General features: G+C 44.5%; 3 protein-coding genes across 9 annotated transcripts; 1 reads left to right on the top strand and 2 right to left on the bottom strand.

The window, feature by feature from the left end:
• Positions 1–47,560: 47,560 nt before the first annotated feature.
• LOC141100167 (uncharacterized) lies at positions 47,561–85,187 on the bottom strand. Of its 5 annotated transcripts, none has more exons than XM_073588447.1 (2): positions 85,165–85,187; positions 47,561–51,633 (listed from the first exon to the last, which is right to left on the bottom strand). In XM_073588447.1, the coding sequence occupies exon 2, from the start codon at positions 51,630–51,632 to the stop codon at positions 49,335–49,337; it is 2,298 nt and encodes a 765-aa protein (XP_073444548.1). In that variant the 5' UTR covers position 51,633; positions 85,165–85,187; the 3' UTR covers positions 47,561–49,334. The 5 variants fall into 5 exon arrangements, 3 of the variants coding, with proteins under 3 accessions (XP_073444548.1, XP_073444547.1, XP_073444546.1); XM_073588446.1 differs by lacking the exon at positions 85,165–85,187 and adding an exon at positions 83,130–83,313; XM_073588445.1 differs by lacking the exon at positions 85,165–85,187 and adding an exon at positions 81,510–81,670.
• Positions 83,876–141,195, top strand: LOC141100196 (oocyte zinc finger protein XlCOF8.4-like). Of its 2 annotated transcripts, none has more exons than XM_073588519.1 (6): positions 83,876–84,177; positions 102,795–102,911; positions 103,016–103,250; positions 111,481–111,578; positions 137,550–137,661; positions 138,260–141,195. In XM_073588519.1, the coding sequence occupies exons 2-6, from the start codon at positions 102,828–102,830 to the stop codon at positions 139,126–139,128; spliced, it is 1,398 nt and encodes a 465-aa protein (XP_073444620.1). In that variant the 5' UTR covers positions 83,876–84,177; positions 102,795–102,827; the 3' UTR covers positions 139,129–141,195. The 2 variants fall into 2 exon arrangements, with proteins under 2 accessions (XP_073444620.1, XP_073444621.1); XM_073588520.1 differs by lacking the exon at positions 83,876–84,177 and adding an exon at positions 99,715–99,873.
• Positions 141,196–157,308: 16,113 nt separating this feature from the next.
• On the bottom strand, positions 157,309–223,097 carry LOC141100194 (uncharacterized). Of its 2 annotated transcripts, none has more exons than XM_073588515.1 (7): positions 222,941–223,097; positions 188,529–188,682; positions 167,738–167,881; positions 167,567–167,648; positions 167,367–167,461; positions 167,130–167,232; positions 157,309–158,317 (listed from the first exon to the last, which is right to left on the bottom strand). In XM_073588515.1, exons 2-7 carry the CDS (start codon positions 188,604–188,606, stop codon positions 157,329–157,331), a joined length of 1,491 nt encoding a protein of 496 aa, XP_073444616.1. In that variant the 5' UTR covers positions 188,607–188,682; positions 222,941–223,097; the 3' UTR covers positions 157,309–157,328. The 2 variants fall into 2 exon arrangements, with proteins under 2 accessions (XP_073444616.1, XP_073444617.1); XM_073588516.1 differs by lacking the exon at positions 222,941–223,097 and adding an exon at positions 185,202–185,309 and having other exon boundaries at positions 188,529–188,670.
• Positions 223,098–250,494: the final 27,397 nt, after the last annotated feature.

The raw sequence follows: 250,494 nt of genomic DNA, 5'->3' as shown, positions 1-250,494 counted from the left end.
ACTGGGTGGATCAGGGAAATGCTGTAGATATAGTATATATTGACTTCAGCAAAGCATCCTTATTGAAAAAAGTACTAAGTATGGAATGGACAGGGCAACTGTTAGGTGGCTTAGTGATTGGACCCAAAGAGTGGTCGTAAATGGCTGCACATCCAATTGAAAGAATGTCTTAAGTGCGGGAACACAGGGTCCTGTCCTGGGCCCTGTATTGTTCAACATCTTTATCAATGATTTAGATGAAGGAATTGAGGGTACACTGATTAAATTTGCTGATGACAAAAGGTTAGGAGGGATAGCTAATACTAGAGAAGAGAGAGAGAGGATATAAATAAACTAGAGCAGTGGGCAGCAACTAACAGAATGTTTTTTAACAGGAAGAAATGCAAAGTACTACATCTGGGCATTAAAAATGAAAAAAACATATACAGAATGGGAGGAATAGGGATAAGCAACAGCACATGTGAAAAAGACTTGGGTATACTAATAGATCATAAACTGAACATGAGTCAACAGTGTAATGCAGCAGCAAAAAAAGGCAAATGCAATTCTGGGATGTATTAACAGAAGCATACAGTCTAGATCACGTGAAGTCATTATTTCCCTCTACTCCTCTTTGGTCCGACCTCATCTGGAATACTGTGTCCAGTTTTGGGCACCACATTTTAAAAAAGACATCAACAAACTGGATCAAATTCAGAGAAGAGTGACCAAAATGGTGACCGGTCTTTAAACCATGTCCTTTGAGGAACGGTTGCAGGATTATAGGATTGTTTAGTTTGCAAAAAAGAAGATTGAGAGGAGACTTAATAGCTGTCTACAAATATCTCAAGGGCTGTCACATTGTAGAAGGATCAACTTTATTCTCATTTGCACAAGGAAAGACTCGAAGCAATGGGATGAAACTGAATGGGAGGAGACACAGATTAGATATTAGAAAAAACTTTTTGACAGGGTGATCAATGAGTGGAACAGGCTGCCACGAGAGGTGGTGAGTTCTCCTTCCATGGAAGTCTTCAAACAGAGGCTGGACAGACATCTCTCTGGGATGATTTAGTGAATTCTGCTTTGAGCAGGGGGTTGGACCAGATGACCTAGGAGGTCCTTTCCAACTCTACCATTCTATGACTATGTTCACAGTATCGTATTTTCTGGGTCAGTGGAAAAAAATGACATCACACTGATAACACAAGGACTAATTGTTATTCAATTGGCCTGTTCAGATGACCTTTTATTTACATGGTCCGTGTCAGGAAAAACTGATATGAAACTTGCCTATTCAAGTCTGTGTGCAAGAAAACAAAAAACTGATCTCATATTCATCACCTGTATAGCACCTAGTTTTTACATATTGCCGTTCTTAACATGGGAAGTTGTTTTTAGTCTTATAAATTGTACTCACTGTTGGTGTATAAAAGTTAATGCCATATGGATGACAATATTGAAGAAAAATCATCATTTTTCTTAATGAAAATTAGACTTATTATATGCTCATGTGAATTTAGTCGAAGATGTGATTATGGTTAAAGAGCTCTGGATGCTGGCCATGGACAGACTATGGAGACAGTCATGCAATACACTTGAGCCAGAACAAATTCCATATTATAAATCAATGCAGCTTTAGAAAATCCCCAACATTACTCAAATAAACATGAAATAAACACTACTATGCCAAAGTGTAAAACATAATGGTAAAAAGGCCTGACCAAATTAGGGCTCTGTTTAACCTCAAACGTAGACGTCATATTATAGATCTGTATACTATAGTGTATGAGCCCTTTAACCACTTAACGTCCAATGATGGGCACAGTCCGTCATTGGACGCCTCCCTCTCTTTGGTGCGGGCTCCAGCGATGAGCCCGCACCTTTTCTGGGACATGACAGCTGATCTAATCAGCTGACATGTTCCCCTAGTGGTGGGCGCTAATAGCAAGTGAGCATTTCTGATGCATAGAGCATGGCTGCAGCCCTGCTCTATTTTACAATTAGGTCCATATATATTTGGACAGAGACATTTTTCTAATTTTGGTTATAGACATTACCACAATGAATTTTAAACAATTCAGATGCAGCTGAAGTTCAGACTTTCAGCTTTCATTTGAGGGTATCCACATTAAAATTGGATGAAGGGTTTAGGAGTTTCAGCTCCTTAACATGTGCCACCCTGTTTTTAAAGGGACCAAAAGTAATTGGACAGATTAAATAATTGGAAATAAAATGTTCATTTCTAGTACTTGGTTGAAAACCCTTTGTTGGCAATGACTGCCTGAAGTCTTGGACATCACCAGACGCTGTGTTTCCTCCTTTTTGATGCTCTGCCAGGCCTTCACTGCGGTAGTTTTCAGTTGCTGTTTGTTTGTGGGCCTTTCTGTCTGAAGTTTTAGTCTTTAACAAGTGAAATGCATGCTCAATTGGGTTGAGATCAGGTGACTGACTTGGCCATTCAAGAATATTCCATTTCTTTGCTTTAATAAACTCCTGGGTTGCTTTGGCTTTATGTTTTGGGTCATTGTCCATCTGTAGTATGAAATGACGACCAATCAGTTTGGCTGCATTGGGCTGGATCTGAGCACACCGTATGGCTCTGAATACCTCAGAATTCATTCAGCTGCTTCTGTCCTGTGTCACATCATCAATAAACACTAGTGACCCAGTGCCACTGGCAGCCATGCATGCCCAAGCCATCACACTGCCTCCGCCGTGTTTTACAGATGATGAGGTACCACGCCTTCGCCATACTTTTCTCTTTCCATCATTCTGGTAGAGGTTGATCTTGGTTTCATCTGTCCAAAGAACTGTGCTTGGTTTTTTAGATGTTTTTTTTTTTAGCAAAGTCCAGTCTAGCCTTTTTATTCTTGATGCTTATGAGTGGCTTGCACCGTGCAGTGAACCCTCTGTATTTACTTTCATGCAGTCTTGTCTTTATGGTAGATTTGGATATTGTTACACCTACCTCCTGGAGAGTGTTGTTCACTTGGTTGGCTGTTGTGAAGGGGTTTCTCTTCACCATGGAGACTATTCTGCGATCATCCACCACTGTTGTCTTCCGTGGGCGCCCAGGTCTTTTTGCATTGATGAATTCACCAGTGCTTTCTTTCTTTCTCAGGATGTACTAAACTGTAGATTTTGCCACTCCTAATGTTGTAGCAATTTCTCGGATGGGTTTTTTCTGTTTTGGCAGCTTAAGGATGGCTTGTTTCACCTGCATGGAGAGCTCCTTTGACTACATGTTTCCTTCACAGCAAAACCTTCCAAATGCAAGCACCACACCTCAAATCAAATCCAGGCCTTTTATCTGCTTAATTTAGAATGACATAACAAAGGGATTGCCCAAACCTGTCCATGAAATAGCCTTGGAGTCAATTGTCCAATTACTTTTGGTCCCTTTAAAAACGGTGGCACATGTCAAGGAGCTGAAACTCCTAAACCCTTCACCCAATTTTAATGTGGATATCCTCAAATGAAAGCTGAAAGTCTGAACTTCAACTGCACCTGCATTGTTTGGTTTAAAATCCATTGTGGTAATGTCTATAACAAAAATTAGAAAAATGTTGTCTCTGTCCAAATATATATGGACCTAACTGTATCAGAGGTAATCAGACAAGTTAAGCTTCGAGTCTCCTATGGAGACTCTTGAGGCAAGTAAAAAGTAAAAAATGTATTTAAATATATTAAAAAAAAAACAAAAAAAAAAGTTCAAATCACCCCCCTTTTGTCTCATTCAAAATAAAACAATAAAAAAATCAAATATACACATATTTGGTATCACCGTGTTTAGAATCGCCCGATCAATATAAAAAAGAATTAATTGACTCGGTAAACAGTGTCGCAATAAAAAAAATCGAAACACCAGAATTACGTTTTTTGGTCGCTGCAACATTGCAATAAAATGCAATAATGGGCGATCAAATGAACGTATCTGCAACAAATTGGTATCAATAAAAATGTCAGATCGGCACGCAAAAAATAAGCCCTCACTCGACCCCAGATCCCGAAAAATGGAGACGCTACAGGTCTTGGAAAATGGCAACTTTTTTTTTTTTTTTTTTTTTTTTAAACAAACTTTGGATTTTTTTTTCACCACTTAGATAAAAGAGAACGTAGACATATTTGGTGTCTATGAACTCATAATGACCTGGAGAATCCTAATGGCAGGTCAGTTTTAGTATTTAGTGAATCCTAGCAAAAAAGCCAAACAAAAACAAGTGTAGGAGTGCACTTTTTTTTTTTTTTTTGCACTTTTTTTGCAATTTCACCACACTTGGAATTTTTTTCCCGTTTTCTGCTACACGACATGGTAAAACCAATGGTGTTGTTCAAAAGTACAACTCGTCCCGCAAAAAACAAGCCTTCACATGACCATTTTGAACAAAAAATAAAAAAAGTTATAGCCCTGGGAAGAAGAGGAGCAAAAAATGAAAATGCAAAACCAAAATACCCCTGGTCGTTAAGGGTTTAAAGGGAATCTGTAATCCCCGTGACATATGACCTTTTACTATAGGCATACAGGTAATAGAAATGTCATATTAGTCCTACCTGTATGCCTCATATTAATGGTCTTGTTGCTGAGGAATGCTGTTATATTCTTTCCTTATGGTAATGATTTCCTCCATGCTCTGGGTCGTGCAGTGCTTGAAAGAAATCCGTGCCTCCTGTCTTCATTACAATACTCCCCCCCCCCCCCCCCCCCCATGCATGTCAGTAATGGCCACGGAAGCCTGCGCCCTGCATTCCTCCTCAATCTGCAGTTTGTTGGCTGTACCATTCCATCCTCTCATAATAGAATGAATAAGCATGGGAGCAGAGCTCTTGTGTATGGTAAGGAGACACACACCCACACCCCAGCTCTGGAGCTCAGCTTTCTTCTAGAGTTCACTGAATGAGCCCAAAGGCTCCATATTTAGCTTCTGGACGACACTGCGGGGTGGAGATATTGTGAATGGCTTAACACCGATTCTGCTGTTCACTAAAAAAAAAACAGCCTTTAACATTGCCGCTTAACCCCTCTCAGTACTTAGTGTGCTGGAGCATTTTCCCAGGTTCATATCATTGAAGCTAACATCCTCAGTGAGACATATCTCCCCTCTAGTATTTTACCAGTGAGCTTGTCATATATCGTCTCCCTTATGCCCAAAGCTGAGGGGTTTTGGCAACTTGAGTAATCAATGAAGTCTATACAGGGCATCTGGGTTACTGTGTAGTTTCCCGACCTGTACTCACCATGGAATCCGAAGTCCTGGAGCATTAGAAACCATCTAGTCTTCCGGGCATTCGTACCCTTCTTTTCATCCATTTCAGGGGCACATGGTCTGATATTAGCCTGAATTTTCAGCCTAAGGGCTCATACTTACATGTGAGAAACTCGGATGAGTCTTGCACTTCAATACCCGGCACTGCTGCCGGCACTCGGATCGGAGCGTACAGCTGCATAGAAATGCATGCAGCTGAACGCTCCGATCCGAGTTCCAGCGGCTCTGCCGGGTATTGACGTGCAAAATTCATCCGAGTTTCTCGCATGTGACTATGAGCCCTTACAGGTAGTACCTCAGAGTGTCAATTGCCAGTTTGATGGCAAAGCATTCTTTTTTTTTACAATGTCATAATTCCTTACACAGGAGGAGAGTTTGTTACTTAGGTATAGGGTTGGATGTTCCTCACCATTTACTTCCTTTGACAAGATGGCTCCGACCCCGACCTCTGAGGCGTCTGGACCACAAACTGCTTACTGAAGTCAGATGCGACCAAGACCGACTGTTTACACAGAGTGAGCTTTAACTCTTGGAGCACAGTCTCTGTTGCAGGAAACCACTTGGCCATCTATGTCTTCTTGCCCTTAAGAAGGTTGGTCAGGGGTGTGGCTATGATGGCAAAATTCATAACCGCCAATAATAACCCACAATTCCCAGAAATGCCCTAACCTGTATTTTGGAGTTTGGTTGTGGCCAATTTTCACTGTGGAAACTGACCACAACCCCCTCAGCTGGTTACATACCATGTCCGGAATGAATGGGAGGTTGCCACGCTGGAGCCTTGTGCTCCAGCAGAACCACTTTGCCATTCATCACAAGAAGGGCCGTGACCACGGCATTGCCGACGGGTTATCCCAATGAGGGAAGGTTGCGGACAGGCACATGGGGGGAACTCCGGAAAGTGCTGTCCCCTAGTGCCCTCTAAAGGTGGGAGGTGTGAAGAATATGGGGGATTTAAGTCAAGCCCATCAACTCTATCATATTATACTACACTCCTCCTTCAGCATGTCTAGCTGCAACAGGATGCCTGGCTCAGCAGCTGGTCCAGCCTTCTCTGCTTGAAAGTGAACATTCACACCCCCTACCAACTTAGCTAGTATCCATAAGGTGTCATCTTGCATAATAAATTCTTTAAGTCAGATGGGAATTTCATAAAGAGATGTAAGGATGTGGAGTTGTACGTTCTAGCTGTACACCAGTTACATTGTCGAGATCTCTGGAACGGGCCCAGCGCCTTCCAGGGTCTCGAACTGTTCTAGCACCCCCGGGTGAGGAGATATGCAGAAAGACTAGTAGAAGCCAGGTAGCAAAGTCATATTTGGTCTCCAAGCTCAAAGGGGGCCCAGCAGGATCTGATGGTGCCAGAACTGCCGCCCTGTGACCTTCCATTGGTGCGAAAAGGTAGTGACTGACCAAGGAGTTAAGTGCACATGCGACAATGTAGGCATTTGTTCTCTGCCAAGGGAGGTCAGACTGTGCAGCGCATTGAAAGAAACCAGAAATAGTTGACCCCCCAACTCCCATGTGGTTGCCAGCATCCAACAGCCTAATAAGCTGGAAATTGACATGGTTCATTTGTTTAACTTTTGTAATATCACCTGTATTTGCATATCTGACTATTGTATATGTATAACCATTGTGCAAATAGTGTATTGTCTAGTGTGCCCTTAAGGCGATTAAAAATATAATTTAACCTTGGGCTGCTCTTTTATCTCGATCCACGAATCCACACGTCCGTGTTCTCGGTTCTAACTTTCCACGCTACCCGGGCCGGTTTCTGGCCCGTTATAATCCCGTTAACAAACCGGACTTTTATATCTAACGAAGAACTGGTGGCAGTCCTACCAGGCTGGCAGCGCTCTTTCACTGGTGCTAATGAAAGGGGCCTGTCAGGGTTGTGAGCGAAAGTGGTGCCACGTCAGCAACTGCATGAGTCACATCCTCTCACTCCCCATGCCTCACTGGGCTTGTGAGGACAGGCGGTGTCTATGTAAAACTGTGCCAAGCAGACCTTGTGTGTCCCCAGCGGGTGCGGGAATGTCATGGTGCAAGTGAGGAGACCGTACCATGCGATCCCTCTGATGTAATAGTGACGTCAGGTGGGATAGCGAGGTGTGGGTTAGTCACGGGATGCCCATTGTTTTCAGTAGGGTTCGGTTTCTGGTTCAAGTTTGGGTACGGTTCTGGTACCCAAACCGAACTTTGGACTAAAGTTTGCGTCTGGTACCAGAACCGGAACTTTCACTGGTCGGCTCATCCCTTGTCAGTTTTAATCACACACAGCTCTGCAATTAGGTAAGGAGAGCAGAGAGTGGCCATTACATATCACACTGGTAACTCCCCCTTCATGTAAAATAAGCTCTGGCTACAGATTCTCATGCAATCTAGTTACAGACAATAGTACTGAGCAGCTCATTTACATATAAGAATGTGGATTTCTGAAGAATAAGACATCAGATCGCAGTTATCAAGCAATTTTTTATTCATCTACATGTGACTTGGGTGCCTATCTAGACCACTTAGAAGGGTTGATCCTACTGACAGATTCCCTTTAAGTAAGCATCAGCTGAGAGGGTCTTATTTAAGTTGAAAGCCCTTGGACTAGATATCAGAGCTGTAAAAATACCACTTTGGAGGCCATAGCCTCTTGATTTCTCGCTTTGGACTGTTCCATGATCCTCTGATCAAATGGTTCAAACAAGTTTAGCAGTATTTATCCTAAAGGAGACTAGTAGTTAAAGTCCCAAAAAGTTTTTTGGAAAAAGTATACTCACCACCTCTGCTTGCTGTCTCATGCTGCAATATATTCTAATGGTACAACTCCCCATCTCTGCTTTCTGTCTCGTGCTGCAATATATTCTAATGGTACAACTCCACACTTCTGCTTGCTGTCTGTCATCTGCTGCTTTTACCATGTTGCAACATATTTTAATGTGCTTGCTAAATCTTTGGTATAATTCATTTGTTGCATTGTATTTAATACTTACTGCTTTATATTATACACAAACTCCATACAATAACTGGAGAAAAAGGACAATGAGATGCAAAAGAATACGATTAAAAAATAATCTTTATTGGGGGCGTGGCTAACAGCCGAAGGAGCCGGATGTGCTGATCAGAGCTCCTCTCATCCCAACTACAATCCAGCCATTTCTAAACCCTCTATAGCCCATCCACTCTCACCTGGGGCTGTGGTAACTTGGAGGAGACCCGTGGGGTGACCCCTGCCCGCTGCGGTCGCATCCAGGCCCGTGGAACGAAGCGGACGCCAGCGGCCTACTTGCAGGCCTGGGACCTGTCGGAGGTGCATCTGGCCCGCGGCTGACCTGGGAGCCCGGAGATTTCCTTCCCGTAACTTGGACACTGACGACGGGGAGAAACAATTGCTTACCCCTCTCGATCCCCCAACTGGACTGCGGTGAGAGCCTGCGTGGGACCGCTTGGTGAGCCAGGAGAGAACGCGGTGTCTTCTGCAGCCTGCATTTCCGGCGAGACTGCGACCTGGAGCGGGCGGCCCGCCGGCAACGCTGATAGTGGGAAGCGCGGTGGTAGCGCTGAGGAGGTAACACAGGAGGGGGCACTAATAAGCTAATACCCGGAGGTGGGTGACTCACTGGGGACACGGGGGTTCCCTCCTTCTACTAAATAGCAGAAGCCCTATAGAGCTGATATAACCCTAATTTCAGCCAGATCCCAGGATTGGGGGACTATTTTTTCTCTGATTTTACTGCAGCTGAAAAGAGAATGTAAAAATCTGTGTGACTGGGTACTATATTCATCTCTGCCTCATGGTACATATAAAGGAGTGGGGCTCCACTTGTTGACCGCTTAGTGCTACTGCACGAATTCTATACCTTCAGTTTTTCATATGGTAAAAATCAAGTATATCATTTGTATAGATATAAAAGCACCGATATAGGATTGTACAAGCTCACATCAGAAATACACTGGTGCATAGTTGTGGATTACAAAAATTACCCCATAACCTGATGAAATTCAACACGGAGAACATGGGCGGTCCTGATAAACTATGATCATGGTGCACTAGGACTGCCACCATGGGCACAAACACGCATTCAAATGTATAATTAAACTCCATGATTTGAAGTGCAAAACACAGGAGGTCTCTAAGCAATGCGTTCCAAAAAATCCACTGCATCTGAAATCAATACTCGATCGATCACACATTTACTGTCCCAACGTACAAAACCGGCAAGTCAGGTCATGTCAGCATCACAATCAACCTCATTGAGTTCTAGAGTCCCCCTGAGAGGTCACAACAAACTGACCCGACTGTTTCAGCAAATATGATTCCAATGACAATGGAGGACCTACTGGCTACCATTCAGAAGACATTCCGAGCTGAACTTTCATCTGCTGTGGACAATTTTACACAACAAATCCAAGATATTGCCCAAAGAACCAATGATCTAGAGAAAAGAATGAACGATACCGCTGATGCCATTGAATATGACAGAGAACAGCGACAGGAGCAAGATGCTAGAGTTGAATTCCTAGAGCTTAAATGTGAGGACTTGGAAAATCGCTCACGACGGGCTAATATTAGATTTAAGGGGCTACCAGAAAGCAATATTAATTTAATGGAAACTGCCTCGAACCTCTTCAGTGCTCTCCTACCTCAGGCGGACCCTGCCACTTTACGAATAACCAGAATTCATAGAGCACTGGGAGGACCTAAACCGGACGCTTCACCAAGGGACATTGTCCTTAAAATGCACCATGAAGAATCTAGAGACCTGATCCTGACTGCAGCTTGTAAAATACATAAACTACCAGGGGTCCCAGATACTGTTTCTCTGTTTCCTGACATCTGCCCAGCGACTTTGCTGAGGAGAAGAGCCATGAAAGATATAACAATGGCTCTAATCAAGGCAAACATCAAATATACAGTGGGGAAAAAAAGTATTTAGTCAGTCAGCAATAGTGCAAGTTCCACCACTTAAAAAGATGAGAGGCGTCTGTAATTTACATCATAGGTAGACCTCAACTATGGGAGACAAACTGAGAAAAAAAAATCCAGAAAATCACATTGTCTGTTTTTTTTTCATTTTATTTGCATATTATGGTGGAAAATAAGTATTTGGTCAGAAACAAGCAATCAAGATTTCTGGCTCTCACAGACCTGTAACTTCTTCTTTAAGAGTCTCCTCTTTCCTCCACTCATTACCTGTAGTAATGGCACCTGTTTAAACTTGTTATCAGTATAAAAAGACACCTGTGCACACCCTCAAACAGTCTGACTCCAAACTCCACTATGGTGAAGACCAAAGAGCTGTCAAAGGACACCAGAAACAAAATTGTAGCCCTGCACCAGGCTGGGAAGACTGAATCTGCAATAGCCAACCAGCTTGGAGTGAAGAAATCAACTGTGGGAGCAATAATTAGAAAATGGAAGACATACAAGACCACTGATAATCTCCCTCGATCTGGTGCTCCACGCCAAATCCCACCCCGTGGGGTCAGAATGATCACAAGAACGGTGAGCAAAAATCCCAGAACCACGCGGGGGGACCTAGTGAATGAACTGCAGAGAGCTGGGACCAATGTAACAAGGCCTACCATAAGAAACACACTACGCCACCATGGACTCAGATCCTGCAGTGCCAGACGTGTCCCACTGCTTAAGCCTGTACATGTCCGGGCCCGTCTGAAGTTTGCTAGAGAGCATTTGGATGATCCAGAGGAGTTTTGGGAGAATGTCCTATGGTCTGATGAAACCAAACTGGAACTGTTTGGTAGAAACACAACTTGTCGTGTTTGGAGGAAAAAGAATACTGAGTTGCATCCATCAAGCACCATACCTACTGTAAAGCATGGTGGTGGAAACATCATACTTTGGGGCTGTTTCTCTGCAAAGGGGCCAGGACGACTGATCCGGGTACATGAAAGAATGAATGGGGCCATGTATCGTGAGATTTTGAGTGCAAACCTCCTTCCATCAGCAAGGGCATTGAAGATGAAACGTGGCTGGGTCTTTCAACATGACAATGATCCAAAGCACACCGCCAGGGCAACGAAGGAGTGGCTTCGTAAGAAGCATTTCAAGGTCCTGGAGTGGCCTAGCCAGTCTCCAGATCTCAACCCTATAGAAAACCTTTGGAGGGAGTTGAAAGTCCGTGTTGCCAAGCGAAAAGCCAAAAACATCACTGCTCTAGAGGAGATCTGCATGGAGGAATGGGCCAACATACCAACAACAGTGTGTGGCAACCTTGTGAAGACTTACAGAAAACGTTTGACCTCTGTCATTGCCAACAAAGGATATATCACAAAGTATTGAGATGAAATTTTGTTTCTGACCAAATACTTATTTTCCACCATAATATGCAAATAAAATGAAAAAAAAACAGACAATGTGATTTTCTGGATTTTTTTTTCTCAGTTTGTCTCCCATAGTTGAGGTCTACCTATGATGTAAATTACAGACGCCTCTCATCTTTTTAAGTGGTGGAACTTGCACTATTGCTGACTGACTAAATACTTTTTTTCCCCACTGTAGATGGGGATTCCCACATGCATTAATCTTCTTACATGGTAACCTATTCGCCAAAAAATCAAGAAGACTGTAAAAAGGTACTAGAAAAAGCGGGTGTCCCGGTGCTGGATTCAGGAGCATTACCACAGAGAAAAAGACCTTGCAGAAACTGGATTGAAGTCCGCCGTGCAAGGCCCAACAGACCACAGCACAACAGTTAAGTTGTATCCTGAGGCCTTTGTAGAGGCATGTGCTGAGATCGACCCAAAGAGTAGTTAAAAAAAAAAAGTCAAGACATTGTTCTGACGTTACTGCTAATTAACACCCGTTATAGAGTTTTAAAATATGTTGTTTTCCTTCTGTTTTAAAGTGCTGTGCCCTTGGAGTATTCATGCTACTCCACCTTGGGATATTGCTGTCTCAGGTTCTACTGATAATGGACCGACACGCTTTAGCCCACAAACTGGTTATTGGTTGTAACCGTTTATCTTGTTGTATTTTCCCTTACTGCTTTTCTTTTCCCTAAAATAGTGCTGAAGAGATTTAAAGGTACAGTCGATACGATAGATGATGTGGAACAATTCACTACACACTTTGTCATTTTAGGTGATTTAATAGGTTTTCCTCACACAAATGTTTAAAACATTATCGCACAATGTTAGGAGGTTTAACTCCCCGATAAAAAGAAAACGTGCGTTTATTGATTATCAAAAACATTCCCCTGATGTGATATTCCTACAGGAAACTCATTTTTCTAATAATTCATCCCCCAAATTCCTCCATAAGCTTTACTTAAGATTCTTTTTAGCTTCACATGATAAAAAAAACTAGGGGAGTCGCCATTCTGCTTCACAATTCTTTTCCGTTTATACAAGAGGACATAATTAAAGACACAGAGGACAGATATATAATCCTCTGGGGTAAGGTGCAGGAGAAACGAGTTTGCTTGGTTAGTTGTTACGCACCCCCAACCTTACAAATGAAAACCATTAAATCAATTGCAAGATCACTGAACTCCGTTCGATACGACAATATCATATGGGGGGGCAATTTCAACTTGACCATAGATGCAACACTTGATAGCTCTAGTCTAATAATAAGAGATCTGACATATCACAGAAAGGAAAAACCTGTACTTAAAGCTATTCTCCAAGCTCATAACTTGGTTGATACATGGAGAGAAACTCACCGACAAACGAGGTTATACCTACTTTTCTAGAATCTACCGTTCATATTCCAGGATAGACTGGATTCTTACTAACTCAGAAAATATACCTTCACTGTTGTACTCTAGACATCCCCTCTTCATGGTCAGACCATGATAGTGTACTCTCTGTGTTTAAATTTGACCTAGCAACCTCACGACTCTATAAATGGAGATTAAACAAATCCTTATTATCGGACCCCCAAACGAGATCATTAGTTGAACGCGAACTTAAAACCTTCTTTCTCTTGAACATTACTCCTGATGTGTCTGTGGGTAACGTGTGGATGGCCCACAAAAAATACATCACGGGTATATTTATTAGGATCGCCTTCCAAAAAAAGAGAGACCGTCTCCAAGAACAAATATCACTTGAAAATGAGCTTCTTAAATTAGAAATCGACAACCAATCATGCCCCTCATTATACCTAACCAAACGAATATACGATTTAAAATAGCAATTAAATACTTTATTAACTACTCGTACTGAAAGAGCAATATGGTGGACACAAGCGACATGTTATCGGTTTTCCAACAAAATGGGTCGAATGCTTGCAAGAAAATTAAAGCAAACAGAGAGATTAAACTCTGTCTTCTTTATAAAAGATGAGCAGTCCCAAACTACTTTTAACCCAAACAGGATTTACAAAACATTCCAAAATTATCAAAAGCTGTACACTGATAATACGAATTTCTCTTTGCCTAAACTAAATGACTTTCTGTCTAATGTCCCCCTACCCTCTTTAACCCCGACTTATGCTACAACACTACACTCCTATCACTGAGAAGGAAATTGCCTCTACTATCAAACATCTAAAAATTGGGAAGGCCCCAGGCCCTGATGGGCTAACGGCACTATATTATAAAAATTTTTCGACAATACTGACTAAACATATCCAAGCATACTGTAATAGCATGTTAACAGGTCAGCCAGTGCCACCAGAATTCTATACTGCACATATTGCAGTTATTCCAAAGCAACAGAGGGACCCTTTACTTACCAAGAACTACAGACTTATTTCTCTATTAAATCTAGATCTTAAGATATTCTCGTCCATAATAGCCAATAGGATCAATAAATGTTTACCCAACCTCATTCACAAAGATCAGGGCGGATTTATCCCAACAAGACAGGCCCCGGATAATATTCGCAGGAATCTAAATCTTATTCATACCGCCAATAAACAAAAATCTCCCTTGGTCCTGTTGGCTTTAGACATAGAAAAGGCTTTTGACACTGTCATCTGGCCATATATGTTCCATTACTGTATAAAATGGGGATTTCGCAACAATTAATTGAATCACTTAAGCTCCTCTATAATAACCAGGTGGCTTACTTGAAGTTACCTTCGACCACCCCCGAACCAATAATTATTATCAGGGGAACCAGGCAGGGGTGCCCTCTGTCCCCTGCCCTATTCGTTATGGTGATGGAACCACTGGCTCAAAAGATCCGCCTACACCCCGACATAGTGGACCAAAATGTGGATAAACATGAATACAAGGTCAGTCTTTTTGCCGACGACCTCCTGTTAACTTTAAAGAATCCTCACGTATCGCTACCTATTCTCATAAAAACACTTAATCATTTTGAGGAGGCCTCTGGACTTAAGGTTAATATGGATAAATCAGAGATTATGTTCCTGAATATTTCACCTGCGGTCCAAGCTTCCATACTAAGTAATTTTCATTTCCAACACGCAAAGCAACATATCACTTATTTAGGAATTAAACTTACAACATCCAAATCCACTCTGTTTAAATATAACTATGCCCCTCTCCTTCATAAATTACCGCAAACTCTTTCAAAATGGTCTTCCCCATCCCTTTCTTTTTTGGGAAGGATCCACTTGGTAAAAATGGTTACTTTGCCTCAATTTCTATATTTATTCCGATCCTTGCCTATTCAGATACCTCAACTGACATTTAAAATGATAAATCACACATTCTGCGCTTTATTTGGAACAATTAAAAACCCCATATATCTCAGTATACCTTATTTAGACACAAAAGACAAGGAGGACTCTCACTTCCGAATTTTGCCCTCTACTATTATTAGGCGGCCCAGATTGCTCAATTGGCAGCGGTGAACGCTGAACAGCAGGCACCTATCTGGCCACAAATAGAAAACTCTCACATAGCACCTTACACCTTGGAAAGTCTGATTTGGGCCACGGGACCTTTACCAAAAGATTTGGATGTACACTCACCATACACCTCTCATTCACTAAGTGTATAGAGAACCAATAGATTTCAATTCGCACTGCAGTCTCAACCATCTCCACTTTTAAAATTGTTCAACAATCCCATGTTTCCACCAGGGGTAGCGTCAAGGAATCTTAACGAATGGAAGCGGAGGCAGAGATGGTGAAGTACACATTCTTTTTTATTTTTTAAGTGGAACCTCGGGACCACGGTCCGGGGGGCTCCGAAGGGGGCGTGACTAGTGAGCCCCGGGCACCCGTAGTAAAGCCCCTCAGGCAGGGCCAGAATGGAATACCCGGAGGACACAGGTGCTACCTCCAGTTAGACCCCGAACACGTGGCAGCTGTCCCAGCGGGACCAAAAGGGATAACAAAAGTTACAGCAGAGTCCGTAATGCGCTGGGTCCTGGATCCGGGTAGTTGGTAAGGAGTCGGTTCCAGTGACCTTCACACAGTCCTTGGACTCGGATGGCTGTAGGTAGAACGGGATGGGTTAGGCCCAGATGGTTGCTGATATAACCAGGTAACACAGGATACTGATATGCTGTGGAAACAGAGAGCATTAGACAATGCACAGAGACTGCAGATGCAGCGCAGACAGGTTAGCATGAGAACTGGATGTAGCAATGATAGATACTCGTTGCTCCGACGCTCTCCCTATGGAGGAGAGGCCAGAAATAGCAGCCAGTGCGCTGCCATTGGTTGATTGCATTTTTTGAATAATGCACGCCGCCCCTTTAAGAAGGCAAGAGAGCGGACGTGCCCTAATAGTCTAAGCTACAGATCGCCGAGAGGACAGAACGCTGAGCAGCAGCATGAGAGGCTCGAGGTGAGTGCCCAGAACGGAGAGCAGCGGCAGGCCTGGACGCAGGGCCAGGTGTAACAGAATCACACATGGTGGAAACAAAATAAATTAATTAGGCTGCAAAATGTATCTACTCACTTTAATGCCAAAACAAGACTTCATCACAAAACATCAAGTACCAAGGTCTGAAATTTTTAGGTTAGAACAAATTTTCCATTTTTTACAAAAATTAACTGCAAACTCAGCGGACTCTAAACCTACATCTTATGAACTAAAATGTCTATATGACCCATTGGGAAATGGTCTTATATCCCATCTTTACTTTATGTTCCTACAACATAGGGAGTGCTTGAAAATGAAGGTTATGGAACAATGGGAGGAAGATTTACAAATCTCCCTTACACCTCAAAGGTGGTACAAATGCTATGAAAATATAGTAAAAGGTAGTAATCAAGTTTCACTCACTGAAACGTCCCTTAAATTGTTTTACAGAATACATTATGTTCCCAGTTTCCTACACAGCGTTTACCATACGGTAGCTGGTAATTGTTTCAGGGGTTGCGCTGATGACGGAGACACACTCCACATATGGACATGCCCGATAGTGACGTCTCTCTGGAAAGACGTCAAAATTAATCAACACTGTCCTGAATAAGAAACTACTACTAACACCGACAGTGTTACTTCTAGGGAACAGACCAATCCATGCCAATAACAAAATGTGCCAACTTATTGATTTTATTACTATGGCAACTAGAAACCACATATCCAGTAAATGGAAAACTAATAGGTTGTCAATATTGCAGGTGAAAAAACGAGTTCACCTAATGATGCTGTATGAAAAAATAGCCACTAGGCCTGACTCTTTTGATGTTTTCAGAGGTATATGGGAACCTTGGATCCAGGCGCAAAACAATTATGATCTACCTAGAATGATATCCCTCCATTTAATATATAAATATAGTTATCACTGTTGAACATAGGACATGAAACAAATCTTCCACTATTTCGCATCGACTCATTTCTTAATAACAGCACTCATTGTCCATCCACCCTCTTTCCCCTTTCCCCATTAACCCTAACTTAGTTGTGTTAAGACTGTTATTCTATAGTTTTATAAAGCGAAGACTATGATAATAAGGATATTGTATATTTTGCCATTTATCCTCTCACATAAGTCCCCCTGCGAGGAGACCCTTGTGCTTTGATATCAATGTCTTTCATGTTAAAAGATATTCATGTTTTCAATAAAATCGTTGAAACTAAAAAATAATCTTTATTAATGTTAAAAAATTGATACAAAAAAATCATCAAGAATACTGGAACCACAATAAAAGAACACAGCCAAAGGGACAATAGGTAAGTACCAAAAAATGTATATACACACTCAAGGTATTGAAAGAAATGCTCACAAAAATAATAAATAAATAATAATAATGGAGCCTAATGCAGTACCTAATATATCCAACAATATATAGTGAAAAGTAATAAGCTCACAAATCACAGGGTAAATACCACTTCAAAATGTAACAATAGTATTTCATCAGTAAAGTGCATGCATATAAACCCTGAATCAGTCAGCATAAAGGAGGATGAGAAAATGTGTGCAAATCGCTAATGTGCAAAAAAATGCTAAGGATATAAGGTAAGGCAACCACAAGAAATATATGTAAAAAATCATGTGCAACAAATACCTATAAAGTTCTGAAAATGCAGGTCCCACAGCAGCACAAGCCCCTATCACAGACATTTGTGCTGATGACCTGGCCTCCCACTTTATAGAAAAAAATAGATAACATCCGTCAGGAAATCCGTTCCCAGCCACCAGGTGCCGTGACTCCCTCCTGCATCTCCCCTGGCTCACTTTCCACATTTGATCCCATCACAGAAGAAGTCGCCTCCAGGCTGCACTCTTCTCATCCGACTGCATGCACTGCTGACCCCATTCCCTCACATCTCAAGTCTCTCCAGTCGTCACAACTCGCCTAACTACTATCTTTAATCTCTCCCTTTCCTCTGGCATTTCCCCTCCTTCAAACACTATTGTTACTCCATTATTAAAGGAACCCACTCTCGACCCATCCTACAGACCTGTCTCCAATCTCCCCTTCGTTTGCTCCCGCCTTACCTGTTACCGCTCCACTCACTTCCTCCTAGACCCACCACAGTCCGGTTTCCACCCCCTACATTCGACAGAAACTTCACTCCTCATAGTGACCAACGACCTTCTGACAGCAAAATGCAATGGTGACCACTCTCTGCTCATTCATCACGACCTTTCTGCAGCCTTCGACACTGTTGACCACCATCTCCTACTCTAGGCTCCAGTCACTAGGCATTAAGGACACTGCTCTCTCCTGGTTCTCTTCCTATCTTTCTGACTGCTCCTTCAGCGTTTTGTTCACCAGCTCCACTTCATCTCTTCCTCAAGCTGTCGGGGTACCTCAGGGCTCAGTCCTTGGCCCCCTTCTCTTCTCTCTCTACACGGCCCCAATTCGACAGACCATCAGCAAATTTGGCTTTCACTACCACCTTTATGCTGATGACACACAACTATATACCCCGACCTTACCCCCGCTGTACTACAGAACGCCAGTGACTATCCGCAGTCTCCAACATCATGTCTGCTCTCTATCTGAAACTCAACCTTTCCAAAACTGAACTTCTCCCGTCGTCTACCAACCTCCCTAAATCTGACATTTCCCTCTCAGTGGATGGCACCATAATAACACCCTGGCAGCAGGCGTGCTGTCTGAGTATTATGTTTGACACCAATCTCTCCTTCACATCCCATATACAATCTCTTGCCCACTCTTGCTGCTTACGCCTAAAGAACATCTCTAGAATCCGCCCTTTTCTCACCATGGAAACAACAAAAACCCTGATCCACTCCCGCCTGGACTACTGTAATGCTCTATTAATTGGCCTCCCCATCACTCGACTTACCCCTCCAGTCCATTCTTAATGCAGCAGCCAGAGTCATCCATCTGGCTAATCGGTATTTGGACACATCTGCTCTTCGGCAGTCGTTACACTGGCTGCCTATTCATTATAGGATCCAATTCAAAGTACTTGTTCTCACCCACAAAGCTCTCCACAGTGCAGCACCCCCCTACATCTCCTCCCTCATTTCTATCAGCCTAACCAACCGCTGCGCTCTGCAAACGACTTTCGACTAACCTCTGCACTAGTCCGTACCTCCCACTCCTGACTCCAAGACTTCTCCCGCGCTGCGCCAATCCTCTGGAATGCTCTACCCCAAGAAAATAGGACCAGCCACAACTTGCACAGTTTTAGGCGCTCCCTCAAATCACATTCGTTCAGAGTGGCCTATCACGTTCCCTAATCAGTCATTTTATGTGTAAAGGGCCTGTCACACTAAGGGATATCGCTATAACGTCACTGGTTTTGTGACGTGATAGCGATATTGCTAGCGATATCGCTATGTGTGATACTTACCTCCGACCGCTCCCCCGCTGGTTATCGCTGATCGCGCGAGAACGTCCTGGGCCGCTTCTCGTCGTCTGCTTCCTGCTGTGGAGACAAGCGACGCGTGGACGCGGGCGGGAGGACGTCAGGATCGCCTCGTCTGACAGGTAACGACCCCCGACCCCTGCGATGTCGCTGGTGAGATCTGCCTGTGTGGCAGCTCACTAGCGACCACTTAGCGATGTACCAGCGATCCTGACCGCGTCATATCGCTGGTCGGGATCGCTGGTGCATCGCTAAGTGTGACAGTTCCTTAAGTGTGCGTAAGTAGCCCACTCACTATCTCTATCCCCCCCCTCCCTCAAGATGGCTGGACCATCATTGTAAATGCATCACTGTAAATACAAACCTGTGCTTTGTATCTCCCCCACCTCATTGGAGATTGTAAGCTCTCACGAGCAGGGCCATCTTACTTTGCTTTAATCATTAAATTATTGTTAAAGTTGTTACTTTTGACTGTTGTGTTTGAAACTGTTAAATTGTAAAGCGTTGCAGAATATGTTTGCGCTATTTAAATAAAGATTATTATTATTAGGGCAAACAGAGTGGAATTAAACAATCCATTGCGATGGCACAGGAAGTCAGTATGCAACAGATTGCCCCATGTGAAAATGTGCAAAAGCTGGTCCTCTGTCATGCATTTTTTTATTCCTTCTTTTACCAATGTACAGTATGTGGCTTCACCTTTGTAATTTAATGCATAGGATTTACTTTTTCTCCTTTGCCATGTAAAATTGACTGCACACATTTGTTTGTTTACTCTATTTGAGACATAATATAATGCTCACTTCTTACTGCAGTTATAGAACACTTTTTTATACTTTAATTTTTGTTATATTGATAATCATGTCTCCTGACTGCAGATATTATATGCTTTTGGTATAACATACATGTATCAGTTTACCTTGGCGACGGTGAGATGGCTTTCATACTTATTTTTTTAATCAAAAATTGAATTACTAAGAACCCTGTGTTATTTAAACGCACTTGCTTGTTACTTATTTAGTTATAGCAGGGTTTTGTTTGTTTTGCTTCTTATAGGTTTTTTCATTGTATGTTTCTGTTGCATACTGATTTCCTGTGCCATCACGATGGACTGTTATATTGTACTCAGTTTGCCCTGTTTGATTTACTATGTAATAAACTTGTTTATACTTTTTCAAAAAACTTTTTTGGACTTTGACTTCTAGTCTCTTATAGGTTATATACTCTATTGGAGTGTCCTTTTTTATATTCTTTTGGCTATTTACAGACATATCGAAACATCTTTGATACATTACTAGATGTTTTTTTGTTTGGATGGTATCAATTATAAGTTTAGCTGTATTGTCTATCCTCTTCCTCTGAAGAACTGAATTGTTCATAATATAGAGATCCAACTCATTGATGTATTTGGCTGGAGAGTGATCATACCTCTTTGAAGGTCTTTGGCCTCGTAAGTGGTATCACATCCCTTGACGTAGGTTCCCGATTCTAAAAAGATTGCCTGAACAAATTTATCTGTTTAGCATTGAAGTCCAAGTGTGAACAGCTTCTTTTGCAAGCAAGCAGTGCAACAACATTAACTCTCATCTCTTTTTGAGGGAATATACCGAGACTAGTCTGACAGTCCCTTTCTTAACCAGTTCATAGAGGAATGTCACACAACTTGCATATTAAAATTGCTAATGGTGTTCTTTCAGTGCTTTGAATACATAGAAATTAATTTACATTAAGATATTAGTGGGATTTAAAGCCGTGACCGGACCCGTGAAGGTGAGGGGCCCACTGACACGCACACAAACTTCAACTGGATGTGTGTCTTCAGACGCACATTCATCTGGTGTATGACGACACAGAGTGTCCATGCGCAGCAATGCACGCTGCTGGCTATTCAGATACTAACAACTGATATCTGCGTGCAAGTCCCTGGGAGTGCATAGCGATGACTTTGTGCACTCCCATCATTTGCACACTGAAGACTGCTACCGGCTGCAGAAGAGGATGCTCTGCGAATGGAAGGTGAGTATATTGGGTTTTTTTTTCTTATTTTTTTTAAATCAGATATGTTTTTATTAACAAAATTCAAATCAACAGACAAAAACAGTTTTGTCAAAATGATCAGGTTCACATATTTCCAAAATACCACCCTACCCCTCCCTCCCCTCCCCCCTTATTCTATATATGAACAGCCAATGAACAAGAATGTACATTAATATAGCATTCTTTTGGGATCAGCCCCTTTGCACCCAAGGTTTCCACAATGTTTCAAACGTTTTTCCCCCGTTTCTTTTATCATAATTACTCTTCTCTATGCTTACAATAAGGTCAGCCTGTCTATAAAATTCCCGCAATGTCGGCGGTTCTTCATTTATCCAATATTTCGTGATTAGTTTCCGCGCAATATACAATAATCTGGCTATTGCCAGCTTATGACAACTGCGCACCCGAATTTCCTCCACATATCCCAGAACACACACCACAGGGTCCCTCTCAAGTCTATAACTACATATTCTACAATTCCAGCACCCACTCACCAATATGAGTTCAGTTTTGGACATTGCCATAACGTGTAGGATCCCAGCCCCTTCAGCCTGACACCTAGAACACTCAGAGGTCTGTCTCAATCCAGTTCTATACAGCCTATCTGGAGTCCTATATACTTTTATGGAGCACATATATCTGCGAAAGTCTACCTGACTCACTTAATGACAATTGGGGTATATACTCCATGATTTCTTCCCATTTATCCTCTATCCTTCCCAACTTTTCCTCCCATTTCTCTTTTGCTTTAATTGGGTACCTTTTTAAAAAGGTATACAATAAGTCTTTGTAAATATCTGAAACCACCCCTTTTCCCACCTTTGTGCAAACATAATCCACCAAGATATCTTTATGAATCTTCATATTAACCGTTTTGCTCTGTGTTGTGTAAGCATGTCTAAACTGTCTATATTGAAACCTACAGACCTCCAGTAGCCCATAGATCTCCTGTAGCTTCTCAAAAGATATCAATCCTTGCACATCCTGTATCTGGACCATGTATTGTATTCCTAATCTCTTCCAATTTTTAAAATCCCTCATTATAACAAACTGCGGCTGTATTTTATTTTGCCATATAGGGGAAAAATTGGTCAGATGTTCCGCCCCCTAGTCTTTTTGATTGACACTAATACATAAGGTATGGGAGGCAAAGTGGGGTAAACCATTCCAAACTTTCGAAAACTACCTGCCTCCAAACCCTGAACCAATGGATCCCTTCTCAACACCTGAACCAGAATCCTTTGTATAGAACCCATACTATCTATTTCCCTCCAGCCCCTCATCTGTTGACCCTGTGCAGCTAAATAATAGATCCAAGGGATCAGAAGCGCCAGTCCCCCCACCATCCTTGGGCCTCTGCAACAATTCCGACCTAATCCTTGGCTGTTTTTTTCCCCCAAATAAGATCTCTAAATATTGAACTGATGGTATGAAACCATCTTTTGGGCAACCATATGGGGGTATTGTTCAACACATGCAATAATTGGGGCATCAGAATCATCTTAAGTTTATTCTTCCAACCACTGAGAGATGTAATCTACACCCCGACACTATTTTAGTCCTAAATTTACCGAGCAATGGAGTTAGATTCAGGTCCACATAACTCGAGTGACACCTGGATGCCCAAATATTTAAACTGTCGAACCACTGCTGTTATGAATAGGTCACCGAGGAGGATGGCAGGAATAGGCTAGGCCACCAGGAAACCAGAAAGGTTGGTAACTTAGCGGATTGCAGACCCCTGATCCTAAGAACACAACTAGCAGTAGCTGTGGGGCGTACCTACAATGCCCTAGATGCCTCGGCACAGCCGGAGAACTAACTAAGCTTAAAGCAAGAAAGGTGAAATCTAAACTGCCCCGGAGTAGAACCCCAAAGAAATAGCTCTCAAACATATATTGTCGATGAGACAAGATGAGGCACAAACGCAGGCAGAAAATAGACTGAGCAAATGATGGGGCCCAAACTGTCTAGATAGGATAGGAAAGGAAAGACACTGCAAACACCCTAAAAAATCCAACAAGTCTGATGCATAAAACACACTGAGGTCTCACGACCTCTCCCCCACTATATCAGCATTCTGGTGTGAACTGGCATCAAAGCAAAAGAGACTAATATAACCGGGGACTGAACAAACTGACACAAGCTCTAGCATATGGAGCGGGGTCCAGCACTGCCCCAGCAGGGAGCATGCTGAACCCTCACAGCAAAGCAGAAAGAGGCAAAACCAGATCAGATGCAAAGGATTAGCAAATGAACAACTTAACTGAAAAATGCAGGATCAGGCAGGAGACAGCAGACCTCAAAATGCACAGAAAGAAACTAATCGCCAGCAGCAACTGAGGGAAGCCTGCTCACTTATATCCTCCCAGTCAGTAACCCCTGATTTCCAATCATCGTCAGGTGGCAGACTTCTCTCAACCTGGCCAGCTCCACTACCCGCAGTAACCACCAGAGGGAGCCCCGACTCAGAAGTCAGATCAAGAGAATTCACAACACACTGCAAACTTACTACCATCCCCTGTTATCAGGAGATTATCATTACTTCCAGCCTCAGCTAAGATATTGGATTTCTCCCAGCTAATTTCTAGGCCCGATACAGTCCCAAATGTCTTAAGGATGTTCATCACTCCCACCGACTCTCCAGAGTCCTACAAGAAAAGTAACACGTCATCTGTGTATAGGGCTATTTTTTCCTCTTCTAGGCCATATCAAAACCCTTTGACTGAGGCCGCATTTCTAATTGTCTGCGCCAAGTGCTCCACTGCCAGTGCAAAAAGCAGTGGAGACAGTGGACACCCCTGCCTGGTCCCCCTGTGAAGATCAAAACTTCTAGACATTTGCCCATTAACTCTTATCCTAGCAGTCGGTGATGTATACAGTAACCGCACCCACGATATATAACTTGGTCCAAATCCAAAACTTCTCAATACCTCCCAGAGATAACGCCATTCAACACTATCGAACGCTTTATGCGCATCCAGCGATACCACAACCCTATGACCCTTGTCCGACGGCAGCTGCAAATTCAAAAAGAGTCTGCGCAAGTTTATCACTGTAGATTTATTCGGCATAAAACAAGACTGCTCAGGATGAATAAGGTCCTGAACCACACTCGCTAGGCGATTAGCCAAAATCTTAGCTAGAACCTTAACATCTGCCATCAGCAACGAGATGGGCCTATAGGATTCCGCCAGCTCCGTGTCGCTACCCTCCTTCGTAATAACCACCACTACCGCCTCTCTCATGGACACCAGTAACTCACCTTCCTTCAACGCCTGCTCAAAGACTGCCTTCAATTTGGTCACTGATACCTCCATTAATTGCTTATAGATCTCACCCGGGAGTCCACCCGCCCAAGGGGCCCTATTATTCTTCAGTGACATGATAGCTATTTCAATCTCTTCCTCTGTTATGGGCTCTTCCAACCTCTTCCTATCACTATCCTTAATACTGGGAAGTCCCGCCGCCCCAAGAAATCCTTCTATGTCCACTGATGAGGCCCCCAATCCAGAGGGATACAGTTGTTTATAGAACCTTCTGAACTCTCCCAAAATGCCCTCTGTGTCCATTATCTCAGTCCCCCATCAGTCCTTAGTTTATATACATATGACGAGTCTTTCTGTGCCGCCGTCACTACCGAGAGTAAATGACCCACTCTTTCCCCTTCCTCATAGAATTGTGTTTTCTGGAAAGCTCTCCTTTTCTCCGCTTTCTTCATATACATCTTATTAACCACTTCCTGGACTCCCCTAAGCCTTTTTTGATTTTCCACTGAAGGGTTTGTCGCCATGTCAAGTTCTGCCCTCTCCAGTGTCTCTATGTCTGCCCTATCCTCTAACCTAGTTTTGGACTTACATTTAGATATCACCCAATACAAGAGGCCCCTCAAAAATGGCATCCCAGACTACCTGTTTATCAGCACTACCTTCATTAAATTGCCAATATTCTTTAATTTCCCTCTTGATGGCATCCATATTGATATATTCAAGCCATAGCGGGTGCAGCCTCCACAACCGCCCCCCCGTCCAATCCTCCCTCCTGTCCGTTTAATCGACAACTCTATAGGCTTGTGGTCTGAAATCACTCTCGGGAGGTATCCTACTTCGCCGATCATTTGTGTCATTAGTTCATTACCTAATGCCATATCTGTTCTTGAGAGAAACCCATGAGTAGCAGGAATAACATACTTCTTTCTCATTTCTCACTCTCCACAGATATACCATCCCCAGCTATTTCATATATTTCCCAAATAACAGTTTCCTAGTGCCCTTGCCCATTCCCTGTTTATGCCTATCCCACCCCTCAACTATAACATTATTAAAATCCCCAATAATCAGCAACGGTAATTCCATGCCCCGTTTAAATAATTCAAAGACCTCCTGAACCTTTTTTCCGGAATACGGGGGTGGTATATACATACCTGCTATACACAATGGCTGCTCATAAATCCTGCAAATTACAAAAACATACTGACCTTCGCTATCTATATGATTTTCAATTTTCTCAAAGGGCGTGGATGCTCCTATCAATAAGGAGACCCCCCTAGCATACCAAGAATATGTGGAGTGATATTCCTTCCCGATCCCGCTCCTCTTCAACACTTCCACCTTCTCCCCAAGTAAATGCGTCTCCTGAAGGCATATCACATCTGGACTCCTCTTCCTAACATATTCCATAGTCACCGTACGCCTTTCTCTGTGTTCCCTCTGACAGTCCTCTTATATTCCAACTAAAGACTGTAATTCTATCCTCCATCATATGGTCTCGTGTGCAAGTTCCTGACCCCTTAACATAGAATGCCTTTCCTTGTACTTTATAAAACCCATTTTTTTGCACCTCAACCGAATAATTAGGGTAAATAGAGATCTTTTGGCCATTAATGTACATATCATCGGCCACTCTTGCTTTCCTCAATATAATGTCTCTGTCTCTATAATTAAGGACCTAGCAAGGATAGTGCGAGGGGGGGATCCCGGTGGGAGGGGTCTCAGATGCGGTGAGCTCTCTCCACCGCAAACAACTTGGACAGGTTATCAGCACCGATCTTATTGTGGAGCCATTCCTCAATAAACTTTGTAGGGTCAGTCCCTCCGGCCTTTTCAGGTATGCCCACTAGCCTCACATTATTCCTCCTAGAGCAATTTTACAAATCGTCATTTTTATCAGCCAGAGTAGCGCATTTCTGCAGGCATTGACCATGGGATTTCTGCAGCTTAGAAAGTTGATCCTACTCACTCTTTCCTCCACTACTCCCACTCTAATATCAACTTTATTCATGGCTACTTTCATTTTAGACACTTCTTTTTTAACACCATCCACCCTTTGTGTGAGGGCCGTTAATGCAGTCTTGCAGAATCTAACCAGATCATATATGTTCCGCAGTGTGGGCTCCCCTACTACAGGCCCCTCCATTGCCTCCTGCTCCACACTCTACTTTACCCACCATTCTTCCTCCCCCTCTGACCCCTCCTGTACCGTATCATCCTCAGCCTTCTTTCACTTTCTCTCCGGTCTCCCCCCCTCCTTTCAGCCATCTCCTACTCTGCTCCATCCACCCATGCAAATTTCCCGGGCCTGGTAGCGACCTCCAGGCTCCTTGCACAGGAGGCATTTGCAGCGTCGGCCCTTTCTTTCGCTTCCGCTGCCGTTTCCACACCATCCCAGCAGCTCTCCGTAGCACCGCACGTTGGGACCAGCCTCCACTACTTTCTTCTACCGGCATGGGACGTTACCGGCACGCAGGAGCAACTAATCCAGGATTAATAAAGGATTACAGCAGAGGAGCTCCAGGAGCCATTCGCTCACATCAGGTGCTAGCCACGCTCCTATTTGTTTCTTTACATTAAAGGAAAACGGCAGAATGTAGGACATATATCAGGATGGGGCATATACAGTGGGTAAAATAATTATTTGATACACTGCGAATTTTGCAAGTTTTCCTACCTACTGTAATTGTTATCATAGGTACACTTCAACTGTGAGTGACAAAAACAGAAAATCACATGAGTTTTACATAATTAAATTGCATTTTATTGCATGAAATAAGTATTTGATCACCTGCCAACCATCAAGACGTCTGGCTCTCACGGACCAGTTAGTTTTTCTTTAAGAAGCTCTCTTACCCTGCAATCATTACGTGTATTAATTACACCTGTTTGAACTTATTACTTGTATAAAAGACACCTGTCCACACAATTAATCACACTCCACTCCTCTCTACCGTGGCCAAGACCGAAGAGCTGTCTAAGGACACCAGGGTCAAAATTGTAGACCTGTGCAAGGATGGGCTGGAGGACAATAGGCAAGCAGCTTGGTGAGAAGGATGATGAGCAAGCACTAATATGTTCGGCTGCCCATTACTCGACCCAAGCAATTCCCAATCCTTGGGTGCTCGTTTCTAGTAATAAGTATAAATCGGAGTCAATTGGAAATCTGAGGATTTTTCTTGCAGACCCTACATGGATTTCTGGGGGGGGCAGTTAAAATGTTGAAATGCATAGAAAACATGCTGAATGGAAGGAGAACAGCATGGGGTAGACCACTGGAAGCATCTCTGACTCGGAGGTCGCTGATGAGAGCAATAATAATAATAATAATAATCTTTATTTTTATATAGCGCTAACATATTCCGCAGCGCTTTACAGTTTGCACACATTTCACCACTGTCCCCGATGGGGCTCACAATCTAAATTCCCTATCAGTATGTCTTTGGAGTGTGGGAGGAAACCGGAGTGCCCGGAGGAAACCCACGCAAACACGGGGAGAACATACAAACTCCTTGCAGATGTTGTCCTTGGTGGGATGCGAACCCAGGACCCCAGCGCTGCAAGGCTGCAGCGCTAACCACTGAGCCACCGTGCTGCCCAGCACGCTGCCCAATGGTGTCACACTTTTACTACACTTTAAGGACTGTCTTAAACATTAAAAATCAATGAGAAATTGGAGTTTACAGGAAAAAATGTTAAGAAACATTCTTTCCTCTATAATGATTTGTATATAAAGCAAAATTTAAAAAGGATTTATAAAAAATAATTAAGTAATCCAAAATTGAAATGTTTAATAAAACATTGGAAAATCCAGAATAATTTATTAAGGAAGCGAGAACTGCCAAAAATATGATGGAAGAGGGACTTTGATACACCCAGTATGAAAGATAAAGGAAAGCCCCATACACATTCTGTTCAGATTGTCATGTAGTGGTACTCGTAGACTCATAAAGGCTATGCACTAAGTGCAAAACCTGCCAAAAATTACAAGCAGGGTCATCCATGCACTCTTGAAGGCACCAACAGGAATGCCTTATTGAAATACTTTGAAAGTGTAGATGATGTACTCCTACACTCATAAAGGCTTTGCATGAAGCACAAAGCCAGGAAAAAGTTATAAGTACGATCATGCATAGACCCTTGAAGGCAACAACTGGCAGACCTCATTCAAATTAGGGTGCGTTTGTTTTGTCGACCAGGTACTGCTTGACCATCTTTAGAAACATTTCCCTCCTTGTCAAAAATACCCAGGCATTAGGGCCTGTGGACGCTGGGAGGGTGTCATGAAATTGGTCCAAGCCTTTGACAGTGTAACTCTCACTCTGTCGTACCTGTTGTGTGTCTCCCTTGCTTTTCTTCCTTGGATGAGCAAGAAAGCTTGCCCCCTGTCACTAGTGCTGTCTTATGTAAATTCTTTCAACATATTTTCCACAATGTTCTTCTGCTATAGCACCATTTTAGTAGACCTCTCCACCTCAGGAAGGAGAGATGCAGGGTGTCCTTTTAGCATGGGTCTAGCATAGTGAACAAACAGTACTATTTTTTTTGGCCAAGATGAATGTAATGTGATGGTCATGGTGCTAACACCTTAGCTAGGCATGGGAGTGCCGCTTACAAGAGTGCCTTAATCAGGAGGCTTCCCAGCAACTTTCCTAACAGCCTCCTCCTCCTCTGGCAACCAAGTATCTGCAGTGTTGAGACTAAAAGGAAACTCTACTCTTAATATGAGTGATATCTTATTTATCTCTAACTGAAGCGACATAATGAGTAAAGGTACTGTCACACTTAGCGATGTACCAGCGATCCCGACCAGCGATATGACGCGGTCAGGATCGCTGGTACATCGCTAAGTGGTTGCTAGTGAGCTGCCACACAGGCAGATCTCACCAGCGTCATCGCAGGGGTCGGGGGTCGCTACTTACCTGTCAGACGAGGCGATCCTGACGTCCTCCCGCCCGCGTCACAGAAGGAAGCCCAGCAGGAAGCTGACGACGAGAAACGGTCAAGGACGTTCTCGCCTGATCAGCGATAACCAGCGGGGGAGCGGTCGGAGGTAAGTATCAGACATAGCGATATCGCTATAACGTCACAAAAAACAGTGACGTTATAGCGATATTGCTAGCGATATCGCTTAGTGTGACAGGCCCTTAAGACCCAGGATTGGGTCGAAACGTCTAGAATATCTCTTAGTCACCTATCTCTGATATCAACTTGACCTGCTCCCTATTTTTTGGAATTTTGTATATAAGACTTAAATAAAACCCTTTTTTCTCAAATTCATATGAGTGTGCGGTGAATTTTGGTTCTACATGGTCATGGGAAAGGCAGCGGTACATAAAGTCTGCCATATGTGCCAAGGTCCCTGCAGCCAACACTTCTTCATCCCCACCACGATGACTACTCTCCATCTCTTCCTTCTCATTCCTCTCCTCAGTCCATCCACGTAGGAGAGACAGGACGAAGGAGGGTTATAATGAGGATTATACAGTAATCCTCTTGAGTTGCCTGCTTCTCTTTCCTCAGGAGGTTGACTGACTACCTCCACCTGCTTCCTGGATCCTGATTCCCAGGTGCCTGGTTTGTAAGTGACCCAACTTTGGATAGTGCCAGAGCCCTCGACATCTAGAAATGGTTCAGGTGACACAGGGTGATGTCGCCCATCTCCTGCTCCTGCATAGGAGGTGGGAAGTCCCAAGGACAGTCCAATCTCTTGCGGGTGGTAACCTCTAGTGATGGGCAGTCCAACTCTTTTTGGTGATCCAGCTCTCACGGCTCCGCTCACCAAAACCAAAAAGAGCCGGCTCTTTTTGGATCCTAAATGGATCCCTATTGCATCTATGTTCAGGCTTCCGAAACCCCGCCCACTTCCTGGGACCAATTAAATTGCTGAATGGGCGGAGTTTTGTTTGGGTGGGCGGAGTTACGTCTGCTGACCACCGGGATTTTACACCCAGTGAGAGCCATTCAGGGATTTTAGTGGCTCTCACTGGGGTGCCGGCTCCCATCATTCACAGCAGGGAGCCGGCTCTTCGTGTCAGATCATTCGTGAATGACACATCACTAGTAACCTCATCTCGAGGAGCCTCTTCCAGGCCTATTTGTTTTGCAAGAAGGGTTCATCCTGCTCCCTTCTCAGATCACACCCAGCACATACCAACTATGTTGCACCTCCATTTTGAGGAACGTGACCTTGGTCCCAGCCATCAACTCTTGCAGCCTTCGACGCAAGTCTTCTGTCTCTACTGCCCCCTAGTTGAATGAAATGTGATGACAGGTCCCAAACTATTCTATGGACCCCCATCTCCACTGCCAGTCATACATAATGACCCCCATCCATGATGCCAACTCTCGGTACCTTGCGGCTAGCGAACTCACTAGCATGTTTCCAGCCCTGGTCCTGGCTGGCCTCTTTATTCCAACCAAACTAGGCACCACAGTCCGCTAACTAGTTGCTGTGTCCTGGCTCTCCAGTCTGTAATCTGCAAGAACCTCAGCGGTGAAGACTGCGGCTTGGGTTCAGACCTTGGTGGTTCCAGGAAAGCGTCCGGTTCCGGACCACCAGCTCTTGCCACCTCAGCTGTTACGCCAGCTTGGTCTGCATCCGATAATCCTCAAGTTGCTTCCTCAGTAGTCTCACCGGATTCTGCCATCTTTGTTGCCTTGTGGCCCTCTAAACACCTTACACTGTATGGATTACTAATACAATCCAGAAAAATATGTAAACGCTTTTTTGCACTGTTATATGCCTCCGAAATTTAACAGAAAGCACATAATACTCTATGGATGACTAATTGAATTCAGAAAATTTTTGGAATATAAAAATTTTGAAAGTGTAGTTAAAGCCCTCCTATTCATAAAGGCTTTGTGCAAAGCCAGAAAAAAAAGAGGAGGGTCATGCATAGACCCTTTAAGGCACCAATTGTAGTATCTCATTCAAATAGTGTGAATTAAGTGTAGTTTTTGTACTTCTACACTCAAAGTTTGATCCATTTTCAGATCTCTCCAGAGATGCTCAATTGGGTTTAGGTCAGGGCTCTGGCTGGGCCAGTCAAGAATGGTCACAGAGTTGTTCTGAAGCCACTCCTTTGTTATTTTAGCTGTGTGCTGAGGGTCATTGTCTTGTTGGAAGGTGAATCTTCGACACTACCATTGTCACACTGGTCTGTGCTCTGGCCAGAGTGCAAGCCCTCCAATCACAGAAAAGACCAGGGTGAGTGATAGGTAATGAAGTCACTGACAGGCAGAAGAGTGATAATATACTCATCGCTGGTGGAGCGACAGTGTTCTGTCTTCTCAGATGGTGCTGCGATATCCCTGCAAGCTACCTCTGTGAGATCCCACTGCTTAGTGAGGAGAGAGGACAGAAGTGTCCTCATGTGTGTGACTCCCAGGGACATCGCTGCACTCTACAGTCACATAGGTTGAAAAAAAGACCTAGGTTCATCAAGTTCAGCCTTTTTCCATTTGCACATTTTGTCACTAATTTAATTATAACCCACTCTCAGAAGACAGAACACTACCACTCCACCAAAGAGTACATTACCACACTTGTTCCTGCCTGTCAGCAGCTTCATTACCCATCCCTATTACTCTGCTCTTGGCTCTGATCGGAGCACAGATCAGCGTGACACAATGGTAACGAATAGTGATGAGCGAACGTGCTCAGTTAAGGTGTCATCAGAGCATGCTCATATGCTGAGTGTCTTCAGCGTGCTCAAAAAATGTTTGAGTCCCCGCAGCAGCATAACTTGTGGCTGTTAGCATACAGCCTAACGATCCGGAACTAGCATCGCTTTTTACGAAGCGTATGTTTGTTGCATCCAAAGCGCTGCCGTCTATTGAACGCAGGTAGATCCACGTGTTCACTGAACCATGTGGATTTACCGCATTCAATACATTTTTATTGTGTAATTTATGTTGGAGACTAGCACCTCTGTAAGAGAAATTGATATGCTGCAGTCTTTAAAGACATGCCGCATGTCAGTCTCCATGGGTGATCCACGGGCGATTATGCAAGCATAGTGGACATGGGATTTCTAGAAATCCCATCCACTATGCTGTAACATCTGGATAAATACGCAGCTTCAAACCCGCAGCAGTTTCTGATCGTGGGCACGTACCCTTAGCCAGCCGCAACACATGCAGGGATTGCCCAACAGCCGCGAGACATTCAGCCGTGGGGACTTGAACATATTTTTCAAGCACGCCAAAGGCAATCTGTTAGCACACGAGCATGCTTGGATAAGCTCTTATCCAAGCACGTTCACTCATCAGTAATGAAGCTTCAGGCAGGGAAAAGTATCTTAATAAAGTAAAAGTATGTCCCCAGAGCAGCACACAATCACTCCATAAGGCTATGTGCGCACCTTGAATATTTGCTTACAGAAATTTCTGCAAGGTTTCTGTATCTCTTGGCAGGAAAAACGCTGCAGCAAAAATGTGCGTTGCATGAGTTTGAGCTAAATAAAAATATTAAAAAAAAAAGTTTTGTGATGTAATTTATTGGTTCAACACCACTTTTTTCATGCTGATGCAGTGGCATCAGAATAATGGGATTAGGGCATGGTGTCAGCAGCTGTCATTGACACCTAGCTCAAGGTTTATTAATGAAAAGGTGTCAGCCTGACACCCTCATTACTAAGTACCAATAAGTAAACACACACACACACACAGTCACCAGCCTATGTAGGAACTTTAACAGAAGGGACCTACATAGGCTGTAACCAGACATCAACTGTTTATTTAAAAAAAAAAAAAAAAAAAAGGGAATAAGACCTACTGGTAATTCTGTTTCCGGAAATCCCTAAATCCCTCAGGACAGCACCATGGAGGTAGTCCTTCTTTTGCCTATAGCAGGACAGGATCAAAGAGAAGTTAAAAGGCCTCCCTCCTCCACCCTCCAGGGTTTTTTCAAAGTACCACAGAAGGATGGATGGAAATTGTCTAAACGCACCCTTAGGCTGCGATCACACGTAGCGGAAGTCTCGCGGAAGTTACCGCGAGAATTCCGGAATTCCATTCCACGGGAAAATCGCATTTTAAATTCCCGCGGAAAAACTAACGATTTGCAAGCGTAATTAGCTTGCTAGAATGCTAGCGTTCTCCAAGCGATCTGGAGCATCACTTGGAGAACTGATTGACAGGTTGGTCACACTCGTCAATCATAGTGTTTGACGAGTGTGACCAACTTTTTACTACTGAGGCTGCCTATGCAGCATCAGTAATAAAAGATAAAATGTAAAAAATAAAAAATATTGTTATTCTCACCTTCCGGCGTCCCGTGCAGCCTTCCCGCCTCTCTCCACGCTCCCAGTAATCCTTTGCGCGAATGACCGCGAGACGTCTCGCTCCCGTCATCGTGGTCATTCTCACAAAGGACTACTGGGACCAGGAGCGTGGAGAGAGGCGGGAAAGCTGCGCAGGACGCCGGAAGGTGAGAACAATAATATTTTTTATTTTAATTCTATTTTTTACAGGGATATGGAGCCCAAAGTCCGGAAGACAGTCTCCTCTCCTCCGGACCGTGGGTACCATCCGCAAATGTTCTGCTTACTTTCCGCCACAGAAAAAAACGCAGCATTAGCACAGGATTGCGGATTCCCATAGGATTGCATGGGATGCTTATTTTTGCGTTTTCACGGCAAAATCGCGCGTCTAAAACCGCCCCGAAAAAAACCGTGACAAGTGAACTCAGCCTTAGGCTATGTGCACACGGTGCGGATTCTGCTGCGGATCCGCAGTGGAGTTGGCCCTACGGATTTGCAGCAGAACTGCATGTGATGTACAGTACCATTAAAGGCAATGTAATTCAAAATCCGCTGTGCACATGGTGCGGATTTTTCCGCCCAGATTTGCTGCGGATTGAAAACTGCAGCATGTCACTTCTTTTGTACAGATTTCCTGCAGTTTTCCACCTGCTTCATTCTAGAAATCCGCAGGTGGAAAACCGCACAAAAACTGCACTAAATCCGCAGGTCATTTTACCTGCGGATTCAGCAAAATCTGCAGGAGAATCCGCACCGTGTGCACTCAGCCTTACAAACGCACATGTAAGAAACCCTTTAACGGCTCCATCTCAATCTCGAGCCAAGGCGACTTAATGGATGAATGATCTGCCTTCAGAATATCGATCGTGTGTAAGCCTAAAGACAATTATAAGGGAGGGAAATAAGGGTGCTATCTTGAGGCACTCCTGGAAACAGAATTACTGGTAGGTCGAATTCCCTTTTTCCATTACTTCCCTTCAGACAGCACCACGGAGAATACCAAAGAAATGGTTCCAGGGTGGGTACAGAAGTCCAAGGACCAAAGTTCCAGGCAAGAACCAGGCTAGATATAGAAGTGATCTGAAAGATCAAAAGAAATATAGATGTCTAAAGAAATCCGCAAAGATAAATCACCGCAGTGTCTGATATACAGGGGTTGGACAAAATAATGGAAACACCTGGAAACATCAACAAAAGTTAGTTTAATATGGTGTAGGTCCACCTTTTGCGGCGAATACAGCCTCAAATATCCGAGGTATGGACTCATACAAGGTGTGAATTGTTTCCAAAGGAATTGTAGCCCATTCTTCAGTTAAAACACCCTCCAGTTCTTTGAGCGACGATGGCGGCGGAAAACGATGTCTAACTTGAATCTCTAAAATCGGCCATAAATGCTCAAAAATGTTGAGGTCTGAGGATTGTGGGGGCCAGATGAGATGCTCAACTTCATTACAATGTTCCTCGTGCCATGCTTTAACGATTCTAGCTGTATGAATTGGTGCATTATCATCCTGAAAGATGGCGTTCCCCTCCGGGAACAGTGCTTGAACCGCAGGATGCACTTGGTCGCCCAAAATGCCTAAGTAATCGCGGCCTTGAGGCCAATGGAACGGAGCATAGTGAGGAGGAGTTGATGATCCACAGTGTCGGATGCTGCAGAGAGATCCAAGAGAATTAGCATGGAGTAATGACCATTTGATTTAGCTGTTAGTAGATCATTAGAGACTTTAGTGAGGGCAGAATCAGTAGAGTGTAAAGAGCGGAAACCGGATTGGAGAGGGTCGAGAAGAGAGTTATCAAAGAGATAGCGGATAAGACGGGAGTGAACCAGGCGTTCCAGGAGTTTAGAGATGAAGGGAAGATTAGAGACAGGTCTATAGTTAGCGGCACAGTTATGGTCGAGGGATGGTTTTTTAAGTAGTGGATGTATGATGGCATGCTTAAATGAGGGAAAGATACCAGAAGAGAGAGAGAGGTTAAATATTTTAGTTAGGTGAGGGGTGACAACAGGGGAAAGGGACTGGAGGAGATGTGACGGAAATGGGTCACTGGTGCAAGTGGTTGGGCGAGAAGATGCAAGGAGCCTGCTTACTTCTTCTGTAACTGGTTCAAAATCAGAGAGTGAGCTAGATGCAGTGGGGGAGGGACGACAGTGCATGGTATGAGGTGATTGGGAGATAATTTCCTGTCGAATCTGGTCAATTTTTTCTTTGAAGTATTTGGCCAGATCGTCTGCTCGGAGCTCCGTAGTTGGGGCCTGTACTCTTGGGTTGAGTAGAGAATGAAAAGTGTCAAAGAGACGTTTCGGGTTATTGGACAATGAGGTGATCATAGAATCATAGAATCGTAGAGTTGGAAGGGACCTCCTGGGCCATCTGGTCCAACCCCCTGCTCAAAGCAGGATTCGCTAAATCATCCCAGTCAGATGTCTGTCCAGCCTCTGTTTGAAGACTTCCATTGAAGGAGAACTCACCACTTCTCGTGGCAGCCTGTTCCACTCATTGATCACTCTAACTGTCAAAAAGTTTTTTCTAATATCTAATCTGTGTCTCCTCCCATTCAGTTTCATCCCATTGCTTCTAGTCTTTCCTTGTGCAAATGAGAATAAAGTTGATCCTTCTACAATGTGACAGCCCTTTAGATATTTGTAGACAGCTATTAAGTCTCCTCTCAGTCTTCTCTTTTGCAAACTAAACATTCCCAAATCCTGCAACCTTTCCTCATAAGACAGGGTTTGCAGACCGGTCACCATTCTGGTCGCTCTTTTCTGAACTTGCTCCAGTTTGTTGATGTCTTTTTTAAAATGTGGTGCCCAAAACTGGACACAATATTCCAATATAGGTGATGAGGGTGTTGAAATAGGTTTGTTTGGAGAGGTGAAGGGCAGTGTTGTATGTTCTAAGCATAAACTTATAATAGATGAAATCTTCGTGTAGATTGGATTTTTTCCACAGACGTTCGGCGCACCTGGAGCACCGCTGCAGGAAACGTATTTGCAGGGTGTGCCAGGGTTGTCGCCGTCTGTGTTGTGGTGTTCTATTTATAGGGGGTGCAAATTCATCCAGGGCACTTTGAAGTGTTTCATTGTAATGCTTCAATGCAGAATCAGGACATGAGAGGGAGGAGATAGGGGCCAATGAAGACTGCAAGTTCTTCATGAGTTTTTGGGTGTTAATGGCCTGTATGTTTCTATAAATATGGACAGTGGGGGTGACCTGAGCAGCCTGGCAGTTCTTGATAGAGAATGAAAGAAGATTGTGGTCAGAGAGCGGGAGAGGGGAGTTTGCAAAATCATCCACTGCACAAAGCCGAGAGAAGACCAAGTCGAGGGAGTTTCCGTCTTCATGCATTGGAGAATTACACTGTGTTCCAAATTATTATGCAAAAAATATTTCCTCATATTTTCTCTAAATTACCTATATGAATTGCAGTCATTGTTAGTTTCCAGTCATCTAATATTCTAGTATAATTGCAATGTTTTTGAACAAACTCCCTATGAAAACAGTATATTTTTAAAAATAAGAAACACTCAAAATGCATGTTCCAAATTATTATGCACAGCAGAGTTTTCAACCTTTTTATTTTTATTTTGAACAAAAAAAATGGTCAATTGTGAAATTCTAAGCATTATCAACTTATTACAAAATGAAATCAAACAGTTTTCAAGTCAAAACTTTATTCTAGGTGATGTTACATTTGCACATAGGACCCCTTGCTCGAAAGAAGCTTCTGAACTCTCTCGTCCATTGAATTTGTCAGTTTTTGGATGGTTTGTGCTTCAATTGTTTTGCATGTGGACAGAATACCCTCCCAGAGCTGTTGCTTAGATGTGAACTGCCTCCCGCCATCATACACTCCTTTTGATAATGCTCCAGAGGTTCTCAATGGGGTTGAGGTCAGGGGAAGATGGTGGCCACACCATAAGTTTGTCCTCCCATAGCTGCCAGAGATGCAGATGTGTTATTTGCAGCATGAGACGGTGCATTATCATGCATGAAAATTATCTTGCTGCGGAAAGCACAGTTCTTCCTCTTGAACCATGGCAGGAAGTGCTGTTTTAGAAAATCCACATAGATTATGGAGTTCATCTTTACCCCTTCAGGGATCCTAAAGGGGCCGACAATCTCTCTCCCCATGATTCCAGCCCAAAACATTACTCCACCTCCTCCTTGTTGGCGCCTTAGCCGTGTTTTCATGGGGTGTCCATCAACCAGCCATCCTCCACTCCATCCATCTGGACCATCGAGCGTTGCACGGCACTCATCGGTGAACAAAACATTTTGGAAGTCAGTCTTTATGTATCGTTTGGCCCACTGGAGCCATTTCTGCTTGTGAGCAGTGGATAGAGGTGGTTGACAGGATGGCTTACGCACAGCTGCAAACCTCTGAAGGACCCTGCATCTTGTTGTTCGGGGGACGTTGGAGGCACCAGCAGCCTCAAAAACTTGTCTGCTGCTATGACAAGACATTTTTGCAGCTGCTCTTTTAACCTGACGCAATTGCCTGTTGGAAAGAGTCCTCAATTTTTCCTTATCAGCACGCATACGTGTGTGCTGGGAAACAGCTACATACTTCTTGATTGTGCGATGATCACGATGAAGTGTCTTGACAATGTTGATTGTAGTCATGCCTTGACCTAAATACTCCACAATTTGTTGCTCAGCAGCCGACACATCCTTTTTCTTTCCCATTTTGGCAAAAAATGTAGGCTGCTTAATGTGGAACAGCCTTCTTAAGTAGTCTTGCCTTTATTTGGACACACCTGCCAAACTAATTTGCACAGGTATCTGCAATTGCTTTCAGTGATATAAAGAGCCCTGACACACACCACCATCAAAGAGTTTAAATGACAAACAAAAAAATTCTAACCTTATCACTCCTAAACTCTTTTTGCATAATAATTTGGAACACAGTTTAGTAAGCTGCGAAAGGCCAAACGAGGAGGTTAGAGATAAAAGGTGAGTAGCAGATAGGGAGAGGGGAAGAGCAATGGGGATGTTGAAATCTCCCATGATGAGGGTAGGGATGTCACAGGAGAGAAAATGTGGAAGCCAAGTGGCAAAATGATCCAGGAACTGATGGGAGGGGCCGGGAGGACGATACACCACCGCCACTTGCATGGAGAAGGGGGTGTAGAGTCTGACGGCATGGACCTCAGCTGAACAAAAAGTGCAATAACACGTGATCAAAAAGACGGATATAGATATACATGGTACCGCTGAAAATGTCATCTTGTCCCGCAAAAAATGAGCATCATCAGCGAAAAAATAAAAAAAGTTATAGCTCGCAAAATAAAGCGGTGCAAAAATTATTTTATATAAAATTGTTTTTATAGTATAAAAGCGCCAAAACATAAAAAAAATATAAATGAGGTATCACTGTAATCATACTGACCCGATGAATAAAACCGCTTTACCAGTTTTACCACACGTGGAATGGTGTAAACCCCCCCAAAAGTAATTCATGAAATACTGGATTTTGTTCATTCTGCCTCCCAAAAATCGTAATAAAAAAAAAAAAAAAAGATAAAATAATGTCATGTGCCCGAAAATGGTGCCAATAAAAACGTCATCTTGTCCCGCAAAAAATAATATCTCACATGACTCTGTGGGCCAAAATATGGAAAAATTATAGCTCTCATAATGTGGTGACACAAAAACTATTTTTTGCAATAAAAAGCGTCTTCTAGCGTGTGACAGCTGACAAACATAAAAACCCGCTATAAATAGTAAATCAAACCCCCCCTTTATCACCTTTATTAATAAAATAAAAAAAATGTTTTTACTTCCATTTTCCCATTAGGGTTAGGGCTAGGGTTGGGATTAAGGTTGGGTTGGAGTTAGAATTGAGGGGGTTTCCACTATTTAGGCACATCAGGGGCTCTCCAAACAAGACATGGCATCTGATCTCAATTCCAGCCAATTCTGCGTTGAAAAGTCAAACGGTGCTCCTTCCCTTCCAAGCTCAGCCATGCGCCCAAAACAGTGGTTTACCCCCACATATGGGGTATTAGGCTACTCAGGACAAATTGCACAACAACCTTTGGGGTCCAATTTCGCCTGTTACCCTTGGGAAAATAAAAAAATTGGGGGCAAAAGTTTTAGTGGAAAAAAAATGTTTTTTTATTTTTATGGCTCTACGTTATAAACTTCTGTGAAGCACTTGGGGGTTCAAAGTTCTCACCACACCTAGATAAGTTCCCTGGGGGGGTCTAATTTCCAAAATGGGGTCACTTGTGGGGGGTTTCCACTGTTTAGGCACACCAGGGGCTCTCCAAACGTGACATGACACCCGCAGACCATTCCATCACAGTCTTCAATCCAAAACATCACTACTTCCCTTCCGAGCCCTGACATGTGCCCATACAGTAGTTTTCTCCCACATATATTACTCTTGGGAAAATAAAAAATTTGGGACTAAAAGATCATGTTTGGAGAAAAAAAATTTTTATTTTCACGCCCGGGCGATATAAACCTCTGTGAAGCACAATAACTTTTGGGGTCCTGTTTCCCTTGGGAAAGGAAAAATTGTGGGTGAAAAGATTTTTTGGGGAAAAAATACAATTTTTTAAAATTTTACGGCTGTGCGTTATAAACTTCTGTGAAGCACTTGGGGGTTCAAAGTTCTCACCCCACATCTAGATAAGTTCCTTGGGGGGGGGGGGGGGGGTCTAGTTTCCAAAATGCGGTCACTTGTGGGGGGGGGGTTTCCACTGTTTAGGCACGTCAGGTGCTCTCCAAATGCGACATGGCGTGCGATCTCAATTCCAGCCAATTTTGCATTGAAAGAGTCAAACGGCACTCCTTCCCTTCTGAGCTCTGCCATGCGCCTAAAACAGTGGTTCCCCCCACATATCAGGTATCAGCGTACTCAGGAGAAATTGCACAATGACTTTGGCAGTCCAATTTCTCATGTTACCCTTGGTATAATAAAAAAAAAAAATTGGACCTGAAGTAATTGTTTTTGTGAAAAGTTGAATGTTGTTCATTTTTTTAAAAAAAAAATTCCAAAAATTCCTGTGAAGCACCTGAAGGGTTAATAAACTTCTTGAATGTGGTTTTGAGCACCATAAGGGGTGCAGTGTTTAGAATGGTGTCACTTTTGGGAATTTTCTATCATATAGACCCCTCAAAGTGACTTCAAATGTGATGTGGTCCCTAAAAAAAAAAAATGGGAAAAAAAAAGAAATTGCTGGTCAACTTTTAACCCTTATAACTTCCTAACAAAAAAAGTTTTGGTTCTAAAATTGTGCTGATGTAAAGTAAACATGTGGGAAATGTTATTTATTAAGTATTTTTTTGTGCCATAGCTCTATGATTTAAGGGCATGAAAATTCAAAGTTGGAAAATTGCTAAATTTTCGCCAAATTATCATGTGGATGTGTTTACCATTTTTTGTTTGGTCTTTTCTCTTTTGCATTTTTAAACCTTGGTTACAGACCAGCTTACCATATGTAGTGCAGCTGTGTCCATGCTGTTCAGTGATGAGGCAGTGACCCAACTAAGTTCAAACCAAAATGTGTTTAATATCCAAAAACTCACACAGTGCACAGCACGCTGTATCCTCCGGATCGCAGCTGGGAAAACAAGACAGTCCGGGACCGGTTGCTGTGAGCGACCACACTGTCGTGTATACAGGGGTGCCGGACCCTTTGGCTCTGCTTGACCCTGTGTTGCCTCACACAGGGAGTGCTCTGCAGACCAACTGCGCTGTCTGCTTGCAAGACCAAAACTGACACACCCAAACTCTTCTTGCAGGGTTTTTTTTTCCCCTTCACTCCAATCTGTGGCCATAGGCCACTTATAAGATCTGGGCTGAAGGAAATGGACCAGACCACACTACCTTCCTGCAGTCCGTTTTAAAAATAAAAGCCCATACTGGATTTTCCTGAACAAGCTCCTTGGTCAAAATAACTTGACCAGGTTCAAACTTACTTTTATTCTGCCTTGTGACTCACAGGCACACTGCTGTGACCACAAGGCAGTCCAGCGGATCTACTATGCGTCTGAGCGCATCCTGGGGGACACATAGCGACCCTCACATATGACCCCGGTCACTGCCTCACACATACTGCAAGGAGACGTGCAGGACAGAGACCCTGGACTGCGGGAAGATCAAACCAATAACAGTTAGTATATGGATAATGGTCAGAGCATTGGGATGCATATACATTACTCATCCAGGAGATCACACCTATTCCGAATCCTTAAATGTCTTGGCCTCAAGAAAGGGCTGGATATTATTGAAACTAAGGAAATACGCCGTCTGGGAGGCAACATCTCCTGCCATTACCATCGGGCTTCTCATTAGAACCGCTTAAAGTTTTTTTTTTTTGTTTTTTTTACAGCCAGGACAAGTTATCCAGCCAGGGAAAAAAATAAAGGCCTAAAAGGTATTCTTCTCAGTGTTATTTATACACCCAGTCTGCCATGCTGCCAGGACCCTACTCTATAGCTAGAGGAAAGTAGGCTTCTTCCCATCACAGAGGGTGATTTTCTACTGTGAGGCAGTGGGACTATGGGTTCTCAACTGTAAAAGTCCTGGATACAGATTCTTTATCTTAGGAGCTCTGACTGCTGTAAGAGCAGCGAATATGGGATCCTCTGGAACATGACGCAGTGCTGCTGATTCGCGACAAGGTACGGTCTCCATTCAAAGCTAACTATGAAAGAGACTTGCCTTTAGCACTGAAGGCAGTAGCTCACTTGAGAGTTCTGTTCCAAATAGAAGAAATACCAAATTACTAGGCCAATACAAGCATAGCTGTTCCTTTGGCTAAGACCAGTTGCAAAGAATGAAGCAACAGAAGCTGGATCTGGGTCCAGAAAAACGAGGACTCTATAACCGGAGATGGGGCCCGTGACAAAATGTGAAGTGGTAGGCCGACGATACAAGGTGCGGTCATGTTGCCAGAGTTACGAGGTACAAGTCAGAAGGTCTAAGCCAGAGGCAAAAAGGCATAAAGCCACAATGCCAGAGGTAGTATGAAGCACAGAGGCACCACAATGCACTATAAAGCACAGAGGCACTATGACGCACAGAGCCATGAATATTGGCCCCTCCCAGACTAAAAACATCAGCTCTCAGCCACCCCATAAAAGGCTCATCTATAAGATACACCAATTCTGGGCATAGCCTTGCTCTTCCCACTTGCTCTGTAGAGGTAGCAAGTGGGGTGATAGTTGAGGGGAATGATGTCACCTTTGTATCATCAGGTGACATCAAGTTCACAGGTTAGTAATGGAGGCATCTCTAAGACACCTCTCCATTAGTAACCCCATAGTAATATTGTATTAGAACACCGGACACCCAGAATAAAGTCTTTTGATATTTGAAATTACACAGACTCCGTTAATAATGTTAATTAAGCCATACTTACCGAACGTCTAATCCACTGAAGCCAATGTCTCCTGCAACAAAAATAAATCACAAATATTACTCACCTGTCCGCAGAGAGGATAACCATAATGTCCCACAACAATCCTGATCACTTTGAGAGCAGTCACATCAGGTAATCACTCCTGCAGGGAGTCGCTGGCGGACGGACAGAGCGGTCACATCTCCCGATGTGACTGTTTTACACACGAGATCGCCGTGGGACACTCGGGATTACCTGGACTACATCGGACAGGTGAGTATATGTTGGTTTATTATTTTTCATCATTTCTAGGAGACAAGGGCATTGGCGATTAAGTGTTAGGTGAGTATATTTTTGATTATTTGTAGTTTTTTTTTTTGTGAGCACAGGTGCCGGCAGATGAGACTACATTTCCCATCAGCGGCACCTGCTGTCACCATTATCAGTGAACATCAAACATAGCCTGATGGAAGCAGTAGTCTCATCGGCCCACGCTGTGGGTCACAGGCACAGCTGCGGGGTCACACTGACATCTGCCATCATGATCCCGCAGCGCTCTGACCGGCGGTCACATTGCCGCCAATAAGAACAACCACGCTGGTGTTTCCCACACTGTCACACAGATGACAGCGTGGGAATCATCATACGAAGCTGGTAAACCACAAAACAAAAATTCAGCAAATCCGCAAACATTTTTATACCTGCGTTTTTGCTGCAGATTTGACTGACTCAATTGCAGTTAATGGGTGCGGAAACGCTGCAGAAAAAACTGCACTGCAAATAAGCACAGAAATTTACTGATCATCTGCACAACACTTCCGGATTGTCATTGAATTTCCTTGCATAAGGATTCTATTGCGTTTTGGACCATTTCCACGTGGAAAAAAATGCCGCAAAAAAAACGCATTGTGTGCACATAGCCTAACGTTGAAAATGGTATCTATTCTGCGCAGCAAAACCACGTGGGTCAGAGCAGATATGTCACTTCCGTGCTGAGGAGTGACAAGGTGCCACTAAGTATGTCAGAGAATGTCGACTTGTCACTAAGTCAGATTAGCATAAATTTGCTAATTTTTCCCACATTAGTAAAAGCCCTTTCCTCAACAATTTTGGAATAACATATTTAGAATATAGTTAACAGTTTATTTTCCTACCAGTAATATATTAAAATAAAAATGCTGGGGTAGTTTTTCACAAGCAGTCCTCTTTAAGCTACCACTGTTCAATAGATCCGCACTATTGTAATAATAGTCGATCAACCATCCACATTATTAAAAAAAAAAAAAACAAAAAAAAAACACCACACATACTGGTGTATAAGCCAACCCCCCTAATTTTGCCACAAAAAACTGGGAAAACTTATTGACTTGTGTATAAGCCGAGAGTGGAATCCATAGACTATGCCCCTATATGCTGCTCCATAGACTATGCCCCCATATGCTGCTCCATAGACTATGCCCCCATATGCTGCTCCATAGTCTATGCCCCCCATATGCTGCTCCATAGACTATGCCCCCATATGCTGCTCCATAGACTATGCCCCCATATGCTGCTCCATAGACTATGCCCCCCATATGCTGCTCCATAGACTATGCCCCCCATATGCTGCTCCATAGAATATGCCCCCATATATATGAGTCAACAGTGTGATGCAGCAGCAAAAAAGGCAAATGCAATTCTAGGATGTATTAACAGAAGCATACAGTCTAGATCACGTGAAGTCATTATTTCCCTCTACTCCTCTTTGGTCAGACCTCATCTGGAATATTGTGTCCAATTTTGGGCACCACATTTTAAAAAAGACATCAACAAACTGGAGCAAGTTCAGAAAAGAGCGACCAGAATGGTGACCGGTCTGCAAACCCTGTCTTATGAGGAAAGGTTGCAGGATTTGGGAATGTTTAGTTTGCAAAAGAGAAGACTGAGAGGAGACTTAATAGCTGTCTACAAATATCTAAAGGGCTGTCACATTGTAGAAGGATCAACTTTATTCTCATTTGCACAAGGAAAGACTAGAAGCAATGGGATGAAACTGAATGGGAGGAGACAGATTAGATATTAGAAAAAACTTTTTGACAGTTAGAGTGATCAATGAGTGGAACAGGCTGCCACGAGAAGTGGTGAGTTCTCCTTCAATGGAAGTCTTCAAACAGAGGCTGGACAGACATCTGACTGGGATGATTTAGCGAATCCTGCTTTGAGCAGGGGGTTGGACCAGATGGCCCAGGAGGTCCCTTCCAACTCTACAATTCTATGATTCTATATGCTGCTCCATAGAATATGCCCCCATATGCTGCTCCATAGAATATGCCCCCCATATGCTGCTCCATAGAATATGCCCCCCATATGCTGCTCCATAGAATATGCCCCCATATGCTGCTCCATACACTATGCCCCCATATGCTGCAAAGAAAAAAAAAAAAAAGCCATACTCACCTCTCCTGGGTCCATCGCTGCTGTCTGCCGCTTCTTGTGTCAGTGACTGTTCAGCCAGCAGTGGGCCGGCACGCACTAATCACATCACCGCGCCACCTGCTGCCTAAATGTCACTGACACAGGATGCAGCAGAGACAGCGGTGAGCAGCGATAGACCGGGGGACAGGTCAATACCTCTATACTCACCCATCCTGCCGCGGTCTGTGCAGCCTCGCTTCTCCACTGTCTCCCTTCCTGTCTTCAGCGGTCACGTGGTGTCGCTCATTACACTCATGAATATGCGCATATTCATGAGTGGTAATGAGTGGTACCACGTGACCCCTGAAGACAGGAAGGGAGACAGTGGAGAAGCCAGCGAGGCTGCACAGACCGCAGCAGGACAGGCAAGTAAGATCTGTGACACCCCCGCCGACCCCCAGGTATATGACCCATGTATAAGCCGAGGGGGGGGGGGGGACTTTCAGCCCCCAAAAAATGGGCTGAAAATCTCGGCTTATACACGATTATACACGGTACACGTTATGATTAAGTAAACATTTTAAACAATACACTTAAAAGGTGTTGCCAATGAACATCAATCATTCCTACCAATCAGCTGTTGGTTTACATTATTGGTTATGCAGATCAGCTTCCAATTCCTTCAATAGGGGTGGAGTTGCAGTACCTGAGAATGGCCACTTAGTGTTCGGAGCTGTGTTGATCCAAACCCATACAACGTTTGCAACAGTGTAAATTCTTTTAAAGAGTGTTATATTGTGTGTATAGATATAGACAAACAAGGTATAGAGATATTTTATTGTCTCACTGGACACTAAACATCTTTTGAACTGTTTAAAAAAAAAAAAAAAAAAAAAAAAAAGAAAAGTTAATTTTCATAAAAATATTACAAAACAGGCAACATTAAAAGGTTATCCCAAAACAACCATGATGACAATAGGCAGCTGGCACCTCAAGCCCCCCACATCAATAAATAATTCAATTAGATTTTGCTCTTTTGTTTTTTTACAATGGGGCATAACTGCACATTTGTGACCACCTGCCATTGGTAGTCAGAGCCAGCACTTAAAAGGAATCTGTCACCCTTTTTTTGCCCTATGAGCTGCCGGCATTGACATCAGGGGCTTATCTACAGCATTCTGTAATGCTGTAGATAAGCCCCCTAAGTACCCTGAAAGATAAGAAAGACATAGTAGATTATACTCACCCGGGGGTCTGGTGGGTGTCGCGGTCCGGCGCCTCCCATCTTCCTACGATGCCGTCCTCTTCTTCCCTTCCTGTAGTGGCTCCGGTGCACTGCTCTGCCCTGTTGAGGGCAGAGCAGAGTCCTGTAGTGCGCAGATGTCGGGAGAGGTCTGGCGCCTGCGCACTGCAGTATTCTTCTCTGCCCTAAACAGGGCAGAGCAGTGTGCCTGCGCTACTACAGGAAGGGAAGAAGAGGACGGCATCGTATGAAGATGGGAGGTGTCGGACCGGACCGCGACACCCATCGGACCGCCCCCTCTGGTTAGTATAATCTAATGTGTTTTTCTTATCTTTCAGGTTACATCGGTGGCTTATCTACAGCATTACAGAATGCTGTAGATAAGCCCCTGATGTCAATGCTGGCAGCTCATACTCCAAAGAAAAGGGTGACAGATTCCCTTTAAGGTTTAGTTGGGGTCCTATGGCCAGATCGTCACTTTAACCAACAAGTAGTAGACAATATCATGGCAACCCTCAAACAACAGGAACTACCTACCAACTCACAAAAGACAGCAAAAACAGACCAAAAAGTACAGCAAATTTTATTGGAATCAAAGAATGTATTAAATGCCAAGTAGCATAAAAAGGGAGACAAGTATAGCCAAGTTGGACAAAATAAGGTTTTAAAGTAAGAATACCTTGGTTGGGTACAGCATTGTAAATTCTTGGAACAATACTGTAAGTATAATAATCTACATATGTAAAAAAGTATATTATATATTTAGTCCTGCCTTTTTGTAACCAAAACACTACCACCATGTGGTTGGATGACCACATGGAAAGCCAAGTTACACCCCCCCTCAATGACCACCAACAGACCATGTTTTCAAGATTTCCTTAGTATTGTCCAGGCAATGGAATTATCACCTGTGCAATACTTAGGAAATCCAGAAAACATGACCTGTTGGTGGTCCTTGAGAACTGGAGTTGGGGAAACACTGCTGCAGAGGATGCTGTGGTGTTTATGGTGATTTGGGTTGAAGGAGAATGCCACGCCACCCACAGTTGTGCACGGCGTGATGTGGGCAGTACCAAGTAGGGATGAGGAGGAGAGAAGGAAGCCATCTCATCCAAATTCACTCCAGTGTGCCCTGTACTCAAAAGTGTAACAGACAGATCAAAAGGCTTGTATGTGTCCACCTTGGTCATAGTTGTTCCCGTTTTCCCCTTTGATGACACTTTATATATTCTTTGTTTATAATTATATTTTCTGTACTTTGGTAAATATTTAGGCCTTTTTTCTCTTTTGTGACTTGGTGGCCAGATTTTTAATTTAAATCAGATTTAAAGGGAACCTTTCACACTAGAAAACGCTATCAACCTGCAGATACGGGATTAATCTGTAGGTTTATCAGCTTTCAGAACCTGCCCGACACCCGTACTTTAAACCCCGCTGCTGAAATTAAGTTTATTCCTCCTGACAAAAATCGGCGTTCAGTCACTGCAGTAACCTCAACCCCAGCACTGACTGACAGCTAGCTTAGCATTAGGTCCGGCTGTCAGTCAGTGCTAGGGTGCAGGTACAGCCGCCACTCTATACACAGAGCAGTGACTGAGGGTATGTGCACACATAGTTTTTTGTCTCTGCGGATTCTGTAGAGAAAACCGCTGGAAATCCGCAGGACAAAGTGCTGCGGTTTATCTGCGGTTTATCTGTGTTTTTTCTGCGGTTTTGCCCTGCGGTTTTACACCTCATAATGGATGAGGTGCAAAACCGCAGCGTTTCTGCACCAAACAATTGACATGCTGCGGATTGTAAACCGCAGCAAAACCGCGCGGAAAAAAACGCAGCATGTGCACAGCTTTTTTTGATTTCCATAGGAAATAAAGGTACTGTACAACGCAGCAAAATCTGCTGCGTTTCTGCAGAGCCAAAAACGCTGCGGAAACGCAGCAGAAACCGCAAAGTGTGCACATACCCTGAAACCGTGCCCGCGTCACCCCCGTGACTAAAACCCAAATTCTGCTGCAAAGAGGTAGAGCCCTGCTGCCAGGAGGAAATTAAGTGCGGGCGCCGGGCAAGTACAGAACACCATTAACCCCATATCTACAGGTTATTAGCATTTTGTCACAGGACAGGTTCCCTTTAAAAGTTGCAGAGCTTCTTTTGGGAAACCGGATTAGAAATTCTCTCTGTGTATTTTGTACAAAATATATATTATGTATAAAAAAAATATCAAAAGAAACTATGGAATTCTCTCAATACATTGATGAAAGAAAGCAAATGAACGCAGAGACAAGATTAGTATCTAGAGTGACATGTAGTCCATGTTCATTGGTTAACCAGAGCCATCTCATATTCACGTACACCCAAAGCTTCTCTTTCCATCGGCCAGTTCCAGAACATCCTTCATCATTTCCAATAAGAAACCTTGGTTGCTTGGCTCATAAACCGCACACATGAACTGCTGTTTTCTCTCTCGGCTACAAACAGCCAGATGCCTTCGTGTTGCAGATCTTATCGTGGCTTTTCTGACTACATGTTGGACTCTGTGAATGCTGTAATTGTGATGTAGACCTGCTAATCGAATCCTAGCCTTCACACTGTCCTTGATGAAATCACCTTTCTTCGGACGGTACTTTGAAATTGCGCTGTGGTACATTTCGATGTCACCTGGGTGACAATAGGTGAAGAGGCGCTTTAGGTCATTCTGCAACCTTGGATTTAGCACAATTGCTCGAAGGGAATTGTGGGCAGCACTTCCCCAGCGAAGCCATTTCCTCCGCCTCTGTGATTTCTCGACGGCATCGTGCTCACAGCGGTGGTACAGTTTGTTGTCGGACCAAGAGTGCTCATTCGTGGTATGGTTTATCAACGAGTTCCACTTTTCGAGAAGAAGTTCTGGATTGTTTTCGCATGTGCTAGCCGACCACCACAAGTGATCTCGAACAGCGCTCACCCATGCACTCAGGTCAGCACAATATTGTTTTTTGCTGGCAGAAAGAACCTTTGCCCCTATGGATCTGGCCACATGCCACACATCAAACTGGTGTACCATACTGTTACAGTCATTTTTGATCAGCTTCCTAATGCCAGCACATTTATCAGTACATACAATTTTAATGACGATATTTTTTTTCTTAAGTTTTTCCAAGGCTTTCTGAAAGGCTTCTTTCTCCAAATGGACAGAAGAAATGCCTGGCCTCATCTGCTCAACCTGAAAATTAAGGATTTTTTTAGTGGATGCATCCATTAGGGTGTACAAACAATATCTGGCATTGCGACCTGGAGCGTCACACTGTCCATCGCCAACTATACATAGAGAAGAGTTGCCCAAAACGGACAGATTTTTGGCCTGGTCCTTCTTCCAATGGCGTTGCACTGTTGGGAATATATATTTTCTTTGATATTTGTGGTAGGTGGATTTTCTAATGCATTCAAGGCCCATAAAGTAGAACAAATTGTGCACCTGCCTAAAGGTGGAACCACTAAATAAAATTGATGCTGAAAGAGCGAGATTCCCCACAGGCATGCTGCCTTTTTTGGGTTGGCTTTCCCATAAATGTGTCCGGTGGTTGTCTGCACAGGTGACATACACGCTAACAAAAGTTCCCACTATTTTTTTAAAGATTTTGATAATAGGCTTTCCACAGAGGCCAGGCCACTTGCAGGACACCATATTTATCAGGACGTCTAGACACGATTCAGAAACAATAAATTTTCTTTCGGTCATAAAAGTTCCATTCGTATCTTCTGGATTCACACTTATGCCTCGCTTCTGAAGTGCATCATAAGTTAATGCTGAAGCTTCCACAAGATCTGAGGCTTTACATGTGGGTTTCAGCTCTTTTTGGGAACTGAAAGTCTGTTGTGATCCAACACTATGGCTCTTTTCTGCCACCGTATTCTGCGCACCGATTCCTTTTTCTACTGGAGGGGACGGTGTAGTCTTTGTGGTGCGGGTGGTTGGACGGGAATCATGAGGTGGTGCCACATTGACACCTGCTGCGTGCGCTTTTGCATTGGAAACAGTATTGATATTGGAGGTTTTTCCATCACTAGTTTTAAGTTTCATTTTTTTCCTGCTAAAGGGCAAATTACACTGCGTTTTTTTGCGATAAGTCTTTATTTTATGTTCCACAGCAACTGCCCTGGTGTTCATTTTTGGATCAGTTTGTGTGGACCTGTCCCACTTTACAATGACTGATTCAGTGTTAACCCCAACAGAGACAGCTTTCGGTATACGTAGTGACTGTTGACCACAATGTTCACAAAAACCAAGTGGTGCCAAGTGACCATCTCTGTCCACTTTGCGTCTTTTTCGAGCAGGAATTTTTCCATTGGGCCCTAAACTACTAGCTGGAAAACTGGGATACTGAAAAATGGTGGGGACAGCATCCTTCCTCAAAATCTTCCGCCATCCATCCAAATGTGTGTAACATTCAGGAGCAAAGTGCTTGGAGCATAGTCTGTAGCTGTCAGTTTTTTTCCCGTCATAAACCTTATTTACAAACTCGTCCAGATCTCCAAAATCTTGTCCTGTCTGAATCAGCCATGCCTTTATCATGTTCTTGTCTTTTGGAAAAACGTGAACGATGACTCCATGCTCTTTTTGGCGACCGCCTGATGGACATCCATTCACAATGCAAACAGGCATCCTGCAAAAGAAAAAAAGAAAAGTTTAAGATATTTTCTTGAGGACTATTTCATATAATTATTAAAGGGATCAAATGCTTGATGTAGGGACGGAGACCTGATTCCACTTTCTGGGCTGCTTTTCGTAGTTTTGGTAAAATCACTTTCATCTGCTGAAGATCTAGCAGATCTCTGAATGCTGAGCTCTGTATAACCCTCCCCACTGATTGGCAGCTTCCTGTGTACAGTACATGGTGCATAGGTAGAAAGCTGGTTAATCAGTGATATACGGAGCTCATGAATGTGGAGGACTACCTAGCACCGAGTTTACCAGTCCTCTTGTCCATCTCTTGCTGATAAAACAGTGATTTTTTGTTTCCCAAAAGTACAGCAAGTAGTCCAGTGACATGGCTGGAATCAGGGTCTTAGCCCCTACATTATGATGCTCCCAGATTAAGTGGCAAAAATCTGATGACAGAATCCCATTAAATTTAAGCCATTCTCTGCCACACAGTTAAATTGTCAATACAACTGCTTCTAGAAAAGCTAGGTCACAACTAATATGTTCACCAATACAGCTGGCCACTTATCTCTCCCAGACATCCAGGAGGCAAAATGTCAAGGGGAAGAGTAATTATTTTGCTGTATAACCTGTCAGAATACCAGAACTGTATAAATCTAATACATTTGCTTATTACACAACATTTTATTAACTCCTTAACGACCAATGACAAACATTTTCGGCATATGTCATTAAGCAGTGTATGAAGAGCCGGCTCTGAAACAATAATCTTTATTTTTTTTATTTTTTTTTTTATATAGCGCTAACATATTCCGCAGCGCTTTACACACATCATCATCATCACTGTCCCGGATAGGGCTCACAATCTAAATTCCCTATCAGTATGTCTTTGGAATGTGGGAGGAAAACGGAGAACCCAGAGGAAACCCACGCAAACACAGGGAGAACATACAAACTCCTTGCAGATGTTGTCCTTGGTGGGATTCAAACTCAGGACTCCAGCGCTGCAAGGCTGCAGTGCTAACCACTGAGCCACCGTGCTGCCCAGAAACTTGACCCGGCTTTATTTGCAGCAAATGCTGGCTGTGTTGCATAGCTGACATCTGCCTGTAATTGCAGCAATCGGAGACTGCAACAGTTTAAGCATTTAAATGCGGCTGTCAAACTCCAACAGTGGCATTTAAATTACTTCAATTCCATTGCATATGCACCACCTGCCATCGGTCCCCTGCTAAGCGTTAGTAGGCAACTGATGGTTTACCATGGCAGCTGGGGGGACTGTACCTGCCATGTTAGGCTACTTTCACACATCAGGTTTTCGGCGTCAGGCGCGATCCGGCGTCGTGCCGGAACGCCGGATCCGGCAAATGTTTAGTAAAACCGGATGTGACGGATCCGGTTTTCTGCCGGATCCGTCTTTTTCTTGACAGACAAAACCGGATCCGTCTCATCCGTTTTTTCGACGGATTACGCCGGATCCGGTTTTTAAAATTGACCCTTGTGGCCTTCCGAACGGGATTGGCTACTGGAAAACTATATATAGCGTGTTCCTACAGCCCTTCTTTGACAGGTTGTCGAGGAGAAAGTGCAGGTTGGAGAGAAGAGCAAGTTACTGACGAAGATGGATGTTGTCATTGGAAATATTTTGAAGAATTTGGCGGATTTTATAGCGGAGGCGAATCGTTTGAGGGTGATTGTTCTGGAGAAGGAGAGAGCGAGACAGCAGCGCATCAGGCATCGTAGACGACGTTTGTGGATCCACCCCATCACAGCCAAGAGAATGACGCGTGGGGTCTATTCTACGCTCTGCATGGACCTTCGACGAAACCCGGATAAATTTTTTGGATATGTTAGGCCTCTTTCACACATCAGGTTTTCGCCGTCAGGCGCGATCCGGCGCTTTTGACAGAAACCGGATCCGTCAAAATGCAATGCCTGATCCGGTTTCACCCCCATTGACTTGCATTTGCGCCGGATCGCGCCTGATGGCCATGCGTTTCATCCGGTTTTCGCCGGATCCGGCAATGTGTCGCGATCCGGCGTCTGGAAAAAACGTCTACTGTAACGTTTTTTGTCTCCGGCGAAAAAGCCGGACACGCTGGATCCGGCGCGTCCGGCTTTTTCACACAATGAAAGCCTATGAGCGCCGCAATGCGCCGGCCGGATCCGGTTTTTTGGTCTGAGCATGCTCAGTAGCTCTGCCCACAAGACATATATAAAAGCAAGACAGTGGGACCCACAGCCACACCCAACATGCCACCCAAGAAAGCAACCAAGCGAAGCAGGAGAAGGCAGGAGACCACTGCAGCACCATCAGCACCACCACCACCCCAAATGGAGCAGCAAATAGAACATGCTGAGGAGGGGAGGCCAGCAGCAGATGAGAGACGGTAATTATCAAATCCCCCATTCCTCCAAACTAGGGCCATGGAATATCAAGATATTCATTGGCCCTTTGTTTCTCTTTATTCAACAGCCGCCAAAGAGATGCAGCAGCAGCACCATCAGCACCACCCCAAATGGAGCAGCATGCTGAACGGGAGGGGAGTCCAGAAGCAGATGAGAGACGGTAATTATCAAATCCCCCATTCCTCCAAACTAGGGCCATGGAATATCAAGATATTCATTGGCCCTTTGTTTCTCTTTATTCAACAGCCGCCAAAGAGATGCAGCAGCAGCAGCAGAAATGGCATCACTGGCAGCAGCAATACCCACAGCCATGGAGTCTGGCCATCAATAGGACAGCACATCTTCTTCTGGGAGCCCTCCCTCGCATCGTCAGCGTTTGACGGTAAGTTTTTATTTCCAAAATCCATCATCTCTGTAATATATGTCTATTCATTGCCTTTTATTTCAAAACAGGAATCACAAGATGAAGAGGAGCTCCCAGAAGAAGAAGGAAGGGGTGGACAGACGCTTGGAGTGGGCTCACAATTCGTAAGTTTTTTGCATCAAACGCAGAAACACAACATCACACTACACACAACACATAGAAAACAATGTTCTGCAGACCACACACAGCAAACAAATGCCTACATCCAAACTCATAACATTTTTTGTTTTCTTCTCTAGTCTTCCCAATCTGGTGCTCGGCCAAGAGGTCCTCGCAGTGCCTCCCAGGGTCGTCGGCGACAGCAACGCGGCGGTCACCAGCGTGTAAGTATAAATATTTTTGCTTTGTTTTTTTGCACTTTTTATTTCATTTCTTTTGTGGAGGCTAATTATGTTATTTTTGTCTTTTTCTTTAACAGCCTTCACAGCGTGCTCCCGACTCTGACGGTGAGGATGGAGGGATTGATGTGGACCGCCTCATCGATCTCGTCAGAGAAAGGGAGCCGCTCTGGAATATGGCTGACCGCCGCCACGCTGACCTGATCATTACCCGACGACTCTGGAAGGAAATCTGTTCTCTCCTTGTGGGCCGCTGGGAGGACCTCGAAGCTCGGGACCAGATTAAAGAGCGTAAGTATATACAGTAACGGTTGCTTGATGTAAACCAGTGTTTCCCGAACTCCAGTCCTCGTGGTCCCCACGGATCATGTGTTCAGGATTTCTATTTACTATTGAAATCCTGAAAACATGACCCCTGGGGACCATGAGGACTGGAGTTTGTGAAACACTGATGTTGTATACTAACCACTCCTTTCTTGTTTCAGGGAACAGAATTGTGAATCGGTGGCGGTCTGTGAGGGATCGTTTCAAGAAGGAGTTCAATAAAGAGATGCGGGCCCCGAGTGGATCTGGAGGACGCAGGAGCAAGTACAAGTACGCACAAGCCCTGTCGTTCCTCCGGGAAACAATGCTCACTAGAAGGTAAATATTACACACCACATGTGAAAAAAATGTTAGATGTAACTTTTTTTTTTCAGCCAGGGCCATACCATGTCAGTATTTTAATTGTTTTTTTTTCTCTTTATTCCACAGCACGGTGAGCAGCACTCGGGAGCCTGCACGATTGGACCCTTCTGAGGCGATCCCTGAGGAGACCGGCACCAAGGGACACTTCGACCGCCCCGGTACATCTGCACCATCCCTGCCTTCCCACACATTCGACCCATCTGTCCCATCCACCAGCACAGGAGCATCGTGGCCGCCTACATTACATGAAGCTGCTGGTGAGGAGATCGCTTTCCCTTTACCCCACCCTTCTGCCCCTGCCGCCTCTAGTACACCTGCGGGTACTGGGCGACAGCGGCAAAGGGGTCAGGAAAAGAGTTATGCGCAAGAGTTATTGCATCTGAATGCATCTTTCCAGAACTGTCTCAAAGTCTTGTCAGAGCAAATCTCCGCAGGCTTTCAGCAGATCAACTCCAGCATTCTGGAGGTGAAGACACTTCTGCAAACCATGCATTCAGAAGCAAGATCTTCGCCAAACCACACCTTTTTCAGGTCTGTTGTGGAGCGCATGGAAACGCTCTCTCCTGCCCAGCAGATGCATGTAATGCATTCGTGCCACGGTGCTCTACAGCAGGTTACCTCCCAACCTCCACCTCCCACCACTGTAGTTCCTCCACCTGCACCCCCTCCAGCCACTTTCCATCCTCCCCCTCCTATTACATCTGCACCCCCTCCAGCCACTTTTCATCCTCCCCCTCCTACTACATACCAGCAACCTGCCCAGTACCAGCAACCTCCCCAGTACCAGCAACCTCCCCAGTACCAGTCATCTCCCCACTTCCAGCAACCTGCCCCGTACCAAACTCCTTCCCCGTACCAAACTCCTTCCCCATACAACTTTCCATCATCATCTGCTCCTACAGTCCCTGCCCAACCCTCCACTCCACCACCCACCACCTCTTCTGCTTCCCACATGTCCACCCATACTGTAGTTTTTTCCACACCTTCACCTCTAACTGTTCCTTCCCCACCAAGATCCCAGTCCTCTCTCCACACACCCAGTGTCGAAGTGTCCCGCAGCCCCTCCAGCAGTATTTCCACCCCACAGTACACAGAATTGTAATGTGTGTTTTTTGTAATAAAAATGCCCATTGGGTTTAAAACCTTTCTAAAAGTTTTTTTGCACTTTAAAAACATTTTACAAAAAAAAAAAAAATTTAAATAAAAGTTAAATTATCGTTTCACAATGGTTGTCTGTCATTTCTTTCTGCGGCAAACTATGTTTTAAAAAAAGGTTAAATACAGGGTATTTCAAAGGTAAAAAGGTATTCAAAACCAGGTATATAACTGTGGGTAAATTTTAGCTTTTTGCCACAGTTGTGTTCCTGGTTGTGTTTGAAGCAAAGTATTTCACTTAAAAAGTTGTGTTTATTGTTGGTGATTTCCTACCAATGTACACAACTTTTGTTAAAAGGTGAAATACTTTGCATAAAACACAACCAGGTACACACCTGTGGCCTAAAGGTAAAAATAGTAAGACCATGACAAGATAGCCAACTTTGGTTGGCAAAGGTATATACTGTTGGTCCAGAAGGTACACAAGTTTAGGGCAAAAATCTCTCACACTCTGTCATCCCAGTGTACTCTGCCTTGAGGTGACAAAGTATAGTGGAAAATTGTCCCTCATTACTGAAACCGTCACAGAACTTCTAGTGGTAATATTTCCAATGACAACATCCATCTTCGCCAGTAACTTGCTCTTCTCTCCAACCTGCACTTTCTTCTCTACAACCTGTCAAAGAAGGGCTGTAGGAACATGCTATATCTAGTTTTCCAGTAGCCAATCCCGTTCGGAAGGCCACAAGGGTCAATTTTAAAAACCGGATCCGGCGTAATCCGTCGAAAAACGGATAGAAAAACGGATGAACCGGATGAGACGGATCCGGTTTTGTCTGTCAAGAAAATGACGGATCCGGCAGAAAACCGGATCCGTCACATCCGGTTTTACTAAACATTTGCCGGATCCGGCGTTCCGGCACGACGCCGGATCGCGCCTGACGCCGAAAACCTGATGTGTGAAAGTAGCCTTAGGATGAAAATGGAGAATTTTGATTACTTGGTGGAGCGCATTGCACACCTCATAAGAAAAGCGGACACCTATTGACGCTTCTCTGTTTCACCCGCAGAGCGTCTGATGGTGACTTTAAGGTAAGCCACATTTATTGGATGTGATCGCATCAGAGCACACTTTCACTGCAGTCTTGTTGGTGGTAGTTTGTATCTCCAAGTGTTATAGCTCAGTTTTGGTATGTAATGCTGTGATTTAAAACTAATTTATTGTTTTTTAATTCCCCACAGATTTCTTGCAACTGGAGAATCCCTTTCGTCACTGCATTTCCAGTACAGACTCGGGATTTCCACCATATCTGGAATTGTGAAGTACACATGCCGTGCACTGTGGGACTCCTTAGCTGAAGAGTTTTTACCAGAGCCCACAACAGAGAGGTGGATTGAAATTGCTGACAAGTTTCAACAGATATGTCAGTTTCCCAACTGCTTGGGCGCTGTGGACGGGAAACATATCCGCATTGTAAAGCCAGCTGGATCGGGATCGGAATATTTCAATTACAAGAAATATTTTTCAATTGTCCTCATGGCCATCGCTGACGCGGAATACAAATTTATTGCGGTTGATATTGGGGCCTATGGCCGCTCCAATGACTCTCAAGTTTTCAAACTGTCTGCCATGGGGCGTAAACTGTATGGAAACACCTTCCAGTTCCCACCACCTAGACCGCTGCCGCAAACATCTGGTCCACCTATGCCATTTGTCTGTGTAGGGGATGAAGCCTTCCAGCTGTCAGAACACCTTTTGAAACCGTACTCTAGCAGAGGATTGACAAGACCAAAACGCATTTTTAATTACCGCCTCACAAGAGCAAGAAGAATGGTTGAATATACCTTTGGTATTCTGACAGCCAAATGGCGGGTCCTATTGACTGCGATCAACCTCAAGACAGAAACTGTGGACAAGGTGATCAAAGCTTGCGTGGTACTCCACAATTTTGTTATCTGCAAGGAACCCATTTCCATTGAGGACACCTCTGAAGAAACCACCTTGCAAGATTACCATGACATTACCACTAGAAGTTCTGTGACGGTTTCAGTAATGAGGGACAATTTTGCACTATACTTTATGTCACCTCAAGGCAGAGTACACTGGCAGGATGACAGTGTGTGAAAGATTTGTGCCCTAACCAAACTTGTGTACCTTCTGTACCAACAGTATATACCTTTGCCAACCAAAGTTGGCTATCTTGTCATGGTCTTTATTTTTAGCTTTAGGCCACAGGTGTGTACCTGGTTGTGTTTTATGCAAAGTATTTCACCTTTTAACAAAAGTTGTGTACATTGTTAGGAAATCACCAACAATAAACACAACTTTTTAGGTGAAATACTTGGCTTCAAACACAACCAGGAACACAACTGTGGCAAAAAGCTAAAATTTACCCACAGTTATATACCTGGTTTTGAATACCTTTTTACCTTTGAAATACCCTGTATTTAACCTTTTTTTTTTTTTTTTTTTTTTTTTTTTACACATAGTTCGCCGCAGAAAGAAATGACAGACAACCATTGTAAAACGATAATTTAACTTTTATTTAAAATATTTTTTTTTTTGTAAAATGTTTTTAAAGTGAAAAAAAACTTTTTTAATAAATGTTTTAAACCAAATGACCATTTTTATTAAAAAACACACATTATAAATCTGTGTAGTGTGGGGTGGAAATACTGCTGGAGGGGCTGCGGGACACTTCGACAATGGGAGTGTGGAGAGAGGACTGGGATCGTGGTGGGGAAGGAACAGTTAGAGGTGATGGTGTGGAAAAAGCTACAGAATGGGTGGACATGTGGGAGGCAGAAGAGGTGGTGGGCGGTGGAGTAGAGGGTTGGGCAGGGACTGTAGGAGCAGATGATGTTGGAGGAAGGAGCTTGGTACGGGGAAGGAGCTTGGTACGGGGAAGGAGCTTGGTACGGGGAAGGAGCTTGGTACGGGGAAGGAGCTTGGTACGGGGAAGGAGCTTGGTACGGGGAAGGAGCTTGGTACGGGGAAGGAGCTTGGTACGGGGAAGGAGCTTGGTACGGGGAAGGAGCTTGGTACGGGGAAGGAGCTTGGTACGGGGAAGGAGCTTGGTACGGGGCAGGTTGCTGGAAGTGGGGAGATGTCTGGTACTGGGGAGGTTGCTGGTACTGGTGAGGTTGCTGGTATGTAATAGGAGGGGGAGGATGGAAAGTGGCTGGAGGGGGTGCAGATGTAATAGGAGGGGGAGGATGGAAAGTGGCTGGAGGGGGTGCAGATGTAATAGGAGGGGGAGGATGGAAAGTGGCTGGAGGGGGTGCAGGTGGAGGAACTACAGTGGTGGGAGGTGGAGGTTGGGAGGTAACCTGCTGTAGAGCACCGTGGCACGAATGCATTACATGCATCTGCTGGGTAGGAGATTGTGGAGCGCATGGCAACACTACAGACCTGAAAAAGGTGTGGTTTGGCGAAGATCTTGCTTCTGAATGCATGGTTTGCAGAAGTGTCTTCACCTCCAGAATGCTGGAGTTGATCTGCTGAAAGCCTGCGGAGATTTGCTCTGACAAGACTTTTAGACAGTTCTGGAAAGATGCAAGAACTCTGGCGCATAACTCTTTTCCTGACCCCTCTGCCGCTGCCGCCCAGTACCCGCAGGTGTACTAGAGGCGGCAGGGGCAGAAGGGTGGGGTAAAGGGAAAGCGATCTCCTCACCAGCAGCTTCATGTAATGTAGGCGGCCACGATGCTCCTGTGCTGGTGCTGGTGGATGGGACAGATGGGTCGAATGTGTGGGAAGGCTGGGAAGGTGCAGATGTACCAGGGCGGTCGAAGTGTCCCTCGGTGCCGGTCTCCTCAGGGATCGCCTCAGAAGGGTCCAATCGTGCAGGCTCCCGAGTGCTGCTCACCGTGCTGTGGAATAAAGAGAAAAAAAAAACAATTAAAATAGTGACATGGTATGGCCCTGGCTGAAAAAAAAAAAGTTACATGTAAACATTTTTTTGTCACATGTGGTGTGTAATATTTACCTTCTGGTGAGCATTGTCTCCCGGAGGAACGACAGGGCTCGTGCGTACTTGTACTTGCTCCTGCGTCCTCCAGATCCACTCGGGGCCCGCATCTCTTTATTGAACTCCTTCTTGAAACGATCCCTCACAGACCGCCACCGCTTCACAATTCTCTCCCCTGAAACGAGAAAGGACAAAGTGGTTAGTATACAACATCAGTGTTTCCCAAACTCCAGTCCTCATGGTCCCCAGGGGTCATGTTTTCAGGATTTCCAAAGTAAATAGAAATCCTGAACACATGATCCGTGGGGACCACGAGGACTGGAGTTCGGGAAACACTGGTTTAAATCAAGCAACCGGTACTGTATATACTTACGCTCTTTAATCTGGGTCCGAGCTTCGAGGTCCTCCCAGCGGTCCACAAGGAGCGAACAGATTTCCTCCCAGAGTCGTCGGGTAACGATCAGGTCAGCGTGGCGGCGGTCAGCCATATTCCAGAGCGGCTCCCTTTCTCTGACGAGATCGATGAGGCGGTCCACATCAATCCCTCCATCCTCACCGTCAGAGTCGGGAGCACGCTGTGAAGGCTGTTAAAGAAAAAGACAAAAATAACATAATTAGCCTCCACAAAAGAAATGAAATAAAAAGTGCAAAAAAAACAAAGCAAAAATATTTATACTTACACGCTGGTGACCGCCGCGTTGCTGTCGCCGACGACCCTGGGAGGCGCTGCGAGGACCTCTTGGCCGAGCACCAGATTGGGAAGACTAGAGAAGAAAACAAAAAATGTTATGTCTTTGGATGTAGGCATTTGTTTGCTGTGTGTGGTCTGCAGAACATTGTTTTCTATGTGTTGCGTGATGTTGTGTTTCTGCGTTTGATGCAAAAAACTTACCAATTGTGAGCCCACTCCAGGTGTCTGTCCACCCCTTCCTTCTTCTTCTGGGAGCTCCTCTTCATCTTGTGATTCCTGTTTTGAAATAAAAGGCAATGAATACACATATATTACAGAGATGATGGATTTTGGAAATAAAAACTTACCGTCAAACGCTGACGATGCGAGGGAGGGCTCCCAGAAGATGTGCTGTCTTCCTCATGGCCAGACTCCATGGCTGTGGGTGGTGTTTCTGCTGCTGCCATTGCTGCTGCATCTATTGGGCGGCTGTTGAATAAAGAGAAACAAAGGGCCAATGAATATCTTGATATTCCATAGCCCTAGTTTGGAGGAATGGGGGATTTGATAATTACCGTCTCTCATCTGCTGCTGGACTCCCCTCCCGTTGTTCAGCATGCTGCTCCATTTGGGGTGGTGCTGATGCTGCAGATGTCTGCTGCCTTCTCCTGCTCCTGGTTCTTGGCTTGGGTGGCATGTTGGGTGTGGCTGAGGGTCCCATTGTCTTGCTTTTATATATGTCCTGTGGGCAGAGCTACTGAGCATGCTCAGACCAAAGAAGCCGGATCCGGCGCATTGCGGCGCTCATAGGCTTTCATTGTATGAAAAAGCCGGACACGCCGGATCCGGCGTGTCCGGCTTTTTTGCCGGAGACAAAAAACGTTACAGTAGCCGTTTTTTCCAGACGCCGGATCGCGTCACATTGCCGGATCCGGCGAAAATCGGATGAAACGCATGGCCATCCGGCTCTAATGCAAGTCAATGGGGGGGAAACCGGATCCGGCATTGCATTTCGCCGGATCCGGTTTTAGTCAAAAGCGCCAGATCGCGCCTGACACCGAAAACCTGATGTGTGAAAGAGGCCTTAGTCTTCCCTAGAAGCACAGCCTCAGGCATGAACCAGCCACATGGCCGAACTGCAATTTCAGTATATACTGCCATGTTGTGTTAGTATAAGCGATCAAGTGTCCACAAATACAAGTCAACAAAAAGAACTACAAATAGAAACTAAATAAAAAGTTTAAAAATCACTATCCTTTTCCTCATAAAATATAGAAATGAAAATATTGTCATGTCTAAAAAATGGCCAATCAAAATATAAACCATAGTTAAAAGCTAAAATGAAAAAAAAAAAAAATTGACACCAGAATTGCTATTTAATCGGTAACCGGACTTCCCTAAGATATGCAAGAAAGAGCAATCAAAATGTCATATATACCTCAAAATTACATAAATAATGTCCACATAGGTCACAAAAACAAGCCGAAACAGCGCTAATCGATGGAAAAATAAAACAGTTACAGGTCTCAAAAACGAACGACTTTTTATTAAATTTATGCCCCCCCCCCTGCGATGAGAGGTGAGTATGTCTTTTTTTTTTTTTTTTATTTGCAGCAGCAGCAATATATGGGGCATAATCTATGGAGCATCTTATGGGGGCATAATCTATGCAGCATCTTATGGGGTCATTATTAACCTTTGTTCAGCATTATATGGGGCCATCATGAACTATAAGACTGTGCACACACAGCATTTTTTTAGCGGATTTGCCAAAAACTCCGCGCTAAAAATAAGCTTCCCATTCATTTTGCACTTTTTGTGCATATTGATGAGTTTACCGTGAAAAAACCGCTTCGCTGTAAAAAATGCAGCATGCTCAATTTCGCAGATTTTTCCGCATTTCTGGCTATTTCTATGTGTCAGGAACCGCGCGGAAAAAAAACTGCATAAAAAACGCGCGGTTTCTGGGGAGTCCGGTTTTTAAGCAGAAATTTTCTGCTACGTGTGCACATAGCCTAAGGAGCATTATATAGGGCTCCTGATTCAATATGGATATTCAAAAACATTTAACCCACTGATGTCTCAATTTTTTAAATTTACCAGTAGCTGCTGAATTTTCCATCCTAGGCTTATATGCGAGTCAATAAGTTTTCCCAGTTTTTTGGGGGCAAAATTGGGGGGGTTCAGCTTATACACGAGTATATATGGTATATAAAGCTGAGTGTATAGCCCCGCCCACTCCGCATAGCCACATTCACTATAATATCCCACATCATCCCGTCAGCCTGGCGTCAGAACCAGAGCACTAAGTGGAACGGTCCTAACTTCCATACGGGGGATCCCTCTAAGAGAGGCCTGGCGTCAGAACCAGAGCGCTGAGTGGATTTGCCCTAACTTCCATACCGGGGATCCCTCTAAGAGAGTCCTGGCGTCAGAACCAGAGCGCTGAGTGGAATGGTCCTAGCTTCCATACGGGGGATCCCTTTAAGAGAGGCCTGGCGTCAGAACCAGAGCGCTGAGTGGATTTGCCCTGACTTCCATACCAATGATCCCTTTAATAGAAGCCAGGGGTGAGAATCAGAGCACAGAGTGGATTTGCCCTGACTTCCATACCGGGGATCCCTTTAAACAGAGGCCTGGGGTCAGAACCAGAGCGCTTAGTGGAATTGCCCTGACTTTCATACCAATGATCCCTTTAAGAGACCCTGGGGTCACAACCACAGCACTGAGTGGAACGGTCCTAACTTCCATACCGGGGATGCCTTTAAGAGAGGCTTGGGATCAGAATCAGAGCGCTGGATGGATATGGATTTGCCCTAACTTCCATACCGGAGATCCCTTTAAGAGGGAAGATGTGCCTATGGGATGGATGATGTGTGATGGGTATATGGGCACGGGAGGAGGGATTCAGTCATGTGCTCTCTGCTCCTTTCTGGGGGGCAGACAATGGCTGGGAGCTTGTGTTGCCGGGGATGCTAGATTTCTTCCACCCGGTCAGTGTCTGCTGAGGTGTTGTCGAGTGGGAAAACTGTTGCTCATAGCAACCAATCACAGCACAGCTTCTTTTAAACAGCTCTGGTGAAATGAAAGATGCTTCACGATTGGTTGGTGATACACATACATTCAATTTTTTATATACATCACTTTAAAAATCACTCCAAAAAAAAACAAAAAAAACACAATGGTGGAATTGCACTTTTCCACAATGTCACTAGACTTAGATTTTCTTTTTATCATTTTCCAGTATAGTATAGTAAAATAAATAAAAATCCTGGGTCAGAGTATATGGACAGGTGGGCTGAAAAAGTGCTTACTCAAGGTTAAATCGAATGAACATATGCATTGAAATATAAAAACAAGTTGCTGTGCATATGATCACAATCTCCTTAGCGGAATTTAACAGTTTATAAATAAAAAAAAGTGCTTAAAAAAAGTGACCTGACAATTCTTAAGGTGGGTCTTGCTTGTTAGGCTACTTTCACATTAGTGTTTTTTAGCGCAGCACCATGCGCACCTCTGCGTTCCCATAGACTAATTCGTTATTTTGTCGCTTTCCGTGTGCATGCGGGTTTTTTCTACGCCGTTGGACGGACCCAAAAATGCAACAGGTTGCGTCTGGCGCGCCTGGGCGCACACCTTAAAAAAACGCATGCGCACGAAAACGCATATGAACGCGTGCGAATGCTAGACCATGCGCCCATGTTAAACATAGGGGCGCATGGACGCGCACGATGCGCTGCGCAAAAAAACGCTAATGTGAAACCAGCCTTAGCAAAGAAAAAAAAATGCCACAAAAGAAAGACCACAAAGATGCTTAAGGAAAAAGATTCCAGTGTTTTCCTGAATTCAAAACATTTTTTTTTTCAACATTTGAAGAAATATAAGCTTTGGGGTAGGCAGAGTGCCTAAAAGACGTAGTGTGCACATACCCTGAGGGGGTCATAATGAACCCTGTGCGAAATAAGCTCATCAACAGATCATACATACGTGACCAAGGTGGAGAGGTTTGATGCAGTGAGAAGAACGCAGAACGAGGCTTCAGTTCAATGTGAGAAACAAAAAGGAATAGGTGTGGTTCTCCAGTGTACAATATCAATTTAAAACCTCACAGCTTCATTGCAACAGTTTTTAAAAACTCAGGAAACTCTGATGATCAAACATACTCCAGGAAAAGCTCCCAGCATTGATCACTCATCAGTGTTCCCTTTGTCTGGCTGGTTATTTTCGAGAACTACTCAACTGCATTTGGAGGTGCCACAGAATGCACCTTCCTACAGAAAGGGCCACTGCAAAAAGTACAACAGAATTGGTGCACCATGATATGGACTTTTCTTTTGTATTATTTTTGTTGCAGTGTTCCTGGTAAATAGATGGCGACTGTCAGGAATATAACTAATGAGCATATACACCTAGCAGTGCCGTTTGGCTATGTTCACATGTTGCTTTATTGATGCTTTTTTTTCCTGCAGCCAAAACATGATCTCTTGGCAGTAAAGAAAAAAAAAACAAAAAGAGGGGTTTGCCGGATTTTCTAGCGGAGTTTTTAATGATACCAAAGTCCAGCCTTGCTTCCCCCATGCAGGCATGAACAATGCAAGGTGTTAAGGTACTGTCACACTAAGCGATATCGCTACATGTGATACTTACCTACGACCCGCTCCCCTGCTGGTTATCGCGAGAACGTCCTGGACCGCTTCTCGTCGTCAGCTTCCTGTGGCGCTTCCTGTGGAGAGACGAGCGTGGAGCCGGGCGGGAGGACGCAGGATCACCTGTTGTGACAGGTAAGTAGCGACCCCCGTCCCCGGTGATGTCGCTGGTGAGATCTGCCTGTGTGGCAGCTCACTAGCGACCACTTAGCGAAGCACCAGCGATCCTGACCGCGTCATATCGCTGGTCGGGATCGCTGGTACATCGCTAAGTGTGACAGTACCTTTAGGCCATGCTGAAAGAAGTAACATGCTGCTGATTTATTTATTTTTTTAAAGTTTTCCAATTCAGTCAGGGAAAAAAAAAAAAAAAAGGGAGTGCATGAGATTTCTAAAATTTCATCGCTTTTGTTGGTGCTGTAAAAAGCAGCGTGTGAACATAGACTAATGCAGGTTCTTGATCATAGTTTATTGTTTGATCTAGCAGTTGGGTGACTTAAGGTGGGAAAGATGTTCCACTCTACAGACATTGATTTCAGCATGGATACAATGCATCAAGCAAATCATGTACTGTATATACTCGTGTATAAGCAGAGTTTTTCAGCACATTTTTGGGCTGAAAAAGACCCCCTCCAGTGTCCTGAGCAGGCGGGGACACCGGCACGCTATGGGGGCCAGGTGCCGGTGTCGCCGCTTGCTCAGGCCCCCCGACACTGGCTATATTCACCTGTCTGCGTTCCACCGCTGCGCGCCACTCTGTCCTCCACGTCCTCTGATTGTGATGTTCAGGTCAGAGGGCACGATGACGTGGTAAGTGCATGCCCTCTGCCTGAACAGTCACTAACAGAAGACCCGGAAGACAGCGGTGCGCAGCGGTGAACGGGGACAGGTGAATATAGCCAGGTGCTGGGGGCCTGAGCCAGCGGCGACACCGGCACCTGGCCCCCATAGCGTGCCGGTGTCCCCGCCTGGTCAGGACACCAGCACCTGGACCCCAGCAACAGGAGGAGAGTATGTCATTTTTTTACTAATTGCAGCAGCATTATTACATGGGTCATATTGTATTATGGAGCACGTTATGGGGCAATTATTAACCTTTGTTCAACATTATATTACGCATATTATTCTATGGAGCACGTTATGGGGCCCACAATTAACCTTTGTGCAGAATTAAATGGGGTATATTTTTTTGTGGAGCATCTTATGGGGCCACCATTATCCTTTGTGCAGCATTATATGGGACATATTTTAATATGAAGCCAATTATGGGGCCATGATCAACCTTTATGGAGCACAGAGGTCGCGCTACATATTTTTCAGAGGAGTAAAAATACTCCTCCCAATATTTTTGAGAAGTATTTTTCACCACGGAGGAGTACGCAATTTGTATGAATTAAAATTGATGCTACACACGCTGAGATGCACAGAGAGCACGCCGCGATAACGTCAGTCGCGCGGGTCGCGTGTCCGTACGGCCGCTGCTGCACGCTACCACCCGCTGAGAGACAAGCACAGAGGGCGCGCCACGATGACGTGAGTCGCTCCGCAACATCTTATACTGCCCTTTCCCCAGCTCCGTCCAACTCGCTGCCACTGTAGCTTAGAACGATGCGTCCCATGGACGTATCGTACTAATCTGAAGGCGTTTTTTCGCCTGCCTGTGCGTCATAGACGCCCAGACAGGCGTTAATGCGACCTCTGGTGATATGGGCACTGTATGTTACACTACACAGTGGGCACTCTCTGTGGTATAGTGATATGGGCACTGTATGACACACTACACAGTGGGCACTCACTGTGGTATAGTGATATGGGCACTGTATGTCACTACACAGTGGGCACTCTCTGTGGTATAGTGATATTGGCATTGTACGTCACACTACACAGTGGGCACTCTGTGGTATAGTGATATGGGCACTGTATGTCACTACACAGTGGGCACTCTCTGTGGTATAGTGATATTGGCACTGTACGTCACACTACATAGTGGGCACTGTCTGTGGCAGTGTTATAGATAGGCAATACATCGGGAAGGCACTGTATGGCAGGCCCTGCTTCTGGGGCACTGTGTGGGAGTGGTGAGGTCACTGATACCCATGAGCGGTGTCCGTAGGTTGCTATGACATTGCTCCTGTCCCCCCTTTCCCTTGGTGTAGGTGGTCTCCTCCCCGTCACACCTGTGATGTACACATAGCTACAGCTGCTCTGATCGCTGATCGGAGACGTGACACTGACAGCACCACTGCCGGACACCCTGCCTCCACCCGAACTGCTTCCGGTCCTCTCACAGTGAGGGGAGCAGGCAGCACGGAGGCCTGTGGCCGGTCACCGTGGCCCGCACTCCATTACAGCCGACAGGAGCATGGACGAGCAGCACACAGCCCTCCCCACAGTCCCCGAGGGCTGAGGACCCGGCACTCACCGCCATCTTTCGCTCTCCCACGCACAATAACTCGGTGCGCCGAGTGCGTTTCCGGTGCCCGTGGTGGGGGCGGGGATACTTCCGGTAAGAAGAAGGAGAGGGAAGGACTGAGCGCAAGTGCAGCTGCAATGTAGACGGCCTGTCACTGAGCGCAAGTGCAGCTCTGATACTGCCCTTTCCCCAGCTCCGTCCAACTCGCTGCCACTGTAGGTTAGAACGATGCGTCCCGTGGACGTATCGTACTAATCTGAAGGCGTTTTTTCGCCTGCCTGTGCGTCATAGACGCCCAGACAGGCGTTAATGTGACCTCTAATGGAGCATTATATATAGGAATATTTCTTTATGAAGCATTTTACGGGGCCATTACTAACCTTTGTGCAGCATTATATGGGGCATATTTTTTGTATGGAGCATCTTATGGGGCCCATCATAAGCTTTACGGAGCATTATATGGGGCGTATTTTGTATAGAGCATCTCATAGGGCTCATCATGAACTGTATGGAGCATTATATGGGGCTCCTGATTCAATATGGATATTCAAAAATATTTAACCTACTGATGTCTCAATTAATTTTACTTTTTTTGGTATCTATTTTTATTTTTGAAATTTACCAGTAGCTGCTGCATTTCCCGGCTTGTACTCGAGTCAATAAGTTATCCCATTTTTTGTGGCAAAATTAGGAGCCTCGGCTTATACTCGAGTATACATATGGTATGTGCTATTATAGATAAATACACAAGACATTCCGGAACATGATATTTCAGCAAGTTTTTGTTATTTAATCTGTGAGCAGCAGAATATACCGTATTTTTCGGACCATAAGACGCACTTTTTTCCCTCCAAAACTGGGAGGAAAGTGTTGGTGCGTCTTATGGTTGGAATGTAGCTTGTGGGGGGGGGGGGCAGCGGCGGGATGGGATCACAGGAGGCAGGAAAATATAGTCCCTGCACATGGTCCCGATACTTAAAGTAAAGTGAATATTCATTAGCCGCTTCCCTGCCCATCTGTCGGCACTGAGCAGTGGGCGGGGAGCAGCAAATGAATATTTCTTCACTTAAAGAGCAGACCCACATGGTTTCCCCAGCACCGGATTCCTGCAGCAGCTGGGGAGATATGTGTCCAAAAGGAGGAGGCAGGAAGCAGGAGCACGGTGCCACAGAAGGTAGGGATACCGCATACCCGACAGCGCTGATGCTATGCTGAATGCTCTGTGGAGGACCTGTGCTGAGGTCATGAAGAGGGCAGGCTGGAGCATCACATGACTGCACAAAGCCCTGCCTCTTCATGATGTCATCACAGGTCCTGCAGACACCTCACTACAAACAGTGCAGCTTTGTCTTACATGACCTGTGGTGAAGTCATAAGAGGGCGGGCACTGTTGGTCATGGCTGGCTGGGGGACCTGCACAAGAAAGAATTCATTAAAAAGGTTAGTAATTACAGAACATAAAGCACTCTGCCACTCCTGTGGTGAACTATAACTCCCAGCATGCTATAGGATCTGAAGGACATGCTGGGATTTATAGTTCTCCAATAGGATCTTAAAGCAGCAGCCCAGTGTTATTTTTCAGTGCTGTAGTGGTTCTTTAAATATAAGCCCTGTGCCCCCATTCTTATACTCACCCTCCAGCGTCTTCATATAGTACTTTACAGACACCACACTGGTCCCGCAAAACCATCCTCTACTCGTAGCTTCCAACATAATAACATACTATTACATATAACACCACCACATATAATAATATGTTATTTACGTTATTAAGTATTTCACAACATTTTTTGCTTCAAATATATTTTTCACCTCTAAAACTCAGGTGCGTCTTATAGTCCGAAAAATACGGTATAGAGCAAGTGAATCTGATTCTAGTGATATGTCAGTTGCTAGGCTATGTAATTTTAATAGCAAGAGATTGCCACTACCGGACTAGGTCTCATGTGCACAGCAGTCCAGGAAATCTGTAACCCTGCCCCCACCACCAAATGGCAGCTTGCTGACAATGTACACATGAAGCTGCCAATCATGGGTGTGGGCAGGGTTATACAGTTTGGCATTTTCACCACTAATACATCTACAGATCAAATGGATTCTATCAAAGCTGCACCAAACAGCCCAGTAACTGATACATCGCTGGAATCAGGCTCTCTTGTCCTAGATTATGCTGCTATCAGAATACATAGCAAAACACTGATGTGTGAAAGAGGCCTAACCCATCAGTTTTTTGCCATCGGTCACAATCCGTCGTTTCGTCAAAAAAACGGATCCAGCAACTGATTGTGCTGGATCTGTTTTTTTCTCATAGACTTGTATTAGCGACGGATTGCGACGAATGACCACACGTTTCATCCGTCATCCGACGGAAAATCTTTATCCGTCGGCCGGAGACAATGGACAAACATTTTTTGTGTACATTGAAAAGTCAGATAGCGACGGATCCAGCGCCATCCGTCGTTGGCTATAATGGAGGCCTATGGGCGCAGGATCGGTCGCTGTCCTTTAAAAGACGGAATCCAGCGACGGATTCCGTCTTTTAAAACTGAGCATGGCTGGAATAATTTCTCTTTATTTTAACCCCTACAGATGCTTTTTCCATTCTGGCACAAAAAAATTCTCACTCTATCGAATTCTATTCCTTTAATTTCTACTTCAGGCTGCTGCGACGGATCCGTCAAAACAATGGATCCAGTGCATCAGTTTTTTGCAATCTGCACTGGATCCGTTTTTCCTCACACTTTGACGCATTGTGACTGATGGCAAAAACCTGATGTGTGAAAGAAGCCTTAGGCCTCTTTCACACATCAGTTTTCCGCCGTCAGGCGCAATCCGTCTTTTTTTTGTTAAATCGGATCCGGCGAAATGCAATGCCGGATCCAGTTTTTCCCCACTGACTTGCATTAGCGCCGGATCGCGCTGGATGGCATTGCGTTTCATCCGTTTTTTGCCGGATCCGGCTACTTGTCTCATTCCGGCGTCTGGAAAAAACGGCTACTGTAACGTTTTTTGTCTCCGGCGAAAAAGCCGGAAGCGCCGGATCCGACACTTCCGGCTTTTTGCCACAATGAAAGTCTATGGACGCCGGAATGCGCCGGATCCAGAAAAAGACGGATCCAGCCACCGGATCCGTTTTTTTAAGTCTGCGCATGCTCCGATCCAATTGGCCAGCCCCCAGGAAACAGATATAACCTGCTAGACGGATCCAGCAGAAAAACGGATCTGTTTCTACAGTTCTCCAAAATTTATGCCGGATCCGTTTTTTCTAAAAAATAGCCGGATCCTGCCTGACGGCAAAAAACTGATGTGTGAAAGTAGCCTTGGGCCGGGGTCACACTGGCGAGGAACACGGCCTAGTGAGAGGCGCTAAAAGCACGCATTAGACACGGACCAATTATTCTCTATGGGGTCCCTCGCACCAGCCGTATATTTCTCATCCGTATCCTACGGTCCGTGCCAATCACAGCATGCTGCGATTGTCAGCGTACTACACCCGTAGTTCGCCAATGCAAGTCTATGGGTGCGCAAAAAATACGGATTACACACGGACCACACGTGTAACTTGCGAGAAATTCGCACCCGTGCCTTTTAGCAAAGCCGGCAATTCAGTGCGCTATACAGTAAACTCACACTGACAGGTTTAATAAAGAAACGAAAGAATAGATATAGACACATATATATATATATATATATATATATATATATATATATGCATTCTGTGTGTCTATATCTATTCTTTGGTTTCTGTTAGAAACCCTGTCATAGGGCTCCATTATATGTCCATTTTGCACGCCTGCGAGAAAATCTCACCATACGAATTACATACGGATGCCGACATGTGCAAAATACGCGACCACACCTTGCTTACGGATGACATACGGAGCACTGTTTAGGGGCCATTCATCCGTATTACGCATGTAAAATACTGACCGTATTTTGCGTCGGTTAGTGTGACCCCGGCCTTACTCTCAAATTGTCACAGCAGGACTGAGCAATGCATTCTCCTTACTTCCTGGCACAATGGGCTCTCCTCCTTGACTGACCGTTCTGGAGAGTTGGAGCGCTGTTCTAGCACTAGGTCTCCTGGGGATCGTGTGACATTGTTATTTCAGAGAGCCCTGCAGGAAATCAGCGGCCACTTCACTCTCCCCTCCTTTAGGCATTCAGAGAAAGTGAGAGAGAAGCCGAGATTTCATTCTCCGATGTTACAATTGAGAGTAGGCAGTCATGTGATCACAAATATACTTTTTGAATAAGTCCTGTGGCAACAAGATGTGCTTGACCTCACTCAATACAAGTGAATTAGGGGAGGCCGGGCAGATCTCATCACAACCTGGCCAGAAATATGAAAATCTCCTCTCGCCAGCAACACCAGAGAATCGTGACAGCATGTGGTGCAGTGCGCACACTGTCAGGATTCAGAAGTCTGCAGTCACAAGGAGTGCCAACATATTTTCAGCAAAAGACTGGACAACCCCTTTAATAACTAACTCTTCTAGCTGTCATCCTTCAAAAACTGCAAGTTACTAACTGCCAAAAATGAGAGCGCTAATATGGCTGTCACATTGTAACAAGCAGATCCAAGGGGGGCACCGCAGTCTACTCCTCCTGCACTGTAACAAGCAGATACAAGGGGGGCACCGCAGTCTACTCCTCCTGCACTGTAACAAGCAGATACAAGGGGGGCACCGCAGTCTACTCCTCCTGCACTGTCACAAGCAGATACAAGGGGGGCACCGCAGTCTACTCCTCCTGCACTGTAACAAGCAGATCCAAGGGGGACACCGCAGTCTACTCCTCCTGCACTGTAACAAGCAGATCCAAGGGGGACACCGCAGTCTACTCCTCTTGCACTGTAACAAGCAGATCCAAGGGGGACACCGCAGTCTACTCCTCCTGCACTGTAACAAGCAGATCCAAGGAGGACACCGCAGTCTACTCCTCCTGCACTGTAACAAGCAGATCCAAGGGGGCACCGCAGTCTACTCCTTCTGCATTACGAAGAGAATACACTGCAGTCTGCTACTCCTGCACTGTAACAAGCAAATCCAAGGGGGCACCGCAGTCTACTCCTCCTGCACTGTAACAAGCAGATACAAGGGAGGCACCACAGACTACTCCTCCCGCATTACGAGAGTACACTACAGTCTACTCCTCCTGCACTGTAACATGCAGATACAAGGGGGGCACCGCAGTCGACTCCTCCTGCACTGTAACATGCAGATACAAGGGGGCACCGCAGTCTACTCCTCCTGCACTGTAACATGCAGATACAAGGGGGGCACCGCAGTCTACTCCTCCTGCACTGTAACATGCAGATACAAGGGGGGCACCGCAGTCTACTCCTCCTGCATTACGAGAGTACACTACAGTCTACTCCTCCTGCACTGTAACAAGCAGATACAAGGGGGACACCGCAGTCTACTCCTCCCGCATTACGAGTACACTACAGTCTACTCCTCCTGCACTGTAACATGCAGATACAAGGGGGACACCGCAGTCTACTCCTCCCGCATTACGAGTACACTACAGTCTACTCCTCCTGCACTGTAACATGCAGATACAAGGGGGCACCGCAGTCGACTCCTCCTGCATTACGAGAGTACACTACAGTCTGCTACTCCTGCACTATAACAAGCAGATACAAGGGGGGCACCGCAGTCTACTCCTCCTGTAAGGAGGAGTAAGGACCCTCTAGTCCGAAACGCGTAAGCGTCTGTCACAATGGTGAACCATATGTTTTTTATGCATCTATTCTGTTTTTAATTATTTTTTTTGGAATAAAGTCTTTTGATTTTAACCATCCTTTGGTCGAAGTTGTTGGAACACCTCCTGAGTATTGTGCCTACAAGATTTTCCGGAATCCAAGTTCCCTGCACCGCCCAGGATTGATTGCATTCCTCCAGACTTCGCATTTGCTACGGTTTGGTGAGCTGACTAATTATTTTCCATGTGTACAAGGAGGACACCGCAGTCTACTCCTCCTGCACTGTAACAAGCAAATCCAAGGGGGACACCGCAGTCTACTCCTCCTGCACAGTAACAAGCAGATACAAGGGGGCACCGCAGTCTACTCCTCCTGTATTACGAGGAGAGTACACTACAGTCTGCTACTCCTGCACTGTAACAAGCAGATACAAGGGGGACACGGCAGTCTACTCCTCCTGCACTGTAACAAGCAGATACAAGGGGGGCACCGCAGTCTACTCCTCCTGCACTGTAACAAGCAGATACAAGGGGGACACCGCAGTCTACTCCTCCTGCACTGTAACAAGCAGATACAAGGGGGGCACCGCAGTCTACTCCTCCTGCATTACGAGGAGAGTACACTACAGTCTGCTACTCCTGCACTGTAACAAGCAGACACAAGGGGGACACGGCAGTCTACTCCTCCTGCACTGTAACAAGCAGATACAAGGAGGACACCGTAGTCTACTCCTCCTGCATTACGAGGAGAGTAAACTACAGTCTGCTACTCCTGCACTGTAACAAGCAGATACAAGGGGGACACAGCAGTCTACTCCTCCTGCACTGTAACAAGCAGATACAAGGGAGGCACCGCAGACTACTCCTCCTGCACTGCAACAAGCAGATACAAGGGGGGCACCGCAGTCTACTCCTCCTGCATTACGAGGAGAGTACACTACAGTCTGCTACTCCTGCACTGTAACAAACAGATACAAGGGGGACACCGCAGTCTACTCCTCCTGCACTGTAACATGCAGATACAAGGGGGACACCGCAGTCTACTCCTCCTGCACTGTAACATGCAGATACAAGGGGGGCACCGCAGTCTACTCCTCCTGCACTGTAACATGCAGATACAAGGGGGGCACCGCAGTCTACTCCTCCTGCACTGTAACATGCAGATACAAGGGGGGCACCGCAGTCTACTCCTCCTGCATTACGAGAGTACACTACAGTCTACTCCTCCTGCACTGTAACATGCAGATACAAGGGGGACACCGCAGTCTACTCCTCCCGCATTACGAGTACACTACAGTCTACTCCTCCTGCACTGTAACATGCAGATACAAGGGGGCACCGCAGTCGACTCCTCCTGCACTGTAACATGCAGATACAAGGGGGACACCGCAGTCTACTCCTCCTGCACTGTAACAAGCAGATACAAGGGGGACACGGCAGTCTACTCCTCATGTATTACGAGGAGAGTACACTACAGTCTGCTACTCCTGCACTATAACAAGCAGATACAAGGGGGACACGGCAGTCTACTCCTCCTGCACTGTAACAAGCAGATACAAGGGAGGCACCGCAGACTACTCCTCCTGCACTGCAACAAGCAGATACAAGGGGGATACCGCAGTCTTCTCCTCCTGCATTACGAGGAGAGTACACTACAGTCTGCTACTCCTGCACTGTAACAAGCAGATACAAGGGGGGCACCGCAGTCTACTCCTCCTGCACTGTAACAAGCAGATACAAAGGGGGCACCGCAGTCTACTCCTCCTGCACTGTAACAAGCAGATACAAGGGGGACACCGCAGTCTACTCCACCTGCACTGTAACAAGCCGATACAAGGGGGGCACCGCAGTCTACTCCTCCTGCACTGTAACAAGCAGATACAAAAGGGGCACCGCAGTCTACTCCTCCTGCACTGTAACAAGCAGATACAAGGGGGGCACCGCAGTCTACTCCTCCTGCATTACGAGGAGAGTACACTACAGTCTGCTACCCCTGCACTGTAACAAGCAGATACAAGGGGGCACCGCAGTCTACTCCTCCTGCACTGTAACAAGCAGATACAAGGGGGCACCGCAGTCTACTCCTCCTGCACTGTAACAAGCAAATCCAAGGGGGACACTGCAGTCTAGTCCTCCTGCACTGTAACAAGCAAATACAAGGGGGACACCGCAGTCTACTCCTCCTGCACTGTAACAAGCAGATACAAGGGGGCACCGCAGTCTACTCCTCCTGCACTGTAACAAGCAAATACAAGGGGAACACCGCAGTCTACTCCTCCTGCACTGTCACAAGCAAATACAAGGGGGACAACGCAGTCTACTCCTCCTGCATTACGAGGAGAGTACACTACAGTCTGCTACCCCCGCACTGTCACAAGCAGATACAAGGGGGACACCGCAGTCTACTCCTCCTGCACTGTCACAAGCAGATACAAGGGGGACATCGCAGTCCACTCCTCCTGCACTGTAACAAGCAGATACAAGGGGGGCACCGCAGTCTACTCCTCCTGCACTGTCACAAGCAGATACAAGGGGGACACCGCAGTCTACTCCTCCTGCACTGTAACAAGCAGATACAAGGGGGACATCGCAGTCTACTCCTCCTGCATTACGAGGAGAGTACACTACAGTCTGCTATCCCTGAACTGTAACAAGCAGATACAAGGGGGACATCGCAGTCTACTCCTCCTGCACTGTAACAAGCAGATACAAGGGGGGCACCGCAGTCTACTCCTCCTGCACTGTAACAAGCAGATACAAGGGGGGACACGGCAGTCTACTCCTCCTGCACTGTAACAAGCAGATACAAGGAGGACACCGCAGTCTACTCCTCCTGCACTGTAACAAGCAGATACAAGGGGGCACCGCAGTCTACTCCTCCTGCATTACGAGAGTACACTACAGTCTGCTACTCCTGCACTGTAACAAGCAGATACAAGGGGGGCACCGCAGTCTACTCCTCCTGCACTGTAACAAGCCGATCCAAGGGGGGCACCGCAGTCTACTCCTCCTGCACTGTAACAATCAGATACAAGGGGGGCACCGCAGTCTACTCCTCCTGCACTGTAACAAGCAGATACAAGGGGGCACCGCAGTCTACTCCTCCTGCACTGTCACAAGCAGATACAAGGGGGGCACCGCAGTCTACTCCTCCTGCACTGTCACAAGCAGATACAAGGGGGGCACCGCAGTCTACTCCTCCTGCATTACGAGGAGAATACACTACAGTCTGCTACCCCTGCACTGTAACAAGCAGATACAAGGGGGGCACCGCAGTCTACTCCTCCTGCACTGTAACAAGCAGATACAAGGGGGACATCGCAGTCAACTCCTCCTGCATTACGAGGAGAGAACACTACAGTCTGCTACTCCTGCACTGTCACAAGCAGATACAAGGGGGGCACCGCAGTCTACTCCTCCTGCACTGTAACAAGCAGATACAAGGGGGGCACCGCAGTCAACTCCTCCTGCATTACGAGAGTACACTACAGTCTGCTACTCCTGCACTGTAACAAGCAGATATAAGGGGGCACCGCAGTCTACTCCTCCTGCATTACGAGGAGAGTACACTACAGTCTGCTACTCCTACACTGTCACAAGCAGATACAAGGGGGACACCGCAGTCTACTCCTCCTGCACTGTCACAAGCAGATACAAGGGGGACACCGCAGTCTACTCCTCCTGCACTATCACAAGCAGATACAAGGGGGACAACGCAGTCTACTCCTCCTGCACTGTAATAAGCAGATACAAGGGGGGCACCGCAGTCTACTCCTCCTGCACTGTCACAAGCAGATACAAGGGGGACACTGCAGTCTACTCCTCCTGCACTGTAACAAGCAAATCCAAGGGGGACACCGCAGTCTACTCCTCCTGCACTGTCACAAGCAGATCCAAGGGGGGCACCGCAGACTACTCCTCCTGCACTGTAACAAGCAGATCCAAGGGGGGCACCGCAGTCTACTCCTCCTGCACTGTAACAAGCAGATCCAAGGGGGACACCGCAGTCTACTCCTCCTGCACTGTAACAAGCAGATCCAAGGGGGACACCGCAGTCTACTCCTCCTGCACTGTAACAAGCAGATCCAAGGGGGGCACCGCAGTCTACTACTCCTGCACTGTAACAAGCAGATCCAAGGGGGACACCGCAGTCTACTCCTCCTGCACTGCAACAAGCAGATCCAAGGGGGACACCGCAGTCTACTCCTCCTGCACTGTAACAAGCAGATACAAGGGGGGCACCGCAGTCTACTCCTCCTGCATGTAACATGCAGATACAAGGGGACACCGCAGTCTACTCCTCCTGCACTGTAACATGCAGATACAAGGGGACACCGCAGTCTACTCCTCCTGCACTGTAACAAGCAGATACAAGGGGGGCACCGCAGTCTACTCCTCCTGCACTGTAACAAGCAGATACAAGGGGGCAGGGCCGGATTAAGGTTGGTGGGGGCCCCTGGGCAGAAAATCTGGTGGGGGCCCCCATATCATTAACATTTTAGCCATAACAGTAGAGCGCGAACTGTAGCACTCAGATGTACAATCTAATCTTATCCTCTTGTTCTTCCACATTCAGATTTACAGTACTACAATAGAGATACAGTCCAGGATAACTCAAAGCAGTCCAATTATAGACAGAAAGAGTTACTCACATTTTTTTTATTGAACCCAATGTTAAGACAGCCAAGGAATAATAAAAATGCAGAAAGGGAAAGTTTTCACCGGCAGCAATTGTTGCTAACTACTGTATAACAATATGCTCTCTATTGTATTATCTCCGGAGTACAGCTCCCCCCCCCACGCAAGGGTATACAGCTCTTGACCCCTACAAGGGTATACAGGCAGCTTTCCCCCCCATGGGAATACAACTCCCCCCCCCAACGGGTATACAGCTCTTGCCCCCTACAAGGGTATACAGGCAGCTGTCCCCCCCCCCCCCCCCCAAGGTTATACAGTTCTCCAATGTTTCGTCTTTATACAGTTCCCTCCTCCAGGTATACAGGCCCAAATGTACTGCTCCCCTCTCGCGCATACAGCTCCCCCGATCAATATATAGCTAGCTGGAGCCTGGAGGCAAGGGGGTTAATCACCGTGGCGCTGCAGAGTTGATTGGCGGGTACACAGCAGGCGGCGGGCGCACGATGCTCGTGAACGCGGCGAGCAGGCAGAGGAGATCCACAGGACAGGAGGCGTGACAGAAAGAAAGAACAGAGAAAAAAGAAAACAGAGAAAGAAAGAACAGAGAAAGAAAGAAAAGAAAGAAGAAAGAACAGAGAGAGAGAGAGAGAGAGAAAAAAAAAAAAAGAAAGATTAGAGAGATAAAGAAACAGAGAAAGAAAGATTCTATAAAGATACTATAGCAGCCCGGCTCCCACTGTAGTGCCCACCTGAGCCTCCCGATGCAGGAAAAATAACGATCCGCTCACATGGCCGACATCCCCAAGTTCAAGGCGATCCTGCTGTCCGCGCTGTTGGAGGAGGACATGGTGATGGATCTGAAGCATTACCTAAAGTGCCTCCATGGTTCCGTCACAATCTCCTCCCGAAATTACCTAATTTCCGGTCAGCTTCTAGCACGTCACTTCCGGTGGACCGTCACATGCGAATTTTAAAGTGCTCCTCGGGGCTCCGCCGTGTACTCCTGTGTCCGCACGAAAAATAAGCTCCCAGCCGGGGCAGTATCTCTCTCAAAATCGGGACTGTCTCGCTGGGAGGTATGAATGCTCCCCACCATACACCTTGTACACGTATGGCTCCGCATACATCATACACACACGGTTCCGCTTTTTATGCCTCATACACACGGCTCCGTTCTGTACACCTTGCACACACACACTGCTCAACTCAGTACACACATGGCTCCACTCCGCAAACCTCGTACACATGCGGTTCCGCTCCACACACCTTGCACACATGCAGCTCCGCTCCATACACACACACGTGGGGCTCAGCTCCGTACACCTCATACACACACACGGCTCCGCTCCGTACACCTTGTACACACACACACGTCTCTGCTATATCCACCCTGTAAACCCTCCCTGACCCCACACAAACTTCACCTCATCCAGGACGATGAGAACCAGCACAGACAGCAGAGTCCTGCATAAACCAAGGGCTGATACTGGGGGAACATTATACTGTGTATGGGGGGGATGGCGGTACTGGGGACACATTATACTGTGTGGGGGATGGCAGTACTGTGGGAATATTATACTGTGTGAATATTATACTGTGTGGGGGTGACGGTAGTGGGGAACATTATACTGTATGTGGGGGGATGGTGATACTGTGGGAACATTAAACTTTATGTGGGGACGTGATACTGTGGGAAAATTATACTGTATGTGGGGACAGGAAAGGGACATTGCAATATGTGTTTTGTTACTTCCTGTTTTCCATACTTGGGTCACATGTACAAGGAACAAAATGCTATGATTCTTAGAAAGTGACAACAAAAAAAGCACCAAGATAGTCTCAGCTCTGAAAAGGTTACTGCCCCCTCTGCCCAGTAATGGGGAATCTCCAGAACCTACCTCCACATGCAGAGCCACACTCCACATAGAGAATAATGGGGCCTCCAGCACCGACCTCCACCCGCAGAGCAGCACTCCACATAGAGAATAATGGGGCCTCCGGCACCGACCTCCACATGCAGAGCCACACTCCACATAGAGAATAATGGAGCCTCCAGCACCGACCTCCACCCGCAGAGCTGCACTCCACATAGAGAATAATGGGGCCTCCAGCACCGACCTCCACCCGCAGAGCCGCACTCCACATAGAGAATAATGGGGCCTCCAGTACCGACCTCCACCCGCAGAGCTGCACTCCACATAGAGAATAATGGAGCCTCCAGCACCGACCTCCACCCGCAGAGCCACACTCCACATAGAGAATAATGGAGCCTCCAGTACCGACCTCCACCCGCAGAGCTGCACTCCACATAGAGAATAATGGGGCCTCCAGCACAGACCTCCACCCGCAGAGCCGCACTCCACATAGAGAATAATGGAGCCTCCAGCACCGACCTCCACCCGCAGAGCCGCACTCCACATAGAGAATAATGGAGCCTCCAGCACCGACCTCCACCCGCAGAGCTGCACTCCACATAGAGAATAATGGGGCCTCCGGCACCGACCTCCACATGCAGAGCCACACTCCACATAGAGAATAATGGAGCCTCCAGCACCGACCTCCACCCGCAGAGCCGCACTCCACATAGAGAATAATGGGGCCTCCAGCACCGACCTCCACCCGCAGAGCCGCACTCCACATAGAGAATAATGGGGCCTCCAGCACCGACCTCCACCCGCAGAGCCGCACTCCACATAGAGAATAATGGGGCCTCCGGCACCGACCTCCACATGCAGAGCCACACTCCACATAGAGAATAATGAAGCCTGCAGCACCGACCTCCACCCGCAGAGCCGCACTCCACATAGAGAATAATGGAGCCTCCAGCACCTACCTCCACCCGCATTCCACATAGAGAATAATGGAGCCTCCAGCACCGACCTCCACCCGCAGAGCCGCACTCCACATACATGGCTGCTCTCAGTGCTCTGTGCTGTGCGCACAGGACCTGTGATGAGGTCACAGGAGGGGAGGAGACAGGGGTCACATGATCGCAGGCCCTGACACCTTACCTCCTGTGATCTCATCACAAGCCTTTGCACGCTACCAGCAGCACCAGCGTTCACGCTACTTGTAGATGCTGCTGGTAGCAGAGCACATAATGCCGCCCCCACGGTCACTCACTTTTAGGTGGGGAGAAGATGGAGTGCCATTGCAGCAGCCAGCAGGAATATGGTGGGGGCCCCCTTAGAAGCTCTTGTGGTGGGGGCCCCGGGGCTGAAGCCCCGCCTGCCCTGCAAGGGGGACACCGCAGTCTACTCCTCCTGCACTGTAACAAGCAGATACAAGGGGAACACCGCAGTCTACTCCTCCTGCACTGTAACAAGCAGATACAAGGGGGGCACCGCAGACTACTCCTCCTGCACTGTAACAAGCAGATACAAGGGGGGCACCGCAGTCTACTCCTCCTGCACTGTAACAAGCAGATACAAGGGGGGCACCGCAGACTACTCCTCCTGCACTGTCACAAGCAGATACAAAGGGGGCACCGCAGTCTACTCCTCCTGCACTGTAACAAGCAGATACAAGGGGGGCACCGCAGACTACTCCTCCTGCACTGTAACAAGCAGATACAAGGGGGGCACCGCAGACTACTCCTCCTGCACTGTAACAAGCAGATACAAGGGGGGCACCGCAGACTACTCCTCCTGCACTGTAACAAGCAGATACAAGGGGGGCACCGCAGACTACTCCTCCTGCACTGTAACAAGCAGATACAAGGGGGGCACCGCAGACTACTCCTCCAGCACTGTCACAAGCAGATACAAAGGGGGCACCGCAGTCTACTCCTCCTGCACTGTAACAAGCAGATACAAGGGGGGCACCGCAGTCTACTCCTCCTGCACTGTCACAAGCAGATACAAGGGGGGCACCGCAGTCTACTCCTCCTGCACTGTCACAAGCAGATACAAGGGGGGCACCGCAGTCTACTCCTCCTGCACTGTCACAAGCAGATACAAGGGGGACACCGCAGTCTACTCCTCCTGCACTGTCACAAGCAGATACAAGGGGGACACCGCAGTCTACTCCTCCTGCACTGTCACAAGCAGATACAAGGGGGACACCGCAGTCTACTCCTCCTGCACTGTCACAAGCAGATACAAGGGGGACACCGCAGTCTACTCCTCCTGCACTGTCACAAGCAGATACAAGGGGGACACCGCAGTCTACTCCTCCTGCACTGTCACAAGCAGATACAAGGGGGACACCGCAGTCTACTCCTCCTGCACTGTCACAAGCAGATACAAGGGGGACACCGCAGTCTACTCCTCCTGCACTGTAACAAGCAGATACAAGGGGGACACCGCAGTCTACTCCTCCTGCACTGTAACAAGCAGATACAAGGGGGACACCGCAGTCTACTCCTCCTGCATTACGAGGAGAGTACACTACAGTCTGCTACTCCTGCACTATAACAGCGGACAAGCCACCGCACCGTCATCCGCTTCCCATACAGTATAATTAACAATATTACCGCCGTTACCTGTAGTACTTCCTCACCGTGTCGACTCCTAACTTGTTGCCCGGAAGTTTTGTCTGAAGACGTCACTTCCGCAGTCCAGACCCCGCCCTCTCGGGCTGCTCCGCGCTCCCGGAGTAGCAGTGCCCAGTGCAGGGATCTGTGTGTCACTGAGCTGTGTGGTCCTTTATGCCACGGAGAGAACATAGGAGGGCGGCCGTGCGGAACAGCACAGAGACCAACCGATAGAGCTGAAGGCGCGGCAGGACCAACGCCATTTTGTTGGAGACCACTGACTGACTGCTTCTCCCACTTCCTGTCAGACGGCATGTGGCCAGAGTACCAGTCTCCATAGTGACGGCGTGTTAGAGCAGGGTGAATCCCTGTGCCCTGCACTGGACTCGGCCTCTAGGGTTGGTGCAGAGGAGCTGGAGATCAGCCGCATACATGCCACTGCCTGGTACCAAGCTGAGGCAGGTTTTTGTTAGTAGGCGTTTTTTTTTGTTTTTTGCAGGTTTAACAAAACTCACAGCTCATCCACATTTCGTGCGCAGGGGCCCTAAACTGTCAGTGTCTGCCCCTGTATTTACATATAGTCCATGGTCACTCCAAGCCCCACCACTCCCCAATTATCTCCATATACTCCCGGCTAAGAGTCAGAAGAACTATTTAATCCCTCTCCAGAATTAAGGACCTCTATTATAGTCTTTATTCCTTTTCTTCACGCCTTTCAGTATGTGTCCCTATAACGCCTCCATTCTGTCCTGTCAGTGGTTCCCGTGAGGTCCTTTCTCCGGTCACCTCAGCACCGAACTGTCTACAGCGGAGGCTCTGTCTGGTGACATCAATAAATCAACTCTAATGTAGACGCAACCAACCGCGCACAGGAGGCCGGGAACACTAATTGTAGAGCAACAGCCGAGGACCAACCAGAGCCTGGCTCCTCCTACACGTGACTGATCACATGGTCATGACGTCATCAAAGGTCCTGCTGCTCACTGAGCCTCACTCAGTCAAAGTTCCTTGTCCTAACAATATCTGTGTGCCAGAAGTAAAACAGATGTGAGAGATTTGCGTGCCGTTTTTCAGGTAAGAGATGGAAGACGAGGCGGGACGGAGAGATGGGGCAGCTGCTCATGTGATTACATGTGTGTATATATGTGTGTGTGTATATGATAATAAATTTCATTTCTATAGCGCCGACATATTCCGCAGCACTTTGCATTTCAGAGGGGATTTGTACAGACGATAGACATTACAGCATAACAATAATCACATAGATCATAACAGATACCAAGAGGAATGAGGGCCCTGCTCGCAAGCTTACAGTCTATGAGGAAAGAGGTAGACACGAAAGGTGGGTGGTAACAATTGCCCTGATTGTATGGACCAGCCATAATGTTAAGTGTGTAACAGTACAGACACAGAGGGCTGGATGCATGGATGGATGAATGGATGCATAAAGCATGTGGGAACATGATGCAGGGAACCTGGTTATGGTAAAACTTTTGGCTGTGCCACACAGGGATAGATTAGGATAATGTGTTGAGGCGGTAGACCAGTCTGAATAAATGAGTTTTCAGGGCACGCTTAAAATTGTGGGGATTGGGGACTACTCGTATTGACCTGGGAAGTGCATTCCAAAGAATTGGCGCAGCACGTGTATACTCTTGGAGACGGGAGTGGGAGGTTCTGATTATTGAGGATGCTAACCTCAGGTCATCAGCAGAACATAGGGCGCGGGTAGGATGGTATACTGAAACAAGGGAGGAGATGTAGGGTGGTGCTGAGCCATGGAGGGCTTTGTGGGTGAGGGTAATAAGTTTGTACTGGATTCTGGAGTGGATGGGTAGCCAGTGTAATGACTGGCACAAGGTAGAGGCATCGGTGTAACGATTGGTGAGGAATATGATCCTGGCAGCAGCATTCAAGACAGATTGGAGGGGGGAGAGTTTGGTAAGAGGGAGACCGATTAGAAGAGTTTTCTTCATCGCATCACTTAAATGGTGTATCCAGGATTATTTTTTTTTACAATGAAATAAAGAAATAACAGACAAGTAGTTGCTAACTACTTACCTGTTCTACCCACGCTGTCTCAGAGCAGTCATTGACGGCTCCCTCAAGCGATTTTGATGCTTCACGTCTACTAAACAGCTCTTCTCTTCCAGGCTGCTCTGTCGATTGGGTGTGACTGTTATCGTCTTGCCAATAGGCAGCAGGCTGTCAATCAGCATGATATTGGCAGTCACTCCCTGTCAAAAGAGCAGAAGAGAAGCAGCTGCTCTTTCAACATGTCAGCAGAAGCTGCAGGAATGCCGGCAAGAGCGGTCTGTGAACACTGCTAGCAGAGGTCGGCAGCGGGCAGAACAGGCAGATGGTTAACAACTCTTAGTTCTTAGACCCTTAAAAAAAATTGAAAAAAGGCCCAGATTAAAACTGTGGGTATTGGGTATTAATTGAATTAACCTGGGTAGTGCATTCCAAAAAATTGGCGCAGCACATGGAAAGTCTTGGAGACGGGAGTGGGAGGTTCTGATTATTGAGGATATTAATCTCAGTAAATCATTAGCAGAACGGAGCGCACAGCTGGGGTGGTAGACTGAGGTGAGGGAGGAGATGTAGGGTGGTGCTGAGCCATGGAGAGCTTTGTGGGTGAGAGTAATAAGTTTATATTGAATTCTGGAGTGGATGGGTGGCCAGTGTGATGACTGACACAAGGTAGTTGCATTGGTGTAATGGTTAATGAGCAACATGATCCTGACTGCAGCATTCAAGACAGATTGGAGAGGGGAGAATTTGGTAAGAGGGAGACCGATTAGTAGAGAGTTACAATAGTCCAGACGAGAATGAATAAGAGAAACAGTAAGAGTTTTTGCGGAGTCAAAAGTAAGAAAAGGTCGAATTCTAGAAATGTTTTTGAGGGGCAGATAACAAGAGCGAGCCAGTGATCGGATGTAGGGGGCAAAGGAAAGCTCGGAATTAAGTATGACCCCAAGACAGCAGGCATGTTGCTGGGGAGTAATAGTGGAACGACACACAGAAATGGCAATGTCGGGTATAGGTACATTAGTGGAGGGAGGAAACACAAGGAGTTCAGTCTTTGACAGGTTCAGTTTCAAATATAGTGAGGACATGATGTTAGACACAGCGTTTAGACAATCGTCGGTGTTTTCTAAAAAGGCAGGCGTGATGTCAGGAGAACAAGTGTATAATTGGGTGTCATCAGCATAGAGATGGTACTGGAACCCAAATCTACTGATTGTTTGATCAATAAGGGCAGTATACAAAGAGAAGAGGAGGGGGCCTAGGACTGATCCTTGAGGAACCCCAACAGTAAGGGGAAGATGAGAGGAGGAGGAACCAGCAAAAGATACAGTAAAGGAGCAAACCTGGATCCAGCAGTCAGATACTACCGCTGCTGCTGCTCTTTCATACGGGGGGCTACACTTCTCTCATACCCCAAGATCAGACAATAGAGCTGGTGGAGGCGTTGGTCTGCTCCTATCACCAAAATGTACCTTTCAGGTTATCCCTCAAGTACCCTCACTTGTCTTCCCTTCTTTTGAGGTCCATGCCGTCAGACTCTACACCCCCTTCTCCATGCAAGTGGCGGTGGTGTATCGTCCTCCCGGCCCCTCCCATCAGTTCCTGGATCATTTTGCCACTTGGCTTCCACATTTTCTCTCCTGTGACATCCCTACCCTCATCATGGGAGATTTCAACATCCCCATTGCTCTTCCCCTCTCCCCATCTGCTACTCACCTTTTATCTCTAACCTCCTCATTTGGCCTTTCGCAGCTTACTAATTCTCCAACGCATGAAGACGGAAACTCCCTCGACTTGGTCTTCTCTCGGCTTTGTGCAGTGGATGATTTTGCAAACTCCCCTCTCCCGCTCTCTGACCACAATCTTCTTTCATTCTCTATACAGAACTGCCAGGCTGCGCAGGTCACCCCCACTGTCCAGACTTATAGAAACATACAGGCCATTAACACCCAGAAACTTCTGAAGAACTTGCAGTCTTCATTGGCCCCTATCTCCTCCCTCTCATGTCCTGATTCTGCATTGAAGCATTACAATGAAACACTTCAAAGTGCCCTGGATGAATTTGCACCCCCTATAAATAGAACACCACAACACAGACGGCGACAACCCTGGCACACGGTGCAAACACGTTTCCTGCAGCGGTGCTCCAGGTGCGCCGAACGTCTGTGGAGAAAATCCAATCTACACGAAGATTTCATCCATTTTAAGTTTATGCTTAGAACATACAACACTGCCCTTCACCTCTCCAAACAAACCAATTTCAACACCCTCATCACCTCACTGTCCAATAACCCGAAACGTCTCTTTGACACTTTTCATTCTCTACTCAATCCAAGAGTACAGGCCCCAACCACGGAGCTCCGAGCTGACGATCTGGCCAATTACTTCAAAGAAAAAATTGACCAGATCCGACAGGAAATTATCTCCAAATCCCCTCATACCATGCACTGTCCTCCCTCCCCCACTGCATCTAACTCACTCTCTGATTTTGAACCAGTCACAGAAGAAGAAGTAAGCAGGCTCCTTGCATCTTCTCGCCCAACTACTTGCACCAGTGACCCATTTCCGTCACATCTCCTCCAGTCCCTTTCCCCTGCTGTCACCCCTCACCTAACTAAAATATTTAACCTCTCTCTCTCTTCTGGTATTTTTCCCTCCTCATTTAAGCATGCCATCATACATCCACTTCTTAAAAAACCATCCCTCGACCAAAACTGTGCCGCTAACTATAGACCTGTCTCTAATCTTCCCTTCATCTCTAAACTCCTGGAACGCCTGGTCCACTCCCGTCTTATCCGCTATCTCTCAGAAAACTCTGTTCTCGACCCTCTCCAATCCGGTTTCCGCTCTTTACACTCCACTGAAACTGCCCTCACTAAAGTCTCTAATGATCTGCTAACAGCTAAATCAAATGGTCATTACTCCATGCTAATTCTCTTGGATCTCTCTGCAGCATTCGACACTGTGGATCATCAGCTCCTCCTCACTATGCTCCATTCCATTGGCCTCAAGGACACCGTTCTCTCCTGGTTCTCCTCCTATCTCTCCGACCGCTCCTTTACTGTTTCTTTTGCCGGTTCCTCCTCCTCTCACCTTCCCCTTACTGTTGGGGTTCCTCAAGGATCGGTTGTAGGCCCCCTCCTCTTCTCCTTGTACACTGCCCCTATTGGTCAAGCAATCAGTAGATTTGGTTTCCAGTACCATCTCTATGTTGATGACACCCAATTATACGCTTCTTCTCCTGACATCACGCCAGCCTTTCTAGAAAACACTGGCGATTGTCTAAACGCTGTGTCTAATATCATGTCCTCACTATCTCTGAAACTGAACCTGTCAAAGACTGAACTCCTGGTGTTTCCTCCCTCTACTAATGTACCTATACCCGACATTGCTATTTCTGTGTGTGGTTCCACTATTACTCCCCAGCAACATGCCCGCTGTCTTGGGGTCATACTTGATTCCGAGCTTTCCTTTGCCCCCCACATTCGATCACTGGCTCGCTCTTGTCATCTGCACCTCAAAAACATTTCTAGAATTCGACCTTTTCTTACTTTTGACTCTGCAAAAACTCTTACTGTTTCTCTTATTCATTCTCGTCTCGACTATTGTAACTCTCTTCTAATCGGTCTCCCTCTTACCAAACTCTCCCCTCTCCAATCTGTCTTGAATGCTGCAGCCAGGATCATATTCCTCGCCAATCGTTACACCGATGCCTCTACCTTGTGCCAGTCATTACACTGGCTACCCATCCACTCCAGAATTCAGTATAAACTTATTACCCTCACCCACAAAGCCCTCCATGGCTCAGCACCACCCTACATCTCCTCCCTTGTTTCAGTATACCACCCTACCCGCGCCCTCCGTTCTGCTGATGACCTGAGGTTAGTATCCTCAATAGTCAGAACCTCCCACTCCCGTCTCCAAGACTTTACACGTGCGGCGCCAATTCTTTGGAATGCACTTCCCAGGTCAATACGATTAGTCCCCAATCCCCACAATTTTAACCGTGTCCTGAAAACGCATTTATTCAGACTGGCCTATCGCCTCAACACATTAACCTAACCTATCCCTGTGTGGCAGAGCCAAAAGTTTTACCATAACCAGGTTCCCAGCATCATGTTCCCACATGCTTTATGCATCCATTAGCCCTCTGTGTCTGTACTGTTACACACTTAACATTATGGCTGGTCCATACAATCAGAGCAACTGTTACCACCCACCTTTCGTGTCTCCCTCTTTCCTCATAGACTGTAAGCTTGCGAGCAGGGCCCTCACTCCTCTTATTTGTTATAATCTACTGTATGTGATTATTGTTATGCTGTAATGTCTATTGTCTGTACAAATCCCCTCTGAAATGTAAAGTGCTGCGGAATATGTCGGCGCTATAAAAATAAAATTTATTATTATATTATTATTATTATAGGAGGAGAACCAGGAGAGAACGGTGTCCTTGATGCCGATGGAGCCGAGCATAGTGAGGAGGAGCTGATGATCCACAGTGTCAGATGCTGCAGAGAGATCCAAGAGAATTAGCATGGAGTTGTGACCATTAGATTTAGCTGTTAGAAGATCATTAGAGACTTTAGTGAGGGCAGTTTCAGTAGAATGTAAAGAGCGGAAACCGGATTGGAGAGGGTCGAGAAGAGAGTTATCAGAGAGATAGCAGATCAGACGGGAGTGGACCAGGCGTTACAGGAGTTTAGAGATGAAGGGAAGATTAGAGACAGGTCTGTAGTTAGCAGCACAGTTTTGGTCGAGGGATGGTTTTTTAAGTAGTGGATGTATGATGGCATGCTTAAATGAGGAGGGAAAGATACCAGAAGAGAGAGAGGTAAAATATTTTAGTTAGGTGAGGGGTGACAGCAGGGGAAAGGGACTGGAGGAGATGTGACGGAAATGGGTCACTGGTGCAAGTGGTTGGGTGAGAAGATGCAAGGAGCCTGCTTACTTCTTCTTCTGTGACTGGTTCAAAATCAGAGAGTGAGCTAGATGCAGGGGGAGGAATGAAAAAGCATGGTATGAGGTGATTGGGAGACAATTTCCTGTCGGATATGGTCATTTTTTTTCTTTGAAGTAATTGGCCAGATCGTTAGCTCGAAGCTCTGTGGTTGGGGCCTACACTTTTGGGTTGAGCAGGGAATGAAAAGTGTCAGACGTTTGGGGTTATTGGACAGTGAGGTGATGAGGGTGTTGAAATAGGTTTGTTTGGAGAGGTGAAGGGCAGTGTTGTATGTTCTAAGCATAAACTTATAATAGATGAAATCTTCGTGTAGATTAGATTTTCTCCACAGACGATCGGCGCACCTGGAGCACCGCTGCAGGAAACGTGTTTACAGGGTGTGCCAGGGTTGTCGCCGTCTGTGTCCTGTTGTTCTATGTATAGGAGGTGCAAATTCATCCAGGGCACTTTGAAGTATTTCATTGTAATGCTTCAATGCAGAATAAGGAGATGAGAGGGAGGAGTTAGGGGCCAATGAAGACTGCAAGTTCTTCATAAGTTTCTGGGTGTTAATGGCCTGTTTGTTTCTATAAGTATGGACAGTGGGGGTGACCTTTGCGGCCTGGCAGTTCTTGATAGAGAATGAAAGAAGGTTGTGGTCAGAGAGCGGGAGAGGGGAGTTTGCTAAATCATCCACTGCCCAAAGCCGAGAGAAAACCAAGTCGAGGGAGTTTCCATCTTCATGCGTTGGAGAATTAGTAAGCTGTGAAAGGCCAAATTAGGAGGTTAGAGATAAAAGGTGGGTAGCAGATGGGGAGAGGGGAAGAGCAATGGGGATGTTGGAATCACCCATGATTAGGGTAGGGATGTCACAGGAGAGAAAATGTGGAAGCCAAGTGGCAAAATGATCCAGGAACTGATGGGAGGGGCCGGGAGGACGATACACCACCGCCACTCGCATGGAGAAGGGGGTGTAGAGTCTGACAGCATGGACCTCAAGAGAAGGGAAGACTAGTGAGGGTAGTTGAGGGATAACCTGAAAGGTACATTTTGGTGATGGGAGCAGACCAACGCCTCCACACACGTAATCACATCAGCAGCTGCCCATCTGTCCGTCGTGCCTCGTCTGCTGAATGCTGTAGCTAAGCTCTGAAAGGCAGTGGCTGTATCTTATATCGGCCAAACCTGTTGACAGCTTCGCTTTAATGACCGGGCCAATTTTTACTATTCTGACCACTGTCCCATTTATGAGGTAATAACTCTGGAATGCTTTCTTGGATCCTGGTGATTCTGACAATGTTTTCTCGTGACATATTGTACTTCATGTTAGTGGTAACACTGCTTCGATATGACTTGGGTTTATTTGTAAAGACATACTGTTAAGGAATTTAGATTGTGAGCCCCACTGGGGACAGTGATTCTAATGTGTGCAAACTGTAAAGCGCTGCGGAATTTGTTAGCGCTATATAAAAAAAAAAATAATGATTATTATTATAAAATAAAGATTATTATTTGTGAAAAAAGCAGAAATTTGGCAAAAATGTTGAAAATTTAGCAATTTTCAAACTTTTAATTTTTGTACCCTTAAATCAGAGACGTTATACAAAATAGTTACTAAATAACATTTCCCACATGTTTACTTTACATCAGCACAATTCTGTAAACATAATTTTTTTTGTTAGGAAGTTATAAGGGTTAAAAGTTGACCAGCGATTTCTCATTTTTCCAACAAAATTTACAAAACCATTTTTTTTGGGACCGTCTCACATTTGAAGTGACTTTGGGGGGGTCGATATGGCAGAAAATACCCAAAAGTGACACCATTCTAAAAACTGCCCCTCTCAGCGTGCATAAAACCACATTCAAGAAGTTTATTAACCCTTCAGGTGCTTCTCGAGAACTAAAGCAATGTGGAAGGAAAAAATGAACATTTTACTTTTTTCACAAAAAATTTAATTTGGAACCAAACTTTTTTATTTTCACATGGGTATCAGGAGAAAATGGACCACAAAATTTGTTGTGCAGTTTCTACTAAGTACCCTGATAGACCATGTGTGGGGGAAAGTCACTATTTGGGCGCATAGCAGGGCTCAGAAGAGAGGGAGCACCGTTTATTTTTTTAATTTTTGAACTCAAAGTTGGCTGGAATCAATGGTGGGGGCCATTGTCATGTTTGGAGAACCCCTGATGTACCTAAACAGTGGAAACCCCCCAATTCTAACTCCATCTCTAACACAGCCCTAGCCCCAATCCTTATCCTAGCCCCAACCATAACCCTAGCACCAACCCTAACTCTAGCTATAACCCCAACCATAATCCCAACCCTAACTCTAGCTCTAAGCCCAACCCTAAGAATAGTCCTAACCCTAATGGAAGAATGGAAATAAAAACATTTTTTTATTTTATTTTTCCCTAACTATGGGGGTGATAAAGGAGGGGTTGATTTATTATTTTTTTAATTTGATTACTGTGATAGGGTCTATCACAGTGATCAAAATGAACCAATAGGAAAAATTTCCTATTGTTGCCAGGTGCTGGCCGGCAGATCTCGGCGGGCCCACTGCACATGTGCCTGACATTTTCTTCCCGTAAGAAGACACTAGAGGCCGAGGGACATCACTAGGGGATGCAGGAGGGTCTAGGGACACCGGAGGTATCGAGAGACCCAATTTCTCTCCTCAGATGTGCTAGAGGAGAAATCATGTACCCTAAACTGTTGCTGTTAAAAGGCGTATCAACAGTCGTTAAGGGGTTAAAAAAATAAAAAAGACACACGTCTGCTGTAGTCCTCCAAATCCACCGTAGTCCACAAACGGATACCTAAAAGACATTTAAAGCAAGAAAAGTAAGCTATACACTCTCCCTTATTCACCAGTTTATTCCCAAAAACGTTGCCATGCAGATCCGATGTACTCCAGGGTTCCTTGAATCTAGTTCCGGCGACTGTGAATAGCAGGAACGAAACTTCTATTCACAGTTGCCGAGTACTGACGTCACCCTTACTTAGAGTTGCTGGTCCCCGCTGCCTGCGAGGCCTGGCTGCTCTGAAAAGCGGTGATGTCCATAACTAAACTGCTCATCAGAGTCGCCAAGTCTCATAGAGAGTAGCGTGACGTGGCGACTGTTATGAGTGGTATAGTTACTGACGTCACCGCTGTTCAGAACCACCAGATCTCGCGGAGCAAACCGGGAGACAGCAACTCGGATTAGCGGTGGCGTCAGTACCTGCCGACATGTCAATTCTTTCTGCGGATTTGAAACCGCAGCAAATCCGCGCAGAAAAATCCGCATCCTCTGCACTGCGGTTTTCTTTTTCCATAGTATAAAAGGGTACTGTATAACGCAGCAGAAACTGCTGCGGATCCACAGGGCCAAAACCGCTGCGGATCCGCAGCAGAATCCGCAGCGTGTGCACACAGCCTTAGAATCACTGGTATCCGTTAAAGCGTTCCAGAGTTATTAACTCATAAAGACACGCTGGTCAGGAAGGTGAAAACAGGCTGGGGGTGAAGGGGTTAATGGTCAGTATAATAGGAAGTTGTTAATTTTTTTGTTATTTTTTTCTTTTGTATCCTTTAACCCCCAAGGGTGGTTTGCATGTTAACCACCGGGCCAATTTTTACAATTCTGACCACTGTCCCTTTATGAGGTAATAACTCTGAAACACTTCCATGGATCCCGGTGATTCTGACAATGTTTTGTCGTGACATATTGTTCTTCATGATAGTGGTAACATTTCATTGATATAACTTGCGCTTATTTGAGACAAAAAATGGAAATTTGGCAAAAATTTAGAAAATTTTGCAATTTTCCAACTTTGAAATTTCATGCCCTTAAATTACAGAGATATGTCACACAAAATACTTAAAAAGTAACATTTCCTACATGTTTACTTTACATCAGCACAATTTTGGAACCCAAATTTTTTTTTTTGTTAGGAAGTTATAAGGGTTAAAAGTTGACCAGCGATTTCTAATTTTTACAACATCATTTTCATTTAACTTTTTTCACAAAAAAATTGCTTCAGGTCCAATTTTTTTTTATTATACCAAGGGTAACAGGAGAAATTGGACCCCAAAAGTTATTGTGCAATTTGTCGCCGATACCCCATATGTGGGGGGGAACCACTGTTTCGACGCATGGCAGAGCACGGTAGGGAAGGAGAGCGCCGTTTGACTTTTTCAATGCAAAATTGGCTGGAATTGAGATCGGACGCCATGTTGTGTTTGGAGAGCCCCTGATGTGCCTAAACAGTGGAAACCCCCCACAAGTGACCCCATTTTGGAAACTAGACCCCCAAGGACTTATCTAGATGTGCCTAAACAGTGGCAATGCCCAAAAAGTACCCCTTTTTGGAACTAATCTACTGTTTCCTGTTATGTAAATTTAAGTAAATTAGTAGTGCATGGAGGTGTGGTACAGTATGAAGTAATCTTTCATAAACAGGCCAGGTTTTTCAAGGCAGGTGTCGCATTGATAAATGGACCCCAAAAGTTATTGTGCAATTTGTCCTGAGTACGCTGGTACCCCATATGTTGGGTAAACCACTGTTTGGGCGCATAGCAGAGCTCGGAAGGTAAGGAGCGCCATTTGACTTTTTTAACGCAGAATTGGCTGGACGCCATGTCGTGTTTGGAGAGCCCTGATGTGCTTAAACAGTGGAAACCCCCCACAAATGACACCATTTTAGAAACTAGACCCCCCTCCCCCCCCCCCAAGGAACTTATCTAGATGTGTGGTGAGAACTTTGAACCCCCAAGGGCTTCACCGAAGTTTATAATGTACAGCCGTAAAATTAAAAAAATCATATTTTTTTTCCCCAAAAATGAACTTTTCACCCCCAATTTTTATTTTCCCAAGGGATGCAGGACCCCAAAAGCTATTGTCTAATTTGTCCTGAGTACGCTGATACCCCATATGTGGGATAAAACTACTGTATGGGCACACGTTGGGGCTTGGAAGGGAAGTAGTGATGTTTTGGAATGCAGACTTTGATGGAATGGTCTGCGGGTTTCATGTAGAGTTTGGAGAGCCTCTGATGTGCCTAAACAGTGGAAACCCCCACAAGTGACCCTATTTTGGAAACTAGACCCCCCACGGAACTTATCTAGATGTGTGGTGAGAACGTTGAAACCCAAGTGCTTCACAGAAGTTTATAACGTAGAGCCATAAAAATGAAAAAAAATCGTATTTTTTCCATCAAAAATGATATTTTCACTCCCAATTTTTTATTTTCCCAAAACAGGAGAAATTGGACTGAAAAAATGGTGGTTGTGCAATTTGTCCTGAGTAGGCTGATACTCCATTTGTGGGCGTAAACCACTGTTTGGGCGCATGGAAGGGAAGGAGCACCGTTTGACTTTTTCAACGCAGAATTGGCTGGAATTGAGATCAGACACCATGTCGCATTTTTTTTAGAGCCCCTTATGTGCCTAAACAGTGGAAACCCGCCAATTCTAACTCCAACCCTAACCCCAACACACCCCTAACTCTAATCCCAACCCTAACCTTAGCCCTAACCCTAATGGGAAAATGGAAGTAAGTACATTTTTTTTTTTTATTTTATAATTTTTCTCTGAGGGGGTGATAAAGGGAGGTTTGATTTACTATTTATAGCAGGTTTTTATGTTTGGCAGCTGTCACATGCTAAAAGGCGCTTTTTATCGTAAGAAATAGTTTTTGCATCACCACATTATGAGAGCTATAATTTTTACATATTTTGGCCCACAGAGTCTTGTAAGGTCTTATTTTTTGCGGGATGAGTTGACGTGTTTATTGGTACCACTTTTGGGCACGTGACATTTTTTGATCGCACTTTATTCCGATTTTTGGGACGCAGAATGAACAAAAACCAGCATTTCGACGGGTTAGTACGATTACAGTGATACCTCATTTATATAATTTTTTTATGTTTTGGCGCTTTTATACAATAAAAACAATTTTATATAAAAAAATATTTTTGAATCACTTTATTCTGAGAGCTATAACTTTTTAATTTTTTCCCTGATGATGACTGTATGGCGGCTCGTTTTTTGCGGGACATGACGACGTTTTCAGTAGTACCATGTTTATATGTGTCTTTTTGATCGCGTGTTATTGCACTTTTTGTTCGGCTGTATGATGATAAAGCATTGTTTTTTGCCATTTTTTTTAAGGGGTTCACGAAAAAGGTTAACTAGTGGGACAGTTTTATAGGGTGGGTCGTTACAGACTTGGCAATACTAAATATGTGTGCTTTTATTGTTTTGTTTTTTTATTTGCATAAAGAAATTAATGTATTGGGGAATATTTTTTCTTTAGGATTTTTTTTAAAATTATTTTTACACGGTTTTTTTGTTTGTTTTTTTTAACTTTTTTACATTGTCCCAGGGTGGGACATTGCTGTGTAAAGTCAGATCGCTGATCTGACACTTTTCACAGTATTGTGTCAGATCAACGATCTGATAGGCAGTGCAGGCGGCTTCTTAGCGCCTGCTCTCAGCAGGCACTGAGAAGCCACCTCCCTGCAGGTCCCGGAAGGACCCCGCGGCCATCTTGGATCCGGGGGCTTGCAGGGAGGAGGCCCTTGGAATGACGCGAGCACATCGCATTGTTCTGAGGGTCTCAGGGAAGCACACAGGGAGCCCCCTCCCTGATAATCAGCTGACAGCCGGCCGCAATCAGCCGCGCTCCCCCCGTGAGTGTGGCTGATCGCGTATGACGTATTATACCGTCCATGGGCATTAAGGCCCAGGGCACATGGACGGTATAGTACATCAAATGTCGGGAAGGGGTTAAAGGTAATCTAACACCAGATTTTTGCTACAGTAGTGGGGTGTTACCTGGGGAAATACAGGAGCGTTATTTAAGCATAATATTAAAAGTTGTAAAACCAGAATAAGTTGAGCAAAGGTTTTGCTCCCCATGTGGAGTTGTGCTAGTATTATCAAGGAGCCTTACATAACTTAGAATATATGATATAAAACCAACTTTTATTAAAGTCTAGATATAAGACGACACTACCACACACAAAAACAATTAACCGTGTCACCTACTTTACCCTACACTGAGGGATCCTGATATCAAAACTGCCTAGCAGCAGTATATGTCTCGTATATGTATATAAACATATACGAGATTGGCGCCCCCACTCCACGACGGCTGTACCCTAAAGCTCCTAGATAGCACTGTATGAGTGCAGCAGACAACTATTCACTCAATCAGGAAAGGAAAATATAGGGGTTGCCACAATGATGATTGCTAGGTAAGCAACAATAGAAAAAAGTGCAAAAAAGAGTGCAATTGACAAGACAATAAAGTGACATGTGCAAACAATTGAGTACCCAACTAACTGTTTCCTGAATCTGTAAACCTTCCTAACAGCGGAGGTTGGCACCCTACTGGTCAGCGGAATGGCGCCCCCGCTCCAGGACGGCTCACCCTAAATGAGCCCTTATATTGCTTGATAACTCCACATTAGGGTGAAGAAATAATGGAAGGCATTATGACATAACGATATGACATGACATAATGAATATTCAAATCAAATATACCGATAACAGAAAAGGGGTACTCATGTTTTTTTGATGCAGGATAGAATGAACCTCAACGCGTTTCTCCTAACAGGATCATCAGGAGGTAGATAGTTGGATACTGTGTGGTAACCTCCTTTATATATAAATGTGTCTGCTAATTAGTAACAATCACTTCCTGTATAACCTAGAGGTCCCTGTATAATGATCACACAAAAAGGACCAAGTGTGGATTCCATATTGGAAGTGAAGACTGATTTGCGCTCTATCAACCAAAAATCATTATACATCATTGGCCAGTATGCCTGTCAATCAAGAGTAAAGGAAACAGACCGCCATTGTTCTGATGTCAGGCGTGCGCTCCATCTGGAACGCATTCAGTCTACAGCTGATATGCAGCGCTACACACTGATTTGTCCACAAGTGAGATCCATCTGACAGGCGGTGTTTCCTGTTCTCATTGTGCATGCCCATAGGTCGGCGTGCAACCGGAAATGCGTCATAAGATTGACAACAGCACATCACCACGGTTACATGAGCACTTCCTGTTGCCTCAGCCATTAAGTGCGCATGCCCAGACCAGTGCCCGGGCCGGCGCATCTCAATTTAAGACCTAAATCCCCCACCATCAATAGGGGGTATAAAAGCCTGACTCGCGAGTCCAATAGGGCACCAGATTAATATTATGACTCCAAACTTGCGGGCGGCATATAACAGGAGGTTCACACGATGGTTGACAAGCGCGCGTTACCATGGCAACATCAACGATTTCTGCACTTCAGATCGCGCATGCCCAGAATGGTGCCATAGTAGCGCGTTGGAAGGGTGTATCACCATTAGGGGCCTCAATCTCCCTCTATTGGTGGGGAGCACATAAATGTTAGCCCCTTGCCACAAACGGCACAATTGGCCTAATTCTGCAACATGATTCATATAGTTAGGGCAAAATTCTATAATATGAGTAATATTTAATAGCCAATTACAACATAGGCTTTCATATGTACCAGAACCTCATGATAGATGATACTTATTTCAGCATGAAAAATACCCATATTAACCCTAAAATACTCATAGAATATAAACAGGGCAGTAACATGAGATACATAATATCAACAAATTATCCTGTTTTTATGCAGAAAAAGGGAAGGGGGAGGAGAAAATCATTATATCATAATAAATGTACATATTGATCAAAGAAGAAAATAAATTATATATGAAAAAAATGTCGCACAACAGATTTGTGCATCCCATATTTATGGGAGTAAATATTCAAATTGGCATGACCGCATAAAGCTCATTCAGCCACTGAGGTTATAAGAAGCAAGCGTATGATTGACTCTCATTTAGGCCATTTGGTGCCACGGATTCCAACCTGTGGATCCAGGCACATTCCCTTTGCAGCAATAATTTGTCAAAATTTCCCCCCGTGGGATTTCGTTTTACCACCTCAATGACACAGAACTTGATCTCCTCCATATTGCCTTTGTGTCGTTCATTAATGTGTTTTGCCTGAGGGGTGTCACAATTATGTCTAATCACTAGCGTGCTCTCCAACCCTACGTCGAAATTCTCTTGATGTTTTCCCCACATAGTCATGAGGACAACTGCATGTGGCCATATATATGACACCAGATGTTTTACAGTTTGAGAAATCCCTATGATAGAATGTTTTCCCATTATAGGAGCTTACAAAGAATTTACATGATCTCATAAACTTGCAATTGACACAGTTACTACATTTGAAAAAACCGCAAGTTTTACGGTCCAGCCAAGTACCCGCAGGTGTAGATCTCCTAAAGTAACTGTGTACCAGACTATCCTTTAAAGAATGCCCCTTTCTAAAGGTAATCAATAGGTGTGGTCCCACAATTCCTCTGAGATCAGGGTCTGTTGTCAAAATGTCCCAATGTTTATTGAGAATACCCCTCACTCTTTTACTTTGGCAATCAAAAGTTCCAATGATTCTCGTCATCTCAAACTTCCCCGTGGAGTTAGTTGATCTAGTATGCAATAGAGAATTTCTATGCTCGTAAGACTTTTCAACAATGTCTATGGGGTAACCCTTATCCCAGAATCTCCTTTTCATGTCCATAGATTGGGATCTAAAGAAATCCATGTCTGAACAGTTCCTCCTTAGCCTCAAAAACTGGCCTTTGGGAATGCCACGTTTTAAAGCTTCAGGATGATGACTATCCCATCGGAGCAGGCTATTGGACCTCGTCGGTTTACGATAAATTTGAGATTTTAGAGAGCCATCCGGTTCTTTTTTAATCAGGACGTCCAAGAATGGTAAAGTGGTCCCGTTCATTTCATGTGTGAACCTCATACTTATGTCATTGTTCAACTCATTCACAAACTGTAGGAACTGGCTTTCTGTCCCCTGCCAAACAACAAACACATCGTCAATAAATCTATACCACGTGCCGATGTGCTCTTGCCACCACTGTGGTTCATCTGAGAAGACTATGGTTTCCGCACACCAGCCCAGGAACAAACCTGCATACGATGGGGCACAGGGACTGCCCATTGCAGTGCCCCTGAGCTGGTGGAAGTACTTCCTGTCAAATAGAAAAAAAAAAATTTTCAGGGTAAACTGCAAAATCTCCAACACAAATTGGTTATGGGCCCTATATTGAATTGCCCTTGTTTTCAAAAAATATTCCACCGCTCTCAAACTTAGTTCGTGTGAGATATTACTATATAAGGCTTCAACATCAATTGAGGCCAAAAAAGAGTTTTCAGCGACATGAATACCTTGCAATTTCAAAAGGAGATCTGATGTGTCCCTAATGTATGACGGTAGGGCCAGAACAAAGGGACAAAGTATTTTATCAATATAAACTCCACAATTCTGGATAAGGGAGTCGGATCTCGACACAATTGGACGTCCCTTTAAGAGATCAAGTCCCTTATGCACCTTAGGTAGAGTGTAAAAGGTGGCAATCAGAGGATGAGAGGGACATAGAAAATCATGTTCATTTTTAGATATTAGACCCTCCACTTTGGCTCTCCTTAGTACATCCTCTAATTGCAACTTATACACTCCTGATGGATCAGTGGGTAAGATTTCATAGGTTTGTGTATCCCTTAAAATGTTTTGGCACATCTGTAGATAATTTTTTTCAGACATTATTACAAGGTTCCCACCCTTGTCTGAAGGTTTTATTATTAGATCATTCTGCTCCTTTAACCTAGTCAAAGCCTCCCGTTCATTTGTAGAAAGATTCGAGTCAAATGAGTGGGATGGAATTCTCCTAAGGTCTCTTTCAACAAGCTTGAGAAAAATATCAATGCTAGAGATATCAGACTGAGGAGGCATTTTAGTGCTGTTATTCCTCAAATTTGTGAAAGGATCAAATCCCTCTTTGATATCATTTTCCTCCAGTAGTCCCACCAATGCCCTAAATCCTTCAAGCGCAAACAAGCACAACTCTGGGAAGAATGATTCTCCAGTGATGATCCCCGGTGGTGGTTTGCTGCCAGTGTGGTTACTGTGGACAATTCCTTAAAAAAAGTGCGGTGGATAGAAAGGATGAAAAAAATAAACAAGCCGAAAGGAGCTTCCACCCGAAGATACTGAGAATCCAAACAGACCATCCGGTTTATTTAAACACAGCATAAACCGGAAAGAGTACAGTCCGTTTCATTACATCCACGCAACATAGTAAGACACCAGTCTGTTCATGTACCAGATACCTCTCTGCCTTTCTTACAACCCTCTTGTCAGAGGTTACCTTCCAGGAGCTCCGTGCCACACGTTGACCTCTTGTCAGTCCTCGCTTCCAGAGAAGCTGCCTTACTGGGATCACTGTCCCGTACGATGACTTGCTCAACACGTCAAACCCGACCATTCCAGATCCTCAGAAGGTTGGTAGCTTCCCCAATGTAGTTAGCCGTCCCAGACTCTGCAGGTACATGGCCTCACCATATGCTATTCAGGAAGACATGTCCTCTTGCAGGACCTTCCAACACAGAGCCCATGTGATCACACCACAGTCTCATTATAACATGAGTCCCACCCCTTAATGGGAGGTGTGCGGTTAGCCAGACCCGCCCAGCTCTCTGGCTAACCCTGTAAGCACAATCCCTTAAAAGCTAAACAAGGCTCGTGGAACTACAGGTCCCAGAGCAACATTTCAGGCTTACAGCGCAGAGGACCTCCTCCTCTGCGGCACGTACCTCCTCCTCTGCGGCACGTACCGGCCATTCACCACGCCAGTCACTGTCTTACACCCCCCCTCTGTTCGAACTTGTGGGGTTGAACACTTGTCATAAACCAGGGACTCCGAGACAAGTCACGCATTTCACCTTACCCTACCAGTCGAGTGAGCCTTCTCAGTCGGTTTTGAATGTCAGTCCCCGAAACATAGTCCATCATTGTTGCTAAACTTCTGTCTGTGAACAATATACTATCGGACTTTGTTGCCTCATGTTTCAAAGTCATCATTTTGAGACATTCAATATGGGGGAAGTGAAATTTATTAATTAGTAAATCTATCAATCAGTCCACCCCATTCCAATACTAGAGGTGAAAGGTATACATAGGTTTTATGGATCATACCAGACATACACCTGATGAAGGCTGGATAGCCGAAACGCATAGTGTTTTTATAATCCTTTGACCTTTTTCCATTCTCTAGCAATCCTGTGTTGGATGCTTTTCATTAATAAAACATTTTTAGTTTTATATATCTGGGTCCTCAGTATCTTCGAGTGGAAGTGCCTTTCGGCTTGGGTTTTCTCATTCCAAGATTTTTGCTATGTAATCTAAGGGCAGCATGATGTAAGAACAAATACCCTGATTCCAGCGATGTGTCACTTACTGTTTTACTTTCTGCGATTTTTTTATAAAATCTTTGTATTATCTGTTGCAGATCTATCTGAATGCTGAGCTCTGTATAACCCCACCCACCCTACTGATTGGCAGCTTTCTATGTACACTGTGCATAGGCAGAAAGCAGCTAATCCGTGGTGGGGTCATACAATGCACGAGGACTAAATGGCACAAGACAACTAGTAGTGATGATCTGCTGACAAAACACTGATTATGTAAAAATTACACCAAGCAATCCAGTAAGTGATCGAATCAGGGTCTCTCTCCCTACATTATGCTGCTCTCTTACTACACAGCAAAAACCGGGTTGCGATTCGCTTTAATGTAACTTCAGTTTACAGTGCCGCTCACAAGCTCTGATGTCTATTTCTTACAGGTTGTGAGGTGAGGATGAATCATTGCTGAATCTATGAAGATGGAAGAAGGTGACAGGGATAAGACTAGGATGATATTAAACCTCACCCTGGAGATTATTTACTTGCTGACCGGAGAGGTGAGGGATTCACATCTTTTCTCTGTACTGAAAACACTCAGGTTTGGTGAGGAGATATATATATATATATTGTGATATTTAGCAGTGTCTCCTCATATATACAGGATTACACAGTAGTCAAGAAGACATCTGCAGAGGGTGTGACTTCAGAAGGATGGAGCAAGACGCAGACTCCCATCATGAAGCCTCCACCTCACCCGATGATACCAGAGAGATACAGTGATCAGAAGATCCTGGACCTCACCAACAAGATCATTCAGCTGCTGACTGGAGAGGTGAAAAAGTGTGATCAATATAAAGATGTCCTAATGGAGAACTACCAATGCCTCCCATCAGTGGGTAAGTAAAGACTGTCAGTGTAGTAAAGGAGAGCACAGGCCAGCTACATACTCCACCATCATCATATATACACACTTTACAATTAAGTAAGGACATATAGAGACAATATAAACAATGCACTGTAACACATTTCATCAGTACAGTAGGAGTGAGGGCGCTGCTCGCAAGCTTACTGTCTATAAGGAAATAGGGGGACACAACAGGTACAATGTGTTGTTATGTATGTGTGAGGGAAGAAGAGGGTGGTACTTGTGGCTGAGAGCATTTGCATTAACGCGCCCTGCCCTCCCATCACATCCACACACTGCATAGCACTGCATTCCTGTGGCTTCTTCACCTGCACCATCAGGGCCCTCGACACGTTCCTGAAGTCTTCCTTGGTCCGGTTGTTCACGAAATTAACCACAGTCCAAATCAACTTTCAAATAAACAACTTTACTGATCTTCGTACACAGCATATCTATATTCGTTCCAGCATCAGATTTCACATCATGCAACTCCTCCTCTGTCCCTGTCCTTCTCTCTGTCACTAAGCTCGTTTCCGGGACGGACCGTACCTTTCGGTTCACCCCAGTCCTGAGAGCATCAGCCAATGCAATAAGCTGCGACATGGTGAGTGACCTGCCCGTACTGCTTAGTCTTCCCTAGCAACTGCAGTTCCCACTAAAGCTGCACTGCTAGCACTGTTTTCGCTGCTTCCTCTGATGATGTCCTGCCCACCAGTATTAGATGGCTGGGCCTTGTTCTTGTCAACGTTGCATGGCACGGTGTTGCTCAGGGCTAATTAGCCCACCAGAGCGGTACCGGCGTCCTGGCCCCAACTGCCCCTATCAGGAAGGCCTTCCTTGCCTTATCCACCGTGGCCCCTCCTATGTTAACTATTTACTATATGCACTATGTGGAATTCCTGTCTAATACTATGCAGACTAAACTGCCCCCATCTAGTGGCCAAACATGAACACTACGCTTTCCCTATATATATGATACACACAGTATGAATGTACATCAACCGGTAAAAATATACGCATTCAAATAACAATATACAGTAATATGAAATCACATTTAATGGGACGTACTTAAAGGGGTAGGAGTGTGTTCCAGATGTTGTAACCCTAAGGGTATGTGCACACATAGTTTTTTGTCTCTGCGGATTTTGTAGAGAAAACCGCAGGAAATCCGCAGGACAAAGTGCTGCGGTTTATCTGCGGTTTATCTGTGTTTTTTCTGCGGATTTGCCCTGCGGTTTTACACCTCACAATGGATGAGGTGTAAAGCTGCAGCGTTTCTGCACCAAACAATTGACATGCTGCGTTTTGAAAACCGCAGCAAAACCGTGCGGGAAAAAAACGCAGCATGTGCACAGCTTTTTTTTATTTCCATAGGAAATAAAGGTACTGTACAACGCAGCAGAATCTGCTGCGTTTCTGCAGAGCCAAAAATGCTGCGGAAATGCAGCAGAAACCGCAAAGTGTGCACATACCCTTACATATGGGCCAGCCACCATTATTGCAGATAAGGGTTTTCACATTAAGCTGCATGATCCGGTCATCAGCCACGATTTGTATGAGTGCAGTTACCGTGTTCTATTGGGTGCATGAAGGATGTGGAGGCAGATTATGATTAACATTTAGGAGGGAAAAGTGGAGAGCTAGATTTGTGAGTTGAGGTGATAGGCTTGTCTAAACAGATGTGTTTTAACTCCTTCACCACTATGGGTTTTTGAGTTTCTGTTTTTTGCTCCCCTTCTTCCCAGAGCCATACCTTTTTTATTTTTCCATCAGTATGGCCATGTGAGGGTTTTGCCATATAGTGTATTAGAAAACGGGAAATAGTGCGGTGAATTGGCAAAAAAAGTGCTATTCCACAACTGTTTTTTGTTTTGCTATTTTACCATGTTCACTAAATGCTAAAATTGACCTGCCGTTATGATTCTCCAGGTCATTATAAGTTCGTAGCTACCAAACATGCCTAGGTTCTTTTTTATTAACCCCTTTCTCACATCAGACGTAATAATCCGTCCCTGTGTCCTGGGCCTATTTGATCAGGGACGGAATATTACGTCATCGCGATCGCCCGTGCACACGGAGTGTGAGTGGGAGATCGCTGCCGAGTGTCAGCTGATCCTGACAGCTGACATCCGCTACTAAGTGCCAGTAGCAGTCAGACTGCTCCCGGCACACTAAACCTGAAATTCTACGATCGAACATGATCACAGCAGTCCTGAAGCCAGCAGAGGGCTGACAGCCCCTCTGCCTTTGGATCGGAGACCCCACGGCGTGATGCGGGGTCCCGATCGTTGCCATGGTGACCCAATGTCGCCATGACGACATCCGGGTCACCAGACCTAGCAAACTTGCTGATCATGCCCAATGTATGATGAGCAAGTTTGTCTGTCAGTGCAGAGCTGCTACATCTTCATGCTGCAGAATGGGTCAGCATGCAAAAAATGATAGTCCCATAGTGGGACAAAGTTAAAAAAAAAAAAGTAAACATTTTTACAAAAATAATTGTAAGAATGTTTTAAACAAATCAAGATTTTGTATGTCAAAATAAATATTTAAATAAAAAACAAACAAACAATAAAAGTTCACATATTTGGTATCAACGCGTCCACAACAACCTGACCTATAACACTGTACTACTAGTTAACTCCTTTAGTGAACACCATAAAAAATACATAGGCGAAAAACAATACTTTATCATCATACCGCCGAACAAAAAGTGAAATAAAACGCGATCAAAAAGACGCCTATAAATAAACATGATACCGCTGAAAATGTCACTTTGTCCCGCAAAAAACAAGCCACCATACAGCTCCGTCAGCGGAAAAATAAAAAAGCTATAGCTCTCAGAATAAAGTAACGCAACATTAATTATTTTTTCTCACGGAACGGCAAAATCCCCACCCCAAAAAACAAATTCTTGAATTGCTGGTTTTTGTTTGTTCTGCCTCACAAAGATCAGAAAAGAAAGCGATCAAAAAATGTCATGTGATCGAAAATGGTACCAATAAAAACGTCAACTTGTCCCGCAAAATAACAAGACCTCTCATAACTCTGGGATAAAATATGGAAAAATTCTAGCTCTGAAAATGTGGTGATGCAAAAACTATTTTTTTTGCAATAAAAAGCATCTTTTAGTGTGTGACAGCTGCCAAACATAAAATCCCACTATAAAAACCTGCTATAAATAGTAAATCAAACCCCACTTTATCACCCCTTTAGGGAAAAATAATAAAATAAAGAAAATGTATTTATTTCCATTTTCCCGTTAGGGTTGGAGCTAAAGTTAGGGATAGGGTTGGGGCTAAAGTTAGGACTACGGTTATGGTTGGGATTAGGGTTAGGGTTGAGATTAGAGTTTGGGGTGTGCTAGAGTTAGGTTTGTGGTTAGCATTAATGTTAGGGTTGGGATTAGGGTTAGGGGTATGTTGGAGTTAGGGTTGCAGTAAGAATTGGGGGGTTTACACTGTTTAGGCACATCATGGGCTCTCCAAACGCGACATGGCATCTGATCTAATTTCCAGCCAATTTTGCATTGAAAAGTCAAACGACGCTCCTTCCCTTCCAAGCTCTGACGTGCGCCCAAACAGTGATTTACTCCCACATATAGGGTATCAGCATACTCAGGACAAATTGCACAACAATTTTTGGGGTCCAATTTCTCCTGTTACCCTTGGAAAATTAAAAATTGGGGGCAAAAAGATCATTTTTGTGAAAAAACATGATTTTTTATTTTTCCAGCTCTACATTATAAACTTCTCTACATTATAAACTTCTGTGAAGCATTTGGGGGTTCAAAGTGCTCACTACATATCTAGATAAGTTCCTTAGGGGGTCTACTTTCCAAAATGGTGTCACTTGTGGGGTGTTTCCACTGTTTAGGCACATCAGGGACTCTCCAAACGCGACATGGCGTCCGATTTCAATGACACCCAGTTTTGCATTGAAAAGTCAAACGGCGCTCCTTCCCTTCTGAGCTCTGCTGTGCGCCCAAACAGTGATTTACTTGCATATATGAGGTATCAGTGTACTCAGGACAAATTGTACAACAACTTTTGGGGTCCAATTTTTCCTGTTACCCTTGGTAAAATAAAACATATTGGATCAGCTATCATGTGTCGGGAAAGATGCAGGCTCGGCGCCGGAGCCCGCATCAAAGGAAGGGACACGACCTTTGACGTATCTACAGTTGTGGCCAAAAGTATTGACACCCCTGCAATTCTGTCAGATAATACTCAGTTTCTTCCTGAAAATGATTGCAAACACACATTGTTTGGTATTATTATCTTCATTTAATTTGTCTTAAATGAAAAACACAAAAGAGAATGAAGCAAAAAGCAAAACATTGATCATTTCACACAAAACTCCAAAAATGGTCCAGACAAAAGTATTGACACCCTCAGCCTAATACTTGGTTGCACAACCTTTAGCCAAATTAACTGCGACCAACCGCTTCCGGTAACCATCAATGAGTTTCTTACAATGCTCTGCTGGAATTTTAGACCATTCTTCTTTGGCAAACTGCTCCAGGTCCCTGATATTTGAAGGGTGCCTTCTCCAAACTGCCATTTTTAGATCTCTCCACAGGTGTGCTATGGGATTCAGGTCTGGACTCATTGCTAGCCACCTTAGAAGTCTCCAGTGCTTTCTCTCAAACCATTTTCTAGTGCTTTTTGAAGTGTGTTTTGGGTCATTGTCCTGCTGGAAGACCCATGACCTCTGAGGGAGTCCCAGCTTTCTCACACTGGGCCCTACATTATGCTGCAAAATTTGTTGGTAGTCTTCAGACTTCATAATGCCATGCACATGGTCAAGCAGTCCAGTGCCAGAGGCAGCAAAGCAACCCCAAAACATCAGGGAACCTCCGCCATGTTTGACTGTAGGGACCGTGTTCTTTTCTTTGAATGCCTCTTTTTTTCTCCTGTAAACTCTATGTTGATGCCTTTGCCAAAAAAACTCTACTTTTGTCTCATCTGACCAGAGAACATTCTTCCAAAACGTTTTAGGCTTTTTCAGGTAAGTTTTGGCAAACTCCAGCCTGGCTTTTTTATGTCTCGGTGTAAGAAGTGGGGTCTTCCTGGATCTCCTACCATACAGTCCCTTTTCATTCAGACGCCGACGGATAGTACGGGTTGACACTGTTGTACCCTCGGACTGCAGGGCAGCTTGAACTTGTTTAGATGTTAGTCGAGGTTCTTTATCCAACATCCGCACAATCTTGCGTTGAAATCTCTTGTCAATTTTTCTTTTCCGTCCACATCTAGGGAGGTTAGCCACAGTGCCATGGGCTTTAAACTTCTTGATGACACTGCGCACGGTAGACACAGGAACATTCTGGTCTTTGGAGATGGACTTGTAGCCTTGAGATTGCTCATGCTTCCTCACAATTTGGTTTCTCAAGTCCTCAGACAGTTCTTTGGTCTTCTTTCTTTTCTCCATGCTCAATGTGGTACACACAAGGACACAGGACAGAGGTTGAGTCAACTTTAATCCATGTCAACTAGCTGCAAGTGTGATTTAGTTATTGCCAACACCTGTTAAGTGCCACAGGTAAGTTACAGGTGCTGTTAATTACACAAATTAGAGAAGCATCACATGATTTTTCGAACAGTGCCAATACTTTTGTCCACCCTCTTTTTTATGTTTGGTGTGGAATTATATCCAATTTAGCTTTAGGACAATTCTTTTTGTGTTTTTTCATTTAACCCCTTCCCGACCAATGACGCCACATAGGCGTCATGAAAACTGGTGCCAATCTGACCAGTGACGCCTATGTGGCGTCATGACTTTAATGCCCCGCTGCAGGTCGGGTGACCGGGGTCACTAAAAGGTTACCCGATCCGCAGATACAGGGGGCTTTGTTCTTCACCACAGGGGGTGTGGCTTCGCCCCCACGTGGCTACGATCGCTCTGATTGGCTGTTAAAAGTGAAACAGCCAATCAGAGCGATAGTAATATTTCATCAATGAAAATTGATGAAATATTACAATCCAGCCATAGCCGATGCTGAAATTAGCATGGGGTTGGAGTTGGTATTAGGGTTAGGGGTGTGTTGGGGTTATGATTAGGGGTGTGTTGGGGTTAGGGTTGGAGATAGAATTGAGGGGTTTCCACTGTTTAGGCACATCAGGGGGTCTCCAAACACGACATGGCGCCACCATTTATTCCAGCCAATTTTGCGTTCAAAAAGTCGAACAGTGCTGCCTCCATTCCGAGCCCCGACGTGTGCCCAAACAGTGGTTTACCCCCACATATGGGGTATCAGTGTACTCAGGAAAAATTGTACAAGAACTTTGGGGGTCTAATTTCTCCTGTTATCCTGTTACCCTTGGGAAAATTAAAAATTGGGGGCTAAAAAAATAATTTTTGTGGAGAAAAAATTATTTTTTTATTTTCACGGCTCTGCGTTGTAAACTTCTGTGAAGCACTTGGGGGTTCAACGTGCTCACCGCACATCTAGATAAGCTCCTTAGGGGGTCTAGTTTCCAAAATGGGGTCATTTGTGGGGGGTTTCCACTGTTTCGGTACATCAGGGGCTCTGCAAACGTAACATGACGCCCGCAGACCATTCCATCAAGTCGACATTTCAAAGCGTCACTACTTCCCTTCCGAGCCCCAACGTGTGCCGAAACAGTGGTCCCCCCCACTTATGGGGTACCAGCGTACTCAGGACAAACGGGGTTCAAAGTGCTCACTACACATCTAGATAAGTTCCTTCGGGGGTCTAGTTTCCAAAATGGGGGCACTTGTGGGGGAGCTCCAATGTTTAGGCACACAGGGACTCTCCAAACGCAACATGGTGTCCGCAAACGATTGGAGCTAATTTTCCATTCAAAAAGTCAAATGGCGCTCCTTCCCTTCCGGGCCCTGCCGTGCGCCCAAACAGTGGTTTATGACCACATATGAGATATCGGTGTACTCAGGAGAAATTGACCAACAAATTTTAGGATCCATTTTATCCTGTTGCCCATGTGAAAATGAAAAAATTGAGGCTAAAAGAACATTTTTGTGAAAAAAAAGTACTTTTTTTTACGGATCAATTTGTGAAGCACCTGGGGGTTCAAAGTGATCATTATGCATCTAGATAAGTTCCTTGGGGGGTCTAGTTTCCAAAATGGGGTCACTTGTGGGGGAGCTCCAATTTTTAGGCGCACAGGGGCTCTCCAAACGCGACATGGCAAACACTAAATATTCCAGGATATTTTCCATTCAAAAAGTCAAATGGCGCTCCTTCCCTTCTGAGCCCTGCCGTGCGCCCAAACAGTGGTTTATGACCACATATCAGGTATCGGTGTACTCAGGAGAAATTGTCCAACAAATTTTATGATCCACGTGAAAATGAAAAAATTGATGCCTTTTAGGGGGCAATTTTTGTTGGAAAAAATTTTTGTTGGAAAAAAAAAATTTTTGTTGGAAAAATTAAAATGTCCATTTTTTCCTTCCACGTTGCTTTAGTTCCTGTGAAGCACCTGAAGGGTTAATAATCTTCTTGAATGTAGTTTTGAGTAGCTTGAGGGGTGCAGTTTTTAGACAGGTGTCACTTTTGGTATATTCTGCCATATAGACCCCTCAAAGTGACCTCAAATGTGAGGTGGTCCCTAAAAAAAATGGTTTTGTAAATTTTGTTGTAAAAATGAGAAATCGCTGCTCAACTTTTAAAAATTGTTTCCAAAATTGTGCTGATGTAAAGTAGACATGTGGGAAATGTTATTTAGTAACTATTTTGTGTCACATACCTCTCTGGTTTAACAGAATAAAAATTCAAAATTTGAAAATTGCGAAATTTTCAAAATTTTCACCAATTTTCCATTTTTTTTCACAAATAAACGCAAAAATTATCGACCTAAATTTACCACTAACATGAAGCCCAATATGTCACGAAAAAACAATCTCAGAATTGCTAGGATCTGTTGGAGCGTTCCTGAGTTATTACCTCATGAAGGGACACTGGTCAGAATTGCAAAATATGGCCTGGTCATTAAGGTCAAAATAGGCTGGGTCATGAAGGGGTTAAGACAAATTAAATGAAGATAATAATACCAAAGAATTTGTGTTTGCAATCATTTTCAGAAAGAAACTGAATTTTATCTGACAGAATTGCAGGGGTGTCAATACTTTTGGCCACAACTGTATAGGTTAAAGGTCATGAAGGAGTTAACACTTTCTAAAAATGGGCATGATTTATAAATCTCCCCAATATGTTCAGTCATTTTGTTTGGGTTTTCCAGATGGATCCAGTAGCAGAACTACATCGGAGAGATGTCCCAGCCCTCTGTATTCCCCGGATTGTTCAGAAGAAAATCACAGTGCCCCGCAGGATAATCAGGTGATATAGCTTGTTCAGAAAAACATATCAGACAGTAGAAATCAAACAGCACACTGACCAATGTAATTCAATAAGGCTGTTCAGATGACCGGTTTTTCACAAGCATCGAGTCTGAAAATAATCACAGCGTGCACTGTATTCTGTATCTTAGATTAGAGTCGCCTATACAAGTCTATGGGTGGCCAAAAAATGAAATCTTCTTAAGGGTATGATCCCACAGTCAGTAAACACTGCGGGTTTGACACTGCGTACATCCGTAGCGTCAAATCCGCAGCGTCCAGATGTTACAGCATAGTGGATAGGATTTCATGAAATCTCATCTCCACTCTGCGTGCAGGGACACTTCCGGCTTCCCTGCGTAAACGGACGTGCGGCGTGTCTTTCCAGACTGCAGCATGTCTGTTTATGTTGCAGAGATGCTCAATCTCCGCCGCATAAATTGCCCATTCACTATCATTAGATGCAGTAAAACCGCAGTATCTTTGTAGTCACATGCGTATTAAGTGCGGGAACACCGCTTACTACGCATGTGACCTAATTTAAATAACGTCTTACCTTGTGGCACAGCCAGAACTGCCATGCACGTGACCGCTGGGGACGGGGTTATCTCTGGTCACTCGGCAAGTTCTCATGATAAGCTGACCACTAGAACTGCAGTGCAAGTGACAGCGGGAGACCAAGTTATCTCCGGTGGTCATCTACAAGCTCCGCTGTGTCGATGTCAGGCTGGATGGTGGCATAATGCCACCGTTCAGCCAAAGGCATCCAGATGTAGCAGAGCTGGACTGTCGTGGGACAGTATGTTTATCTTCTCGGTGGACAGGTATGATATATTGTTGCTTTTTTATTTTATATCTCTTACAGGAGATCGAGGGCTTCGGTGGAATTAGGTGTTCAGTAAGTATGGTTTGATTGAGAATATGAAAGGAGTCTGTGTGATTATTTCAATTAAAGGACTTTATTCTAGCTGTGTGTAGTTCAATTAACTCCTTAACGTCCATTGTCGTGCACAGGCCGTCATGGCCGAGTGTAACTTCCCGCACCATGACGGTCTGTGCAGGTCGTTCATTTAAACTGTCACTGCAGCTGACAGGCACGGGATGAGGTGCGGGGACCCTTGCAGTCGGTCCCCGCACCCAGAGCGCTGTGACACAGCACCCAGTCACAGCGCGATCGGGCAGGAGATGCTGAAATTTCAGCATCTCGTGCAGGAGCTCAGCGCTGCAGTGGCTGAACATCCTGCACTGACAGCCTGGAGCGGTGTCCATGCCACCCCTGGCTGTTAACCCCCTGATCGAGCGTGATCGCAGCGTTCGGAGGGGGAGGCAGAGGGTCGGGGGCTCCCTCTGCCTCAGATTGGCGTCCCCGCGATGTAATCGCGGGGCCTGATCTGTGCCATGATGACCCAGGGGTTGTCATGACAACCTCCGGGTCATCCAGCTACGGAAAGCCGCTGAGACCATGCTCACAGCATGGTCTCAGCAGCTTTCAGCATAGGGTATAATACATTGCAATGCTAGAGCATTGCAATGTATTATACCTGCAACAACCTGCAACAGGTCTAGTTTCCAAAATGGGGTCATTTGTGGGGGGTTTCTACAGTTTAGGCACATCAGGGGCTCTGCAAACGTAACATGATGCCCGCAGACATTCCATCAATGTCTGCATTCCAAAACGGCGCTCCTTCCCTTCTGAGCTCTGCCATGCGCCCAAATAGTGGTTCCACCCCACATATGGGGTATTGGTGTACTCAGGACAAATTGCACAACAACTTTTGGGGTCCTATTTGTCCTGTTACCCTTGGGAAAATAAAAATTTGGGGGCAGTGTTTCCACTGTTTAGGCACATTAGGGGCTCTCCAATTGCGACTCCAGCCAATTTGACATTCAAAATCTCAAATGATGTTCCTTCCCTTCTGACCACTGCCATGCGCCTAAAGATTGGTCTTCCTCCACACATGGGGTATTGGTGTACTCAGGAGAAATTGTATAACAAATATTGTGGTTCATTTTTTCCTGATACCCTTGACAAAATAAAAAAAATTGTGTCCAAAGAAAAATTTTAAAATTTGGGGGGAAAAAAGTTAAATGTTCATTTTTTTTCCTTCCACATTGCTTCAATCCTTGTGAAGTACCTAAAGGGAATCTGTCACCTCATTTTTCCGATATGACACTCGACCACCGCCATCAGGGGCTTATCTACAGCATTCTGTAATGCTGTAGATAAGCCCCTGATGTAACCTGAAAGAGAAGAAAAACGAGTTAGATTATACTCACCCCGGGGTCCGGTCCGATGGGTGTCGCTGTCCGGGTCCAGCACCTCCCATCTTCTAGCGATGATTACTTCTGTCGCGGCTCCTGCGCAGGCGTACTTTATCTGCCCTGTTAAGGGCAGAGCAGAGTACTGCAGTGCGCAGGTGCTGGGAAAGGTCAGAGAAGTCCCTGTTTCAGATATTAGGTTGCACATAAAGAACCTCCTTTCCAGGTTCAGTTTTTCTTGTACGAGTGCTATCCATGATTTTGATGGATGGCAATCATACTTATGATGTTCTATTTAGGTATTTCACATATCCTTTTTTTTAGTTTTCTTCGAGTCGATTGTTCCATGCAAAATCACAGAGCCATGGGGTCAGATGTACAGCACTGGGATGCTATCTGTGTGCTGCCTGCTTTATATGAAAGCTGGAGAAACTTTTTTTTTTTCTCTGTCAAAGAAAAACTGATGAAACTTTGACCAATATCTGATGAAAATAATTGATGAAACGCAGTCCGTTTTTCTGCTATATGAAAACAATTGATGTCTGAATGAGCTCTGACGCTGGGGATATGCTGCTGCAGGTGCCTGTTCTGATAAGCACATCACCCAATATCTGCCAATATCTGTACTCCAAATAACTACATTCTGATATCAGTACAGCAAACGGCAGGCAAATAAACTGGGTGAGAATGCGTTTTTAATCCATTTTCAAGGGGTTTTTGTACAGGAATCCTCTGATAACAATTTGGAAAGTTTTATACCGTTCCTTCATGGACAAATTTATTTTAAAAATGGTGATTCAGTTTCTCTTTAATGTGTCTGTGCTGGAGGACTTGCCATGTAGCTTTAAATGGACATAAGCATAGATTATTTTAACCCCCTCTACTTCCCACCACTCCCTGTAATAGTATGCTATGAAGGCTATCATAATCATTGGAGTGGCATTCTCTATTTAGTTCAATTATCTCTGATAGCTGTTGTTTTGTCACTTAGATGCAGAAGTTTATTGACAGGCGGTTTGTAAGTGGTTTGATCTTGAAAGGAGTGCATTTTCTTGCAAACCGCACCCCTTAGCTAAAAATAAAAAAAATAAAAAACAATAAGCAAATTTAGTACCTCCACAACTGTAAGTTATTTTACCCGTACAGTAAACACAAAGGCAAAAAAAAAACAGGATAGCATTTTTTTAGTCATCCTGCCAGCTCCTAAAAACTCTAAATACTGATTAGTTATTAAAAGGTGGTAAATATACTAAAATTTAATAATAAAAACTACAGAGTAATGCTTCTCTTCGTGGAGAGCGCCAAGCCAGAGTAAGGAGACTTGTAGGCCATGCTATGCTCCATTGGGAATTTAAATATGCAAATTGTATCTTAGTGCCTCCTATTGGAAGAAGCATTTCTAAAAGTCCATATCAACTGTTTCACCCCTTCACCCTCTAGCCTGTTTTCACCTTCATGACCAGGCCAAATTTTACAATTTTGACCAATGTAACTTTACTTTATTTTAGTAATAACTCTGGAAAGCTTAAACGTGTCCCACTGATTCTGAGATTTGTTTTTTCGTGACACATTCTACTTCATGATAGTGGTAAAATTTGTTCGATTTGATTTGCGTTTTTAACCCCTTTACCCTCCAAGTTGGTTTGCACTTTAATGACCAGACTAATTTTTACAGTTCTGACCAGTGTCACTTTATGGCTATGTGCACACATTGCGGATTTTATTGCGCATCCACAGCGTTTTTTCACGTGGAAATGCACCAAATCTGCAATGTATTGCCCAAGCAATGTTAGTCAGTGTGAATCCAGAATTGGTGTGCACATGCTGCAGAAAATTCTGTCCTGATTTGCAGCGTTTTATTTTCCGCAGCATGTCAATTCTTTTTGCGGATCTAAAAACATCATGCTTTGGGGCTGATTCTCAGCAAAGGGACCAGGACGACTGATCCGTGTACATGAAAGAATGAATGGGGCCATGTATCGTGAGATTTTGAGTGCAAACCTCCTTCCATCAGTAAGGGCATTGAAGATGAAATGAGGATGGGTCTTCCAGCATGATAATGATCCCAAGCACACAGCCAGGGCAACAAAGGAGGAGTGGGAGAACTTGCACAATTGGTGGCTGACTAAATACTTTTTTCCCCACTTTATATTTGCTTTGTGTGTTTAAACATTGTATTTGAACATGGTATGTAATGATATTATGGTCTTCAATGGAGAATGTAAAAGAAGAGGTTAGACAAGGAAATTACATCACAATTTTTTTTTGTTAAATGATATATCTTTTATTTTGCTTACAAAAACGCATACAAATCTGCATGAAAAATCCACATCAAAAACGCATCAAATCCGCGTGAATTTTCAACTAAGTTTTCTGCCAAGAGAGGTAGATTTTGCGCAGATATTTACAACAGCAAATCTGCAACGTGCTTACATACCCTATGAGGTAATAATTTTGGAACACTTTAACGAATCCCTATACTTCTGAAATTGTTTATTTCGTGACATATTGTACTTCATGGTAATGGTAAAATTTCTTCGATATGACATGCGCTTATTTGTGAAAAAAACACAATGGAAATTTGGCAAAAATTTTGCAATTTTCAAACTTTGAATTGTTATGCCCTTAAATTGTCACAAAAAATAGTTGATAAATAATATTTCCTACATGTCTATTTTACATCAGCACGATTTTTGAAACCATTTCTTTGGGGGGAAGTTATAAGGGTTAAAAGTATTTTTTAGTGACCACATTACATTTGAAGTGACTTTGAGGGGTCTATATGACAGAAAATACCCCAAAGTGACAGCATTCTAAAAACTGCACCCCTCAAGGAGGTCAAAACCAAATTCAATAAGTTTATTAACCCTTCAGTTGCTGCACAGGATTTTTTTGGAATGTGGGGAATAAAATGAACATTTACCTTTTTTTTTTTTTTTTTTAACAAAAGTTTTACTTCAGACCCAATTTTTTTTTTATTTTCACAAAGGTAACAGGAAGAAATGGATCCCAAAATTTGTTGTGCAACTTCTACTGAGCATGCCGCTACCCCATATGTGGGGGAAAACCACTGTTTGGGCAGAGCTCGGAAGGGAAGGAGTGCTATTTGACTTCTTGAATGCAAAATTTTCTGGAACAATTGCCGGACGTTATGTCATGTTTCGAGAGCCCCTGATGTGCCTAAACAGTGAAAATCCCCCAAAACTGACACCATTTTGGAAACTAGACCCCTCAGGGAACTTATCTAGATGTATAGTGAGCATATTTAACCCCCTGGTGCTTCACAGAAGTTTATAACGTTGAGGCGTAATAATGAAAAAAATGTTTTTAGCCTCAAATTTTGAATTTTCGTAAGGGTAACAGGAGAGATTGCACCATACAACTTGTACAATTTCTGCTGAGTACACTGATATCCCATATGTGGGCGAAAACTACTGTTTGGATGCACGGCAGGGCTAGGAAGGGAGGGAGCATCATTTGACTTTTCAAAGGTAAAATTTCCTGGAATCATTAGCGGACACCATGTCCTGTTTGGAGAGCCCCTGATGTGCCTAAACAGTGGAAAACCCGCACAAGTAACCCTATTTTAGAAATTAGACCCCTCAAGGAATGTATTTAGAGGTGTAGTGAGCACCTTAAACCCCCAGTTGCTTCGCAGAAGTTTATAAAGTTGAGCCGCAAAAATAAAACTAAATAAATAAATCTAATTTTGTATTTTCACAAGTGTAACAGGAGAAATTGCACCATAGAAATTGCACAGCAAATTGTTCCTGAGTACAAAGATACCCCATATGTGGGGCAAAACTACTTTTGAGCTACAGTGCAAAGCTCAGAAGGGAAGAAGTGCCATATTGGAGTTCAGATTTTGCTGGAATAGTTGAGGGTGCCATGTCACACTGGCACAGCCCCTGAGGTGCCAGAACATAGCCCCATATGTAAACTCATTTCACAAACTAAACTCCCCAGTGAATTCATCTAGGGGTGCAGCGATCATATTGACATCATGTGCCTCACAGAATTTTATACCATGGAGCAGTGAAGAATGAATAAGTTCCATTTTTACCACTAAAGTTATTTTAGCCCCAAGTTTTTAATTTTTCAAAGGTCTAATAGGAAACAATGGACCTCAGTTTGATGGAAAAATTTCTCCTGACTACTCTGATACCTCATATGTGGGGGATTACTACTTTGGAGGCACAGTGCAAAGCTCAGAAGGGAAGAGGCGCCATATTGGAGTTCAGATTTTACTGGAATGGTTTGAGGGTGCCATGTCACATTGGCAGAGCCCCTGAAGTGAATTCATTTTACAAGCTACACTCCCCAATTAATTAATCTAGGGGTGCAGCGATCATATTGACACCACACGTGCCTCATAGAATTTTATAACACTGAGCGGTGAAGAAAGAATAAATTACATTTTTACCAATAAAATGTTGTTTTAGTCCCAAGTTTTTAATTTTACTAAGGGCTAATATGACATTTTTAAGAACAAACTGAGGTCTGTTTTTTCCCTGAGTGCACCAATACCCTACATGTAATCTAGAAATATTTTTAAGGCACAGTGCAAAGCTCAGAAGTGAAAGAGCACCATATTATAGTTCAGATTTTAATGTTATGGTTTGCGGGTGTCATGACTCACTGAGAGAGCCCCTGAGTGAGATGCCAGCACAGCAGAACCCCCCAATAAGTGACCCAGTTTTACAAACTACACCTCAATGAATTCATCTAGGGCTGCAGTGATCATATTGACACCACAAGTCTGTCACAGAATTTTATACCATTTGGCAGTGAAGAAAAAAAATTACATTTTTACCACCAAAAATTTTTTTATCCCCAGATTTTACATTTTCACAAGAAGAGGGTAAAAATGGCATCAACATTTGTCTCACAATTTCTACTGAACGTGGCAGTATCCTATATGTGGCTGTGCAATACTGCTTAGCCACGTGGTGAGACTCGGGATAGGCAGAGCTCTATTTGCCTCCTGGAAAGCAGATTTTCCTAGAATACTTTGCGGACTCCATATACAGAGCCCCTAAATGCTAGAAGAGCAAAATCCCTCCTCAAGTGACCCCATTTTGAAATTATACCTCTTTGGGAATTTATCTACAGGTATAGTGATGATTTTCACTCCATGAGTGTTTTCCAGAAACAAGCAGCAGTGAATGTTGTGGAGTGAAAATTGCAAACTGCTGTTCTAGTTACCAATATGTTGTAGTGACCAGTACGTTATGCTCAGTTCATGCTTCTGGAGACACGCACCCATAAGTTAGGCGGCTTTCATCACTACAGAACTGCCAAACATGTGGACACTATACAGTTAGGTCCATATATATTTGGACAGAGACAACATTTTTCTAATTTTGGTTCTAGACATTACTACAATGAATTTTAAACAAAACAATTCAGATGCAGTTGAAGTTCAGACTTTCAGCTTTCATTTGAGGGTATCCACATTAAAATTGGATGAAGGGCTTAGTAGTTTCAGCTCCTTAACCTGTGCAAAGTAATTGGACAATTGACTCCAAGGCTATTTCATGGACAGGTGTGGGCAATCCCTTCGTTATGTCATTCTCAAGCAGATAAAAGGCCTGGAGTTGATTTGAGGTGTGGTGCTTGCATTTGGAAGGTTTTGCTGTGATGGAAACATGCAGTCAAAGGAGCTCTCCATGCAGGTGAAACAATCCATCCTTAAGCTGCAAAAACAGAAAAAACCCATCCGAGAAATTGCTACAACATTAGGAGTGGCAAAATCTACAGTTTGGTACATCCTGAGAAAGAAAGAAAGAAAGCACTGGTGAACTCATCAATGCAAAAAGACCTGGGCGCCCACAGAAGACAACAGTGGTGGATGATCGCAGAATAATCTCCACGGTGAAGAGAAACCCCTTCACAACAGCCAACCAAGTGAACAACACTCTCCAGGAGGTAGGCGTATCAATATCCAAATCTACCATAAAGAGAAGACTGCATGAAAGTAAATACAGAGGGTTCACTGCACAGTGCAAGCCACTCATAAGCATCAAGAGTAAAAAGGCTAGACTGGACTTTGCTAAAAAAAACATCTAAAAAAGCCAGCACAGTTCTGGAAGAACATTCTTTGGACAGATGAAACCAAGATCAACCTCTACCAGAATGATGGAAAGAGAAAAGTATGGCGAAGGCGTGGTACAGCTCATGATCCAAAGCATACTGTTAGAAATCTGGTTTCTACAATGCCTATGCTGGAATCCAGATTCTCACATTTGTCTCCAGAGGCTAAGTCCTTCGTCCCTTCTTCTGAGCATGCTCATGGGATGAGCTCCCATTGGAGTTCGGGAGTCAGGTGCTCAGGTCCTGCTCCTGATTCCATTGGTTATGTTCAGGGCTCTGGGAATTTCCGGCAGGTCCTGTAAGCTATAAAAAGTGCGCATGGCCGTTCCGCCATGCGCTAGTATTCTCTTACTTGCTGCTGTATGTCTGACTATGGATGCTTGGACTGGTGACTGACTCATTAAATATCCCCCTCCTTGGTTATTACGAGTGTGTGAGTGATTGGGTCAGCCAGTAGCAGCGCTAGCGCCAGCGCGCTCGAGCTTCTTCCATCGCAGCAGCTAAGCGTCCTGCATTGCGCCAGCATTTTTGCAGTGCCTTTGCCAGCGGCTCTATACTTGCCGCGCTGCAGTTGCAGCACAGTGTGCGTTCGCGGTTGCAACGCCTCTACCCCAGATGTCTAACGGTAGGTCTAGACGGAGTCAGTCCCGTCAGTCTTGGCGACTCCTGTGACCGCATACCGCATCTGTGTCGCTGAGCTTCTGTGAAGTACTAACAGACTCAGCGTTTTGTATATGTGAATGCTTGCAGCACTGTGTGTGAAACAGTCTGCTTTTGCTACATATGTTTATGCTTGCAGCTCTGTGAGTGCAACAGAGCTTGCTCTTGTGCACTAGGTGCAGTTAACCCTGTGCACTTTACCGCCTCAGTGCTCTGCCCCTCTCAGCAGCGGTTTTGTCACCTACTGCACGGTGGACCCTGGTCGGCGAACACGCTTTATTTATATTTTTATTTAGCGTGTTCCGCCGTCCCGAACACATACCACATCATCTGTAAAACATGGCGGAGGCAGTGTGATGGCTTGGGCATGCATGGCTGCCAGTGGCACTGGGTCACTAGTGTTTATTGATGATGTGACACAGGACAGAAGCAGCCGAATGAATTCTGAGGTATTCAGAGCCATACTGTGTGCTCACATCCAGCCAAATGCAGCCAAACTGATTGGTCTTCGTTTCATACTACAGATGGACAATGACCCAAAACATAAAGCCAAAGCAACCCACGAGTTTATTAACGCAAAGAAGTGGGATATTCTTGAATGGCCAATTCAGTCACCTGATCTCAACCCAATTGAGCATGCATTTCACCTGTTAAAGACTAAACTTCAGACAGAAAGGCCCACAAACAAACAGCAACTGAAAACCACCGCAGTGAAGGCCTGGCAGAGCATCAAAAAGGAGGAAACACAGCGTCTGGTGATGTCCATGAGTTCAAGACTTCAGGCAGTCATTGCCAACAAAGGGTTTTCAACCAAGTACTAGAAATGAACATTTTATTTACAATTATTTAATCTGTCCAATTACTTTTGGTCCCTTTAAAAACAGGGTGGCACATGTTAAGGAGCTGAAACTCCTAAACCCTTCATCCAATTTTAATGTGGATACCCTCAAATGAAAGCTGAAAGTCTGAACTTCAACTGCATCTGAATTGTTTTGTTTAAAATTCATTGTGGTAATGTCTAGAACCAAAATTAGAAAAATGTTGTCTCTGTCCAAATGTATATGGACCTAACTGTATGTGGTTTAGGCACACTGGGGCTCAGAAGGGAGGGGGCATTTGGATTTGGGAGCGCAGAATTAGCTGAATTTCTTTTGGGGGGCGAAGGCTATTTAGCTTTTCCAGGGCCTTTGTGCTACCAGTAACGTGGAACCCCTATATTTCCATTAGCAGATAACGGAGCTGAGCGGGGACTTGCTTGCCTTTTTTTGTGAATTGAGTTGAAGCTTTTATTGGGAACATTTTACATAACATTTGGGATCTCATTTATCCCGCACTCTACACTGAGCACTTACTTTGGGGTTTTCACCTAAATCTCTGAGTGACGTGATTCTGATGAAACCCCAGAGAGATCCATTCACTATAATGAGACAGCAGAGTTACTCTTGACTCCATCCGTCCTCTTTTCAGCGTTGTCCTTTTTAGAAGTCCACAAAACTGTGGCTGATGGCACTTCTATGCATGCCTAAAATGACGGACACCAATGGATCATAGGCCAGACTTTGTCCACAGTGCCTCCATCTGCCTTATTATAGGAAATCATCTGCCCAGTTCTGGGACTGAATCCCATGTTTCAGAGATTTACACGGAAACCCCAGTGTAAGTGCTCAGCGTAGAGCACAGGGTAAATGTGAACTGAGCATTACTGCGATCTTTGGGAGGCAGAATGAACAAATCAACAGCAGGTGAAAAATTGGTTTTATTTATTTTTTACACCGTTTCTCGTGTGGTATAGGTGATGAGGCGACTTTGTTATTCGGGTCGGTGCAGTTACAGCAATACCAGATTTATATAAAGTTTTTATGATTAAAAATTGAGTAAGCGTGGATTTATTCTGCGCTGCTGAATAACTGAAGATCCAGGTGTGTTAATAAATTGTGGTTTTATTCAACGCATTTCAAAGTGCTGAGACTTCTTCATCAGTGTGTGTGTGTGTCCGGGATTGGCATCCGCACCGTCGCAGCTACAGCCAAAAAATTTGGCACAGTCACACGTCTGGACCCCGAGAGAGTCATAGGCTATGTTGTGAGGTGAAATTTTAACCCCACGCGTTCCAATTCACCAAACAATTTTGCCCCTATTTTCATAATGGGGAAAAAGTGCAAGGAAAAGTGTTGGAGGCAAATTGACAGCTGCCAGATGTGAACAAGGGGGACGGCACAAAACAGTATATACCGTACAGTTGCTAAGGTGGGGCCCTGACATGGGATACTCACCACACACGGGGATATGAACACACACACAATATGTGCCACACACTGCCACGTGCTTCAACACATATACCACCCTCAGCACACATTTCACCACACATACACCAACCTCGACACATAAAAGTCGAAAAACAAAAGTCGCCACTCAAAACTCGCCACGCTGTCCCAGAGCTGTTTAAAAGATGAAAAATGAGCTGTGATTGGTTGCTATCAGCAACAATTTTCTTTGTAGACAGTTGTGGTAACTGAGGCCTATTATTCTTATCATTTCTATGGTGTTATCGTCCTTCTGTAAAGCTGGAAATAACACAATTTATTACCGGGCCAACACAGACCACCCTCTGACACAGACTGCAGGGGTAACCCAGTATCACACAGGATAGGATTAGATACACGGTTCAGCAGTCATTATCACACAGGAGAGTATTAGATACACGGCTCAGCAGACAGTATCACACAGGAGAGGATTAGACACATGGCTCAGCAGTTAGTATCACACAGGATAGGATTAGATACACAGCTCAGCAGTCAGTATCACACAGGATAGGATTAGATACACAGCTCAGCACACAGTATCACACAGAATAGTATTAGATACACGGCTCAGCAGACAGTATCACACAGAATAGGATTAGATACACGGCTCAGCAGTCTGTATCACACAGGATAGGATTAGATACGCAGCTCAGCACACAGTATCACACAGAATAGTATTAGATACACGGCTCAGCAGACAGTATCACACAGAATAGGATTAGATACACGGCTCAGCAGTCTGTATCACACAGGATAGGATTAGATGCACGGTTTTTATGTGCAATATAATCATAATTTGTTATAACTAACCACAGTTGGTTACTATGCCCTGGCAACCCCGGGCTCTTCAGCTAGTATATATATAAATATGAGTGTAGAGCCCCACCCACTCCGCATAGACACATTCACTACCCCTAATATCCCACATCATCCCGTCAGCCAGAGCCACCGGACTACTACCCCTAATATCCCACATCATCCCATCAGCCAGAGCCACCGACTACTACCCCTAATATCCCACATCATCCTTTCAGGCAGAGTCACCGGACTACTACCTCTAATATCCCACATCATCCCATCAGCCAGAGCCACCGGACTACCCCTAATATCCCACATCATCCCATCAGCCTGGGGTCAGAACCAGAGCACTGAGTGGAACGGTCCTAACTTCCATACCAGGGATCCCTCTAAGAGAGGCCTGGCATCAGAACCAGAGCGCTGAGTGGATTTGCCCTGAATTCCATACCAATGATCCCTTTAATAGAATCCTGGGGTGAGAATCAGAGCGCTGAAGGATTTACTCTAACTTCCATACCGGAGATCCCTTTAAGAGAGGCCTGGGGTCAGTAACAAAGCACAGAGTGGATTTGCCCTCACTTCCATACTGGGGATCCCTTTAAGAGGGGCCTTGGGTCAGAACCAGAGCACTGAGTGGATTTTCCCTGACTTGCATACCAATGATCCCTTAAATAGAACCCTGGGGTCAGAATCAGAGCATTTGAAGGCAATTGCCCTGACTTCCATACCGGGGATCCCTTTAAGAGAGGCCTGTGGTCGGAACAAAAGCGCTGGATGGATTTGCCCTGACTTCCATACCGGAGATCCCTTTAAGAAAGGCCTGGGGTTAGTACCAAAGCACAGAGTAGATTTGCCCTAACTTCCATGCCAATGATTGCTTTAAGAGACCCTGGGGTCAGAACCACAGAGCTGAGTGGAACGTTCCTAACTTCCATACCGGGGATCCCTTTAAGAGAGGCCTGGGGTCAAAACCTAAGCGCTGGATGGATTTGCTCTGACTTCCATACCAATGATCCCTTTAAGAGAGAAGATGTGACTATGAGATGGAGGATGTGTGATGGGTATATAGGCACGGGAGGGGGGGATTCATTTCTGTCATGTACTCACTGCTCCTTTCTGGGGGGCAGACAGTAGCTGGGAGCTTATGTTCCCAGGGATGCTAGATTTCTCCCACCATGTCAGTGTCTGCTGAGGTGTTGTCAAGTGGGAAAACTTGCTCATAGCAACCAATCACAGCTCACCTTCTTTTAACCAGCTCTGGTGAATTGAGAGATGCTTAGTGATTGGTTGCAAGGAAAACTGTTGCTCATAGCAACCAATCACAGCTCAGCTTCTTTTGAACAGCTCTGGTGAAATGAAAGATGCTTCGTGATTGGTTGGTGATGCACACACATACATACATACAGTCACTTTTATATATAGAGATTTGTGTATTGGATAAGACCCTATTTGTGCTATTTTCTCCGGCAGCACCTCTTGAAGTTTTTATGCTTGGTAGTTGTCACACATTAAAAGATGCTTTTTATTGCAAAAACTAGTTTTTGTATCGCCATATTTTGGGAGCCATCATTTTTCCATATTTTGGCCAACAGAGTCATGTGAGGGCCTGTTTTTTGCGGGACGAGTTGATGTTTTTATCAGTACTATTTTTGGGCACATGACATTTTTTGAACTCTTTCCATTCCGATTTTTGGGAGGCAGAATGAACAAAAACCAGCATTTCAGGATTTTTTTTTATGTCATTCCGCATGTGGTAAAATTGATAAGGCGGCTTTATTCTTTGGGTCAGTAAGATTACAGCGATGCCACATTTATATATTTTTTTATTTTTTGGTGCTTTACGCAATAAAAAAACTTTTTATAGAAAAAATAACTATTTTGCATTGCTTTATTCTGAGAGCTATAACTTTTTTATTTTTCCACTGATGGACCGGTATGATGGCGTTTTTATTGGTACACTATGTTAATATTTTTGATCGCATTTTATTCCCCTTTTTGTTGGTGGGTATGATGATAAAGCATTGTTTTTTGCCTTGTTTTCATTTATTTTTTTTAAGGTGTTCACTAAAGGATTGAACTAGTGGGACAGTTTTATAGGTCAGGTTGGTCAGGATGCGGCGATACCAAATTTGTGTGCTTTTATTGTTTATGTATTATTTTTTCTTATATTATAATAATTTTATTTTTATATTTTTACAACTTTTTTTTTTTTTTCATTTTATTTTTAGAATGGTGTCACTTTTGGGTATTTTCTGTCATATAGGCCACTCAAAGTCACTTCAAATGTGATCTCTAAAAAAAAAATGTTGTTGAAAAAATGAGAAATCGCTGGTTAACTTTTATTCCTTCTAACTTCCTAACAAAAAAAATTGTTTAAAAAATTCTGCTGATGTAAAGCAGACATGAGAAATGCTATTTATTAACTATTTTGTGTGATATGACTCTGATTTAAGGGCATAAAAATAATAAAAAAATTAATTGCAAAATTTTCGCCAAATTTCAGTTTTTTCACAAATAAACACAAGTCATATCAAAGAAATTTTACCACTATTATAAAGTATAATATGTCATGAAAAGACTATCAGAACCAATGGGATCCGTTGAAGCGTTCCAGAGTTATTGCCACACAAAGGGACAGCGGTCAGAATTAAAAAATTTGGCCCTTTCATGAAGGTGAAAACAGGCTTGGAGTGAAAGGGTTAATAATGAAAAAAAAAACTTTTCTGGGACCCTCCTGTACGTGTCTTCCAGGGGTTATTACAAACCCTTTTTCTTAATTTTGGCAGCCTTTGCACTTATTGCATAGCCTTTTCCAGTCTTGGAGTCTCACTGTTTTTAAAACTTTAAAAAGTGTGTTATGAGGCAATCCTCTACATCTCTTCCAGAGTGTATTGCAATACCTCCTTTAACTTTTTGCTAGGATTTTCATTAGGTGCATAGGCTTTAGCAGTGTAGGAATTCCACTGTTCTTAAAATTCCCTCTCTGGACACGAGTCTCGCGTTGGTGCTCCTCTTCCGCTGACTCGCTTCCAGTCATTCTTCCCAACTGAACTGCTCTGATCCTCTGCTCTTCACTAGTTACAGTGAATTCGGCCTTCTCCTTGCCATCGTTGTTTTGGGGTGTTTCTTCAATTTTTAATACAGCAACGGTGGTAAGATCTTCACTTTCCACATAGTCAATCAAGTTTTGGCATTTTCATCACCTTGATCTCTTCTTTTTCTTAGAATCATAGAATCGTAGAGTTGGAAGGGACCTCCTGGGCCATCTGGTCCAACCCCCTGCTCAAAGCAGGATTCGCTAAATCATCCCAGTCAGATGTCTGTCCAGCCTCTGTTTGAAGACTTCCATTGAAGGAGAACTCACCACTTCTCGTGGCAGCTTGTTCCACTCATTGATCACTCTGTTAAAAAGTTTTTTCTAATATCAAATCTGTGTCTCCTCCCATTCAGTTTCATCCCATTGCTTCTAGTCTTTCCTTGTGCAAATGAGAATAAAGTAGATCCTTCTACAATGTGACAGCCCTTTAGATATTTGTAGACAGCTATTAAGTCTCCTCTCAGTCTTCTCTTTTGCAAGCTAAACATTCCCAAATCCTGCAACCTTTCCTCATAAGACAGGGTTTGCAGACTGGTCACCATTCTGGTCGCTCTTTTCTGAACTTGCTCCAGTTTGTTGATGTCTTTTTTAAAATGTGGTGCCCAAAACTGGACACAATATTCCAGATGAGGTCTGACCAAAGAGGAGTAGAGGGAAATAATGACTTCACGTGATCTAGACTGTATGCTTCTGTTAATACATCCTAGAATTGCATTTGCCTTTTTTGCTGCTGCATCACACTGTTGACTCATATTCAGTCTGTGATCTATTAGTATACCCAAGTCTTTTTCACATGTGCTGTTGCTTAGCCCTATTCCTCCCATTCTGTATATGCTTTTTTCATTTTTATTGCCCAGATGTAGTACTTTGCATTTTTCCCTGTTAAAAACCATTCTGTTAGTTGCTGCCCACTTTTCCAGTTTATTTATATCTTTTTGAATCCTCTCTCTCTCTTCTCTAGTATTAGCTATCCCTCCTAGCTTTGTGTCATCAGCAAATTTAATCAGTTTACCCTCAATTCCTTCATCTAAATCGTTGATAAAGATGTTGAACAATACAGGGCCCAGGACAGAGCCCTGTGGTACCCCACTTGAGACATTCTTCCAACTGGATGTGCAGCCATTTACGACCACTCTTTGTGTCCGATCACTAAGCCAGTTATGAATCCACCTAACAGTTGCCTTGTCCATTCCATACTTAGTCATTTTTTCAATAAGGATTGTATGAGATACTTTGTCAAAAGCTTTGCTGAAGTCAAGATATACTATATCTACAGCATTTCCTTGATCCACCCAATCAGTGATACCATCATAGAAGGAAATTAAGTTAGTCTGACATGACTTATTAGTTACAAACCCATGCTGACTCTGTTTAATCACTTCATTCTTATCCAGGTATTGACATACATGTTGTTTAATAATTTGTTCATAGATCTTTCCTGGTATAGAAGTCAGACTCACCGGCCTATAGTTGCCTGGGTCCACCTTCTTCCCCTTTTTGAAGATAGGAACAACATTTGCTCTTCTCCAGTCTTCTGGCACTTCTCCTGTTCTCCAAGAATTTTCAAAGATTATGGAGAGGGGTTCAGAAATTTCTTCTATCTCCTTCAGTACTCTGGGGTGTAATTCATCTGGACATGGAGACTTGAATTCATTTAGGTTAGCTAAGTGTTTCCTCACTATCTTTCTGTTTATAGAAAGATGTCTCATGTTGTCTCATGTCAGTATTATCTGATGGAAATGAGTGTTCCTTTTGGTCACACAAATCTCTTCAAAATGCTAGCTGCTTTCCATGAATTCTTGGATAAATTCAGTCTTTTTGTGGTCATCTGTAGACAAACTTTCACAAAATAAGGCAAAATGTAATTTGGCCCAAAGTGGTAGTCACGGGAGAGGGCGTCATCACAATCTTTTAAAAATTTAAAAGTCAAATCTTTTTAACATTGTCAAAAAATGTTATTCTGAGGCCGTCCTCTACATGTCTTCCAGGGTGTATTGCAGTCTCGCCTTCCAATTTTTGCTGGGCTTTACAGTTAGTGGGACTTCTACACCGTTTATAAAATTTGCAATAAAATATATTCTGATGCCATCCTCTATATGTCTTCCAGGGTGTATTGCAATCTCTCCTTTACATTTTTTGCTAGGCCTTGCACTTGGTAAAGCCTATGCACTAAGTCTAGGAAACCCACTCCTTAATAATGGGAAAAAATATTTTTTGAGGCAATCCTCTATGTGTTTTCCAGGGTGTAGTGCAGTCCTTCGTTCTTATTTTTGGCAGCACTTGCACTTAATGCATAGGTTTTTTGAGTCTAGGAGTCCCACTACCTAACAATTTCAACAGAATATGTATGAGGCTCTCATTTATGTCTAATACTGGGTGTATCAAAGTCCCTCTTCCTTCTAATTTTTGATAATTATTGCATTGTCTACATAGGCTTTGCGAGGGATGATGAGCTGTATCAATGGATGGGATAGATGGATAGGGAGAAATTTGAATAAATTCATATTTCAGAAACATAGAATGTTACAGTTGGAAGGGATCTCTAGTGTCATCATGTCCAACCGCCTGCTCCATGTCCAGCCTCTGTTTGATGCCTTCCATTGAAGGAGAACTCGCCACGTCTTGTGGCAGCCTGTTCCACTCTTTGATCAGCCTCACTGTCAAAAAGTTTTTTTTTCTAATATCTAATCTGTATCTTCTCCCTCTCACTTTTATTCCATTGCTTCTCGTGTTTCCATGTGCAAATAAGAATAAGAATGATCCCTCTACTCTGTGAAATCCCTTCAGATATTTGTAGACAGCTATTAAGGTCTCCTCTTAGCCTTCTTTTTTGTAAGCTAAATATTCCCAGATTCTTTAACCATTCCTCTTAGGACATACTTTGCAGTCCGCTCACCATCCTGGTAGCTCTTCTCTGAACTTGCTGCAGTTTTTCAGTGTCTTTTTTTTTTAAAATATGTTGACCAGAACTGGACACAGGATTCCTGAGGAGGTCTGACTAAGGAGTAGAGGGGGATAATTACTTCACGTGATCTAGTCTCTATGTTTCTCTTAATACATCGTAGAACTGTTTGCCCTTTTGCTGCAGCATCACACTGTCGACTAATGTGCAGTCTGTGATCTATTAATATACCCAAGTCTTTTTCACGAGTGCTGTTGCTTAGTTCTATTCCTCCCATTCTGTAGATATAAGCTTATCCAGATCCTTCTGAATCCTTTCTCTGTCTACTCTAGTGTTAGCTATTCCTCCAACTTTGCATTGTCTGCAAAATTGATTAGTTTACCATCAGTTCCCTTATCTAGATTATTTATAAAAATGTTAAACAACACTGGGGCCAGGAGAGAGCCTTGTGTTCCGAACTTCAAACACTCTTCTAATTGGATGTGCAACCATATATCGCGACTCTTTGGGTACGATCAATGAGCCAGTTATGAATCCAACTAACCCTAGCCCTACTGTGCGCCCAAACAGTAGTTTTCCACCACGTATAAGGTATCCGTGTACTCAGGAGATAGTGCACAACAAATTGTACTGTACATTTTCTCCTGTTTAACCTTTTAAAAATGCAAAATTTGGGGCCAAAACCATATTTTTGTGGGTAAAAATAGAATTTTCACTTTTTCCTTCAACATTGCTTTAATTCCGGTGAAACCCCTAAAGGGTTAGCAAACTTCTCAAATGCAGTTCTGAGCACTTTAAGGAGTTTAGTGTTTAAAATGCTATCACTGTTAGGTATTTTCTGTAACATAGGCCTGTCAAAATCACTTCAAATGGGATGTGGTTCCTAAAATAATTGAATTTGTTGAAAAAATGATAAATTGCAGATAAACTTTTAACCCTAATACTAAATTACATTCACCATATGTCTACTTCACATCAGCATAATTTTTTAAACATTTTTTTTATTATTTTACTGTGTGGTAGTAAAGATCTGACAAATTTAAGTTTGAAAATTGCATAAATAAACACAAATAATAATCAACCAAAATGTACCACTAACATGAAGTATAATATGTCTTGAAAAAAACATTCTCAGAATCACTGGGATACATTGACACATTCCAGAATTATTACCACATAATGACTCTGGTCAGGAAGGTGAAAACAGGCTGGGGGTGAAGGGGTGAAATTCCTAGAGGAACATTGCATGGCCTATAAGTTTCCTTGCGTGGGCTTGGCACTTTCCACGAGAAAAAATGTTCCCTCTTAGTCAAAGACCTCTCATTCAGTAAAAAAGGGTGGAAAATTATTTTTATTTCTCTAGCGCCAACATATTCCACAGCACTTTACATTACAGAGGGGACTTGTACAGACAATAGACATTACAGAGTAACACATTACTCTATAGATACCAAGAGGAGTGAGGGCCCTGCTCGCAAGCTTAATATCTATGATCCATCTATGATCCATCTATGATGGTTGTTTAGCTCCTCAGCACAAATTACATTGTGGGTTTTAGATAATTTAGTGAGAAAATTTATAATTGGTGGAGTAAGGTTGAACAAACTTGATGGACTTAGTTACATAGGTTGAAAAAAGACCTATGTAACCATTCCCAATCTTCTTCTTTGCACTGATGAGAGTCTACTACCCTGAAACACTTGTCTGTAAATGGCGTGTCTGGTTTGGCTTTTATCCTAAGTCGTGTGACAAGACTCATTAAAGGGTTGATATTGACTTTTAGGATTGTTACCCTAATAGTTGGAATTCCAGTCCTCTTCCTTTCTGGAGAGGCTATTGTCACAATAAAACTACAACATCTCCATTAAAGAAGAAATAAAAAGTTGTTGAGAATAATAACACAAACTCTATATATTTTATAGAATTATTTGGCTAACACTGTATTCACACTGACCTGGAGAATTAAGTTGTCAAGTCACTTTTACCACACCATAAACCCCCAAAAATAGGAGCAGAATGGCTTTTGTTTTCACCTTTTCACCCCACATAAAATGTTATCCATGTTTTATTCGGTCGTCCATGACAGCACCACCTGAGAGAGGGGATCCGCCCTTTAGGAACAGGAAACCTACAGATACAAAAGGGTGGCACCTCTCCCACGCATCAGTTGGTTTCCTGTTCCTAGAGGACAGGACTCTCTACAGATCGTCCGTCAGAATCATCATGGAATACCCAGGCCGGCTGACCGACCCAGGTAGCGAGGGGGTCTCCTACCTCGGTCAGTGCGGGGTCCCTGGAAGCGCCACGGTGGGGCCGGGTAGGTCACCACGGCAGTGGACGAAGCAGGTGGAGCAAGGGTCCGGTGGATGCCGTCTCCAGAGCCAGCACCTGGTAGGTATACCCCGGTGCGCTTCCCCAGGCCCGGTCCTCCGGGTCAGTGCTGTCTCCTGGCCGGGCTCATGGCGGCGGGCGCGGGGGGTGCTGGCACTCCGGGCGGGCCTGCGCGGCTCCTTCGCGCGCACTCCCGCAGGGCTCTGTGAGCGGCGGAAGTGACGCAGCGGAAGGGGCGGAGCGATGGCGCCGATACCGGAAGTCGGGTGCCGGCGGCCTCCGGCGCGCGCCGCGGGTGCATGCCGGTCCGGGGGTCGCGCGGCGACCCGGCGAAGGCGAGGGGGGCCGGAGCATGGGGGAGGGAACGCAAATGCCGGGGGGTGGTGCTAGGACAGTATGCCTGCTAACCCGGACAGGAGGCCATATAAGGCAGATGGGGACGCCGCTGGGGTGCTTCTGAAGGCCCCAGCAATGGAGACGTCGGAAGCCCCCTTAGTCCAGCAGGACGAGACGCAGGAACACCCGCAGAAACAGGCGAGTGGCCAGCAGAAGAGACAGAAACGAACCAGCGACCAGAGCCGCGAAAGTTCCTCCAGAAAGGACCCCCCTGCCTCCCTTCGTGATCCGGTACCTGCCTCATCTGCATGGGTAAGAGATCTCCGTGAATGTACCCTGATGCAGTGTTCCTTTATGCTTTTTTTCAGGGGAAGAAGGTTACGGGAAAACAGAAACACAGGGAATGTGCCCTCTGTAGTTCCCCCCTTCCAGATGGCCACCCTAAAAAATTATGCCAGCCATGCATACGGCAGACGGTAGGAGTTATTAAGGACAGGGAGTCCAGGGGTAGATTGTCAGGCCCTTATACTCTCCCCCGTTTATGCAGGTAGCGGAAGAGACACCTGACTTCACTTCAAACCTGAGAGACATGATCAGGGCAGAAATGAAAGCTTTACCTCAAAGAGAACCTTCTAGGAGAAGAGAGGCTAGTGGTTCAGGCTCGGAGGCCTCAGTCGCCCCTGGGAAGGGGGACAATTCCTCGGACTCCTCGGCCTCCTCGTCGTCTTCCTCGGTTGAAGACTCTAGCCGGTTCTGCTTCCCCTTAGACCAGATGGACAAATTAGTGAAAGCTATACGGTCCACCATGGGGGTAGCGGACAAAAAACGGGAACTCTCAGCACAGGACATTATGTTCGGGGGGTTGGACCCCAAAAAACGTAAAGCCTTTCCATTAAACGAAAAGGTTCAGAGCCTAATTGATAGAGAATGGAAGAGACCGGAAAAAAGGGGCTCCATGCCACCAGCCTTTAAGCGGAGATACCCCTTCGAGGACCCGGTAGTAAATAGATGGGATAAAGCCCCGAAACTAGATGCTGCAGTAGCCAAAGCATCTAAAAAATCCGCCATACCATTTGACGATATGGCCTCCCTGAAAGATCCGTTAGATAAGAAAGCGGATTCTTTCCTTAAAGGGACATGGGAGATGTCAGCAGGCGCGTTAAGACCAGCGGTAGCTGCCACCTGTACAGCCAGATCCATGATGGTCTGGCTAGATCAGCTAGATTCCGAACTAAGAGATGGAGCATCAAGATCATCTATTCGGAAAAATTTACCCATCATTCAGAATGCCGCAGCGTTTTTAGCCGATGCTTCTGCAGACTCTGCAAGAATGGCGGCAAAAGCCGCAGGTCTGTCTAATGCAGTGTGAAGAGCGCTCTGGTTAAAATGCTGGCCAGGAGATATTCAAACCCGGTCCCGTCTCTGTTCCATTCCCTGCGAAGGGGAGTACCTATTCGGTCCCGTCTTGGACGAATTGTTGGAGAAAGCTGGAGATGACAAAAAGAAATTTCCCAGTCTCCCGAACCCCTCGTACAGACGTCCCTTCGCCAGGAAAGGGGTTTTCCGGAGAAGGCCGTCCAGAGATCAGGGCAGATGGGATGATAAAAAAAGGAAAGGTACAGGATTCATGTTTGGGGGAGGGCGCCAGGAAGGTCCAGCTCGGGATACGAAAAAGCCGCCCCAATGACTAGTTGCCCCGGTAGGAGGGAGACTAGCTGCCTTCTACCCATCCTGGTCTCTGATCTCCAATAGCAGCTGGATATTGGGGATAATAGCCGTGGGACTACGACTAGAGTTTTCTAGGGTTCCCCTTGATCAATTTAAAATCACCCCTCTCAGGTCATCTGCGGCAGAACAAGCTGCCCTGGAAGCCGAGGTTCATATCCTGTGCGCTAAGGAAGTCCTGATAGAGGTTCCGGAGGAAGAATGGGGGAAGGGATTCTACTCCCCTCTGTTCCTGGTCCGCAAACCGGACAGCTCCTTTAGGACAATAATTAACCTTAAAGCCCTCAACAAATTTTTGGTCATACGTCCCTTTAAGATGGAAACGATTAAATCTGCAATAAAATTGCTGTTCAAAAATTGCTTCATGGTGGTGTTAGATTTAAAAGACGCATACTACCATATACCCATCCATGCAGGCCATCAGCGGTTCCTCAGAGTGGCGGTTCATTTGGATGGGTCAATTCGACATTTCCAATATGCGGCCCTCCCTTTTGGAGTGGCAGTCGCTCCCCGAGTGTTTACTAAGGTGATAGCGGAGGTCATGGCCCATCTACGTGAATCAAACATTCTGGTGATCCCCTACCTGGACGATTTTCTTATTGTAGGTAAAACGGCAAACCATTGTTTACAACAGCTACAAAAGGCAATGTCTGCCCTAGAACGGTTAGGATGGTTGCTGAACGTCAAAAAGTCCCGGTTGCAGCCAATGAAAGTCCAACAATTTTTGGGCCTAACCCTGGATTCTGAAAAACAGGAATGCCGTCTGCCTCCGGACAAGCTCGTTCGCCTCCATTATCAGATCCTGAACGCCTCCAATAACCCCACCATGTCCCTCAGAAAAGCCATGTCCCTTCTAGGCTCTCTCTCGGCCTGTATCCCGGCAGTCCAGTGGGCCCAGTTTCATGCAAGGAAACTACAGAGCGAGGTCTTATTACATCAAAAAGTCCTTGGAGGTTACTTGGAGGGTCAGCTAACCTTATCCCGTAACACAAGGGAGTCCCTAGAGTGGTGGTTACACAAGGATAACTTATTAAAAGGGGTGCCCTGGGAGTATAACGTAACCCGCATAGTCACCACGGATGCTAGTCCTTACGGTTGGGGAGCTCATATGGGTGAAATTTTAGTCCAGGACCGATGGCAACATCATCAGTTAGGAATGTCATCTAACCTAAAAGAATTAACGGCAGTAGAACAGGCGGCTAAAAAGCTCCTTGTGTATCTACAGGGCCATCATGTACGAGTGTTCTCCGACAATCAGGTCACCGTGGCATACATCAATCACCAAGGCGGGACTCGTTCCAGACCCCTGATGTTGGTAGCAGAACGGTTGTTCCATCTAGCAGAACAATACTTCCTATCTTTAACAGCATTGCATATAAAAGGAAAAGACAACATCACGGCAGACTTTTTAAGCCGCAATCGGCTAAAGCAAGGGGAATGGTCTTTAAACACCTCCATATTCAAACTGATTGTTCAAAAGTGGGGATATCCAGAGGTAGACCTATTCGCCACCACAGACAACACTCAATTGGAACAATTCTGCTCCCTGAATCCCAGAGAAAATCCTCTGGCGGTAGATGCCTTCCTGATAAACTGGGACTTCAAACTAGCCTACGCCTTCCCTCCCCTATCTCTTCTACCCCTAGTGATGAGGAAAATCAGGAAAGACAGAGCAAGGGTGATAGTTATCGCTCCGTTTTGGCCCAGGAGAGCATGGTTCTCATGCCTCAGGACCATGTCGGTGTCCGATCCTTGGGTTCTGCCGGACATCCCGGATCTCCTGTCCCAGGGCCCAGTCTTCCATCCTCAGGTGGCTGGCCTTCATCTGACGGCGTGGAGTTTGAACGGTCATTATTAGAAGAAAAGGGTTTCTCCACAGACCTAATTAACACCCTTCTTAAAAGTAGGAAAATCATTACCACAAAAATTTATGTCAGGATTTGGAAAAAATTCCTTCAAAACTCAGAAGTAATCGCTGGGGATTCAGCACCTATAATGCAGATATTAGAGTTCCTACAAAAAGGTCTAGACATGGGACTCTCTACCAGTACCCTTAAAGTACAAGTGTCAGCCTTGGGGGCTCTGTTTAGCTGCAACATTGCTGGTAATTATTGGATAAGCAGATTCATTAAGGCAGCAGGTAGATCCAGGCCAATAATGAAGGATAGGTTTATGCCGTGGGACTTGAACCTAGTCCTCACTGCTATGACAGAGACTCCATTCGAACCTATCTCGTCGGCTTCCCTAAAAATCCTGTCCCTCAAGGTAGCCTTCCTGGTAGCTCTGACATCAGCTCGCAGAATAAGCGATATTCAGGCCTTATCTAGGTGTCCTCCTTATTTACAGTTTAAAGAGGATAGGGTAATACTCAGACCTGATCCAGCGTACTTGCCAAAGGTAGTTTCTAGTTTCCATAGGATGCAGGAGATAGTTCTGCCATCCTTCCTCCCTAATCCAACTAATGAGAAGGAAAGGAAACTACACACCCTGGATGTCAGGAGAGGCCTCATAGAATATCTGTCAGTCACTGATCCCTGGAAGAAAGATAATGCCCTATTTATCTCTCATCAAGGCCCCAGAAAAGGTTGTAGAGCATCAAAAAATACACTAGCCAGATGGATTAGAGAGGCGATTGCAATAGCATACACATCAAAGGGCAGGTCGCCACCCGGAAAGCTGAGGGCGCATTCCACCAGGGCAATGGCAACCTCCTGGGCCGAAAGATCAGAAGTCTCCATCGACCAGATATGTAAGGCGGCTACTTGGTCCTCTCCGAGCACCTTTTATAGTCATTATAGGCTAGACCTAGGTGCTTCCACAGACCTCTCTTTTGGTATAAGGGTGCTGCAGGCTGTAGTCCCTCCCTAAAACTGATATTACTCTCTGTAAATCTCTCAGGTGGTGCTGTCATGGACGACCGAATAAAGTCTTAGTTACTCACCGGTTAACGGTATTTTTCGGAGTCCATGACAGCACCCGTATATTCCCTCCCTTTAGTTTAATTGGGGTGTGCACGTCTTTTTTCTTGTATATACTCACTGGTGATAAAAGTTATAATTGTAAAGAATACTGTACATAAATCATGCATTAACCTTGGAAGTCCTCTTGTGCTCTGTAATCCAACTGATGCGTGGGAGAGGTGCCACCCTTTTGTATCTGTAGGTTTCCTGTTCCTAAAGGGCGGATCCCCTCTCTCAGGTGGTGCTGTCATGGACTCCGAAAAATACCGTTAACCGGTGAGTAACTAAGACTTTTAAGTACATTATGTGCTAAAGCGAATTGTGTCAATTAAAACTACAAAACATCCCACAAATACAAGCCTTCTTATGGAAATGTAGATAAAAACAGTAAGTTATGGCTCTTAGATAAAGGGGCGGAAACAATGAAAGTACAAAAGCAAAAATTGGCCCAGTCATAAACAAATTACTATTGTCAGTAATATGACTTCTTATATTTTTGGTGACTTAGGCTGAAGATTTGATTCATATTAAAGTTGAGGTTGTAGAGGAAGACGAAGAGACATATTTGATTGACAATTTTCACTGTAAGGAGGAGGATATTCCTGAGAACATCATCCCTGGTGAGTTATAATCTGAAAATAAAAAGGTGTAGCATATCATCCACCACAGCTATCCACTAAGTCTAACATGCCAATCCTGTCTGCTTAGGCTACTTTCAGACTTGCGTTAACAAGCGCAGCGCTCGGCCGCCGCTAAGCTCCACCCCCAGCCACGCCCCCTCCGGTCAGCTCCTCCTATGGTCGCATGACGCTTCATGCGATCAGCGTGCCCCATATTTAGCATTGGGTACGCTGGCCGTGCGCTGGTATGTTTTTGCCGGCACATGCACAAAAATGCAACAAGGTGCGTTTGGCACACGTCGGCACAGCGCAAAAAGGGCGCATGCGCCGGCAAAAACATACCAGCGCACGGCCAGCGTACCCAACGCTAAATATAGGGTGCGCTGATCGCATGCAGCGTCATGCGACCATAGGAGGAGCTGACCGGAGGGGGCGTGGCCGGGGCGGAGCTTTGCGGCGGCCGAGCGCTGCGCCTGGTACCGCAAGTCTGAAAGTAGCCTAACATCTACTACTGAAGGGCGGGTTAGGACATCTGATTTACATTAATACGTCTCCACAGAAAACATGGAAATGTAAAATGTACTTTAATTTTCAACAGATACACAAACAAGTTGGAATACACCAAAAGAGCTTAAGAAAATGGAAAATCAGAATATTCAAGATTCCTCAAGAGTAGAGCCTGAAATTCAAAGACTACCATCAGATCTCTCATCTGGGACCTCCAGTCGTGAGCAATGTGATCATGATAATTCACATGGTCTTCCAAATCAAACAGGGACTGGAAAGAAAATACATCCATGTGCTGAGTGTGGCAAGTGTTTTCACAACAGTGCAAATCTGTCCCGACATCTGAGGATACACACAGGTTTAAAGCCATTTTCGTGTTCTGAATGCGGCAAATGTTTTACACACAAATCTATGCTTGATGCTCATCAGAGAATTCACACAGGGGAGAAGCCTTTTATGTGTTCTGAGTGTGGGCGATCTTTTACTCAAAAATCTCATCTCATTAAGCATCAGGTTATACACACCGGAGAGAAGACATTCTTGTGTTCTGAGTGCGGAAAATGTTTTATGCAGAAATCAGATCTCCTGAAACATCAGAAAGTTCATACAGGGGAGAAGCCATTTCCGTGTTCACAATGTGGGAGGCGTTTTGCATGTAATTTGGATCTTGTCAACCATCAACGGATGCACACTGGGGAGAAGCCATTTCCGTGCTTTGAGTGTGGGAAATGTTTTACACAGAAATCAGTTCTTGTGAATCATATTAAAATCCACACAGGAGAGAGGCCTTTTCAGTGTTCTGATTGTGGTAAATGTTTTGCTCAAAAATCCAAGCTTTTGGGTCATCAAAGAACTCATACGGGGGAGAAGCCATATTCTTGTTTAGATTGTGGGAAATTTTTTGGACATAAATCGAGTCTTGTAAAACATCATCAAAGAGTTCACACAGAAACAAGGTGAAACATTGTAGCAAGTATACTCAATACTATGACAAAGGTCAGGGTTTAGGAGCCATATGTTCTTGAGAATAGAACCACCAACAATAAGGAATACATTGGCTCACTTACTAATCCTGTCTAACTTTAGAAGAAGCAAACAGACTAGACAATCTGAAAATATATTTAACCCCTTCTTTTTTCAGTTTTGCGTTTTCATTTTTCACTCCCTTTCTTTCCAGAGCCATAACTTCTTTATTTTTCTGTCAGTATGACCATGTGAGGGCTTGTTTTTTGCGGGACGAGTTGTAATTTTGAATGACATCATTGGTTTTAGCATGTTATGTACTCAAAAATGGGAAAAAAAATTCCAAGAGCGGTGAAATTGCAAAAAAAGGGCAATCCCGCACTTGTTTTTTGTTTGTTTTTTTTGCCAGGTTCACTAAATGCTAAAACTAACCTGCCATTATGATTCTCCAAGTCATTACGAGTTCATAGACACCAAACATGTCTAGGTTCTTTTTTATATAAGTGGTGGGAAAAAAATTCCAAAGTTTGTTAAGAAGAATAAATAAATTGCGCCATTTTCCGAGACCCGGAGCGTCTCCATTTTTTGCGATCTTGGGTTGGGTGAGAGCTTATTTTTTGCGCACAGGCTGATGTTTTTAATGATACCACCTTTGTGCAGATACTATATTTTAATCGCTCGTTATTGCATTTTAATGCAATGTCGCAGCGACCAAAAAGAGTAATTCTGGGGTTTCGATTTTTTTTACTCAATACGCCGTTTAGCAATCAGGATAATCCTTTTTTTATTGATAGATCGGGCGATTCTGAATGCAGCGATACCAAATATGTGTATGTCTGATTTTTTTTGTTATTATTTTATTTTGAATGGGTTGAAAGGGGGGTGATTTAAACTTTCATATTTTTTTTAATATATATTTTTAAAACTATTTTTCTTTCACTTTTGGCATGCTTCAATAGTCTCCATGGGAGGCTAGAAGCTGCCATAGCTTGATCGTCTCTGCTACATACAGGCGATTCTCAGATTGCCTCTATGTAGCAGAATTACTGCATTGCTATGAGTGCTGACCACAGGGTGGCGCTCTTAGCAATCCTGCATCAACAACCATGCCGATGAACTGATGACCCCCGATCACCGTGATGGGGGTCTGCGGTGTGTGTATTTCCGGCCCAATGGCCGGAAGCGCGCGTTAAATGCCGCTGTCAGAGTTTGACTAGTTAATAGGCGCGGGTGGATTGCGTTTCCACCTGTGCCTATTGCAGGCACAAGTCAGCTGTTCAAAACAGCTGACATGTCCCGGCTTTGGTGCGGGCTTCCCGCCGGGGCCCACATCAAAGCGGGGGTACTGCCATCAGACGTACTATTGCGTCCGATGGCAGAAAGGTTTTAAAGCTACTCTTGCTATTTGATAAATTTGACGCATTGTTAGACTTTCTAGTATTAATTTTAGGAAGAAAAGAGAGAGTGGGATGGAGGGATGCTCCCCAATGTATTATTGTAGATAGTAAGCGCAGACTATGTCCTCACATGGTGCACTATGACAATGACACCATTGTAGATCTGTCACAAAGATCAATGTCCTCATTCACTTGAAAGAATCCCAGCGAGAAGCTTAGGATAAACTGATTCACAGGTCCAACCAAAGCCAACTGCAGTGGTTTGTCCTTATGAAGAAGTTTGACACTTCGAAGCACAGTGACCGATAAACCACATTTCTTGATTCCTGACTCCTCATCACTTTTTCACCAGCAGCACAGATTTAACCCATTAAATCCAATCCTGGATATTCTCATTGCCGTGGGTCTGCAGCAGCCTAAACCTTTTTTAGCAGTTATGATCACATATCTCGGCAAGTTGAGCACAGTTGTCCACATTCTATTTATTTTATCTGGATAAGTCTTTTATTGCTCCTTCCTGCTTTACATTCTATCATGTATCGTTGAGTATATAAGACTTAATTCTTTATATCTGGAATCGAAACGCGTTGGGCTTTTCTATCACAGTCCATTCATATATATACGTGGGAAGAAAAGAAAGAAATAAAGAATGCAGTTTGAAAAGTAATTGAGTTTGTTTTCTTCATTCATAAGATTTTTTGTTGTGTTGAGGCCTTATTCTTCCTTGCTTATGTGACTATTTCTTAGACCTCCTTCAGACATTAGACATACACAAAAAATGGTTCTGGGTACGGGTTTAATCAGTGTTCTGAGTGTTTTAACATATGGATAAATTACAAAGCTTCTTCTATCCTGTGCACTGTGAAACGAGCACAGCTCACAGATTACACACCTGTGCCATTCGTGTATTGAACGTGTTTTTCACAGTCCCATAGACTTTGTTACTTTTCATCCGTGCTGTAAAAAAACAAAACAAAAAAAAAACCAGGCGTCTCTGTGATTTTTGCATGGACACATAGTCTGCGAAAAAACATGGACATGTGAATAGCAGCAAAGGTTATAATTGGCACATGTTATTTCCATGAAAAAAATGGATCCAACACATACGTGAAACACGGACGTATGGATAAGGCTCTCGGCAGCTGTTTTCAAGGTGGCTGGGTTTTTTCCCAGATTTTAATCAACCGCAGCGGGATATGGGCGACCAGTTAAATCGAGGGTCAAGTAAGTTGATGTAAAATTGCGCAAAAACGTACAGAATGTTTTCTAATTTTCTAATGTTTTCCCTGTGTGGCAGAGCCAAAAGTTTTACCATAACCAGGTTCCCAGCATCATGTTCCCACATGCTGTATGCATCTCTGTGTCTGTACTGTTACACACTTAACATTATGGCTGGTCCATACAATCAGGGTAATTGTTACCACCCACCTTTCGTGTCTACCTCTTTCCTCATAGACTGTAAGCTTGCGAGCAGGGCCCTCATTCCTCTTGGTATTTGTTATAATCTACTGTATGTGATTATTGTTATGCTGTAATGTCTATTGTCTGTACAAGTCCCCTCTGAAATGTAAAGTGCTGCGGAATATGTCGGCGCTATAAAAATAAAATTTATTATTATTATTATTATTATTATTATTATTATTATTATTATTCTAATACAACACCATTTGTTGAAATCCATGAGTGGTTTCTATGTTTTCAGGGTTTTTGTCCATTTTTTTAGATCTTTGTTTTACCACAAACCAACCCATATAAGGACTCGGCTTGTTTTTTTGCCAGCATTACATTTTTTTTACGTGACATTTGGTAGCTGTAACTTAATTGAATCCAGGAGAGTATCAATGATACTATATTAATTCAATCATCCCTCCTTTTTAGCCATGTGTCGTAGCAGCCAGGTACGGGAGCAGAGTCCCAGGAGCCACTGGGTGTCTCCTTTAGTTACTCTGAACCATTCTGAGGGGGAATACCACTCCTTCTCCTAAGATCTGTGTTCAGCTACCGATGACGTGTGAGAGAACTTTAACCCATTTCTGACAGGGCATACTATCCCATCCATGTGCTCTGGGACTTACTGCCCATGGACAGGATAGTATGTCATGGGTGATCAGCTGCACTCATGGGGGGAGCGCAGCCGGGTGTCAGCTGATTCTCACAGCTGATACCTGGCACTTTAACCCCTGACATATGGGGATCAAACAAAACAAGAAGAAAAGAGGCCAGACAAAAATTGGCATGCACACTTGATACAATATAATATATACAATATCTTTTATTACAAAACCCAAAACAGACATGAAAAACATCTGAAACCAGGATACAGCATGATGATCCAAACACACCCCCAATGGTAATAGCATGTGTATGGGATGATAATACAAAGCTCCACAAATATTAATAACCATATAGTATGAGCATCCACCTTCAAAAGATACTCCCGACATATTCATGATACACAATCCTACAAGGCTGGACCTGTATAGTCATTTGACAAAAAGCCTAAGGCCTCTTTCACACTTCAGTTTTTTGACGTCAGTTTTTAGAAAAAAACGGATCCGCTCACTTTTGGGCGGATTCGTTTTTTTCCCCCATTGATTTGCATTAGTGGCGGATTTTGACTGATGGTCGTCCGTTGGGTCTGTTTTTTGACGGATTCGAGAGAATTTTAGCGGCTCCGCGGCGGACCAGATGGACACTGCAACGTTTTTTGTTGTTGATGGTCCGCTATTTTTAACTGCGCATGCCCGAAAGATGAAAACCGGGAGCAGTTTTAACCCTGAAGTGCCGTCCCGGGAGCCGCTAAAATTCTCCACCTCGCAACGTTCCAGGCCGCCACGCGATCTCCAACTCGCGGCCGCCGTGCGATTTACATACTGCGGTCGCTTTAAATCTCGCCGCTTGCCTTCTCCCCCGGATCCACTGCCATCCGTCCGTCACTGAACGGAGACGGATCAGTTGCTGTTAACCTTTGGCGGATTTCAGCTGACCGCCGCCGACGGAGGTATGAAACAGGCCTTATAATCATTATTTTAGAATTGCATGATATGGATTTCAAAAGTAGAGGCAAAAAATACTAGTATTCGAGTGAGAGCACAAGCACATCAATAGCTCTGATAAAAGATAGAAAATTCATGAAGAAGGATGTGAATCCAATAACAGCTACCTGAATAGCTCAAGAGAACAGAGCCATCATCAAACCCAAATGGAGAGTCAGTCACATGCAGCAGGGGTGTGTGGGAAAGTATTGCTGTACAAGACAGCTTCTTCTGGAAGTCTCTCAGGTAAGTGTGCACTATGTGCAGCGCTGACAGCTGCTGTAGCCTGCAGATGCTGCTTCATCTGCATGCCATCAAAGCGGTCAGCCTGCACAAAATGAGTGTCCCATAGTGGGACACAGTGTAAAAGTAAGAATTAAATAAAAAAATCAAATAATTGTAAAAATATTTTGAAAAATAATTAAAAAAATCAATATTAATTCTATCAAATAAATATTTGAATTAAAAAAATCTAAACAATAAAAGTACACATATTTAGTATCACCGCATCCGTAACGACCGACCTATAAAACTGTCCCACTAGATAACCCCTTTAGTGAACAGCATTAAAAAAAAACAAGGCAAAAAAAAACAATGCTTTATCATCATACCACCGAACAAAAAGTGAAATAACACGTGATCAAAAAGACGGATATAAATAAGCATGGTACCGCTGAAAACATCATCTCGTCCCGCAAAAAAGCTGTGATACAGCGTCATCGTCAAAAAAATAAAAAGTTATAGCTCTCAGAATAAAGTGATGCGAAAATATTGTTTAGATAAAATAGTTTTTATTGTATAAAGGCGCCAAAACATAAAAAAATTATATAAATGAGGTATCGCTGTAATCGTACTAACCCGTAGAATAAAACCCCTTTATCAATTTTACCACACACGGAACTGTATAAATGCCCCCCCCCAAAAGAAATTCACGAATTGCTGGTTTTTGTTCATTCTACCTCACAAAAATCAGAATACAAAGCGATAAAAAAAAGTCATGTGCCTGAAAATGTACCAATAAAAACGTCAACTCGTCCCGCAAAAAACAAGACCTCAAATGACTCTGTGGGCCAAAATATGGGAAAATTATAGCTCTCAAAATGTGGTCATGCAGAAACTATTTTTTGCAATAAAAAGCGTCTGCCATGCGCACAAACAGTGGTTTACCCCCGACATATGGGGTACCAGCGTACTCAGGACAAATTGGACAACAACTTTTGGGGTCAAATTTTTCCTGTTATCCTTGGGAAAATAAAAAATTGGGGGCGAAAAGACCATTTTTGGGGAAAGAATATGATTTTTTTATTTTTACGGCACCGATCAGTGTGAAAGTGTAAGGATGGGTAAAGCAGTTTCACTGCAAGAATCATGGAAATCATACAAGAAAAAGCACCAAAAAAGAACCAAGTAAAAAAAATATGAAACTACTGAAAACAAGGTTTGTAAAATTATGTATCATGGAGTAAATAGGGATATGACAGTGGTGAGCCAAAAGGGTGGAACCACAGAAGTCAGGTAAATCAGCAGGCATATAAATGAATGGAGAAAAATAAACAATTTTGCTGAAAAGTGTAAGTCCATTTGTGCAATATAATGAACCCAATGGTACAATCTGGATAATAAGTATATCCAGACCAGGGAATATATAGAGGGGCAAAGAGTGTCCAGAGAGGCTGTGTGCCAAATCCAGAACATAAAGTGCAGAGCAGGATTACCTGAGCATCTGTGATGCCACCCCAACGCGCGTTTAGGCGCTGTGCCTTCTTCCAGGGGGGAGTGTGGTGATAATAGTTTTCTAGCTTGAAACAGCACTCGGGGAGATAGTTATAGGGGAATCCGAATCCAGACCCTTCTGCCCCCAACAGCCCAAGTAAGCAGATTCTGGGTTCCAACGATATATGGATTCCGACCACAGATTTTGTCAAGTTAACTACCCCCTTCCAATAGTTCCCAATGTTTGCACACTCCCACATCATGTGCCATAGGTGAGCATTGTTTTTCCTAAATCTTCGACACAGTTGCCCACTCTTATTTAAATTTTAAAGTTTTACTGTAAATAGGCTACTCGGGGTCTTACAGTGGCTACAGAAAGTATTCAGACCCCTTTAAATTTTTCACTCTGTTTCATTGCAGCCATTTGGTAAAGTTGATTTTTTTTCTCATTAATGTACACTGAGCCCCATCTTGAATGAAAAAATCAGAAATGTAGAACATTTTACAAATTTATAAAAAACAAACAAACTGATATCACATGGTCATAAGTATTCCGACCCTTTGCTCAGACACTCATATTTAAGTCACATGCTGTCCATTTCCTTGTGATCCTCCGTGAGATGGTTCTACTCCTTCATTGGAGTCCAGTTGTGTTTAATTAAACTGATAGGACTTGATTTGTAAAGGCACACACCTGTCTATATAAGACCTCACAGCTCACAGTGCATGTCAGACCAAATGAGAATCATGAGGTCAAAGGAACTGGCCAAGGAGCTCAGAGACAGACTTGTGGCAAGGCACACATCTAGCCAAGGTTACAAAGAATTTCTGCAGTACTCAAGGTTCCTAAGAGCACAGTGGCCTCCATAATCCTTAAATGAAAGAAGTTTGAGACCACCAGAAGTCTTCCTAGACCTGGCCGTCCAGACAAACTGAGCAATCGTGGAAGAAGAGCCTTGGTGAGAGAGGTAAAGAAGAACCCCAAAATCACTGTGGCTGAGCTCCACAGATCCAGTAGGGAGATGGGAGAAAGTTCCACAAAGTCAACTATCACTGCAGCCAGCATCGGACTGGAGTAGTATGGGCTCACCAGAGAAAATAATTCTTGGGGCCCACCATGCGTAAGGGGTATTAGCTGCAGAGTCATCCCTTAGCTTCCATCTTGTCAAGTTGATAATCTCAGGGAATTTTTTCCAACTATATACCTATACAAACAATCACCTAACAAACAAGCAAAACGCTCATTTGTTTTGTGCAATGATTTTTATGCTCGATTTAAAAACATCCTTATCGGCAGAAGATTATTTTGTGTAAACAAGTCAAGTGCTACCGAGAACAATTATATTTTATAAGCACGGAAATTAGACATGTCCAACATACACCAAACACATGACACATACACACCAGTCACATGCTAGACACAGGACACATACACACCAGTACTAAGAAAATATAAAAGCTGCTCTCTGGATTGTTTAGAATGGTAAATCTAGAAAATTGGACCTGCATTAGAAAATAGTTAAGTGCTATATTATGTACATATGGAATTTTGAAAAATTGGAAATGCAGTATTGCTATAGAAAAATATACACACCAGTCACACGCTAAACACATGACACATGCACACCAGTCACACGCTAGACACAGGACACACGCACAGCAGTCACACGCTAGACACAGGACACACGCACAGCAGTCACATGCTAGACACAGGACACACGCACAGCAGTCACATGCTAGACACAGGACACACGCACACCAGTCACACGCTAGACACAGGACACACGCACAGCAGTCACACGCTAGACACAGGACACACGCACACCAGTCACACGCTAGACACAGGACACACGCACACCAGTCACACGCTAGACACAGGACACACGCACACCAGTCACACGCTAGACACAGGACACACGCACACCAGTCACACGCTAGACACAGGACACACGCACAGCAGTCACACGCTAGACACAGGACACACGCACAGCAGTCACACGCTAGACACAGGACACACGCACACCAGTCACACGCTAGACACAGGACACACGCACAGCAGTCACACGCTAGACACAGGACACACGCACACCAGTCACACGCTAGACACAGGACACACGCACACCAGTCACACGCTAGACACAGGACACACGCACAGCAGTCACACGCTAGACACAGGACACACGCACAGCAGTCACACGCTAGACGCAGGATTAGAGATGGGCAGACCTCTGTATATTCGACACATCCAAATATAGAACTGCCTAGGTAAATGGCAACTTCCAATAAATGATCAAATTACAGAAAAGGAGAGAAGCTATGTGCCATAAAATTAATTTTTATTGAAACATGAAATATAACAACAGTATTTGCAGGGACAAAATGTGCAAAATGAGCCACACACTGGTGGTAAGGCTCTGTTAGTAAATCACAAGGAAAAAGCCACATTCAAAATGAGTCATTTAGAGGCCAAAGATCATAACAGATAAAAGTAGTTCAAGATTAATTTCCAGTGACCGATTAAAAAAAGGCCTAAAAACTATACCCGAAATGAAATCCAAGATTGATTGACATAGCAAATTCCAAAAAATATGTATGAAGAGTGGAATATAATATGTGTCCTAATATGCTGGCACAAAACTGACACTTATTATAATTAAAGGCAAGGTTCTATTTCAAGTGTTTCTTTCTGTTAATGATGATGATTATGGCTTACAGCCAATGAAAACCCAAAAGTCATTATCTCAGTAAATTAGCATAATTAACCAAAAAACATCTGCAAAGGCTTCCTAAAAGCATTTATTAAGGTCCTTTAGTCTGTTTCAGTAGGCTCCACAATCATGGGGAAGACTGCTGACTTGGCAGATATCCAGAAGGAAAACACAGAATTTTCCCTCAATCTTTGTCATACTACATGGACATGTTCAAATCTCCCTATGCAATGAGAAAAGAGATCATTCATAAAGTTTTGAAATTCTTTTGGTGTTAGCCAGTAGATAGAAGAATATTCAGAATTGAGAGTCCTTAGTGGTTGATACCTTTTAATGGCTAACTGAAAAGATGGTAACACATTGCAAGCTTTCCAGACTACTCAGGTCTCTTCATCAGGCTAGACTAAGGGTCCCGTTACACTAAACGACGCACCAGCGATCCCGACAACGATGCGACCTGGTCAGGATCGCTGGTGCATCGCTACATGATCGCTGGTGAGCTCTCAAACAGGCAGACTCACCAGCGATCACGACCAGCGTGATATCCAAGGTAAATAGCGGGTAACTAAGCGCGCTCTGGCTTAGTTACCCGCTGTGTACGCTGGATACCAGCGTGCTCGCGCTGGGAGCTGGTATCCAGGGTAAACAGCGGGTAACTAAGCGCACGGTGCTTAGTTACCTGCTATTTACCTTGGATACCACGCTGGTCCTGATCGCTGGTCTCCCGATCAAAAAATAACCCACGATCAAAAAATGGCCCAGGACATTCCTGCACGATCAGCAATACTCGGTGGGGGGGCCGGTCGCTGATGCGTGCCACACACAGCGAGATCGCTGGCGCGATCGCTGATGTGTCACAAAATCGGTGACGCATCAGCGGTCTCGCTAGCGGTCTCACTTAGTGTGAAGTACCCCTAATACAACATCTGAAGAATCACATATTTATACACAAAACAGCAATAGATAAGACAAGTGATGTGAAGCAGAATTGTAATTATCGGAAAGGGAGAGGGACTCTATTATCTATAGCCAAGCCATCAGATACAATCGTATATGTTCCAACCCCACGGATAGAGACAAACACCTTGGTGGCCTCAGAAAGACCTTTTTGAATCAGGGCTACCATCCAAGAACAATTGAAAACCAAATTACAAGAGCCATCAGAATATCAAGGAATCACCTGCTATATTACAAAGCTAAAGATGAAAATAACCGGGTGCCTCTAGTGGTCACCTACAACCCAAATCTGGAGGTGCTAAGGGGAGCTGCATGGAAAGTACAACCTTTACTACAAAAAGATGCCTGATTACAATCCATTTTTCCAGACCCCCCACTGCTGTGCTTTAGGCAGCCCCCAAATTTAAGAAGCATCATTGTCAGAAGCTCCCTGTCCTCTCCAACAGCTCAGGAACCATTCCTTGCAACCAGAAAAAATATAAAACCTGTCCATATATAATGACCACGGACAAGATAAAGATCCCAAACTCACATCAGGACTACAAGATCCCAGGTACTTTCAGCTGCATCACATCTAATGTGGTGTACTTAATTATTTGTACTAAATGTCCAACTGGGGGTCTGTATGTGGGGGAGACAGGGCAAAAGCTTAGAACAAGGATGAATGCTCATCATCACATAGTAAGAGAAAAACGAATGGATCTACCTGTGGCAAAACATTTTTGTATGCCTGATCACAACACCATGGATATGAAATTACTGGTATTGAAAAGTAACTTCACATCTCAGAGAGACAGAAGAGTCTGAGTGTACAAATTTATGACAACTTTTGACACTCTCAGTGCTGGAATGAATGTGTCACATGGATCTATGTCTTTTTACATCAGTTAAGGAATTTGCTCTTCAGACCTTCTGGGGTCATCACAACACAGAACCAGACAGACGCAATCAGCGGGCAATAAAACCTTCACACTCCTTATCTATGAACTGGTCCAATATTTATGTTTCTCCCTCTCCCATAATGATAGTTCTGCTTCACATCATTTGTCTTATCTATTGCATTTTTTCTGTGCTGTGTTGTGTATAAATTTGTGACTCTTCAGATTTTGTATTAGTCAATGCCTGATGAAGAGACCTGAGTAGTCTGGAAAGCTTGCAATGTATTACCATCTTTTCAGTTAGCCATTAATAGGTATCAACCACTGAGGACTCTCAATTCTGAATATTCTTCTTTGGTGCATTGGATAACCCAAATGGCATGACATGATTTTCGAATAAACCTTCGGACGTAAAAAATGCCATTTTCCACTCATCATCTTTCTTGATGTGTATCATATTTTAAGTCCCTCTAAGGTTAAGTTTAGAAAACCACAGTGAGGTAAAAATAAACACGTCCCTTAGACCAAAAATGGGAAAACAAAATGGTATATCACAGTCCATACATCTGCAGGCATCTGCCTGCTCAGTACAATTCAGCATCCAAAGATTCAGCTTTCCCCAACAGGACACATAGCGTTGGAGCTCCACTGTCCAGGCCTACCGAACCCTGAATGCCTCTGGAGGCCAGCTACTTAAGCCCAGACCACGCCCTGAGGTGGAGATAAGGTGGAACAACCTCCCATCCACTCCATGGTTGTCCACAGAAACCCAGCCCTTAAACAAAATGTCTGATTAACCCCTCTCAACAGTGTGCTGGAGCAAAACGTCTGGGTTTTAAATCACTCAAGTCAGTAGCCTCAGCGAAACATAGCTCCCCTCCAGCACTTTGCCAGTGACTTTGTCACATTATATTATCTTTTATTACCTTTTATTATTTTCCTCCTTCCTTTGACACTACAAGAGAGATAAGATGTAATTTTCCTATTTTCCCCTTTATCTACTATTCTTCCTTGTGTGATTATCAATATTGTGGCCATATCTAATGTCATTCTTTATTTGCAGCACATCGGCAGCGCTGGATTTTGACAGCTCGCAGCCCCTCCTACAGTATCACACTCCCTGTGCGTTCCTTCGCGCACCACTTCCGGTCCAGCCGACAGTAAGTGACATCACTGCTCAGCACAATCTTACGGCCTCCGATACCCAGATGTTAGAAATATCCCCATTTTGCACACGCTGACCCCGGAAATTGTGCACATCTCTTGTCTACTTATAACCTACGGCAAGTCAGCCACTCTAGCGCAACTCTCCTGGCCATCACATCCCTTTACTACATAGCGCTATCTTACAGTGTTCCTGGTGCAATTTGGTAAGTTCCCCTTTGTGCTCCTGTCTCTGCCTGTTTCACCTTGTCTAAGGGTATGTTTCCACGTTCAGTATTTGCTGCGGATTGGACGCTGCGTACAGCCACAGCGTCCAGATGTTACAGCATAGTGGAGGGGATTTTATGAAATCCGGTCTCCACTATGCGTACAAAGACGCAGGTGGCAGACCTGTGTATACGCACATGCGGCGCGTCTCCGCAAGATAAATATCACAGTCTAATGTATAGGATGAGGTGATTCCGCATGTGTTCAGTGAACACATGCGGAATCATCACACATACAAAAGGGGGCAGCACTTTGGGCAGAGCTGCATCCAAAGCACTGCCAATACGCCACATGGAGACATACCATATTTGTCTCTTATCAATTTTCAGTACCCTTTTTAATGCATAGATCTCTCATCTGGCTTCTCATTTAATACTGCTCTTATTCTAAACTTATCCTATAGCTCCCTCTTGTGGTCCCATTTCAGTACTACCCTACAGCTAACATGGTATTAAGTCAGGGATTGTCCTGTTGATTTAACACTAAAATGCGTCTCAGAAGTTCCTTATGCATCTTAATAGACCATTTGGTCATTCTCTAAAAAAGAAAACAAAAGATTTTTCAGAACGTATTATGTATACTAATTTTGTTCTTATGTGCCTTTCTTATATTTCAACTTGCAATAGAGTTTTACCACTATCGTGTATGTGTACATATATGAATTTTCTTGGAGCACATGTTCAAATTTGTAATTTTGGCTTTTTTCTTTTCCTATTTTTGTTCATTATATTGTTCTAAGTCTGAAGAAGGCCTTGTTGACCGAAACGTCACTTTTTCATATTGGATTGCGACTCCTATTAAAACCACAATTTCTTGCCATTTCAAGAGTGCTGGATGTTTTTCTTATTCAGCGAGTGGTATCCTATCCAGGCACCGCGTCTTCATACAGAGTGATGTATACTTCAGTTGTATATTCATATAAGGACATAGTGTGAATAGGGAGCACAGAATGGAGATGGAGAGGGGGCAGTGTGAAATGGGGGCACAGCATGGAGAGAGGCTAGCTTGGTGGGGGCGACAGGGTGGAGATATAGAGCGTGTAAGGGAAAAAAGTGGAGAGGGGACATCAATGGTATAAGCCGTGGCTCATAGGAGTGGATGGTGTGGTGGGTGGTTATAGCTAATAGTGAACGGTGTGGTGATTGTAGCCCATAAAAGCAGACAGTGTGAGGGCCATATATCTTAGGATTCTTATTTAGGGCATAGTATGGACAGATATTTTTATGCAGATGGCATTATATTGACACTTATTTTTAAAGACAATGTGTCGGGATGTGCTGGAGAAGATGCAAGTCTGCTGAGACAAGCTGTGGATGTGAAAAGTCAATCTGGCATTTAAACAAGAAGTAGATGAAAAGAGACTTCTATCAGACAATGTCACCTATATGGTACCTGGATGTACAGTGCTTTACAAAAGTATTTCACCCCTCTTGGCATTTTTCCTGTTTTGCTACCTCACAACCTGGAATACCACTAGTTTGAAGGGTTTGAATCAGTTCATGTTCATTCTTTTTATTGTGAAGCAAACAACAAATAAGACAAAATTACTGAAAACTTCAGTGTAAATAACTATTCACCCTCCTAAAGTCAGTACTTTGTAAAGCCTCCATGTGTAGCAATTGCAGCTGCAAGGCGTTTTGGATAAGTCTCGGAGCTTTCCACTGGGATTTTTTCCCATTCCGCAAAGCAAACTGCTCCAGCTCCTTCAAGTTAGATGGTTTCCTCTGGCAAACAGCAATATTCAACTTTGACAACAGATTCTTAATTGGATTAAGGTCCGAGCTTTGGCTAGGCCACTCCAAAACATTTACACGTTTCCGCTTAAACCACTTGAGCGTTTCTGTAGCAGTATACTTTGTGTCATTGTCTTGTTGGAAGGTGAACCTCCATCTCAGTCTCAAATCACTGACAAACAGGTTCTGCTCTAGAATATCCCTGTATTTCGCACCATCCATCTTCACACTATTTCACGGTCCCTGCTGCTGAAATACATTTTCACAGCATGCTGTTGCCGTCTCCATGTTTCACTATGGGGATGGTGCTCTTGGGGTGATGAGCCGTGTTGGTTTGGCGCCAGACATGTTTACCTTGGCGGCCAAAAAGTTAAATTTTCGTCTCATCTGACCACAGTATCTTCCTCCACACAATTTCACAGACTCCCACGTCTTTTAGCAAACTCAAAGGAGCCTTACAATTCACTTCCATAAAGACCACCTCTATGGCTTATTGTGGACGCATGGTCAGATACTCCAGTATCTGCTTGGGAACTCTGCAGCTCCTTCAGGATTACTTTTTGTTTCTTTTTGCTGCCTCTCTGATTAATGCCCTCCTTGCCTGGGCTGAGAGTTGTGGTAGGTGGTCCTGTTTGGTGAGTGGTGCCTCTTGCGTAATGGTGTTGCAGCCTCTGTGGCCTTTCAGAAATGTGTGTATGTACTAACAGACCATGTGACACTTAAGATTACACACCAGTGGACTTCCTGTCACAAAGCGTAATTGGTTGGACCAGAAAATTCTTAGGGGTTTCTGTTAGGCGTCGGATTTCTGCGTTTACTCCGCAGGGATCCAGACCCTCACATTCTGCAGTCTCCTGCTCTTTATCTACTGCAGAGGAGATTGCCTTGCAGCAAATCTCTCCTGAAGCTAAGTCCTTCTGTCCTCCTACTGAGCATGCTCATGGGACAATCTCCCATTGGAGAACGGGAGTCATGTGCTCTGGTCCCGCTCCAGTTCTCATTGGTCCATCTCAGAGATCTGGAAGCGTGCAGAAGGTCCCGGCTGCTATAAAAGGCGCTCATGGCTGTTCCACCATGCGCTAATATAGACTTGCTTGCTGCTGTGTGTATGAAGACGGATGTATGATTCTGGTGAATGACTCATTATGAAACCCCTTCCCTCTGATATTACGCATGTGGTCAGGGACTGAGTTAGAATCAGCGCCAGCGCTCCTCTGCTGTAACATCCACAGCTGCTAGCATCCGACATTGCACTTGCATCATAGCATTGTCGTTTAGTGGCAGTGTCCTACGCCGCGCTGCAGTAGCAGCTCTCCTTGGCGTCCGCAGCTGCGACGCCGCACACACGGTAGGTCTAGACGGACGTAGTGCCGCCATCTTGGGCTACTCCTGTGACCGTATACCGTGTGTGTATTTATACTGAGTACTGTGTCCTCAACAGGCTCAGTCTGTGTATTTGTGTTTATTTGGAATCTCGGTGACTTAACTGAGATTGCTCTGCGCACCTGGGTGACGTTTAACCCTGTGCGCATTTCCGCCATATTGCTCCTGCCACCACTTAGCAGCGGTTATATCATCTACTGCACGGTGGACCCCGAGCGGCGAACGCACTTTATTAGTTTTATTTAGTGCGTTCCACCGTTACTAACAGTTTCAAAGCAAAAGGGGTGAATGGATGTGCGCATGCCAATATTTAGTTTTTTGATCCCATAAATTTAATTTTAGTTTTCTCACTTCACCAACTTAGAATTACTGCTGATGCATCACACCAGATTACAAAAATATTAACACACAGACTGTAATGTAACAAAATAGGTAAAAAGCTAGGGGTATGAATAATTTTGCATGCCACTGTAAATGTTGATGATACAGACTCCATATCATCAGCACCGTGGTTCCTGTATGATCCGCAGTCTGATGGTGACTGGTAACAACACCTCCCAGTATTTCCGTAACTGCAAGTCGTAGATTCATGCAATACAGTGGTATATGGGACTGACTTGGCATTACAAGTGATCACTGTGGTAAGCTTCATGCTGTATTCATGTACTGATGGTGGTTCTGGTGTTGTATTCACATACTGATGGTGGTTCTGGTGACACATTCATGAACTGATGGTGATTCTGGTACCATATTTCAGTTCTGGTGACATTTATGCAGAACCACCATCAGTTTTGTTGCAAGTTGTATTTATTGTATGGCGAAAGCAAAAACCATCAGACAAATGCATCTATAATGGGGGTCTGTATAGTTTCCATTAGGGTATTCATCAAATGCTGGACATCATAACTGAAATCAAACGCACCCTATTATAGTTATTAGTTTCCATGACTATCATTGGGCCTGACATTTAATATATAGGATGTCAGGAATAACTATCGCTTTTTGTCTCTGGTATTTATTTTACAACGCCATTAATTCCACAGACCCACGCAAACATGGAGAAAACAGGCAAACTACTTGCAGATGTTGCTCTTGGTGAGATTTGAACCCAGGACTCCAATGCTGCACTGTTGTGTAAATGGTCTCACTCTGTTAAGTCACATCCATAAAGTGAACCACTTTTTAATTTGCTGGTATTTTCTGGTACAAAAGGCAATAATTATAATAAAAGTGGTCATCAGTGCTGGTTACTTAACCCATTGTAAAAGGGGGGTTAGTATCTGAACAATTACTTTGCTTGGAACAGGTATGTGTGTGTAGGGGGAGAATAAGGAGTTTGCCATTGGCTTAATTCAACTACGAAAAGAAACCCAAAAAACTAGTGTCCAATATTGAGGAAAAAAAATAAGTATTTTATTCACAAAATTGATTACATATAAAATGGCAGGAATACGAATACCAAAATGGAAAAGGGCAAAACTAGGAATCCATGTGGCACCAATATATTGCACATAAAAAATTATTACAAAATGCAGCCATATGTGATCATAAGATAAATAAATATCAAAGTTGAATATATAGACAAAAGTTGATAAAATCTCCAATTAATCAACTGATAAAGTGCCAGAGTGCAAACCACTAATCAATATTAAAATACGTAATAAAGTGACAGATGCTAGTTAAATAGATCCTGGCTAAATATATTAGCATATAAGGTGCAAAAAAGGGGGTAATTGAACAGTGTATAAAATGTGTATAGACTCATATACTATAGGCCTAATGACTGAGAAAATATCAAAAATAAATAAAGTGCCAATAGAGAATATCAATAGACTGAGATCTATATAATTTGATCCGTTCACTGTAAAGATAGGGCTTAAATAAGTCAAAGCAGGATATAACAAATTCCAAAGTGGCAAATGCAAAGGGTTAATTAAATGGTACAATACATATGCTACAGGCCCACTGGCTGCTTTAATTAAAGCCTCCATACATAGCGCTATATCAAAAAGGTATCCAAATTCATAACTAGAAAAGAGCCCTGATCAATACCTGGTGCCCAAGATACAGGATTCCTGGAATGCGCCCGACCCCGACGCGCGTTACATTTTATACACTGTTGAATTACCCCCTTTTTTGCACCTTATATGCTAATATATTTAGCCAGGATCTATTTAACTAGCATCTGTCACTTTATTGCCTATTTTAATATTGATTAGTAGTTTGCACTCTGGCACTTTATCAGTTGATTAATTGGACATTTTATCAACTTTTGTCTATATATTCAACTTTGATAATTATTTATCTTATGATCACATATGGCTGCATTTTGTAATAATTTTTTATGTGCAATATATTGGTGCCACATGGATTCCTAGTTTCGCCCTTTTCCATTTTGGTATTTGTATTCCCGCCATTATTTTGTGAAAATACTTATTTTTTCCTCAATATTGGACACTAGTTTTTTGGATTTCTTTTTGTAGTTGTTTTGTACTATTCCAATTTGTTCTTCAATTCTGACTTTGTCCATTTGTGCACATTATCATATTATACTACAAATATTTCAAATCATATAAGATGTATACTTAGAAATAACATGCACAGTTGCGTTAAATTTTGCTGCATTGGCTTAATTTGCCTAGGGCACCAAAATACCTTTTCCAGGCCCTGCTCGTATATAGGCCATACTTTTGCAAACCTTGCGGTCCCACACAAAACTAAAAAGTAAAACTTCATGCTGCACCAAAAATATGTTACCAATGGATGAGCATATAAAGTCAAAATTTAATACATCTTTGGCAATGAAAGAGTTAAAAGATAAATTATTTAGCACAGGATTAAATTTTACAATAATCACATGAAACCACCGTAAAGATAACCACGAGTAATGATGCTAGCTGCTCCACAATCAGAGAAAGGGAAATAAAGTGTGACACCATGCCTACTGAATACTGAATTTATTTTACGATGCACCACTTGTATTACAAAGTTTGGGCTTCATAGAGCTCTTCGTTCTGGATAACTGAATGGTGTCACTACCAGAGAAGGATGGTAAGTGACTCGTATGAACTCTCTGATGTTTAAGGAGGATTTGTTTACCAGTAAAACCTCTCCCACATTCAGAACATCTGAATGGCTTCTCCCCTGTGTGAATTCTCTTATGTTTTACAAGGTGAGGTTTCTGGCTGAAACATTTCCCACAGTCAGAACAAGAATAGGGCTTCTCCCCAGTGTGAGTTCGCTGATGTTTTGTAAAATGGGTCTTTTGAGTAAACCGTTTCCCACACTCAGAACATTGAAATGGCTTCTCCCCTGTGTGAATCCGCTGATGTTTTACAAGATCTGATTTCACAGCAAAGAATTTCCAGCATTCAGAACATGGAAATGGTTTCTCCCCCGTGTGAATTCGCTGATGCCTTGCAAGACCTGACTTCAGTGCAAAATATTTCCCACACTCAGAACAGGAAAAACTCTTCAGTCTCAAGTGATTCTTCTGATGGTTCAACAGAACTAAACTGTCTGAAAAACCCTCGCCACAATCAGAACAATGAAAAGATGTTTCGGCCATGTGACTTAACGGATACTGGATCATACTAGACAAATTTCCATCTGTATGGAGTGTTTGATGTTGAACAAGGGTTGTTTTTTGAGAGAAATAAATCCCACATTGAGAGCACAAGAACTTCTTCTCATTCCTGTGAGTTCTCCTGTGAGTGAGAAGCTTGGACTTTGTTATAAAACATTTCTCACATTCGGAACAGAAATATAGTTCCCTCCCACTCTGCTCTGAGTCACAAAAATCAACATATGGCTGGTCTGAAAACGATTCCACATGTTTGGAGAAATCAGATGACAGGTCTGTCCTTAGTTGGTAGAGCTGGGACATTACTGAAGCAATGCGGTATTCTCCAGCGGAGTCTGGTATGATGTCCTTCTCTTCTCTTACAGATTCTAGGTAAAAAGATACACAAAAACTCATGTTAATTGAAAAAAGAAAATATACATTTACAGCAGTACAAGAAGTGCACTCTTTAAAATAGGTCATATATAACATTGCTAAGTAGCAAGACTAAGCTTTTTATATCATATTATTACAAAATCACACATAAAATTATTGTAGGAAAAGAAAGGAATGAGCCAAAAATAAAAATAACAATTTATTCATACATTAGTAAAAATTTACAAGACAAGGAAATTTCCAAAAACTGCCATAATCAAATAGTTACACCTAGAAAAATTGTCATGCAATCCTCTAACAACTGATTGTATATATGTTAATTGTTGTAAGTGTATCTAAAAAATTATTTGCAGAATAGCATCAAATACCATGACATGTGTAAGAATAACAATTAACAATGTGCAAATCTGCAAAATACGTATGCAAAAAAGGCACAATAAATATAAGCAGTTATTCATAAAAAGTAGCGCAACATACTGTATGTGCATGCAAAAATAATAAAGTATCAAAATGTCACAAAACAAAATTCCATAGGAGATAATAAATAAATAATATGCTTAGTGCACAAAAACTATCTCTGATTACATTATATGCAAGAATGATATGGGCAGTTTGTTGTAAATAACGCAATAAATATGTATACAAAAACACAACACATGTGTATACAAAAAGTGCAGGGTATCAGAGTGCAGCATGTCAGAGTACCAAAAGACAAATAGTTAAATTGGAGACAATAAATACATAAATAATATGCTCAGTGCCCAGTAAAAGTATCTCCAATTTCACTATATATTGTCATACAATGAAATCACTTCATATAAATATGTATAATTTAACTGGCATTAAATATCTCTGAACAAGGCAACCCCACATTCTAAATAATCCTGACAATGTACAGTATGTAATAGTACAAAGTTGCATGTTGCAAATATCAAACTTACATGAATGCCCACAACACAGGTGCTCTATGATCCTTGGCTACCCCGACAGCGCTGTTTCGCCGTATGGCTTCCTCAATGAGGGGCAAACTCATATCATGCATCATATACAGCTACCTCCATCTATATAACTGACTGATGAATGGAGTACCATATATACTCGTGTACAAGCTGAGTTTTTCAGCACATTTTTGTGGCAATTTCTAAAGCATCTGTTGCTAAGCCGGTGGCTCCGATATCCACTTGCACTTGGATTTTTTCATCCTTGCAGCTGTGGATCTGGATGATATGCGGGATAGCCTTAAATTGATTGTCCTACCACACCAAAACTCGTGCAGATTTTTGGTTGCCTTGAACTTGAGGAGGGGCTGAGTGCAATCTAGTCCTGCCGGATGGCGGTCTCCCTGTGTGGAAATTTTTGTATCTGCCTATGTGCATGACACATTGCCTTAACTGTGGTGTTGGCCTAGTTTTCTTAAATGCCCCTAATCTCTCTTCTAAAGAGAAATGTTTTGTTGTGTGGATATTGTTTGGGTTTGTGTGTGGGGGTTTCAATATGGAACAGATGCTCCCTAGGGGGCCCCGGTTCCAGTTATATTATGCAGGCATAGTCAACTTAGATAATTTGGATATTGTGGTAAACAATTACATAAATATGATATGGCTCAAAACGTGACGCTATTGGCCTGGAACGCAAGAGGGTTGGGGAACGCCAATAAAAGGTATGCAATTTTTTCATCCCTCCATAAATATCACCCAGCTATTGTTTGCTTGACAGAAACACATTTAGTCAGGGACAATCTCCAGACACTAAAGCCCCCGTTACACACTGCGATATCGCTAGCAATATCGCTGTAAAGTCACCGATTTTGTGACGTTGCAGCGATATTGCTAGCGATATCGCTGCATGTGATACTTACCTCCGACCGGCTCCTCCGCTGCTCATCGTTGGTCGCGAGAGAACGTCCTGGACAATTCCTCATCGGCCACTTCCTGCTGCATTTACTGTGGCGCCGAAGAGCAGCGCGTGGATGCTGGCGGGAGGACACCAGGATCGCCACGTCTGACAGGTAAGTAGCGATCCCTGACCGCTGCTATGTCGCTGGTGAGATCTGCCTGTGTGGCAGCTCACTAGCGACCACCTAGCGATGCACCAGCGATCCATATCGTTGTCGGGATCGCTGGTGCATCGCTAAGTGTAACGGTTCCCTTAGAAACCCCTGGGTGGGCGTGTCATTCCACTCTGTGTATTCCACACATGCTCGAGGGGTTAGCATTCTAATTCATCGCTCCATCCAGTTTGTGTGTGACAGATCTTCTATTGATGCAGATGGAAGATATGTTTGTCTGGTCTGCTCTGTTTATGGTATTCATATGATATTGGTTGCCCTGTACATCCCACCCCCCTACTCTGGTGAAGTTCTTAGGAAAATATCTCTTTTTATTAGCAAAAACCCTCCTGCCACAGTCCTAATGTTGTGGAACTGCTGTGAGCTCATCTGTTCATTCATCTTTTGTGTCCGAGGATCTCCCTCTTCTGGTGAAGGAAGGTAGTGAGGCTGATTACCAAACACCTGATCAAGTGGATGGTGACTGGGTAACGGGAACTTCTGACTGGATATAAGGCAGTCGACGCCCTGAGTCACTGGTGATTTCTCTGCTGGATTCTTGGAGACCAGTCTGATTCCTGCTTCCCAAAGATAAGCTTTTGCTCTGCTATTGAACTTATTAGTTTTGGTTTTATTTACCTTGTTTTTTGGAGTTCAGCCATCCCCGGCCGGGGGTGTGCTGGATTCTTTTTCCTTGATCAGTGTTCTCTTTTGCTCTGCTTCCAGAATATTCTGAGTGCTGATATAGGGTTTGAAGTCTAGTGACTTCAGGGTCCTTTTTGCTTATCAGTTGTGTTGGTAATATTTTTTAGCAGGGTTTTCTCGGATTGCAGACAGCAGCTTTTCTATCCTGTCCTTTTTAGTTAGCTTGGGCCCCATCGTTTGCGCAACCTATCTTTCTATCTGTGTTAGTGTTTTCATCTTGCTTCACCGTCATTATATGTTGGGGGCTGCCTATTGCTTTGGGGTCTGCTCTGGGGCAGTCAGTTTTTCCTTTTTCTCTCTTTAGGCTTATGTAGATCTCCGGCTGTGACGAGGTGTCTAGGATCACCGTAGGAACACTCCACAGCTACTGCTAGTTGTGTGATAGGATTAGGGGTCTGCAATCCGCTAGTTTCCAACCTCTCTGTTTTTCTGGGCTGAGCTTGTGTTTTGTTTTTTCCTCCACGGTGACTCAATCATAACAGGGGACTTTAACAACTACCTCCATCCCTTCTGGGATAAATTCCACTCAGGTAATATATCAGAGATCCCCCCCCCCCGCAAAAATGGCTGCTGCACTTACTGAGTTGGGTCTTCATGATATTTGGCGGTTAAAAAATCCTAAACTTTAAGTCTATTCCTGTTACTCCTCATCCCACCACACATTGTCAAGAATTGACTTGGCGATAGGTTCTGATTCGATGCAGACTCTGGTGGCCGAGGTCGAATACTTAAGAAGTGTTTCGGACCACTCACCCATTAGAGTGCAGCTGAGATGGGGAGCTGACGGAGAGAGGAGTTGGGCCCCATGGCGGCTAAACCCAAATTGGCTTCTTCTGATTAATGGGAATACTATAGAAGGGTGTATTAAGGAATATCTACATTATAATATTGACACCGCCCCGCTAAACATTGTCTGGGATGCTCTTAAGGATTTTTGTAGAGGGGTTCTTTCAAAAGAAATGTACCAATTTAAGTCCAAATCCAGAAGGTTGACATCCTTCCTTCGTGAAGAGGTAGATAAACATGAACTTGAATTTACTAATACACCATCAGACTCCAGTAGGAGGCAGTGGAAGGAGGCTCAGAAAGTATACTCGGACCATTTACTTGACAAAGGTGAGCATAAACGTTTTTTCTATAAGCAGAAGTTCTTTGAGGCGGGAGAAAGTACAGGACACCTATTGTCTTCTCTTATTAAGGCACAGGAGGGCTTGGCCCATATATTGAGTTTACATAATACAGAGGGTGGTAACTATCACAGATAATAAGGACATCTCAGCAGAGTTTAAAAAGTACTATTCTGAACTGTATGCTTCGAAGGCCCCGCCTTGCGAGGGAGAAATGGGCACATATCTGTCTAAGATAAAACTTCCTAAACTTTCTATCGGCAGTTGAGGAGTTGGATAGGCCCCTGACGAATGAGGAGCTGGAATATGCGCTTTCAGGGTTTCCAAATGAGAAGGCCCCAGGGTCGGACGGTATCCCTGGTGAATTTTACAAATGCTTCAGTAGTGTTTTACTACCTCTGCTGCTAAAAGTCTTTCAATCTGCAAGTGATACGGGTCAGCTCCCTCCATCCATGCTAGAGGCTATTATAGTGGTCATCCTTAAGCAGGGTAAGAATCCCCTCCATCCTGAATCTTACAGGCCCATTTCTCTACTCCAGACGGATGTTAAAATTCTTGCCAAAGTTCTCTCGGTCAGACTGGCTAAGGCTGGGCTCATTCATGAGGATCAGTAGGGGTTCATGCCGGGGAAGTCTACTGCCATTAATTTGCATCGGTTGTTCCTCAATATGCAGTTAAGTTCTCCTGAGGCCGGGGGGGGGCCAGGGGGGTGCTATCTCTCGACGCAGCTAAGGCCTTTGATACGGTTGAGTGGAGTTATCTTTGGAAGATTTTAGAAAGAATGGGGTTTGGCCCTAAGTTCTTGGCCCTCATTAAGCTACTCTATAATGGTCCGTCAGCTAGGATTAGGGTCAATGGTGAGTTGTCTGGGGTGGTGGCGATGGGGAGGGGAACAAGACAGGGATGTCCTCTGTCGCCCCTCTTATTTGCCATCGCTATTGAACCCTTAGCATGTATTATTAGGGTCTCTAAGGAAGTGCAGGGATTTAGGGTGGGGGACCTGGAGGAACGCATCTCGCTCTATGTGGACGACATGCTTCTGTATCTGGGGGATGCCTCTTCCTCTATTAGACCAGTTATGGATATCCTTGAGGAATTTGGTAAGTGGTTGGGCCTCCTTATAAATTGGAACAAATCGATACTTATGCCTATAGACCCGTGTGTAGACACGCAGAGGTTAGAGGAAACCAATATTAAACTGGTAACAGAATTTAAGTATCTGGGGATTAATGTTACAGCTAAACCTGTTGACTATGTGCCTCTTAATCTGACACCCCTGTTAGGTAGATTTGTAACTAAAATTGATGCATGGTGTTGACTTCCCCTATCAGTTGTTGGGAGAAGAAATCTCATCAAAATGGTTTTAATGCCCCAACTGCTCTATATACTTCACAAGTCCCCGGTGTGGATCCCGGCATGGAGTATTCAGTTGGCTCATAGATTATTCAGACAATTACTTTTGAAAAAAAAAAAAGCAGGCTCGAATCCGTCTGGAGTACCTACAAAGAGAAAAACCAAATGGGGGGCTGGCTATCCCGAATGCTTGGATCTACTATCTGGTGGCTCAGATTCAGCAACTGAAGGGCTGGGATCAGTGTGGTGCACTGGAGAAAAATGGGCCACTGGTAATTCAGAATAGCCCCTGGAGAGCACCAATGTATATGGTAGACACCCGGGGAGGGGGAAACAAATTATCTCAAGCTCCAACTCTGGCCATGATCTATAAGGTTTGGGATAGAGGAAAGCACCTTTTGGGTGGTTCTGATTGCTCTTTGTTTACACCATTGTAGCATAATCCTAGTCTCCTGGAATTTCAAACTTTAGAAGGGTGCTCTGATTGGGAGGCTAAGGGGGTGATGACGGTGGCACACATTCAGTCTAAAAATGCATTAAAACAGTTTGAACAACTGCGCACTGAATTTAACATTCCCCATAGGTTTTTCTACAGATTTTTACAGCTCCGGCATGCATATGCAGCTCAAATCAAAACTAGAGATCTTAGTATTGGCCCTAATCCCTTGACAATGTTGGTGGGGGGGGGCTTGGGCTCCAGAAGAGGACTGATTTCCTCCATCTATAGAATACTTCTCAATGCATTCCACAATAAGTACCCCCTTTGCACCAAAGCTAGATGGGAGGAGGATGTTGGCCAGCTCTCAGATGATCAGTGGGACTATGTGTTGAGTTCAGTGCCCTGTCTTTTGTTATCGGAGATCCAGAGATTATCGCAGGTGTATCTAATACATAGGAAATATAAAACGCCTGCGTTCTTACACAAAATCGCGACAAGGAGTGACTCGTGTTGCCCCCGATGTAGCCTACCTGATGCACACCTTATGCATATTTTCTGGGAGTGTCCTCAGCTTGGACGGTTCTGGAATAATGTTCTGAATACATTGGCAAGAGTTTATGGTACAAGATTGCTCCCTGATCCAAAGGTCTGTGTGCTGGGTATTATACCGGATATTCCTGTGGAAGACCCACAGGCGATCGGTATGGCTAGCATTCTATATATTGCACGGAAAACCATTGCCTTGCACTGGAAGCAATCTGCACCCCCGACGGTGGAGGAGTTTATTATTAGAGTCAATAGTTCTATAAGGCTGGTAAAAGGAGTGTATATTAAAAGAAAAGCTATCAGAAAATTTGATAAAATCTGGAGCCCCTGGCTTAACACCCCGGGTTGCCATCCCAAATTTTGCTGTTGGAGAATCTGTTCCCTATGCTTCGTTAATTATGGTACCCTTTATTCCCTCCTGGTTCCATATGATCTCTTGCTTTATGAATAGGTTTCATGAATACAGTTGTGGCCAAAAGTACTGACACCCCTGCAATTCTGTCAGATAATACTCAGTTTCTTCCTGAAAATGATTGCAAACACCAATTCTTTGGTATTATTATCTTCATTTAATTTGTCTTAAATGAAAAAAAAACAAAAGAGAATGAAGCAAAAAGCAAAACATTGATCATTTCACACAAAACTCCAAAAATGGGCCAGACAAAAGTATTGGCACCCTCAGCCTAATACTTGGTTGCACAACCTTTAGCCAAAATAACTGCGACCAACCGCTTCCGGTAACCATCAATGAGTTTCTTACAATGCTCTGCTGGAATTTTAGACCATTCTTCTTTGGCAAACTGCTCCAGGTCCCTGATATTTGAAGGGTGCCTTCTCCAAACTGCCATTTTTAGATCTCTCCACAGGGATCTATGGGATTCAGGTCTGGACTCATTGCTGGCCACCTTAGAAGTCTCCAGTGCTTTCTCTCAAACCATTTTCTAGTGCTTTTTGAAGTGTGTTTTGGGTCATTGTCCTGCTGGAAGACCCATGACCTCTGAGGGAGACCCAGCTTTCTCACACTGGGCCCTACATTATGCTGCAAAATTTGTTGGTAGTCTTCAGACTTCATAATGCCATGCACACGGTCAAGCAGTCCAGTGCCAGAGGCAGTAAAGCAACCCCAAAACATCAGGGAACCTCCGCCATGTTTGACTGTAGGGACCGTGTTCCTTTCTTTGAATGCCTCTTTTTTTCTCCTGTAAATTCTTTGTCGATGCCTTTGCCCAAAAAGCTCTACTTTTGTCTCATCTGACCAGAGAACATTCTTCCAAAACATTTTAGGCTTTTTCAGGTAAGTTTTGGCAAACTCCAGCCTGACTTTTTTATGTCTCGGGGTAAGAAGTGGGGTCTTCCTGGGTCTCCTACCATACAGTCCCTTTTCATTCAGACGCCGACGGATAGTACGGGTTGACACTGTTGTACCCTCGGACTGCAGGGCAGCTTGAACTTGTTTGGATGTTAGTCGAGGTTCTTTATCCAACATCCGTACAATCTTGCGTTGAAATTGCTTGTCAATTTTTCTTTTCCGTCCACATCTAGGGAGCTTAGCCACAGTGCCATGGGCTTTAAACTTCTTGATGACACCGCGCACGGTAGACACAGGAACATTCAGGTCTTTGGAGATGGACTTGTAGCCTTGAGATTGCTCATGCTTCCTCACAATTTGGTTTCTCAAGTCCTCAGACAGTTCTTTGGTCTTCTTTCTTTTCTCCATGCTCAATGTGGTAAACACAAGGACACAGGACAGAGGTTGAGTCAACTTTAATCCATGTCAACTGGCTGCAAGTGTGATTTAGTTATTGCCAACACCTGTTAGGTGCCACAAGTAAGGTACAGGTGCTGCTAATTACACAAATTAGAGAAGCATCACATGATTTTTCGAACAGTGCCAATACTTTTGTCCACCCTCTTTTTTATGTTTGGTGTGGAATTATATCCAATTTGGCTTTAGGACAATTCTTTTTGTGTTTTTTCATTTAAGACAAATTAAATGAAGATAATAATACCAAAGAATTTGTGTTTGCAATCATTTTCAGGAAGAAACTGAGTATTATCTGACAGAATTGTAGGGGTGTCAATACTTTTGGCCACAACTGTATGTCTATTGCTCATTTTGTACTATGTGCCTAACTGTTCATAGTTCTATGCTGTACAAGTCTTACCTTGTTTCATACTGTCCCCCTTAAGAATTGTTTTTTTTTGTTTTTTTTTCTACTATACATTTATAGGTCACATTCTAAGGGACCCACGGTTACATTAGTTATAATTTGATAATGGGGGGGTTGGGTTGTGTATAAGAGGTATGTCTCAAATCTGTATGTTAAAACTGTGTGCCTTGTCTCAATTTTGTAAGTTAAAACTGTTTAATAAAAATCTGATTTAAAAAAAAAAAAAAGTACTGCTATTAACTTTATGACTGCACAGTACCGAATGTAGAGCCAGCTTTTGACCAGTGGTTTCCTGTGAAGCATAGATTATGTCCGACCTGGTCAAGCTGGTCTAGAATTTTGTCTTTGCTTCCTATAGAGAACTTTTGATTGAGCAAAAACAGTGAATGACCAATAAATGAATCGGTTCTTACTGACCTATGCTGATTTCTGTAGATACTTCCTCCTCCTTAAGAGGTCTGTCTTCCTCTTCCTCCTCCTCCTCTATGACTTCAACTTTAAAATCAATTAGGTCTTCATCCTCAACAAGATTATATAAAAATGATTAATAATTAGACTTTGAAAAAAAAAAAAACTAGAGAGTGTATAAGATGCACACATTTTTTTCACTGACCACAATGCACTTTTGTTTGATGCCACCTTAGCTTTATCTACCTCAAGTTCCTGTGAGACACATTCTTTTGCACAATCCTGAGAATACAGTGGACTAAGACACCTCTTCTCTGATGGACGTCTCCTACTGGATCCATCTGCAGGAAACACACAAAGGAATTCAATGTGTGATGATCAGAAAGTAGGAGAAAATGTGGTCCTCAAAAAATTTTCTCTTTTACAATCAAAGAGTCTTCTCTTACCTGGTGATATTTTGGACTGGTGGTCCTCCACCATGACATCCTTGTACATATCAGTGTTCCGTTTTAAATATTCCCACTCCTCCTAAGAAAAAGATCTAAGATTTTTAGTTCTTATAGGAAACAGACACATAATGACACAGTCATCATCCAGACATTTATATCAGTGCTCACCTCTCCGGTCAGTAGCTCAATCATCTTGTTGGTGAGGTGTAGGATCTTCTGATCATTCCTTCTCTCTTGTTTCAGCGAGTGGGGTAGTGGGTGAACCCTGGGATTCAAAACTTCTCTTGATTTCTTCATCACTACTGTGCAATCCTGTGAATAGGGACAGACATAATTAAAAGTTAAACCCATAATACATGCACTGGTGTTGTAGACTTGGATCATATCGTTAGTAAACATAACCCTAACCAATGGGAGGGCAACACTTCATAAAGCATAAATACGTAATGACTATTGATTGGAAAATCTCAGGTTAAGAAGTTTGCAAACATAGAGGATAATAAAATATATATTTATTGATTAATCATATTAAAAACCGAGGAAGTGTACAGCGCTGGCAAAAATTAAGAGACCACTGCACAGTTTTATAAAAATCAGCTTCTCTACATGTCTGACAGCCATTCCAGTGTCAGTTGGATTCCAATCAGAGTACACATCATTCTACTTAACCCCTTCCCAACATTAGACATACTATCCTGTCCACGGTACCCGGCGCCTATGACCGGGGACGGGCTACTACGTCTAAGCGATCAGAGGCTTCCCCTGTGGGGAGCACTGCTGATCGCGGCCGGGTGTCAGCTGATTATCACAGCTGACACCCGGCACTATTTGTCAGAGGCAGTCACGGACCTCCCCCGGCACGTTAACCCCTGGCACACTGCGATCAAACACGATCACCGCGTCCATAACGATCCGCCCTATAAAGCTGTTGCATTAGTTAACCCCTTTAGCAAACCCCTTAAAAAATTAAAATAAAAAACAAAGCAAAAATGCTTTATCATCATACCGCCGAACAAAAAGTGCAATAATGCGCGATCAAAGACGCATATAAATACCCATGGTACCGCAGAAAACATCATCTTGTCCCGCAAAAAACGAGCCGCCATACAGCATCATCAGCGAAAAAATAAAAAAGTTATAGCTCGCAGAATAAAGCGATGCAAAAATAAATTTATATAAAATTATTTTTATTGCATAAAAGCGCCAAAACATAAAAAAAGGACATAAATGAGGTATCGCTGTAATCGTACTGACGCGAAGAATAAAACCGCCTTACCAATTTTACCGCACGCCGAACGGTGTAAACGCACCCCCCCAAAACAAATGCATGAAATGCTGGTTTTTGCTCATTCTGCGTCTCAAAAATCAGAATAAAAAGCGATCAAAAATGTCACGTGCCCGAAAATGTTACCAATAACAACGTCAACTCGTCCCGCAAAAAATAAGACCTCACATGACTCGGTGGGTCAAAATATGGAAAAATTATAGCTCTCAAAATGTGGTGATGCAAAAACTATTTTTACAATAAAAAGCGTCTTTTAGCGTGCGACAGCTGCCAAACATAAAAACCGCCATAAATAGTAAATCAAACCCCCCGTTATCACCCCCTTAGTTAGGGAAAAATAATAAAATAAAAAAAATGTATTTATTTCCATTTTCACATTAGGGTTAGGACTAGGGTTAGAGTTAGAATTGGGGGGTTTCCACTGTGTGGGCACATCAGGTGCTCTCCAAATGCAACATGGCGTCTGATCTCAATTCCAGCCAATTCTGCGTTGAAAAAGTCAAATGGTGCTCCTTCCCTTCCAAGCTCTGCCATGCGCCCAAACAGTGTTTTACCCCCACATATGGGGTATCAGCCTACTCAGGACAAATTGCAAAACAACTTTTGGGGTCCAATTTCTCCTGTTACCCTTAGTAAAATAAAAAATTGGGGACTAAAAGCTCATGTTTGTGGAAAAAATATGATTTTTTTATTTTCACGCCCGGGCATTATAAACTTCTGTGAAGCACTGGGGGTTTCAAAGTGCTCACCACACATCTAGATAAGTTCTTTAGGGGTTCTAGTTTCCAAAATGGGGTCACTTGTGGGGGGTTTCCACTGTTTAGGTACATCAGGGACTCTCCAAATGCAACATGACACCCGCAGACCATTCAATCAAAGTGTGCATTCCAAAACGTCACTACTTCCCTTCCGAGCCCCGACGTGTGCCCATACAGTAGTTTTCTCCCACATATGGGGTATCGGCATACTAGGGACAAATTGGACAACAACTTTTGGGGTCCAATTTCTTCTGTTACCCTTGGAAAAATAAAAAAGTTGGGGACTAAAAGATCATGTTTGTGGAAAAAATATGATTTTTTTATTTTCACACCTGGGCGTTATAAACTTGTGATGCATTGGGGGGTCAAAGTGCTCACCACACATCTAGATAAGTTCCTTAGGGGGTCTAGTTTCCAAAATGGGGTCACTTGTGGGAGGTTTCCACCGTTTAGGCATATCAGGGGCTTTCCAAACGTGGCATGGCGTCCAATCCCAATTCCAGCCAAAAAAGTTCCCTTCCGAGCTCTGCCATGCACCCAAATAGTGGTTTACCCCCACATGTGGGGTATCAGCGTACTCAGGACAAATTGCACAATAACTTTTAGGGTCCTGTTACCCTTGGGAAAATAAAAATTGGGGGAGAAAAGATCATTTTTTCCACAAAAAATATTTTTTAATTGTACGGCTGTACGTTATAAACTTCTGTGAAGCCCTTGTGGGTTCAAAGTTCTCACCACATATCTAGATAAGTTCCTTGGGGGGGTCTAGTTTCCAAAATGGGGTCACTTGTAGGGGGTTTCCACTGTTTAGGTACATCAGGGGCTCTCCAAACGTGACATGGTGTCCGATCTGAATTCCAGCCAATTTTGCATTGAAAAAGTCAAACGGCGCTCCTTCCCTTCTGAGCTCTGCCATGTGCCGAAACAGTGGTTCCCCCCACATATCAGGTATCAGCATACTCAGGACAAATTGCACAATAACTTTTGCAGTCCAATTTCACCTGTTACCCTTGGTAAAATAAAAAAAATTGGACCTGAAGTAACTTTTTTTGTGAAAAAAAGTTAAATGTTCATTTTTTTTTAAACATTCAAAAAATTCCTGTGAAGCACCTGAAGGGTTAATAAACTTCTTGAATGTGGTTTTGAGCACCTTAAGGGGTGCAGTTTTTAGAATGGTGTCATTTTTGGGTATTTTCTATCATATAGACCCCTCAAAGTGACTTCAAATGTGATGTGGTCCGTAAAAATAAAATGGTGTTGCAAAAATGAGAAATCGCTGGTCACCTTTTAACCCTTATAACTTCCTAACAAAAAAAAATTTTGGTTACAAAATTGTGCTGATGTAAAGTAAACATGTGGGAAATGTTACTTATTAAGTTTTTTGTGTGCCGTATCTCTGTGATTTAAGGGCATAAAAATTCAAAGTTGGAAAACTGCAAAATTTTTGCCAAATTTCCGTTTTTTTCACAAATAAACGCAAGTTATATGAATGAAATTTTACCACTAACATGAAGTACAATATAAATGGAGATTCAGTGGCGCTTGTGTATGAGTGTAATTCCAGCAGCAAACACTAAGACACCTGTCACAAGGGTGTCAAAGAAGTAAGGTAAAATAACTCATAATATTAGTGTGCGCTTGGAACACTCAAAGAAGAGGGAAATCTAAATTGGGTGGTTATAGAAAAAAAAAAAAAAACCTCTTATAAGTGCTCTTTATGTAGCTGGATAATAGCGAGAAAATAGCAATTAGTAATAGTCAATTGTAAGACCTCAGAAGAAGTGCTTAAGGGAAAAAGAATATATATAGATGCTGGTGGCAATCTTAGTTCCAACCTGAACAATCACAAACTAAAAAGGCATGAGTGAGGGTAAAAACCTGACATCACTGAACAGGTTATATACTGCAGGGTAATTCTCCCTGATAGTAGCTTAAAAAAAAAGTCAAAGTCAAAGTCAAATTGCAGCCTGTGAACGGCTGTGCAGAGTAGCCGCAATAGTAAATGCACAAGTCAGAGAGCGGTACCTGTAAAGATAATGCGATGCGAAGTCCTCACTCCAGTAAGTGGTGCAGGTTAAAATAGCGCTTTTTGCTCCAGCGCTTGGAAAAGGAGGGGGGGGGTTTGTACACAGGGGTATAGACGAGTTACAGGGCCTGCCCCGGCCGGTGGCAGCCTCCTGTCAGTGTACCTCCAGCTGTGGAGCAGACGTGAGCGGCCTCTCGTGCTCCCGGCGTCTGTGAGCTGCTCCAGGTATACAGGACCTTCGTGATGTGAATCAACACATGACCACGTCAGTTTCACTTGCTGGTGGTTGCGACGGGGATCAATGGACTTTTTTTTTTTTTTTTTTTTTTCCTTCTTCTATAACCACCCAATTTAGATTTCCCTCTTCTTTGAGTGTTCCAAGCGCACACTAATATTATTAGTTATGAAGTACAATATGTCACGAGAAAACAATGTCAGAATCAGTGGGATCCATGGAAGCGTTTCAGAGTTATTACCTCCTAAAGGGACAGTGGTCAGAATTGTAAAAATTGGCCCGGTCATTAACGTGCAAACCACCCTTGGGGGTAAAGGGTGTGACGAACAGCCCACCGCCGTTCGTCTACTTACGGGCGACACTAACGGGGGTCCCGCTGCCACCAATACGTGACCGACAGCGGACCCTGTGTCACCACTATGTCACAATCCCTCCACTGACACCGGTGTATCAGCGGACGGAGGGACGCGACACAATGCCGGCACACGGCTATCACAGGCACCGTTGGGGCTTATCTTAGCTATCCCACCACCGGCACCATGTGACAAAAATACCCAGCAAGCTAATCTCGCTCTACAATTTGCCGCAGGTGGAGTTTAATTTGGATGCCCCACCACTGCTATCAATCTTCCAAGTACTGCGGGGATTTATGTATATCCCACTTTCTCAGTTCCACTTTGGAACTCGCAGCTCTCCGGCGCCCCCCTTACCCTCAGGTCAGTCAGGGAACTGCACCTAGGATAATTAGTCGCCGGACGGGCTGCCTGTTGTGAACCGGCAATTAGGCTTCTGCAGTAAGGGAATTATCAATGCTGTGGCTGAAGCCCCTTACTCAGCAATATAAGACCCTTCTAGACTGCCAGCAAGCCGCAATAGCCATGCACAACGCGCTGCCACCAGTCACGGTTACTTAATTCACAGTGTTAAATTAAGAGGGTCCGTGGCAAACCCCTCGAATTAGTAGCAATTATCTAACAAAGGCGTATAGTTCGAGTCTTAGAGCATAGAGACAGATCTAAATAATTATTTCATTTATTTTCCGAAAGAGGACAGTGATTACAGATAAAAGTTGCTATAAAATTGAGACATAAAATATGTACAGTACAGGTATAAAATAAAAGTGGAGAAAACAAAGAGATTACACTCACAGTTCCATATTGTTCCTTAGGCAGACCATGTGGCTTTAAGGTGGGTGGAGGCGGAGCTGCACTTCTCCGCTCATCTGAGTTCTTGTCAGCACGGACTCTGCAGCTGTTCTAAGCTGGTTTGCCCAGGAAATGCCTTATAGACTTTCCTATGTGACATCACGGAGAGGTGCATTCTGGGTTGATCCCACCTCTCTTATCCAAGTTATGTTTTGGCTACAAAACTTAGATTAGCTATAACTTTATGGGAGAAGCTGGTATGGACTCATCAGTGGTATCATGTTTCCCAGCGTAATGAGCCCATCAAGAAAACATCAAACATCTATGCGATATGACCGTCCATTTGGGCGCAAATCCTATCTCATGTTCTGGACAGGGTAGAACTTCGAAACATACGCGGTCTCGAATCTGGGACCGCTCAGGTTACAAAAATATGATTTTCATATCTCTAGGGTATTTGGTTCTTATGGTATAGGCTCTCATAGTTTTATTCGTTTCAAACAAAGAAGTTGTTCCCGCACTTTTTTTCTTCTCTTTCAGCCGAGGCACATGAGAAGCCAAATGGGGTGACAGGAAATTGGTTTATGGCACTCGGGGGAAGGGAAGCTGCTGTAGTGTGCAATGTAACTGAGACACTGGCAGGCAGCTTCTCAAAAGAAAATGGAGGGTTTGTTAGCACATTGCAACAGAAAACATATCTTGCAGACATTGTACATCACACCTCCCCCCTTAAGAGGGCGCTAAGGAGGCATTACCTCTCGGTAATCGGCCATACGCACCGGCGGGGCAACCCATCGGCATTGCCGTTTTCACTGCCCTTCCTGTGTTTTACAGTAAAATCGTACTGTTGAAGGGCAAGGCTCCAGCGGAGCAATCTTCCATTGGTTCCGGACACTGTGTGCAACCAGCTCAGAGGGTTGTGGTCAGTTACCACCGTGAAGGCGCGCCCGTACAGGTAGGGCTGCAAACGCTGCAGTGCCCACACCATGGCCAGACACTCCTTCTCGATGGTCGAGTATGCCACTTCCCTCGGCAAAAGTTTCCGGCTCAGGTACAACACGGGGTGCTCTTGGTCCCCCGAGTCGACCTGGCTAAGCACAGCACCGAGGCCAAACTCGCTGGCGTCGGTCTGTACCAGAAACGGGCGACTGCTGTCGACTGCTCTCAACACAGGAGAGTTGCACAGGGCTGCTTTCAAAGCTTGGAAAGCCGCCTCACAGTCATCTGTCCAGTTGACTGTTTGGGGTAGCCTCTGCTTGGTGAGGTCAGTCAAGGGTTTGGCAAGGGCGCTATAGTCCTGTACGAACCGCCTATAGTACCCTGCAGTGCCCAAGAAGGACTTCACCTGTTTCTTGGTCCTGGGGGTGGGCCAGGACACGATTGCGTCCACTTTTTCTGGCTCCGGGCTCATGGAACCCCCGCCTACCCGGTGCCCCAGGTAGTGGACCTCGCGCATGCCTATCTGGCACTTCCCCGGCTTGATGGTCAGGCCTGCCTGGTGAAGACGCTTGAGCACCTCCTGGAGGTGCTGAAGGTGTTCCTCCCAGGTGGAACTGAAGACGGCAATATCGTCTAAGTACGCCACCGCGTACTCCTCCAGTCCCCGAAGCAGGTGGTTGACCATCCGCTGGAAGGTGGCAGGGGCATTCTTCATGCCGAAGGGCATGACCGTGGACTCGTACAGTCCAAAGGGGGTGATAAAGGCAGATTTCTCCTGCGCCTCAGGGCTCAGGGGAATCTGCCAGTATCCCCGACTCAAATCCATGATGGATATGTAGTTGGCGTTTGTCAACCGCTCGAGCAGATCCTCGATGCGCGGCATTGGGTGGGCATCAGAGGTTGTGATGGCGTTGAACCCCCTGTAGTCCACGCAGAACCGGGTGGTTCGATCCTTTTTAGGCACGAGGACTACAGGTGAAGCCCACGCACTTTTTGACCGTCGAATCACTCCCAGCCTTAACATCTCATTGACCTCTTGGCGCATGACTTGTTGCACCGTTTCAGAGATCCGATAAGGTGTTCGCCGTAATGGGGCATGATTCCCGGTGTCCACCTCATGAACCGCTAACTCCGTCCTCCCAGGACGGTTGGTGAACACGGGCCGGAAGAGTTCCAGGGTGGCCATCAACTGCAACCGCTGGGACACGGTGAGCGAACCACTTATCTCCATGTCCTCAATGGACCCATTGGCCTTGGCCTGGGCCAGCATGTCCAGGAGGGAATCTTCCTCCCCATCCTCTGGCAGATTGCAGACCGGTAGGATGCAAGCTTCACGTTCGTAGTGCGCCTTCAGCATGTTGACGTGAAAGGCCTTGCGCCTACCCCGAGCATGGTCAAGCGTGACCACGTAGGTGACCGGGTTGAGCTGTTGGTGGACGACGTACGGGCCTTCCCAGGCTGCCTGAAGCTTATCCGTTGGTACAGGGACCAGCGCCCACACCTTTTGGCCCACCTGGTAGGTCCGCTCCCGGGCGTTCTGGTCGTACCAGTGCTTCTGGTCAGCCTGAGCCTGCGTCATGTTGTCATGCACCAACTGCGTCAAGGTCTGCATCTTGTCACGGAAGCGCATGACATAATCCACGATGGACACTTCTGTGGGGTTTGGCTCATCTTCCCAGGATTCTCTTATCAACCCAAGGGGTCCCCGGACTCGCCTGCCATACAGGAGCTCGAAGGGGGAGAACCCGGTCGAGGCCTGCGGAACTTCTCTGTAAGCGAACAGCAGGTGTGGGAGGTACCGCTCCCAGTCGCGCCCTTGGGTCTCAACCAGTATGCGGAGCATCTGTTTGAGGGTACCGTTGAAACGTTCACACAAACCATTAGTCTGTGGGTGATACGGACTCGATACCAGCTGCGTCACCTGCATTTTCTCACAGAGAGCCTCCATTAGGCGAGACATGAATTGGGGCCCTTGATCGGTAAGCATCTCCCTGGGAAATCCTACTCTTGAAAAGATAGTCACCAGTGCGTCAGCCACCTTATCTGCCCTGGTTGAAGACAGAGCTACTGCCTCTGGGTACCGGGTAGCGTAGTCTACCACGGTGAGAATGTATCGCTTTCCGGAGCTGCTGGGGACGGACAGCGGTCCTACAATGTCCACCGTGATTCTCTGGAAAGGCTCCTCTATCACCAGCAAAGGAATAAGGGGAGCCTTAAGAGCAGGCCCCGCCTTACCCACTTTTTGACAGATGGCGCAGGAGCGGCAGTAGTGTGTTACATCTGTCCCCATCTTGGGCCAATAGAAGTGTTGAGACAGCCGTGCCTTTGTTTTGCTGATCCCCAAGTGTCCAGCGAGTGGAATCTCATGGGCAATCCGCAACAACTCGGTTCTGAACTGATAGGGGACGACCAGCTGTCTTTCCCTCAACCACTCCTTTTTAGGATCTCCGGGTACTGTCTCCCGGTACAACCTTCCTCGTTCCCAGAACACCCTCTCCTTATCAGGCTTGGAGGTGGGCGTCTCGGCGAGACCTCTCAATTTCTCCAGGCTGGCATCTGAGTGCAGAGCAGCCTGGAACTCCATGCTGGAGGCTGCCAGAAGTGACGTCAGGGTACCTCCTTTACTGGGACCCTCTGGAACCGGCTCTGGGTTCACCTCTGGTTCAGTCTCTCCTGCAGCAGCAGAGGGTCCAGAAGACAGTGCGTTACCTGCGATCTGGGCACTCTGACTGCGTGTGACAGCTGCTATGTATGCTGTCTCCCTGGGGATTTCTACAGACCCACCAGCCGGTGCTGCCCTGGGCTCTCCCTCCCCATCCACCCCCAACACTTTAGGAGCAGTGCTACTTATGGGCCAGTTACCTTCCTCGGTGGCACTGGTCAGCTGCATGGCATTACCTTCCTCATGGTCCCCATGCACCTCCCCATTCTCTTGAGCACCGTTGCTTGCTCCTGCCAGGGGTTCCTCAGCCATCTCACTCCGCAGAGTGACGGGGCTGAGCACCTCGGTACCTGTGGACACATCTACCGTTTCAAAGAAAGGGTTAACGGGTTCAGTCGGCACAGATACATCAACATCATCATTCCTAGGAAAAGAATGGTTATCAGTTTGCTTTGGTACATTCACATCAGCATCAGCATCATACCTTGGGAAAGAATGGTTGTTAGTTGCATCATTTCTCATCAAGGCATTAGCAGGTAACACATTCAGTTTCCCATCATCAACATCATCAGGGTTAACGTTACCCTTATTATCAGTTTGGGGAAGGGTGTCAGGGACGTAGTATGCAACCATCCGCCCCAAGTCAGTCCCCAATAAAACATCAGTGGGCAGGTTTTCAGACACTCCCACCTCCATCAACCCGCTCCCAGCACCCCAATCGAGATAAACTCGTGCCACTGGCAAGGTACAACGGGTGCCTCCAATCCCGGTGACAGTCAGGGTTTTCCCCTCAACAAACTCTTCAGGGGCCGCCAGTCCAGGACGGATGAGGGTTCGTTTAGCCCCGGTGTCCTTGAGGCCTGTAGCAAGACGGGCCCCCACCTGAACAGGTTGAACGTTGTCGTCAGCCCTCCCAACCACACCTCCCACCAAAAGAACAGAGGCGTTGGGCCCGGGGGCCTTGGCTGGGGGGTTCTTCGGCCTATCCGGACAGGTGTAAGAGAAGTGACCAGGCCGCTTGCAGTGGTGACACAGGCGACTGTCAGTAGCCGGCCTGTTGTTGGCAACAGGGACAGGGCCTCCGGAGGGACGGCTAGCTGGGGCATTGGGGTTGGTTGCTGGCTTACCCCCTTTCCAGCTGGTGGCGACTGGCCTCCGCGTCTCGGGCTTCCGGTTGGCCTCGTGGTTGTCGGCGATCTGCGCCGCTTTGTCCGCGTTCGTTGGTTCGCGGTCCAGGATGAACTGTCGGACCTCAGCTGGGCAGAGATGCAGGAACTGGTCTTTGATCATCAGGTCCCGTAGCTGCTCAAAGGTTTCAACGGACAGTCCATGGATCCACTGGTCAAAGTGGGTCCTGAGTCCTTGCACCACATCACTGTAGCTATCATGTGGGCCACGTTGGAGGTGCCGGAACTTCTTTCGGTATACCTCAGGTGTCAGCCGGTATTTGGCGATCAGCGCCTGCTTTATGGCGACATAGTCGTCATCGGCTTCTGGCGGAAGAGAAGCAAATGCCTCCAGGGCTTTGCCCTTTAGCCCTGGGGTCAAGTACCTTGCCCATTGGTCTCTAGGCAGCTGGTACTGTCTGCAGGCTTTCTCAAAGGCTCGCAGGAACGTGTCCAAGTCCCCATCCTTTTCCATCACGGGAAAATGCTCTGGCCGGGGTTTAGGAGTCTGGACGCTGCTGGGCTCACGGCTTCGGGCTGTGGGGGCATTCCACCCCCGCTGGAGCATCTCCAGCTCATGGGCCCTCTGAGCTTCAGCTTGGCGCTCACGTTCGGCTTGGGCCTCCTGCCGATATTGCTGGATCAGCCTAACCCGCCCATCCCTGTCTTCGGCGGGGAGTTCGTCCAAGGCCATTTGCAGATAGGGGTCCACACCGTTCTGGTTGAATGTGGGGCCAGCGCTCAGGAGTGGAGCCTCTGCTGCAGCCCCATTGCAACTTGGGCCAACTTCTGCGCTCGCTGGATTCTGGTCGTTGTCCAGCTGCACTAGAGCCGCGATCATTTGAGCTCTGTTTTTGTTCGTGGCGTCAAGGCCTTGGTACGTGCATAACACAGCAAGAACTTCCTTTGTCTGCCGGTTGTACCAAGGTTCTCCTTTTGCCGCCATGGTTGCCAAATAAAAGATAGAAAAAGAAAAACGAAGAAACGGGAGGGGGATACTTGCAAGTACACACTAATGTCTCAGGACTAGTAACCACTGAGTCTGTTCTCCAAAACCTATGATGCAGGATTCCCGCAGGAACCGTGCAGGTTTTTAGTGAGAGGAATGATTGCTCAAACCAAATCACTAATGCTCTAGGATTATCCCACCGCTCTGCCACCAATATGTGACGAACAGCCCACCGCCGTTCGTCTACTTACGGGCGACACTAACGGGGGTCCCGCTGCCACCAATACGTGACCGACAGCGGACCCTGTGTCACCACTATGTCACAATCCCACCACTGACACCGGTGTATCAGCGGACGGAGGGACGTGACACAATGCCGGCACACGGCTATCACAGGCACCGTTGGGGCTTATCTTAGCTATCCCACCACCGGCACCATGTGACAAAAATATCCAGCAAGCTAATCTCGCTCTACAATTTGCCGCAGGGGGAGTTTAATTTGGATGCCCCACCACTGCTATCAATCTTCCAAGTACTGCAGGGATTTATGTATATCCCACTTTCTCAGTTCCACTTTGGAACTCGCAGCTCTCCGGCGCCCCCCTTACCCTCAGGTCAGTCAGGGAACTGCACCTAGGATAATTAGTCGCCGGACGGGCTGCCTGTTGTGAACCGGCAATTAGGCTTCTGCAGTAAGGGAATTATCAATGCTGTGGCTGAAGCCCCTTACTCAGCAATATAAGACCCTTCTAGACTGCCAGCAAGCCGCAATAGCCATGCACAACGCGCTGCCACCAGTCACGGTTACTTAATTCACAGTGTTAAATTAAGAGGGTCCGTGGCAAACCCCTCGAATTAGTAGCGATTATCTAACAAAGGCGTATAGTTCGAGTCTTAGAGCATAGAGACAGATCTAAATAATTATTTCATTTATTTTCCGAAAGAGGACAGTGATTACAGATAAAAGTTGCTATAAAATTGAGACATAAAATATGTACAGTACAGGTATAAAATAAAAGTGGAGAAAACAAAGAGATTACACTCACAGTTCCATATTGTTCCTTAGGCAGACCATGTGGCTTTAAGGTGGGTGGAGGCGGAGCTGCACTTCTCCGCTCATCTGAGTTCTTGTCAGCACGGACTCTGCAGCTGTTCTGAGCTGGTTTGCCCAGGAAATGCCTTATAGACTTTCCTATGTGACATCACGGAGAGGTGCATTCTGGGTTGATCCCACCTCTCTTATCCAAGTTATGTTTTGGCTACAAAACTTAGATTAGCTATAACTTTATGGGAGAAGCTGGTATGGACTCATCAGTGGTATCATGTTTCCCAGCGTAATGAGCCCATCAAGAAGACATCAAACATCTATGCGATATGACCGTCCATTTGGGCGCAAATCCTATCATGTTCTGGACAGGGTAGAACTTCGAAACATACGCGGTCTCGAAGCTGGGACCGCTCAGGTTACAAAAATATGATTTTCATATCTCTAGGGTATTTGGTTCTTATGGTATAGGCTCTCATAGTTTTATTTGTTTCAAACAAAGAAGTTGTTCCCGCACTTTTTTTCTTCTCTTTCAGCCGAGGCACATGAGAAGCCAAATGGGGTGACAGGAAATTGGTTTATGGCACTCGGGGGAAGGGAAGCTGCTGTAGTGTGCAATGTAACTGAGACACTGGCAGGCAGCTTCTCAAAAGAAAATGGAGGGTTTGTTAGCACATTGCAACAGAAAACATATCTTGCAGACATTGTACATCACAAAGGGGTTAATGTGCTTCTGATTAGGTGATCACCTGAACCAAATCTTATTTAAAGAAGTTGTCCAGTACTATAACTTTTTTCATAAATCTTGCTATTATGTGCCAATCAAAACATCCACTGTGTTTATTTTAGCAATTTTACCTTTTATCCTGCTGTAGCAGCACATCTTCAGTGCTGGCTCCAGCCTCATGGGGTTAATCAACAACTTCCTTTCTCCTGATTTACTGTGCTCTAATGCTACAAGTTCCATGATGCATTGCACTGGCCTGTAAGCCAGCACCTAGCACACCCACTCCAAAACACACCTAAACCCCTCCCTCCTCTATCTTCAATCTGAAGCATCTTATTGTAACACCTGCCCCTTTATTATAACCTTGCTGTGCTGATTGGCTGGCAGAGACCCATGATTGTGGGGCTATGCCAATGGATACAGAGCTGGGGAGAGGAGATAGACGCTGCAGAGCGACGGGGCTGTGACGTGCGGACGCAGCACCGCCCACAGCCCCGTCAGGGTATGTGCACACATTGAGGATTCCAGTGGGGATTTTTCCGCACAGAATCCACATCTCTTGGCATAAAACGCAGGTGCGCTTTTGATGCGGTTTTAATGCGTTTTTTACATGCGGTTTTGTAAGCTAAATAAAGATATGTTATTTAAAAAAAAAATTAAAAAAAAAGATTTGTGCTGTCATTGCTGTCCAACCTCCTCTTTTACATTTGTCCAACCCACACTCCATTACACACACAGATAGACAGATAATAGATATATATAGATATATTCCTTAGATATATCTATACATATATCCATAGATACATCCATATCCATGTTTATTAATGAACAATGTTTCATTTACAAAAAAAAAAAAAAAAACAACACCCTGAAAAAAATGGCGTGGGCTCCCACGCAATTTTCTGTGCCAGAGGTGGAAAGCCGACGGCCAGGAGCCAATATTTGTAGCCTGCGAAGAGGGTAATACAGATGGCCCCTTCTAAGGCTATGAATATCAGCCCGCAGCTGTCTGCATAGCCTTTACTGGTTATTAAAATAAGACATCTCTAAGATGTGCCAATTCTGGCACTTAGCTTACACTCCCGTGTAGCGGTGGGATATGGGGTAATAAGGGGTTAATGTTACCTTGCTATTGTAAGGTGACATTAAGCCCGGTTAATAATGGAGAGGCGTCAATAAGACACCTATCTATTATTAATCTTATAGCTTGTAAGGGTTAAAAAAACACACACATAAGAATAAAGTATTTTAATGAAGTGAAACACAACACTGTTTTCATATTTTTATTGCACTCCCAGATCCAAGCGACGCCTAAGGTCTACTATTATAATAAGTAAAAAAATAAACCAACCGTATACTCCCTGTCCGATGCAGTCCCTGTACCCTATAGAACAGTGACATGAGGTGATGTCACTGCTCTATAGGGCCTCCCAGTGATGAACAGACAGGAGACAATGGCTCCTGCAGTGCATCACTGAGGTTACCTGAGTTCAGGCTCTCACTTTACAGCAATGCTGCGTGAGAATTAGGGTTAGGGTTATGGGTCCTCTTTCCTGGCAGCGGAGGGATACACAGAGGAGGATTACCTCCGCTTGTCATTTCATTGCTGGAGTCCCTGTAGAACACTGACATCACCTGATGTCACTGTGCTATAGGGGAAATCGTCATGGGACACTCGTTATTAATTGGACTATGGCAGAAAGGTAAGTATAGGTTGTTTTATTATTTTATTTTTATTAAAGGAAACGAGGGCATCGGGGACTAGGTGATTGGTAAGTATGTACTCTATGTTATGTGTTGTATATATGTTCTGTATGTTTTGTTTTTTTTTTACAATGAACACATTAGCCGGATGATGGGACTACTACTGTCCCATCATTGGCTAATGTGTCGCTCACCGTCAGCATAGCAGGCATAGCCCAATGGGACTTGTAGTCCCATCGGACAATGCCTGCATACAGACACAGCCCCTGCATATAGACCCCCCCCCCCGGCAGCCCACGCACAGCTGGGGATCCTTCAGCAAGGCTGGAATTGGGCAGGTTAATCTTTGCGAAGGACGTATTAATCAAGCCGCATGCACAGTTATCCTGGAAAAACAGTTGATTCCTTCTGCTCAGGCAATGTTACCCAACTCTGAGGACTGGTTTTTCCAGCAGGACATTGCGTCATGCCACACAGCTAGGTCACTCAATGTGTGAATGAAGGACCACCACATCAAATCTCCGTCATGGGCAGCCCAATCTCCACACCTGAAAACCATTGAGAACCTCTGGAATGTAATCAAGAGGAAGATGGATAGTCACAAGCCATCAAACAAAGAAGAACTGCTTACATTTTTGTTTTCTTAGCATTATTTGAGGTCTGCAAGCATTGCATTTTTTTGTTCTTTTGACCATTACTCATTTTCTGAAAATACAAAATTTAGTGCTTGGAAATTCGGAGACATGTTGTCAGTAGTTTATAGAATAAAAGAGGAATTTACATTTTACTCAAGAATATACCTATAAAGAGAAAAATCAGACAAACTGAAAGTTTTACAGTGGTCTCTTAATTTTTGCCAGACCTGCATATACAGTCATATGTTAAAGTTTGGGCACCCCTATTAATGTTAACCTTTTTTCTTTATAACAATTTTGGTTTTTGCAACAGCTATTTCAGTTTCATATATCTAATAACTGATGGACTCAGTTATATTTCTGGATTCAAATTAGGTTTATTGTGCTAACAGAAAATGTGCAATCTGCATTTTAACAAAATTTGACCGGTGCAAAAGTATGGGCACCTCAACATAAAAGTGACATTAATATTTCGTAGATCCTTCTTTTGCAAAAATAACAGCCTCTAGTCGCTTCCTGTAGCTAATAATGAGTTCCTGGATGAAGTTATTTGTGAACATTCCTGTTTACAAAACAATTCCAGTTCAGTTAAGTTTGATGGTCGCCGAGCATGGACAGCCCACTTCAAATCATCCCACAGATGTTCAATGATATTCACGTCTGGGGACTGGGATGGCCATTCCAGAACATTGTAATTGTTCCTCTGCATGAATGCCTGAGTAGATTTGGAGCGGTGTTTTGGATCATCGTCTTGCTGAAATATCCATCCCCTGCTTAACTTCAACTTCGTCACTGATTCTTGCACATTATTGTCTAGAATCTGCTGATACTGAGTTGAATCCATGCGACCCTCAACTTTAACAAGATTCCCGGTGCTGGCATTGGCCACACAGCCCCAAAGCATGATGGAACCTCCACCAAATTTTCCTGTGGGTAGCAAGTGTTTTTCTTGGAATGCTGTGTTTTTTAGCCTCCATGCATAACGCCTTTTTATATGACCAAATAACTCAATCTTTGTTTCATCAGTCCACAGGACCTTCTTCCAAAATGTAACTGGCTTGTCCAAATGTGCTTTTGCATACCTCAGGCGACTCTGTTTGTGGCGTGCTTGCAGAAACGGCTTCTTTCGCATCACTCTCCCATACAGCTTCTCCTTGTGCAAAGTGCGCTGTATTGTTGACCGATGCACAGTGACACCATCTGCAGCAAGATGATGCTGCAGGTCTTTGGAGGTGGTATGTGGATTGTCCTTGACTGTTCTCACCATTCTTCTTCTCTGCCTTTCTGATATTTTTCTTGGCCTGCCACTTCTGGGCTTAACAAGAACTGTACCTGTGTTCTTCCATTTCCTTACTATGTTCCTCACAGTGGAAACTGACAGGTTAAATCTCTGAGACAACTTTTTGTATCCTTCCCCTGAAAAGCTATGTTGAATAATCTTTGTTTTCAGATTATTTGAGAGTTGTTTTGAGGAGCCCATGATGCCACTCTTCATAGGAGAATCAAATAGGAGAACTACTGGCAAGTGGCCACCTTAAATACCTTTTCTCATAATTTGATACACCTGGCTATGAAGTTCAAAGCTCAATGAGGTTACAAACCCAATTTAGTGCTTCAGGAAGTCAGTAAAAAGTAGTTAGGAGTGTTCAAATCAAGAAAATGATAAGGGTGCCCATACTTTTGCACCGGTCAAATTTTGTTTAAATGCAGATTGCACATTTTCTGTTAGTACAATAAACCTCATTTGAATCCAGAAATATAACTGAGTCCATCAGTTATTAGATATATGAAACTGAAATAGCTGTTGCAAAAACGAAAATTGTTATAAAGAAAAAAGGTTAACATTAATAGGGGTGCCCAAACTTTTACATATGACTGTATTTTGAAGTGCCTTTACTGTATAAATATAACCTAAGGTAATGAAGTGCAGTTCATAAGCATTGGTGCTAAATGGATGCCAAATGTAGTCAATAACCACAAACACAGGGTTGAAAAAGTTACTTTTTTTTTTTTTATCTGGAATGGCATCCACAAGAGAATCCTGCACCCATTCACACCTCTAGCCTAATGCTACATTCACACATCCTGGTGTCATGGTGCGAGCATGGACCAGGATGTGCACGGACTGTCCACGGGCCTACTTTCCCAAATTTGACAGCCTCATAGACCTACGTAAGGCTGTCAAGTTTGGGTCAGGAGACCCGTGGCCAGCCCGTGAATCACTGTCTTGGCTCAAACCATGGCAGATGGATGTGTGAATGCGCATAAGGATAGGACATCAGTGTAAAATCTCTTGCATGTATATTAGCTTATGTAAAAGGCATAGCTGAGGAAACATCTGGGGAATTTTGCTCACCATTCTCAAGTGATCTCGTGGACCTCCAGCGATCAACTTAAAATCTTTCTGGTACATGGTTACAGGAAGTGGAAAACTAAACTGCTGTAAGCAGTCTCACTGCTGAGCCTCAGGGCCATGTACAGGGTGGTCCAAAAGTAGGTGGAAAGAAAATAACATTTATTTTGATTTATATATAAAATTATATTTATTTACACAAGCATAACATTGACAATTAAATTTTATTCTGAACAATAATACAAAAGTTGTTTTCCATCCCAATTTGCACAGCTTTGAAGTCTGCCTCTTACGCTTCGACAAACATTTTTGCACGTCTCTTTGGGTATTAATTTCTCGAAATGCATCTGTTATGTCATTTTTCAAATCACTGACACTTTTTGGTTTTCGACTATAAACTTTGTCCTTGAGTAGTCCCCAAAAGAAAAAATCCATTGGGGTCAAGTCTGGTGAACATGACGACCAATCAAGTGGGCTTCTTCGGCCAATCCATTTATTGGGAAATGTTTCATCAAGATACTCGTGGACTACTCTTGAATAATGTGGAGGGGCCCCATCTTGTTGGAAATAAAGGTCATTTGAATTAGGCTGTTGCTGCAACTGGGGAACAACTTGATTCATTAGAATTTCGAGATACTTATCTCCTGTGACTGTTCCATCAAAAAAAAAAAAAATGGTCCAAAAACACCAAAACTTTGACACCAGGCTCATTGAGTTGTTGCTCTAATGTTAAATGCATGTTCTCATTATACCAGTAAATTCAATTATGTCTGGTAATATGGCCAGATACTTAGAAGCTTCATCACTCCACATAATGTTATCTAAAATTACTGGATTTTCTTCAATTTCGTTAAGCATAATCTCACTAAATTGCAGCCGCCTGTCTGGATCATCCTCCCATAAACCATGAATTAGACGTTGGGGATAAGCTTTCCACCCAATAGATTTCAGGATTCGCATGATGGAAGCTCGTGAAATTTCTAATTCTAAAGAGACTCTTCTGGTGGACTTCTGGTGGACAAGCTGTTTATTATTTTCTGTACAGGCTGTTTTGGGTCGACCAGTTTTTGGAGCATTAAGGATTGAGCCAGTGGCATCGAAATTGTCACGAATGCGGAAAATGGTTTGTCTCTTTGGGGCTTGAGTTCCAAATGTTTCAACCCAATTTTCTCTAACTGTTTCAGATTTCCAATACTCTTAAAATCCATTTTCTTTGATCTCTATTTAAATTATTTGCCATTATGGGTTATCTGAATTATCTGAAAAGAAAACAGATTTGGGGGGAGATTTATCTGTGAAAGCTGGATCTGTGAAACTGACTCGGTTGCCTTTAGCAACCAATCAGCTTCTACCTTTCATTTTCCAATGAGTCTGTAAAGAATGAAAAGTGGAATCTGATTTGTTGCTAAGGGCAACTGAGTCATTTTCACTTTACACCATGTTTGATAAATCTCCCCCTTCATAACCCTATTACACATACTGTCCACCTAATTTTGGACCACCCTGTATATGAGCAGCGGTATGGTACTAAGTGATAGTAGGACAGCAAAGAGACATCTACTTTACGTTTGATGCAGAGGTGAGAGGCCTGCTGTGCTGCTGAACGTGCAGCGCTTCACATAGTCTGCAACCACTCACTGCACATACAATGGGCATCACTGCAAGACAAGCGGATATCAAGCAGTATATACAGTACAGACCAAAAGTTTGGACACACCTTCTCATTCAAAGAGTTTTCTTTATTTTCATGACTATGAAAATTGTAGATTCACTCTGAAGGCATCAAAAAACAACTGAAAATATGTCTTATATTCTTGGTTCCTCAAAGTATCCACCTTTTGCTTTGATTACTGCTTTGCACACTCTTGGCATTCTCTTGATGAGCTTCAAGAGGTAGTCACCGGAAATGGTTTTCACTTCACAGGTGTGCCCTCTCAGGTTTAGTAAGTGGGATTTCTTGCCTTATAAATGGGGTTGGGACCATCAGTTGTGTTGTGCAGAAGTCTGGTGGATACACAGCTGATAGTCCTACTGAATAGACTGTTAGAATTTGTATTATGGCAAAAAAAAGCAGCTGAGTAAAGAAATACGAGTGGCCATCATTACTTTAAGAATTGAAGGTCAGTCAGTCCGAAAAATTGGGAAAACTTTGAAAGTGTCCCCAAGTGCAGTGGCAAAAACCATCAAGCGCTACAAAGAAACTGGCTCACATGAGGACCGCCCCAGGAGAGGAAGACCAAGAGTCACCTCTGCTGCGGAGGATAAGTTCATCCTAGTCACCAGCCTCAGAAATCGCAGGTTAACAGCAGCTCAGAATGGAGACCAGGTCAATGCCACACAGAGGTCTAGCAGCAGACACATCTCTACAACTGTTAAGAGGAGACTTTGTGCAGCAGGCCTTCATGGTAAAATAGCTGCTAGGAAACCACTGCTAAGGACAGGCAACAAGCAGAAGATACTTGTTTGGGCTAAAGAACACATGGAATGGACATTAGACCAGTGGAAATCTGTGCTTTGGTCTGATGAGTCCAAATTTGAGATCTTTGGTTCCAACCACCGTGTCTTTGTGCGACGCAGAAAAGGTGAACGGATGGACTCTACATGCCTGGTTCCCACCGTGAAGAATGGAGGAGGAGGTGTGATGGTGTGTGGGTGCTTTGCTGGTGACACTGTTGGGGATTTATTCAAAATTGAAGGCATACTGAACCAGCATGGCTACCACAGCATCTTGCAGCGGCATGTTATTCCATCCGGTTTGTGTTTAGTTGGACCATCATTTATTTTTCAACAGGACAATGACCCCAAACACCCCTCCAGGCTGTGTAAGGGCTATTTGACCAAGAAGGAGAGCGATGGGGTGCTACGCCAGATGACCTGGCCTCCACAGTCACCAGACCTGAACCCAATCGAGGTGGTTTGGGGTGAGCTGGACCGCAGAGTGAAGGCAAAAGGGCCAACAAGTGCTAAGCATCTCTGGGAACTCCTTCAAGACTGTTGGAAGACCATTTCCAGTGACTACCTCTTGAAGCTCATCAAGAGAATGCCAAGAGTGTGCAAAGCAGTAATCAAAGCAATAGGTGGCTACTTTGAAGAACCTAGAATATAAGACATATTTTCAGTTGTTTCACACTTTTTTATTAATTATATAATTCCACATGTGTTAATTCATAGTTTTGATGCCTTCAGAGTGAATCTACAATTTTCATAGTCATGAAAATAAAGAAAACTCTTTGAATGAGGTGTGTCCAAACTTTTGGTCTGTACTGTACACTTTTAGACAATGGGAATGATTTGTGAACCGACTGTTATACGACTCCCAGAATCCCTCACCTCTCCAGTCAGCAGGTAGATAATCTCCAGGGCAAGGGTTATTATTCCCTCTGTAATGGGTTTCCTTGCCTTCTCCATCTCCAGGTAGCATCGGAATCACTGCACGATTCACCCTTATAGACAGATTACATGTCACATGATTGCACCAATTAACCTAGAAAAAAAATGGCAGAAAACGGCTCTTAGATTGGCAGACTATAAATAAAAATGCCTATTTCCACACCAGAAACATTTCCCTCTGCTTCTGTGCATTGTAATAACCAGACAGGCCACCAGAGTATTGTCCTGTCCTCCTCTAATATTACTGTCTTTTTGAAAAAAGACATCAGGTAGATTCCAAAAATGCTTGTACCTCACTCATTCATAGAAGAAAAATGAGCTCCGTGGGGCCTATACATAATTGCCTAGTCTTACATAGCTAGTAGACATAGTCCGTATGGCATGCCTCGAAATCATGCAGTCTGCAAACCACGATATATGGAGCACGGTGGCTCAATGGTTAGTACTGTGGCCTTACAGCGTTGCGATCCTGGGTTCAAATCCCACCATGGACAACTTCTATATGGCGTTTCTATGTTCTCCTCATGTTTGCGTGGGTTTCCACCGGGTTCTCCGGTTTCCTCCCACACTCCAAAGACATACTGTTAGGAATTTAGATTGTGAGCCCCATTGGGAACAGTGCCAATAATGTCTCTAAAGCGCTGGGGAATTAATTTGCGCTGTTTAAGTAAATAAATATTTTATCACAACAAGAAAAGGACAAAGCTATGGTTCAGTCAGGCTCTGGGCAAAAGATCTCGGAGTTTGCCCCCTATCTGGGTAACGTTTTTTTATAATTATTGAGATGAACTTTAATTATTGTGGCTTTGAACACCTCAGTGGATGAATAAGAGTATGTGCTGATACATCACTATATTGCTGAAAGGGATGGACTGATGTTCATCTTTAGGAAAACACCAAGCTCCTACCTACCAACTTACTGCTTGCCGGATGGCTATGGTCTACTGCTTGACTGACAGTTCAGACCAGAAGCAGTGTCATGCCCTTGGCCCGAATTGTGTGCGCTCCAATGCTGCCCACAGAAGCAGCTTTCACACTGCAGCATCCTAGGAGCTCAGCGGCATTGAACATGGCCACATCCAGCATTCTGGCCACCTGCAGAGCAACGCTTACCTGCTCTATAGAGAGAAAAAGTGGCTTGTTTTTTACAAGCAATTTGCAATATTAACCATTTATGATGCTGAAAAAAACCACTTATAGGTAAAAGGACTGTCAGCACCCTGAGGTTGATTTTGAGTCAGATGCACCATAGGAAAATAACCATTGGGCAAGATTCGGCTTTACCTTGTATTAACCATCTTTCACTTTGGTAGGCTTTAAAAAATTAAAAAGAAAATGAATTATCTTTGTGAGGACAATCACTTGGCTAGCTATGTAGAGAGCAGTCAAGCTACAATAAGGAGTTGTCTGAGCACACAGTGCTGTGCAAACTAATTGGGACAAAGCATTTTTTTTAAGTAAAATCGTAAGTTGGTTACCAGTCAGTGATTCATACCCGTTTTAACTGCTTTGAACAGGCACTCACACAGGCACTCACACCACAGGCACTCACACCTGTTCAAAGCAGTTAAAACGGGTTTGAATCACTGACTGGTAACCAACTTACGATTTTACTTAAAAAAAATGCTTTGTCCCAATTAATTTGCACAGCACTTGGGTTACCTGTCTACAGAAGAAGTCAGCAGTAAAAGACATGTAGGGGTCCAGGTCTGGTGCATAAGTACTTTTAATATAAGCTGTATTGCAGTATGTAGTGCAAATAACAGTTGATCGATGGGAACATCTGGTGTCAGATCCCCAACGATCACCTATTGATGATCCATTCTGTAGATCGGTCATCATTCCCAGACGACATTTTCTTTGAGTGGAGTCACTTGCTTTCCCTTAATTTCTCTATTCGACTCAGACCACAGTAAAAAGTTCTTTCAAGCATGACTTGTCTCTGCGCAATTTGCCAGACATCTTTCAATCCTCAATTTTTTTTTAAACGTTATCCAATCCGCAACATAATCACATAATGCCCCCCTTCCATGCTCTCGTCTCAATAAGGTCTTCCTTTGTGCCCTCACGTAAAAACGCTCCCCATTTAGGCCCCACCATAGTAGTGTCCTATAGTGACACATAATACCCTATTAATAGTTTGCGTCCCTAGCAATAGAAAAAAACAAACTCATTTACTTATTAAAGGGAATCGGTCAGCAGGTTTTTGCTATGTAATGTGAAGACAGCATGAGGTAGGGATTAAAACACAGATTTCAGCGATGCCTCTCTTATCAAGCTCCATGGCTTAGATTGCTTACAATGATTGTTTTAGCTTATTCCTGTGACTAGCTGGTCACATGAGTCCTGGTCCGACACGCCCCCTTTGAGATAAGCACCTTACTGTCTATAGACATTGTACAGTTAGGTCCATATATATTTGGACAGAGACAACATTTTTCTTCACAGCAAAACCTTCCAAATGCAAGCACCACACCTCAAATCAACTCCAGGCCTTTTATCTGCTTGAGAATGACATAACGAAGGGATTGCCCACACCTGTCCATGAAATAGCCTTGGAGTCAATTGTCCAATTACTTTTGGTCCCTTTAAAAACAGGGTGGCACATGGTAACGAGCTGAAACTCCTAAACCTTTCATCCAATTTTAATGTGGATACCCTCAAATGAAAGCTGAAAGTCTGAACTTCAACTGCATCTGAATTGTTTTGTTTAAAATTCATTGTGGTAACGTCTAGAACCAAAATTAGAAAAATATTGTCTCTGTCCAAATATATATGGACCTAACCGTATATTCAGAGTCTGGTGTAGGCAAGGTCAACTGTGGTGTGGGTGGGATCAGCTTCCTCAGCTCTGCTTCATTGCTAAATTTAAAAACTCAGAATGGCTGCACCAAGTAATCTAAGTGATACATTGTTGGATTTAGCTTATCTTTGTCTGCTCTCAGATGAGGTAGCAATAACCTGCTGACAGATTCCCTTTAAACTCCACACCAGATGGCCAGTGCTACAACACCGCTCAGTACATACTTGCGTAACACCATTATAGTCTAATATAGGAAACATGGCTAGAGGGGGAGCACTGTAGCTGCTGCTGTATATACCATACACATATCAAAATAAGAAAATGGTTGCACTCATTTGCATTAAGGCATATCAAATATGAAATATATGAAATGTGAATAGCATAATGGCTTTTGGAATTTGGAAAAAACATATGAGATACTTAGCACAAAATTTGGCCAAAAGATGTGAGCCCATTCACCAACGTCAAGGTGATCTCATTGAACGGGTCCCTATTCTAAAGGCCCCGTCACACTAAGTGACTTACCAGCGATCCCGACACCGATATCAAGGTGTCAGAATCGCTAGTAAGTCGCTATGTGATCGCTGGTGAGCTGTCACACAGACAGCTTCACCAGCGATCAGCACAGCGATGCCGAGCGCCCGGCATTGCTGGCCATCCCTGTAAAAAATAGAATCAAAATAAAAAATATAGTTATTCTCACCTTCCGACGTCCCGTTCAGCCATCCCGCCTCTCTCCACGCTCCGGTCCCAGTGATCCTTTGCGAGAATGACCGCGAGATGTCACGGTCTTGAGGGATAACAAAGTCTCGCGGTCATTCGTGCAAAGGATCACTGGGACCGGAGCGTGGAGAGAGGCAGGATGGCTGAACGGGACGTCGGAAGGTGAGAATAACTATATTTTTTATTTTTTTTATTATTTTTTTACACCTGATCGCTGGTCTCTCGCCTGTCACACACAGCGATGCGTGCTGGCCAGCGGGAGACCAGCGACCAAAGAAATGTCCAGAGGTTTCTTCCAGCGATCAGCGATACCGGCAGGGGGGCCGCTCGCTGATCGCTGTCACACACAGCGATCTCGCTGGTGAGATCGCTGTTACGTCACAAAAGTTGTGACTCAGCAGCGATCTCGCTACCGAGATCGCTTAGTGAGACGGGGCCTTAACTGCCTGGTGTGAACTACTGGCTAATAACAAGATAAAGCCTATATTTATAGGAAGATAGGAACCAAAAAGTAATTGGATGTAATTAAAATCACAGCATGATGAAGGGCGGAGTGCTCAGTCAGAAAGCTAGCATACAAATGACAGAAAAAAACGGTGGCACATCCTAGTCTCCGCCCTTCACCAAGCTGTGATTTTAATTACATCCAATTACTTTTTGGTTCCTATCTTCCTATAAATATAGGCTTTATCTTGTTATTAGCCAGTAGTTCACACCAGGCAGTTAGAATAGGGACCCGTTCAATGAGATCACCTTGACGTTGGTGAATGGGCTCACATCTTTTGGCCAAGTTTTGTGCTAAGCATCTCATATGTTTTTTCTAAATTCCAAAAGCCATTACGCTATTCACATTTCATATATTTCATATTTGACATGCCTTAATGCAATTGAGTGCAACCATTTCCTTATTTTGATATGTAAGCTGTTTTTTGGTATGCACCTATTCAGACTAGGATGTGCCGTCAGTTTTTTCTGTCATTTATACCATACACACTCATCACTTTCTGGTGTACAGGCCATGGTGCCTCCACTCAGCATTGTGCAGAAAGCTTATGCTGGTTGTAGCTGTGAGTTGGTGAAACGGGAGATAGCATGGGGACATTATCAGTGTAGCCAAATATACACACATAACCTTCAAAATACTCCCTCTGTGGGACCTGAGGAGGCAGAGGACTTGTTAGCACAGTAACAAAGCTTGAACGGCAGTAATGCCACCCACGTGCCGCCACACCACCCAATGACAGCTGTGCTGGGGTCATCAGAGAACTTTTCTAGGGATTCAGATCTCCCAAACAATGCCAGATAGTAGGGAAGTATGATTACAACAAATTACCGTTTTCCAGAACACGTTTCTCTGTAGTCCAAGTTCCCTCCAAACGTCAATGACTTTTCATAGAACGCAAAAAAATGGCCCGACTTTATTGGGACCGATTTTCATCAGTTTGTCATCAATGATTTTCAAGTATGAAAAAATAAATGACAAATTCTCCCCTACCCACTGTAATGTTAATATTAAACAATTTGCAGGGACACTGATAAGCAAATAAAAGACAATTTAATCAACATAATCCAAAGTAAAGTGTTAATCAAGTGGGGATGCAGTGAAGAAGAAACTCCTGTAAGGACTAATGAACAAAAGAGATTGGAATGCTGACTTCATAAAATAAACAGGATTTTATTAATACAATTATACATGACGTGACATATCAAACAAATACAGAGGTAGATAAAGGCGGGATCCTCAATAAGTGTCCCAGGAATGGGAGGTTGGGTTAGAGACAATTCCACAACATATAGTATCAGAAACACATGTAAACAATAACTCTCACTGTGAAAATGGTTACGTTTGGCCACTATTGTGGGCTGAACCATATCATGCGGTAAACAAACTGCTTGTTGTCACGATCCATTTTTGGATCTGTGTCAGATTAAGGCTATGTGCCCACGTTGCAGAAATGCTGCGAAAATGTCCGCAGCATTTCTGCAAGTCCCTGCTGCAGGTAAAACGCATGCAGAATTCGTATGCGTTTTCCCACAAAACACAAGCGTTTTTAGCTTGCAGAATGCTCGTTCTTTTCCAAGCATCGCTTGGAAAAGTGATTGACACACTTGTCAAGAACAGCGCTTTTCACTACTGATGCTGCCTATGCAGCATCAATAGTAAAAGATAGAATGTTAAAAATAATTTAAAAAAAAATTAAAAATAGGGATATACTCACCTTCTGTCGGCAAGCTCCGTTCCCAGGGATGCATTGCGTGAATCACCTCAGATGACGTAGCGGTCACGCGACCGTGACATCATCTGGGGTGATTCGCACAATGCATCCCTTGGGAACGGAAGATGCTGGCAGCGTGACGGACAGGCGGGAGAGCTCCGGGGGGCCATCAGAAGGTGAGTATATCCCGATTTTTTATTTTAATTCTATTTTTTACAGGTATATGGTACCCAGGGCATGGAGGAGAGTCTCCTCTCCTCCAGACCATGGGTACCATCCGCACATGAAGCGCTCACTTTATGCATGGTGGGAATGCAATCCTATGGCGGCAGAATCGCCGTGATTCCACAGACATAATGACCATGCTGCGGATTTTACCGCTATGCGATTCCGCAGCATGGGCACAACTGCGGAATCCCATAGGATTGCATCGGTGTGCGTTTTGATAGCGCTTTTTAAGCATTTCCGCTGCAGAAAAAAGGGGGTAAAAAGGTTTAAAAAAATGCAACGTGGGCACACAGCCTAAAACTTTTTTTCTTTCAGGCCATAGGGTTAATGTCAGTTCCCCCGCCTGCTGGAGTAAATGCATTGCTGCTGGGTTAGCTGATGTGGTTGGTGACCACTCCCACATCCTGTAAAAGGTCACCTGATGCATCAGCTGAGTGTCGGTGTTCGTTCACTCTACAGCGACCAAGCGGCAGGAAGAAGCTCTCTGGGGGCTGGTGTGCCTTGCTGAGTTCGCTTGTCTGGTGCCTTACTTTGCTATGCAGTGTTATGAAACCTAGAGTGGTCCCACTGGATCGCGGTGCCGACCGACTCTGGGAGAGCTGGTCAGGTGGAACCGACCCCTATACAGGGACCGTTAGGGGCAGGCCCAGGAGAAAGGTATACCGCAATAGCTAGTGCCAGAGGAATGGCTCGAAGACAACGAGAAGAATCAGGGTACTCACCAAGAACGAGACAGAGCTGAGCAGCCGCAGAGAGACACAGGGTCCTGGACAAGGCAGAGTTCATAGAGGCTGCGAGATCCTGGACAGAGCAGGGCATGGACTGGAAGATATACAGGAACAGAGCAGAGCACGCACTGGAAGATATACAGGAACAGAGCAGAGCACGCACTGGAAGCGTACAAGAACAGAGCAGAGCACGCACTGGAAAGCATACTGGGGCAGAGCAAGCACTGGAAGCGTACAGGAACAGAGCAGAGCACGCACTGGAAGCGCACAAGAACAGAGCAGAGCACGCACTGGAAAGCGTACTGGGGCAGAGCATGCACTGGAAGCGTACAGGGACAGAGCAAAGCACGCACTGGAAGCGTACAGGGACAGAGCAAAGCACGCACTGGAAGCGCACAGGGACAGAGCAAAGCACGCACTGGAAGCGCACAGGGACAGAGCAGAGCACGCACTGGAAGCGCACAGGGACAGAGCAGAGCACGCACTGGAAAGCATACTGGGGCAGAGCAGAGCAAGCACTGGAAGTGTACAGGGACAGAGCAAAGCACGCACTGGAAGCGCACAGGGACAGAGCAGAGCACGCACTGGAAAGCATACTGGGGCAGAGCAGAGCATGCACTGGAAGCGTACAGGGACAGAGCAAAGCACGCACTGGAAGCGTACAGGGACAGAGCAAAGCACGCACTGGAAGCGCACAGGGACAGAGCAGAGCACGCACTGGAAGCGTACAGGGACAGAGCAAAGCACGCACTGGAAGCGTACAGGGACAGAGCAAAGCACGCACTGGAAGCGCACAGGGACAGAGCAGAGCACGCACTGGAAGCGCACAGGGACAGAGCAGAGCACGCACTGGAAAGCATACTGGGGCAGAGCAGAGCAAGCACTGGAAGTGTACAGGGACAGAGCAGAGCACGCACTGGAAGCGCACAGGGACAGAGCAGAGCACGCACTGGAAAGCATACTGGGGCAGAGCAGAGCATGCACTGGAAGCGTACAGGGACAGAGCAAAGCACGCACTGGAAGCGTACAGGGACAGCGCAAAGCACGCACTGGAAGCGCACAGGGACAGAGCAAAGCACGCACTGGAAGCGCACAGGGACAGAGCAGAGCACGCACTGGAAAGCATACTGGGGCAGAGCAGAGCAAGCACTGGAAGTGTACAGGGACAGAGCAGAGCACGCACTGGAAAGCGTACAGGGACAGAGCAGAGCACGCACTGGAAAGAGTACAGGGACAGAGCAGAGCACGCACTGGAAAGAGTACAGGGACAGAGCAGAGCACGCACTGGAAAGCGTACAGGGACAGAGCACGCACTGGAAAGCGTACTGGGGCAGAGCACGCACTGGAAGCGTACAGGGACAGAGCAAAGCGCGCACTGGAAGCGTACAGGGACAGAGCAAAGCGCGCACTGGAAGCGTACAGGGACAGAGCAAAGCGCGCACTGGTAGCGTACAGGGACAGAGCAAAGCACGCACTGGAAGCGTACAGGGACAGAGCAGAGCACGCACTGGAAGCGTACAGGGACAGAGCAGAGCACGCACTGGAAGCGTACAGGGACAGAGCAGAGCACGCACTGGAAGCGTACAGGGACAGAGCAGAGCACGCACTGGAAGCGTACAGGGACAGAGCAGAGCACGCACTGGAAGCGTACAGGGACAGAGCAGAGCACGCACTGGAAGCGTACAGAGCAGAGCACGCACTGGAAGCGTACAGAGCAGAGCACGCACTGGAAGCGTACAGAGCAGAGCACGCACTGGAAGCGTACAGAGCAGAGCACGCACTGGAAGCGTACAGGGACAGAGCACGCACTGGAAGCGTACAGGGACAGAGCAGAGTACACACTGGAAGCGTACAGGGACAGAGCAGAGCGCGCACTTGAAGCGTACAGGGACCTAGGAGAGCACAAACACATGCAAGTGCAGGAAATAATAATCAGACACCGAGAAACGGCCAAAGCCGTCTGATATACCTGACACCGGGCGCCTGGCGAGATCACTTCCGGGTCAGGACTCTGGCAGAAGCCTAGTGCACCCGGCAAGCGCGCGAACGAGGCCTAAGAGTGCGCATGCACGGACAGCAAGGGACCTGGGGAGACTGCAAGGCTTGGAGCATAGTGACAGCATGGCGCACCCCGATCCCAGCAGCTCATCGGGAGACCGGAGTGCGGGCGGACATACTGTAGCTGTAATATGCGGTATTTTGCAGCAGAGAAAAGCTAAGTTGTATTTTTGTTACCTTGTCCCTTTGGTGTCTGTGATATCCCCCTTGTGTGTGTTATCTGCAGAGGTGAGGCTAGTGCTCCTTGCCGGCCAGTTCACTAGTCAGGGCCGATCTAGGTGACAATTAGAGACGAGGTATCCTGACATCAGCAAGGGGAAGGCCCTGCATAGGGTGTTAGGCGAGATCAGGGACAGGCTCAGGTTGGAGCTCAGGAGGTCACCGTTCCCTGATTCCCTATTGCCAGGGTCTCCCTCTCTCCTTTTCCATCAGTATTGTGTTTTTGTGCCGTTTGGTGACCGACCAATCGTGTGGTCATGTCACACCGCTTCGGTCACATCGTGACACTTGTGCTAAGAGGTATTGCTGTTATTGTTAAACTAGTGTGTGGAAAAGAGGCACCACATATCTGTGCCTAAATAACATATCAAGTACACTGACCCATGGTTTAAGGTGCTGGTATACAGACCAAAGGATTCCCAGGGACCAACATGGGGAATCATTGAAAAAGCTTACGCGAAACGTGCATTTGGGGTTGGTCCCTTTGAATCCTTTGGTCACGTCATGTATAATTATATTTAAAAAAATAATGTTAATTTTATGAAGTCAGCACTCCAATCTCTTTTGTTCATTAGCCGCTGTAATGTTAATCACATACCAAACACAGACTGTACACGGATACCATCCATGTGCTGTCAGTGATTTTCACGGACCCATAGACTTGTATGGATAATTTTGATCTGTTACTCACATTAAAGATGAACTAAAAGACCCTACAGACATGTGAGTAACCCCACTGTCTCTAACGGGTACATGTTTCACATACATAAATGGACATCTATCTGAACGAGGTCCAAACACCATCCAGCGCCTTACTGAGCCGAATTTTATAATACCTTACTATACAAAACACCACAGATTTACAGCAGAAAATCGGAAAAATGCATTTCCTGCTAATTAAAACTTATCTGTTGGTGTAAAGAAGTGGAGGGGTTAATATCACAAATTTTAATGCAGTAGGGTAGAAGAGGGAGGTAATAGATCTATTGTGAGTGTTTGCAGCATGTCTATTAAATATGTATAGATCTGCAGCACACAGTGTACACTGCAAAGTACACATATAATCAGAATGCTACATGCACACTCAGCATACGTTACGTACACTACATCCACACATCTGCCACATGCGCACACGCAAAGCTCTGCTAGATACACAATCCTGTTACATCCGCATACACACTTCTGCAACATCCATATCTATACTGCTACCTCAACAAATCAACACACACTTCCAAGTTTCTTCCAGGTATGTGACTGATCCTGAAAGGTCCTTCAGCATCCATGCAGCTTTAGTGATGAGCAGGCCCTAGCAATTCTTTCTCCTGCCATGCACTGATTTTTCTTTCCAAAATCTTACTGCACAAAAATTGCATATATGGTATATATATGCCATGAAGTGGGTGAGGGTGTATGAACAGGGCTGGTGTTAGGGTAAGGCAGATTAGGCAGCTACCTAGGGCCCCACTACACCAGGGACCCCAGTAGTATGCCGATAAAAGCATCAGACCACGCAGGCGCTATGGGCCTGGCTGCATTCCATTCAATGGGGTCTGGCTGCATAACTTTTTACGGGGGCTGTGTTGTACCCACAGTCTGCTCCTCCTGTATAATAATAATAACAGAAAGGACACCACAGTCTGCTCCTCCTGTATAATAATAATAACAGAAAGGACACCACAGTCTGCTCCTCCTGTATAATAATAATAACAACAGACAGGACACCACAGTCTGCTCCTCCTGTATAATAACAGAAAGGACACCACAGTCTGCTCCTCCTGTATAATAATAATAACAGAAAGGACACCACAGTCTGCTCCTCCTGTATAATAATAATAATAATAATAATAAAAATAATAATAACAACAACAACAGACAGGACACCACGGTCTGCTCCTCCTGTATAATAACAGACAGGACACCACAGTCTGCTCCTTCTGTATAATAATAATAACAGACCGAACACCACAGTCTGCTCCTCCTGTATAATAATAATAACAGACAGGACACCACAGTCTGCTCCTCCTGTATAATAATAACAGACAGAACACCACAGTCTGCTCCTCCTGTATAATAATAACAGACAGGACACCACAGTCTCCTCCTCCTGTATAATAATAACAGACAGGACACCACAGTCTCCTCCTCCTGTATAATAATAACAGACAGGACACCACAGTCTCCTCCTCCTGTATAATAACATACAGGACACCACAGTCTCCTCCTCCTGTATAATAACATACAGGACACCACAGTCTGCTCCTCCTGTATAATAACACAGGACACCACAGTCTGCTCCTCCTGTATAATAATAATACCAGACAGGACACCACAGTCTGCTCCTACTGTATAATAATAATACCAGACAGGACACCACAGTCTGCTCCTTCTGTATAATAATAATAATAATAATAGACAGAACACCACAGTCTGCTCCTCCTGTATAATAATACCAGACAGGACACCACAGTCTGCTCCTCCTGTATAATAATAATAACAACAGACAGGACACCACAGTCTGCTTCTCCTGTATAATAATAACAGACAGAACACCACAGTCTGCTCCTCCTGTATAATAATAACAGACAGGACACCACAGTCTCCTCCTCCTGTATAATAATAACAGACAGGACACCACAGTCTCCTCCTCCTGTATAATAATAACAGACAGGACACCACAGTCTCCTCCTCCTGTATAATAACATACAGGACACCACAGTCTCCTCCTCCTGTATAATAACATACAGGACACCACAGTCTCCTCCTCCTGTATAATAACATACAGGACACCACAGTCTGCTCCTCCTGTATAATAATAATACCAGACAGGACACCACAGTCTGCTCCTACTGTATAATAATAATACCAGACAGGACACCACAGTCTGCTCCTACTGTATAATAAAAATACCAGACAGGACACCACAGTCTGCTCCTCCTGTATAATAATAACAGACAGGACACCACAGTCTGCTCCTCCTGTATAATAATAACAGACAGGACACCACAGTCTGCTCCTCCTGTATAATAATAATACCAGACAGGACACCACAGTCTGCTCCTCCTGTATAATAATAATAATACCAGACAGGACACCACAGTCTGCTCCTACTGTATAATAATAATACCAGACAGGACACCACAGTCTGCTCCTCCTGTATAATAAAAATACCAGACAGGACACCACAGTCTGCTCCTCCTGTATAATAATAACAGACAGGACACCACAGTCTGCTCCTCCTGTATAATAATAACAGACAGGACACCACAGTCTGCTCCCCCTGTATAATAATAACAGACAGGACACCACAGTCTGCTCCCCATGTATAATACCAGACAGGACACCACAGTCTGCTCCTCCTGTATAATAATAATAATAACAGACAGGACACCACAGTCTGCTTCTCATGTATAATAATAATACCAGACAGGACACCACAGTCTGCTCCTCTTGTATAATAATAATAACAGACAGGACACCACAGACTGCTCCTCCTGTATAATAATACCAGACAGGACACCACAGTCTGCTCCTCCTGTATAATAACAGACAGGACACCACAGTCTGCTCCCCATGTATAATACCAGACAGGACACCACAGTCTGCTCCTCCTGTATAATAATAATACCTGACAGGACACCACAGACTGCTCCTCCTGTATAATAATAATAATATCAGACAGGACACCACAGTCTGCTCCTCCTGTATAATAATAATAATATCAGACAGGACACCACAGTCTGCTCTTCCTGTATAATAATACCAGACAGGACACTACAGTCTGCTCCTCCTGTATAATAATAATACCAGACAGGACACCACAGTCTGCTCCTCCTGTATAATAATAATACCCGCCAGGACACTACAGTCTGCTCCTCCTGTATAATAATACTACCAGACAGGACACCACAGTCTGCTCCTCCTGTATAAAAATAACAGACAGGACACCACAGTCTGCTTCCCCTGTATAATACCAGACAGGACACCACAGTCTGCTCCTCCTGTATAATAATAATACGAGACAGGACACCACAGTCTGCTCCTCATGTATAATAATAACATACAGGACACCACAGTCTGCTCCTCCTGTATAATAACAGACAGGACACCACAGTCTGCTCCCCTTGTATAATAATAATAATAACAACAACAGACAGGACACCACAGTCTGCTCCTCCTGTATAATAATAATACCAGACAGGACACCACAGTCTGCTCCCCCTGTATAATAATAACAGACAGGACACCACAATCTGCTCCTCCTGTATAATAATAACAACAACAGACAGGACACCACAGTCTGCTCCTCCTGTACAATAATAACAGACAGGACACCACAATCTGCTCCTCCTGTATAATAATAATAATAACAACAGACAGGACACCACAGTCTGCTCCTCCTGTACAATAATAATACCAGACAGGACACCACAGGGTAAAAAAAGAAAATTTTTTCAGCTCACCCCAAAGAAGACAGCTATAAGTCCGATCGGTGCACGGAATGTGGAAACAGGATCCCTCTGCAGCAAAGCGTAATATGGAAAAAATTCCAGCATCCAGATCAGTAATTAGATAAAAAAAAATTTATTCCTTTATTCCAAAATTTAAAAAAACATAAGATTCTCCATCATGATAAGAGGCCTGGTGGGAGGAGGAGTACATTTTTTCTGAAAAAAATCCTTTTTCTTCTGATATTTTTCTTTTTCTGAGATTCATTGATGATGTTATAATTGTGTGGGATGGTGATGTATTTAATATTGAGAATTTTATGTTCTATATTAACAATAATCCATGCAATATACGTTTTACACATCAATTTGATGCCAAGATAATTTCGTTTTTGGATATTCTTTTGTCGGCAAATTTGGAAGAAAGAAAGATTGATTGTGATATTTTTAGAAAACCTACGGCAGGTAATTCACTGTTACACGCATCTAGCTGCCATCCACGGCATGTTATAGCTAATAAACCTACAGGGGAGTTTGTAAGAGCAAAAAGAACATGTACCACGCCTAATTTATACGATAAACAATGTGAGATCATTGGTAAACGTTTTATAAAGAGTGGTTATACTAAGGTAGACATTCAGAAAGCTAAGCATAGAACGGATGAAAAAAGTAGAGAGGATTATTTGCAGAAGGAAAGCAGAAAAACACTAAATCCTGTGGAGGGTCGGTCACCTATTGTTTTTCCAACTAATTTTAGTACTGACTACTACAGGATTGTTCATATTATTAAAAAATTCCTCCCTATCTTGTATGTTGATGATACATTAAAGAATATACTAAAGGATGGGATCAGATTTGTTTCAAGGAGGAATAATACTATTGCTAATAAGGTATCTCCAAGTGATCATACTAGTGTCAATAGACATGCTAATAAATATTTTTCAGACAGTTCAGCAAGTATAACTAATTGGTTACCCACTTGTGGATCTTTTAAGTGTGCTCAGAAATACTGTGGGCTTTGTAGGTTTATGTGGAACACAGAAAAAATAGTATCTTCTGTTAATGGAAAGGAATTTAAAATAAAATCCTTTTTGAACTGTGGTTCTACTGGTTTGATCTATGCCATAACATGCGTGGATTGTAATATTCAGTATGTGGGAAATACTTCACGTACTTTAAGACGTCGTATTTCCGAGCACGTATATGACGTAGGTCACACTACTACACGCAGTTTGTCTGCTGCTTCTCGACATTTTTTGCATATACATAAAGGAGATCTGAGCAACTTCAGGGTTAATGCCATGGAGAAGGTGCAGACAAAGAGGGTAGGTGGAAATTTAAATGATTTATTATTACACCGAGAGGCAAAATGGATGTTATTATTACAAAGCAGGGTTCCAACGGGTATGAACATTAGGAGTGAGATTTTGAGTGTTTTGTAATTGTGATTGTGACTTACTACCTCCCATTAATCAGCTGGCTATGTTTAGTCTTGATTGTTCCTTGACTTCCTATGTTTTCCTTTAAAAGCATGTGTTCAGATGTATTATGTGTTGTCTTACAATAAGGACTGGTTTTTTGTCCGAAACGCGTCCAACTACACGTCCTGATACGTCTCTTATCATGATGGAGAATCTTATGTTTTTTTAAATTTTGGAATAAAAGAATAAATTTTTTTTAATCTAATTACTGATCTGGATGCAGACAGGACACCACAGTCTGCTCCTCCTGTATAATAATAATACCAGACAGGACATCACAGTCTGCTCCTCCTGTATAACAATAATAATAATAATAATAATAATAATAATAATAATAATAATAATAATAACAGACAGGACACCACAGTCTGCTCCTCCTGTATAATAATAACAGACAGGACACCACAGTCTGCTCCTCCTGTATAATAATAACAGACAGGACACCAAAGTCTGCTCCTCCTGTATAATAATAACAGACAGGACACCAAAGTCTGCTCCTCCTGTATAATAACAGACAGGACACCACAGTCTGCTCCTCCTGCATAAAAACAGACAAGACACCACAGTCTGCTCCTCCTGTATAATAATAACAACAGACAGGACACCACAGTCTGCTCCCCCTGTATAATAACAGACAGGACATCACAGTCTGCTCCTCCTGTATAATAATAATAACAGACAGGACACCACAGTCTGCTCCTCCTGTCTAATAATAATACCAGACAGGACACCACAGTCTGCTCCTCCTGTATAACAAAAACAGACAGGACACCACAGTCTGATCCCCCTGTAAATTAATAAGACAAGACACCACAGCCTGCTACCCCTGTATAATAATAAGACAAGACACCACAGTCTGCTCCTCCTGTATAATAACAGACAGGACACCACAGTCTGATCCCCCTGTATAATAACAGACAGGACACCACAGTCTGATCCTTCTGTATAATAACAGACAGGACACCACAGTCTGATCCTTCTATATAATAACAGACAGGACACCACAGCCTGCTCCTCCTGTATAATAATAACAGACAGGACACCACAGTCTGCTCCTCCTGTATAATAATAACAGACAGGACACCACAGTCTGCTCCTCCTGTATAATAACAACAGACAGGACACCACAGTCTGCTCCTCCTGTATAATAATAATAACAACAGACAGGACACCACAGTCTGCTCCTCCTGTATAATAATAACAGACAGGACACCACAGTCTGCTCCTCCTGTATAATAATAACAGACAGGACACCACAGTCTGCTCCTCCTGTAAAATAATAATAACAGACAGGACACCACAGTCTGCTCCTCCTGTATAATAAAAACAGACTGGACACCACAGTCTGCTTCTCATGTATAATAACAACAGACAGGACACCACAATCTGCTCCTCCTGTATAATAACAACAGACAGGACACCACAGTCTGCTCCTCCTGTATAATAATAATAACAACAGACAGAACACCACAGTCTGCTCCTCCTGTATAATAACAGACAGGACACCACAGTCTGCTCCTCCTGTATAACAAAAACAGACAGGACACCACAGTCTGCTCCTCCTGTATAATAATAATAACAGACAGGACACCACAATCTGCTCCTCCTGTATAATAATACCAGACAGGACACCACAGTCTGTTATTATTATTATACAGGAGGAACAGACAGGACACTACATTCTGCTCCTCCTGTATAATAATAATACCAGACAGGACACCAGTCTGCTCCTCCTGTATAATAATAATAATACCAGACAGGACACCACAGTCTGCTCCTCCTGTCTAATAACAGACAGGACACCACAGTCTGCTCCTCCTGTATAATAATAATAACAGACAGGACACCACAGTCTGCTCCTCCTGTATAACAATAACAGACAGGACACCACAGTCTGCTCCTCCTGTATAATAATAATAACAGACTGGACACCACAGTCTGCTCCTCCTGTATAATAATAATAACAGACTGGACACCACAGTCTACTCCTCATGTATAATAATAACAGACAGGACACCACAGTCTGCTCCCCCTGTATAATAATAACAGACAGAACACCACAGTCTGCTCCTCCTGTATAATAACAGACAGGACACCACAGTCTGCTCCTCCTGTATAACAAAAACAGACAGGACACCATAATCTGCTCCTCCTACATAATAATAATAACAGACAGGACACCACAGTCTGCTCCTCCTGCATAATAATAATAATAGACATGACACCACAGTCTGCTCCTCCTGTATAATAATAACAACAGACAGGACACCACAGTCTGCTCCTCCTGTATAATAATAATAACAACAGACAGAACACCACAGTCTGCTCCTCACGTATAATAAAAACAGACTGGACACCACAGTCTGCTCCTCCTGTATAATAACAGACAGGACACCACAGTCTGCTCCTCCTGTATAATAATAATACCAGACAGGACACCACAGTCTACTCCTCCTGTATAATAATAACAGACAGGACACCACAGTCTACTCCTCCTGTATAATAATAACAGACAGGACACCACAGTCTGCTCCTCCTGTATAATACCAGACAGGACACCACAGTCTGCTCCTCCTGTATAATAATAATACCAGACAGGACACCAAAGTATGCTCCTCCTGTATAATAATAATAACAGACAGGACACCACAGTCTGCTCCTCCTGTATAATAACAGACAGGACACCACAGTCTGCTCCCCCTGTATAATAATAACAAACAAGACACCACAGTCTGCTCCTCCTGTATAATAATAATAATAATAATAATAATAATAATAATAATAATAATAATAATACCAGACAGGACACCACAGCCTGCTCCTCCTGTATAATAATAATACCAGACAGGACACCACAGCCTGCTCCTCCTGTATAATAATAATACCAGAAAGGACACCACAGCCTGCTCCTCCTGTATAATAATAATACCAGACAGGACACCACAGTCTGCTCCTCCTGTCTAATAATAACAGACAGGACACCACAGACTGCTCCTCATGTATAATAATAATAATAATAATAATAATAACAGACAGGACACCACAATCTTCTCCTCCTGTATAATAATAATAATAACAGACAGAACACCACAGTCTGCTCCTCCTGTATAATAACAGACAGGACACCACAGTCTGCTCCTCCTGTATAACAAAAACAGACAGGACACCACAGTCTGCTCCTCCTGTATAATAATAATAACAGACAGGACACCACAGTCTGCTCCTCCTGTCTAATAACAGACAGGACACCACAGTCTGCTCCTCCTGTATAATAATAATACCAGACAGGACACCAGTCTGCTCCTCCTGTATAATAATAATACCAGACAGGACACCACAGTCTGCTCCTCCTGTCTAATAACAGACAGGACACCACAGTCTGCTCCTCCTGTATAATAATAATAATAACAGACAGGACACCACACTCTGCTCCTCCTGTACAATAATAATAACAACAGACAGGACACCACAGTCTGCTCCTCCTGTATAACAATAACAGACAGGACACCACAGTCTGCTCCTCATGTATAATAAAAACAGACTGGACACCACAGTCTGCTCCTCATGTATAATAAAAACAGACAGGACACCACAATCTGCTCCTCCTGTATAATAATAATAACAGACAGAACACCACAGTCTGCTCCTCCTGTATAATAACAGACAGGACACCACAGTCTGCTCCTCCTGTATAACAAAAACAGACAGGACACCACAGTCTGCTCCTCCTGTATAATAATAATACCAGACAGGACACCACAGTCTACTCCTCCTGTATAATAATAACAGACAGGACACCACAGTCTGCTCCTCCTGTATAATAACAGACAGGACACCACAGTCTGCTCCTCCTGTATAATAATAATACCAGACAGGACACTACAGTCTGCTCCTCCTGTATAATAATAATACCAGACAGGACACCACAGTCTACTCCTCCTGTATAATAATAACAGACAGGACACCACAGTCTGCTCCTCCTGTATAATAACAGACAGGACACCACAGTCTGCTCCTCCTGTATAATAACAGACAGGACACCACAGTCTGCTCCTCCTGTATAATAATACCAGACAGGACACTACAGTCTGCTCCTCCTGTATAATAATAATACCAGACAGGACACCACAGTCTACTCCTCCTGTATAATAATAACAGACAGGACACCACAGTCTGCTCCTCCTGTATAATAACAGACAGGACACCACAGTCTGCTCCTCATGTATAATAATAACAACAGACAGGACACCACAGTCTGCCCCTCCTGTATAATCAAAACAGACAGGACACCACAATCTTCTCCTCCTGTATAATAACAGACAGGACACCACAGTCTGCTCCTCCTGTATAATAACAGACAGGACACCACAGTCTGCTCCTCCTGTATAATAATAGCAACAGACAGGACACCACAGTCTGCTCCTCCTGTATAATAATAATACCAGACAGGACACCACAGTCTGCTCCTCATGTATAATAATAATAACAACAGACAGGACACCACAGTCTGCTCCTCCTGTATAATAACAGACAGGACACTACAGTCTGCTCCCCCTGTATAATAATAATAACAAACAAGACACCACAGTCTGCTCCTCCTGTATAATAATAATACCAGACAGGACACCACAGTCTGCTCCCCCTGTATAATAATAATAACAGACAGGACACCACAGTCTGCTCCTCCTGTATAATAATAATAATAATAATACCAGACAGGACACCACAGTCTGCTCCTCCTGTATAATAATAATAACAGACAGGACACCACAGCCTGCTCCTCCTGTATAATAATAACAGACAGGACACCACAGACTGCTCCTCATGTATAATAATAATAATAATAACAGACAGGACACCACAGTCTGCCCCTCCTGTATAATAAAAACAGACAGGACACCACAATCTTCTCCTCCTGTATAATAACAGACAGGACACCACAGTCTGCTCCTCCTGTATAATAACAGACAGGACACCACAGTCTGCTCCTCCTGTATAATAATAGCAACAGACAGGACACCACAGTCTGCTCCTCCTGTATAATAATAACAGACAGGACACCACAGTCTGCTCCTCATGTATAATAATAATAACAGACAGGACAGCAGTCTGCTCCTCCTGTATAATAACAGACAGACCACCACAGTCTGCTCCTCCTGTATAATAACAGGCAGGACACCACAGTCTGCTCCTCCTGTATAATAACAGGCAGGACACCACAGTCTTCTCCTCCTGTATAATAATAGCAACAGACAGGACACCACAGTCTGCTCCTCCGGTATAATAATAACATACAGGACATCACAGTCTGCTCCTCCTGTATAATAATAACAGACAGGACACCACAATCTGCTCCTCCTGTATATTAATAATAACAGACAGGACACCACAATCTGCTCCTCCTGTATATTAATAATAACAGACAGGACACCACAGTCTGCTCCTCCTGTATAATAATAACAGACAGGACACCACAGTCTGCTCCCCCTGTATAATAACAGACAGGACACCACAGTCTGCTCCCCCTGTGTACTAACAACAGACAAGACACCACAGTCTGCTCCTCCTGTATAATAATAACAGACAGGACACCACAGTCTTCTCCTCCTGTATAATAATAACAGACAGGACACCACAGTCTTCTCCTCCTGTATAATAATAACAGACAGGACACCACAGTCTTCTCCTCCTGTATAATAATAACAGACAGGACACCACAGTCTGCTCCCCCTGTATAATAACAGACAGGACACCACAGTCTGCTCCTCCTGTATAATAATAATTACAGACAGGACATCACAGTCTGCTCCCCCTGTATAATAACAGACAGGACACCACAGTCTGCTCCCCCTGTATAATAACAGACAGGACACCACAGTCTGCTCCTCCTGTATAATAATAATTACAGACAGGACATCACAGTCTGCTCCCCCTGTATAATAACAACAGACAGGACACCACAGTCTGCTCCTTCTGTATAATAATAACAGACAGGACACCACAGTCTGCACCTCCTGTATAATAATAAAAGACAGGACACCACAGTCTGCTCCTCCTGTATAACAATAATAACAGACAGGACACCACAGTCTGCTCCTCCTGTATAATAATAATAATAATAATAATAACAACAACAGACAGGACCCCACAGTCTGCTCCTCCTGTATAATAAAAACAGACAGGACACCACAATCTGCTCCTCCTGTATAATAATAACAGACAGGACACCACAGTCTGCTCCTCCTGTATAATAATAATAATAATAATAATAGACAGAACACCACAGTCTGCTCCCCCTGTATAATAACAGACAGGACACCACAGTCTGCTCCCCCTGTATAATAACAGACAGGACACCACAATCTGCTCCTCCTGTATAATAATAATTACAGACAGGACACCACAGTCTGCTCCCCCTGTATAATAATAATTACAGACAGGACACCACAGTCTGCTCCCCCTGTATAATAACAGACAGGACACCACAGTCTGCTCCTCCTGTATAATAATAATTACAGACAGGACATCACAGTCTGCTCCCCCCTGTATAATAACAACAGACAGGACATCACAGTCTGCTCCCCCTGTATAATAATAATAATAACAACAGACAGGACACCACAGTGTGCTCCTCCTGTATAATAAAAACAGACAGGACACCACAGTCTGCTCCTCCTGTATAATAAAAACAGACAGGACACCACAATCTGCTCCTCCTGTATAATAATAACAGACAGGACACCACAGTCTGCTCCTCCTGTATAATAATAATAATAACAACAACAACAGACAGAACACCACAGTCTGCTCCTCCTGTATAATAACAGACAGGACATCACAGTCTGCTCCTCCTGTATAATAAAAACAGACAGGACACCACAGTCTGCTCCCCCTGTATAATAACAGACAGGACACCACAGTCTGCTCCTCCTGTATAATAATAATTACAGACAGGACATCACAGTCTGCTCCCCCCTGTATAATAACAACAGACAGGACATCACAGTCTGCTCCCCCTATATAATAATAATAATAATAACAGACAGGACACCACAGTCTGCTCCTCCTGTATAATAATAACAACAGACAGAACACCACAGTCTGCTCCTCCTGTATAATAATAACAGACAGGACACCACAGTCTGCTCCTCCTGTATAATAATAACAGACAGGACACCACAGTCTGCTCCTCCTGTATAATAATAACAGACAGGACACCACAGTCTGCTCCTCCTGTATCATAATAACAGACAGGACACCACAGTCTGCTCCTCCTGTATAATAACAACAGACAGGACACCACAGTCTGCTTCTACTGTATAATAATAACAACAGACAGGACACCACAGTCTGCTTCTCCTGTATAATAATAACAACAGACAGGACACCACAGTCTGCTCCTCCTGTATAATAATAATAACAGACAAGACACCACAGTCTGCTCCTCCTGTATAATAATAACAGACAGGACACCACAGTCTGCTCCTCCTGTATAATAAGAACAGACACGACACCACAGTCTGCTTCTCCTGTATAATAATAACAACAGACAGAACACCACAGTCTGCTCCTCCTGTATAATAATAACAGACAGAACACCACAGTTTGCTCCTCCTGTATAATAATAACAGACAGGACACCACAGTCTGCTCCTCCTGTATAATAATAACAACAGACAGGACACCACAATCTGCTCCTCCTGTATTATAATAATAATAACAGACAAGACACCACAGTCTGCTCCTCCTGTATAATAATAACAGACAGGACACCACAGTCTGCTTCTCCTGTATAATAATAATAACAGACAGGACACCACAGTCTGCTTCTCCTGTATAATAACAGACGGGAGACCACAGTCTGCTCCTCCTGTATAATAATAATACCAGACAGGACACCACAGTCTGCTCCTCCTGTATAATAGTAACAACAGACAGGACACCACAGTCTGCTCCTCCTGTATAATAATAATAACAACAGACAAGACACCACAGTCTGCTCCTCCTGTATAATAATAACAGACAGGACACCACAGTCTGCTCCTCCTGTATAATAAGAACAGACACGACACCACAGTCTGCTTCTCCTGTATAATAATAACAACAGACAGAACACCACAGTCTGCTCCTCCTGTATAATAATAATACCAGACAGGACACCACAGTCTGCTCCTCCTGTATAATAATAATACCAGACAGGACACCAGTCTGCTCCTCCTGTATAATAATAACAACAGACAGGACACCACAGTCTGCTCCTCCTGTATAATAATAACAACAGACAGGACACCACAGTCTGCTCCTCCTGTATAATAATAATAACAGACAAGACACCACAGTCTGCTCCTCCTGTATAATAATAACAGACAGGACACCACAGTCTGCTCCTCCTGTATAATAAGAACAGACAGGACACCACAGTCTGCTCCTCCTGTATAATAACAGACAAGACACCATAGTCTGCTCCTCCTGTATAATAACAGACAGGACACCACAGTCTGCTCCTCCTGTATAATAATTACAGACAGGACACCACAGTCTGCTCCTCCTGTATAATAATAATAACAGACAAGACACCACAGTCTGCTCCTTCTGTATAATAATAACAGACAGGACACCACAATCTGCTCCTCCTGTATAATAATAATAACAGACAAGACACCACAGTCTGCTCCTCCTGTATAATAATAACAGACAGGACACCACAGTCTGCTTCTCCTGTATAATAATAATAATAATAACAACAACAACAACAGACAGGACACCACAGTCTGCTCCTCCTGTATAATACTAATACCAGACAGGACACCACAGTCTGCTCCTCCTGTATAATAATAATACCAGACAGGACACCACAGTCTGCTCCTCCTGTATAATAATAATACCAGACAGGACACCACAGTCTGCTCCTCCTGTATAATAATACCAGACAGGACACCACAGTCTGCTCCTCCTGTATAATAATAATAACAGACAGAACACCACAGTCTGCTCCTCCTGTATAATAATAACAGACAGGACACCACAGTCTGCTCCTCCTGTATAATAATAACAGACAGGACACCACAGTCTGCTCCTCCTGTATAATAATAACAGACAGGACACCACAGTCTGCTCCTCCTGTATAATAATAACAGACAGGACACCACAGTCTGCTCCTCCTGTATAATAACAACAGACAGGACACCACAGTCTGCTTCTCCTGTATAATAATAACAACAGACAGGACACCACAGTCTGCTTCTCCTGTATAATAATAACAACAGACAGGACACCACAGTCTGCTTCTCCTGTATAATAATAACAACAGACAGGACACCACAGTCTGCTCCTCCTGTATAATAATAATAACAGACAAGACACCACAGTCTGCTCCTCCTGTATAATAATAACAGACAGGACACCACAGTCTGCTCCTCCTGTATAATAATAACAGACAGGACACCACAGTCTGCTCCTCCTGTATAATAATAACAACAGACAGGACACCACAGTCTGCTCCTCCTGTATAATAATAACAACAGACAGGACACCACAATCTGCTCCTCCTGTATTATAATAATAATAACAGACAAGACACCACAGTCTGCTCCTCCTGTATAATAATAACAGACAGGACACCACAGTCTGCTTCTCCTGTATAATAATAATAACAGACAGGACACCACAGTCTGCTTCTCCTGTATAATAACAGACGGGAGACCACAGTCTGCTCCTCCTGTATAATAATAATACCAGACAGGACACCACAGTCTGCTCCTCCTGTATAATAATAACAACAGACAGGACACCACAGTCTGCTCCTCCTGTATAATAATAACAGACAGGACACCACAGTCTGCTCCTCCTGTATAATAAGAACAGACACGACACCACAGTCTGCTTCTCCTGTATAATAATAACAACAGACAGAACACCACAGTCTGCTCCTCCTGTATAATAATAACAGACGGGACACCACAGTCTGCTCCTCCTGTATAATAATAATACCAGACAGGACACCACAGTCTGCTCCTCCTGTATAATAACAACAACAGACAGGACACCACAGTCTGCTCCTCCTGTATAATAATAACAACAGACAGGACACCACAGTCTGCTCCTCCTGTATAATAATAATAACAGACAAGACACCACAGTCTGCTCCTCCTGTATAATAAGAACAGACAGGACACCACAGTCTGCTCCTCCTGTATAATAATAATAATAACAACAACAGACAGGACACCACAGTCTGCTCCTCCTGTATAATACCAGACAGGACACCACAGTCTGCTCCCCCTGTATAATAATAATACCAGACAGGACACCACAGTCTGCTCCTCCTATATAATAATAACAGACAGGACACCACAGTCTGCTCCTCCTGTATAATAATAATAATAATAACAGACAGGACACCACAGTCTGCTCCTCCTGTATAATAATAATAATAACAGACAGGACACCACAGTCTGCTCCTCCTGTATAATAATAATAACAGACAGGACACCACAGTCTGCTCCTCCTGTATAATAATAATAACAGACAGGACACCACAGTCTGCTCCTCCTGTATAATAATAATAACAGACAGGAAACCACAGTCTGCTCCTCCTGTATAATAACAGACAGGACACCACACTCTGCTCCTCCAGTATAATAATAACAGACAGGACACCACAGTCTGCTCCTCCTGTATAATAATAATAACAGACAGGACACCACAGTCTGCTCCTCCTGTATAATAATAACAGACAGGACACCACAGTCTGCTCCTCCTGTATAATAATAACAGACAGGACACCACAGTCTGCTCCTCCTGTATAATAATAACAGACAGGACACCACAGTCTGCTCCTCCTGTATAATAATAATAATAATAACAGACAGGAAACCACAGTCTGCTCCTCCAGTATAATAATAACAGACAGGACACCACAGTCTGCTCTTCCTGTATAATAATAATAACAGACAGGACACCACAGTCTGCTCCTCCTGTATAATAATAACAACAGACAGGACACCACAGTCTGCTCCTCCTGTATAATAATAACAACAGACAGGACACCACAGTCTGCTCCTCCTGTATAATAATAATAACAGACAGGACACCACAGTCTGCTCCTCCTGTATAATAATAATAACAGACAGGACACCACAGTCTGCTCCTCCTGTATAATAACAGACAGGACACCACAGTCTGCTCCTCCTGTATAATAATAATAACAGACAGGACACCACAGTCTGCTCCTCCTGTATAATAATAATAACAGACAGGACACCACAGTCTGCTCCTCCTGTATAATAATAATAACAGACAGGACACCACAGTCTGCTCCTACTGTATAATAATAATAACAGACAGGACACCACAGTCTGCTCCTCCTGTAGAATAATAATAACAGACAGGACACTACAGTCTGCTCCTCCTGTATAATAATAACAGACAGGACACCACAGTCTGCTCCTCCTGTATAATAATAATAACAGACAGGACACCACAGTCTGCTCCTCCTGTATAATAATAACAACAGACAGGACACCACAGTCTGCTCCTCCTGTATAATAATAATAACAGACAGGACACCACAGTCTGCTCCTCCTGTATAATAATAATACCAGACAGGACACCACAGTCTGCTCCTCCTGTATAATAATAATACCAGACAGGACACCACAGTCTGCTCCTCCTGTATAATAATAATAACAGACAGGACACCACAGTCTGCTCCTCCTGTATAATAATAATAACAGACAGGACACCACAGTCTGCTCCTCCTGTATAATAATAATAACAGACAGGACACCACAGTCTGCTCCTCCTGTACAATAATAATAACAGACAGGACACCACAGTCTGCTCCTCCTGTATAATAATAACAACAGACAGGACACCACAGTCTGCTCCTCCTGTATAATAATAATAACAGACAGGACACCACAGTCTGCTCCTCCTGTATAATAATAATAACAGACAGGACACCACAGTCTGCTCCTCCTGTATAATAATAATAACAGACAGGACACCACAGTCTGCTCCTCCTGTATAATACCAGACAGGACACCACAGTCTGCTCCTCCTGTATAATAATAATACCAGACAGGACACCACAGTCTGCTCCTCCTGTATAATAATAATACCAGACAGGACACCACAGTCTGCTCCTCCTGTATAATAATAATAACAGACAGGACACCACAGTCTGCTCCTCCTGTATAATAATACCAGACAGGACACCACAGTCTGCTCCTCCTGTATAATAATAATAACAGACAGGACACCACAGTCTGCTCCTCCGGTATAATAATAACATACAGGACATCACAGTCTGCTCCTCCTGTATAATAATAACAGACAGGACACCACAATCTGCTCCTCCTGTATATTAATAATAACAGACAGGACACCACAATCTGCTCCTCCTGTATATTAATAATAACAGACAGGACACCACAGTCTGCTCCTCCTGTATAATAATAACAGACAGGACACCACAGTCTGCTCCCCCTGTATAATAACAGACAGGACACCACAGTCTGCTCCCCCTGTGTACTAACAACAGACAAGACACCACAGTCTGCTCCTCCTGTATAATAATAACAGACAGGACACCACAGTCTTCTCCTCCTGTATAATAATAACAGACAGGACACCACAGTCTTCTCCTCCTGTATAATAATAACAGACAGGACACCACAGTCTTCTCCTCCTGTATAATAATAACAGACAGGACACCACAGTCTGCTCCCCCTGTATAATAACAGACAGGACACCACAGTCTGCTCCTCCTGTATAATAATAATTACAGACAGGACATCACAGTCTGCTCCCCCTGTATAATAACAGACAGGACACCACAGTCTGCTCCCCCTGTATAATAACAGACAGGACACCACAGTCTGCTCCTCCTGTATAATAATAATTACAGACAGGACATCACAGTCTGCTCCCCCTGTATAATAACAACAGACAGGACACCACAGTCTGCTCCTTCTGTATAATAATAACAGACAGGACACCACAGTCTGCACCTCCTGTATAATAATAAAAGACAGGACACCACAGTCTGCTCCTCCTGTATAACAATAATAACAGACAGGACACCACAGTCTGCTCCTCCTGTATAATAATAATAATAATAATAATAACAACAACAGACAGGACCCCACAGTCTGCTCCTCCTGTATAATAAAAACAGACAGGACACCACAATCTGCTCCTCCTGTATAATAATAACAGACAGGACACCACAGTCTGCTCCTCCTGTATAATAATAATAATAATAATAATAGACAGAACACCACAGTCTGCTCCCCCTGTATAATAACAGACAGGACACCACAGTCTGCTCCCCCTGTATAATAACAGACAGGACACCACAATCTGCTCCTCCTGTATAATAATAATTACAGACAGGACACCACAGTCTGCTCCCCCTGTATAATAATAATTACAGACAGGACACCACAGTCTGCTCCCCCTGTATAATAACAGACAGGACACCACAGTCTGCTCCTCCTGTATAATAATAATTACAGACAGGACATCACAGTCTGCTCCCCCCTGTATAATAACAACAGACAGGACATCACAGTCTGCTCCCCCTGTATAATAATAATAATAACAACAGACAGGACACCACAGTGTGCTCCTCCTGTATAATAAAAACAGACAGGACACCACAGTCTGCTCCTCCTGTATAATAAAAACAGACAGGACACCACAATCTGCTCCTCCTGTATAATAATAACAGACAGGACACCACAGTCTGCTCCTCCTGTATAATAATAATAATAACAACAACAACAGACAGAACACCACAGTCTGCTCCTCCTGTATAATAACAGACAGGACATCACAGTCTGCTCCTCCTGTATAATAAAAACAGACAGGACACCACAGTCTGCTCCCCCTGTATAATAACAGACAGGACACCACAGTCTGCTCCTCCTGTATAATAATAATTACAGACAGGACATCACAGTCTGCTCCCCCCTGTATAATAACAACAGACAGGACATCACAGTCTGCTCCCCCTATATAATAATAATAATAATAATAACAGACAGGACACCACAGTCTGCTCCTCCTGTATAATAATAACAACAGACAGAACACCACAGTCTGCTCCTCCTGTATAATAATAACAGACAGGACACCACAGTCTGCTCCTCCTGTATAATAATAACAGACAGGACACCACAGTCTGCTCCTCCTGTATAATAATAACAGACAGGACACCACAGTCTGCTCCTCCTGTATCATAATAACAGACAGGACACCACAGTCTGCTCCTCCTGTATAATAACAACAGACAGGACACCACAGTCTGCTTCTACTGTATAATAATAACAACAGACAGGACACCACAGTCTGCTTCTCCTGTATAATAATAACAACAGACAGGACACCACAGTCTGCTCCTCCTGTATAATAATAATAACAGACAAGACACCACAGTCTGCTCCTCCTGTATAATAATAACAGACAGGACACCACAGTCTGCTCCTCCTGTATAATAAGAACAGACACGACACCACAGTCTGCTTCTCCTGTATAATAATAACAACAGACAGAACACCACAGTCTGCTCCTCCTGTATAATAATAACAGACAGAACACCACAGTTTGCTCCTCCTGTATAATAATAACAGACAGGACACCACAGTCTGCTCCTCCTGTATAATAATAACAACAGACAGGACACCACAATCTGCTCCTCCTGTATTATAATAATAATAACAGACAAGACACCACAGTCTGCTCCTCCTGTATAATAATAACAGACAGGACACCACAGTCTGCTTCTCCTGTATAATAATAATAACAGACAGGACACCACAGTCTGCTTCTCCTGTATAATAACAGACGGGAGACCACAGTCTGCTCCTCCTGTATAATAATAATACCAGACAGGACACCACAGTCTGCTCCTCCTGTATAATAGTAACAACAGACAGGACACCACAGTCTGCTCCTCCTGTATAATAATAATAACAACAGACAAGACACCACAGTCTGCTCCTCCTGTATAATAATAACAGACAGGACACCACAGTCTGCTCCTCCTGTATAATAAGAACAGACACGACACCACAGTCTGCTTCTCCTGTATAATAATAACAACAGACAGAACACCACAGTCTGCTCCTCCTGTATAATAATAATACCAGACAGGACACCACAGTCTGCTCCTCCTGTATAATAATAATACCAGACAGGACACCAGTCTGCTCCTCCTGTATAATAATAACAACAGACAGGACACCACAGTCTGCTCCTCCTGTATAATAATAACAACAGACAGGACACCACAGTCTGCTCCTCCTGTATAATAATAATAACAGACAAGACACCACAGTCTGCTCCTCCTGTATAATAATAACAGACAGGACACCACAGTCTGCTCCTCCTGTATAATAAGAACAGACAGGACACCACAGTCTGCTCCTCCTGTATAATAACAGACAAGACACCATAGTCTGCTCCTCCTGTATAATAACAGACAGGACACCACAGTCTGCTCCTCCTGTATAATAATTACAGACAGGACACCACAGTCTGCTCCTCCTGTATAATAATAATAACAGACAAGACACCACAGTCTGCTCCTTCTGTATAATAATAACAGACAGGACACCACAATCTGCTCCTCCTGTATAATAATAATAACAGACAAGACACCACAGTCTGCTCCTCCTGTATAATAATAACAGACAGGACACCACAGTCTGCTTCTCCTGTATAATAATAATAATAATAATAACAACAACAGACAGGACACCACAGTCTGCTCCTCCTGTATAATACTAATACCAGACAGGACACCACAGTCTGCTCCTCCTGTATAATAATAATACCAGACAGGACACCACAGTCTGCTCCTCCTGTATAATAATAATACCAGACAGGACACCACAGTCTGCTCCTCCTGTATAATAATACCAGACAGGACACCACAGTCTGCTCCTCCTGTATAATAATAATAACAGACAGAACACCACAGTCTGCTCCTCCTGTATAATAATAACAGACAGGACACCACAGTCTGCTTCTCCTGTATAATAATAATAACAGACAGGACACCACAGTCTGCTTCTCCTGTATAATAACAGACGGGAGAACACAGTCTGCTCCTCCTGTATAATAATAATACCAGACAGGACACCACAGTCTGCTCCTCCTGTATAATAATAACAACAGACAGGACACCACAGTCTGCTCCTCCTGTATAATAATAATAACAGACAAGACACCACAGTCTGCTCCTCCTGTATAATAATAACAGACAGGACACCACAGTCTGCTCCTCCTGTATAATAAGAACAGACACGACACCACAGTCTGCTTCTCCTGTATAATAATAACAACAGACAGAACACCACAGTCTGCTCCTCCTGTATAATAATAACAGACGGGACACCACAGTCTGCTCCTCCTGTATAATAATAATACCAGACAGGACACCACAGTCTGCTCCTCCTGTATAATAACAACAACAGACAGGACACCACAGTCTGCTCCTCCTGTATAATAATAACAACAGACAGGACACCACAGTCTGCTCCTCCTGTATAATAATAATAACAGACAAGACACCACAGTCTGCTCCTCCTGTATAATAAGAACAGACAGGACACCACAGTCTGCTCCTCCTGTATAATAATAATAATAACAACAACAGACAGGACACCACAGTCTGCTCCTCCTGTATAATACCAGACAGGACACCACAGTCTGCTCCCCCTGTATAATAATAATACCAGACAGGACACCACAGTCTGCTCCTCCTATATAATAATAACAGACAGGACACCACAGTCTGCTCCTCCTGTATAATAATAATAATAATAACAGACAGGACACCACAGTCTGCTCCTCCTGTATAATAATAATAATAACAGACAGGACACCACAGTCTGCTCCTCCTGTATAATAATAATAACAGACAGGACACCACAGTCTGCTCCTCCTGTATAATAATAATAACAGACAGGACACCACAGTCTGCTCCTCCTGTATAATAATAATAACAGACAGGAAACCACAGTCTGCTCCTCCTGTATAATAACAGACAGGACACCACACTCTGCTCCTCCAGTATAATAATAACAGACAGGACACCACAGTCTGCTCCTCCTGTATAATAATAATAACAGACAGGACACCACAGTCTGCTCCTCCTGTATAATAATAACAGACAGGACACCACAGTCTGCTCCTCCTGTATAATAATAACAGACAGGACACCACAGTCTGCTCCTCCTGTATAATAATAACAGACAGGACACCACAGTCTGCTCCTCCTGTATAATAATAATAACAGACAGGAAACCACAGTCTGCTCCTCCAGTATAATAATAACAGACAGGACACCACAGTCTGCTCTTCCTGTATAATAATAATAACAGACAGGACACCACAGTCTGCTCCTCCTGTATAATAATAACAACAGACAGGACACCACAGTCTGCTCCTCCTGTATAATAATAACAACAGACAGGACACCACAGTCTGCTCCTCCTGTATAATAATAATAACAGACAGGACACCACAGTCTGCTCCTCCTGTATAATAATAATAACAGACAGGACACCACAGTCTGCTCCTCCTGTATAATAACAGACAGGACACCACAGTCTGCTCCTCCTGTATAATAATAATAACAGACAGGACACCACAGTCTGCTCCTCCTGTATAATAATAATAACAGACAGGACACCACAGTCTGCTCCTCCTGTATAATAATAATAACAGACAGGACACCACAGTCTGCTCCTACTGTATAATAATAATAACAGACAGGACACCACAGTCTGCTCCTCCTGTAGAATAATAATAACAGACAGGACACTACAGTCTGCTCCTCCTGTATAATAATAACAGACAGGACACCACAGTCTGCTCCTCCTGTATAATAATAACAACAGACAGGACACCACAGTCTGCTCCTCCTGTATAATAATAACAACAGACAGGACACCACAGTCTGCTCCTCCTGTATAATAATAATAACAGACAGGACACCACAGTCTGCTCCTCCTGTATAATAATAATACCAGACAGGACACCACAGTCTGCTCCTCCTGTATAATAATAATACCAGACAGGACACCACAGTCTGCTCCTCCTGTATAATAATAATAACAGACAGGACACCACAGTCTGCTCCTCCTGTATAATAATAATAACAGACAGGACACCACAGTCTGCTCCTCCTGTATAATAATAATAACAGACAGGACACCACAGTCTGCTCCTCCTGTACAATAATAATAACAGACAGGACACCACAGTCTGCTCCTCCTGTATAATAATAACAACAGACAGGACACCACAGTCTGCTCCTCCTGTATAATAATAATAACAGACAGGACACCACAGTCTGCTCCTCCTGTATAATAATAATAACAGACAGGACACCACAGTCTGCTCCTCCTGTATAATAATAATAACAGACAGGACACCACAGTCTGCTCCTCCTGTATAATACCAGACAGGACACCACAGTCTGCTCCTCCTGTATAATAATAATACCAGACAGGACACCACAGTCTGCTCCTCCTGTATAATAATAATACCAGACAGGACACCACAGTCTGCTCCTCCTGTATAATAATAATAACAGACAGGACACCACAGTCTGCTCCTCCTGTATAATAATACCAGACAGGACACCACAGTCTGCTCCTCCTGTATAATAATAATAACAGACAGGACACCACAGTCTGCTCCTCCTGTATAATAATAACAGACAGGACACCACAGTCTGCTCCTCCTGTATAATAATAACAGACAGGACACTACAGTCTGCTCCTCCTGTATAATAATAATAACAGACAGGACACCACAGTCTGCTCCTCCTGTATAATAATAATACCAGACAGGACACTACAGTCTGCTCCTCCTCTATAATAACAGACAAGACACCACAGTCTGCTCCTCCTGTATAATAACAGACAGGAAACCACAGTCTGCTCCTCCTGTATAATAACAGACAGGACACCACAGTCTGCTCCTCCTGTATAATAATAACAGACAGGACACTACAGTCTGCTCCTCCTGTATAATAATAATAACAGACAGGACACCACAGTCTGCTCCTCCTGTATAATAATAATACCAGACAGGACACTACAGTCTGCTCCTCCTGTATAATAACAGACAAGACACCACAGTCTGCTCCTCCTGTATAATAACAGACAGGAAACCACAGTCTGCTCCTCCTGTATAATAATAATAACAGACAGGACACCACAGTCTGCTCCTCCTGTATAATAATAATAACAGACAGGACACCACAGTCTGCTCCTCCTGTATAATAATAATAACAGACAGGACACCACAGTCTGCTCCTCCTGTATAATAATAACAGACAGGACACCACAGTCTGCTCCTCCTGTATAACATCCCCAGGTCACCTCCTGCTGTATTCCTAGAAGACATGGCACGCTAGGATTAAATCATTACCTCTGAGATGAAGGTTTCCTCACAACTCCACTATGGCTGTAACAGCTCAGTCAGATGCTGACACCGTGCAGTATTATGGGAAATGTAGTCCAAAGAACGTTGCACGACTCGGCTCTTCTAAAAGACTTAGACCGGAAGTGGCGTCGGTGACTGAGAGCCGACATTGATAGCACTGGCAGCTGCCCTAAAGTGTGCTCTGTCAAGAGGAGGCCGACAGCATTACAGCTGCTATTTTTTACCACTGTGCCCCTAGTGGGCATATCCGGAATAGAATTAGTACTGACAACGTGCTGGAACAAGTTCTAGAAATAAGGCTGAGAAAATGAGAAAAAAAGCAGGCTCTGTTGAAAGAAACAAAGCCACACTGATGTGCATGTAGAAATATACCCAGCAAAGTGTTAAAATTAAGCTGCATTCTCCTCACGTTTTGGCTGCGGCCGCTTTCAGTGGGCACTTTTGTCACTTGCTCCATTCATACAGTCTCGAGCTTACATTTGGAAAAATCTATGCTTGTTTCAGAAAGGGAAAAATGTGTGTACTGAAGGCTGGAAAGGTACAGAGGCCGAGCCATGACTGACAATGTCGGGAAGAAACTGTATTGGAGATGTCGGTGTGGCAGCCAGTGACATCGTATCGCTGCAGCTGCCCTCTTCTGCCCAATGGCTGCAGGGCTCACGTGACATAACAATGTCACCCAACCTCTGGAGAAACGGCGCCAACAGCACTGGAACATTGCCGAAACGGCAGGTGAGTAGGGCCATGTGCACACGGTCCGTATTTTACCTCAGTATTTGTAAGCCAAAACCAGCAGTGGGTGATAAATACAGAAATGGTGACGGATTTCTATTAGGCTGTGCGCACATGCTGCGGATTCTGCTGCGGATCCGCAGAGGATTTGGCCGCAGTGTACAGTACCATAATATCCTATGGATATTAAAATCCGCAGTGCAGACGGTGCGGATTTTTCCGCGCGGTTTTCCTGCGGTTTCAAAACCGCAGAAAGAATTGACATGTCAATTCTTTCTGCGGATTCCGCTGCGGTTCACCATCTCCTCCATTGTGGAGGTGATAAACCGCAGGCTAATCCGCAGATAAACCGCAGGTCTTTTGACCTGCTGATTTACCTGCGGATTTTACAAAATCCGCACGGCCAAATCCGCAGAGCAATCCGCAGCGTGTGCACGTACCCTGATACTTTTCCTTTGACTGTTCCACTCCTGATTTTGGCTTACAGATCCTGAGGTGAAATACTGACCAAATACTGAACATGTGAACGTGGACTAATATTATTTTTATTTTATTAGGGGACTGTGTTCAACTGAGGTTGTGGGTTGTACTAATCAATCACCTAGGTACACACGTGGTCAAAATTGTTGGTATCCCTCCTTTAATGACAGAAAAACCCACAATGGTCACAGAAATAACTTGAATCGGACAAAAGTAATAAATCAAAAATCTACGAAAATGAACAAATGAAAGTCAGACATTGCTTTTCAACCATGGTTCCACAGAATTTAAAAAAAAAATAAATAAAACTCATGAAATAGGACTGGGCAGAAATGATGGTATCCCTGAAAATAATAATAATTATTATTATTTATTATTATAGCGCCATTTATTCCATGGCACTTTACATGTGAGGAGGGACATAGAATCATAGAATCGTAGAGTTGGAGGGGACCTCCTGGGCCATCTGGTCCAACCCCCTGCTCAAAGCAGGATTCGCTAAATCATCCCAGTCATCCCAGGGACATACATAATACATACACGTACAGTAATCTTAAACAATACAAGTCACGACTGGTAGAGGATGAGAGAGGACCCTTCCCGCGAGGGCTCACAATCTACAAAGGGATGGGTGAGGATACAGTAGGCGAAGGTAGAGCGGGTCGTGCAGCGGTTTGGTGGATGGGTGGTTACTGCTGGTTGTAGGCTTGTCAGAAGAGGTAGGTCTTCAGGTTCTTTTTGAAGGTTTCCATGGTAGGCGAGAGTCTGATATGTTGTGGTAGAGAGTTACAGAGTAGGGGGGATGCGCGGGAGAAGTCTTGTATGCGATTGTGGGAAGAGGAGATAAGAGGGGAGTACAGAAGGAGATCTTGTGAGGATCGGAGGTTTCGTGCAGGTAAGTACCGAGAGACGAGGTCACAGATGTATGGAGGACTCAGGTTGTGGATAGATTTGTATGTCATGGTTAGGACAAATAATGTGACAAAAGAGACATGTTACATCAAGATGTGTCCACTAATTACCATCACAGGTGTCTACAATCTTGGAATCAGTGAGTGGGCCTGTATAGAGGGCTACAGATACTCACTGTGCTGTTTGGTGACATGTTGTGTATCACCCTCAACATGGACCAGAGGAAGCGAAGGAAAGAGTTGTCTCAGGAGATTAGAAAGAAAATTATAGACAAACATGTTAAAGGTAATAGTTATAAGACCATCTCCAAGCAGCTTCATGTTCCTGTGACTACAGTTGCACATAATATTCAGAAATGTAAGCTCCATGGGACGGTAGCCAACCTCCCTGGACGTGGCTGCAGAAGGAAAATTGATGACAAATCAAAGAGACGAATAATACGAATGGTAACAAAAGAGCCCAGCAAAAATTCTACACAGATTAAAGGTGAACTTCAAGCTCAAGGAACATCAGTCTCAGATCGCACCATCCGTCATTGTACGAGACAAAGTTGACTTCATTGGAGACAACCAAGGAGGACACCGTTGTTGAAAAAAAAAATCATAAAAAAGCCAGACTGGAATTTGCCAAACTACATGTTGACAAGCCACAAAGCCTCTGGGAGAATGTACTTTGGACAGATGAGACAAAAATGGAACTTTTTGGTAAGGCACCTCAGCTGTATGTTCACAGACAGAAAAACGAAACATGTGAGGAAAAGAACACTGTCCCTACTGGGAAACATGAAGGAGGCTCTGTTATGTTCTGGGGCTGCTTTGCTGCATCTGGCATGGTGTCTAGAACCTGTGCAGGGTACAATTAAATCTCAAGACTATCAAGGGATTCTAGAGAGAAATGTGCTACCCAGTGTCAGAAAGCTTAGTCTCAGTTGTAGATCATGGGTCTTGCAACAGGATAATGACCAAAAACACACAGCTAAAAACACCCAAGAATGGCAAAGGAGAAAACATTGGACTATTCTGAAGTGGCCTTCTATGAGCCCTGACCTAAATCCTATTGAGCATCTTTGGAAAGAGCTAAAACATGCCATCTGGAAAAGGCAACCTTCAAACATGAGACAACTGGAGCAGTTTGCTCTTGAGGAGTGGGCCAAAATTCCTGTTGAGAGGTGCAGAAGTCTTATTGACAGTTACAGGAATCGTTTGATTGCAGTGATTGCCTCTAAAGGTTGTGCAACAAAATATTAAGTTAAGGGTAACATCATTTCTGTCCAGGCCTATTTCATATGTTTTATTTTTTTAAACATTCTGTGGAAGCATGGTTGAAAAGCAATGTCTGACTTTTATTTGTTCATTTTCATAGATTTTTGATTTATTATTACTTTTGTCAGATTCAAGTTAAATCTGTGACCATTGTGGGTTTTTCTGTCATTAAAAGAGGGGTATCAACAATTTTGACCGAGTGTGTAGGTTAACAATGCAACTATTTTTATTCCTTACATCCATGGTCTTGCAGCAATTTAGGTGGTCACAATGCAATGTCCCCAGTCCAACAGATCCCATCCTGGATCCGATAGTTCCACTGCCCCCGTACCAGGCGATACCCACTGTCTCCTAACTTTTGGTTGTCCCACAACTTTTGTATCTCCCTCCAGTATAGGCTGTAGTCACAATCCATGCTCCAGGCCACGACAATAGCACGTCTCCTGCTCAAGCTGGCAACAGTCCTTAAGATAGTTCCTCACATCCAGACAATAGATATCATGTATCAAGCTCCAGCCAGCAAGCGATCTCCAATTTCCATAGGCCATCCATACAGGGGCACCAGGACCTCACCAACAGATAATTGCCCCTCTGTGTCACTGCAACAACTGCCTCACTGAACATGTGGCCTATTGTTCTCACCAGGGAGCGGCCCCCTGGATGGGTAGAAGTGCTCACACCCTCCACCATAACCCCTTACTGACATCGGGCATATATTTACGCCGATGTCGGTATCCCTCCCTTTGATGTGGGCTCCGGCGGTGAGCCCACAATTTTCCCGGAACATGTCAGCTGTTTTGAACAACTGACATGTGCCCGCAATAGCAGTGGGTGGAATTGCAATCTACCAGTGGCTATTAACTAGTTAAATGCCGCTGTCAAACGCTGACAGCGGCATTTAAATGGCGCTTCCGGCCATTGGGCCAGAAATACACACACCGGTGACCCGCGTCACGTGATCGCAGGTCACCGGTGTGTCAGCATGACAACGCGAGGTATTCTGGAGACCTCCATGGATGTCAGTGCTGGATTACTATGAGCGCCACCCAGTGGTCGGCACTCATAGCAAGTCAGAAATTCAGCTACATAGAGGCGATCTCTATGTAGCAGAGCCTATCGAGTTGTGCCAGCTTCTAATCTCCTATGGAGACTATTGAAGCATGGCAAAAGTGAAAAAAATATTTTTAAAAATGTAAAAAAAATGAAAAAAAGAAAAGTTCAAATTACCCCCCTTTCACCCCATTCAAAATAAAACAATAAATATAAAATCAAACATACACGTGTTTGGCATCGTTATGTTCAGAATTGCCCAAACTATCAATGAAAAAAAAAAAAGAATTAACATGATCGCTAAACTTCGTAGCTAGAAAAAAGTCAAAACGCCAGAATTACGTTTTTCAGTCACTGCGACATTGCGTTAAAATGCAATAACGAGCAATCAAAAGATCGTATCTGCACCAAAATGGTATCAATAAAAACGTCAGCTCAGCATGCAAAAAATAGGTCCTCACCCAACCCGGGATCATGAAAAATGAAGACACTATAGGCATCAGAAAATGGTGCAGTTTTTTTTTTTTTTTCTTCACCATTTAGATAAAAAAGAACCTAGACATGTTTGGTGCCTATGAAATCGTAATGACTGGATAATCATAATGGCAGATTAGTTTTAGCATTTAGTGAACCTAGCAAAAAAAAAGCCAAACAAAAAACAAGTGTAAAATTGCACTTTTTTTGCAACTTCACCGCATTTGGAATTTGTTTCCCGTTTTCTACTACATGGCATGGTAAAACCAATGGTGTCATTCAAAAGTACAACTCGTCCTGCAAAAAATAAGCCCTCACATGGAAATATTGACAAAAAAACAAAAAAAGTTATGGCTCTGGGAAGGAGGGATGCAAAAAATGAAAATGCAAAACCGAAAAATGCTCCAGGGGTTAAGGGGTTAAACATTTTATTTAAGCTTAAAGAATGAACAATGTTCCAGAAGCCACATCTGCAGCCTGTCTGCAGGGTTGTGTATTAGGGATGCCCCTGCAGAGAGGCACAAAGACATACATGCCCCCATCAGAGATGGAAAACATTTATAGGTGCGTCAAAATTGCAAAAAATTCTACAATTGAATTTTTTTAAATGTTATTTCCTATGTTCACTACACTGTAAAACTGAGTTGGTGATAAGATTCTCTAGGTCACTACGGTTTTGAAGATACCAAACATGTAAAGTTTTATTTTTTTATTTAAATGTTGAAAAAAAATGTGGAAAATTGTAAAAAAAAAAATGTATTTTTTTGCTTGTGTCGCCATTTTTCAAGATCCATAAAGTTTTCAATTTTAGGAATATGGGGCTATGAGAGGGCTTATTTTCCCACACTGAGCTGGCGTTGAAACTGACACCATTTTGGAGTAGATACAATGTTTTGATCGCCTCTTATTTCAATGTTGCAGTGGCCAAAAAAATCGTAATTCTGGCATTTCACTTCCTTCCTCATTATATCGTTTACTGATCGAAATCATTTATTTTATATGTGTAGGTTTTTTTGTTTATCTTTTATTTTTAATGAGTCAACAGGGGAGTAATTTGAACTTGGGTATTTTTTTTCATATCTTTTAAAACTTTTTTCACTTAGTCAACTTGAAACTACGATCGTCTGATCACTTGTGCTATATATAGAAGTACATCAGCACTGCTATGTACTTCTATATCACAATATATAATCACAATCTCCTCTGAATGCCAGTAAAACACTGGCTTTCACAGGAGAATAGTCATGAAGAGCACAAAGGCCTTCAGCAGACCTCTAGCTGTCATGGAAACTTATCGGTCATCAGCGCGCTGCGATTACGTCAAGGACGCGTCAATGGGAGCGTGGAATGACATGCCCCCCTACCGCTGCATGTTAAAGCTGCTCTTAGAGATTGACAGCGGTATTCAACAGGTTAACAGCTGCAGGTAGAGCTCCACTCCATCCCTGGCTGTTAGCGGCCGATGATGGCCGGAGTCACACTTGCAAGAAACTCGCACAAGTCTGGCATCTCAATGCCCGGCACTGTTTTGAACAGCTGACATGTGCCCGGAACAGCCACAGGTGTTTTTAAAAATATTTAAAAAAAATTTTTTAAAAATCTAAAAGTTCAAATCACCCCCCTTTTGCACCATTCAAAATAAAACAATAAAGAAAAATCAAACATACACATATTTGGTATCCCGAGTTCAGAATCCCCTGATCCATCAACATAAAAAAAGAATTAACCGGATCGCTAAACAGTGTAACGAGAAAAAAATAAAAACACCAGAATTACGCTTATTTGGTCGCCGCAACATTAAATTAAAATGCAATAACGTGATCAAAAGATTTTATCTGCACCAAAATGGTGTCATTAAAATCGACAGCTTGGCACATAAAAAAATAAGCCCTCACTTAATCCAAGATCACGAAAAATGGAGACGCTACGGATCTTGGAAAATAACGCAATTTTTTCTTTTTTAACAAACTTTGGATTTTTTTTTTCACCACTCTAATAAATATGAACCTACACATGTTTGGTGTCTATAAACTTGTAATAACCTGTAGAATCATAATGGCAGGTCAGTTTTAGCATTTGATGAACATGGTAAAAAAAAAAATCCAAAAAGCAGTTGTGGAATTGCACTTTTTTTGCAATTTCACCGCACTTGGAATTTTTTCCCCGCTTTTGAGTACACGATATGGGAAAACCAATGATGTCGTGGCCCTATTGACGGAAAAATAAAAAAGTTATGGCTCTGGGAAGAAGGAGAGCGAAAAACAAACGCAAAAACGAAAAGGGCTCCATCATGAAGGGGTTAAAGAGACAGTGTTCCCGTGTCTACCTCTGTTTACAGCTGAGTGAGACGATTTACCATAACAAAAAAGTGTTGGGACTTTGGACGCTAACCAGGTCCCTTGAACTAGGGGCGTCCTAGTCTATCCCTGTCCCCTCAATGGCGGATCTTAATAGGGGCGGTCGCCCCGGGCCCAAGGTTTTTTGGGGGCCCAGGGGCAGGGGCGGGCTGGGCCGGGTGGCAGAGAGGCAAATGCCCCCCGGACCGCTCCCCCAGCACCTGTACAGGGCCGGCCGTGGCCTGTGCTGTGACGCCGCCGGCAGCAGACAGCCGCCCGCGTCACATTCTATGAGGGGCCGGGAGCTGTGCACGGCCGTCACCTTGACGGCTGCTCAGCTCCGGCTCCCTCCGGCTGTACTTCCGGGTCAGATGTCGGGCGTGCGCGATGACGTCATCGTGCACGCGCCGACATGTCCCGGAGGATGCTGAAAGCAGAGGCGCTGCTGGGGAGCGAGCCGGCTGTGAGGTAAGTATGGGGAACTTTTTTTATTTTTTTTTATTTATAAAATGAATTAAATGGGGGAGGGGGTGAGTGGGGGCTGTACACAATGAAGGGGGGGTGACTGGGGCCTGTATATGATGAAGGGGGGGTGACTGGGGCCTGTATATGATGAAGGGGGGTGACTGGGGCCTGTATATGATGAAGGGGGGGTGACTGGGGGCTGTATATGATGAAGGGGGGGTGACTGGGGGCTGTATATGATGAAGGGGGGTGACTGGGGGCTGTATATGATGAAGGGGGGTGACTGGGGGCTGTATATGATGAAGGGGTTGACTGGGGGCTGTATATGATGAAGGGGGGGTGACTGGGGGCTGTATATGATGAAGGGGGGGTGACTGGGGCCTGTATATGATGAAGGGGGGGTGACTGGGGGCTGTATATGATGACGGGGGGTGACTGGGGGCTGTATATGATGACGGGGGGTGACTGGGGCCTGTATATGATGAAGGGGGGTGACTGGGGGCTGTATATGACGGGGGGGTGACTGGGGGCTGTATATGATGACGGGGGGGTGACTGGGGGCTGTATATGATGACGGGGGTGACTGGGGGCTGTATATGATGAAGGGGGTGACTGGGGTTGTACAGGATGAAGGGGGTGAGTGGGGGCTTCACAGGATGAAGGGGGGATGAGTGGAGGCTTCACATGATGAAGGGGTGAGTGGGGCTGCATATGATGAAGGGGGGGTGAGTGGGGCTGCATATGATGAAAGGGGGGTTGAGTGGGGCTGCACATGATGAAGTGAGGGATAAGTGGGGCTGCACATGATGAAGTGGGGGATAAGGGGGACTGCACATGATGAATTAAGGGGTAAGTGGGACTGCACATGATGAATTAAGGGGTAAGTGGGACTGCACATGATGAATTAAGGGGTAAGTGGGACTGCACATGATGAATTGGGGGTAAGGGGAACTGCACATGATGAATTAAGGGGTAAGTGGGACTGAACATGATGAATTGGGGGTAAGAGGGACTGCACATGATGAATTGGGGGTAAGGGGGACTGCACATGATGAATTGGGGGTAAGGGGGACTGCACATGATGAATTGGGGGTAAGGGGCACTGCACATGAAGTGGGGGTAAGGGGGACTGCACATGATGTGGGGGTAAAATTAACTGCACATGATGATGGGGGAGTGGGGCTGCACATGAAGTTGGGGGGGAAGGGGACTGCACATGATGAAATGGAAGGGGGGATAAGGGGCTGCAAATGATGAAGCGGCACTGCAGATGAAGTGAGTGGGTGATAGGGGACTGCAATGGATGAAGTAAGGGGACTTCAAATTAAAGTGGGGACATTAAAGTGGATCCCCTATGGCCAGGATCACGTTGGGCGATTTTGTGCGTATTGGCCGTAGGCCTACAGCTTATGTGCAACGTCTTTTTAGGCCATGTCCACACGTGGTGGAATGGTGGCGGGTTTTCCGTATGGACCCGCAGCAAACCAAGTGCTGCGGTCCGTACGGCTGTCAATTCCCGCACGGGGACCGCAGCGCTCAGGTGGGAAGGGGGGTACAGGGGCCCAGGTTTTATGAACAGCCCCGGGCCCATAGTCCACTTAATCCGCCACTGTGTCCCCTAGAATGCTCCTGAAGGTGAAGACACTGGGTTCACGTGCCTTGCTATGCTTCTATATCTACCCTGCTCCTCTCCCCCACCTAGGGTAGTTGGAAGCTGAAGTGTATAGGAACACACAAACCTGACAAACAAGGGAATACGGACAGGGATAAACAGGAATACCAACCACGCAAAATGCACACACCAAACAACAGAGTGGGACACAGGGGAGTTAAAGGAAGGAAAAACCAAATAGGAGAGGATGAAGATGTGCACACAGACAAAACTTCAAGCAACAATCTCCTGAAAAATCTCCAATCACCAACTTCAACTACGAACAACACCTCCAACTCCAAACCAGGCAGTAAGAACTAACTCTGGCAATCCCTAGGTGCCAGAGGCGAGCATATACAGTTGTGCTCAAAAGTTTACACACCCCAGTAGGATTTTTGTTTCCTTGGCCTTTTTTTTTTTATAGAGAATATGAATGCTAACACCAAAACTTTTCTCCACTCATGGTTAGTGGTTGGGTGAAGCCACTTATTGTCAAACTACTGTTTTTTCTCTTTTTACATCATAATGACAACCCAAAACATCTAAATGACCCTGATCAAAAGTTCACATACCCCATTTCTTAATACCGTGTATTGCCCCCTCTAACATCAATGACAGCTTGAAGTCTTTTGTGGTAGTTGTGGATGAGGTTCTTTATTTTCTCAGATGGTAAAGCAGTCCACTCTTCTTGGCAAAAAGCCTCCAGGTCCTGTAAATTCCTTGGCTGTCTAGCATGAACTGCGCGCTTGAGATCTCCCGACAGTGGCTCAATTAAATTTAGGGCAAGAGATTGAGATGGTCACTCCAGAAGCTTTACTTTGTTTTGCTGTAGCCAAAGACAGGTTGACTTGGCCTTGTGTTTTGGATCCTTGTCATGTTGGAACGTCCAAGTACGTCCCATGCGCAGCTTCAGGGCTGATGATTGCAAATTTGCCTCCAGTATTTGCTGATAATGTACTACATTCATCTTTCGTTCAACTTTGACCAAGTTTCCTGTGCCTTTGTAGCTCACACATCACCAAAACATCAGCGATCCACCTCCGTGTTTTACATTAAGAAATTAGTGACAGGCATTGATGTGCTATAGGGGTTCAGAGCAGAGATCATATATTATAAGTATCCCATAATAGGAAGAGGCAATCCTAAAAACATATACAGGTGCACCTCACAAAACTAGATTATCATCAAAAAGTTAATTTATTTCAGTTCTTCAATACAAAAAGTGAAACACAGATATATTTCAAGTGTTTATTTCTGTTAATGTTGATGATTATACTTTACAGCCAATGAAAACTCAAACGTCATTATCTCAGTAAATTAGAATACTTTATAACACCAGCTTACATAGTAACATAGTTAGCAAGGCCGAAGCAAGACATTTGTCCATGCAGTTCAGCCTATATTCTGTCAGAATAAATCCCCAGATCTACGTCCTTCTAAGGAACCTAACAATAACTGTAAGATACAATATTGTTACACTCCAGGAAGACATCCAGGCCTCTCTTGAACCCAGGGCCGGCGTTTGGACCAGGCAGATGCCTAGGGCCCCCACCTACAAAGGGGGCCCCCTGCATCTGCAGTCCATTTATGAAGTGCCCAGAGGGTGTACAGCAGTGAATAATGCTGTGCATTGCTCTGAAGTCTTGGAGTGTCTTTCGCAAAGCCCCTTGAGCCCCCCTGTCTCTTTCTCCCTGTAGTCAGGTTGAGAGTGAGGGGGAGCGGTCGATTACAGCACAGTGACAGCCGGGAAGATGCCTGAAGCTCTGTATGTCTCCTCCTGAGTCCTGATCATAGCTGCTCCTAGCACTACCCTCAGAATGGATATGCCTAAGTGACGCCACAGAACCTGGTAAGAGCAGCAATAACAGGTCAGAGCAGTGGCGTAGCAACTGTTTGTGGCGCCCGGGGCGGTCGAAAAATTTGCCGCCCCTTTGGTCGTTGATAATTCGGAAGCATCCGAAGAGCCCACACTACACTCAAAGATCTAATTTTTAGTCTGCTACTAACTCTGCTATTATTTCTAAATTTCTAGACTTTCAACTTCTTGCAGTTCTCTATATATATGTATGTATTAGCTTGATGATGCTGGATGAAGACCTAATGGCTTTTTTTAATAATAATTTTTAATAATGTGACAGAAAAAAACCCAGAAAGTACAAATTATTTTGGCGGACAGGGGGCGGACACTGACAGCTTGGGGTCCCTGTGCAAGAAATGTGTCCGGGCCCCCCTCCTTTTATGGCGTCAAAGCTACGTGTGTGTGTATATATATATATATATAGATAGATTATTGATATTATATATCCACACACACACATACAGGTATATATTACATAGTCTCCTTTATTATGTATATTGCTGTCCCATACACAGTGCCTTCTCTTGTTATGTACAGTTCCGTCCCTTACATATTGGATTATATAGAGCCCTGTTTTTTATTACATACCGTCCTGTCTTGTTAGCTGTATAATGCAATGATGGCTGATGGAGCATGGGAAAGCTTCCTTTCTAATGGAGGAGCTGATGGACTGGTCGTCTGGTCACCGGCTCCTCGATCAGCAGTCATTTTATATCTAACAAGAGAGGGGACCATGTAATAAAAGAGGGCGCTGTGAATAACAAAAATAACAAAAATACACTATGTAAGAGACAGCACTATACATAACAGCAGAGGAAGCTATATAATAAGGGACGGCACCATATATAACTAGAGAGGATGGTAGGTAATAAGGGGCGGTGTTATACATAATAAAAGAGGAAACTATGTAACTAAGGATGGTGTTATACAGAATTAGTGAGTACACTATATACTAAGGGACTGTGTTAGACATAATAAACGATAATGTCTTCCTCCACCTCCCCCTGTTCCTAAGGCCATTATAAGTCCCCCTTCCTCCCATCCCAATCCCCCACACCCCTCATTGTCCTCCTCCCCTCGCATCCAATTATTGTCCTCTCCCCCACCTCCATCATTTTCTTCTCCACCACTATCTTTGCTTTCTCCCCCACCACTCCCATCATTGCCCATTCCACCACCTCCATCATTTCCTCCTCCTCCACCACCCCCATTTATTGCCCTTTCCACCACCACCATCATTGCATTCTCACCCACCACCCCATCATTGCCCTCTCGACCATCACCCCATCATTGTCTTCTCCCCATCACTGCCTTCTCCATCACCCCATCACTGTGCCTTCTCCCCATCACTCCCATCATTGCCTGCTCCATCACCCCATCACTCCCATCATTGTCTGCTCCATCACCCCATCATTGCCTGCTCCATCACCCCCATCATTGCCTGCTCCATCACCCCATCACTGCCTTCTCCATCACCCCATCACTGCCTGCTCCATCACTCCCATAATTGTCTGCTCCATCACCCCCATCACTCCCCTCATTGCCTGCTCCATCACCCCATCATTGCCTGCTCCATCACCCCCATCATTGCCTGCTCCATCACCCTATCACTGCCTTCTCCATCACCCCATCACTGCCTGCTCCATCACCCCATCACTCCCCTCATTGCCTGCTCCATCACCCCATCATTGCCTGCTCCATCACCCCCATCATTGCCTGCTCCATCACCCCCATCACTCCCCTCATTGCCTGCTTCATCACCCCATCATTGCCTGCTCCATCACCCTATCACTGCCTTCTCCATCACCCCATCACTGCCTGCTCCATCACCCCCATCACTCCCCTCATTGCCTGCTCCATCACCCCATCACTGCCTGCTCCATTACCCCCATCATTGTCTGCTCCATCACCCCATAATTGCCTGCTCCATCACCCCATCATTGTCTGCTCCATCACTCCCCTCATTGCCTGCTCCATCACCCCATCATTGCCTGCTCCATCACCCCATCATTGCCTGCTCCATCACCCCCATCATTGCCTGCTCCATCACCCTATCATTGCCTGCTCCATCACTGCCTGCTCCATCACCCCATCATTGCATGCTCCATCACCCCATCATTGCCTGCTCCATCACCCCATCATTGTCTGCTCCATCACCCCATCATTGCCTTCTAGACCATCACTCCCCTCATTGCCTGCTCCATCACCCCATCACTGCCTGCTCCATCACCCCCATCATTGTCTGCTCCATCACCCCATAATTGCCTGCTCCATCACCCCATCATTGTCTGCTCCATCACTCCCCTCATTGCCTGCTCCATCACCCCATCATTGCCTGCTCCATCACCCCATCATTGCCTGCTCCATCACCCCCATCATTGCCTGCTCCATCACCCTATCATTGCCTGCTCCATCACTGCCTGCTCCATCACCCCATCATTGCATGCTCCATCACCCCATCATTGCCTGCTCCATCACCCCATCATTGTCTGCTCCATCACCCCATCATTGCCTTCTAGACCATCACTCCCATCATTGCCTGCTCCATCATACACACAGACATACACACACACAGACATACATACATACATACACACACACACACAAGACACCACCTCTCTCCTCTCACCTGTCCGCAGCATCGCCCGCGCTTCCTCCCTCACACAGCAGCGGCCGCTGAATGATGACGTCATTCAGCGGCGCTCCTCTGTGTGAAACAGGAAGCGCGGCCTCCGGGCAGGAAGCAGAACGGACCCTTGCCGCTCCGCTCCTGCTATTCACTCTTGCAGGCAGCGGAGCTGCCGTGATCGCATCGCTCCCTGCCCGCCGCTGCACTGCACTGCAGGGTGGAATTGCTGCTGCCGCGCCGCCCCCACACACATGCCGCCTGGGGCGGACCGCCCCCCCCACGCTACGCCAGTGGGTCAGAGTGCAGTGATTTACTCACTGTGGTCCCAGAGCTCTGTGCTGATTGCTGCAGGATCAGGATTCACAGCCACATACAGCAGCGATCAGCATCGGCTCTGACCAAAGTCACTAATACCGGACTCAAGTTAGTCTTTGAGTCCGGTGTCACTAATCCCTGCTTGTAATGTGACAGGGCGACCTCCTGTCACTACTGTCTGTATGACACAAGACAGGGATACTGTCTGCTGAATCAGGGGATTTATGATATAGAAATAAATGAATTCCCATGTGAAATAATAAGGGTAAACCATACACATATATACAGTACAGGTGTGCATTTCAATCAGCGTTTTTGGTGCATTTTTTTGCAGCCAAAGCCTCTCTCTTGGCAGTAAAAACACTGCTTTCAAAGCACCCATTTTTTAGGGTATGTGCAGACGATCCGGAAATGGCAGCACTTTGGACGCAGCGGACATGTGCTCCGTCCAAAGTGCTGCCATCTGTTGAACGCAGGTGATTCCGTGTGTGGTCACTGAACCGTGTGGAATCACCGCACCTAATACATCGTAGGGGTGAGATTTCTCTTGCGGAGACTCGCATCTATGCAAGATAAATTGACATGCTGCTGTCTGGAGAGTCGTTCTGCATGTCCGTCTCTGTGGGTGAGGTGCGGGCGTATGTGCACGCATAGTGGACATGGAATTTCTAGAAATCCCATCCACTGTGCTGTAACATCTGGCCGCTGCGGGTTGGATGCTGTGGATGTACGCAGCATCCAGAGTTTACTGATTGCGGACACAGACCCTTAGAGCTTTTGCTGTTTTTTTTTTTATAGTTTTCATTTTGTCTACAGTACATGTTTAATAAAGTTTGTTTTATTCACCAAAAACACAGCGAAAAACAGCGTTGCGACATTTGCAGCTTTTCTAAAACTTTTTCATTGCTTTCTACGGGTGAAAAAAATTACTGAAAGAAGGGACACGATGCGGATTTAAAAAAACGCTGCAGTTGTGAAATTCAGTCAGGAAAAAATAAAAGGGTGTGCAGAAGATTCCTGAAAATCTCAGTCTTTGCTTGTGCTATAAAATGCTGTAAACTTCTTATTTGCAGAAGAAAAAGCTGCAGAAATTCTGCCTATGAACGTGGCCAAGAGCGGCTTTATAAAGTGCCAGCAAAACATATGAGACTTCCGAAATCTGCTGCATGCGCTTGTTTTTTTTCTGACTGAATTTCAGAACTGTAGCGCTTTTTAAATCTGCAGCGTGTCACTTCTTTCAGTGTGTTTTCACCCGTAGAAAGCAATAAAAGAATAATAAAAAAAAAAGCTGCAGATATTGCAACGGCATTTTTCGCTGCAATTTTTTAGGTGGTTTTGGTGAATTAAGCTATTAAGTGTCGTTTACATGTTCAGTATTTGGTCAGTATTTCACATCAGGATTTGTAATGCAGAAACAGCAGTGGAACAATCAGAGGAAAAGTATACTAGGAACTCGTCACCACTTCTGGATTTCTCACCCTCCTGGTTTTGACTTGCGCATACTGATGTGAAATACTGACCGAATACTCAACGTGTGAACGTGGCCTTAAACATACTGTAGACAAAGCAAACATCCTCACTTTAAAAAAAGCTGAAAAAAGCATAAAGAACACCAGAAACAAGCTGAAAAACAGGTGTTTTGAATGCAACATTTTTACTGCCAATAGAACAGGTTTTGGCTACTGAAAAAAATGCGTGTGAACATAGAGCCATAAGACTATCTGTGGTGTTGCATAGGACTGTAGGTGACATCTACTACATTATCTGTTCTCCGAGAGTTATTACTGCTCTCTCTGGTGTTACATAGGATGAGGTCACAGTCATGTGACTGGTCACGTGAGCCGGGAGGGCCTCTGTTCTGGAGTGTGCTGTGCATAGAGGGAATTGTATGGCGATCGGTACACAGCCCCTTCTGAAATGACAGGTGGGCGTGGTGGCTGATTCGCAGTGCGGGAAAACTACAATCCCGGCCGGGATAGCGGGTGGGAGTGTCAAAATCAGGACTGTCCCGGACAGTTGGGAGCCCTGCTGTGCTATCTGCAGTGTTAAAAAAAAAAATTAAGAGTGGGTTGGGGGACAACTCTTTTCTGACCCTAGCAACGCTCCTGTGTAGTGCTAATAGTGGCAGACCCGTTGGCTGATATAAGGCCCCTGAATATGGGGGCCACAGTGCCAGCACAGGCCCCTCTGCCACCTGTATCCACATCCTGCTCATGTAATGTAACCTAAATGTGTGATTTTACAATGTTAGCATTTGGGGCCACACTTTAAACTTTTGCCTAGGGCCCCACTTTGTCTAAAACCGTCCCTGCTTGAACCCCTCGACTGAGTTCGCCATCACCACCTCCTCAGACAAGGAATTCCAGATTCTCACTGCTCTAACAGTAAAGAATCCTCTTCTATGTTGGTGGAAAACCCTTCTCTCCTCCAGACGCAGAGAATGCCCCCTTGTGACCGTCACCTTCTTTGGTATAAACAGATCCTCAGAGATATTTGTATTGTCCCCTTATACATGGTTATTAGATCGCCCCTCAGTCGTCTTCTTTCTAGACTAAAGAATCCTAATTTTGCTAATCTCCCAGGGTACTGTATTCCCCCCATCCCCTTTATTAATTTTGTTGCCCTCCTTTGTACTCGTTCTAGTTCCATTATATCCTTCCTGAGCACCGGTGCCTAAAACTGTACACAGTACTCCATGTGCAGTCTAACTAGGGATTTGTACAGTATAATGCTCCCATCATGTGTATCCAGACCTCATTTAATCCACCCCGTGATCCTGTTTGCCTTGGCAGCCGCTGCCTGGCACTGGCTGCTCCAGGTAAGTTTATCATTAATTAGGATCCCCAAGTCCTTCTCCATGTCAGATTTACCCAGTGGTTTCCCATTCAGTGTGTAATGATGATACTGATTCTGTAACAACCCTGCCAGCATCACTGCATAGCCTCCCATCCCGCACCTGCCTTACACACCAACTTAGTCACTACTGCGGGCCATGCGGTGAGATCTGTCTTCTGCCGGCTCCATGCTGGGTGACCCTTGCCTCCTGCCTGCTCTCTGCATACTTCCTGGCTGTGTGCATAGGGGGGGCAGCACCAGCACTCTCTGGCTCTTATTGAGTCAATGTGCACCTTCCTAAGGTGTCCCCAGCCAATTATCAAGAGGCCTCAAGTACTTAAAGGGAATCTGTCACCCTTTTTTTCGGCTTGCAGCTGCTGGCATAGACATCGGGGGCTTATCTACAGCATTCTGTAATGCTGTAGACAAGCCTCCGATGTAACCTGAAAGATAAGAAAAACACGTTATATTATACTCACCGGGGTGGGCGGGGCGGTCCGGTGGGCGTTGCGGTCCGGTCTGACGCCTCCCTTCTTCATGCGATGACATCCTCTTCTCCCATCCTGTAATGGCTGCGGCGCAAGCGCACTGCTCTGCCCTGTTGAGGGCAGAGCAGAATTCTGCAGTGCGCAGGCGCCTGACCTCTCCCGACGCCTGCGCACTGCAGGACTCTGCTCTGCCCTCAACAGGGCAGAGCAGTGCGCTTGCGCCGCAGCCATTACGGGACGGGAGAAGAGGATGTCATCGCATGAAGAAGGGAGGCGTCGGACCGGACCGCAACGCCCACCGGACCGGACCGCCCACCCCGGTGAGTATAATATAACGTGTTTTTCTGATCTTTCAGGTTACATCGGAGGCTTATCTACAGCATTACAGAATGCTGTAGATAAGCCCCCAATGTCTATGCCGGCAGCTGCAAGCCGAAAAAAAGGGTGACAGATTCCCTTTAAGACATACCCCGCCCATAGGAGGAGACCTGTGCAACTATCTCCTTCAGTCAGTGTCTTGCTGCTGAGGTGCCAGGTCCTCTCTTGTTTCCGCCTTCTCTGGGGGCTGCATTCCCAGACCTGTTACCGTGCGTTTTGTGTCCTATGTTTCCGCCTCCATGAGGGATGCATACTCAGGCCTGTGTCCTTGTCTTGTATCTGTTCACATGTCTGTCCTTGTCTGTACTGTGTCCTATTCTTGTATCCTAGATCCTGTCCCTGTTCCAGTACCTGACCTTGTCTGAACTCAGCCCTAACCTGTACCTGTTTGCAGTCTCGGTCTGGCCTGGTGTGGTACCGGGTAAACGCCCGGTGGGCCCCGAGGGTCACGGGGGGCCCTTTAAGAGCGCGCATGCACATACCTTGTGTTTGCACCGCGCGCGATCGGGCGGCGCCCCCCCTGACTGGCTAGCTGGCACCGGCGGCTCCTGAGCGTCTGATGAGAGCGATGAGTCACTCTCACCCTGGCTGCCGCGTGACCTTGCAGTGGTTCTCGAGGCGCAGCGGCCTGTTCTTGATGGGCGGTGACAACCGCCCCGCGCTCTTTCCTCTTCTGTAGCTGGCTGCTGCCTGGCTAATAGCGCCAGCACACAGAAAAGAGGACCCCGCCGGCCCGCCGCGCTCATCTTGCTGCTCCCGCTCCTTCAGAAGTTCAGTGTGTGTCTTACACAGGCAAGCAGCCCTGAGCCCTCAGAACCGGTCCGGTGAGTATAAAATAGCAGGGGAAGGGGTCCAGGGGACACTGGGGGAAACAGACAGTCCACTAATCCAATGTCCTCGGCTGATGGCTGTGTGGTGGTGGGTGGTGGTGGTGGACTCTCTGCTGGGCTCCCTGACTCCTGCAGCCCTGCGGCCTGCCCACTGCCGCGTCCAGTGTCCTCCTCCTCGGTCATGCAGCTCTGCCGTCTCCCATCTACCGCCGTCCTGCAGTGCCGGACAGTGCCGGCCCGGCTGTGTGGTGTTGTGTGCTCTCTGCCGGACTCCCTGTCTTACTCCTGCAGCCTGCCCAGTGCGTCCAGTGTCCTCCTCCTCAGAGTCATGCAGCTCTGCCGGCTCCCGACTACCACTGTCCTGCAGTGCCGGCCCGGCTGTGTGGTGGTGTTGTGTGCTCTCTGCCGGGCTCCCTGTCTGACTCCTGCAGCCCTGCAGCCTGCTCAGTGTGTCCAGTGTCCTCCTCCTCCTTTGTCATGCAGCTCTGCCAGCTCCTGACTACCGCTCTCCTGCAGTGCCGGACAGTGCCGGCCCGGCTGTGTGGTGGTGTTGTGTGCTCTCTGCCGGGCTCCCTGTCTGACTCCTGCAGCCCTGCGGCCCCCGACTACCGCTGTCCTGCAGTGCCGGCCCGGCTGTGTGGTGGTGTGTGTGGGTCACCCCTCACACCAAGGGCAGCGGGGTACTCGGTACCGGACCGGTGTCAGGGGATGTGTCACAGGAGCGGTGACCCGGTCCGTGGCCCTGGGCGCCCAAAATCAATGGCGGTGATGTCAATAGTGTTATAGCTTAGTTGAATAGTTTGTGATGCCACCCGTGGTGTTTGGCAAGTAAGATGTTGGGCCAACGCTGCATACAGATCCACTGGGACTGATGGTGTGGTGCAGCAAAGATGGTGTAGCTCCCCACAGGTGGAGCTGTAGTCCCAGGGCAGTGTGTGTGCAATGGATGAGGAGAGGCGCAGAATGGTATAGATGCTGGTACCCAGACCAGATGTAGCGGTGCTGAAGGTGTTAGCGGCGAATGAATGGAGGACACCAGGGCTTACAGTTTCAAAGCTTTACTCACAGTTCGTGGTACCCACTGGTGCCTGCCTCCGTGCCGTGTCCTCCGGGGTACAGACTCAATCAACCTCCCGGGCAAGTCAGGGTTCTCCTCTCCAACACTCCGCCAACATGTGCCTTTCCTGAGCGACACCTCTATTGCGCCTTTTAATGTGAAGAGCTCCATTACCGTAGTTCTCTGGAATTCCTCCTGTCAGATGTTCCTAGAACCTTACTTGTATGACAGACAGCTGTAGCCTCTATCGGGTACTCCTCTCAGAGTCCTGGCTCGCAAATCGGTTGCTGTTGTGTCCCAAGTCTTGGATGGGAGTAGTGCATTTACAGCCAACTACTCCACCGGTGTCTGCTGCAGAACCATAAGTGTCCATACAACCTCGGGGACCGGGCCCCGGCCTTGCGCTGAGAACCTATAGGCAGGGTTCCTCTTCCAACCCACAACTCCTCTCTGTTCTCCTACTCCTTCGTTCCGCGCTGTTCCTTCTCCCTCTTATGGAAGCTTAGGTTGCAGGTCTACGTCTTTCTCCTTCTCTTCTCTTTCCCGTGCCAGCTGGCTCAGATCACTGAGGCAGCTGCAGCACTCTCTCTAAACTGAACTCAAACTGAACTCAAAACTAACTTCAGAACTGAACTCCTGTCGCCTGACCTCCCATCAGACTGACCTACTCTCCTCAACTTTCCCTCTTTTATACTAACTCCACCCACCTCCCAGCACATCTCGTGTTACGAAGCAGGGTTCCACGAAGGGTGCTCTGCTACCCCCAGCCTGAAGCTGCTAGGCGGACCTACTGAACTATCCTGTGTGTGGGATGGGATGCAGATGTTGGAGTGTGGAAAGGAGTTCCCAACTTACCTAGTTGGTGGGACACTACACCTTAGGAGAAGGTGCAGTACCTCTGTGGCGACTGAGCCTCAGGGGCGCCACATGTGCTCTCCGCCGGGCTCCCTGTCCGACTCCTGCCCTGCGGCCTGCCCTGTGTAGAGAATCATGGCTAGCCTGGCGTGGTGAGCTGCTCTGCTGTCTCTGTGTGGGAAGAAGGGCCCCCGCCGAGTGTCCGGGCCGGAACCAAGGGGACCGTCACCTAGGTTCCGGGGGAAACTGTTCCCGGGGGACAGAGTTTATGTACGGACCATTAAGATGGACAGATGGGCTGGGGGAGGAGCCAGTATAAAAGGGGCGGGGAGCGCTAGTCACGATGAGTCAGCAGACCGGGACAGCAGCAGCAGGAGACCGTGGGAGCAACTAAGAGCCAAAGCGACTTACCAGAGCCAGGAGAGACATTCACCTAGGACATCAGAGGGACAGCGCCCAGACGACCGTCCGAGAGCCGCTGCCCCGCTTCAACCCGCGGCCGCTGCCGCCTCCCTCCAGCCTCCGGCTGCAGCCTGCCTGCGGTCGCTCGCGGCCGTTGCTTCGCTCCAGCCCGCGGCTCGTCTCCCGCCACCAGCAGCTGCCCTGCTCTCACCCGTGGCCGCGGCAAGTCCAGTGCCGTCGGCGGCCACTACTGTCTCGCTCCAGTCCGCGGCAAGGGCTGGGCTGTTGCTCGCCGCGGATTCCCCGTCGCAGCTGTTAGCTGCACAGGTGGCCTGCCAATCGCCACCCCGCATCGCTGCCGCTGCGGCCCATCCGTCTAAAGACTCCTCCGGGGCCTGTGGTGCCCCGGTGTCACCGGAGCATCGGAACGCTCGAAGACTACGTCAACTCTTCAGCAGCTGGGCCCAGCGACTGCTACGCCGAAGAACCACCGTACAGAATGCCGAGGGACGTCAGGACGGCTAAGTTGACTATATAGTTAAGGACCCGTAGTCGGCCATAACGCGGCCCTATAGTGACCGGCTCCCGCCGGACGTAGTTGTGTTCTACTCTGTTCGTGTTTGCTTGTATTGAGCCCCTGCGAGGGCAACTCTTGTTACCCCTTTGGTTGGTCAGGCTACGACCGAAGACAGTTACCTCTAGGTCTATAAACGTTATTACTAAAAGCACTAAACCGTCTCGCGCCTCGTCACTGTATCCTGCGTACCTGCTAGTACCCAGTCTGGGGGCCCCCACAGTGGTCGCCTACACAGTGTGTAATAGTATATATAATCTCAGCACCCTACCTGGAAGCTGTGCTGGCTACCAAATGGGGCCACAATGAGAGGAAAAATAGGTTTCTGGGGGCCCCACGGTTGTCGCCTATGCAGTTTAATAGTATATAATTCTCGTCACCATGCTCCCTGGAAGCTGTGCCGGAGCAGAGGAGGCCATAGTATGCTGCATGGAGGAGCAGGGGGGCCATAATGTGCTGCATGGAGGAGCAGGGGGGCCATAAGGTGCTGCATGGATGAGCAGCGGGGCCATAATGTGCTGCATGGAGGAGCAGGGGAGGCCATAATGTGCTGCAATGAGGAGCAGGGGGGCCATAATGTGCTGCATGGAGGAGCAGGGGAGGCCATAATGTGCTGCAATGAGGAGCAGGGGAGGCCATAATGTGCTGCATGGAGGAGCAGGGGAGGCCATAATGTGCTGCAATGAGGAGCAGGGGGGCCATAATGTGCTGCATGGAGGAGCAGGGGGCCCATAATACTGTATGAAGGAGCAGGTGCCCCATAATACTGTATGGAGAAGCATTATGAGGCCCATGATACTGTATGGTGGACTATGAGGTGCCCATAATACTGTATGGCAGACTATGTGGTTGCACATAATACTGTATGGCGGGCAATGTGGTTGCCCATAATACTGTATGGTGGACTATGTGTTTGCCCATTATACTGTATGGCAGACTATGAGGTGCCCATAAAACTGTATGGTGGACTGTGAGATGCCCATAATACTGTATGGTGTACTATGTGGGTGCTCATAATACTGTATGGAAGACTATGTGGTTTCCCATAATACTGTATGGCGGACTATGTGGTGCCCATAATACTGTATGGCGGACTATGAGGTGCCCATAATACTGTATGGCGAACTATGAGGGTGCTCAAAATACTATATGGAAGACTATGTGGTTTCCCATAATACTGTATGGCGGACTATGTGGTGCCCATAATACTGTATGCCGGACTATGAGGTGCCCATAATACTGTATGGCGAACTATGAGGGTGCTCAAAATACTATATGGCGGACCATGTGGGTGCTCAAAATACTATATGGCGGACTATGTGGTTTCCCATAATACTGTATGGTGGACTATGTGGGTGCTCATAATACAGTATGGAGGACTATATGGTTGCCCATAATACTGTATGGTGGACAATGTGGTTGCCCATAATACTGTATAGCGGACTATGAGTTGCCCATAATACTGTATGGCAGACTATATGGTTGCCCATAATATTGTATGGTGGACTATGTGGTTGCCCATAATATTGTATGGCGGACTATGTGGACCCAATCGGCAGAATGTGGAGCTTTTATCCCCATTAGACTGGAGTGGCATGTCTGACTTGATCACTGATCCATTCATTCCCTCAGTGGCTGAACTTGTTTTTTTATAGAAGCCCCAAAGAGAATGAATGGAGCTTCGGTCAGATATCCCACCTGCCGATCCATTTTAAAATGGGGATAAGTGTCCTATCAGGGATAAAAGTTCCTCATTCTTCCAATCGGTGTAGTTTCTAATGGTCGGACCTAAGTGATCACCTAAGTTGTGGAGCCCATGGATCGGTGATAACTTGTTTTACCCAAAGAACCCCATTAATGTAAGCTACTGTAATTATACATCCAGTTATGGGGGAGCACAGTAGATGTGCAGGAGCCGCCTGTGTTTTACAGCCGATGCTCCACTATAATGGGGATAACGACTGACAGATATTTGCATATAACCGTAGGGTGGGCCCCTAGAGTCCATTCCCCTGGTGGACCCCAGACACCCCAGTCCGACCCTGCCTGTTTGTATCCTTGTCTATGGCTTACTTTCCCTGCTGTGTATCCTCGTGTTTACTCTGTCTATCCTGCTCTTTGCTCTGCACCCTGCGGCTCTGCTCCGCTCTTTGCTCCGCATCCTGCGGCTCTGCTCCGCTCTTTGCTCCGCACCCTGCAGCGCTGTTCCGCCGTTTGCTCCGCACCTTGTGGTTCTGCTCTGCTCCGCATTCCGCGGTTCTGTCCTGCACCCGCACCCTGCTGTTCTGCCCTCTAGTCTGAACTGGTTCCTACCGGTTCCTGTCCCTCCTGTCTGAACAGGCTCCTACCTGTTCCCATATACCATTCATTCACTCCGTGCCTCTGTCCTACCGGTCTGCACCAGTTCCCATAAAACCCTCCAATCTGAACAGGCCCCTTCCTGTTTCCATATACCTGCCCGTATTCCTGTCTCTACCTATTCAGTACCTGTCCTGCCAGAGTGCCAGCCGTGCCCGCCTGCCAGTGTCTCAGCCGTGCCCGCCTGTCCCCAGTGGGATCAGCAGCCACAGCCAGACACCACCCTGGAGTGGTACCTGGCAGCTACCTGCCGCAAAACCTGACCTCACCATCAGAGGCTCCAGTGAGCACCAAGGTAGCTGCTTAGTCACACCAAGGTAGTCTGGTTTGTGGCACAGTGGGGCACATCCTCCATGCCTGCGCCAACCTGTCAGGGTGCGAGCATAACAGATTCCTTCTTCCCATTTGTATAACCTTACATTTATCATTGTTAAACCACATCTGCCACCTTTCGGCCCAAGTTTCCAACTTATCCAGATCCATCTGTAGCAGAATACTATCTTCTCTGGTATTGACTGCTTTGCATAGTTTTGTATCCTCTGCAAATATTGATATTTTACTGTCTAAACCTTCTACCAGATCGTTAATAAATATGTTGAAGAGAATAGGTCCCAACACCGACCCCCTGCGGTACCCCACTGGTCACAGCGACCCTTGTAACGCTCTGTTCCAGGAGAGGCGATGGACGCTGCAGGAAATGAGTTCAGCCCCAGTCTCCTGTGACGTTACGTTTGAGACTCCTCGCAAACAAAACATCACAGGAAGTATAGTAAAAATAAAACACATTCTGGAATAAGTTAGATAGGGAAAAGTATAGGATATTATGTCATAAAGCAAATTACAATAGTGATTAGGGTGTACGGATATTTAGAAAATACATTTTAGGTGCGGGACCACCCTTTTTACTACTTCTGGATCACCGATAGATGATAAATATCTGGGCGGCCCGTCTTCTACTCTGCAGTGATGATCTATAGCATCATTGCATATTATAACATTTGCATGCGATTGTGCAGCTGCTAGAATGGGGATCTGGTTGTCAGACACAGTCAGACTCCCTATGGATAAAACAGATTATTACATTGCTTCTTCTTCTGGACCTAGCAGTCAGGTGATAACTGAATGGAGAGAGAGAGCAGTAACGCCTGGATCCTAAGAGACCCAGTAATCTCTGATATGCAACAAGAAGGATGAATTTCCACTGTAACTTGGGTTAGTATACAAGCCACAGTTACAGGGGAAATCAAGTAAAAAAAATAAAGAAATACCTCAAAAACTTATTTTATGACCTTATTGGGGCATAATATGTGAAATAAATTAAAACTATAAAAACAGCTAAAAAGATTATTACAGAAAGGGGAACACATTTTCAAATGTATTTTAGTGGTCTTTTGTAATAATTTAAAAAATAAGAAAATGTGAAAAACAAATGTATTTCCTTTACTCTCCAATCAATATTGTCCAATGTTGGCAAAAAAATAAAAAAAAAATTAAAATAACAAAAATGAATACTCATGTGTTACAAAAAAGCTGATAAAACTATTGATAATTGAAACAGTAAAAAGTTTACAGCTCTTTACATCGCATTTGCAAAAAAAAATACAATTTGCCTGGTGAAAAATGGGGGAAAATGGCCCATTCTTGTACTGTTTAAGATGTGAGACATAAAATAAAATAGCCTTAACCCCTTTGCGACCTTGGACATATCCATATGTCCAGGTCGGTAGGTACTTACTGACGTTGAACATATTGATACGTCCTGACAATTTTGCATGCATAGGGGCTATATGCGTGTGACCACAGCCGGATTTCAGCTGATCCTATCACTTAATGCCAGGAGCGTTCCTGCACCGGTCCCGGAACTTTAACCCCCTAAATGCGATTGCTAGTGAATGCAGCATTTAGAAGGCAGGCAGAGGGAGGTAGCCATTACAGGTGCTCAATCGTTGCCATGGTGACCCAATGACGTCATGATGTCATCCGGGTTACCAGGCTCTTGCAAATTTGTTAGATCGTGCTCAGAGTGAAAGCAGACTGCAATGCATTAGAACTGCAATCAGACTGCAGAAAGCATAAAAAAAAAAATCACAAAATAAAAATAAAATATATATATTGTACCCATAAATAAATATACTGCTCAAAAAATAAAGGGAACACTAAACAATGCAATTGTTTAGTGTTCCCTTTATTTTTTCTTGAGCAGTATATTTTTCTGAAAAAAAAAAAAAGTACACAGATTTGGTATCGCTATAAAACTGACCTACCAGTTAACCCCTCCAGTGAACACCGTAAAAAAATAAATAAAAAACAACACAAAAAACAATGCTTTCCCATCATAACAAACAAAAAAGTGGAATAAAACGTGAGCAAAAAAACAAATGTAAATAAAAATGGTATCTCTGAAAATGTCATCTTGTCCCTCAAAAAAAACAAAGCCACCTCACAACTCTATAAGCAGAAAAATACAAAAATTATAGCTCTTAGAATAAAGCTATGAAAAAATAATTATTTTTAAAAAGTGCCAAAATCACAGAAAAAAAGATACAAATGTGGTATTGTATTCGTACTGACCCAAAAAAATAAAGGTGCCTTATCAATTTTACCATGAGTGGCAAAATAACTCCCCCCAAAAAACAATTCCTGAATTGTTGGTTCTTGTTGATTCTGCCTCCCAAAAATCAGAATAGAAAGCGATCAAAAAGTATCATGTGCCCAAAAATTTTACCAATAAAAACATCAACTCATCCCGCAAAAAAAACCAAGCCATCATAAGAATCTGTTGCCACAAATATGGAAATATTATAGCTGTCAAAAAATGGCGTCTTTTAGTGTGTGACAGCAGCCAAACATAAAAAACTACCATATATAAATCTTGTATCTCTGTAATCACACTGACCCGAAGAATACAGTCATTTAATGACTTATACTGTACGAAGAATGGTGTAAACAATAAATAAAACCAATTCTTTACCTACTATTGAGTTTTTCATTCTACCTCCCAAAAGATCGCAGTAAGGCTCGGCTCACATTTATCCTGCACGCTATATTGAGCGCTTATACCGGGGTTTCTGTGTAAATCTCTGAAATTACATGATTCAGATGGAACCCCCAGCAGAAGACTCCCTATAATGAGGCAGATTGAGGCACTGTGGATGCCATAGGGCCTGTGATCTGGCGGTGTCCATCTTTTTAGGTGAGCATAAAAGTGCAGTCAGTTTTGTGCATTTCTGAAAAGAAGGAACTATTAACAATTCTATAGACCAATTAGGGAATTACAGAATTATAACAAACCCTATAACATAAACTTTACTATATCACATTAAAAGCAGAACATACAGTATATATCAACCCAAGTAAAAAAATTAGTCAGACCCCCCATTGATACAAAACTGCTCAGACTGCTGAGTCAAACAAATCTAAGGCAAGGACGGGTAAAACCCATTGTTGATCACCCTACAGACATCCTGTCCTGTAACTGCATACTAGCAGAGGTGGGCACCATATATGTAGACAATAGTGCCACCTCTCCACAGAGGCTGCCTCTAAAAGACCCCACCAGTCCCTTATTAATGAGAACATAAATCAATGACAAACAGTT

This window comes from Dendrobates tinctorius, unplaced genomic scaffold (genome assembly GCF_039654945.1).
Source record: "Dendrobates tinctorius isolate UK_male_01 unplaced genomic scaffold, ASM3965494v1 ptg000103l, whole genome shotgun sequence".
Classification (NCBI taxonomy): domain Eukaryota; kingdom Metazoa; phylum Chordata; class Amphibia; order Anura; family Dendrobatidae; genus Dendrobates; species Dendrobates tinctorius.
This window is presented reverse-complemented; position numbering and strand designations above follow the sequence as displayed.

What these genes read in the sequence shown, in the direction of transcription:
- LOC141100194 (XM_073588515.1), bottom strand. Translation starts at nt 188,606, where the DNA reads ATGGAGAAGGCAAGGAAACCCATTACAGAGGGAATAATAACCCTTGCC. An exon ending in TTGAGCTACTGACCGGAGAG is followed by an intron (nt 167,649 to 167,737) that starts GTGAGCACTGAT and finishes TCTTTTTCTTAG; the next exon opens with GAGGAGTGGGAATATTTAAA. An exon ending in CCAGTCCAAAATATCACCAG is followed by an intron (nt 167,462 to 167,566) that starts GTAAGAGAAGAC and finishes TGTTTCCTGCAG; the next exon opens with ATGGATCCAGTAGGAGACGT.
- LOC141100196 (XM_073588519.1), top strand. Translation starts at nt 102,828, where the DNA reads ATGAAGATGGAAGAAGGTGACAGGGATAAGACTAGGATGATATTAAAC. An exon ending in CCAATGCCTCCCATCAGTGG is followed by an intron (nt 103,251 to 111,480) that starts GTAAGTAAAGAC and finishes TGGGTTTTCCAG; the next exon opens with ATGGATCCAGTAGCAGAACT. An exon ending in TCCTGAGAACATCATCCCTG is followed by an intron (nt 137,662 to 138,259) that starts GTGAGTTATAAT and finishes AATTTTCAACAG; the next exon opens with ATACACAAACAAGTTGGAAT.
- LOC141100167 (XM_073588445.1), bottom strand. Translation starts at nt 81,655, where the DNA reads ATGAGATCACAGGAGGTAAGGTGTCAGGGCCTGCGATCATGTGACCCC. An exon ending in GTGCGGCTCTGCGGGTGGAG is followed by an intron (nt 51,634 to 81,509) that starts GTCGGTGCTGGA and finishes TTTCTTTTGCAG; the next exon opens with GATGCCTGTTTGCATTGTGA.